A 243,772-nucleotide genomic window follows, 5' to 3' on the forward strand; every position below is an offset into this window, starting at 1 on the left:
CTCGCCACCCTTGTTTCTAAGGAGCATTCCAGTTGTACTTCTTCCAAGGCAGATTTGTTCATTCTTTTGGCAGCCCATGGTATATTCAATATTCTTCCCCAAAGCCACAATTCAAAGGTGTCAATTCTTCAGTCTTCTTATTCATTTTCCAGCTTTCACATGCGTATGAGGTGACTGACAACACCATGGCTTGGGTCACACGCATCTTAGTCTTCAAGGCGACATCTTTGCTTTTTAACACTTGAAGAGGTCCTTTGCAGCAGACTTGCCCAATGCAATGCGTCTGTTGATTTCTTCACTGCTGCTTCCATGGGTGTTGACTATAGATCCAAGTAAAATGAAATCCTTGACAACTTCAATCTTTTCTCCATTTATCATGATATCAAATTTGGAGAATACTGCCGTCTTAATATTTCCATCCATGAATATGGAATGTCTTTCTATTTATTTATTCTTAAGTTTCTTTGAACAATGTTCTGTAGTTTTCAGTGTACAAACCTTTCACTTATTTTGCTACATTTCTTCCTAAGTATTGTGTTCTTTTTGATGCTGTTGTAAGTGGAATTGTTTTCTTGATTCATTTTTTATTGTTCCTTGCTAGTGTTCATTGATTTTTTATATTGTTTTCATATCCTGCAACCTTGCTGAATTCATTTATTAGTCCTAATAGTTTTGCTGTGAATTCCTTATGATTTTCTGTATGCAAGGTCATGTCATCTGCAAATAGTTTTGTTTCTAATCTTAGGGGGAAAAAAATTATTTAGTCTTTCACCATTAAGTATGTGTGTTTTTCATGGGTGTCATTTATCAGGTTTAGAAAGTGTCCTTCTATCCCCAGTTTGTTGAGTGTTTTTTTCATAAAAAGCTGTTAGATTTTGTCGAATGCTTTTGTTTGCATGAATTGAGATGATTCTGTGTGTTTTAGTCCTTTTTTTTTAAATCAATGCGGTGTATTACCTTGGCTGATTTTGAGGTGTTAAAACAACCTTGCATTACTGGGGAAAAAATACCACTTTTTTTCTTTATATGTTGCTGGATTTAGTTTTCTAGTTTTTGTAGAGAATTTTTGTATCTATATTCATAAGGGATATTGGTCTGTTATTTTCCTTTCTTGCTATGGTGTGGTTTTGGTATCAGGTGATTTGAATTATATGGAAAGTGTCCCTTCCCCTTCTGTTTTTTTTGGAAGAGTCTGTGAAGGATTGTCATTAATTCTGTAAATATTTGGTGGAATTCACCCGTAAGCCTTCTGGACTTTTCTTTGTGGGAAGTTTTATTTATTATTGAGTCCTAATTCAATTTCTACTTTTTATAGATATATTCAGATTTTCTGTTTCTTCTTGAGCCGATTTCAGTAGTCTGTGATTCATATAATTTATATCTCTACTATGTCAATGTAGTGAATGGTGTTTATATAGTCTCTAATGTTACCATCATGAGCCCTGGTGGTACAGTGGTTAAAGTGCTCAGCTGTTAACTGAAAGATCGGTGGTTCAAACCCACCAGCTGTTCACTGGGAGAAAGACGTGGCAGTCTACTTCCGCAAAGATTTACAGCCTTGGAAACCATATGGGGCAGTTCTACTTTGTCCTATGTAGGGTTGCTATGAGTCAGAATCGACTCAACAGCAATGGGTTTTGGTTTGGGATTTAATGTTACCATCCTTACATTCCTCGAATAAACTTTATTGTGGTGCACTATCTTTTTTTATTCATTAATGTATTTTCTTTTCTAATAATTGGATAATTTTTTTTTTTTTTTGGACATTAGCTTCTATAAGTTAAATTTGCCTGTAATTTTCCTGTCTTGTTTGTTTCTGTCTAGCTTTGATATGGAGGTTGTATTGGCCTCAGAGCATAATTTGAGGAGTATTCCCTCTTTTTTTCTATTCTGTGTAAGAGTTTACTTAAGATATTACATTTGGTAAAACTCACCTGTAAAATTTCCTAAGCTCATTTTCTATATAGAAAGATTTTAACTACTACTGCTTCAATTTATTAAATTCAGTAAACAGTCAGACTTTCTATTTCTTCCTAGGTCAGTTTTATTAAATTGTATTCTAGGAATTTGCAATTTCATCTCAGTTTTCTAATTTATTGACACAAAGTTGTATATAGTACTTGTGTTATCTTTTTAATGTTTTAATTATTCTATGTGTGTAGCCAAGATCATTTTTGGATTCATATTATTTAGCTTCTCTCTTTTATTCTTAATCTATCTTACCAGTGGTTTTTCTACCTTGTTATTTTTTTCAAAAAATAAACTTTTGGCTTTAATATTTATCCATCAGAAGAAGAAACGCACTCAAAGAGATTATTGAAGATAATTTAATAAATAATTTATAAGGTGTGGGCAGGGATTGAGGAATTAGCAAGGGCTAATGAAGCACCCAACCACTCGGGAGCCATGAGAGGTAAAAGGGAGTGAGCAATCACAACGACAAAGTGAGAGATGCAGCCAATGGGGAGAGGCCACTTGATGAGAATGGTGACCTCAGGCAAAGGAGCAGAGCCACTGCCAAGCCAGAGACAGAGGGTCCAAGGCTCACTCCCCTCTCCCCTAGTCATCTGATGAGCCACCCTGCTCCTGTTGGAGAATCTGACTGAAAGCCAATGGCCCAGGAGTCCAGGTCATGCTGTCTATAGGTGCAGTCCCAGGACATGGAGCAGGAGGGAGGGGCCTAAAAGTGGATCCTGAGGAGCAGATGAAAGCTACTGTTTTAGTTATCTAGTGCTTCTATAACACAAATACCACACGTGCATGACTTTAACAAAAACTTATTTTCTCGCAGGAGACTAGAAGTCCAAGTTCAGGGTGCCAGCTCTAGGGGAAGGCTTTCTTTCTCTGCTCTGGGGGAAGATCCTTGTCTCTTCACCTTCTATTCCTTGGCTCCTTGAAGCTGTCATGTGGCACAGCATCTGTCTTCCCCCAACTCTGCTCTCTTGCCTGCTTGTGTAATCTCTTTTATATCTCAAAAGAGATTGACTCAAGACATAACCTACACTAATACTGTCTCATTAACATAATAAAGAAAACCCATTCCCAGCTGGGATGATAACCACTATAGGTGCTAGGGTTTACAACACATATTTTGGGGGAACACAACCCAATTCATAAAAACTACCCAGCACATTGGTCCTTGCAATTTAATCTTCATTTCCCATTCCATCGATTTTTTCCATGTCTTTGTGATCTCTGCCCTTCCATTCCTTAGTCTAACGCTATTGAGAACTCCAGTCAGTTCATTTGAACTGATGACCCAGGTTCTGCCCTGGACCATAATCTATTTTATCAATCCTCTTCAGTCTGGCATTTAGAATACCTACAAATTTTCAGTTTTACAAATAGCTTTCTATGAACATTTTTGTAGAAACTACTAGACATATCTTTAAATATTAGAGATATATTTACAGAAAGTATATTCTTTTATCAAACCATATATATAAACAGTATACCAAACTATATATATATATATACATACACACACACACACTGCCAAATTGTTCCTCATAATATTATAAAAAACCAGCTAATAATACCCTTTTTGGTGTATGAGAGTATCTTTGTCCCTGTAGCTTTGATAATATAAGCATTATCTTTTCATTTTTAATCTTTGCTAACTAGATAAACACAAAATAGCATCTCATTTCAATATCAAGTCACCTTTTCTATGCCAGTGAAAAAGAAAAACATGTTTATAAACCATTTATATTGCTTTGTTTTACAACTGCCTTCAAGGACTTTTCCATTTTTCTATTAGAATGTTTTGATTTTCTTAATTTTTTAGTGATCAAGAATAACAGCTCTTTTTCCTGCAGAATAAATGCTGCAATAGGACTTTTTTTTCTCAATTTCTCCATTGCCATTTAAATGTATACGTGTAGTGTTTTCGATACACAGAAGTTATAAATTTTTATGCAATCAAATATGTAAAGAATTTTTGCATGATTTAGCAAAATAGGGAACGGTTACTGTTGATTTTCTACCTTTCTGTCCTGTTTAAATCTTTTCTTAGCCATGCTCAGATATCACAGTTTTAACACTTCAAATCTCCCCTAGACCGCACCATCCAGGAGCATACCACATAACAGGAAGCAAGGCTATGAATATCTGCATATACACATACAGACAACCACACACATGCCCGAACATGGATGAGCCCAGCTGCAGCTCGGAGAATGCAAACTACTGAAGATTTTATTACCTGGGAATCAGCTCAAGAGCACAGATTTCCTTCCATATTTGTTTTCTTGGCTAAAACACAAAGTAGCCTCACACCCATCATGAGCTAAATTATGTACAGAAATGAAGGAAATCTAGTCCCAAAAGGCAAGTGGACAATGCAGGGTTTTTTTCCCCAAGAACAGCAAATGATAGAAACGTCAGCCCCTTATGGGTTTGCACCTCGACTCCCAGGCATCCCATCAGTCCCATATTTGAAGGATTGGGTGCTCATTTCATCTGATTAGAGATACTTATACATTTGAACATCTCACAGGCTAACCCTAGTGTGAAACCTTACAGATATGAACATGGTCCTTGTGGTTTAATGGAGAGGGCACAAGACGTGGAGTCACCCATCTGGGGCTGCTCCACCTATGTGTTCACCATCATTTATCTTGAGCAAGGACTCACTCAGCCTGAGTTCTGTCACCTATAAAATGAGGATAAAGTTACTAACAACACAGTTGTTAATAAGATCAAATGAGACAATGGACTACATATAAAAGTGCCGGATAAAATGTGAAGTCCAGTACAAATGTCAGTTCCGTTATCATCACTATTGTAATAATTGGTCACAAAGGATATCTGTGTAAAAATAGAGATGAAATAATGGAAAGTCCTCCTACCACTAAACACCACCAAGAAGAAGCATCTTTCTATTTAAAGAGAAGGCTGCGACCAGTACAATCCCCTAACACAAAAGGGGGTGCTTGACTTCACACAGCTCACAACGATGCCAGTGAAGCCAGTGCCCCAGGTGACAGCCATGGGCACAGGTGCCCTGTGCACCTCCATCCACCACTCTGGGTAAGGAAACATGGAGAGTGAGAAAAGTATATAAAAGTACATCCACATAGGGTCCCATAAGAAAGTACACCAACTGTTGTCCTCTGGACTCCAGATACCTTGGAGCTGGACCAACAGAGATGTTGGTGGGAAGGGGAAGGGACTCCAAGGAAGGAAGGGCAAGGCCAACTCTCTAGGATGGCAGCACAAGGTCCAGGAGATGGCACTAGACCAGAGAAAAGACACTCGGTCTGGTCCCAGCACGGCCACTGGCTCTCAAAGACCTCCCAGGCCATCCCCTCCCTCTCCGGTTCAGTTGCTTTGTCTTTCATAGGAAGGAGACTAGTTAGTGCAGCTAATCAGTCATTTAGAAAGTATTTATTGTTTATTACATGCCGGGCAGTGATGCCAGGGATATAAGAGGAGACAAAGACAGCCAGATCCTGCATCCGTGCGTTGACATTCCAGATGGTCTCCCTCTGGTTCAGGCTGTGGAGAGACCAGAGTAACAGGTCAGGTGTATAACTGGTCACAGAGGACAATGCTTGACCCCATCGGGGAGCAGTGTTCTGCTGCCTGCCTACTTCCCGAGAGCAAAAGCCAGTGCCCCTCATTCCCACCCCACCCCATTCCAGGTCCTGAGCATGGGAGCCCCACACAGACCGTGGCAACCAATTGGCATGTAGCCTGAAGGTAACTCTTGGAATTAGAGATGCATCCATAAACATAGAGAGGTGTTTTCTTTCTTTTGTCTTTCAGTTCAATAGTTAGGCCACAAGCACTACAGTAGAGGAATGAAAAAGTATTTAGTTCATGATTTTTTCTAAACATGTTTGCTTCACATAATAAAATATATTAAGAAGACATTCTGCATCCCACTTTGGTAAGTAGCATCTGGAGTCTTAAATGCTAGCAAGCGGACATCTAAGATGCATCAATTGGTCTCAACCCACATGGAACAAAGGAGAATGAAGAACACCAAAGACACAAGGTAATTATGAGCCCAAGAGACAGAAAGGGCCACATAAACCAGAGACTACATCAGCCTGAGACCAGAACTAGAGGGTGCCCTGCTACAACTGATTACTGCCCTGACAGGGAACACAACAGATAATCCCTGATGGAACAGGAAAGCAGTGGGATGCAGACCAAAAGTTCTCAGAAAAAGACCAGGCTTAGTGGTCTGACTGAGACAAGAAGGACCCCAGAGGTCACGGTCCCCAGACCTTCTGTTAGCCCAAGACTGGAACCATTCCCAAAGCCAACTTTTCAGACAGGGATTGGACTGGAAGACAGAAAATTATACAGGTGAGGAGTGAGCTTCTTGGCTCAAGTAGACACACGAGACTACGTGGGCAGCTCCTGTCTGGAGGGAAGATGAGAAGGCAGAGGGGGACAGAAGCTGGCTGAATGGACACTGGAATACAGAATGGAGAGAAGGAGTGTGCTGTCTCATTAAGGGGAAAGCAACTAGGAGTATATACCAAAGTGTATATAAATTTTTGTATGAGAGACTGACTTGATTTGTAAACTTTCACTTAAAGCACAATAAAAATAAATAAATAAAACATTTACCTCAGATGACCAACATTAATGGAGAGGTGAAGCTTCACAAGAATTACTGATCACTCACTGGACAGAGCCCTGGTGGTACAGTGGTTAAAAGCTCAGCTGCAAACCAAAGGGTCAGCCATTCCAATCCACCAGCCGCTCCTTGTAAACTCTACGGGACAATTCTACTCTGTCCTATTGGGTCACTTTGAGTCGGAATCGACTCGATGGCAATGAGTTTGGTTTTTATAATCATTGGAGCCTGCTGGCACAGTGGTTAAGAGTTCGGCTGCTAAAGAAAAGTCAGCAGTTTGAATCCACCAGCTGCTCCTTAGAAATGCTACGGCACAGTTCTACTCTGTCCTATAGGGATACGATGAGTTGAAATCAACTCAACAGCAACAGGTCTGTTTTTTGAATATAGTCATTGTTCCTAATCTGCAGAGAAAACCTGACTTAGCTATGTAGTATGAAAGCTGAGTGCATTATTTGCTACATATAAAGAGAATAAACACCTCTTTTACCAAACACCGAGTGCAGCCTTGACTCTCAGGATATGCCAAGAAATCTACTTTGCCCTTCAGTTTGCCTTCCTGGATGCTCATTCACGGGATTGGTGTCAGAGAAGGAAAGTTTTACACAACAAGAAATGCAGCTCCTTTCAGAACGCTATCAAGGGTGCCTCATGGGTGTCTTGTGCAGCCCTCTCCCTCCAAGGTCATGGGCCCCCACCTCTGCAGGTGCGCCCCAGCTTCGACAGGATTCTCTGCCAAGGCTGCTTGATCCTGGGGTTGCCCAGGACCAGGATGGCAGAGTGAAGAGAAGGGGAGGTGGCCATGAGGGTCTCGGAGATGACGGAGGTGAGATCTGGGGGGAAGGACTTGGAGGTGATGGAGAAGAGGCTGGCCAGCACATACACTATGTGGAGAACCAGGAAGCTAGCCAAGGACCACAGGGCCGTGATGTGAGCCTGGGCCTGGGCGTCCCTTCTGCCTGCAGTGTGGACTTGCATCTTCCGATGGTGTCTGTACAAAGAGACCATCAGCATCCCAGAGTATAGAAGAAACAGCAAGGAAGGTAGAAAACCTCCCGAATTGAACTCAAATAATGTAAACATAATGCCGGCTTAAGAAGGGGTGTAGAAAGCTGCTGTTCCGCCGGGAGGGAGTGTACAGCTCCGGAAATGCAGGCCTGAGGAACAGCGTGATGGTGAGGTAGCCAAGGAGGCACCAGAGGTTCAGGCGGGGTGCTCGAAGGTGGTGATCTTCAGACAGTAGAAGGCACTGAGGAAGGTGGCGAACCACAGGCTGGCCTGGCTCATGAATACCCAGGTGATATTGAGATAACGGAACCGCCGGCTGCTCTGTTAGAGCAGGAAGAGGCTGGGTTCGCCATGATCAGCCACTGTAGGAGAAAGTGGCAGGCCGTGAGGCCCAGGCCGATGCCGCTGCAGGGGGACTGCCTGGCTTTCCTGATCCATTTGCCAAGACTCCAGACCACAAGTGCTCCACTCCCAACCAAGCCAACAAAAAACTCGCCCACGGCCACCACCATCAGCAGGCCTTGGGCTATGATCAGCATGGCAGAGAGGAGTCCTGTGTGGGGCTGAGGGACTCCACAGCTCCAGCTGCGGTTCAGAGCCCTGGCCTTGTCCTCTGCAGCCTGTCCTCAGGCAGACTGAACAGCTGTGATCAGAGTAGAGTGCTCCGCAGGCACCGTCCCCTCTGTATTTGCATCCACACCAGTGAACCCCAAGCCTAGTCTCTAAGAACAGTCCCGTGGTCACACACGCTCCCCCTCAGGCCACACATACTCCCTCTCTGGGGTCACGGCTAAGGTTTACACGTAGCAATGACACAATAAGGAAGACTACATGGAGACACCCTCAGTTCTCTACAGCGTCACATAGGAGCCCACAGGCTATAAAAAGGAATTCTGTTTTCATAAAAAAAAGTTGGACACAGAAGCATGAAAGCTGAATAGCCTCAGAAATTAAAAAAAAAAAAAAAGGTTAATTTCATTTTGAAAATGAGAAGTAAGGCAAGTTTGGGGTGGGGGGGCTGGTGGAGAAAACAATCAGAGAACCAAAATGTATTCTATCGAGTTGCAGGTAAGAAAGGACATAGGGGTCAGTGGGGGAGCCATCGCTGCCAGCAGTGCTTTTGAGGCCATCTCTCTTTCTGCCTGAGGACCACCCACACTCACTGAGTACATAACTCACCAAAGTCTTGGGGAAGGAAAAGAGCACCACGAAGTGAAAAGGGCTAGCAGAGTTATCAGGAAAGGTGGGGAAAGCACTTCACTTCTTGTTCTTCAGATACCACCTCCCCTGGGACTGTTCATTTGTTAGACACCAACAAGTCGGTTCCGACTCATAGAAGGAAACACTGCCTGGACCTGCTCCATCCTCACGATCATTGTTATGCTTTAGCTCATTGTTGCAGCCACTGTGTCAACCCATCTCATTGAGGGTCTTCCTCCTTCTTGCTGACCCTCTACTTTACCAAGCATGACGTTCTTCTCCAGGGACTGGTCCCTCCTGATAACATGTCCAAAGTATGTGAGACAAAGTCTCACCATCCTTGCTTCTAAGCAGCATTCTGGCTGTACTTCCTCCAAGGCAGATTTGTTGATTCTTCTGGCAGTCTGTGGTATATTCAATATTTTTCACCAACACCAATTCAAAGGCCTCAATTATTCTTCGGTATTCCTTATTCATTGTCCAGCTTTCACATGCATATGAGGAGACTGAAAACATCATGGGTTGGGTCAGAAGCACATTAGTCCTTAAAGTGATATCTATGCTTTTTAGCACTTTAAAGAGGTCTTTTGCAGCAGATTTGCCAATGCAATGGACCTGGGACTGGTCTGGTACAAACGTGTTTGTGGTGGTCTGGATCCTAAGATGGCTGCAGGACTCCCACCCCAGCCGACACACACTGAGTCAGTCCTGGTAGCTGTGGGTCGGTCAGATGATGCTTCTGTGATGAAGGGAGATTAGATGGCAATGGTGCAGGGCTCTTTCAGGTGTATTCAAGGTCTCAAAAGGGTTGATTATGAGTTAATCAAAAGGGATGTTTTCCTGGATGGGCCAGCCCAAATTGGTAAACGTCTTGAAAGAGGTCCTGGGCCATACTGAAGGATGAGATTCTCCTGCTGGACTTGGAGAATTCACCTGCCATGTATTGAGGGGGCCAAGAGGGGGCCTCGTGGTCCAAACTAGGGGCAGCCTCTAGGAGCTGAGAGTACCCCCAGCTGACAGCCAGCAAGGAAAGGGGACCTTAGTCCTATGGCACACAAGGACCTGAAATCTGCGAACAACTGTGTGAGCTTCAAGAGGAGCCAGTCTTCAGAAAGGAGCTCAGCCCCACCTGCACCCTGACTACAGCCTGAGAGGTCCTGCACAGAGGAGCTGGCTACCCCACGCCAGACTCCCAGCCACAGCCACTGTGAGATGATAAAACACGTTCTTTTGAGCTGCTACCTTGTGTGGCTACACAGCAAACAGGAAACTACTACAGTGCTCAGACCTGGCTGGAGATGTCTATTAGGAAATAAGGAGACAGCTAGGGTGTGAGGGAGCCAGTGCAGTACCGGAGTCAGGGGACCAGGCTTGGGCCCAGCGCTGTGTGGTCGCTCTCAGCCGCAGCCACCCTATTAGTGATACAGTGGGACTGTAGGACCAATGACCATTCGCTCAGAGGGGAGTTCAGCATACCTGTGATGTGCTGGGCAGGACACACAGGGACACAGTAGGGAACAGTGCACAGTCCCTTCTTCCCTACATGTCCTTTCTGCACCGTCTCCATCCAGCCCTAAGGTGGTGTCCTGCAGCCCTGGCTGCAGGCTGCAGAGAGCCAGGCGAAGAGGTTTCTTGGTCCATCGGCAAGAGGGCCTGGGTAGGTGTAGCCCACCCACGAGCAGAGTCCCTCTGGCCCACTCTTCCTGCAGAACCTCACACGGACCGTGACAGCCAACTGACATGTATCCAGAAAGCCTCCCCAAAACATTTCCAGAAATATAAAGATGGGTTTAGAAGGCTACTTTCCTGCTGGAGTTAAGGAAAGCTAAACCACATGGAGAATTGAGGTAACTATTTGGTTAATTCCACTAAGGAAAAATGCTTGCCTAAAAAATACCTAACAGTCTATGTACAGGTTCATCTTTTTTTAAGACAGACACTATTTTAAAATGATAGCTGTTTTCTAACTTTCCCTTATCGGGGAGACAGAATGTACGGACAAAGAAAACTGGATTGTCTGCAGTAACGGGGGAAAATGTGATACTTTCCATGCAAAACGTGACAAGCCAGCTTTGCCTTCTGGAGTTATTAAAATCACGCACTTTGCATCGCTGAGCAGCCACAGCTCTAGTGTCTGTTCTGTTTTCCATGTTCCCCTCTCATTTTATTTTTAAATGAGAGAAGTGAGAATACAAGTTTAAATTAATTTTACTTAATTTCACAGTAAATTAACTCCACTGCTGGCGGATATCCAGAGTCCCTTCCAGTCCTGTACTCCGTGTCCACAGCACTGAACCACTGACACAACCCCGGGGGACAGGTTGTGGCCTCCGCCTCACACCAACAGAGCAGTCTGTATGGAGAGAACAAGACTCTAGAAAGGAAGAACAAGCACTGGTTTCAGAGACCTGACCCTTCCGGCCAATAAACGCCCCCAGAAGCCAGACGGAGCCCAGCTGCACCTCTGCTCCCACCCGTGTTCCTGTACAAGGCAGCCTTTATCACACTCCTGCAATGCACCTACCCTGCCACTAGGTGGCGCCCAGCAACGCTTCCGTCAGAGCTGGTACCCTGTGCAAACTCTTCCCCTAACGAGCTGTGTTGGTCCAGACAGGCAGACACGGCACCGTCCAAGCAGACAATCCAGTATTCTTAGTCAGTACACCGTGTCTCCCCTGAAAAGGGAAGAGGAAAACAGCTATCATTTTGAAATAATGTGTAACGGAAGCAAACACTATAAATGTGCCCATCTCCATCTTTCCAGCTCCCGCCCCACCACCTTACCAACACGGGGCTCTTGCCTACAGGGTCAGCTACAAGGACCGCCGGTTCCTTTGGCACAGGGTTCAGGTCTGTCGGGGAGGCCTCAACCAGGGTCAAGCCGCAGCCAGGACCTCACCTCTAGCTTAGAAGGGAAGCAGGGCTCTCTCGGCGGAGGGCAGCAAAAGGTAAAAGCTGGCAGTGAGGGCCTGGAGCAGGTGAGGACAGCTGACAGCATTCCCGAGACCCTCCAGCAGGTGGAGCTCACCACCTCCCCCTCACCACCACCACCAAGTTTGGGCTGCACTTGGTGATTCGCTTCCAAAAAATAGGAATGGAAAGGGGAGAAGCCTGGCAGATACCACGTGAGCCAGGTGATCAAGGTTAGCATCCAGTGACAGGCCATATTGAGAGCATGTTCCCTTTGATGTGATATGATGGGGGCACCTCACTCAGTGGCACTTTCCCCCGAACCCACGATCCAGTGTAATCATGAAAAAACAGCATGCAAACCCACGCTGGTTCCACAAAACACCTGAACGGTAACCTTCAAAACCTCAGGGTCATAAAAAACCAGAAAAGAGATGAGAAGCTGTAAAAGACCACTGAAGACTAAATGCAATGTGGGACCCTCGACAGGATCCTGGGTCAGAAAAGGGACATGCAGTGGCAAACTGGGTGATCCTAACAAAGCCTGGAGTTGAGCTAAGTATGGTGAGACCAGGGAGGGCTGGAACTAGAGGGGACTGCCTTGTTTTTCCTGGTCTCGCAAGTTTTCTGCCATTGATGGGGTGCAGTCTTACCGCTTTTCTACCAAGCATTTTAGTGGAAAATATTTGAGTTTTCCTTCTCTGACAGGTTTCCGCCTTACACAGGTTTTACTGTATTGCCCGATATTAATTCCTTAGTTTTGACAAACGTCCCATGGTTATGTAAGATGTTAACATTAGGAAAAATTGGGGGTGGGGGGTAGAATATGGAAACTTTCAGGCGCCTTTGAATTGTGGTGTTGGCAAAGAATATTGAATATACCGTGGACTGCCAAAAGAATGAACAAATCTGTCTTAGAAGAAGTACAACCTGAATACTCCTTAGAGGCAAGGATGGCGAGACTGCATCTCACATACTTCACACGTTGTCAGGAGGGATCAGTCCCTGGAGAAGGACATCATGCTTGGCAAAGTAGAGAGTCAGAGAAAGAGAGGAAGACCCTCAACAAGATGGATTGACACAGTGGCTGCAACAATGGGCTCAAGCATAGCAATTGTGATGATGACATAAGACCAGGCAGTGTTTCCTTCTGTTGTACATAGGGTTGCCATGAGTCGGAACCCACTCGGCGGCACCTAGCCACAACAACCAGACTCTCTTTACACCTTTTCTGTAAAATAAGATTAAAATTAAAACTTTATTTTTAATAAAGTTAAGTAAATGTTAGGAGCCCTAATACATGGCATAAACAGAATACAAAACATTACTAAAAATGCCGAAGAGAAACCAGATAACTGGGAGCTCCTAAAAATCAAACACCTATGCTCATCTAAGGACTTCACCAAAAGAGTAAAAAGACCACCTACAGATTGGGAAAAAATTTTCACCTATGACATCTCCAACCAGTGCCTGATCTCTAAAATCTACATGATTTTGCTAAAACTAAACCACAAAAAGACAAACAGCCCAATTAAAAAATGGGCAAAGGATATGAACAGGCACTTCACTAAAGAAGACGTTCAGGCAGCTATCAGATACATGAGGAAATGCTCTCAACCATTAGCCATTAGAGAAATGCAAATTAAAACTACAATGAGATTCCATCTCACTCCAACAAGGCTGGCATTAATCAAAAAAACACAAAATAATAAATGTTGGAGAGGCTGTGGAGAGATTGGAACACTTCTACACTGCTGGTGGGAATGTAAAATGGTACAACCACTTTGGAAATCTATCTGACATTTTCTTAAAAAGTTAGAAATAGAACTACCATACAACCCAGAAATCCCACTCCTTGGAATATACCCTAGAGGAATAAGAGCCTTTACACGAACAGATATATGCACTCCCATGTTTATTGCAGCTCTGTTTACAATAGCAAAAAGATGGAAGCAACCAAGGTGCCCATCAACGGATGAATGGATAAATAAATTACGGTGTATTCACACAATGGAATAAAGAACAATGATGAATCTGTGAAACATTTCATAACATGAAGGAACCTGGAAGGCATCATGCTGAGTGAAATTAGTCTGAGGCAAAAGGACAAACATTGTATAAGACCACTATTATAAGATCCTGAGAAATAGTTTAAACTGAGAAGAACACATTCTTTTGTGGTTACGAGAGCGGGGAGGGAGAGTGGGAGAGGGGTGTTTACTAAGTAGATAGTAGATAAGAACTACTTCAGGTGAAGGGAAGGACAACACTAAATACAGGGGAGGTCAGCACAACTGGACTAAACCAAAAGCAAGGAAGTTTCCTGAATAAACTGAATGCTTCAAAGGTCAGCAAAGCAGGGGCATGGGTTTCAGGACCATGGTTTCAGGGGACATCTAAATCAATCAGCATAATAAAATCTATTAAGAAAACATTCTGCATCCCACTTTGAAGTGTGACATCTGGGGTCTGAAATGCTAGCAAGCAGCCATCTGAGACACATCAATGAGTCTCAACCCACCTGAATGAAAGAAGAATGAAGAACACCAAGGACACAAGGTAATAACAAGCCCAAGAGACAGAAAGGGGTACATGAACCAGAGACTACATCATCCTGAGACCAGAAGAACTAGATGGTGCCCAGCCACAACCTATTACTGCCCTGACAGGGAACACAACAGAGAACCCCTGAGGGAGCAGAAGAGCAGTGGGATGCAGACCCCAAATTCTAATAAAAAGGCCAGACTTAATGGTCTGACTGAGACTGGAATGACCCCAGCGGTCATGGTCCCCAAACCTTTGTTGGCCCAGAACAGGAACCATTCCTGAAGCCAACTCGTCAGACATGGATTGGACTGGACAATGGGTTGGAGAGAGATGCTGATGAGGAGTTTGCTACTTGCATCAGGTGGACACTTGAGACTATGTTGGCATCTCCTGTCTGGAGGGAAGATGGGAGGGTAGAGGGGGTTCCAAAAAAAACCCTTTGCCATCGAGTCAATTCCGACTCATAGGACCCTACAGGACAGAGTAGAATTGCCCCCATAGAGTTTCCAAGGAGCGCCTGGTGGATTTGAACTGCCGACCACTTGGTTAGCAGCCGTAGCACTTAACCACTACACCACCAGGGTTTCCAGAGGGGGTTAGAAGCTGGCAAAATGGTCACAAAAAGAGAGACTGGAAGGAGGGAGCGGGCTGTCTCATTGCAGGGAGAGTAACTGGGGGTATGTAGTAAGGTGTATATAAGTTTATATGTGAGAGACTGACTTGATCTGTAAACTTTCACTCAAAGCACAATAAAAATTATTTAAAAAAAAAATTAAGTAAAACTCAATATTCGCATGAGAATTATTTTTTAACGATCCGGGAATTGTGTTTTCCTGCTCAGCCAGGCAGTAGATGGGCCTTGAGACAAACCAATCACCCCTCCAAGCCTCACTTTCCTCTTTATCAAAATGATGGCCATGGTGTGGACCTCACAGGGCTATTGTGATGATAAAGGAACATAAGAAGCCCCTTCGCCTGGTGCCCGGCGAACAGTATCAGCTAACGCAGTTTTCCTTTCCTCGCTTGGTGATTTCTCTCCGTAATGCTCCCTCCAGTAACTAGGAGCACACCTGAGGCTGGTTAGTGTTCACATATGCAAATCCAGGACAGGTGGCGGTTGGGGCTGCTGTGGAAAGGCCGTCAACTCTGCACAATTCCAGAGTCTCCAGAGGCGAGAATGGAGCTGGAGACGGACTGCCCGGCCTTTACACACACAAGGCAGAGACCTAGGGTCTTCTCTGCGTGACAGCGACAGACTGGACTGTCTCTCTTCTGAGGTACCAGGATCTCAGATCACTGCTCTAACCCTAGTCGCTGTCCCAGCTGCGAGAGCAACAACCTTTGAGATGAGTAGTTTTCCTGTATTTGAAATAGGTCAGAGATGTTACCAAACACCTCCCCTGCAAATAAGCCATACCCACACCCAGCCACCTCCCGGCCTCTTGCTGCTTCCTTGAGACCCTTCGCAGAGTTACAACCACGACTTTCCCTGGCCCTAAACCAAAACCAAACTCATTGCCGTCAAGTGGATTCCAACTCATAAGAACCCTATAAGACAGAGTAGAACTGCCCCATTGGGTTTCCAAGGTGGATTTGAAGTGCCAACATTTTGGTTAGCAGCGGAGCTCTTAACCACTATGTCAGCAGGGCTCCTCCCAGACCCTACATACCCACATAATCCAGAGCATTGACCTCATACCCCATCGCCAGCCTTGGGGAGAGTGTGTCCTGGGCCCCTCCTCTTCTCCTCCTCACCACCTGCCATGGTCTTCCCCTTCCTCCCTCCCTCTCTGCCCCCATTAACTCCTGTCCCTTCCTGGTTGTTAACTCCATGCAGCCAGGCAAATTTTCTCACATACAGGTAGTCTCCTTTCACCCTTTTTTTTTCCTCAGTTTTATTCAGTTGGCTACGGGCTGTCCTCTTAGGGAAGAAAATTCTGTCTGCCTCTCCTCAGACCACAGTATCCTGATCTCTGGGAGTGTGATCAAACTACCACTCCCCTCTCTGTCCCCACCCCCCTCCCCAACACTCCCAGGAGGCCTAGTAGGCCTGCCACAGTTAGAAAAGCATCCTGGGGACTCTGACAGCCTCCTCACCCCAGCCCTGTGAGAACCAGGGAGCCTCGGTCCAGCTTCCATCTGTGAAAAAGAACACTTTTGAGAGGCTTCCTTCAAATGCCTTCAGTGAGCATCCCTTTCACCTGGAGAAGCTAGCATTTGAGGCGCTCTTCAACGGTACCTTCAACTCATGTTTTAGACAACTAATGTTCTCCCCTGTCACAACTTCTCTTTTATTTTTTTAACTGAGACAACTGGAAATGGCTCATCAACAGATGACAATAATTAGGGAAACCTAAAGTCACGTAACTTTATGTTTTCATTAGGTAATATAAAGAAACTTTTGTAATTATTATGAATTTCATTGAGTTCTCACAGGAATTGTGCTTACTTCCCATCATGTTTTTATCGGCCTACTCCTTCCCGAGAAGTTGCATTCAAGGAAATTTTTAAATGGTTTCTTCTTTAAGGTTACCATTTTGGTTCAGAAATATGTCTCATGTAAGGTTCAGGGGCAAAAAGCCCAGTCCCTACGTGATACTTCTGTCAGCTGAGGAACTAACTGCCACAAGACGTCCACTATCTGTCTCCTTTTCCTGTCTCCTCTCCATCTCTCTCTCTCTTTCTCTCTGCCTGTTTCTCTACCTCTTTCAGCCCTGGGTGAATTTTCAGGCTAGACATATCCTGCTTCTGCTTCTTGCCCTGGAAAATAAAACATGATTCTACTCTGTCCCTCTCTCCACCCATCTTGTGATGTAGTGGGAAAAGAATTGGATGTTAGAGTCAGAAGATCAGAATTGGAGGCCTGGAACTACCCTTCCTAGTTTTACTGTTATGAGCCATTCACTTAACTTCCTTGTGCCTCAGTTTTCTCGTCTGTATAATGGGCATAATAATACCCAGATTACCAAAGAGGCTGTGAGGATTCAATAAAATAGGATGTGAAAATGTAGCTCACACAATATTGGGCTTACGGCAGCTAAAAGGTAAGTGGTAATGCCCCGAGTTACAGCTACCACAGCAGGTGTGTCATGATGACGACGCACACACATGGCCCTGGCACCCACCGCCCTTCTCTTCACAGAGAGACTCTTCATCACCACCAAAGGCGTTCATCACCATCCCCACTCCCACAAAAGGCAGAGAACAGCAGGAGATACAGGACATGGTACTTGAGAACCTGTAAGCTATTGTGTCTTCAGAAAACAAATGCAACAAACGTTTTTAATTCCTGGCCAGTAAGTGCTTTGTGGCAGGAAGCCAGTAGAGCACACTGGAATCAGTGACATGCCAAGGCCATAGCACTGCTAAAAACTGCACCCATGGGGGACTCTGTCTTCAAAGAGCAAAAGAGTCGTAATACAAGTCCTACAACAAACAGCACGTCCAGCCCTGGTGGGGGAAATGAAAACAATGTTGGACAACCAAGAAATGAGCTAGCAGAGCTCAGCCGACACAAGAAAAAGAATCCAGACAAACTAGATTATTCCCTTAGCCTTAGTGAGGAGACACTGGATATTGACATCAAAACCCCCCTGTATACCCTTTATGTACATGGATGGATGGGTGGGTGGGTGGGTGGGTGGGTGGACGGACAGACGGACGGACGGATGGACGGACGGATGGATGTGGAGGGGGGTAGTGGGGTAGGTAGGTAGAAAGATAGATAGTATATACTATATGTATTTAAAAGTATTTTTTTCTGATTACAAAAGAAATATATATTCATCATAGAAAACACGAAAAATGTTTTAAAAAATTACTCAAAACTTCCTACCTAAAAATAATTGCTGCTTGCACTTTTGAATAAACTTCCTCCTAGACTTTTTTGGGTGTGTGTACATATTTTAACCAAAGTTGGCATCACAGTGCATATGCCTGCTTCCATTCGGATTTCACTTAGCAGTGTATTATAAGCATTTTACCAGGTCATTTAAAAATGTTTTTTGACTACAAGATTGTTAACGACTACACACAATTCCATCACAAAGATACAGATTGTTGTGAATATTTATTGTAGAACATAAATTATTTGACAAATACAACAGAGAGCTTCAGTTGATTTCTGAGGAGCAGTCCCGGAGGGCAGGCGGAAGTGGTGCACACCTAGAGTGGCAGCACCATGAGTCAGGGACCGTCGAGACAGCCCCAGGACAGATAGCCGCTGCACTCCCCTGGGGCACTCGCCTCATCTGTGTGGACTGAGAGGACCATCCCAGCCCTTGGGAGGGACGAGAGGAAGGGTGCAGGATAGCACCTGGGACCGACACCCATCACCTCTGCTCATGCGCCACTGGCAGGACTTGACCACAGGGCAACACCTACTAACAAAGAAAGCTGTGAAACAAGAACTAGAATCCGGGGCAGCTAGAAATTCCCTTACTGCGGAAGAGGAAGGAAAGAGAATGGATACTGGAGGCCGTGCAGGTCCTGCCACTGACGGAGAGTTCTTATTTCATGGGGTACATTAATCACTCCCAGTGACCCTTTACCTCTTAAGATTCTCGTGTGGTGAATACCTCTGGGTTTTGTAGCATAAAATACTGGTTTTGGTTAAGCTGCCTGAATATTGTCAATATTCTGGTGGCCAGAGTAGGAAAAGTCAAGAAATTGGTGTAATTTGGAGAATTCTGATTCCCCTCCCCTTTTTAATAAAGGGAATGTTGTTTTAACAAGGTATTTATTTTGAGATGTGTAAATATTTCATAGGCGTTTTATAAACACCAAAAAGCTTTACAAATGTACGTTATTATTCCAAATCCCCCTTCCGAAACCTGTCCACATCCCATCTTCAAATTCCTGGTCCTCTGTGGCCCCTGGCCAGCTGCCCCAACCCCAGAAACAGCCTGTCCCTGGAACTCTGTGCAAGGCCATACAACTCCATGCACAGACTCCGTAGACAACACAAACCCAGCCCGAGTCAGCTCCCACAGTCAGGCTAGCAGCGCCTCTTGGCGTCCCACTGTATTCCAGGTCACACGGTGAGTGGCGCCATTGTGTAAATTTGTACTCAGGCTCTGTTAATTCACTACTTGGCCCTGGCTTTGGGCCTTGGGTGAACTCCCTGGATTTTAAGGTCCTTGGAGCTGTCCTGGATTGGGCTTCTTTAATACACAAGTGCTTCCCTGCACCTTTCAACTCTGGCCTTTCCCTCCTTTCCAGAACAAGCCTGGAGATCCAGGCCTACTGTGTCTTGGTAGTAATAGGTACTAGCTCAGTGAGAGTCACCTGGCAAGTGTGAGGGCCCTATTTCCTTCTCATCCCACAAGGTATACCCATTTCTTTGCACCTTTCTCTTTCCTCCCTTTTTGCTCCAAAATCTTTTTTACTTTTCTCTTGGCACCCTCTTGCCTATGCTTTAAGCCAGACTAGGGCATTGGTGGTTCACCATCTGTGGAAGACTCAAACTCAACTCCCAGCTATGCACCTAGTGCATAGCCACCACCCATCTTATATGTTGCTAAGATCTGAACCAGCCTCAGCAAAGCTTCCAGACTGAGAAAGACTAGAATGAAAGGACTGGAAATCTACTTCCAAAAATCAGCCAATGAAAAGCCTATGGATCACAATGGTCTGACTGCAAACATCCGTGGAGATGGCACAGGACTGAGCAGAGTTTCATTCTGTTGGCATGGGACCATAAGTTGGGGGCTGGCTCGGCAGCAGCTACCCAGTGCCTCCTGATGGCCCATTGCTGATACCCACACAGGACTCCTCAGCTAAACCACCGAATGTAACAACAACGTGCACTACAGGCATTACCAGATTTGGGGGAACCTCCCAGTACACATCAGTAGCCAATGGAACATGTGGCAATTCCAATATTCAGAGATGTAATACCTATACAACATACGTGTTAAGTAATGCCTTGCACAAGTTCCTTAGTAAAAGTGCCTAATTTTAAAATATGGGAGGAAAAAAAGCAGAACAAACTGAAATGTGAGCCCTGAAAGGCCTGGGATGTGGGGTCAGCAATTACAAACATGCATGCCTTGGGCCACTGGGAAAGCTAACAGAGAAACCTGGCTCCCATAAACCAAGGAGTCACTGTGGGGACCCCAGCTGCTGTTTCCTACTGAAATTCCACTATTTGTTGAAACAAAGAATCTTCTTTGCTTTTGTTTTCAGTTTGGGATGTGTGAGAATAAGGAGGACAGAATGCCCCGTGGTGTAGAGGGTAGAAATAATCACACAAGCGGCTCTGGTTGCCAAACCCATCCCTATAGAAGAAGGGAGGTAATGGACCAGGGCGGCAACTGAATACGGGATGTAGAGGATGAGGAAGTAGATCATGAGCTTCATGGCCCCCACGTGAGCTTCTGTCTGGGGGTTCCAAAAGCCAGTGGCATTCCTCTGCATCTTCCGGATATGTCTCTGCAAGGAATTTATTAACAAGGAAGCAGAAGTCACATTAACAATGAACTGGGGAAGTGAGCCCAGGAGCAACCAGGTCGTCAAAGACAAGATGTCCTCACTGATGTCAAATACTGTGCCATTCCTCCTGGTCCCAAGCTCAGGAAAGGGTGATGTCTGGCTGACCACAAAGAACAGGATTGTGGTGAAGGCAGGGGCCAGCACACAGGCCAGGAGCAGCCTGGGGATTTGGGGGGACAGATGGCGCTTCAGCAGGAGAAACACTGAGTGTTGGAAGTTAGCGATCTTTACACAGTACAAGGTATTGAGCAAGGTCACAAACCAGAGACTACTAGAGTCCAAAAACATCCAAGACAACAGGAAAAAAGTGGACAAATAGACTGACCTCTCAACATTCAGGCCAAAGAAAATGAAGGTCACGTTCAGTAGAAACAATCCCAGCATAAGAAGTCGGGAGATGGCCAAGCTGAAGAGGATCCTATCAGAAGAGGAGAGGCTGTGCCTTGTGACCCAAGTCTTGTAACTGACCACCGCGATGAACAGACTCACGATGAATCCCACAAAATTCAAAATTAGCGAGACAATAATAGCAGAGAAAAAGAAGGTTGGAAGCATCTTCTCACACTGAACTCTCCGCAGTTGTGGTGCTGATGGTGGGAGCAGAAGATACACCAAAATGTAAAAGTAGGCAACAATGTCCGGCCAGAAGGGAGTCTCCTTTTTAAATTTTCCTCAGCCTGACAAATGAGCCATTAGTGGGCCTGGAACCAGCTGCTTTTGCTGGGATGCAAATATCCCAAAGATCACATTACCACTTCTTCATTCATATCCTGTTTTTCCTTAGAAATGCCCAACTAAAGCAAGCCTTGGTGAACCTCCAGGAGTAGGAGGGCTCCAGGAGGGAGTGACAGCAGGCTCCAAGGACTTCAACTCTACATTACATAGCTCCAGTCCAGCACTGCCTCTGTGTTTGTCTCCATGGAAACCCCACACTATGGTGGAAATTCCATGCCTCACTCCTACCACCCACCTACCCACATGCCCACGGCCTGCCAGAGCTCAGCTGCTCTCTCTCCCCTGACCTGTCACCACTGCAGGCACATTTTCCAAATGTCATTCTGGCCGCGCCAATATGACTCCCTCATCCCTTAGCGCTACAATGGCTTATAATCATCTAACAGAATTCAAGGGTCTCACACTCCCCCCAGAAAGCCTTTCTCAATTAACCCCATCACTTACGATGATCCCATCACTCTGCCTTCCTCCAAGACTCCCCCTGCCTAATCCTTCTTCCAGGGTTGACTCAAGGGACATATACGTGAGGAGTCATCACACTCAGGTTGTCAAAATCACTTGTTATGTTCTGTTTAAAATGCTTAGAAAAGAAATGTCAGCCATGCCATGTGTTTCTGGAATGTTTTTGTTGTTGCTAGGTGCCATCCAGTTGGTTCCGACTCATAGGAACCCTATGTACAAAGGAACAAAACACTGCCCGGTCCTGCTCCATCCTCACAATCATTGTTACACTTGAGCCCATTGTTGCAGCCACTGTGTCAATCCATCTCATTGAGGGTCTTCCTCTTATTCACTGAGCTTCTACTCTGCCAAGCATGATGTCCTTCTCCAGAGACTGGTCTCTCCTGATAACATGTTCAAAGTATGTGAGAAGTAGTCTCGCCATCCTTACTTCTTAAGGAGCATTCTGGCTGTACTTCTTCCAAGGCAGACTTGTTTGTTTTTCTGGAAGTCTGTGGTATATTCAATATTCTCCACCAACATCATAATTCAAAGACATCAACTCTTCTTTGGTATTTCTTATTCATTATTCAGCTTGCGCATGCATATGAGGTGACTGAAAACACCATGACTTGAGTGAGGCGCACTTTAGTTTTCAAGGTGACATCTTTGCTTCTTAACACTTTAAAGAGGTCTTTTGCAGGAGACTTGCCCAATGCAATGCATCTGATTTCTTGACTGCTGCTTTCATGGGCATTGATGGTGGATTCAAGTAAAATGAAATTCCTGACAACTTCAATCTTTTCTCCATTTATCATGATGTTGCTTATTGGTCCAGTTGTGAGGATTTTTTTGTTTTCTTTATGTTGAGGTACAATCTATACTGAAAGCTGTAGTCTTTGATCTTCATCACTAAGTGCTTCAAGTCCTCTTCACTTTCAGCAAGCAAGGTTCTGTCCTCTGCATAACACAGGTTGTTAATGAGTCTTCCTCCAATCCTGATGCCCCGTTCTTCTTCATATAGTCCAGCTGCTCAGATTATTTGATAAGCCTACAGATGGAATAAGTATGGTGAAAGGATACAACCCTGATGCACACCTTCCCTGACTTTAAACCACATAGTACCCCCTTGTTCTGTTCAAATGGCTGTCTCTTGGTCTAAGTACAGCTTCCTCCTGAGAACAATTAAGTGTTCTGGAATTCCCATGCTTCAAAACTTAATGCATAATTTGTTATGATCCACACAGTTTAATGCCTTTGCATAGTCAATAAAACACAGGTAAACATCTTTCTGGTATTCTCTACTTTCAGCCAGGATCCATCTGACATCGTCAATGATGTCCCTCTTCTGAATCTGACTTGAATTTCTGGCAGTTCCCTGTTGATGCACTGTTACAACCACTTTTGAATGATCTTCAGCAAAATTTTACTTGGGTGTGATATTAATGATATTGTTCTATAATTTCCACATTCTGTTGGATCACCCTTCTTTGGAATGCGTATAAATACGGATCTCTTTCACTCGGTCGCCCAGGTAGCTGTCTTCCAAATTTCTTGGCATAGGCGAGTGAGCACTTCCACTGCTGCACCTGTTTGTTGAAATATCTCAGTGGTATTCTGTCAATTCCTGGACCCTTGCTTTTCACCAATGCCTTCAGTGCAGCTTGGACTACTTCTTTCAGTACCATTGGTTCCTGACCATGTGCTACCTCCTGAAATGGTTGAATGTCAACCAATTCTTTCTGGTGCAGTGATGCTCTGTATTCCTTTCATCTTCTTTTGGTGCTTCCTGAATCTCTTAATATTTTCCCTGTAGAGTCCTTCAATATTGCAACTCAAGGCTTAAATTTTTTCTTTGGTTCTTCCTGTAGAATCCTTCAATATTGCAAGTGGGTGCTTAAATTTTTTCTTCAGTTCCCTCAGCTTGAGAAATGCACAGCGTGTTCTTCCCTTTTGGTTTTCTAATTCCAGGAGTTTGCATATGTCATTATAATACTTTATCTTCTTGAGCTGACCTTTGAAATCTTGTATTCAGCTCTTTTACTTCATCATGTCTTCCTTTCACTTTAGCTACTCTACATTCAAGAGCAACTTTCAGTGTCTCTCCTGACATCCACTTTGGTCTATTCTTTCCTGTCTTTTAACGACCTCTTGCATTCTTCATGTATGATGTCCTTAATGTCATTTTGCAACTCATCTGGCCTTCAGTCATTAGTGTTCAACGTGTCAAACCTATTCTTGAGATGGTCTCTAAATTCAGGTGGGATATACTCAAGGTCATACTTCGGCTCTCACAGACTTGTTCTAATAGGGTGCATAAAACCACTCAATAAGGATTAAATAACCTTGCGGCGACTGGTCAGTTTGTGGCATGGCTGGGAGGGCCATGTTTTGAAACTGAACATAAGGGCCAATCCCACAGAGGTTGAGGGGAACCTCCGTACCATTAAGAAGAGGCTGGAATAATAAAATCTATTAAGAAAACATTCTGTATCCCACTTTGGAGAGTGGCATCTGGGGTCTTAAACACTAGGAAGCGGCCATCTAAGATCCATCAATTGGTCTCAACCCACACGGATCAAAGGAGAATGAAGAACACAAAGGGCACAAGCTAATTATGAGCCCAAGAGACAGAAAGGGCTACATCAGCCTGAGACCAGAAGAACTAGATGGTGCCCAGCTACAACCCCATGACTGCCCTGACAGGGAACACAACAGAGAACCCCTGAGGGAGCAGGAGAACAGTGGGATGCAGACCCCAAATTCTAATAAAAAGACCAGACTTAATGGTCTGACTGAGACTAGAAGGACCCCGGTGGTCATGGCTCCCAGACCTTCTGTTGCCCCAGGACAGGAACCATTCCCGAAGCCAACTCTTCAGACATGGATTGGACTGGACAATGGGTTGGAAAGGGATGCTGGTAAGGAGTGAGCTTCTTGGATCAGGTGGACACTTGAGGCTATGTTGGCAACTCCTGCCTGGAGGGGAGATGAGAGGGTAGAGGGGGTTAGAAGCTGCCAAAATGGATACAAAAAGAGAGAGTGCAGGGAGGGAGTGGGCTGTCTCGTTAGGGGGAGAGTAATTGGGAGTATGCAGCAAGGTGTATATAATTTTTTGTGTGAGAGACTGACTTGATTTGTAAACTTTCACTTAAAGCACAATAAAAATTATTTAAAAAAAAAAAAAAAAGAAGAAGAAGAAGAGCCTGGAGTGAACCGCATCCTTTGGATGTAGGTTCCCTGTGCTGAGAACCTCCTAGACCCAGGAGAGAGAGCTGTAACACTGAAGGCAGCATGCAATGGCAAGAAACAACAGCAGGCATGGCACAGCCCAGTGGCAGAGAAATGGTGGTAGCAGTACGAGCAGCAGGAACCAGAAGACCAGTACAGGACAGCACAGTGGACATGCCAGACCATGGAGAGAGAGAGCTGAGCACCTTTGGGTAGGAGGCTTGCTGGTGGAGCTGAAGAACTGTTAATACTTGCTCAAGCAGCACAGAGGTCAAGAGGAGGGTCTAGCTTGTAGGCAGGGCCAAGAGAAGGACCACTGGCTGGCACAGCCAAGAAGGAGCTAAAAGCTGTGATGGTTGGAAGCTGTCCTGACTGACAGACTTGATCCTGTCTCTTAAGTTGTATCCTATTACTTCCATGTTGATCCTGATCCTGAGTTTTAGCCTATTACTCCCTAGTAAACCACATAATTGTAAGTATTGTCTGTGAGTTGTGTGGCCATTGCAATGAATTATTGGACCCAGCAAAGAAGTAGAGAGTGCTGTGGGAGGTATGGCTGGTATCAGAAATGGTGAAGTTGGAGAGTGGAGGTATGTCTGACCTCCACCTCATAGGAACCAGCTTTGTGCTGATCTTGAATCTCATCTCTCCTTCTGAGTGTAGACAGGCCCTGGCTAGATTATAGGGGACACTCAGCACTGGGAAGTAACAGACTCATCAGAGTGAGACATACCAAGTTGTTCGGCTCTCAGCAGGAAAAGGTAGCGCAATTAAGATGTGATCAGGTCTTCTAGCCTAATCAGTAAGCTGATGTGCGAAAAATTATTTCTGATAGGGTCAGCATGGGAAAGGGTTAAGAAAACCCCTTCTCCCTCTGCATGAGAATTTGACCTTCATTCAAAATTTCTAGCTCTGTTCCCCTTGACAACCTGACATGGGTAAGAAAACATGACTCCTGACTGATCAACTGCATCTGGACTGGAAGGAGCTCTGAGTGGCCCATAACTATTATGGGGACTCCATGCTCTGGGCTTCCCCAAGCGTGGTGACTCTTCTCACAGGCATGTCCCTTGAGTCAACCCTGAAAGGAAGAAAGACTGGGCAGGGAGAGTCTCTAACTGCAACACAGTTCCAAGAAAGGCTCAACCAAGCTGATGGGAGTGTCCTTGGGCCAAACTGCCTGCTAGCACAGTCACTTGTATCAGCAGGATGGACCACCTCAGTACCCCACAGTGTTCTGCCATTGTCCAGGTGCAGCCATGGAAGTGTGGGCTTAAAGTGGGCATCACAGCCCCAGGAGCCTCAGTCATGATTCTCCCACCGCAGGAGACATAAGCAGCGCATATATGTGACCACCATAAACGTGGGCTGGAGATAAAGCCCTCCTGGGCCAGCACCGTATTGTGATAGGATGACCCTTTCGTCATATTCGAAGCATGTGCTTCAGTGATGCAGAACTGACACGCTTGTTTCTGTGTCTGTATTGCCCACTAGATGAAGGCGTGTTTTTGAGAACAGGAACTGTGTCTAGTACTGTCTTTGGCGCTCAGTGAGTGTTAGATAAGTGTTGTGGTACAAATGGATACATTGGAATCAAGATAAGTCAGAATCAAAATGAAGTGGAAAGTTCATTTATTGCTGGAATATTACAGCAGCATCCAGCAGCTCACCAGACCAACCCCTTTCTCAATGACCCACTAGCTGGGCAGTAAGGGTACAAACCTGAGCAGCCCGGAAAGTTCAGGAATCCTCCCTCGGGGTCTGTGAATATTTGGCAGAGATGGATTCCAAGGTTGGACAGAATGTTGCAGAGGAACTCCACTTAGGAACTCTGAAAATTTATTCTCCCAGGTTGGCAGTCATCCCACGCCTGCCAAGCCCTGGAGTCAGCAATGACATAAATGCCATAGGATGAAAAAACTTACCCACCCTACAAACTCAGGTATGTCCAGAAAAAATTGGGTCCTTTGTTTTGTCTGTAATTAATATGGATTTTCTCTTGAGCCCCCAGCTGCTGGCTGGGGGAGGTGTTTACTCCATTATGACAATGCAGAGAGCACCTTCAGAAAACTCTCAATCTCTTAAAAAAAAAAAATCTATGACCTCCTCCCCACACCATATTCCTCTCCTTTAACTAGGGTCTAGGTGCTAGGAGGAAGGGGGAGATTAACTCTACCTCATGGAGGCAGAGAAGTGCCTGTGTCCTCAGCCTCTGCCCTTGTGTCAACAGGCTTCCAGGGAGAGGTCCCTTGTCCCCCGGTCGGTGCTTGTACTGCTGGCATTCAAGGCTGAGTCTTGTGCCTAGTGAAGTTCTTCATTAATCTCTCTCTTGGCTGGCCAGGTTAGTTCCCACTGGCTGCAAACAGGGAGTCTTCAGCCAGTCCTCAAGGGGAAAATCACGACTCCCACTTTTCTCTCCCTCTGTTCCTTCCCACCAGCCCCTGCTGCTGGAAAGAGCAGACGTCCCCTGCATCATGTCCTTAGGTACCATCAGAAGGCTCATGGATTCATAAGGGGAGGACACCCTGAGGTACACACTTCATGATGAATCCTTGTAGGTTAAAATGACAGATAGAGGCATATTCACGGTATGGCAGATATGACACTTGCCCTGGGTGCCACATGAAGGGGACAGGGGCACTAAGCAGTTTCTATTAACCATCACAGTTTCCATCGCCAGCTGTGAGAGATCATTCAGTAGGTTAAAACTAATGCTTTTGTATTTGAGAGCCTCCATGGGTCAAGGCAGACTCTGTGATCTTGCTCTGCTGAGTGCAGAAAGAGAAGAAACTAAAAAAAAAAAAAAGACTTTGAGCACATGTTGTTGTTGGGTGCCATCAACTCAATTCCAACTCATAGCAATCCCATGTGACAGAGTAGAACTTTCCCATATGGTTTTCTTGGTTATAGTTTTTATGGAAGCAGATCACCAGGTCTTCCTCCCATGGAGCTACTTGGTGGGTTCGAACCGCTGAACTTTTCGGTTAGCAGACAGACACTTAACCGTTGTACCACCAGGGCTTCTTTTGAGCACGTCATAGACCAATTTTCATCAGTGAAAGCAAAGAAGGTGCAGTTGTAATTTTCATGTAATGCCATAATATGTTAATTAAAAGATTAACAAGCTTGACTTGTATTTTCGAGCTGACATTGTGGTAAAGTTATCTAAAAGATGAATGTCAGATATTTGAACAGGAGTGCAGATGCGTCGGGGGGCCAGAGGGGGGCACTGCCCTCCCCCGGGGTGCGAGTCCAAGGGGGCACCAGATGAGGAGTGGAACGACACTCTGAGGGACAACAATTGTGACAGGTGCCTGAGGCAGCTGGACGAGAGGAATGAAGGCATCTCTGCCGATGTGTTGCTGCCATCAACATCTACTCATCTTGAAATGGGGGGGGAGGCCAACTTAGAGACTGCCCCTGGGTGCTCAAATTGAGGGGGGAGGCCAACTTAGAGACTGCCTTGGGTGCTTGTTACCCTTGCTATGCCTCTGTGACAGTAACAAATATCTGCTGTACATTGACTGTGTATTGATTATTGTGCTAAACATTTATATACACTGTCTTATTTCATTTTCACACCTACCCCATGAAGTGAGTACTCTCATTATGCCCAATGTATAATGAAATAAAATGAAGTCTAAGGAGGTTTAGTAACTTACCAAAGACCACGTGGCTAATAACTGGTGTGTCAAGTTTGAACACATGTGTATTTGACTCCAGAACTAACACTCTAAGCCAGTATGCTGTACATTTTTCAAGTCCAGCAAAATGTAGAAACACCAGAAAATAATATGCATCTGTCCTCAGCAGTTGTTGGGAGTTTATAAGTCACTTTTGCTTTCTTAAAGCAGAACTTCTTACAGAATATAAACAAATAGCTTTGCTTTCTTTTTTACTATCCCAAGACAAGAAAATCACAAGCACACCTTTAAAGACTGAAGAGTATCAGGGACACTATACAAGGTAAGGAAACCCTGGCAGTGTAGTGGTTAAGTGCTGTGGCTGCTAACCAAAAGCTTGACAGTTCAGACGCACCAGGTGCTCCTTGGAAACTCTGTGGAGCAGTTCTACTGTTTTTTATAGGGTTAGTGGGAACCCTGGTGGCGTACTGGTTAACTACTATCGCTGCTAACCAAAAGGTCGGCAGTTCAAATCCACCTGGTGCTCCTTGGAAACTCTATGGGGCAGTTCTACTCTGTTCTGTAGGGTCACTATGAGTTGGAATCAACTCAATGCCAACAGTTTTTTTTTTTTTTTTAAATACAAGGTAAAGGGTGCTGAAGTTGTTGGACAAATGTTGAAATGTGTTCTTTGTTTTTGTTCATTTTTAATCATCCTGGGCCCAAGCTAAGGTTCATGAAGTGTCAGGATCTATGACTGGCCCAGGAGGCCAGAGAGTATTAAAACTGAGAAGTAGTCCCATGAGACACAGAACATAGGTGGAAAACCAGAAGGGCTCGTGAGCTACTGTCCTAAGTTGCTGTTCGTTCGGCGTGTTAAACCTCCAGCAATACACCAAAGAATAGATGTAAGCGAAGGAGACATGGGTCTTGGGAGCTCATTCTACCCAAATACAAGGACAATTCTCCTTCCCATACTTTGACCCAGCCTGCCTGGTCATAGTTGGGGAGACCATTCCTGGTCTCTTGCCAATAAAACAATCAGATTTAGGAGTCTTAAGGGCTTAGCAGGAGCCCTGCTGGCACAGTAGTTAAGAGCTACGGCTGCTAACTAAAACATCAGCAGTTCAAATCCACCAGCTTCTCCTTGGAAATCCTACGGGGCAGTTCTACTCTGTCCACGGTCACTATGAGTTGGAATCGACTTGACGGCAGTGGGTATTTTTTTTAAGGGCTTAACAACAAAAGCTAATCAATTGAAAACAAAACAAAATGACTCCTTAGAGGGCTTCGCAAAACTGGGCTTGGAGCACTAGATACTTCCATCCCACACCTGACACTCCGGGAGGAGCTGCTGGCAGATGAAGCAGCCCTGATGGATTTAGGAGACTGCGTCCTCTCCAAGATGGCTGACTTCCCATCGCTGTGCCTCTGCCAGAGGTGAGACTAATCTCCACAGCAACTCACCCAGACCCAGACTCATGCCCTTCCCACCATCTCTTTGATTAATGGCGTCCACATACGACTGAAGTCGCAGAACAAAGCATGAGATTTTCCCGAAGTCACCTCCACACTTCCCTAAAAGAGGGAGTAGGGGAGGAGATGAGGATGCCACACCTGGGGGTGTGATGCCCCACTTGCTCTCAGGGAAGGGACCTCTATACTCAGTGGACAGACACCTGCTCAGGGAGTGTGACACTTCCCACCCACACTGCAGGGTCTGATGATATGAACAGCAGCAGTAACTTCAGCTGTGTTCACTCACCACCCCTGAGTCTTTTAGGTCATAGTAGGGTTTAATGGGGCCACGGTGGCAATGGAAGGGAGGAATCCCTACAGAAGTCAGCCAAAGGCACAAAGTGCCAAAAAAAAAAAAAAAAAAAAAGCCAGGTAAAGTGTTATGTTCAATTAAGCATTCCATTAAAAGAGAGGAAAACCCAACACCGAAGCAGAATCAGGAATTGAGAGAAGGGTTGAGGAACCTTAAGATCAGAATTAGGCAGAGAAGTTGTCAAAATAACAAAGTAGCAACAAGAGTTCACGAATGGATTAGGCTGCTGACCATTATCCTCTTTTAAATCTGTCTGTATGGGACCAAATTGACAACAGCAACTCAAAAGATAGGAAGCTTAGGGGACAGTGTGTTTATGTTAATGGGGGAGGAAAAAGTCAGAAAAAGGGGGTGAGAATGGTTGTACAACTCGAAGAATGTAATCAATGTCACTGAATTGTACATGTAGAAACTTGAACTGGTGTATGCTCTTGTTCTGTATAGTCTCAACAACAAAATAAACTATTTTTTAAAAAAGTGAGTAAGGCTTGGTTCAAGAGTGTGGAGTCAGGGTTGACGAAGCAGATACCAGTGAAGACTCCGGGATTTTCTAGGTAGACACCCTCCCCCACTGCATGCTGAAAGGAGGCAGGGAGTTTTATTAATTGCAGAACTAGTAGGTGGGAAAGCAGTACCAGTTTTGAAAGAACTCTTGGATTTTAACAAATTACAAATGAATTTTAGATCATTCCTTAAGTTTCAGCAGACAGCTTTTCAAGAGAATTTTAGGTCATGTTAGAATCAGGACTTTCCCCGGCAGCCTCAAGAGACAAGAACCAGTTTAGAAGCAAACTATGCAGACCAAAAGAAATTATTTTTGTAACTTTAGAAATGAATATATAAATCCCAGGACCATCTAAAATTATTATCTGGTAACATGGCCAAAAGCCAAGCAATGTGATGATCCCTCACACTAGGTCAGGTAGGGTCCCTTTCACAGAATAACAACAGCAATGTTTGTTATTTACTCCATGTGGGACTCTACGCACTTTTCAGGTATTAGCTCACTTACTACTTCCAACAGTGAGGGCAGTGGTGGTTCAGTGGTAGAATTCCCATCTTCCACGAAGGAGGCCCCGGGTTTGATTCTGGCCAGTGAACCTCATGTATATACTGAGAACCTCCAAAATTTGAGGATTCTCCACAATATAAACCACTAATATCCTTACTGGTTTCTCAACATTATGCAACAACGTCCAACATTGTTCAGTAAATCAGTGCCTGGGTATGTTTATTTAAAAATTGATTAAGCTTATAAAAACTGTACATTATTATTTTTTTTAATGCTGTATTTTTAACAACATGCCTGCCTTTTGGTTAAAAGAAAGAATGAACTGCTTGGTCTTTTGTCCAATCTAAAAATAAAAAAATTACTTGGTGATTTACTACAGCAATGTGATGAAGAACGCAAGGACTACTGACGTTAAATAACTTCACCATTGGCTGGGTTGGAACCTAGAATCCAAGGTCCTGATTCACATGCCACGGCTGTTCATTACACAATGGACGTGTGGAAGCTGGGACCTGTGAGAACTCCAGTTCCTGCATAATTCATCATTAGTTACAATCACAGCCTTCACTCATTGAGTACTTTGTACAACATACTGCTGAGCGTTCACACACAACATCTCCTGGCTCTCTAGTACCCTCTGGAGTAGACACTGTAATCCCCACTGCACAGATGAGGAAAAGAGCACCTGGCAGGTAATTAGAGTAACACACCAAGGCCAAAACTCCAGGCTGTTCACACCCACAGCTGTGGGGCCACCAAGCTTTGCCCTTTCCCTCAAGTCCACTTCACTACTTTATTTGCACCAGCTTACCACCATCAGTGTGAACTTTAGTTTGGAACTAGTGGTCGGCCTCACGATGTTGAGTTGAAGGTTATTCAAATACAACTCCGTGTCTATAGAGTGTGTTCTTACTGTTTTCCCCTCTCCAGAGAACGGCAGAGACAGAGGCCATTACAAGTGGCTTTCACCTTGGATCAGGTCCCCAGGCAGGACCAAAGACGAGCAGCCCATGTCCTTCCCCTACTGATGTTACAGAAGCGGTGCCATGGAGGGTCAGGAGGAGGCCTGTGGCTGCAGCCTGCGAAGGACTCCTAGGCTCCCCCCTGGCCCTCTGCCGCTCTGTGGGGAGAAGGGCCCCCGGACCCAGGCTTCAGATGCCCAGGCTCACACCGGAGCAGCTCCACAAATGCCTGCTTCAGCTTGGTGTTCCCCAGGATGAGAATAAATGAGTGGCCTGTGAGGTACAGCATTGCAATGGTTTCTCCAGTCATCATGACCGTCTTGGTTTTCGGAAGGAAATAACTGGATGATATGATTAGAAAGGCAAGGAAGTAGAGCAGGAAGAGAAAGAGGAAGGAGAGGATGATTTTCATGGCCCTCTTGTGGGCCTCGGTGCTGGGGTCTCTGGAGCTGGCCCCCATGTGCTGTATCTGCCGCGTGTGCCTTCCCAGGGAGAGGATAAGCAGAAAGTAGGAGGCCATCGACACCACCGAGGGAGGGAGGTTCCACAGAGTCCCGAGAACATGGAGCAGCTTGTATCTTCTCTTCTTTCTGATGTGTTCTGTCGCGTTCCCTGTGCCGTTGATTCTGCTGAAGTCAGCGTAGGCCTTAAATTCACCGATCAGAGACATGGCACTGCTGCAGGACAACAGCAGTGCCCCCAGCAGCATCCACATGACCACTCTGGAGACCCTCCACTTGAGCCAGAGGAAAGCAGGGTGGGAGAAACTGGCAATCTTCAGGCAGTAGAGGACACCCAGGCAGGTGACAAGCCAGATGTTCAGATGGTTCATAAACATCCAGAAGACATCAATCGCCTGCATGACCACCCCTGAATCATGGTCTTTGGGAGAGAAGATGATCAAAGCACCATCCACCAGGAGGAGCCACAGCAGCACAATCCTGGAGAGGGCCAGACTGGTGATGATGAAGTCAGACAAAGAGATTCTCTTGCTCTTAAACCAGCCGCTGCCATTGACCAACCCAATGAAACCATTCGCCAGCAGCCCCAGACCGAACTGAGCAAGGGACAGAACCAGAAACACATACTCGGCGAGTCCCAGCATGTCCAGTCTGGCAGCCCTGGTCCTTGTCCTTTCTGTTGGTGTCCAGCCTCCTTGCTGATGTGAAACTGCTCTTTGAATCTGTCTCTTCACTGAGCCTCTCTTGTCTCTGCCCAATTCAGTCCATCATAGAGCACAGCTGAGTGAGTTCTCTCCGGCCCGTTGCGAGTCTGTCCTCTTCACAGACAGCGTGGATCATCACATTCCATCTATGATTACAAGCTCAGCAGCTCTTTGCTAAAATGCAAATAGAGCAGTGTCTGGTATCACACAGAGGAGGCAGAGCTGAATCACAAAAATGGAGGACTTGGGCTCGATTTCAAAGGGAGAGGACTCTGAGCTACCCAGACGGAGAGAAGTGTGACCACAAGGAGGCATGGTCACTCAGAAGAGTGAGAAGTCTTGTCCCCCAGTGGGGAGGACTCAGACACAGAGAAACGGGGAACTATCAGAAGTCCACCGTGAGGCACTGTCAGAGTTACCCCAGAGGAGGTTTAGGTGTAAAAAGTAGACAACATTGAGCACCACTGGCTTTGGATCCAAATTAAAAGGGATGCTTCTTGGAGCTTGCCTTATACAAGGGTGCTCCAATGTTGTTACCATGAACCACATCATCAGAAATTCTTAACTACTTAAATATTTTCAGAGATAACAATAATGAAGTATAGCATATAAGCTATTTCAAATTTTTTGAGAGTACATGACCCGTGTTGATAAATATCAACAGGCTGACAGATCACACACAGGTACCACCTGTGTCAACCAAGCAAGGTGCACTTGTCTAAAACAGTACCTGACTTTGACCAGGACCAGCAGTAACATTTTTAATATGCTTTTCTGTATATTATTGCTGTATTATAAATATAATTCACAATCTAAATATATGTGTGTGTGCATATGTATACACATACACACACATATTACTGAGAACACAACAGTTTTTCAAAACCATATCTCTCCTTACTACATACATGTAAGGTATTCTGATATTTTCTATTCTACTCCTTTAAGTGCTTCTTTCATATCATGAAATTGATTTTACAACCCACTAGTGAATTGTGCCATGACCTGTTTGTCATACTGTGGGGGCTTGTGTATTGCTATGATGCTGGAAGCTATGTCATCTGTATTTCAAACACCAGCAGGGGCACCCATGGTGGACACATTTCAGCAGAGCTTCCAGACTAAGGCAGACAGGAAGAAAGGTCTACTTTTGAAAGTTAGCCAATGAAAATCCTATAGATCACAACAGAATATTACTCTATACATGCTGGAAGATGAGTCCCCTAGGATCTCAAAATACACAGTGCAACAATGCACTCAAACATGCCAATCATGAAGATGGCGCAGGAACAGGCAGCATTTAGTAGGGCATTTTGTTAAGTTGTACACAGGGTTGCCACGAGTCAGTACCAGCAACTAACAATAAGTGAGTATTAATAAATGTAAACATTGATCTGAAGGGTGGAGAAGGAAAACAGTGTCATCAAGATAACAAAGCAGACTTGATAATTCCCCATAACTGTTCAAAGAAGTCTTTGTCTTTGATCTTCAGTAACTTTGATAGGGATTTTTGTCTTCATGTTGTCCTGTTTGAGATAAATTTTCCTAAAATACGGTATGTCCTCTGTCTTATCCTTGGTTCCCTAGAAAACAGGGCCTGAGGCAAAACCTATGTGCAATGCTTTATTTAAGGGTGGGATCCCAGGGAAACGGGAGTGAGGGGCAAAAGGAAGTAAGGCAGGAAGTCATTGTTGTTCGGTGCTGTCACATTTATTTTGATTAATATTGACCCTATAGGACAGACAACTGTTCCATAGGGTTTCCTAGGCTGCAATCTGTATGGGAGCAGATCGCCAGGTCTTTTCTCCTAGGCCAACCTTTCTGTTAACTGCTGAGTGTTTAACCAAGGCAGGAAGGGAGGGAATAAACAATACTGGTTATGTAACTGACGTGGCTTCACAAGAAAACACAACTGTTTGTGCAGTCACGTGAAATGTTTCCAGAAAGGCTATACAGAACTGTTGAACTTTAGAAAATGCAATCCAGGGAAGGAAGGATGAGGGATTTTTTAACTGGGTCCTCTCCTCAGTCGAGGTTTGTCTCATGGGGTATAACTCCCCACACTTCTGGGCTTGGCGACCTGGCTCTCCGGGCAGCCAGTGGGAAAGCTGGAGCCTCTGTGGGGTCAGACCTGTCAGACCTGAGTGCTGAAGTAACCACAGTGCCCACTGCCGTGGACATGATGGATTCTTGCTGGAGTCTGGCCCTTGTTCCAACAAAAGTGCAACTGTCTGCAAACAAGGGAGTGGACAAGGCCACGTGGATCTGTGATGTACATCAACTATGTCTAGCATGTCCTTTAAATGTGTACATCCAACCTATTTCTGGAAAGTTTTCTTGAATTGTATCTTTAAGTATCTTATTCTACAATTTGAGCTGCTTTCTTTGGGAATTTCCAGCTATCCATATACTGGATCTCCTCTATCTTCCATGTTTTTCATGATCACTCTAATCCTTTTTTAGTCTCTTCTTTCCCATTACATTTTACCACTTTTCTCATTTGTTTCATCCTGCCGTCACTGAATTTTCAGCAGTGTTCATTCACTTACACTATGATCATTCTAGTTTTATCCTACTTTTCTGAAGTGTTCCAGCTCATTTTTTAAAAATCCCTTTCCGTCATTTTGCCCCTTCTTCCCTGATCTAACGAGTTTTCTTAAAATTCATGAGAAACTGTTTTCTCCCAATTTTCATCTGTTACCTAACAACACGGGAATGAATGTTACCTGACATTTATTTTTCCTGTTCGTTTCTCCCTTTTTAATTGAATTATCTTTGTGTGCATGCTATGCCTGTTCATTTTTGATTACTCATGTTTGAAGGCAGAAAGGTTTTTCCTTTTTGCAGAATTATTAGGGGGAGACACAAGGCCTCGCTCTAAGATGGCAGGACTTCTTAAAACCAGGTTTTTGTGTGAGGCCACTGCTCCTTTAGTTCTTCCTAGACAGCAGGCAGTTATTGGACTGTTCGCAGTGCAAAATCTTTTTCTCCACTGCCGTAAGCAGGTTATCTTCCTACAAATACGGCTTGATTCCATGAGTCCCCATTTAGGCCTATTTTTTCTCCTCCTCAGACCAAATCTGGTTCTGCGAGCCCCTTTCTGCTGTTTCACAAAAAGTATGATGCTGCAAATTGGTTCAGTCATAATCAGTACCCCCTGCTGGCATGTCTTCTTGTACTACAGCCCAAAAAAAAAAAAAAAAACTCACCATCGTAGAGTTGATTCTGACTCATAGTGACCCCGTAAGGCAGAGTAGAGCTCCCCCCATAGGGCTTCCAAGGCAGTAATCTTTACAGAAGCAGATTATCAAACCTTTCTGCCACTGAGCGGCTGGTGGGGATTGAAGCATCAGCTTTCAGTTAGCAGCCAAGTGCTTAACCACTGCACCACCAGGGGCCACTTGTACTATAGTGATACTAAACAACAACTAAAAAACCCAAACCCACTGCCATCGAGTCAATTCTGACTATGGAGACTGGAAAGATAAAAACTGCATTCCCAGGTCAGGATTCCACATACAATATAGATTTCACCAGACAGCCACCTCTGTGAGACTCAGAAAGCAGTGGGTTTCCTGAGATGGCAGCCGACACATGGGAAATTCCAATCTTCTTGTTAGCTAAGTGTCGTGTGTGTGTTCTGGGTAAGCAAGGTGCGGGCTCTCGTGTCTAATCCCTGGTACCAGATGCTGCAGCAGGTAGTGGTAGCTAGTGGGGTCACCACAACCATCTACAATGTAAGTTGTCGTTGCATGCCGTGGAGTCGATTTCAACTTATAAAGACCCCATGTGACACAGTAGAACTGCCCCACAGGGTTTTCTTGGCTGTAATCTTTACAGGAGGAGATCTCCAGATCTTTTCTCTGGAGGAACTGCTGGTGGGTTTGAACCGCCAACCTTTCGGTTAGCAGCTAAGTGCTTAACCATAGTGTAGCTTAGGGGTTAGTAAACTATCGCCCATGGGCCAAAACCCAGTCACAACCATTCTTTTATGCATTGTTTATAGTTGTGTTTATAGTTGTGTTTATAGTGCAATGGAGCTGAGAAGCTTCAAAAGAGAAGAAGCTACGGCCCGCGAAGCTGAAACCACAATCCGTCCCTTTACAGAAAAAGCTTATTTACCCTGGTGTAGCTTTGTATTTCCTGGCTATGTTGCTCCTAACTAGTCAACCAAGCTCGGATCCCTGACCCTCCTGGGTCGTTTCTAGACGTGACAGGATGAATCCCATTGGCTGCACGGCAGGCACCTGGACAGCACCACCTCGTCAGTGGTTCTGGCCTGGCCGGGGCAGCACCTCAGCAGCACCAGATGGAACAGCAACAGGCACAGGCTCGCAGCACCAGGGCAGGGTGTCGGCAGCTTCTGATCTCTGGGCAAAACCCCTTTTTCCTTTTCGGGCCTCCAGTAGCCCTTCCTTCTTTCCCTTCTTCCAGCCCCTTTGCAAATGATCCCTTGCATTCAATTCACTCTGGCTGAAATACCTGTATTGGTTTCTAAGTTAAATTTATCACTTTTCTATGTTTACTTTTGTTAAAAAAAAAATCTCCCATGCTCCCAAATCGTAAAGACATTGTCCTAAATTTTTTTTTTCTAAAATGTTTCTATTTCAAAATTAAAAATGTTGTCAGCTGCGACCAAGTTGACTCCGACTCATGGCCCGGTGTTGCGACATCTTTATGATCATTGGTATAAAAGAATAGATTATGTATTTTATCAAGTGCTATTTGATTTAAAAAATTTTTTTTTTTATTTGATAAAGCACACGTCTTCACCGTTATATTTGTTTGTTTTTAATTGGGTCATACAGGTCAGGTCTCCCTTCGATCTGTCCATGTGGTAGATCACATCTGTAGATTTTTCAAACATCACACTCCCTGTGCATACCCAGGGTGGATTCGAACTGCAAACCTTTCGTTAGCATTTAAGCTCTTAACCACTGTGAAGCCAGAGCTCCAAACCAGACTTAACATAGTGCACTGCCTCTTCCACATACGGTCAGTGGCTAACATTGTCATTTAGAATTTTGCTTCTAGGCTTTTGCTTTGCCCACATTCTTTCCTGGCTTTGCTGCCATGGTTAGACTAACTCTCAAACCTCAAGGCTCTCTCCAGACCACAGTGCACCCATCACCGGGGAGCCCCATTTTCTGTGTGGTGCCCACTGCGGTTCTGATTCCAGCCCTTTTTTTTTTCTTTAATATTAAAACTTGTCACTTGTCACTTCCTTTCTTACTGCAAGCCCACTGACGTTAAGAAAAACTACACTGTGCACAGATCTGGCTATTTTGTGCTAGGAGGCCCCCCACCTCAGGCATCTCATCTGCCGCACAGCCTGGGGAAGCAAGAGAGCAAGCCTTCACCCAATCGCTCCTTCCTTGAACAGAAGCTGTTAATTAAAGGCCCTCCCTGAGGACTACGAGCAAAATTAAACTGCATTTATTAGAAGAGAATGGTGCTTATGATTACTTTTTGAGGCTAAATGCTAAGGTTTTGTGTACTTTTCATGTCCCAGCCTCCCTCTCACCCCAGATTTATAAAGAGACAGTTTAGAAACCTGCAGGACTCTGGGGGCAGCAAGAGGTCCTGAAAGAAAGGATAGCAAGAGTTGACCGTGCAGGTGAGCCAAGGGTAAGAATGTGTGAATAGTAAGGATTAGGCTTGACTGCAAAACAAAAAAACAGGCAGAGATGGGACTGTGGCTCCCACAGAAGCCATCCAGGTCGGCTTTCCACCAGAGGCGGGCTGACCAAGACTGGGCTGTCCAGGACTGCGGTCACTGCAGATCCCGGCTTCTTCTGTCTTTCATCCTGAAGATTGCCTCAAGGTCCAAGACTGCTCCTGGAGATGCAGCCATCCCGCCTACATTCCGGAAAAGAAAGGCAAGGCCAAGGGATGAGAATCTGGGACCACCAAGGGTGAGCCTCCCAAGAGTTCACTCCTAACAGAGTGGAGCTTTCCTGGAAGCTCCAACAAATGGCTTCTGCTTACGGTCCACTAGAAAATGGACGGGGAGGAAGGAAACAAGAAAGGTGTTACCACCTAGGCTGTGTGGTACCAACAGCCAAAAGATACACAGACGATGGGACTGACAGCACACACCAGCCCACAGATGGCGGGACTGACAGTACACACCAGCCCACAGACGGCGGGACTGACAGTACACACCAGCCACACAGACGGTGGGACAATACACATCACCCACACAGACAGCGGGACAGACGGTACACACCACCCCACACGGTGACTGACAACACGCGCCACCTCACACAGACAGCGTGACTGACAGCACACACCACCCCACACAGTGACTGACAACACGCGCCACCTCACACAGTGTGACTGACAGCACACACCACCCCACATGGTGACTGACAACACGCGCCACCTCACACAGACAGCGCGACTGACAGCACACACCACCCCACACAGTGACTGACAACACGCGCCACCTCACACAGTGTGACTGACAGCACACACCACCCCACACAGTGACTGACAACACGCGCCACCTCACACAGACAGTGTGACTGACAGCACACACCACCTCACACAGTGTGACTGACAGCACACACCACCCCACACAGTGACTGACAACACGCGCCACCTCACACAGCGTGACTGACAGCACACACCACCCCACACAGTGACTGACAACACGCACCACCTCACACAGACAGCGTGACTGACAGCACACACCACCCCACACGGTGACTGACAACACGCGCCACCTCACACAGACAGCGTGACTGACAGCACACACCACCCCACACAGTGACTGACAACACGCGCCACCTCACACAGACAGTGTGACTGACAGCACACACCACCCCACACAGACGGTGGGACTAAGAGGTGAGCCCTACAGTGAGGGGGCCTCAAAGTGCCAATACGCACCAGCTATTTCATTCTCTAAATGTGACCCAGATGGAACTAACAGCATATAGCGCTCACGCACTATGAACAATGTATTCAATTTCCCTGGATATTTGTGTAGAAATTGTTGAGTGAGAACCTAAACTGCTGTGTAAGCCTCCACTGAGAACACAATGAAATATTATTTTTAAAAAAGTGACAAGTCCGTGAATTTTGCTGACAATTTCAACTCCAGGAGATGGAGGAAGGAGCCCTGGTGGCACAGTGGTTAAGAGCTACAGGTGCTAACCAAAAGGCCAGTGGTTTGAATCCACCAGCCACCCCTTAGAAACCCTGTGGGGTAGTTCTACTCTGTCCTATAGGGTCACTGTGAGTCAAAATTCACCGATGGCAACAGGTTTGGCTGGATCGGTAAGTGGAAGAAACAATGACAGGGACTGTCACTCTGGACGTGTTGCCAATGGAGACAGCACTTGGTAGGAGGGACTCAAGAGCACTATGCTAGGAGATAACCAGGTAGGGAAATTAACTGTCATGTACTTTCCTGCAAGATCATCAGACAGAACAAGAGTAAGGTAGAGGTATTTCTTCCTCACACATAACGGCCCCACAACCAACATGTAACATTTATTGAACTCCCAGAGTGGTTCAGACACCTGCAGTGGGCACTGTTCGAAGGCTATAAGCAGGGGAGGGCCAGCATGTGTGAGGGCAGCTGGAGGAAGGCAGTGGGCAGAAAGCAAAACACAAACTTCACACCTGAGTTCAAACTCCAGGCCTGCCCCTTATAACTTGCATGACTGTGACGAGTTAACCTGTCTCAGCTTCTTCATCTATAAAATGGGATAACAGTATCTGCTTCTTAGGGTAATGGTCAAGTGAGACAAGGCATAAAAAGCACTCAGTGCCTGGCCCAGTAAGCACACAAGGAATGTCAGTCGTAAAAAATGACTGCAACCTGTTTGCTAATTAACTCTGCGACTCTCCCCAACTCCCCACGGTGCTCTGCTTGCTGCCTGCACCCCAGGTCTTGACGGCACACCATGCAAACCCAACGGAGAAATGCATAGCGTACCCCATGCCAATGTTCCGCCTGACCCCCTGAAGAGCAGACCGGTACACAGCCCTGCAACATCTCTGTGCAGGGCTGAGCCGGACAGGGCCAGCAGGCAGTGTGAGGGAGACCAGCCCTGCCTGCCAGGACCTCAGGGGCTCCTGAGGGAACACAGGGAAATAAACCACACTGCAAAGGCTGGGCTGTCACCCAGCTGGAACGACCAGCAACTCCCAAAGGAAGATGTGCTTCTGTCCCCACAACAGACCCGGAAATGCCTGTGAGCATCCCAGAGAAACGGCAACTCTTGAAGGCCTGTACTGGTGGCAGCAGACAGGATCTTGTGAGGCCGGTTACTCACGTCTGCGTCTTCAGTCGGTGAAGGAAGCACACGAACACGAATCGCTGCAATGCAGACAGTGGGAAGACACGCGAAAGCTCGTGTGGCTCACCCCTAGTGCAAGGGGAACTGGCCGGAGGTGAGTGAGGAAAGTAAGCCTGGCTTGGAAATAACGGAAATAAAATGAAAACAGCTTTATTTATTTATTTTTTTATTAGCAAAGTAATACACGCTTGATGCTAACAAAAATAAATAATAGGATATACAAAAGTGTAAGGAAATCACCCATGATTCCCCACCCAGAGATAATCACGTCCTTCCAGACTCTTCTAAGCACATACTTTCGTTAATTACATTTTTCAAAAACGGGGAACACCACACGTGCTGTTCAACACTTCCTCCTCCCTTTTACGTATCACATTCCTTCCTCTTTCCATTAACCATGGAGTCCCCAAGTTAAAGTCAAGGGCCGCTTTCTGCAGGTTTGTTCGCTGATACCTCAGCAGCATGAGGAAGGGGAACGCAGAGCCCAAACGTGGCCCAGAAGACCCCACCGGCTCTTCTTGCTGCCAGAGTCCAGGTCCACCTGGGCCGACACCAGCTTGGGAGGAGGAGTTAGTCTCAACAGATGTGCTGCACATGTTGGGGGCAGATCCAGGCACCAGCGTGAGTTACCCAAAAGACACACTTCACCTACTTATAGTTTTGCTCAAAATAAGAAACGTGACATAAAGGAATACAGACCCCATCTTTTAAAGGTGTCTGGCTGGAGAGCAGATTAACATGCTGACTAGTGGTCCCAACTACAGAAAAAAAAGGGGGGGCTGATAAAAGAGAAAGCAAACCAAAAACTAAACCAGTTGCACTCAAGTCTTAATCCCGATTCATGGTGCTCCCGCATGTCAGAACAGAATTGCGCACCAAAGGGTTTTCAATGACTGCTACCTTTCGGAAACAGATTGCCAGACCTTTCTTCCAAGGTGTCTCTGGGTGGACTCGAACCACCAACCTTTCAGTTAGTAGTCAAGTGCCTGTCTGTGCCACCCATGGACTCCTACTCATAAGGGGAGCCAGCAATTAATTTTCTACTATTCCTGGACAAAGAGGGGATAAAGCTAAGAGTTCCACATTGCCGTAGCCAAACTGCACTACAAAGAGAATTCGCCGCTCACATACTCAGGAAATACCTAAGAATAAATAAATAAAGGGCTCAGAGCGCAGCACGTGGACTCTGAACCTGTTGCCGTTCACTTAGCACCACGCACTCTCAGGCAGACGGAAAGGAGACAGCCAGGGAAGCAGAAGACATGGGCTGGGTCAGAGGCCGAGCTGGGGACTAACTGGCCCAGAGAAGTTGAGGGAGGGGTACCCCCAGCTTGAACGGGGCCACCTGCTCAGCAGGGCCCACCACTGGGAAACTGCAGCAAACTGGCAAAAGGCAGGCCTGGGGGAACTGAGGCAAACTTTAAAAAGTAAAAGATGTGCTGAAAATCTGAGTTTATTTTATGCCACCTTTATTGGTGACTCATTTGTACTCTGTATTTCCGAATCCCATAGTGACAGCAAGTGTGCGTCCGCTGTGTGTGTAGCAGCAACACTAAAGGCTATTAGTGTGCAAAGGGGCCTCCTGCCAGAGTTCTGGATGAGGACTTTGAAAGGACAGCAAATAGGGGCTCAGACAGGATTAGAATATGGACCCAGAGCCCTGGCTCATTACCTGGAGATGAACCAGCTCACCCCTAGCTACATTCAGGTCTTCACCGTTGGTAAACCACGTTTCACAAATAGTAATAGTGAAACTGTCCAAAAACAAACAATGTGGAGAAGGTAGCTTAGCCTTGAAGCCATTCAGGTTAGACACGGACCCTGTTCAGCAACCCTCCTCAATCTGGACTGAAATATATATCCCATCAGCATCAAGCCGTCAACACTGAGCATCTACTCTGACCAGGCACACAGAGAAGACGCAGCTCCTGCCTCACGTCTGCAGAGCACACAGGTGAGAACGTCACTCTTTACAGCTAGGGACAAGCCTGGTGACACTGAGGGGCTGAGTGAACACTGCAGGAGGAGCATGCCTTCCCGAAGACATCCACGCCTCTGCCAAAACACAGACAGACAAGCCAGGAGTCCGCTATTTCGTACGCTGGCACACGTAAGTCATCCTGAAGGAGTGAACAACCAGAGAATGCCAAACAGACACGAGCCACAGAGGGAGAGGTAATGAGGAAAAATATTATCATTCGTTTTCTATAAAAGAATATTTTAATTTTTGTCCTATAGAGACTATACATGATTTGGAAATGAGACTGTACCAAACAACGGCCAAAGACGACGCGTCCACTCTATGCCTTCTCTTTTGTCTGGTCACTCAGAAATATAATGTTATCTGTGAAGAAGCCAAAGAGTAAGCGTTATTTTCAGACCTCTTCCTCCATCCCACGTAATCATTCCCCTCTAAACGCATACATTAGTGCTGGTACCAAAGTGATTTTAGGGAATCTGAGATTTTGTTTTTCTGAAATCCTTGCTACATTCATCAGAGGTATACACAAGAGGCATAAATGCAGCTCAGAGTTGGGCTACAGATGTTTGGCCAGAAACTCAGACTTTATTAGACAAGGCGGGCTATTGCCTGCCTTCCCTTAAGAAAATCAAAATAAGGTCTTCTAAGCAACACCTTCCTGCAAAAGAACCAGTCACAGAGCTGGATGACTTCAGTGCTTAAACCTGGCAGCAGAGCCTCACACTCAAGGGCCCCAAGAGGTACCACTCCGCGCTCCGGAGGTGACGAGGAAAGGGTGGGTCAACGTATGTGCCCATTGTTGATGACGGATTTATTTCGTTTATATTTTTAAGTAAGTGTAAAACCTCATATTGAGGAAATTGTTATTTTTCAATTTTAAAACAGACTGACTTTTATATACTCATTCTTGGGAAACGTCTACTAATCTGTATTATAGAGCGAGCATTTTCATCCAAAAACATCAGACATTGCTCTTAAAATGCCCCAGCAGTGGTTCATTTAGGATGAGCAAAGGAAACATGCGAAGTAGCATTTCCTGTATGAATCCAAAAGATCTAGATGCTCATAACTGAAAATTATTCCAAAAGTGACTACAATATAGCACATACCTGAGCATCTGTTCATGTCTCTAGTTTTCTGGAAGAAGAGTACGCTGGTATAGAAAGCGATTAGTATTACAGTAGACGACTAGGTATCTGTTCATGTTTATGATCTATGGAAAGTATTAGATTGGCATCACTGGGTAACGAGGCAGGAGAGCCACCCACTGGTGGCTACTTCTAAGTTACAGACATGATTCCTTAAGGAAACTGAAGGTCTAGGACATGGCAACCGAGTTAAATTCTACTGTCTTCAGCGCAAACGTCACTGAAGATCCACTGACTTTTACTACTAGCCATAAACCTATAGTATTTGCCCAATCTCTCATGCTAGTGAAAGCTGGTAATGACAACAACAACAACAACACAAAATAGCAGATAACCTGAATTACTTCTACTTGGGTTTATTCATAACAACTCCAAAGTCTGTCCACACACTTGGTTTAGAGTGGAAAATGCAAGTGTAAAGGGCTTTATGAATACATGATGCATCCACAGAGACTTAGAAATGCCAACTATTTTGTAAGCAAGCTTAATTTTCCACAGCTGACATCACAGGTGTGGTTCCACAACACCTAGAGGTCTGGATATTCATCTATTTCAAGTAGCCACCTCTGGCAACACGGCCCAAATGAAGGGCAGGGCGGTCGGAAATTATTTACTCTCAGGACACTCAAGAGTTATGAGAGCAAAATTGAAAGAACTGGCACAAGGTCTGATGGCGAGGGGCAAGAAGATACCTATGTTGGTTTTCACGGTCAATATATGTTCAAAGAAATTTACTAGGAAGAAAACACACGTGATGGTTATAATGATGACTTATCAATTTGGCAGAGTGGATAAGACATGAACTACGGTACAAGGGGAAAGAAAAAGAGAGAGGGAGATCTACAGATGAAAAGAGACCTTAGGAATACACGTAAAACAATGTTAATGTATAGAGCAATGAGCAAAATTTGAACATTATAATATTTCCTAAATATAATTAACAAAATTTCTTAATATTAGGTAATACCAGATACTAGCATTGTGGTTGTATTTTCATAAACCTTACCTTTTAGAGACACTGACTGAAATATTTATGGGTGAAATGATATGATGTCTGGGATTTGCTTCAAAATAGTCCAGGCAGAAGCGAAGCAGCCGAGCACACAGATGAGCTATCGGACACCAGCTGGTAACTGCCGATACTAAATGGTGAGCTGACGCTTTTACTACTCTACTTCTGTATGTACCTGACACTCTCCATAATAAAAAACTCATTTTTAAATATGGCATCATGTAATTTTAGCCTATCTCAGAAGTTTAAAACATTGAGACTGGTAAAAACAAATTTTCCATCCATTCCCATCTACTTATTTCCAAAAACAAGGTTTCTCGGTTTATGTCCGTAAAGACGAACAAAAGAATAGAATGTAAAAGCTTAATGCTTTTATTTTAGTAATTTATCCAAGAGGTGAAAAAAGCACCAGCCACCTCATCAAAAGATGCATTTCCAATAAAACTTTAGCTTTTATATTTACACATTAAAATCTTTAATATACTGGTCAGTTGAGTACTAAAAACAATTGAAATGACAGCACAGTTGAAGAGAAGCAACATTTTTTAAAAATTCTGTGACAGCTAAAGCTCTAAATATTTTACAACTCCTACTTACGTATTTCTGTCACAAATGATGGGATGAATAAGAAAAGGCTCAACTGTGCAATACATTAAGAGACTTCTGAGGGGAAATGGAACAGAAAAACAAGTTCAAAGACAAAGGAATAATGTATAAATTTCCAAATGTTAAAGAAAAGTGAGTTCATGTATTTTTTTACAAGGTTAACAGTGGATTTCAAACACATTTAAGAGTGATATAATACTTTTATACTGAACAAATTTTTTTAATGTCAACTTAAAGATGTCCAAAGGGGTGTATCATTCTCAAAAACTTTTATATTTTCAAGAAGGTTTGAAAACTCTGTTCTAGGGAACTTCTTCTCAACCGTCTTTAAACTTTATGTGCCCATGTCTTCTACACTGTTTGGCTTTTTGCTTAATGAGATCAACAGAAACTATCCAAATAATCAGTATGTTAAGTACCAAAGAGGTTCCAGATACATCTTTGCAACTCTCACTCAGCTACATGACTCTACAGACTAGGTTATCTGCCAGCCCACAAGCCTGCTCAGAGTTCTTCCCAGTCACTGCCTTCTAATCTCTCAGTCGCTGGTTCTCACAGTCCCAGGCAGAGTCATTTACATCACCAAGCTTTTAGGGGAGAAGAGGAAAACAAAAGCTACGAGTTTCTTACCAGCTATGATTGTTGTTGCCTGGCGTCTCACGTTATTTTTATCCGTGTATTCACCGTAGTCTACTTTCCCTTCCACATAAATTCGAGACCTGATGTAACAAAACATACAGTTCTTAGCATGGAGGTTCTAATGTGCTTTCCAGGAGAGTCAGGTTGGGCCAGGGGAGGCAGCACATATACACAAAGGATGAAATATACAGTCATCCATAACCACGTTTTCACAACCTCTTCTGAAGGTTCAGAAGCAGACGGCAGAAACAGCCTAGACAGGTCTGGCTGGAAAGGACGGTGGCCTCATTCCGACCTGACTGGAGGCCTTTGAGTTTTTTTTAAAAAAAGAAAATGGTTCAAAGTCTTCAGACAAAATTAAATGGAAAAACAAAGCACAACACGTATGTTAAGATCGTGAGAGGGTCAGGCCAAATTGGCAGCACCCTGTGAGTACCAAGGAATGATTTCCAGCACATCATTTTCCTTCCCCTTTGATTCTGGGCTCCCTGATACGTCTACTGATTTTCTGGGCTCCCTAATACATCTACTGATTTTCACTGACGATTTACCAATCTCTTTCTATAGTGAGGTTCATGGCCTCGTTTTCAATGGACTTAGATTATTAAAATTCAAAATGAAGGCTTTTAGCTTAGTATATCATTTAGAGTTAAGTACTGAGACTATTTCCTCACCGTGTGGACAGCCGAACGAGAAGACAGCCGTAACTATAGCTTTACGGGTCAGAAAATGACTGCAATGGCACCCGTTTTCAGGGTCCACCAGCACCACTAAAGTAAAACCCAGGAAGTGAACAAACCTAGTGAAATGATAAGGTGCCAAAGGAAATGGAAACACACACAGAAATTGATCCACCACCAGATGAAACTGCACAGACTTTTTCCCTGAAGCAGCCTGCATACACATACATGTACGTGAAGGGCAATGGAGGCACGTACGAACAAAAGACACTCAGTTATTGGTGAGAAATAGAACCTTTAGTCACTACTGAAATTATTTTTCATGAAATAGGTTTTGTTTGTACAAGACAAGTGCATTGCTAAATGTACTGACTACAACTACGAGTGCTGTTGAACATACTCTTGTTCTGTGGGTTTGGAAAACGAAGGCTTTTTACACACAATCAATCCAAGCCAAAAGGGGCTGGCACTGGCCATTATGAACTGGACAGTCATACGGTCTACCATGCCGGGAATGACAACTTGAAGAGGAATGGCGTTGCACTCACTGTCAAAAAGAACCTCTCAACATCTATCCTGAAGTACAGCTGTCAGTGACAGGATAGGATCCACAAGCCTACAAGGAAGACTAGTTAATATCACTATTAGTCAAATTTACCACCAGCTACTAAGGCCAACAATGAAAAAACTGAAGATTTTTACCAACTTCTGCAGTCTGAAATTGATCAAACATGCAATGAGGATGCACTGATAGTTACTGGTGATTGGAATGCAAAAGCTGGAAACAAAGTAGCGTAAGTACTTGGAAAATATGGCCTTGGAGATAGAAACAAAGCCGGAGATCGCATGATCGAATGTGGTAAGACCAACGACTTCTTCATTGCAAATACCTTTTTTTCAGCAACATAAACCCTAGCATACACATGGACCTCACCACATGGAATACACAGGAATCAAATCAACTACATCTGTGGAAAGAGATGACGGAAAAGCTCACTATCATCAGTCAGAACAAGGCCAGAGGCCAGCTGTGGATCAGACCGTCAATTACTCATATGCAAGTTCAAGCAGAAACTGAAGAAAATTAGAATATGTCCACAAGAGCCAAAGAATGACCCTGAGTATATTCCACCTGAATTTAGAGACGGTCTCAAGAATAGATTTGATACACTGAACACTAATGACTGAAGACCAGACGAGTTGTGGAATGACATCAAGGACAATATACATGAAGAAAGCAAGATGTCATTAAAAAGACAGAGAGAAACAAAAGACCTAAATAGATGTCAAAAGAGACTCTGAAACTTGCTCTTGAACACTGAATAGCTGAAGCAAAAGTAAGAAATGATGAAAAGAGATGAATGGAAGATTTCAAAGGGCACCTCAAGAAAAGAAAGTATTATGATGACTGTGCAAAGACCTGGAGATAGAAAACCAAAAAGGAAAAACACACTCAGCATTTCTCAAGCTGAAAGAGCTGAAGAAAAAATTCAAGGCTCAAGTTGCAATAGTGAAGGATTCTATGGGGAAAATATTAAAAGACACAGAAAGCAGCAAAAGATGGAAGGAATACATAGTCACTATATATATATATATTTTTTTTTTAATACCGAAAAGAACTGGTCGACACTCAGCCATTTCAGGAGGTAGCATATGATCAGGAACCGATGGTAGTGAAGGGAGAAGTCCAAGCTGCACTGGAGGCTCTGCCAAAAAACAGGGCTCTGGGAATTGATGGAATGCCAACTGAGATGTTTCAACAAACAGATGCAGCACTGGAGGTGCCCACTCGTCTATGCCAAGAAATTTGGAAGACAGCTTCCTGGCCAACTGGAAAAGATTCATATCTATACCTATTCCCAAGAAAGGTGATCCAACCAAATGCAGAAATTATCAAACAATATCATTAACACCACATGCAAGCAAAATTCTGCTGAAGATCATTCAAAAGCAGCTGCAGCGGTGTATCGACAGGGAACTGCCAGAAATTCAGGCCGGATTCAGAAGAGGACGTGGAACCAGGGAGATCACCGCTGATGTCAGCTGGATCCTGGCTGAAAGCACAGAACACCAGAAGGGTGTTCACCTGTGTTTTATTGACTATGCAAAGGCATTCAACTGTGTGGATCATAACAAACTATGGATAACACTGCGAAGAATGGGAATTCCAGAACATTTAATTGTGCTCATGAGGAATCAAGGAGCAGTTGTTTCAACAGAACAAGGGGATACTGCATGGTTTAAAGTCAGAAAAGGTGTGCATCAGGGCTGTATCCTTTCACCATACCTATTTAATCTGTGTGCTGAGCAAATAATTTTAGAAGCTGGACTATATGAAGAAAAGTGTGGCATCAGGATTGGAGGAAGACTTATTAATAACCTGCATGCAGATGACACAACCCTGCTTGCTGAAAGTGAAGAGGACCTGAAGCACATACTGATGAAGACCAAAGACCACAGCCTTCAGTATGGACTGCACCTCAACAGAAAGAAACAAAAATCCTCACAACTGGACCAATAAGCAACAGAGAGAAGAATGAGGTTGTCAAGGATTTCATTTTACTTGGATCCACAATCAACACCCACGGAAACAGCAGTCAAGAAATCAAAAAGATGCACCGCATTGGGCAAATTTGCTGCAAGAGACCTCTCTGAAGTGTCGGAAAGCACAGACGTCCCCTTGAGGACTGGGGTGTGCCTAACCTAAGCCGTGGCGCTTGGAATCGCCTCATATGCACGTGACAGCTGGACGATGAACACGGAAGACTGAAGAACAGATGCTTTTGAGTTGTGGTGCCAGTGGAGAACACTGGATATCCCACGGACTGCCGAAAGAACAGACAGATCCATCTTGGCAGAAAACAGCCAGAACGCTTCTTGGAAGCAAGGATGGCGAGACCGCGTCTTTACATACTTTGGCCATGTTGTCAGGAGGGATCAGTACCTGAAGAAGGACATCACGCTTGGTGAAGAAGAGGATCAGCAAAAAAGAGGAAGACGCTCAAAGAGATGGACTGACACAGTGGCTGCAACAACGGGCTCAAGCCTAGCAACAATCGTGACGATGGCGCAGGACCGGGCAATGTTTCCTTCTGTTGTACGTAGGGTTGCCGTGAGTCCAAACCGACTGGGCGGCACTGGCTGGACAGCACCTGACAACAGGCACAAGAATCCAAGCATTCCAAATAGCAGCCACCAAGTCTACAGAAAATTATCAAACATAAAGTAACTGCCGTGAATATTACTGTAGTAACTCAATGTGTCAAGCATCACACCTCTCAGATCCTCTAACAAGGATGTACGTAGATGCCAAAGGCAAGGCACCCTCACACCCCTGGCTCAGGAGACACGGCAGCTCCCAAAAGCACTTGCAGTTGCTCAATTGGCACTTAGTGCATTTTGCCTTCTCTTCTGCCTCGGCTGCTTCTTTTTAAAGAGCCCTAGTGGCACAGCGGTTAAGCAACTGGCTGCTAACCCAAAGGTCGGGGCTCGAACCCACCAGCCGCTCCATGGAAGAAAGATATAGCAGTCTGCTTCCGTAAAGATTTACAGCCTTGGAAACCCTTTGGGGCAGTTCTACTCTGTCCCATAGGGTCGCTGTCAGTCAGAACTGACTCAATGGCAACAGGTTTGGGTTTTGGCTTCTATTTATGTACATACCTTGTTTGCCCTAAGTTACAAGCTCTTAGAAGCTTTTATACATGACATATGGCAATGCGCTTAATAAAATATCTCTATAGAATAATTACAATACTCAGGGATAAGAGAGTTATGCATCCCTGGACATGAGAACACCTGTTATCAGTTCTTTAAACTATTCAACCTTTAAACGAAGACCGTTCCTTCCCCAACCTACCCTTTTTTCACATACTGATACGCTACATCTCGGAGGCCAGGTCGGAATACTGATATTCTGTGCCACGTTGTCTTCTGACTGACGTCACCTAAATCACAAGAATAAGAAGCATGGTTACAAATGCCAGCAGAGAAAACAAATGCCAACAGACAACGTGCCAGCAAAACCAATGTCACAACTGCTAAGAGAACAGAGTTAGAGAAGGAAGACCCTTTCTGAGTGTAACTTACCTCCTATCAGACAATTGGCAATAAATAATGTCTGCATTGTCAGTGATAAAAGTAAACCCCAGTCTCTGATACTCACCCATTTGGTACACTTCACTCTCTCCCGACCGCCACATCTCATTAGTTGCCAGAGAAAATATGGTGACTGGGTTTTTTCCTTCCACCTGCCTCATGACGGGGTCCTGACCCACTCGGCCCAGTAACTGCACGCGATTCAGAGCTAAAACACAATGTGGAGACAGAATGAGGCTGAGAAGCCAACACCGGAGGCTGCAAGAAAGTCCAGGAGGGGAATGGCTACAAACACCATGTCAACATCCATCTGCATTAAGCAAAACCCATGTTCTAGAAAATCCATAAAGATCTGTTCAGGGGGAACATAAGGAGGCTGGGAGGCAAGAGAAGGTGGGCAAGAAAGGAGAAATCATTCACGAGAAAACAGCCCCACAAAACAAACTTTAACCTTTTCACTTTATCTTAAATCCCTGTTTAAAATACTTTTCGGGGGCAGTTCTAATTTGTCCTATATGGTCACTATAAGTAGGAACTGACTCGACGGCGACGGGTTTTTTGGTTTTGGTGTGGTTAAGGGGGCCCTGGTGGCACAGTGGTTAAGAGCTCAGCAGCTAACTGAAAGGTCAGCAGTTTGAATCCAGCAGCCATTCCTTGCAAGCAGCTATGGGGCAGTTCTACCCTGTCCTATAGGGTCACTATGAGTTGGTATCAACCCAATGGCAACGTGTTTGGTTTGGCATGTGATTAAAAAAACAAATCTGAAATGCAAAAATCTTTTTATAAACATTACCTCTCTGTGAAAAAAACAGCCTCCCCAGACTTTCACTCTGTCAACTTAACAACACACGACCTTAGAAAACTGAAATAAGCAAATATGCCTCAAGGAGTGTGAAAGTAACTGAGTGGTAAGGGGAAGAAGGCCCAATTTATTCCAGGTTCCTGGGGCCTGGTGGGGCAAGGCCAGGATGAGGGGCAAAGATGAGCCAGTGAGCAGTATGACAAATAAAAGACCATGGCCCGACAGCGCACAGCTTAGCTGTCACATCTGAGAACATTAGCACATTACTATGAACAACATTTTTTAAACTTGGAAATTAGCTACTTACATCTTTCCAGAACAAAATTGCTAGCTATTTCAGATTCGTGTCTCACACATTGATGAAGCACCTGCAGGGGAACAAATGAGTAACACAGCTTTAATCTCCCAGGGAAGACAAATGCAAGAGAAGACCACTCCACCTGTGTCACTGGGAGTCGGAGCTCCTTCAGCACAACAGACGCTCTGCCCACCTCCTCCTGCCACAGCACCAGAAGGACCTGGCGAACGCTTTTAAGAGCAGCCTGCTTCAAAAGCCCAAGGAACAAGAGGAATACCAGAGAGCTCACCCAAGGCTACCTGCCAGGTCCCTCCTCATTCTTTCATGGTAGCCCTCCTGATACGGTTCTTGTGTTTACACACAACAGGCACAATCAAAACAACACTTTCCTATAGAGAGTATGACGACTGTAAACCCAATTGTTATTACAGCTGCTGCGAAGCAAGAAAAAAATCCTTTCATGATTCTAGAAATGTACTAATTTGAGTGCTCAGATGCTCCTGAGCTTGTAAGTCTTACAGAATAACAACGTGTCACTTTGGGCACAGAAAAATCAAGACTTAGTGGAGAAGCAGGGATAGAGGAAAAAAAAACCCTGTTGCTGTCAATTCTGACTCATAGTGACACTACTGGACAGAGTAGAGCTGCCCCACAGAGTTTCCAAGGAGCAGCTGGTGGATTCAAACTGCCGACCTTCAGGTTAGCAGCCAAGCTCTTAACCACTGCACCACCAGGGTTTCCAGGACACTTTAAACTTGGATAATTTTCTTTTTTCTTTATTAGATTTTTAACTTTTCTATTTGGTTTTAAAGCCAACTTTCTACTGTACAGACAGTAGTAACTTTTCCACGCTCACATTTCAACACATGAAAAATCTGCTAAATGTATGTACGGGATAAAAGGAGGACTCGAGAATATAGGTCGATTCTACAGTAGGGTGCGGAGATGGGGATGGTTTCACAGAGGAGTTGATTCTTCACTGGTCTTAAGGAGAGGATGGGCAGGAGGAGGGAGGTGTTAAAAGGTTAGAACTTACAAGACTTAGCATTTGAAATGTCTCAAATGAAGAAAAGTGGTAGTCTAAGATGGCTCAGGACGATGTTATGCAGACAACACAACCTTGCTTGCTGAAAGTGAAGAGGACTTGAAGCACTTACTGATGAAGATCAAAGACCACACCCTTCAGTACGGATTATACCTCAACATAAAGAAAACAAAAATCCTCGCAACTGGACCAATAAGCCACATCATGATAAGCAGAGAAAAGACTGAAGTTGTCAAGAATTTCATTTTACTTGGATCCACAATCAACACCCATGGAAGCAAGAGTCAAGAAATCAAAAGACACATTGCTTTGGGCAAATCTGCTTTAAAGTGTTGAAAAGCAAAGATGTCACCTTGAAAACTAAGGTGCACCTGACCCAAGCCATGGTATTTTCAATAGCCTCACATGCATGTGAAAGCTGGACAATGAATAAGGAGGACCGAAGAATTGATGCCTTTGAATTGTGGTGTTGAGGGAGAATATTGAATATGCCATGGACTGCCAAAAGGACCAATGAAACTGTCTTGGAAGAAATACAGCCAGAATGCTCCCGAGAAGCAAGGATGGCGAGACTGCATCTTACATACTTTGGACATGTTGTCAGGAAGGATCAGTCCCTGGGGAAGGACATCATGCTTGGTAAAGTAGATGGTCAGTGAAAGAGAGGAAGACCCTCAATGAAATAGACTGACGCAGTGGCTGCAGCAATGGGCTCAAGCATAACAACAATTTTAAGGACGGCGCAGGGCCGTGCTGTGTTTCGTTCTGTGGTATACAGGGTCGCTATCAGTTGGAACTGACTTGATGGCACCTAACGACAAGACGGCTCAAGGCTGTGTAGGGTGACTGATAGACAATAGCCAGATCCGGTAGAAGGAGAAGGAATTCCACTTTGGACATACTGAGTATCCAGAGGTGCGGACTTCAGTTGCTCCCACAGTGTACGGAGATGGTGGTGGTGGTGTGAGGTAGAAGGTCAGAAAAGGAACCAAGTGCCCCGGAAAAAACTGCTAACAAAAATTCTCAGTCTTCTTATCACTAAAGACCTTAAGGGCTCCCTAAGTGATCTACATGCAAGTTTTAACAAACACACACTTTTTTTTTTTAAATAACATAACTGATTCGTACCACACGTATGAAATTTAAAATGTTTCGTTTTCATGGACATTATTTATACAGACAAAACCAGGGTCCCCAACCTCCATGTCAAATGAAGACACACGGGGTTGGCGGGTGGGCTCAAAGGTCTTTTGCCCCTGAAGTCAAAAGTTTGAAGAAATGCACCCTTTGGCTGATAACAGATCCCAGCACTGATAGGAAAAAGAAGCGACTACCTGTAATACAGGTCTTCGAAACATGGCTTCTATTTTCTTTTCTTACAATCTAATTTTAGTCCTTTCCTGAAGAAAAAAAAAAAGATGAATTAAGCACATCTGACAGCAAGACCGCAAGTCCACGTCCACTCCTCCTGAATTCCGAACTGCAAGCCCCCTATGGGGTGGCTAGGAGTCGGAATCGACAACATAACCGTTATGCACTCAGGCTTGCAACCCTAACACACCATCCCTGCACGTTTGAGGAGAAGGACCCCGACTTCCCCCCAAAACAGGTCCAGCTCACTGTCGTCTCAAGTTTGACGGAGATGCGAGCTCCCTGAGGACAGAGATTCCCGCCGGATTTATTCAACGTCACATTCTAGGATCTTCACACACTTCCTGGCACAGTGAGCGCTCAATAAATACTACACCATCCACGGACTTGAATGGAAAGTCTGCTGCTGCACAAATCCCTGCCTCCGCCCCCAGAGCGAAGACCACGGAGGAGCGGGGAGCGGAGAGCGGGGAGCAGGGAACGGGAACCGGGGAGCGGGGACCGGGGAACGGGGACCCGGGAGCGGGGACCGGGGTGGGCGAGGAGCGGGGAGCAGGGAACGGGGACCCGGGAGCGGGGACCGGGGTGGGCGGGGAGCGGGGAGCAGGACCGGGGAACAGGGACCCGGGAGCGGGGATGGGGTGGGCGGGGAGCGGGGAGCAGGGACCGGGGAACGGGGACCCGGGAGCGGGGACCGGGGTGGGCGGGGAGCGGGGAGCAGGACCGGGGAACGGGGACCCGGGAGCGGGGACCGGGGTGGGCGGGGAGCGGGGAGCGGGGAACGGGGACCCGGGAGCGGGGACCGGGGCGGGCGAGGAGCGGGGAGCGGGGAACGGGGACCAGGGAGCGGGGACCGGGGTGGGCGGGGAGCGGGGAGCAGGGAACGGGGACCCGGGAGCGGGGACCGGGGTGGGCGGGGAGCGGGGAGCAGGACCGGGGAACGGGGACCCGGGAGCGGGGATGGGGTGGGCGGGGAGCGGGGAGCAGGGACCGGGGAACGGGGAGCGGGGACAGATGTGGGCAGGGGTCCTTCACGACAGCAAAGAGGAGGCCCAGGCTCCGTGCCGCCGGGTCTCCGGCCCACGAGGACCGCCCGGGACTCGCGCCCCGCTCTCCTGTCTCACCTGAGGCCGCGGTCCCGACAGCGTGAGCAGAGGACCAGTTCCGGGCGCACCGGGATGCAACACAGCGAGCTAGAGGAGGAAGCGGAAGCGGAGGGGCCGCGGCGTGCGTGGTAGAAATGCAGCCGGCCAGCCTCGACGGAAACACGGCCCCTGACTCCAGAGTTCCAGCAGCTTCCGGTCGCCCGCGACGGCTGAGTTTGGCGCGTTTGTTTGATGACGTTCCCAGCCCCGCCCAGGAAGGGGCGAAACCCGAGAGTAGCTCCGCCCCCCAGCGGAAGCCCTGTGGTCCTGACCTCCTAACCACGCCCCGAACCGGTAGCTTAAGCCCTGTGCCTTCCAGTTGATTCCAAGGCATAGCGACGCGTAGGGTCGCTGCGAGTCGGAACCGACTGGAGGGCACTGGGTTTTAGGACGGTAGAGAGCTGCCACAACGAGTTTCCAAGGCTGTAATCTTTAGGGAAGCAGATCTCTTTTTCCTGCAGAAGCTGGTGGGTTTGAATCCGGGCTCCTTACCAGTTGCCTAGCTACATGAAAACCAAATAAAGAGGCGGGGAGCAGGAGGCGAAAAGTGTAAGAGGCACCAAGATATAGACAATCAAGATAAAAAAGATTTTAATGCAATATTTTTTAAATTAAGGGAAAAAATGAACAAAAGATTTTTTTTAATTTTTAAGTGTAGAATTGGTGCCTGCCTTCCTGAATTGAAGCCTGAGGCCCAAGACAATATGTGTGTCTCATGTACCTGCTTTCAAAAAATTTTTTTTCCAGAACATTAAAGTAGTTGAGAGAGATATCATTGCTAATATCAGATGAATCATGACTGAAAGGAGAGAATACCAGAAGGATGTTTACCTGTGTTTTATTGACTATTTAAGCAGGCATTTGACTGTAGATCATAACAAATTATGGATAACACTTTGAAGGATGAAAATTCCAGAACACTTCATTGTGCTCTCATGCGGCACCAAAACATAGACCAAGAGGCAGTCTTTGGAACAGAACAAGGGGAGTCAGGAAAGGTGCGTGTCAGGGTTGTAGCCTTTCTTCATACTTAATCTGTATGCTAAGCAAATCATCCCAGAAGCTGGACTATATGAATAAGAACATGGCATCGGGATTGGAGGAAGACTCATTAACAACCTGTGATATACAGATGACACAACCTTGCTTGTGAAAAATGAAGAAGACTTGAAGCACTTATTGATGAAGATCAAAGACAGCCTTCAGTACGGATTGCACCTTAACATAAAGAAAACAAAAATCTTCACAACTGATCCAATAAGCAACATCGTGTTAAACAGAAAAGATTGAAGTTGTCAAGGATTTCATTTTACTTGGATCCACAATCAACACCCATAGAAGCAGCAGTCAAGAAATCAAATGACACATTACATTGGGCAAATCTCCTGCAAAAGACCTCTTTAAAGTGTTGCAAAGAGGTCACCTTGAGGACTAAGGTGTGCCTGACCCAAACCGTGATATTTTCGGTTGCCTCATATGCATGTGAAAGCTAGACAATGGATAAGGAAGACTGAAGAAGAAATGACCCATTTGAATTATGGTGTGGGCAAAGAATATTGAATATACCATGGAATGCCAAAAGAACAAACGAATCTGTCTTGGAAGTAGTACGCCAGAATTCTCCTTAGAAGCAAGGATGGTGAGACTTCATCTTATGTACCTGGGACATGTTATCAGGAGGGACAAGTCCCTGGAGAAGGACATCATGCTTGTTAAAGTAGAGGGTCATCGAAAGAGAAGACAACCCTCAATGAGATGGATTGACACGGTGGCTGCAACAATGAGCTTAAACATAACAATTGGGAGGATGGCGCAGGACTGGGCAGTGTTTTGTTCAGTTGTACATAGGCTCATTTTGAGTTGGATCTGACAGGATGGCACTTAACAAAGTAGTTGACAGTAGTGCTGGTGGTACAGTGGTTAGGTACTTGGCTGCTAACTGAAAGGTTGGTGGTTGGAACCCAGTCATCACCCCTGTGGGAGAAAGACCTGGAGATCTGCTTTAGTCAAGATTAAAAAAAAAAAAAAAAAAAACCAACCTAGAAAATCCTGTGGGGCGCTTCTACTCTGTCACATGGGGTAACTGTGACTTGAATTTGACTCAATAGCACACAACAACAATGAAGTAGTTGAGGAAATACTGAAAATTTGAAAAGTAGGTGTATTAAGACTCACAACATTAAGTTTATTTTATTTCTACCAAAAACAGAATTTATTATAATTTTACTTTCTTGGCTTTAACATAAGTAAACTCATCAATAATATTTTCAAAATCTACTTCTTCACTTAGCTTGTTTCTAATTGACAGAGTTGTCATGCCTGACAATTTTTTGTGACCAAGCAGCATTCTTTTTTAAATGTATTTATTTTTTTATTGTGCTTTAGATGAAGTTTACAGAGCAAATAAATTTCTCATTAAACAATTAATACACATATTGTTTTGTGACATTGGTTGCCAACTCCGCAACGTGTCAACACTCTCCCCTTCTCAACCTTGGGTTCCCCATTTCCATTTGTCCAGCTTTCCTGTCCTCTCCTGCCTTCTCGTCCTTTCCCCTGGGCTAGTGTGCTTTGAGATACGATATTATCATTTGTTTTATGGGCCTATCTAATCTTTGGCTGAAAGGTGAACCTCAGGAGTGACTTCAGTGCTGAGTTAAAAGGGTGTCGGGATCCATATTCTCAGGGCTTCTTCAGTCTCTGTCAGATCAATAAGTCTGATCCTTTTTTGTGAGTTAGAATTTTGTTCTACATTTTTCTCCAGCCCCGTCTGGGACCCTCTGTTGTGATCCCTATCAGAGAAGTCAGTGGTGGTAGCCGGGCACCATCTAGTTATGCTGGACTCAGTCTGGTGAAGGTTGTGGTAGTTGTGGTCCATTAGTCCTTTGGACTGGTCTTTCCCTTGTGTCTTTGGTTCTCTTCATTCTCCCTTGTTCCAGATGGGGTGGGACCAGTGGAGTATCTTAGATGGCCGCTCACAAGCTTTTAAGACTCTGGATGCTACTGGCCAAACCAGGATGTAGAACATTTTCATTATAAACTATGTTATGCCAATTGAGTCAAGCAGCATTCTTAAATAATTTTTAATTAACTTGAGCTTACTGATCCTGTTTTTATTTAAAATCTTGATATTTTATTTATCATGGTTTTTCATTAATTTTTTATCTAATTTTTAATTGTTTTTAAATATTGCATTAAAATATCATTAATCCTGGCCCTGTTGGGTGCAGGAGCCCTGCAGATGGTGGAATCCTGGTCCAAGGGGGCTCCCTAGCCTTTTCCATCTCCCTTCCCTGTCCTATCAGGGTTCCTGAAGAGGAAGTCTTCCCTCCGGTTCACCCACGGACACCTACTTAAAACCCTTCAGTGGTCCATTCTTGCCCTTAAAGTGTAAACTACTTCACAAGGTTTGCAAGGTCCAGCTTACCTGCTCCTGAAAGTCTGGCTCACTAGCTGGAATATTTCTGGAAGCTTATCTCCCATTTTTATGGAGTCCCTGGGTGGTGCAAACCATTAAGCACTTGACTACTAACCAAAAGGTTGGAGGTTGGAACCCACCCAGAGGCACCTGGGAAGACAGGCTTGGTGATCTGCTTCCAAAAATCACAGCCTCGAAAACCCTGTGGAGCAATTCTACTCCACATACAGGGCGTCAGCTCGATGGCAACTAATAACATCTCCATTTTACTTCCACCTTCACGAAGTCTAGTTCCTGAGAGACAGCGTGTCATGCTGCCTTCAGGCTTCCAGGCAGGATTGATCAACCACCGTCCCTTCCTCTATGTTCCTACTGCCAACGCCCTCCAGTGATCTCCTGTGGAAAAAAACACTATTCACGTACAATAGAATATTATTCAGCCATAAAGAGAAATGTAGTTCTGATACATTCTACCCTGTGGATGAACCTTGAAACATTACGCTAAAGGAAAGAAGCCAGGCACAAAAGGACAAATATTATATGATCCCACCCATATGAAATATCCAGAATAGGCAAATGCACAGAGACAGATGTTTATCAGTGATGGGGGGAATAGGGGGTTCTTGCTTAGGGATGCTGAGTTTCTTTTCGGGGTGACGTAAAACATTTAGAAATACATACTTGTGATGGTTACACAACATGATGGTAATTAACATCACTGAACTGTACACTTAAAATGGTTAAAATGGCAAATTTTTTATTATATATCTTTTACCACGATAAAATTAAAAAAAAAAAAATCCTACTTCCACATGGGATGTCAAGTCAAACTGAAAAACTGAATTCAGCCTCTCTTCCAAAACCAATGTCCCTCTTCTAACATCCTTGTCTTTTTAATGGTACCAGCACCTTCCCAGACTTGAACTTTGGAATCATCTTTAAATCTCGTCCAGGATCAGGCATACCCATTCACCTGTGTCTAACCACTTGGCCCTAAAACTTCCTTCTTCACTGTGCCACTAGTCCCTGTCTCTTCATTTCCATTCACAAATACTTGGAGCTGTGGGCACAGTTGTTTCAGAGGAAAGCAGAAAGCACCATGCATGTTGAAAATGGACAGCCTTGCGGAAGCTCCTATAACCTTACAGATAACATCTCAACAGAGCGTCTGGGCTAATCTGAACTCTCTTTCAGGTGGGAATCAGCAACACACACTTAGATTGTTGGCTGGAGACACTTGCAAGTGCTGCTACTTTAGTTCCTGCTCCCGCCCCCCCTTAGCAAAGAAAAACATGTTTAAAACATTTTTTTTAGTGTCCTGGAGGAACTGAGTCAAAGCATTTTCTTCTATTATCAAATTTTGTTTGGCACCCATCTTCCCAGTGCAACAAACGCTTCAGCTTGGCTTTGCCCTCACTGTCCTGGGGGTCTAGAAGGCCCTCCCCATCCTTTCAAGACTCTATACCAAGAGTCCCTCCTTTCTTTGTTCTCTCATTTCATTGTCTTTGCATCCAGCCTATCTCGTATTATAATTTAAATGATCATGAAGGTGGCCCATTGACCATGACCCCCTAAAGACAGGGCCCTTGTTGTGAACGTCCAATTAGCAATGTGCTTTAAAACAATGACAGGATTTAGAAGGCCCAGGTCACAGGCCAAAGCAGAGAAAGAGGAAGAACGCATAAGGATACTCAAATATGCCTGAAATTAGAAGAACAAACAAAGAATCAAGAGGCCTTGAAGACTGGCTTAATGTTTGTTTTTTGTTTTTTGTTTTTTTGTTTTTGGTATTAGAGATGCCCCTTCAAGAATTTAAAATTTGAATTTTGACGAGGAAGCCCTGAAACCTCTCCTTGTCTCTCTCGCTTTCGCGCGCGTGCACACACACACACACCCTTTTATATAATTATAGACTTTCTGTAGTTCATTCATGGACCCAGAAAAAGGCCTTTGAGTCGAAATCAACTTGACGGCACTGGGTTAATGTTGAGAAGTGGTGACAGGTAGAATGGGGCTGTCACCAGCTACCATCACACCTGGCCGTAGTGGACTAATTCAGGGATCTCATCCCTTGCAAAACTGAGAAAGAGAAGTGTGCATTGCATATGTCCAGGGCCACAAGTTACCTTTGGCCATGGCTTAGTTTCTCACTAAATTAAAAGAGTTTCTAGTCATCAGTCAGGAGAGATAAGGTTGGCAATGTTTTGTCTTAGATAGGAAGATTTGGGCAGTTTTGTTACTGTAAAAAAAAAAAAAATTATTTTCATCAATTTCGCTTTGCTTTTAAATTAGTTTTACTAAAGCCTCATCAAAACTGTTAGAAAATTATAGCACTTATTACCTAAAATGATTATGAACATAGATTTTAAAGTGTTCCAAAAGCAATTTTAGCAATACTTTGTAGTTAATATGGTACTTTTTTAGTTAAAAACCTCAAACTGACAACTTTTATATAATTTAAGATTGAAGGTATAATTCATCTAGATGAAAAAGCTTAATTGTTCAGGCTGAAATACTGACATTTGTCTTTCCATGTTACTCCTTCTACAACCTTAGATAAATGGCTTCTATAGGTTGGTACCCACCACCAGTCTATCAGCTTGTCGTACTGTGGTGGCTTGCATGTTGCTGTGATGCTGGAAGCTAGGCCACCAGTATTTCAAAGACCAGCAGGGTCCCCCATAGTGGACAGGTTTCAGCAGTACTTACAGACTAGAAAGAAACGCCTGGCAATCTACTTCTGAAAATTAGTCAGTGAAAACCCTGTGGAACACAACCGACTACTGTACTATATAGTGCTGGAAGATTAGCCTCCCAAGTTGGAAATCACTCAAAATACACAGTGACTGCCACAAAGGACTGAAGCGTACCAATGATCATGAAGATAGCACAGAACCAGGCAACATCTCATTCTGTTGTACGTGGAGTCACCATGAGTTGGAGCCAACCCAACAGCAACCAACAACGATAAGATGGTAGGTGCGTTAGAGCTGAGACCAGCAAAGCCCAGGACTTACTGATTTAACTGTAAGTGTCAAGATTATCTGTGGACACACTGTCAGCATTAGTGATATGTTTAAGATACGTCCATAGAAAACCAACTACTTCTCTCCTAAAGCATTTAAATTTAACTTCCTTAATGTTGCCAGCTCGATGGTGTGAATGAAATAATTCTGGTCATTAGCTCTGGGTCTCAGTGCAGAAACAGAACTTCCTGACTGAGCATGGAGCTTCTTACTGAGGCAAGGGGCAAAGTTCTAACTGAAGTGGACAGGATTAAATCCTGACACCAGTGAGACGCAATCCCTCTCATGCTGAAGAGTGAGTGTCTAGGCAGCTATGTGCTCTTTTGGTGACTTCCTGCTACTACCAAGTCCAACGAAGACAGAGAAAAACCAATAATCTGGTACCAGATTCTTTCGGGAGATAGGAAAGGCTTTGATGAACATCGTAGAGAAGGCGCTGTGGACCCTAATAGTGGTAGTTATCAATGCCTATGAAATATAACCAAAGAAATATGGTCTATACATTGTGTCAGTTGATATACCTGTTTCTAAATCACAAATTGTGGCGGACCTTGCATTATACTCCAAAGGGCATGGCCTGGTATGGAAGAGAGTGGGGGGAGGAGCAAGAGATAAATTTTAAAACTTTGAATAAAAATGTAGTTAAAAAAAAAAAAAAGGAAATGGACCGTCCAGGGCACTATGTCCCACTTAATTGCATGGAAAGAATTGCTACTCCAGGACAAAGCAAAGGATAGTGTGAGGATTTATTCAATAAAAACTCCTTAATTTGCTTTTAAAGGTGAAGTGGAAAGAAAATAAGGCAGCAGAAAAAGCCTACATACCATGGACTGGCTACCATCATTAACATGACATGGATGGGTGGATGGGTGGGTGGGCAGATAATCTGCCACCGAATCATCTTCAACTCATGGTGACCTTACGTACAACAGAATGAAATGTTGCCCAGTCCTGCGTCATCTTCACAATCGCTGGCATGTTGGGTTGAGTCCATTGTTGTGGCTGTCGGGCCAATCCATCTCACCGCGGTTCTACCTCACGATACATGATGTCCTCCTCCAGCGATTACTGGTCCCTCCTGATGACGTGTCCAAAGCAAGCAAGTCAGTGTTCTGTTGTGATCCGTAGGTTTTTCACTGGCTAATTTTTGGAAGTAGATCACCAGCCTTTCTTCCTCATCTGTCCTAGTCTAGAAGCTCTGCTGAAACCCGTCCACCACAAGTGACCCTGCTGGTATATGAGATACTGGTGGCATTACTTCCAGCATCATAGCTATATGGAGGCCACCACAGTATGACAAGCTGACAGACAGGTGGTGGGTGACTAAAATAGAAGCTAGCAAACACGTTTATGACCAATATTATTTTATACCAGAGCCTGACCATTACTGGCTTTTTCGCTTACAAAGCTGGGCCTTGCAGCCAAGACCTATTACTACTAACCTACTGAATTTTCTCACCCATCTACTCAAGAGGCATTTTCCAACACAAGTTTCTCATTCTTTGTTAGCTCTATATTGTGAAGAAGAGTACTTTACCAATATCTGGCTTTGGAAAACATAAAAAACTTTATTTAAAAATGTTCTATTCCTTTAAAAATATATACAGAGAAACAGATTTGAATAAAATGTGGGAAAAAATCACAGGAAACAAAGGCAAATTCTGATCATAAGACCAAGAGAAATTGGTGACACCCAGAAAAATCAAAATGTCGTAACAGCCACAAGAGGATCGGTGCAAACAGACTGGGGAAGAACAGCTGAGTCAAATTTCCCTGGAGCCCTTTACTCCGAGTGTTTTTGTTCCACAAGTCAGCAGCCAGCAGACAAATGTTCTAGTTCTATATGGTCTTACTTCTACCTGCCTAATGTAATGGTGAAGTCATTTATTTAATAAATACAGTATCAGAGAGAGGGACTGCCTCCATCCAGAAAATACCTAGGAGAGCCTCGTATACAAAGCACCTGAGAATTCTCTTTTTGGAGCAGCATCATATAACACAAGCAGCACTGCCGAAATCCAAGCTCATTTTCTTACAAGCTGTTACCTCAACCGAAAGCCAAGTTTTACTCCTTTCCATGTACCGCGAGGGTCCCTGGGATCCTTGGTGGCTATCCGGTAACAGCAACCTCTTGGTCCACAGGCCATGCCAAGGGCTGCTTCCTTTTCTCCCATCGGCTCTGAGGCCCTTGCTTTCCCTTTGTTCATCAACAAATGTGAGAGTGAATAAATCGTTCAGAGGTACCACTGGGAATATAGCAACAGAGAAGAGAAATGGCTACCAATGATTGTATTGGGAATGACCGCTAATAAGAAGCCAGGATCGCCTGGGGATCTTGGCTGGGAATGATTAATCAGGAGTGGCTTTTGAAATCTTTGGGCATTCAAGTTGGTTAACGTTCCCATTTTATCGGAGGCAGATTGGGATAGTCAACACTGATTTCTAGAAGCTGTAGAGTAGAAGTATGGCTGGTATGAAATGAGTTCTTATGAGAATGGGAAAAGGGAAAATAAAACTGTATCCCCTCAGGATTTCCCAAAGGTAAAGCTTGAAGACCTTGTGCTCTTTCCTCCCACCAGGCGTTTGGTGCTTCTTGATCCTGAGTGGGTGGCTGAGTCCTCAGGATCACCAAGGTGAGTGTCTTCCTTGGGGGACTGGGTCTGCTGGGCTTCTCTCAGTTCCCTGGCAACAAACAACATTGGGGGAAGCACAGGTTACTTAACTCCCAACGAGAGATAATATTTATGATCAAAACAAGCACGGAAATAGGGTTTTCATTTTATTTCAGGATTTACAGAAACAAGCCTGAGCTTGATTGGAAAATTCCATCCCTGTGATTGTCATAAAAAATGGCTGGCATTCACATGCCACAGGGCACAGCAGGTTCAGTTTTCCAAAGCCTATTGATGGTGACTTCAATGTTCTTTAAAATTGAAGACATTAAGTGAATGACGCCACAGACTATATACGAAGCTACGGGAGCTGGCAAACCACAGCCAAATCCAGCCCACCACTTGTTTTTGTAAATAAGACTTTCCTGGGACACCAAACCAAGAAAATCAATCCAGTTACCATCAAGTTGATTCCAACTCATGGCGCCACCACAAGTGCAGAGTTGAGCTGCACTCCATAGGGTTTTCAAGACTGTGATCTCCTGGAAGCAGATTGCCAGGTCTCTTTTCTGCGGCTAGTAGTTGAGCCCTTAACCATGTGCATCAAGCAAGACTCCTTACTGGAACACGGCCGTGCCCCGCTGTCTATGTACCGTCTAGGACTGTTTTCAAGAAGGCCTGGTGATGCAAGTGGGTAAAGTACTCGAAAGATCAGTGGTTTGACCTCACCCAGCAGCTCCTTGGGGGAAGAGACCTGGTGCTCGATCTCCTTCTGTAAAGATTACAGCCTTTGAAACCCTATGGAGCAATTCTACCCTGTACTATAGGGTCGCTATAAGTTGGAATCAACTCTACAGCAACATCTGTTTTGTTTTTTAGGGCTGTTTTCACACTACAACAGCAGAACTGAGTAGTTGTAACACAAACCATGTGGCCCACAAAGCCTAAAATATTTACTATCCGGCCCTTTACAGAAAAAGCTGGCCAATGACTGGTATGAGTAATTTCAAGAAGGCATCTGCTCTCTGTGTGTGACGGAACCCATCCTGGGGATGGCTAATGGCAGTGAGTCGAGCCTCCACAGCCGGCTTCACGGAAGGCACACACGCACTCTAAGTGATACACATATAGGTACCTATCTGTATCTTTGTACTTCATTTATCTAGTGAAGTACAATCAATAATGTACTTCATTTATTGAAAATGGGATTTGAAAGGTAGAGCAAAAACATATTAATTACCGATTAGGAAGAATTACCTGATTAAAGGCTTAGTGTCTCCACAACTTCTTACCAAGAAATCATTCGGGGGACTTTTCAAGTCAATCTTTCTAAGATGGATTGTGAATCCAAGAGTAGCTGAACTTTTAAGCTTATTTTAGGAAAAAGCCACTTTTCATCTGCTTTTTTGTATTTTCAGCAATGCACAATATACATAATAATCACTTAAAAATGTCTTCAGAATTCTGCTCAACATCATTGCCTGTCCTCTTCCTCAAACCCACCCCATCTAGTTAACTTCCATTGTTTGATGAAGGAATAGATTAATAAGTAAGTGCACACATGAAGACAAACCTACACGATTAAGAGACTGGACTGATTTCTCTGCTCAGAAAATACCTCTTCCTCTAAACACGCACCGGGACTGTGTGTCTGTCTGTCTGCTTATCCTGAAACTTAATGGGGTTTCTAAAGTCGGTTTCTGCCCATCTCACCTACGGTTATATTAGGCAGTCACCCAACAGTTACCTGCTGTCACTCAAAATCCTACACGTTTTCTTCACCACTTGTATGTCCTTGCACTCCATTCCTCACTTGTGCTTTTGTTGCAGGTACCAGAATTTTCTCTCTCAAGCAGCCTCCCAGCCCCATGCTACACCAAGGACCTCACAATGCCATCTTCCTTGTGGGCAGAGGTTTATGTATCAGAACGTTCAGTTCTGCTTGAGTTCGCGTGGAAGACACAGCAGACCAGGCACATCAGTGTGAGTGGTAGACATAGATAGGTTCTTTGACTCCAACATCCAAAATCTACCTTTCCAGTGTGGCCGTCTTGACCTTTTCCAAGTTCAGCTGCTGCTGGAGCTCTTCAGTTCTCCCCAGGGAGGGACACAGGACCTGATTTCTGGCCAGAGTCACTGCAGAAGGTCTCTTCTCAGCATCAGGGTGGATCATAGTCTGATGATATCACCAAAAGGAAGAAAATAGAAATTTCACTATTGGGAACCCACCCAGCCACCCAAGCCAATGCCATCCCAGCTTCTGCCCAGCTTTTTGTGGAACCCTTCTTCTCCTTTGTGCAGAGAAGGAAATAAATGAAAGCTTAGCTCCACCTTGGACAGGAGGCTCATCCCTGCCCAGGAGCATCAGCTGTCCTCATCATGGACTAGTCTTTAAGTACCATAGAGATGGCTGGATGACTAACTGGTCTAATTCTATAATTTTGGAGAGCAAGAAACTGAGGCCCTAAGATAAAAAGTGACTTGCCCAACTTATTGGCAGGGCCAAGACCAAACCAAGGCTACTCAACTCCTAGTCCAGCCTTCTTTCCACTGTACCATGCTCTTTTTTCTACTGAAAATGAATCAAGAACTCTCCACCATGACGTATAAGGCAGAGGATGTTAGTAACCTAAAATGACACGAATATAGTAGAACATAACTAATTATATACAGCAACTAGCAGTGTAGTATAATGGGGAAAGCACAGACCCTTCCCTTTGGGGATCAAGGCTCCCAGCCAGCTGCACCACTTACTATGTAACTTTGAGCAAGTCACCTAGCTTTGGTGAAACACAGTTTCCTTTTCCTGAAAATGGGGATAACCATATTCACCTTGCAGAAGTGTCATGAGAATTAAATGAATTAACCTTGTGTATATTATCACCTTGCGCAGGGCCAGCATGAAGGTGCTCAGTAAGTATTAGCTAAATCAAGGAGCAGTTTACATGCAGAAGTAACAACCAGCCTATGAACAAAAGACCACTGTGCGGAAGGTTTACCATCTTCCTTCATGAAAGCAAAAAAAGTCAGGAAGAAGGACAAGTTTGTAGCTACATTTGAAGCCTGCAGGTAAATGATGAAACTCAGATCTCATCTGCAGGACAATAGATATCTCTAAGGCTATTTTAGGGATCCTAACCCCATCCTAAGAGCCCTGGTGGCACAATGGCTAAGCACTAAGCTGCTAACCAAAAGGTTGGCAGTTCAAACCCGCTGGCTGCTCTAGGGGACAAAGATGTGGCAGTCTGCTTGCATAAAGATTTACAGCCTTGGAGGCCCTGTGGGACAGTTCTACTCTGTCCTATAAGGTGGACTCAATGGCAGTGGGTTTGGTTTTGTAATCCCATCCTAAAAGGCGCTGTGGTAGTGCAGTTGTTAAGCACTTGGCTGCTAATCTAAAGGCTGGTGGTTCAAACTCGCCAGCTGCTCTGCAAGAGAAAGATGTGGCCGTCTGCTTCCGTAAAGAGTACAGCCTCGGGGCAGTCCTACTGTGTCCCGTGGAGTCACGACGAGCGTGCATCACCTCAACAGCAACCTCGTCCTGTTCCACATGCCATGAGTAAATTTTACATAAACATTTTACTTTGTTGGTGTAATTCTGAGCTTCTCAATAAAATAAATAAATAAATAAATAATTTTTTTTTTTTAATCTCTCTTTTCTCCAGAAGGAGACCTGGTGGCACAGTGGTTAAGTGCTCAGTTGCTAACTAAAAGATCAGCTGTTCAAACCCACCAGCTGCTCCTTGAGAGAAAAGATATGGCAGTCCGCTTCCGTAAAAAGTACAGCCTTCAAAACCCTATGGGGCAGTACTACTCAGTCCTATAGGGTCACTATGCGTTGGAATGGACCCAGTGGCAATGGGTTTGGTCTTTTGTTCCAACATAATACACTTTTCCTTGTCCCCACACATACCTCAGATATCACTGAGCACAATTATCACATAGATCCTTGAATTAATATTATGCCTTTCTTCCAGTAGGTCAAATGACTGGTGCTATTATCAGCCATCATTCAATAAAGTAGCTTATACTTTCTTCTACACACTCAAAATCCAAATCTTTTAGTTGTGTCATCACTGTTAACATTGGTAATAGTTAGAACCCTGAAACAGAAGCCAAAAGGGCACGTTCGGTTTTGGGTTAATCAGTTACAAGCCAAAGAGCTGCTCTGAGCCTCGGTTTCCTTGATTACAGAATAGAATAGCCCCCGGTCCGTTCACACGGTTGTTAGGAAACCAAAACACCCAAACCAAACCTGTTGCCATCAAGTCGATTCTGACTTATAGCGACCCTACAGGACAGAGTAGAACCGGCCCATAGGGTTTCCAAGGAGCAGCTGGTGGACTGGAACTGCCAAAGTTTTAGTTAGCAGCTGTAGCTCTTAACCACTATGCCACCAGGGTTAGAAAGGGTAAATGAAAAAATGTTGGTAATAGGGCTTTGCAAACTACAACACAAAAGGTTTTCTGATGTTCTCTAAAGTTTCCTTGAGGAGCTTTCAGTCTGCCCTATGTCTTCTCTGGGCTTCCTCTTCATGGTTCCTTTTTCTTCCCTTCTGTTAACGGCACTACCAACATCCTTCCACTGCCCTTTCCCCGCATAATTGCCATCATATTAAAAAAGACATATCCATTTTCTCTTCATTAGAGAAATCACCTTGAGCAGACTGTAAAAGTTTTCGGAGAGAGTCTGTGGAATGTCCGGAAGGTTCCCCTGGCGGATACGATGCCAGGCAACGCCATTGACGGGTAACGACTCAGCCCCTGCGGCCACTGCAATTGTTAATCCCAAAGCAAATACGTCCGCTTTGGGAAGGTGCCGATAATCCTTCAAAATAGAAGCCAAGAAGGCCAGTTAATTTGCCAAGCAAACTGAGTCTCAGCCAAAACCCAACTCTTAGAATTTCATTTGCGTGTGTACACGCTCTAAACAGACATGTGAGCAAGGTCACAATTGCTGTGGTGAGTTGTCTATTTCTAGGGGAGACAGAGGGAGCAAAATCTATCCAATTAATAACACTGTGCCCTGAGGAACTCAAGGCAGCTTCTAGTACCATCTTGCTCCATCAGGTTCAAGGAGGCTTGAAGCATTAATGGCGGATCAGAGGCAGGAAAGACTTGTTTTTTTCATGATTATTATGCTAGAGGACTTTAGTCCCAGGCCTGAATGGACAGAGATCTGGGAGATGGACGACGACTAAAGGTCATTCCATTACCAGAGCTGGTAGTGCTATCAGAAGGATGGCAGCCTAATAAGCATGGGTTGGTCCAATAAGAGTTTGAGGGAAAGCTTTCTTTCCTGGTAGGCAACCCAGGTGTCGGGAATTCCAGGGAATACGAGAAACAGTCTAGGACCTGTCCGAAGAACAGTGTGAGTATTGACTCATCCTGATGGAGCCACTTTCTTCACACTTTTTTAGAAAAGCTTCTCTCCTACCTTTAGGCTCTATATTGAAGGGGAAAAGAGATGGTGTAAGTTGAAATTATAAATATACACTTTTCATTTCTCTCACTGTGAGCCTTCATTTGAGAGTTAACAGTTCAGCAGATGACAAAATACCCCACGTTTCCCTAATCTATAAAATCTATACCTCTTGCAAAATCTCTTTAGCCAGGTAGCGGCTGTCACCCTCTTCCACTCTGGGTTTACTTATTGATGTCACATGGCCCAGGTCACCTAAAAGAAGGTGGGGGGTGGGGAATATAGAGAGGTCTTTAAGAGCATGTCTCCTCAGAGCTGCAATGAATGCAGTCTTCACCATAAGTTTTCTGGGATGGCAGTGTAGGGGTGTAAGGCAGGCTCACCAATTTTATACATCACATTGGCAGAGAGAAACCAATCGTTCTCATTCTCAATCTCATCTGGGGCTACAGGAGAGTCATTTTGCATCTTATGACAAATGAAGATGTTACCTGAAAAAATACATTATTGATCTAAATAATGATTCCTAAGATTTTTCACCCCAGTGACCCTTTTCTGTATTTGACATTTCAGACTCCCCCCTCCTCATCCTCTGTGTTCACGCAATAAGACTGCCAAGGTTTCTATTCCATGCGACATCTCCCACTGCTTAGTGCAGCTCAGTTATCGGTAATACCTTTTTGAGGTAAACCGTCCTCAGACAGTCCCCATTTACTGAAGAGACTGGCGGAAGCGTACTATCACCTCACAACACACACACACACACACAAACAAATAGTAGCAACTCGTGCCTGGGTCTCACATTGGTAAATGAGAAAACCACCAATCGTGGCTCACTTTGATTAGTGCTGAGTCGGAAGGGGGGGCAGCACTAGCTGTAATGATTGGGACATAGCCAACATGCTGTCGTGTAAATTAAACAACTGTTTTCATAGTCTGTCCTCACTATATTGGAAAGAAACTTCCCTCAGTCTCCTGGGCCCAGGAGGAAAATGAATAAGGCAGTCTAACTGAGTATTTTGGGGGGAAGACTGATAGAAGAAAGGAGTCCTGCCAGCAAACACTTTCTTTGACAAACACACAGGCACAGCTTCTGAGGGTGGTGGAGACAGAGCGAGCCGTGCAGCAGGCGTGATGGGTGCACACTGACTAGGTTTGATGTCCAGGTGCACCACGCCAGAGCTGTGGATGTACTTCAGCCCCAGGGAAATCTGCAGAAGGATATCCTTGAGTTTGGGCTCTTGGAAATGATTGCCAGACTTCTTGTTTTCGGATATGGTGGCCTGCAAGCTCCCACCTGGAAAAGAACAGAGAGCAGTTCCACCAAATGAGGGAAAACACATGAGTCTTATAGGTGAAAGCCTAGTAAATATTCAGCAAATTCCTCATCAATGATCTCAGTCCAACAAGTCCAGGTTACTTCAGGGTCAGTATAAAACATAACAATATCTGCCTTCTGTCTGTGCTACATTAGAAAGAAGACTTACGGGGATTTTAAAGAAGAAAAGAAAATTCTAGTATCCCAGGTTTCCAATTAGAGGCTCTACTGCCTCAAGTATGCCCCAAGTAGCATTGTAAACCATCACCATCTGTCAGTTTGTCGTACTATGGTGGCTTGTGTGTTGCTATGATGCTGGAAACTATGCCACTGGTATTTCAAATGCCAGCAGGGTCCCCATGGTGGACAGGTTTCAGCAGAGCTTCCAGACTAAGACTCAGAAGAAAGGATTGGCAATCTAATTTTGAAAATTAGCCAGTGAAACCTCTGTGGATCGCGGCAGGATATTGTCCAATGTAGTGCTGGGAGAAGAGCTTCCCAGGCTGGAAGGCACTCAAACACACAGTGGCCATAACAATGGACTGCAGCATACCAACGATTATGAAGGTGGTACAGGACCATCTTCACTTCGTTTAGTTGTACACGGTGTTGCCATGAGCCGGAGCTGACTCAAAGGCAACTAACGACAATAAACATTGTCAAAGTTTTACCCAATTACTAAGCACACGTAAACCAGAAGGCCAGTCAGGTCCAACCACAGAGCTACTATTGATGTATATGAGTCCATTCCACCATCATGACACAAGTTAGGGACCACTGGTAATTTTAATGTAATTAATTCTAAGTTTAATTCTATTAAAAACATATCACGAGATGAGAGCATTTAATGATTGCTCACCCAAGAAAACTGCAAAACCTCTATATACACCTAAATCTTATTTGTGTCACAATATTTGTACATCAGCTGTAGACTGTCTTGATTAATCAATGTTATCAATAAAAAACAGGGCCTGGATTCATATGACCACCTGACCTTGTATGCCCCTGCTCTGGGGTATTAGCTCACTCTACACACTTTATAAGAAGCTCTGGTGGCACAAAGGTTAAGCACTGGCTGTTAACCAAAAAGTTGGTCGTTCAAAGCCCCCTGTGGCTTCATGGGAGAAAGACCTGGCAATCTGCTCCCACAAAGTTCACAGCCAAGGAAGCCCTGTGGGGCAGTTCTACTCTGTCCTATCACATAGCTATGAGTCAAAATGGACTCAACGGCACCTAACAACCACAACATAGGCTTTATATCATCATTTAGCAAGCACTGGCAGATGCTTTAGTCAAGTTAGAGAGTCCTGGGTCTCACTGGCACTCACAAAGCCCTTAGCTCCACCCTCCAATATACATCAGAACAATAGGATGTGTGATGAAAATAGGACTTTTTGAGGAAGTTGTATTTAAGGGTTCCTGTGTAGAAATGAAGTAAGATCAATCTGTCATACTAAGAAGATTATGATCAAAAGGGAAAAGAATTCAGCCCTTGATGAAATACACAAAAAGCTATGGGAAAGTAGTTTTGTTTTTCTCTGGGACTCTTCTAAGGACTGATTTACTGTAGATGGCTTATGGATTAGAAAGGAACAAGGATGGAGGTTGTTAAAAATGACATCACCCAGTGACTGACTCTGGAGATGAGGTTATGAGGTGTGACAGGAGGAGCAAGGCTGCCCCAGGACCCCATGTCTACTGGGGCTCTTGTTTCCCTTCTAGCCTGGGTAAGGGGTGGGGGTGGGGTGGGGACACAGGGCAGGAGGAGGAAGACGTGAGAAGGAGGGGAAGGAGGATATGGAGGGGGAAGGGGGTAGAAGGACCAGGACCTGGGCCATTATTCTCCCTTATGAATACTTTGGACTTAATACCCTTTGTTTAGAGGTATAGGTAAACACCTCTGCATGGATTATCCATAACTATGAATAAGACCTGTTGCCATCAAGTCAATTCTGACTCAGCGATCCTATAGGACGAGTAGAACTGCTCCATAGGGTTTCCAAGGAGCAAGACAAGGTATAAGGGCATACTTTGTTTTGCATAATCTACACACATTTGAAGAGCTCTAGTGTCTATGGATTACATTTTGACAAATCAAAGTTACATGTCAACTGGCAAGTAAAGTAACTGGACCACCACGATGACTAGACCATGACTACCATAACCTACCACGTCTCGACCAAAATCACCGCCTGACTTCCAGGGCCCTCGTAGTCTTCCCACTCTTCACCTGGCTCACCTTATTTCCTATGACTGAACAGTACAAAGGACTTACCTAGATCAACTTAGTCTCCGACAGTCAGACCCATGCCCAATGTCATGCCCTTTGCCCAAGTGCTGTCCCCTAAGGGACGTCTTCCCTCTCTTTCTTGTTCTCCAGTCATCCTTCCACGGGGTCACATTCAAGTTTTACAGCCCTTGTGGAATTTTCTTATTCTAATGACTATTATCGAGTTCTTACTATGTATCAGGTGTTGACCCTGTGCTAGTATTTGACACGGATTATCGCTAATTCTCAAACTACGCCCTTACTAAGTATTACTATCTGGTTACTCAGTGAGGCTAGTGACATCCCAGAGACCACACAACTAGTCAGTGGAGCTGAGCTTTGAGCCCAGGTCTGCCTGCCTTTAAAGCCAGACTCCTTCTACCCCCGGGCACCATGCCTCGCTCACATTCATCTTCTCTGAATGCTTCTATCCACAGATGTACCATTTAGCTTCACACCTGATTTTTTCTTGTGTATTTTGTTCATCTTAACAGGGCAGGTGGAATAAAATGCCTTGAAGATAAGGGCCCACCTTATCTCATCCTAGAGTGTTTTTCACCCTAAAACTGATGACAGTCTTGAGACTACTGGAGGTTTTCAGATGTTGAAACGAATTAGAAAATGATTTGTAACAGGAATAATCACTCCATCTTATTCTTTTTTATTTGAAATCTTTATATTGTCCCAACTCAGGTTAAACTCAGTTTTGTTTAATTAATTTTTGTAGGAATAATAAATATTTATTTGATGTTATCTTTGTGTGTTGATAGTAAAGAGTCATGGAAATAAAACCAATATTTCTCATAGCGTAAGGGAGGAAGAAAAAAGAATAGGGGATCTCAGGTTGTGATAAGAGCAAATTAGGAAGAGGAGGTAATTAAGACAAGTCCCAGCCTCTTAAGCACCAAGTATAGGTGTTATGCATTGAATCATGTCCCCACAAAATGTGTACTGAAGTCCTGGCCCCTGTACCTGTGGATGTGATCCTGTTTTGAAGTAGGATTTTCTTTTGTTATGTTAATGAGGTCATACTAGAGTCATACCACTGCTGAGTTGCGAAAAGAACAGATAAAACACAGAGGCACACGTATACAGGGGAAGGCCAATGCCATGTGAGAAGCTGTCTACAAGCAAAGGAATATCCAGGGTTGCTGGTAGATAACAGAAACTAGGAGAGAGGCCCACAGAAGGAATTTACACTGCCAAGACCCTGATTTGGACTTCTAGCCTCCAGAATTGTGAGAAAATAAATTTCTGTTCTTTAAAGCCACCCACTTGTATTTTTTGTTATAGCAGCACTATAAACTAATAGGGAAGGATTCCTTTTTTTTTTTTTTCTAGAGTGACTATTAGAGAAAGGAATGGGGATGAATTTATTATAGAAAAAACCCATAAAGTTCATGAGTAAGGCTGCAAGGAAATTGGGCTATATGGAAGAGCAATTACATCTAATTAACTGGTGGGAGGATAGTTTGCCTCTATGATTCCCATCTGGGCCACCGAAGCTGAGACCTCCGGCCCAGAGCATTCTCTGATAAGGAGGCTGAGAATTGGGTCTCTCTCCCAGTCCCTTCTCCTTGTCAGAAAAGCCTTCCTCCCTGCTCTGAGCACACAGTAACTTTCCCTGTCCTTGCTCTTGCTTGGGCACCATTTGGCACCTACCCAACCCATGACCGCTTAATCGTACTAAGTATGCACCCCTGGGGAGGCAGTTTCTTCTGGTGACTTTTTGCCCACTGTATCATTAATCAGAAAACGCAGACTTACACAGTGAATCTTGTAGTTAGAGGGGAAGGAATGTTCTTTCTGGTTATGCACCTTGCTCACAGCATGGCTATGCTATGCACATCTGAACAAAAGGCACTCTCTGGTAACAGATGACCAGGACAGCTGTGGCAGAACAAAGGCCCCTTCCTCTTTTCCCACGCATGCCAAGCATATAGCACGCCTCTCTGGTTTATACTATAAAAACCCCGGGCCTGAGTTTCCTTGGTTCTCACCCACGACGCGTCAAGGGACATGCCTAGACGTAACTAAATAACCCAGCCTTGGAAAGGAGCCTTTTGGAGAAACCTGGATCCTGATAAACCCTGCTCCATTTATCGTGGTCCTGATTAATATGTAACTAATGAAGCCTGTGACCGTGTCAGTGAGTAGCAGATTATTCATTCTGATCCAAAGAGCCCTGCACCGTTTGATTTTTTTCACACAGTACATCGCAAGAAAGGAAAAGCCACATCCTTATTTTTCTATGAAATATTTTCATAGAAAAATATTTGCAAGACTAACAGCACAAAACTGCTGTTATGCCAACCCCTTAATCATAGAATAGAGCTATATTAAACCAAAGGAATCCGTCTTTGTTAAGCCACCCAGAAAACAGAGTTGTACTAGGCCCTGTGAATGCATGGTCCTGAAGGACCTAGGAGAATATATCCGAAGCCACTGAGTTTCACAACCAGCACTATGCCATCCCACCCAACGCTCAAAGGTAGGAAAGAAGCAGCAAAAAGCATGAACTGTCCCCAGCTCAGGGATCCACTTGAAAATTAATCAGAAGTTGGCTGCATATCCAACCAATGCAAGATGAAAAAAGTCCTGTCCCCTCCTCCAAAAAAAATCATAGTGAGTATGGTTTGTATCTTATAGAATACTGAGCAGAGAAGCATCAGTGGCACAGCAGTTAAGCACTCAGTTGTTAACCAAAAGGTTGGTGGCTCAAACCCACCAGCTGCTCTGCAGAGAAACAATGTGGCCGTCTGCTTCCGTAAAGATTTACAGCCTTGGAAACCCTATGGGGTGGTTCTACTCTGTCCTACAGGGTCACTAGGAGTTGGAATCGACTTGACAGAAGTAAGTGGAAGAATACTTAGCAAATGATAAAATGAGGACATACCACTCATCGCTAGGGTAAAGTTCCATCTCTAAGCACGAAGTAAAGTTTGAAGGGAGTGATAATTTCTATGTATCAGCAACATATCAGCTTTGCAAGAAATAATCCAATAACCTGAACCCTTTTTGAGGTTCATATAACAAGAAAATTCATTTTCAGCTCATCACATTTTCTCAGGCACTCTGCTTCCAAACAAGACTTTGTAGGTATGACCACTATGCCTGGCATAAACTGAGAGGCTAAGATTCCTGAAGAAATCTTTCTTTAAAACGACTTTAAAAGATTCACCAAAAACAAGGCAAAAAACACAATCTGAAATAATCAGATCATAGTTTAGGAAATAACTCATTTCTTATCTAGAAAAACTCAGGAAGGTCCTGAATGTGAGACAGCATACAACTGAGGGAGGGTAATTAAAAAAAAAAAGAAAGAATAGCAAATGGGATGTTTTTTAATGATACCAGTGCTGTTATTTAAAACAGTGCAGCGTTCCTCTCCCTCCCTGCAGGTATCCGCTCAGTACTTACCGTTGCAGTACTCGTTCTGAATGATCATGTGGTCATCCTCTGCCCACGCAGAGTAGTAACGTACCACATGGGGGTGATGCCCAAGCACAGCGTGAGCATAAACTTCACGCAAAGCTGAATCCCTAAGAAACAGAAGAGCATTGAGGAAAAGTCATCAAGAGAACATACGCAAAATGTCTTTAAAAGATGAGCTGTGAGGCATCACCGACACGCTGGCGGGATGCTCTTTGAGGACCTGCTACTTCACTTACATTTTATCTCATTAAATCTTTGTAACTGCTCAGTATGGTTGGTATTATCATTCCCATTTCACAGACAGGATTAGAGCTCTAGGAAGTTAAATGGGTGACCCAAATTCAAACAGGGAAGAGTAGGCCCAAGGCCAGAACCTTGGTCTGCCCATTCCCAATGGCGGACATGCTTTGGGTCTTAATTACACTGTATTGCAATCTCCAGATAAAGAGGTGAGATAGCATGGCCACAGGTTTGCAAAAAACCGTAGATATTGTGACAGGCTTTATGTCTTCTCTATGCAGACTCAATGACACAATGTTAAACCCAGCCAATATGATGTCGCTGAAGGGACAGCCTTGGGGAGAGCTATTCACTATGGAAGGGAAAGCCCAACCCAAGAAAAGCAAAATATAATTCTCAGTGAATTCCAGTATAAAAATGAAGAGCTCCAAGGCCTGTACCTTCAGATTCAGCATGTTAAGTATTATATTCTAAGTATTTAAAAAGCACTGGCTGATTCTGAAAATATTTGTTTTCCCTGTGACCAAAAAGAACTTTTGAACAAGTAGTTCTGGGAATGAAATATAAATGCTTGTTAATAACTTGACTATTGGATTCATTATTAATACAAGGTAGAAGTAAACCAGTGAGTTAACAGTAACTTCCAACTCAGCGATATTTCTGAAGAACTAAACAGGCACCAGAAGACAGTCCATAAATCTATTAATTAAAAAACCAGTAAGACCAATAGTAGAAGGCAAAGCCAAGAGGTCCATCAAAATCAAAACAAAACAACACAGTCCGAAATAACCACGATATAGTTTAGAAAATAACTCATTTTTCTGATTTGGAAAATTCAGAAAGGTTATGAATGTGAGACAGCATACTATTGAGGGAGGATAATAAAAAAAAAAGAGTAAATGGTATGTTTTTAAATGATATCAGTGCTATTATTTAAAATATTTTGAGAAGAAACAGCTCTTCAATCCAAGTGTGTACTTGCAGTACATTTCAAAGGTACTCACTCGTCTGAGAATCCTGCAAACGGTCTTGTTGAGCGTTTTATTGCATAAAGACATCCATCCAACCTCTTAATGCACTTGTAGACAGTACCAAACTCACCAACCCCAATCTTTTCTACCTCCAAGAATTCCTTTTCATAGCGGGAAGTCATGTTGATTTCTCGTAGGACACATCTCTGAAAAAATTAAAAACGGAAGTTAAAGTAAAATTCTTCCTAACATATCTTGAGCAATAAAATTGAGGCATGTGGAAGAACGTAATCAACATCATTGAATTATACATACAGGAATTGTTGAATTGGCGAGTGTCTTGTTGCGTGTATCTTCATTAAAATAAATTAAAAAAAAAATTGAGACGTGTTGCATCCCTAAATTGCTCTTAGTTTTCAAAAAGACTTTTGAGGCAAACCCAACAGGTTCTATCTGTGTCTGTATTCATGGTAGCAAGACGGCCTTCTGGGCTCTTTGAAGCCTTCCATCCAAGTCTACACCCTCGTTTCCCTCGGATCTTTTCCAACACTCGTTCTTCTGTCTGGCCACACTACCCTTTCTGGTATGCTCCTACAGGGGACACATCTACTTACACCCTCTACTGGCGGCAGGGTGAAACATTTTTTTAAAAGACATCTCCCTTTGATTTTCGTCTACCTGTCTCACGGTCTAGCTGCTAATGTTTCCACCTCAAATTGAATAACTATATTTGTCTTCAATTCTCTCCCCCCAAAGTCTTTTTATCATAGTCTGGAGAACCAAATGGTTTCATTGGATATTTCGGAGCGTGTGCGCCCCTACTGGCCAACCAGCAACATTGCCCAGCTAGTAAACCACCCACCTCAGTTTTCTGAAGTGTAAGATAAGGATCATGGCGACTACTCACCAGGGTTCTTTTAAACATTACCTGAGAACATGTAAAATAAGTTAGTATAATCCCAAGCCCATGATAAATTTTTCAGTGAGCAGTAAGTAGCTATTACCACCAAGGTCTACTTATATTCATGTGAATCTCAATCCAAGCAGCTTTATCTTTCTGAAGTTATGTTTTCCCAATGCCATTAGCAAGGATTTCTTTCTCATATAACTTTAAGAATTCTAAAAATTTTGACTCGTCCTAGCTCTTCATTTTCAACATCCAGTTCCAATCAATCTTCATCAGCAAGAGCTACAATTTTCATTGCCCCTAGCCATTCCAAGCTCTGTTTCCACCCTGTCTGCATTTCCTACAACTATCCAGCCCTCCCTCTGTCTCTTCTTTACTAACAATTATTTTTGAAAAATAATACTGTAGATCAGAGACACCTAAATGTTGCTCATAAGCCTCTGTTCAAACGCCTGAAGGCCTTCTACCAATTGTACATGAACTACCTTCCCATGCTCATCTCAGACACCAAATAAGCCAGTTTGCCATTAACATGCCTCCCTGACTCCCTAACCACCTGCCCAACTTTCTCCCACAGGTACACACTTTTCCCTTGCCTTCACGGCATTAAAGGTCATTTGTTTCCTTTGCCTAGAATTATCACAATAATAATATGCCATCTCTTCTACTCAAGTCTTGCTTCCTACAAAAAAATACATCTGTTGTTGTTGTCAGGTGCTCTCGAGCCGGTTCCAATTCATAGCGACACTATGTACAACACAATGACACAACACCGGGTTCTGCACTATCTTCACAATCATTGTTATGCTTGAGCCTGTTCTTGTAGCTACTGTATCAATCCATCTTGTTGAGGGTCCTCCTCTTTTTTGCTGACCCTCTATTTTACCAAGCATGATGTCCTTCTCTGGGGGACCAGTCCCTCTTGATAACATGTCCAAAGTATGTAAGATGAAGTCTCACCGTCCTCGCTTCTAAGGAGCATTCTGGCTGTACTTCTTCCAAGACAGCTTTGTTCTTCTGGCAGTCCATGGTATAGTCAATATTCTTCGCCAACACCACAATTCAAAGGCAACAATTCTTCTTCGGTCTTCCTTATTCATTGTACAGCTTTCACATGCATATGAGGTGATTGAAAATACCATGGCTTGGGTAAGGTGCAAAATTAGTCCTTAAAGTGAGACATCTTTGCCTTTTAACATTTTAAAGAGGTCTTTTGCAGCAGATTTGCCCAGTGCAATGTGTCATTTGATTTCCACTGCTGCTTCCTTAACAACTTTTCTCCATTTATCGTGATGTTGCTTATTGGTCCAGTTGTTAGGATTTTTGTTTTCTTTATGTTGAGGTACAATCCAAACTGAAGGCTGTGGTCTCTGATCTTCATCAGTAAGTGCTTCAAGTCCTCTTCACTTTCAGCAAGGCCATATCATCTGCATAACGCAGGTTGTTAATGAGTCTTCCTCCAATCCTGATGTCACATTCTTCTTCATACAGTCCAGCTTCTCAGATTATTTGCTCAGCATACAGACTGAATAAGTATGGTGAAAGATACAACCCTGATGTACACTTTTCCTGACTTTAAACCACACATTATCCCCTTGTTCTGTTCGAACAACTTCTTCTTGGTCCATGTACTGGTTCTTCATGAGCACAATTAAGTGTTCTGAAATTCCTATTCTTTGCAATATTATCCATAATTTGTTATGATCCACACAGTCGAATGCCTTTGCATAGTCGATAAAACACAGATAAACACCTTCCGGGCATTCTCTGCTTTCAGCCAAGATCCATCTGACATTAAAATATCTGACATAAAAAAATATTTCTACTACCCCCCATATAGATGAATTTATAAATATATATACATATGGATATGCATACACACTTTGTACATATGTGTACACCTGACTATACACACATAAGTACACACACGGTCTAGCTCCCCATTCATTTATGGGTTGTTTTGAGATGTATTTCAAAGATGTTAGAGAGCCAGTGCCTCTTGGGCAGTGACTTTTCTATCGTTTCCAGTCTCCAGCCCCTACAAAGGCTGTAAGTGTAATGCTTTGCACATATTGAACGTTCAATAAATGTTGTTGGCACTTCTGTCTGGAACCAGGAGACAACTTATAAGGTAAGTTAGGGTAAAACAGTGAAAGCATGAGTCAGGATCACCTACGTATGAAGGCCGGCTCCATGTGGCATTCCGTGCTACCTAATTCTGTTACCTTAGATATCTGAGGACATATAGTATTAAAACCATGTTTATAATAGCCACGCACTAACATTTTTTTTTAATTAGCACATTCTATCTAAGTAAAATAAAACTTGCTTCAAAAAAATTTATAAATTAAGAGGAAGGAAAACTCAATGAATCTTAAGTTCCCACCATTCAAAGACACTGAAGTAACAGTGGCTGCAGCCTGTTCCAATTCTCTCTGATTTATGTGTAATATACATTTTTGATAATTTATCTTATAAAATGTTGAGTCTTTTTTGTACACTGAACATTCGACATAAGTGTATTTTCATAATATATATATAAATGGTAATTTAGGAGCCCTGGTGGCACAGCGGTTAAGCACTCAGCTGCTAACCAGAAGGTGGGCAGTTCCAACCCACCCCCACTCCTTGGGAGAAAGACCTGGCAGTCTGCTTCCATAAAGATTTACAGCCTTGGAAAACCCATGTGGCAGTTCTACTCCGTCCTATAGGGTGGCACGGGTTAGAACCGACTTGATGGCAGTGGGTTTGGTTTTGTTTGGAATGGCAATTTAATATTTCAGTGACTTAAAACTCTAATTTACTTAGTCATAGGTATTTTCCTATTGCTGGACTCTTGGTTTTCACCTTTCTCCCCCTTTGGTTTGTGCTAGTACAGATAAGGCTGCAGTAAACATCTGGGAAAATATTTAAATTATTAAATATTAAAAAGTATTCCTAGGGTAGATGATCAAGTAAGGAATTGTAGGTCAAAGATTGTGAGCATTATAAAAGTCAGTAAATACTGACATATTTAGGAGGTAAAATTTTACATATAAGCTGCAGCTCTGGCTTTGCAGCCATTTTTCTCTGCTCTGTTTTTCCATTCGGGAACTTTAAATATCTTGATTTTCCCTTCACTTTTCTACCCCATAAGTACAGAATTCTTCCCTGGATCAAAGACAGAAGCAGCAACTTTTAATTTAAAAATACTCCAAGGTAATGATTCAGCAATATGATATCAGATACTTCCTGGCAAAGTAACAAACAGCAAAGAATACAAGACCCTGATTATAGTCCAGGTAAATTCAGACACAAAGCACTTCTGTGAAGCTGCAAAGTGTGTGTGGTGGGGGGAGAGATGGGTGAGGGGCGGAAAGGATAGGAGAATGCAATGACAGGGGTCTAATAGCTGAGTCAAGGAAACACGCTCACCTTGGCAGGCAGCTCTTGTTCTACCATGCCTTCCTGTGGACTCGCTTCCTCGCTGGGAGGAAAAAAAAGTTATTTCAGCGTATGACTGGCATTTATCGAGCCTGGTGCTACGCTAGGTTCTGGGACTGTAAGAGTGAATAAGACAATTCCTTCCCCTCTCCAATTTTGTTTATATTTGGGGGCAAGGATAAGCAAGAAATGACAACATAAGAATAAGACAGGGTAAGAACAGGATGGAGCCCTGATGGCAAGTGGTTAAGAGCTATGGCTGCTAATCAAAAGGTCAGCAGTTCGAATCCACCAGCTCTTTAGAAACCCTATGGGGCAGTTCTACTCTGTCCTGTAGGGTCGCTATGAGTCAGAAGGAACTCCAGGGCACCTAACAACAAAAACAAGACTGGGACACCAAGGGTACCATGGACAGCATCCAGGTCCATCTTGTGAGAAGTAAAGGGCTTTCCCAGAATGCAGGATAAGATACAATGCCGAGAATGTGTAGGAACTAGCTAAGGGGAAGGGGCCTGGAAAGGAGCAGAGTTTTGGGCAAGTAGGTAGAACAACATGCGGCAAAACTTGGAGACAAGAAAGCGTACAAAATATATTGAAACTATAAGTGGGCATTATCATCCCAAATGAAGAAACCGCGGCTTAGAGACATGAAATAACTCTGGACTATACAACTAGTAAGTGGCAGGACCGAGATCTAAAACCAAGTCTGGCTCCAAAGCATTTGCCTTTCATCACCACACTGCACTCCCCCAGAGCCTGGCTTTGAATTAGGGTCACAGGCAGACGGTGAGGACAGCGCGGTGACTCTAACCCTGGCTGAAGCTCTTTGGCATAAGGAGTTGCCTTCTGGGTCCTTAAGCAATGTGTCAATTTCTAGATCATTAACTATTGACTTTTCTTTTGGAGACACATGGGGTAGGAATGGCAAAGGGGAGACTTGACACTCACGGACATAAATTGATCCTGACATCTGTGCCTTAGATTTAATACTACATCCTAATACTTTATAAAACAACACCATAATAACTAAGAGAGAAAATACCATCTCAGAAGCACTAAGGAATGTTACTAAAGTGTTACTACTTTCATTGCCAGGATTTCAAATTTGTGGTCTTTCCGCTGGTTTCAGTGAGAGGTGAAACCACTAGAATTCACTGGAAACCACTAAAGAGCTAAAACCATTAGAGTTCTTGGTAGCCAAAGTGGGTTTTTGTTGTGTGCTAGTGCTGAAGTCCTGTTTACATAAGATCCAGGAGACAGTGTGGAGAAAACCTATCCTGGCCACAGGTCTGGTTAGTATATAGTCATGGACTCCGAAGAAACAAACTCAACCTAGCACGTTAAACGCTCTGCAGACCCGATTGCCTGCGGCGCATGCACTCTGCTGAGTACGCGTGAACACGAATGACTGCCCTATTTCAGAGGTGCTTCCACTGAAGGCATGTGGTAAAGAAGCACCCCCTGAGTAACAGGCAAAATCCCGATTGAGATGACTTCTCCCTGTCCACAGGCTCCGTGGAACAGGGCAGTTGGCTTTCTACTTTCTAGCACCGCTGAAAGCGACGCTACTTTTTTCTCTCCTGCTGATCTTCCATCATCCGCTGAGAGCTTAAAATCCTTGCTCTATGTTCCCATCACCGCCATGCATACAAGCCAGACCCGAAACAGCAATAGGCTCCCTCTGTGAAGTGTGAACAACCCCTTTTCCAACTGCTGGCCCCACAGTAGCCTGAGGAGACCCTTGGATGCCACTCCACAGCCCCTTCAATGTCCTAAGGGAAGTCTGAGGTCTCTCGCTCTGTCCTGCCTTTTACAGGGAAGGCGTCCACAGCACACATCAGAGTGGAGAATGCTCAGCTGTCTGTGACGACACAGGTTCGAACCAACACTGACATTTAGGAAGGCTAAAACCAACACTGACATTTAGGAAGGCAGGAATACGCACAACATCGTAGAACTTCACGTGACTAAGTGCTTGCTGCTGACCTTTTACCCCCTTGAGCTACAGTACCGTTAGTTCTCAAAAGTCGTGGGCAGTGGTTCACTCACGGCTCTCCTCTGATTTTCCTCTTGCCATTGGATTGAAGGAACAACTTTCTGTAGGACTCTGGGGTGAAGGGATTGACATTGACCAGAGCCAATGAGGTCGTCTCATCCATGAAGGACACAGGCGTCAGCCTCAGGTGCTTGGAGCTCCGGCAGGAGACCTTCCCTGCTGGAGAGACCGCCGTCGGGCTCAGCTGGCTCTGGATGGGATGACAAAAGGGAGTCAGGACGGGCTTAGTGAATCCTGCTAATATTTAAACCATTAAATGTCCTTGCTGTTTGGGATCTTAGAGTTTATCTGATTCAGTGTCAACTAGTTACGCGATAACTGGCCTCCTTATAAAAAATGCCAATTCTAGCCTTTACCTCTAGATATTCTGATTTATGAACTCAACACAGGAATCTTACTTCTGTTAAGCTCCACTACCACCCTGGAAAATTCTGATAACTAGCTATGAAGACCACCAATTCTAGTCCTACATGCAACTTTTAAAGATGAGGATTTTTAAGTTTACAAAAAAAAAAAATAGTTGCCATCAAGTCGACTCTGACTCACGATGACCCATGTGTGCAGAGCAGAGCTGTGCTCCACAGGGTTTTCACTGGCTGGTTTTTTGGAAGCAGATCACCAGGCCTTTCTTTCGAGGCACATCTGGGTGGACTCAAACCTCCAACCTTCCAGTTCGCTGCCAAGCACATTAACCATTTGCACCCCCCAGGGACTCCAATTAAGTTTAGACAAACAAAAATGACTATAGAAGACCTGGTCTTTGTCCTTTCAGCGTTTATATTTAACTTCCCTGGATTATTGATGCGAACATTTGTTTGGTGCCAGCAGAGTGGCAGGTGGTGAGCTACATGCTGAGGGTACGGAGGTGAGACCTGCTCTTCAGGAACGCACAGTCCATTCTCAGTGGCTCATCAGTGTTTCGAAAATAATCACTTTGTAAAGGAAAGATTTCAAGACTATCTACACATGAAAGGAGAGGTTTCTAACTGCACTTATAATTTAGCCTTAAATGAGATGAGCTCTGTAAAATGGGATGGAGATTAAAATAACACTCAGAAGTGAGCTCTTCATTCAGGGCTTAGCCACGGCTACAACTAGCACAGCATCAAACAGAAAAATGAGCAGGTCTTCCCACTGAAAAAAAGACAAACTAAACCGACACTGTTGAGTCAGTTCTGACTCATAGCAATCCTACAGGACAGGAACTGCCCCATATGGTTTCTAAGGAGTGGCTGGTGGATTCGAACTGCCAACATTTTGATTAGGAGCCAGGCTCTAAACACTGCGCCATCAGGACTCCTTACTACTCCAAGCGGGGTACAATAAGAGAACATAAACCTGAAAACTAACTGGCCCTAAAAGGGCAGAAGAAAGAGATCAAAGGCAGAGAAGTTAGATGATACAGCAGAATGCCACCATGACCTAAGTTCAGGGGCCAGAGGAATACCTGAGCTATAGATCTTCAAGGGTCCAGGTGTGTACCCGGCCACGATGGAACCCTGCAGTATAATCGTGGCACCGTGAGGCCCTTTCGAAGGAATTCTACTGCTTTGATAAGCTCTCCGTGTGACTTTTCAACGTGGAAGCAGAAAGTAGACCACAACCTGACTCACTGCATGAAAGTTTAATTAAAGTTTGTGAGTCTACAAAGAATGAACACGAACTTGTTATAAATAATAAATGACGGATATAAGCAGAAACTTAGGATGCTGCAGACTATGCACAGTAACCCAGCATTTAGAAAAGGATGAAGAGAAGCAAGTCACCACTGGAGTCGAGGGTTTTCACGGGGCTTTACATGCCTCCTACAGTTCACAGGGCGGGTAACCCTGGGACTACAGTCGGGCGAAGCCCTCGACAACGAGCTCACAGTGCTCCTGGGAGCTCACAGTGCTCCTGGGAGCTCACAGTGCTCCTGGGAGCTCACTGTAAGGGCTGAATATGGGTTCAAAATAAGTAAAACTATACTATTGTTGGGGGCAGTGGTGGTTCAGTGGTAGAATTCTTGCCTCCCACGCAGGAGACCCGGGTTCAGTTCCCTGCCAAGGCATCTCACGCACACCACCAGCTGTCTGTCAGTGCAGGCCTGTGTGCTGCTGTGATGCTGAACGGGCTTCAGCAGAGCTTCCAGACTAAGACAGACTAGGAAGAAAGGCCTGGTGATCGACTGCAGAAAATCAGCCAGTGAAAACCCTGTGGACCACAACAGTCCAAACCGCAACCAATCACAGGGATGACACGGGACCAGGCAGTGTTCCGTCCCACTGCGCGCGTGGTGGCCAGGAGTCAGGCTGGCTCGACGGTCACACCAATCACAGGGATGACACGGGACCAGGCAGTGTTTCGTCCCACTGTGCGCGTGGTGGCCAGGAGTCAGGCTGGCTCGACGGTCACACCAATCACAGGGATGACACGGGACCAGGCAGTGTTTCGTCCCACTGTGCGCGTGGTGGCCAGGAGTCAGGCTGGCTCGACGGTCACACCAATCACAGGGATGACACGGGACCAGGCAGTGTTTCGTCCCACTGTGCGCGTGGTGGCCAGGAGTCAGGCTGGCTCGACGGTCACACCAATCACAGGGATGACACGGGACCAGGCAGTGTTTCGTCCCACTGTGCGCGTGGTGGCCAGGAGTCAGGCTGGCTCGACGGTCACACCAATCACAGGGATGACACGGGACCAGGCAGCGTTTCGTCCCACTGTGCGCGTGGTGGCCAGGAGTCAGGCTGGCTCGACGGTCACACCAATCACAGGGATGACACGGGACCAGTCAGCGTTTCGTCCCACTGTGCGCGTGGTTGCCAGGAGTCAGGCTGGCTCGACGGTCACACCAATCACAGGGATGACACGGGACCAGGCAGTGTTTCGTCCCACTGTGCGCATGGTTGCCAGGAGTCAGGGTGGCTCAAGGGGCCACTAACACCACCACCACCACCACCACCACCATTGTCCCAGTTCAGGCCCTTCTCCTCTTTCTCCAGACCCGCAGTGAATAGTTCCCTGCCTCCAGGCCTATCCTGCTGTGGCCTACCCTACACGTGGAGGCCATGAGTTTTCAAATGCCCCTGCTTAAAACCATGCAATGGCTCTATCAACACCTTCAGGATAAATCTTGATCTAGCTCCATCCTACCTACCCCGGCCTCATCTCCTCCGCGCTCTGCTGCACTGAGTAGCATGCTGTTTATATCCTTCCCCTCCATAACTTGGTAGGTGCTGGTCCCTTTGTCTGTAGTTTTCATGCCCCTCTTGTTTGTGAATGCCAACTCACCCTTTGAGACGTCTCTCGCACCTGACTTTCTTTGGAAAGGCTTCCCTGATATCTGGAGACTTCACTCAGAGCTCTTCCTCGAGGCGTCCTCATCACCCACTACCCCTCCTCTGGGACAGAGGAGCTGAACTTCAATGATTGCTTCACTCATCTATCCGAATCCATTTTGTGGGCACGTCGTGAAGGCAGTAAATGGGTTTTGCCAGCAGAAGATCTGCTAGCACACCAGGGTTTTCTGTTTAAGTGTTGAATGAATGAATGAATGAAATATACAGACCATTTAGCAGACCCATGTCGTGTTATCTTGCTGGCGTACTCCTGCTCAGGGCCACACTCTGCCTGGAACTATCAGCCCACTCTCCCCATAGTTTCCACATATCAAAATTGAGCTTAGCTTGCGTTGCCTGTCCTAGGCCTCATCCACCTTTCCCAGTCACTGCACTGAGAAGCAATCCATGCAGAGGACTCCATTTAGCCCCTCTTGAAGCACTTACCATGTGGAGTCTACAGGCACATGTCCCCTCTCTCTGCAGGATCGGGAGCTCTTTGAGGGCAAAGACTATCTCCGATGCTCCTTGCCACAGCTAGGTCTCAAATAATGAATGAGTAAATGAAACGATGAACACATGGATGATCCATTAGTTGGTGATGGGACCACTGAGAATCCTGCAGGCGGACATATTAAGGTAGCTTGCCTACACCTCACATAGGAGGCTTAGCATTCCAGCGCAGACGCGGTGCCCGTACTCAGCGGGTGCTGAGGAGGCACACTGGCTGTGACTGTGCCGTAGTGGGATCACAGATGTTACTGTGATCATCTCTAGTACCTCCCACTCAGCCAGCAGGAAGCAGAGCTGGCTCCAATCCAGGGATCACGCACCACAGCACTGAGTCTAACAGAGGTATCCCTGCCCCAAACCCAGCGTGAATAACGTGGAAGAGGTAATAGGAGACCAGGGACAGCAAGAATAAAGGAATGTGCTGACTGCTAGGAACTCTGCTCATTTGGCATCTGTTATGGATTGAATTGTTCCCCCAAAAAAGATATGCTGAGGTCCTACCCCCACTACCTGTGAATGTGACCTTGTTTGGAAACAGGATCTTTGCAGATGTAATTAGTTCACATGAAGTCATACTGGAGTAGGGTGGGTCCTAATCCTATATGAGTGGTATCCTCATAAAAGAGGAGAAAACACACAGAGAGACAGAGACAGAGGGAAGACAGCTACGTGAAGATGAAGGCAGAGATTTGCGTGATGGAGCTACCAGCCAAGAAGTACAAGGATTGCTGGCCATCACAAGAAGCTAGGAGAGAGACATGGAACAGATTCACCCTCAGAGCCTCCAGAAAGAACCAATCCTTCCAACACTTTGATTTTTTGACTCCTGGCCTCCAAAACTGTGAAACAATAACGTTCTGTTTTCATACGCCATCCAGTTTGTGGTACTTTGTATGGAAGTTCTAGGAAATCCATACAGCATTCCTCAGTTTGTAAAGAAGTATCAACAAGTTGCCTCTTTGCTCACATACCTCAGAAGAGCCTTACTTCACTAGATGAAGAAGAGAAGAGTTCTTTCAAGAAAGAGCAGCAGCAAAGAGATGAATACATTCAAACAGTGGGTGTGAGCATTCTGATATTAGAAACTTTAATAGATAATCACATAAAATAGAGCTAGTTGGATGGAAAAAAAAAAAAACCAGAATAAGCATAGCATAGAAATAATAGAATATACATCAAAATAAAATAGAATAGGCAGGATTTCAATGTCCTGACTTAGCACTGACTGGCAATAGGCCAGTTCATTCCCGGGGACCATGATTTTCTCGTCTTTTTTTTTTTTAAGGTGCATAGATTGGGCTCGATCTCAATCTTCTCCTCAGTCCCAATATCCTTTAACTAGGAGCTTTTCCCCATCCAGGATTGATTTAGGACCCCCACCAAATAACGGCTCATTCCAAAGAGTTGGAGAAGGCAGCTGGCAAGACATTTAATTCTGTTTTCTGGTAACTAAACCCTTCTTCACTGTCACCAATAAACACATCATTGAGGACACACAGCATGTTAGACAAATATATCACATACCATAAGCTGCCAAGCCCTCTTTCTCTTCCAGCTGGATTTAAGGAGCACAGGTTTTGGAGCCCTGGCCCTCTCCCCTACCACTCACTCACCTTGGGTGTGAAGGGGCTGCCACAGTGCAGTGAAGTTCTCCTGTCTGCTGGAGCTGGTGTTCCGGGAAGTCCGAGAGGGTGCCTATCTGCTGGGGCTGGAGTTTCAGGACATCTGGGAGGGCTCAACACCGGAGTCCTCAGCATCGAATCTGGAGTCCCCAACGTTGGATCTGGACTCACTCCATCCTTCCCCTGACCTGTGTTGAGTCCATGGATGTTCTGAAGGGGAGTGCTGGGAGGAGTAAGCTTCACCTCTGCCGCCTGCAAGTCAGACTTCTCTGGGATCTGGCTCTGGGCTTCTGGGGGCTCTCGTGCTTTCTCCTGCTCCTCCTTGGTCTCTGCTTCGCAACAGGAGAAGTTTAATTTCTGCTTCAGCTCCTTGTTAATTCCGTTGTCATCCATCTGGGTCAACTATCTTCCCAGCGAAGGTAGAGGGGACTGTCAGAGGGGAGCACTGCGCCCTCTGCAGAAGGGAGGAGGAAAGGTTGAGCGGCAAGTTCCCAGCTGTGGCCTGCTGTTCCCTCACCCACCGGCTACACCAAGACACAGTTAGTAACCCCCTTAAGCACATCTTCCCTCTGCAAGACCCCAGCTACACCCTTATCTCCATTCTGATGGGAGGAAACTCCAGCAGCTCTTTGAGCAATGAAGTCCAGTTTATGTGTAAAACTCTTCTAGATAGCTCACAGTCTCCTGAACCTACATCCGAAAGACCCCGTGGATCTGGGAACCTGTAATGTGGCATGGCCTTCAAAAATACTCATCAGCCAATTTGGGAACAAGCTCATTGTTGGAAGGAAAATATTTTCACTCTTTTGAACTTATCATTTATAAATATCACCCTGTCTTCCCTTCTATCCACCACCCACCCAGTGGCTAACAAACCTGTCACTGTGGAAGTCTATTCCAACTCACAGCGACCCTGTAGGACTGGGTAGAACTGCCCCATAGGGTTTACAAGGCTGTAATATTTATGGAAGCAGACTGCCACATTTTTCTTCCATGGAATGGCTTGTGGATTCAAACTGCTGACCCTGGGGTTAGCAGCCAAATGCTTAACCACTGAGCCAGCAGGGCTCCTGAGTTAAATAGAGTTTGGCATCACCTGGGCATCATAATGATCCTCAAACAACCTCTAACATATCGTGGCTGCAGTTCATGTCCTGGGTAAAGATACACCTTAGATCTTTGCGAGACACATCTGCCCTAATTAAGACACCCCTAGCCCCAGGCACTGGCAGTTAAGGCTTTTAGGAACAGGAATGAATTTTAAAACTGACAAGAGAAAGGCAAGAAAGAGCAGCACAGAGAATGGCTTTAAAATGACCGTTACTTTTGCGAAACTGCCTTATTTTGTAAAATGCTTTCTGTGTTTATCTTAATTGATTATCACTTTAATTCATTATTTAATCTCTTTCTCATGGAAGCCTCATGGTGAGGGTAAAAAGCTCTCTGAAGGAAAACAGGACAAAACCCCTATATCACTTCATAGGCAGTCCACGAGAAAGGAAAATGACATGCATGAGTCCTATAAGATCCTTCAGGCAGGGTCTCTAGACGTGCCAGATGTGAGGGCTTATTTGCCCAATAAAGGGGGGCCCTGAGGAGACAGCCGCTACGGAACTGTGGCAGCGGGCGCGAGCTTGATTGTGACTGAAATCAATCTCATTTTCCTTCTCCTTATAACCCTTGGTTCCCTTTGCCTGTCGCTTCTCCTCTTCACCATTCCCTCCACCCTGTCCCCCTCACCCATTTCCCACTCCCAACCAGAACTTCTGGGGTGTCACCCCTCAATGAAAACCAACTCGGGGGATGTGAAAGTATTCCAGCCTTCTCTAGGCGCGCACCCCACCCTTTCCTAACCCCTGCCTCCAACGCAAACTTCCCTAAACAGTTCAGCATGAGGGAAACTTGAACTCACAGCCTGCAATCACCCCTGCTCACCTTGTCAGCGAGCCAGCAGCCCTCAGGGGCCAACAAAGATGGAGTCACCACAGGGAAAGGGTTACACGCAGGTTACCAGTGAGGAAATTAGTACCATCTGAGATCCCAGCCCAGAAGCAAGTTTCCTGTTTTCAAATCAGCAGGCCAGGTGGTGCCATTCCTTCCCCCAGCCAAGGCTTGATCCATCTCCCCTCGCATCCATGCTAACTGCCCCTGCCTCCCAGGCCAGCTGGAGGTGGCTCTGTGCCCAGAGCAGGACCCAGTAGGGAACACTTGGAGAGCAAGGCCTGCAGGCAGGGCAAAGGGGTGGCGTCATGGGTGCCACCCACATGGACCAGGTCACCACCTGCCTTTCCCCTCCACCTTGCCATAATTCTCAATTACCCTTATTTATGACCACACTGTTTGCCTAGGTAGGCAGCTCCGCCATTGTGATGGTCTGGACCTCTTGTTCTCCACAGTAATTCTGCTAGAAACTCACAGGCTTCCCATCCCCGTGCCCATGTGCTCTCACTCACAGACGATGCTGTGGCTAAGACTTCCCAACTGTTATTGTTAGGTGCTTTTGGGTCGACTCCTACTCATGCGACCTTATGTATAAAACCCATTGTGGTCCAGTTGATTCCAACTCATAGTGACACTACAGAACAGAGTAGAATTGCCCCATAGAGTTTCCAAGGCTTTACAGAAGTAGACTACCACACCTTTCTCCCACGGAGCAGCTGGTGGGTTTGAACCACCCACCTTTTGGTTAGCAGCCAAGTACTTAACCACTGCACCACCAGGGCCTTATGCATAACAGAACAAAATGTTCCCCGGCCCTGTGCCATCTTCATGATCATTGGTATGTTTGAGTCCGTTATTATGGCTATCGTGTCAATCCATCTCATGGAGGGCTTCCGTGGTTTTCATGACCCTCTTTAAACCATAATGTCCTTTCCTAGCAACTGGTCTTTCCTGATGACGTGCCCAAAGCAATGGTGAGTGAGTGTTGCCCTTCTCACTTCTAACGAGCATTCTGGTTGGATTTCTTCTAAGATTGATTTTGTACCCCTGGACTGATATCCACATCACAGACCCCTCTCTTGGATTTCAGTTTCCAGCTGCCTAATCAAATCTCTCTTTGGCTGTCCAAGAGGCACCCCAAACTTCACATGTCCAAAATCAGACTCCTCATCTTCCCTACCTAACGTACTCCTGTGACAACTTTCTCATCTCTCAGTAAATGGAAACTTAGGCCAAAAAATTGTAAGTAATTACTGACGGCTCTCTTTCTCTCAAATCCTGCATCCAATCTCTGAGGAATCCTTTCAGTTCTACCACCACCTCTTCCCTGGAGATATCAGCCTCCTCCTCCCCAGCACTCCCTTTTCCACCCATGTCTCATGGCCTGCTATTCTCCACCCAGCAGCCAAAGCGATGGTGCCATTCTATAGGGTAATGCTATTCAGCTATATGCATTCCCTCCTAATGGAGTCAGTTTTGCTCCTCCCCAGAGCATGCTGGGGATGAATTCAGATGCATTCAGGCTAAAGTACAAGGCCAGGATTGGCATGACTAGACCAGTGGCTAAGGCTGAGGAACACCTTAGCAATAAGAAGGAAAACATCTGGGCCTGGGCATGAAGTCCCTGGGAAGGCTGACTGTCCAAGGACGCAGGAGGAAAAACAATGAGCCTTGGTCCCAGCTGGAATGGTATATAAGCTTCTGTCCCTTGTTAGGCTGTTGTGCAATGCTAAGCTGGTCTAGCCACCACCCTGGCCTGATGGTCCCATAAGTAAGCTTCCTGGATAAACCATATGTCACGATTGCTGGTTCTACTATCTTCCTTCCGTCTTTTGGAGATGCGGCCTACCTTGGGTTCAGGCGCCACTCGTTGGTTACACAACACATTCCCATACTCAGATCCTCCAGTGGGTGCATCCACCTCAGAACACACAGTGAGCCTGGTACTCAGGCCTGCAGGTCATAGGACCACCATGGTCTCTCTGACTCCACCCACCCTCCTCCCATCATGCTCTCTGCTCTAGTCTCCTCTCTGATCCTGCAGATGCCAAAAGTGCTTTTGCCTCAGAGCCTTGCTACTTCCCCACGTGTCCACAAGCTCACTCCTTCTCTCTGAGTGTCTGCTCAAAGGCCACCCCATCGGAGAGGTCTGCCTTGACCACCCAAAACTGTACTCACCCTCCCTCTCTGGCCCCACCCTGTTTCAATTTTCTTCAAAGCACTTATCACCCCATCATTCATTACGTATTTAAAAGTTTGTCTTTCTGACTCCCTCCTCCCCTCAAAACCAAACCAACCAAACCCCATTGCCATCAAGTCGATTCTGACTCATAGTAACCCTATAGGACAGAGTAGAACTGCCCCATAGGGTTTCCAAGGCTATAATCCTTACAGGATTAGATTGCCACATCTTCTCCTGTGGAGCGGCTGGTAGGTTCAAACCTCTGAACTTTCAATTATCAGCCAAACACTTAGCCACTGTGCTGCAGGGGTTCCTCTCCTTCCTCCAGGAGGAGGTATATTCCACAAAGCAGGGGCTCAACTCTCGTGTGCTGCTCTGGTCCTACACCTGGAACAGTGCTTGGCACACAGTAGGCACTCAATAAACACTGGTGGAGTGAATCCAGGAGCATGCTGGGTGCCCTGTCTCCAGGATGGATACTACTGTAGAATGGGTTTGTCTCTTATGAAGTTTCAATTTCTCACCCTGGACGCAAATTTAAGAGGAATAAAGGGGCTGCGTTATTATGTCAGCTAATGTGAAGCTGGCCCCAACTCATAATGACCCCATGCCCAACGGGATTGGACCATTGTGATTCATAGGGTTTTCACTACTGATTTTCAGAAGTGGATTGCCAGGCCTTCCTTCCTAGTCTGTCTTAGTTGGACGCTCTACTGAAACCCGTTCAGCATCATAGCAACACGCAAGCCTCCACTGACGGACAGGTGGTGGCTGCGCATGAGGTGCACTGGCCAGGAATCGAACTAGGGTCTCCCACATGGAAGGCGAGAGTTCTACCCCTGAACCACCACTGTCCTCAACATCATCCTAGGGTCTCTGAATTGACTGTCCTCCACACCTCTATTTTTCTGTTTCCCTCTGTTGTACATAGGGTTGCTGTGTGTCAAAACCAACTTAACAGCAGCTAACAACAGCAACCTCCTTCTTCTCCTCCACACCTCTTTCCCCCACCAGCACTGTTCTATTACTCAAGCCCATCATTTCCCTTCCTACCCCTTCCTGTGAAATTCAGTAGAGACAAAGAAGGTAAAATGGGGTCACCATGAGATGGAATCAACACGATGGCAATGGGTTTGCTTTTTTTTTGGTTTACTATGTGCACAACTCAAAATGAGCAAAAATACTCACAAATATCCATTAATAATTAGAACGTGGGATATACGAGGTATGAATCTAGGAAAATCAGAAATCATCAAAAATGAAATGGAATGCATAAACACCGATATCCTAGTTATTAGTGAGCTAAAATCAACTGGTATTGGTCATTTTGAATCAGAAAATCACGTGGTCTACTATGCTGGTAATAAGAACTTGAAGAGGAATGGTGTTGCATTCATTGCCGAAAAGAACATTTCAGGATCTATCCTGAAGTGCAATGCTGTCAGTGACAGGATAAAATCTACACACCTACAAGCAAGACCAGTTAATATGACTATTATTCAAATTTACCCACCATCCAAGAAAGCCAAAGATGAAGAAATTGAAGATTTTTATGGACTTCTGCAGTCTGAAATTGATCAAATATGCAATCAGGATGCATTGATAGTTGCTGGTGATTGGAATGCAAAAGCTGGGAACAAAGAAGGACCAATAGTTCGAAAATTATGGCTTGGTGATAGAAATGATTCTGGAAATCAAATGATAGAATTTTACAAGACCAACGACTTCTTCATTGCAAATACCTTTTCTCACCTACATAAATGGTGACCATACACATCGACCTTGTCAGACAGAATACACAGAAATCGAATTGACTACACCTGTGGAAAGTGATGATGGAAGAGCTCAATATCATCAGTCAGCATAAGGCCAGGGGCCTCATCCAATTACTCATATGCAAGTTTAAGTTGAAATTGAAGAAAATTAGAACAAGCTCATGAGAACCAAATTATAACCTTGAGTATATCCCACTTGACTTCAGAGACCATCTCAAGGGTAGATTTGACAAGTTGAACCCAAATGGCTGAAGACCAGATGAGTTGTGTAATGACATCAAGGACATCATACATAAAGAAAGCAAGAGGTCATTAAAAAGACAGAAAAGAAAAAACAGACCAAAATGATGTCAGAAGGGACTCTGAAACTTGCACTGGAACGTCGAGTAGCTAAAAAGAAAGGAAAAAATGATGAAGTCAAAGAGCTGAAGATTTCAAAGGGCAGCTTGAGAAGACGAAGTAAAGTATTATGATGACATGTCTGAAGACCTGGAGATAGAAAACCAAAAGGGAAGAATACAATCAGCGTTTCTCAAGCTGAAAGAACTGAAGAAAAAAATGAAGTCTCCAGTTGCAACAGTGAAGGATTCTGTGGGGAAATATTAAATGACGCAGGAAGCATCAAAGGAAGATGAAAGGAATACACAGGGTCACTATACCAAAAAGAATTGGTTGACGTTCAACCATTTCAGGAGGTAGCGTATGATTAGGAACCAATAGCACTAAAGGAAAAGGTCCAAGCTGCACAGAAGGCATTGGTGAAAAACAAGGTTCCAGGAATTGACAAAATACCCATCGAGATGTTTCAACAAACAGATGCAGTGCTGGAAGTGCCCACTCGTCTATGCCAAGGAATTTGGAAGACAGCTACCTGGTCAACTGACCGGAAGAGATTCATATTTATACCCATTCCAAAGAAAGGAGATCCAACAGAATGCGAAAATTATCAATTTCATTAATATCACATGCAAGTAAAATTTTGCTGAAGGTCATTCAAAAAGTCACTGCAGCTGTGCCTCGGCAGGGACCTGCCAGGAATTCAAGCCAGATTCCCAAGAAGACATGCAACCAGGGTTACCATTGCTGGTGTCAGATGGACCCTGGCGGAAAGCAGAGAACACCAGGAAGATGTTTACTGTGTTTTATTGACTATACAAAGGCATTCTGCGTGGATCATAACAAATTATGGATAACATTGCAAAGAATGGGAATTCCAGAACAGTTAATTGTGCTCAAGAGGAACCTGTACATGGATTAAAAGGCAGTCATTTGAACAGAACAAGGGTATACTGCATGGTTTAAAGTCAGGAAAGGTGTGCGTCAGGGTTGTACTCTTTTACCATATTTATTCAATCTGTATGCTGAGCAAATAATCCAAGAAGCTGGGCTATATGAAGAAGAATGGGGCATCAGGATGGGAGGAAGACTCATTAACAACCTGCATTATGCAGATGGCACAACCTTGCTTGCTGAAAGTGAAGACAACTTGAAGCACTTACTGATGAAGATCAAAGACCACAGCCTTCAGTATGGATTACACCTTAACACAAAACAAAAATCCTCACAACTGGACCAATAAGCAACATCACAATAAACTGAGAAAAGATTGAAGTTGTCAAGGATTTCATTTTACTTGGATCCACAATCAACACCCATGGAACCAGCAGTCAAGAAATCAACAGACATTGCATTGGACAAGTCTCCTGCAAAAGATCTCTTCAAAGTATTAAAAAGCAAAGATGTTACCTTGAAGACTAAGGTGCGCCTGACCCAAGCCATGGTGTTTTCAATCACTACATGTGCGTGTGAAAGCTGGATGATGAATAAGGAAGACCGAAGAAGAACTGAAGTCTTTAAATTATGGTGTTGGCGAAGAATACTGAATATACCACGGACTGCCAAAAGAACAAACAAATCTTTGTACGGCTAGAATGCTCCTTAGAAGCAAGAATGGTGAGATTATGCCTCACGTAATTTGGACATGTTATTAGGAAGGACCAGTCCCTGGAGAAGGACATCACGCTTGGTAAAGCAGAGGGTCAGCAACAAAGAGGGAGGCCCTGATCGAGATGGACTGACACAGTAGCTGCAACAATTGGCTCAAGCATAACAAGAATTGTGAGAACAGCGCCGGACCGGGTCGTGGTTCGTCCTGTCGTACGTGGGGTCGCTATGAGTCAGAAGTGACTGAACAGCACCTAACAACAACAACATGTGCAAGATGCGAGGGGAAGCTTCAAGAGGGGCTGGTAGCACAGAGGTTTAAGTCTCGCCTTCATTCACTCAGTTGGCAAGTGTTAATTGAGCATCTGCTATGTAAGGCACAAGTAATATAAAGATAGATGTAGTGGCTGGTGAGCTAGAATGTAGGCATAAATGAAGGCAGAAAAGGTCTATAGGGTTAGGTTAAGAAAGTTTAGTCTTTCCTTCGTAGAGCAAACTGATTGGAATGGAGGGACAAGGCTGTCTTCTGATATATCCATATAAACCTCGAGGGCACTAAACTAGGGGGTGATGGGGGGAGAGATCACACAGAAGACCAGGAAGAAGTGCCTCCTGGGTGAAAGAGGGACATAGCCCTGAAGCTGACGGCTTTGGGAATTGAATAGGGATTTTCTATGAACCCTCCCTTTACCTGTAAGACTAAAAAGGTCAATGCCTTACCCTTTGGTATAAATTTGGTGACTGAGTAACAATTTCAGAAGGGTGGGAGTGAGACAGGAATAGCCATTAAAACAAGGTGAGCGGCTGAGCAGAGAGGGCTGTGCAGACTCAGGATCCACCTGAGGTCCAGGAGGCCCCAGTTTACCTCTAACTGGGAGGGCCCAGGGATTTATGTGCCAAGTGTCAGGCCAGGGGGTGTTTAAGATTGGAGCCCTGTGTCCAGAGATGCAATAACATAATTTAATCAGATTTGATCCTGATTGCCTAGGAGGTGGCACTCAACGACAGCCCAAGGCTGCTGGGCTTCCAGTCCCAAACCCAGGATTTCAGGATAATGAATGTGCTCAGGCAGCATCTTTCCCCTGGAGACTATGCGATGCTCTCAGCATTCCTATATTTAACTCAAGCCGGACTCTGAAAAGGCAGTGAGTGACCACTCAACATTGTGGGATACTGGACAGCCACTGAAATGGATCGGGACACCTGGCAGGTCCCGTCTGAGTTGGAAGGCCCCATGACTTGGAAGACCCCCCAGTTGGGAGTCAGGGTCGGGGCCCTATCCAGCTCACTCAAGGGCACCCAGACCAGGTCAAACACACAAGAACCCCAAGCCAGACACCAAACCCACAGCAGAGCGCCAGGTCGCACCCGCAGCGCAACCACCACCAGCCCCGGGCTCCCTATCCCTCCCAGCCGGCCTCGGTCTTATGTAATCACCGCCGTCAAGGGTCACTGGACCGGGCTTCAAAAGTCACGCTGGTGGATAGATTCACAGCGCCGGCTACGCCGCGACCCTCGGTCAGGGGGCACTTGAGCCCACACCCGAGAGACAGGTAGAACTGGAGGCTGCACGGCAGGTTTTCTGAGCAGGAGCGCACAGCTCGGCGTGCACCCCCAACAGCCTTTCTGAGAGTCCCACTGGGACAGCCTCGTCCGGCGGGAGAGGACGCAGGAGGGAAACCGGGAGAGGGAGGGAGTTTGAGGGGCGGGAAGCGAGCTGGTCGGGCCCGGGGAGGAGGTTCGCCCGGGCGGTCTCCTCTCGGTCCCCGCTCCGCTCCGGTCTCCGCCCCTCGTCCCCCGCCGGGTCCCCGCCCCGGTCCCCGCCCCTCGTCCCCGCCCGGTCCCCGGTCCCCGCCCGCCGCGCCATGGTGGAGCAGGGAGACGCGGCGCCGCTGCTGCGCTGGGCCCAGGGCCCCGCCGTGTCCCCACCGCGGGCCCCGGAGCTTCAGGCCCGAGGCCGGGGCCGGGGCTGGGCCGGGGACGCGCGGGCGCCCGAGGAGCCTGGGCCCCCCGAGGTGCTGCTGCAGCCCGGGCGCCTGGAGCTGGGCGACGTGGAGGAGGACCAGGTGGTGGCCGTGTTCGTGGTCACCTTCGATCCCCGCTCGGGTGAGCACCGTGCCGAGCCGGGCTGGGGCGGCCTCGGGGTTCCGGCCGTCCCTTAGGCCTTAGGGGCCGCGGGGAGGGCTCACCGCGGCACTCCGCCCCTGTATCCCCGCACACCTGCACGCCCGCACTTGCGCCCCTTCCCCTGCACCCCCGCTCTCCTGCGCCCCCGCCCCTGCACCTGCACCCCCGCATACCTGCACCCCGCCCCTACACCTGCACCCCCGCACACCTGCATCCCCGACCCCCACCCCTCGCACCTTCCTCAACGGGCGGCTCAGGGTTCCAAGCTGGGCCTCGCCCCCTGCCAAGCCGGCGGCCCTCGGCTGATCTGCGCGCCCCTTGGTTCTGCCCGCCCCTTGGTTCTGCCCGCGCGCTTTGTCCCTGCGGCCCCACCGCCCCCCACCTTTGTACCTTGGCTTCCTGTGGACCCCGTCCCCACGGTCGTGTGTGCACTTCGTTCCTGACGGTCCCCTCGTGTAACTCAGCAGGGCTTGCTTTTGTTCTCCCGCGTTTCTTGCTGGGCTGACAGGCTTCCAAGTAGAGACAGGAGGAAAGCCCAGGTAAACTCGAGCCAGAAGGGCCCGAGTTCCTTGCTCTCTGCCCCTCCCCCAGCCCTCCAGCACCACAACTTTCCTAGCAGCCAAGTTCACTGTCCGATGGAGTGCTCGACTTGGCGCTGGAGATCAGGGATAGGACAGCGGGGCTAAGCTGGGGCCAGAGCTAAGAAGCTGCCTCAGGTGGAAGGGCTTCCAGGGAGCAGAGAATTAAGGGCTGCCTATTTTCTCATCACCTTAAGGAGCCCTGGGGGCGCAGTGGTTAAAACAATCAACTGCTAACTGAAAGGTCGGTGGTTCAAAACCACCAGCTGCTCCATGGAAGAAAGATGTGACACTTGGAAACCCTATAGGGTTACTATGAGTCAGAATCCATTTGCTGGCAGTGGGTTTGATTTTGGTTTGCACCAAGGGAGGTGGGGGCCACTATTGGTGCTGAGAAGTTCTGAATGGGGGTTTTCTCAGAAGGCCTTGGGTATCTGTGAGGGGCTGTTGGAGCTGGAGGTGTTCACACCTGCAGACTTGGTTCTAGGTAAAAAAACAAAAGAAAATTAGCCATGTTTTCCTGAGAGTCTGTCCAGCACTTGCCTATCAGAAAGGAGATTTGCTTGTCCCTGGAGTTGGCTCCTGTCCTCCAGGATGAACTAGCCCTGCTTCTGAAGAACGTGTGAGCCAGCACCTGGCCTGATGGGGGGGAGGGGGGGATGGGAGGAACCTTCAGGTTAGGGTTTTGAGATAGATTCAGGTATGGCCGAAGATGGTGGTTCCAGGCTGGACCACCTGTGATCAAGGGTTCTGAGCCGGCGAGGCACCAGAAGAAGCTGGAGTTCACGGAGGCGGGGTCCCTTTTGTAGCAACAGAGTTTATGGCGAGGAGGACTCTGGCTCCCCACTCTGATCTGCTCCTTTGCCCCATTCCAGTGGCTTTCAGACTTTTTCGACTTGACCTACCACATGAAAGAGAGTTTACATCACAACCCAGTACACCTATGGGACAGAAACAAGAGTTTCAGGACATAGGATTGGCCCCTTCTTCATCCAGCACATACTGGTATTTTCTCTTCCTTTCCTCTTTTTTCCAATGCTCATCACACCTGCTGGTCATGACTCTCATATTGGTTGGGACTCTCAGTAACCATTTGGACTTTTTTTTTTTACTAAAGTTACCCTTACTGCCAGACAAGAACAGCTACTTTATAACTAATTATATGACTCATGTCCTACTACATCACCTACCAGGTGCCATGGAACGAGCTCCAGCTTATGGCAACCCCGTGGGTGTCAGCGTAGAACGCTGCTCCGTAGGGTTTTCTATGGCTGGCGTTTTTGGAAGTAGATAGGCAGGCCTTTCTTCCCAGGCACCTCTGGGTGGACTTCAACTTCCAGCTGTTCAGTTAGTAGCCGAGTGTGTACACCATTTATACCACCCAGGGACTCCATATCACCTACAGGTAAATAGACACCAGCATAAGATTCATTCGGGGAAGTGGTTACAAGCAACTAGGAGACATGGAGACTCTACCGGGGGCTGACGCAGTGGTGGACCTCTTGTAGAGGCTCTGGTGGTAAACCTAGGGAAGGGGAAAGAAGACCCTCCACTAACCACGGAGAGAGGTGACAGCATTGAGACACACACACACACACACACTTGTGGAAGGGCTTTCGGACTAAGGTTGGTGTGGAGAAGGGGTTGTCACTAACACTCGAACACTTACTTTGTGCAAGCATTTTGCTCTAGCGCTGTTTCATTTAATTCTCATCACCACCCTGTAATGTGATGACCACTTATCGCCAATTAATACACAAGGAAACGGGCCACGCTGGTTAAATCATTTGTAAATATTACCTCATCCGTGAATAAGCTCTAAGTAAACTCGAAGTCCGGTTGTCCTTCTCATATACCACCCTGCCTGAACCTCTGCTCCCTAGCTTCACATTCGTACTCCACCCAGGGGTGGGAGGACAGGGAGGGGGGAGAGAAAGAACACCTTTTGACTTTATTGGGTTTCTGTTGTTGTTGGAAATTAGTTGCTTCCCACCCAGGAACTTGTTTCTCTTTCTTTTGTCATCTATCCTAAATGGCACTTGGTATCTGTAAAAATATTTTGATAGTCCTTTTATAAAACACAAGTTCTACAGGATGGCTCTTTAAAGTAGAAGACAGGGAGAATGAATGGTGCTGAGTTCCCCAGGGCCTCAGAGGTTAGCACTGGGCAGGGGCCCTCAGAGAGCACCCAGGGGCCCCCGTGCCCCCTTGTCATGGCTGGAGAGGTGAGTGTGGCCGCCATTGCCCCGTGAGCTGGAGACTCCCCTGGAAGGGAAGCACATCCTCCGACTTTAGCACGAGGTCTCCCCACTCTCCTCCTGGGGCACGGCTGCTGTGTGCACTTGTTTAATCTTGGCCCGTGCACCAACGGGCAACTAACAGAAACTAACGCCGAGGCTTTTGCCTGCCCTTAGCCTGTGTTACCAAAATCAGAGCTTCTCGCAAAAGTTATTACTTGGGAGTGATTTGTCTCTCTCTTGCCTGCCTGCCTCGACCTCCCCATGTCCCTTCCACCTTGATCATTCCTCTCCTTCCTTAGGAGCCCCAGGTATTCCCCTCAGCCCCACCTGGGCCTCGCATTCATCCCTCCACCCAGGATGGTCGGCATGTATCTGAATCAGAACGTGTGTGTGTGTGTGTGTGTGTGTGTATTTGGGCAGGAATGTGCTCAGTGATTCTCAGACTGGTGTGTGGGGATAGGAGATTGATTCTTGTTTTATTCTTTTAGATAGAAGTTTTAGAAAGCTGAGTGAGAACTTGTAGGAAGAATCAGAGAAGAGGGCTGAATGCCATTTTCATTGGATTCATGGGGTGAAGATTATGGTTGTTGGATCTACAAATGACTTGAAGACCAGGGGCTTCAGGCACAAGATGAGGGGCACACACACCATACACACATCACACATATGTATACATACACGCACCATACACGCGCCATACAACACATACGTACACATACACACACACCACACAACACACACACGTACATACACAGATATACACACAGCACACACCACATATACACTCACTCACACACATACACACTACAAAACACACATACACACTCCATACACACATACCACACAGCACACATACATACACACACTCACACAGACCATGTGCACACTCACACACACACTCACACACACACACAATAGACTCACACCCAGTCTCTATGGGCGCAGGCAGTCCCGAGGATGGTGGTGCTGGCGTCAGCCCTACAGAGCTGCTATTGAAGCTGATCTGGATGCTCACTGGCTAAGCGGGTGAGAGAGGCTGGCGGCCAGAGACTGCTGCCCTGGTCAGCTGGTGCATGGCCAATTACCAGTGGCTGCACTGATGGGCAGGAAAGTGACCAAGCTGGGTGGGAATAGGAAATTTAGAGCATGATTACGGGCTGCAAAGAGCTCTCGTAAGACCAGGCCGCTCACGGGCCAGTTCCGCTGTCCAACGAGAAAGTGCCTTAGGGTGACTCACTCGGCTGTGCTTTCTCCGATGCTCCTGTCAGAGGTCAGCAGAGCGCGGCTGGGGCTCACTGTGTCAGCCCCAGGCAGCCAGAGCCTCCCCAGGCTCTGGGTGACTCACCTGCTTGCGGTTCCAGGGAGAAGTCAGATTGTGGCCATCTGCTGGGATTTCTGTTCCTTCCCTTGAAAGTCTATGTCAAGGGAAAAAGAAGAAAAACCGGTTGGTTCCAACTCATGGCGAGCCCATATGTCTCTGGGTCCCTGAGTGGTATAAACAGCTTGCACTTGACTACAAACCAAAAGGTTGGCAGTTCAAACCCAGCCTGCAGTACTGCGGAAGAAAAGCCTGGTGATATCTGCTTTGTAAGATTACAGCCAAGAAAACCCTATAGAGCAGTTCTACTCTGTAACACATGGGGTCGCCATGGAGAGTAAAGCCAGGGTACCAACTGTACCCACCACTTCCCGAGTGCCTGCTATGTGCCACGAGCTGTCTCTCATCCTCCCGGCCAGCCTCCTGTAGTGACGAGAATGGTTCACAGAGCCGTTCAATCATTCCAAGTCACAGAGCCCAGGAGGGGCGCCCTGGCCCATGCCACCTGACCTCCCAAACCGAAAAACCAAACCTATTGACGTAGAGTGGATTCCAACTCCTAGCAACCCTTTAGGGCAGAGTAGACCTGCCCCGCGGGGTTTCCAAGGGGTTTCCAAGGCTGTAAATCTTTTATGGAAGCAGACTGCAACATCTCTGGAGCAGCTGATGGTTCGAACCGCCAGCCTTCTGGTTAGCAGCGGAATGCTTAACCACGGCGCCTTCAGGGTCTGTGAAACCAAGGCTTATCTACGCAAAATGAAAGCACTGGGAGTCAGCCCTGGGCTGGCCTATGGCTGATTTAAATCACCCGGATTAATTTCTTCCTGATTCGGGTTTCTTTGTACTGATTCTTTTTTCCTTTGCTTTGCATATACTCTCATCCCAGGTGGTTTTTAAGACTTTTAAAAATTATTTAAGACCCAAAGTCAATTGGTTGTTTTCTTTTCTGATGTTGGGTCTGAGCCAGGTAATCTTATGAGGTTTCTGTCATCTCTGGGATTTGGTCGCTCCCCACAGAGGTCGGTATATAGAGGGAATGTGTTCTTGGGACCAACAGAACTTGGGGTTCTTGCCTTTGTTCCTTGTTACTTCCTGCCTGGAATTAGGGCATACGGGTACACGGATGGGACGAGTGAAAATCTAGGTATATGTTGAAGAGCGGAGCCTGGTGCAAAGCCACACTCTTGCGATCCAGAGGGGCTGTAAGGGGCTCGAGCTGATAAAATGAAGACCTCAAAAGGCATTCCTGGTCAGGAACCACCTGTCTTGGCTTCCTAGTGCTGCTCCAACAGAACACCACACTGTGGCTGCCCGATAAGAACTGACGGTTCTTTTCTCATAGTTCTGAACACCACACTGTGGCTGCCTTATAAGAACAGACTGTTCTTTTCTCATAGTTCTGGAGGTTAGACGTCCAAATCAGGGCCTCGGCCATGTGGATTCCTTCTGAGGGCTGTCCCCTAGTTTCCAGTGGCTGCCACAACCCTTGGTGTTGCTTTGCTGCTTATGGGTCTGCCTCTGTTGTCACATGGTGTGACGTGTGTGGCATCCTGCGTGTGCGTATGTGTGTCTGTACTCCCCTTTAGAAGACACCACTCAGAAGGGATTAGGGTCAGGACTCACCCTACTTGGTATGGCTTCATTAGCGTTACAAAAGGAAAACCCTCTCTCCAAACAGAATCACATCTACAGGTACAACGGTTAGGACTTCAACATATATTTTGGGGGGACACAATTCAATCCCTAATACTACCCAACAGGGAGGGAGAAGGAGGAAGAGATTTCTCATTAGAAAGAGATTGCTTTGGTTCAAGACCATTGCTTTCTTTAAACATTTTGAGACAAGCTTCCTAACAGGAAGCTGTCACAGCCACTAACGTCTGTTCTCTCGAGGGAATTGGTGGTTGGGTGAGATCCAGATACGCCTGGAGGATTTCCCATTTACACAGAAATAGTCAGGAGACAGAAATGGCCCTGTGTGTTCACAAAAAGCCAGAGTAGGACTGTGCTCCACAGGGTTGTCAGTGCTGAGTTTTTGGAAGCAAATTGCCAGGGCTTTCTACTGAGGTGCCTCTGGGTGGACTTGAACCTTGAGTGAGTAGCTGAGCACCTTAACCGTGTACATAACCAGGGACTCCGTATGTGGACAGGACAGACTCCAGAGCTTGGAGAGCATTAACTGTGGAGATGACGCACAGAGCCGCCAGGCTGAGGGTTACAACACTGAAGGGTCAGACCATCTACACACCAGGCCAGGCGCCCTCCCCCGCCCCGGCCCTTCTGGCTGCCCCTGGCTCACCGAGCTGCCATCCCAACGTCTGAGTCTGAGCTCCTTGAAACAGGATGTATTTGTGTTTGCATGAGGCCAGCACCTGGCCCAGCACTGCCAAGTCATGTCCAGCAGTGTTTGTTTAATGACGGGCCAATGTACAATGCAAATTATCACTGTTATTGCTCCTACAGTCACTGGGACTCCTGTTTGTAGCCAGAGGCCAGGCAGGACGTGTGGGGACCAGTGACAGGCCCAAGGCCTGGACAAGAAGACGAGGAGAACAAGTTGGGGGGGAAGGCACTTGTCAAAGGAGACTCCTGTCTCTTTGGGTGGTTGTCACTGGAGGCCCCAGCTCTCTGCTGAGCCCTTCTAGTGCATTGTAAAATCAAAGCGTTTGGAGTTTGCTGATGGAGCTTGAGCCTGGGACAGGTAAGTGTTCAGTGTGAGGATTTCCGGGCATTCGACGGCTCACCCTAAGGATTATTATGCTTTTCAAATTTAGTTTCCTTGAAGCTTCTACAAAATCCACATTCAAACTGGTTTCCTATTTGAGAGTAATGCGGTCTTTCCGCTGAACAGTGCACTTTAACCATGAGGCTCTTTATTCTCCTGCCTTCTGTGGCACAGTGCCACAATGATTTTTTGTTATTGCAGAGTCCTTTATGGTCATTTGGTTAGCATTCTGGGGTCCCCTAACAGGCTATTGTAAGCTGGGTGGCTTATGAGAAGAGCAATGTGTTGTCTCACAGCTCTGGAGGCTGATGGCAGGGCCAGGCTCTCTCTGAAGGCTCTAGGGGAAGAACCCTTCTTGCCTCCTCTGGCTTCTTGGCTTGAAGCCATCATCACACAGCGTCCTTCTCTGTCTGTCTCTCTTCTCTTTCATGAGGACACACTCAGATGGGATTAGGACCCACCTGCTCCAGGATGACCTCATGTTAATGTAACTAGTTCCATCTCCAAGGTCCCTATTTCCGAACAAGGTCCCGTTACCTGGTACCAGGGGTTAGGACTTCAGTGTATCTTTTGGGGGGCACAGTTCAATCCGTAACAGCCATCTGATGTTTTTTCACATCTCTGTGATTCCAATTATTTTCTCCCAATTTGTATGTCAACATTTTTTAAACCCCAGAGAAGCTGAAAGAAGAGTACAGTGGAACCTGTGTAGCTTTCACTTAGAGCACCCATTAGTTAACATTTTGCTACCTTTGCTCTGTTCTTATACAGTCAATTCTGCTCTGATGTGACACACATGTTCTTAAATGTCACCGTGATAGGAAAAAACCATGCAATAAAAGCCACAAAGCTCTGGGGAAAAGAGGGTTAGAGAGACAACACTAAAAAACTTTGTCAGTGGCACATAACAGAAATATTGCCATCTAAGGAAAATGCTTTTATATACGTTAACTGGTTAAGACAATCATAAGTAATCAATAAATATGGCACCTTCCCTTGGAGAACACTGGAGTTTGCTTGTGGGGGGGGCATTGGCGGGGTGAGCTTGTGAGTTCTTGTGCAGGTGTGGAAGGAGGGTTACCTGAGATGGGGTAGAAAGAGGTGACCCCAGATGTGGGTGGGCGTTCCACCCGGGGAACGGAGGGAGCCAGTAGGGGCTTGAGGTGTATGCCTGGGTGCATTTTGTGTATTCCTACCTGGCTCGGTTCAGCTGGGTGCACTTTTCCACGTCACCTGTGTTTTCTTGATCAAAACCACACATAAGCAAACGTGAAATTCCCTAGGCTCAACTGTACCCTAATATATCTATTGTGTTGGAATAACTTTGGCGAGTGTTATGGCAGAATTGACTATCTATACAAACGTTGTTGGGTACCATCGAGTTGATTCCAACTTATAGAGACTGCCCCATAGGGTTTCCAAGGCAGTAAATCTTTACGGGAGCAGATCGTCGGGTCTTTCTCCTGTGGAGCCACTGGGTGGGTTCAAACCACCGACCTTTCAGTTAGCAGCTGAGTGCTTAACTATTTGTGCCACTATGGCTTTTTTTTTTTTTTTTTTTGCCGACCCTTTTGAAAGTAAGTTGCAGACATCATGGCCCTTTGCTCCTAAATGCTTCAGTCTAAACCTCCTGAGAAGGACAGTTTTCTACATAACCACGATAACATGACCACCCTAAGGTAATTATCATCAGCTCCTCAAGTCGCTCTGTGAAAACACGCCTGTGCTCAATGAAACTGTGCTGACGAATGCCTGTCCATCCTGCCCTGAGCGCTGCACTGCGTGGGGCACCTGAGGGTGAACAAGCCAAGTTCCTTTAAGAAGCTCGCAGTCTCCTGGGAAGACAGTCATCTAAGACACTGAATATACTAGGCTGGGGCTGTATCTACTTTCCTGTCATGCCAGGAGTGTGTCGGCAGGAATGTTCTTCCTGGGAGATCGAGAAAGCTATTCCCGGCATGGTGTTCTGGACCTGTACTCCATTGGGTCTCCCACCTGACCCTGATGTATCTTTCTTCCCAGCCCAGAGGGGCCTGTATCCATCTGGAAGTGAGAGATGCTGGGTGCTCCATTTGGTTCTTCCTGTTTCTGTAGAACAAGGCTGGCCACGTACAGAGGAGCACAGAAGAGGGCCTGAGAACCAGCTGAGGGATAGGAACTTCATCCTCTAGGTCTGTTGTATTAGCCAGGACAGGGGGTTGGCCGTGAGTATCAGAGACTCAAATTAATAGCGGCTCAATCAAGAAAGGACTTGATTTCTTTTTTCATGTAACATTCAGGAGCTAGCTGGCCCAGGGCTGGCATGCTGGCTCAGATCCACGAGGCCACGCAGGGATCCAGGCTTATGTTGGCTTGGTGCTCTAGCATCTACTCCACAGTCCTGGGGCTGATGCCCTCATCTATAAGATCAAATATGGCTTATCTCCACATTCGAGGCAGCAGGATAGAGGAAGGCACAGGACACTCCTTCCCTTTAAGGGGCATCCTGGACATGGCCACCTCACTTCTGCTCACATGTCATTGGCCAGAATTTACTCACAGAGACCTTGTTGTTGGTTGCTGACAAGTTGATTCTAACTCACAGCGACTCCATGTATGTCAGAGTAGAACTGCTCCATAGGGTTTTCGTGACTGTGACCTTTCGGAAACAGATTACCAGGCCTGTCTTCAAGGTGCCCCTGGGTGGGTTCAAACTGCCAAGGTTTCTGCAAGTAGTTGAGTGCTTAACTGTTTGTGCCACCCAGGAACCTTATATAGACATACTTAGATGCAAGGAGATACCGAGAAATGTAGTCTTCCTTTTGGGAGGCCATGTGCCAAGCTAAAGATATTCTGTACAAGAAGGAACAAATGGATATTTAGGGGCCGCTTGCAGCAACTGCTAAGCCAGCATTCCTAAAAAATGTTTTCTATAAAATTAGTCCCTTATGATGTTCCTTGAAAAAATAGGTTCACTGGCCAAATAATTTTGAGAAACGCTAAGTACTGTATGGATTTAGAGATTCACACTGCACAGTGGCGTATGAAAGGCTCTGAATGAGCCCCAGAACCTGGAAACAAAGAAGCGAAGGCTGAACTGTGGAGAAGGGCCTCAACTGGGGGGAGAGGAGAAAGGGTTAGGGAAGAACGAAGAGCTACATGGATCAGAGAAGCAGGAAAAGAACCCAAATAGTGAATTATCATGGGAATCAAGGGAAAAGAGCAGATGCTTTTGTGTGTGTGGTGAAAATATACACAACAAAGCCTTCATCAATTCAACAACTTCCACATGTACAATTCGGTGACCTTGACTACATTCTCCACGTTGTACAACCCTTATCGCTATCCTTTTCTAAATTATTCCACCACCGTTAACATAAACTTAGTGCCCCCCTAAGCAAGAACTCCCCTTTTCCTCTCTCTCACTGCTGATAACCACTAATAATCTTTGGTTTCTATACACAGTAAAAAGTGTGAAAGCCAGAACCCATGTAAGGTGGAAACCTGTCAGAGAAGGAACACTCAAATATTTTCCACTAATAGAGAGCGACACAAAAGTGGCAAGACTGGACCCTGTCAAAGGCAAAAGACTTGTGAGACCCCCAAAAACAAGGCAGCCTCATGAAGTTCTGGCTCTCACAGATTTCATTGTATTTGCTTTTTTTTATGTAAGTAAGATCATACAATGTTTGTCCTTTGCGACTGACGTATTTCACTCAGCATGATGTTTTCCGGGCCCATTCATGTGGTAGCATGCATCAGGACTTCATTTCTCTTTATGGCTGAGTAACGTTCCATTATGTGTAGGCACTACATTTTGTTTATCTGTAAGAGGGTACGTTTCTGAGGAACTTATCCAATGCCACAGAGAGGTCTATGAGAATGAGGATTTATTTTGGGATTTGTCAAAGCCTTAGTGGTTGGAGAAAGATGAGATAGAAGCAAGATCTCAAGGGGTTCAGAAGAGAGTAAAAGATGAGGAGATGAGGTAGAGGGCATAGAACCCACATCTGGAGAAACAAGCCTGTGAGAGGCAGAAAATTTGGAAACAACCAGGCCAAATGGCAGAATCAAAGATGGCATCTTCACCAGAAGGGAGAACTGTGTCCATCTGAAGGAAGAATCAGAGGTCCCTTGCTGGCCATCTGAGTAATTCAGGAGCTTGACCAGCAAGCACATGAGGGATGAGATGAGCCACTAAACTGCGTGGTGGTTCTGTCAGCTTCAGCCAGCAGGCCATTTATTGAGAAGCCACACCCTTTTCTGTGAATGATCCGCTTTCTCATGTCTTCCCTTTTCCACAGGCAACATGGTGGAATGGTGCTTACCTCAAGACATCGACCTTGAAGGGGTTGAGTTCAAATCTATGGCTAGTGGGTCTCATAAGATCCAGTCTGATTTCATGTGAGTACTTCCAGATGAAGTCTTCTCTGTACCTTCTCCTCTCCCCTGCCCCTTCCCCACAGCTTGTGGGCTCTGACAACGTGTGTGCAGTTTTGTGTTTACGTCAGCTTCCCCAGGAAGAAGAGCCCAGTGGTTTCATGACCCAAAAAAGGCTAGAACTCCCACCATAGATGTTCTCCCACCGTCTAAGAAAGGAGATGGCCCTCACTAAAGGTTCTGCTATAATGAAAAGATGGATGGCGTTTTAGCTCAGTTTGGGTTAACTTAACACATTTCTGTGCTTGAACTTTTAATTCCAGCCTCAAGGAAGGCCAGTTTATTGTTTTGCATACAGGGGGCATTCAGGTTTTTGTGAGACACAAACAGAAAGAACTTAAGGGTGATGAGGAAGCTTCAACCTCATCGCTGGGCTGAAACCATGACTAATACAAGTGCAGAAAGGGGAAGGAAATAAAACAACAACTGTAACCATATGTCCTACTGAAATTATCAGAGACTCAGGAAGTGGGGGCCAAATCCACATTGCTTATGCTAATAAAAGAGTCTAGTTGTAGATGGGCCTGAAGCCTAGTCTTTGTTCTGGTTCTCCATTTGAGTCATAAGCTCTGGTGCAGGAGAGTAGATGGGATGGTCCATGGTCCAGGGCGGTTGAGCGGCAAGACTGCCAGAGACCAAGTCCTGGCCCTGGAGGGGTGTTCTTGGCCAGCCTGTGGTCTCGGGCCTTTCTCATCAGTGAGATTGAGTGGCTTGGACCAAATGTTCCCCGAGGGCTCCTAAAAAGCTTGTTTTAAGGCTGAGCTTTGTCATTTGGCGCCCTAGACACAGTTGATTTGCTTGGTTTGGGACTGCATCTCAAAGAGAAAAACAGCATTTCTCTCTCTGATTTTGAGCCACACTATACGTTTGGTCCCTTTCAGCTATTTCCGAAAGGGTCCGTTCTTTGGCCTGGCCTGCTTCGCCAACATGCCAGTGGAGAGCGAGCTGGAGCGAGGCGCCCGCATGAAGTCGGTGGGCATCCTCTCTCCCTCCTACACCCTGCTCTACCGGTACATGCACTTCCTGGAGAACCAAGTTCGGTACGTGGCTGGAATCGACTTGACGGCAACTGGTCTTTTTGTTCACAATTTATTTAACTATTTCACTGTTATGGACTTTTAGGTTTTTGTTGTTTTCACCACTGAAAACATAAGCATCCTTGTGGGCAAATGATTGTTGCTGTCCATATAAAATTCTCTGGGCCACATTCCTAGAAATAGAGCCAGTTGACCACAGGGTATTTACAAGGTTCCACTGGATACAGATGGCAAGTTACCTTTCAGCAAGGGGGTGCCATTTTGTGCCGGCCCCAGCAGTAAGTGGGAGCTCCCGCCTTAGTGTACTCTCCCCAGAACGAGGCGTAATTTTGACAATATTGCCTGGTGCACAGCTGTTAACATTAGTGAGTGGCCATTTCGAGCCATGAGTTTTTCTTCCATCCTTTAGGACTCTTTCTTGTCCCCAGTTGGAGTCTCTCTCGCCTCCCATTTTCTCTTAGCTCCTATCATCCAGATGATACGGGATGGGAGTTCCATCTCCACGTGTAACTCCTCCTTCCCTTTGAGAGAAGAACGTGCCATAGATTCTTCTCCCCGATCTCCCGCAGAGCTGGAAGACTTCATCTCTATAATGACTTACTCACTGTTCCTAAGTCCTTTTCTACTTCCTTGTCTGGTCTGATCCTTCCCAGTGAGGAAGGAAGAGCAGCGGTGTCTTCCTACCTAGCAGACAAGGAAACGGAGACAAGAGCTGATCCTAGAGCAGTGTCCTTTCATCTGTACCCCACCACCTTCTGGCCAGGTGATCGAGGCCAACAGACATGCCAGGCAGGGGGAGTTGTTGGAGAAAATGGGTACGCCCAGGTCCAGCAGCTGGTCTTCTGTGTCATCATCACATTCTTGGGCTTTCACAACCCCAGCAACAGTGTCCCCGGAAACCGAAAGAAGCCCCGGTGGCATATAGCACGTAGCACAGGCAGTACAGAGGAAGAACAATGAGGGGCCTTGTCCCCAGGGCATAACTGGGAGCCTTGTCCCCAGGGTGTAACTGGGAGCCAGAGACAACATCTATAGGAGGGGTGAGAGCATTTGGCTTCCTGATACCTACAAAGCCCTTTCTCTGCTGTTCTGCATTTGCAAAGGCAGCAGACAGACTGGTTCAGACCAGTCATGGATGCCCCAGGTCTTTCATTCTTGCATCAGCTTAGTTATTGGCAGGACATGGTAAGGATGGCCAGAGGAGTCACAGTGGACATCAGCATGGTCATTGTCTTACCGTGACGGCTGCGGTAGCAAAATACCACAAAGTAGGTGGCTTATAAGAATAGAAGATTATTCCTTCACACTTCTGGAGCTAGAAATCCAAATTCAGGGTGTCAGCAGGACCTGCTCTCTCTGAAGGCTCTAGGGGAAGATCCATTCTTGTCTCTCTCAGCTTCTGGTGGCCCCAGGCATTTCTCGGCTTGTGGCTGCAAGTTCACATGCCTTCCTCTGTCTGTCTATGTGTCTCTTCTCCTCTTTTGTAAGGATGCCACTTGAGTTCTTGGCTGCTGCTTCCATAGGTGTTGACTGTTGATCCAGTCAGAATGAGATCCATAACCATTCTGTCAGTTTGTTGTACTACGGTGGCTTACGTGTTGCTATGACGCTGGAAGCTATTTCAAATGCCAGCAGGGTCACTCATGGTGGACAGGTCTCAGCAGCACTTCCAGGCTAAGACAGATCAGGCTAAGAGCATAGGAACCCTCAAATCAGAGTTGTCCCCCAGAGAAGAACATCGTTTAGGGGTAATTTTTTGAACAGAGTTGATTTTTTTTTTTCCTTTTTAAAATGTAAACTTCTTGAAGGTCTTATTAAGGGCTTGTCCTGTGTCTTCCTATCTACCAATGGTTCTGAGCCTTGCTGTGAGCCCTGCCAGATGCTGCGGGTTGGACCAGAAAGAAGGAGCCCAACATTTCTGAGTGACTGCAAGGGCGTGCTATCTATCTACATCATGTGCACCTCAACATAACATGGAGGTGGTTCTACTATCTACATTGTACTGAGAAACACAAATGGACAAGCAGGTTTTGGAAAGTTCAGCTCCTTGTCTGTGGCCTCACTGGAGGAAGGGCAGCCCCACCCTGGCCATTGAAGGTGGCATGGTGCTCTGGGACAGAGACTCTGGAGAGTGGCTGGCTACCAGCTGGACAGTTAGAGTCTGGTCCTGAGGAGTGGCCTCAGGCTCAGAGTAAACCACCAAAGTTGGGTTGGGAGGTGGCACAGGCACAACTAAAGTATGGCAGGCAGAGTGTGTTCCCTGGGCACCGCTCTAGGAGGGGCGCTAATGAGCCGTTTATATTGGCCATTGCAGTTCCCATCACCAGCTGTGAGATCATTCACCAATTTAAAACTAACCGCCATAGGCACTTGTTGTAGTTATCTAGTGCTGCTATAACAGAAATACCACAAGCGGGTACATTTAACAAACAGACACTTATTCTCTCACAGTTTAGGAGGCTAGAAGTTCAAATTCAGGACACTAGCTTTAGGGGAAGGCTTTCTTCCTGTCAGCTCTAGAGGAAGGTGCTTGTCTCCTTTCAACATCTGTGGGCCTGGCATTCCTTGGAGATCTCCATGTGTCTTGGCACCAATCTTCCCCTGGGTTTAGGAGGGTCTCAGCACAGGGACCCCAGGTCCAAAGGACATGCTCTGCTCCTGGCTCTTCTTTCTTGGTGGTATGAGGTCCCTCATTTCTTTGCTGGCTTCTCTCTCCTTTTATCTCACGTAAGATAAAATGTGATACAGGCTACACCCCAGGGAAACTCCCCTTACATTGGATCAGGGCTGTGACCTGAGTAAGGGTGTTGCATCCCACTGTAATCACCTTACAACTGATTGGCTGATCCACATTAAATCACATCATGGGGGATGATTACATCATTGCATAACTGCCAAGCCACTGAGAATCATGGCCCAGCCAAGTTGACACATATTTTTGAGGGACACACTTCAATCCTTGACAGTGCTATTTTCTGTAGATAGGCCCCTGGGAGGTGGATGATTTTTGGTCATGGGTGATATTTACTGTCCCAGGGCCAGCCATACTTGAAGATGTCACCCCTTACTCAGTGAAGCTGTATTTTGAGTTCTTTTCTTTGCAATGTGATGGAAATTGTAGGGCGCCAAGAAAATTAAAATGGGCTACAAGGGTTTGGGCACCTTTTATTTGCCCACTAAACACAGTACTCTATGATACCCACAGTGCTCCTGTGCTTGGCTTGAAGGCAGGTCCTCCACAGTCCAGGTGGCCCAGGGTCTCTGTGTAGCTTTCTTGGCTTTTTGAGGCAGGAGATAGGGCTATCACAGCCAAACTTCTATCAGCACGACAGAAGACATGGGGTAGTGAGAGAAGGAGCTCGGATGCTTTTTTCTTATTGTTTTATCATGGCAAAAGTATATATAACAAAACATTTCCAATTCAACATTTTTTTACATGTACAATTCAGTGACATTGATTATGTTCAACATGTTGGACAACCGTCGCCACCGTCTGTTCCCAAATTATTCCACCACCATTAAAAGAAGCTCAGTGTCCCCTAAGCAAAAACTCCCCCTTCCCTTCCCTCTTACCCTTGGCAGCCACTAATGAACTTTGGTCTCTATACCAAAACCAAGCCAAACTCATTGCCACTGAGTCTATTCCAGCTCGTAGCGACCCTACAGGACAGAGTAGAACTGCCACGTAGGATTTCCAAGGAGAGCCTGGTGGAGTTGAACTGCCGACCTTTTGTTTAGCAGCTGAACTCTTAACCACCATGCCACCGGGTTTCCTTGGTCTCTATACCTTTGCCTATTCCATCTAAGTGGGATCATACAACATTTGTCTTTTTGTGTCTCAGTGTCATATTTTCAAGGTTCACCCATGTCATAGCATGTGCCGGGACTTCATTTCTCTTTATGGCTGAGTAATATTCCATTTTGTGGATGGACCACACCGCGTTTATCCATCCGTCTGTCGATGGACATGCGGATTGTTTTCGCCTTTGGGCTATTGTGGATGATGCTGCAGTGCACATAGGTGTACAAGTGTGTTTGCATTCTGATGCTTTTTCTTACTTTAGTATTTGGTGCAGCGTATGAGCCCTGGATCATGACCATCCAATAAGAGCTATTTTTTCTTATTTCAGACATTCGGAGAGTGGGGGAGGGGGTTGCTTCTCCTTAATCTTTTCTGACAACAGAGAGCAAACAAGCATAGTTCGCAGACAGAGCGGCTTTCAGCAGGGCTCTGTAGCTTCCACGTTACTCCTTCCCCAGCGAGCAGCCAGAGCAGCCATTCCCCAGGCGGCACGTGCAAAACCTTGCTCAGAACAATAGACGCTAGTCACAGTCTGTTAATTTCGTCTGTTTCCCATGAGGAGGGAGCTGTGACATGGCGCTATCGGGGGTATCAGGCCCACATATGAGTTTTTCCTGAGGTTCTTTTGTAGCACCAAAGGGGTCCCAGGCAACCTCAAAATGGGGTCCTGTTAGTGCACCAGGGCCTTTGCCCCTTAATGCTATGGCTGGGGGCAGGGCGTACGTGGCTGACCATGGCCAGCGCTGTTCTCACTGTCCGTGTGTGTGTGCGCGCATGTGTGCATGCGTGTATGTGTGTGCATGCATGTGCTTGTGTGCATGTGTCTGTGTGCGTGTGCGCATGTGCTTGCATGTGTGTGTCCCCGTGTGCATGTGCATGTATCCGTATTTGTACATGTGTGTACGTGTGTGCGTGGGTGTGTTGTGCAGGCATCAGCTGGAGACGCCGGGACATTACTCTCATCTGGCTGCATTCTACGAGGACAAGAAAGGGGGGCTCCACGCTGGTCCGGGGAGAGGTGGCCGCCTGCCGCCCGTCTACTGGCTTCCTTCCATCCACCGGTACATGTACCCCGAGATGAAGGTGAGGTGGGCCTGCTCTCTCGCAGCACACAGTGTGGCTGATACAGCAGTACTGATGACTTGTTAATTCCTAAGGCACAAATCTTGGGCTCTGCCTTCAGGAGAACAGGATGGCATCGTGAGTGGTAACATAAGCATTGGGTTCTCTTACAACGTAAGGCAAGTCACCTTAAGCTATGTGCTTCCTAGATACCCAGACATCTAGCACAAAGCTGTGTATGAGGCTGGCCGGTGGTGGCAGGCTCCGGGGGGAAGAGGTGCATTTGAGTCTCTTAGTTGCTTCCGATCATTTAAAGCTGGACACTTGAACAAAAGATGAAGTGTTTGATGAACAGATACAGTATTCTCTTAGTTACGATATTTTTAAGTGCTTGGACTTTGGTATGAGAATATGTCTGTTCACACCTGGCCAAGTATGAGGTATTGGCAGGTACAGAGAAGAGTCAGGACAGGAAGCTCCTCCTGCTGCATCTCCCTCCCTGGGCCCCTTACAAGACACTTCAGTGGCACCCAGGGCTGCCCCACAGAGAACTCAGGCTAAGGGACAACCTGGGGAGGCATCTTGGGAGAGGAGCTGGTCCCTGTTTGGCCAGGTGGAAACTGCGGGGTGCTCACTCCAGCCCGAGGTCACGCCGCCGTTCCAGACCGGGGTGGGGCCTGCTGAGTCCTCGAGGCTCAGGGTTGGTGCCCCTACTGGGCAGCCGTAAGTCCCTGCACTCCGCCCTGAGTCTGCGCTCTCTCCAGAAGCTGTCTCACCTGCGTCCCAGGCAGGACTGACACAGTGACATGCAGAAAGCTTGGGTGGCACTGAAGCTGCAGCCTTTCTGGTCCATCAGTGACAGTGGTGTTGCTGCATATTGGACCAGTACAGCGTGCTAAGTATTTCGTGTGGTTTCCCTTGAGTTTCCTCATTTTACAGATAAGGAGAGTGAACGGAAACGTGACCAAACATTCCCAGGGCTGCTGTCTCAGTAACTGGCAGAGCCAGCCAGCATGGGGCTTCAGTCCTCACTCCGAGGATGCTGCGCTCAGGGGCTGAGGCTCCTTGCATTCAGCGAGCCAGGGCGAGTGGCGGGCAGGCGGCCGGTGGCCTGCAGAGAGGCCTGGGCGGTGTCCCACTTGGAACCTGCAGGCTCCTGCCTGGGCCCAGTGGCCGGGTCCCTGTAGACTTGGCAAGCTAAGCTGGGGCTGTTGCTCGTCTTCTATCCTCCCAGTGCCCGGTTGAGGCTTTGAGCTGAACTTTTCATCAAGATACACTGTCATAGAGACACTTGAATTTCTGACTCCTAAAGACTTAAGGTCTGCTGTTTCCTCTGCACGTCTCTCACCCTAGTAAAGAGGCTGTTGTCAGCTGCCTTTCAGTCAGCCCCCCACTCATGGTGACCCCCATGCACGATGGAAAAAAGTGCCATCCCCATGACTGATGGCAGGTGGACCGTTGTGATCCACAGAGTTTTCACTGGCTGATCACCAGGCCTTTCTTCCTAGTCTGTCTTAGCCTGGAAGCTCTGCTGAAACCTGTTCAGCATCACAGCAACATGCAAGACGGGTGGTGGCCCTGCATGAGGTGCACTGGCCAGAAACTGAACCCAGGTCTCCTGCGTGGAAGGCAAGAATTCTACCACTGAGCCACCACTGTCCTCAGTCATCAGTGACCCCTAAACACAAACTTCAGAGTGCCAGAGAAGCTGTTATCTTTATATATGTCCAGTTGAAGGATAAGCCTTTTAAAGGGAAAAATACCACTTTGTGTGGAAGTAACCACCCCTTACTGTATCTGTGTAGTTGTACTTGGGGTGTTTGGAGGAGAGGGTTTCGCGCATTTAACATTGCTCCCGGTCACATTCTAATGTGCGGCTCCCGCTCTGTCCTACAGATCACACACCCCGCCGGCTGCATGTCTCAGTTCATCAAGTTCTTTGGCGAGCAGATCCTCACCCTCTGGAAGTTCGCTTTGCTGCGAAAACGCATTTTGATATTCTCCCCCCCGCCCGTGGGCGTCGTGTGCTATAGAGGTAACGGGAAGCCGGGCAAGGGCTCTCACACGCTGCAGCGTCCTCTAGTTGTGGACCAAGTTCAGAAGAGTTGGGCCAATCGCGAGTTTTTTAAGCCTGGGGGTGGCATGTTGTAATTGGATTTGGATTTCAAAGTATGGGCTTGGAGGCAATGGCTCAGAAGACAGATGGGTGGTCTGGTGACAGACAAGGGGCTAGCTTAAGGCAGAGGGTGGCTTCCAGATGTGCTTGATGGACAGACTTGAGAAAACCTGGTGTCTGACGGACTCTGAGGTTCAGATGTGTGTGAGGCTGTACGGGAGGAAGAGCCTAGAATGACAAGTGTGGGGGGCTGCCAGAGGAGGGGTCCAAGAAGAGGCAGGTGGGGAGTTAATACTGGATATGAGGTGTCTGAGCCTCCGTGAGGCATTTCTGGGAAGGCAGCCAGCAGGTACCTGCATGGTTGGGCCAGGACCTTCGGGCTGGGGTCTAAGATTCGAAGGCATCACATAGATGGTACTGAAGGCCGTGAGGCTGGAGAACACGCTGGGGAGACTGAGCGAGCAGAGGTGTGGCAGTGCTGTGGTGCCAGCACGGCAGGTGGACAGCAGTGGTCAGCAGAGGAGCTGAGGTAGGATAGGGAGGGAGGGAGCCAGAAGATGCCAGGGGGACAGGAGCCAAGGGGATGGAATGTTTGGAGTAGTGGGAAGCCAACGGTGTCAGATTTGAAGCTAGACCTAGTGGGCAGACTCAATACTATCTCCTGGACTTGGCAAGCACGTCGTGGGTGGCCTTGGGGACAGCTGTGGGACCCCAAGAAGTCCCCATTGCCTCAGACTGCAGGACACCTGGTAACTCAAGTGCCAGGACAGCCCAGAGCAACACCCCTATAGCTCCCCGGTGGGTTGAGTATACAGAGAAGGTGCTGGCCCTGGGCTTCAAGGGCAGAAGGGTGGGGGCACGGCTGAGCCCCTCGCCCCTATCCCCACAGTGTACTGCTGCTGCTGTCTGGCCAACGTCTCGCTGCCTGGCATCGGGGGCACTATCCCTGAATCCAAGCCTTTCTTCTACGTGAACGTGGCCGACATCGACAGCCTGGAGGTGGAGGTGTCGTACGTGGCCTGTGAGTGCAGGGCCACCCCCACCCCAGCACTGCCACTGCTCTGCCCCCCAGACCTGCTTAGCATCCAGATGAAGCTCCCTGTCCCAGGGGTTGGGCCGATGCCCCTTGCTTGTCCCCCGGGGTCTGGCCAGGACCCCTCCACACGGCTCAGCCCAGTCCCCTGACCCTGGCTTTTCCAGGCACCACTGAGAAGATCTTTGAGGAGAAGCGTGAGCTGTACGACGTCTATGTGGACAACCAGAACGTGAAGACACACCACGACCACCTGCAGCCCCTGCTGAAGATCAACAACGCCGACAGGGAGAAGTACCGGCGGCTCACCGAGCAGAGGTGGGTGTCTGGCAGCATATGTGTGCTGTGAGGCACTCGGAGAGAGGACAGCGGGGTCTCTGCAGCCTGTCCTGTGCTGGGCTGGGACAAGGAGAGCCCCTGCCTCATGGCACGTTCCTGCCATCTTCGAGGCGTTGGATGGTGGGCACGGGGGGCGGCCTGTGTGGGTGAGGAGCAGGCGCCTGCACTTTGTCCTGGTGGGAGGCCGCATGGATGACTCCTTTCCTGTGGACTTGGTAATCTGTGAGGCCCCGGGAAGGGGCAGTGGCCCGCCCAGATGGCCATGCTTAGGTTGGCTGTGTGTGCAGTTAACACACCGTTTCTGAGCACCCAGGTCATGTGGACACAGCACTGGAGACTTCCTTACACATTTGCTCATGCCAGCCCCAGAAAGCAGGCTATCCTGTATTATCATCATCCCATTTCCTAGATAATTGGGGAAGACGGTCACATGCCTGAGGTAACTCAGGGCAGAGCTGGGCCTGGACCCCAGGTTTGGACCCCAAGCCCTATGTCCTCCTTCCCTGCCCCCCTCTCCCCCACGTTTGGACGGTGTGGGGGCTGCTGCTTTTTTATGGAAGGGGCGGCAGTGGCTGAGTGATGGCCTGGCAGGCTGTCAGAGTCTGACGTGGCCCCTCCACAGGCAGATGCTGCTGTACTCCCAGGAAGTGGAGGGGGACTACAGCCCATGTGAAGAGGACCTCTTTGTGCTGTGAGTCAGGGGCTGTGGGCCTGCGCCAGCCTTGACCCCCTGCCCCAGTACAGTCCAGGATGCCCTTGATCACTGCCAAGGGCATTAAGAGCTGGGCTGTGCAGTCACCCTGAGCCTGAGATGCCAATGGGGGACCTGGGGAGTTGGGGAGGACCCCAGTGCTAGGAATTGTTAGAGGGTGTCCTGGTACCAGGGGGTGTCGGTAGGGGGGTGTCCTGGTGCTGGGGGTAGCTAGAGGGCGTCTAGGTGCCTGGTGGGTAAGTTGGGGGGGCATCCCAGCACCAGGAAGAGTTGGTGGCGGGGGGAGTGTCCTGGTGCTGAGGGTAGTTAGAGGGCATCCTGGCACCCGGTTGGGGAGCTGGGAGGTATCCTGGCACTGGGGAGTGGGAGGGGCACCCTGGCACTGGTTACCTGGTGGGGTGTACACACAGCATGTCCATAGCTCAGAAGTGGCCTGTCTCTTGGGATCCAGGGACTCCCATCCATCACTTCCTCAAGCAGACGGTTGCTTGCGCTCAGTATTAGGACTAATCTGCAGGCTTAACTCTGGACTCCGATGAAGCCTGTCCCCAGATCTGGTGGTGGGGCGGGCGCCATGGCCTCCATCCCTCAGAACGGTGTGAAGTAGAACAGAACTGTAGCTGAAACAGAAGCAGTTCTCTAGCTTCCTGCTGGGTCTTCTCACCCGTCCTGGGGATGGGGAGTAATACTTGACTCAGAGCCCTTTCTGGCTTTAGATTGAAAACTCAGTGTGGACCTTCAGCGAGGGTGCGGTAGCCCCGCTGCACTGTGCTCTCAGACAGTCACACTATAGGGACGAGGCTGTGTCTGGGAGGGGAGCAGAGTGCGGGGCAGCCTCAGGAGGGTGCCACCACCACCGCCTCTGCTGTCTCCGAGAGTCCACAGGCTCAGCTGGCCGCAGAGCTCTGGAGAATGCAACCTGTAGACTGAGGCAGTCCATGCCGTTTCTGAACACGGTGTTACCCACGTGGCACCAAAGATCTGTGACATTTCAATCTTTGCATAATTTTTCCAAAAAAAAAAGTCATCCGGGGATGACAACACTGCCCAGGGGTTGCGCTGAGTACTGCTGTATCCGTGCCTGTGGCTGGCTGCCCTTCCTCCTTTAAGGGAAGCTCACGCCCAGGGTGGTTGGGTCAGAGACTGGCTTGCCCCACTCCTGGGCGTCCTTCCTGCTGCCCTCCTGTCTGCTGCCCTGTGCTGTCTGCAGGGTCTGGGCTGTACAGCCGTCTCCAGCTCCTGCCCCCCTGCTGCTGCTGACCATCCTGCTTCCTTGAAGTCTTGACTTCAGAACTGAATTACCAGGGTTTTTTTTTTTTTTTTTTTTTAATCTTTCTATTCTCCTTGAGACCAAGCAGGAAGACTGGTGGGGGACCTCTTTCTGAGTCTGTGTTACACCCTTAATAACTCCCTCTTAACAGTGCCAGACCATCACACGCTCAGAGATTTTCTAAATGGATAACACACTCGGCTGCCAACGTAAAGGTTGGTGGCTCAGGTCCACCCATAAGCACTTTGGAAGAAAGGCCTGGAGGTCTCCTTCTGAAAAATTAGCCATTGAAAACCCTACGGAGCACAGCTCTGCGCTGACACACACGGGGCTGTCACGAGTCAGAGTCCACTCGACAGCAGCTGGCTTGTTTACTTTGATTACTGCCGAAGGGTTTCTTTGCCAGCTTCAGTAAAAAACCCAGTGCCCTCGAGTCAGCAGTACCTTCTAAACCAAACCAAACCAAACCAAACCCATTGCTGTCAAGTCGATGCCAACTCATAGTGAGCCTACAGGACAGAGAACTGCCCTGCTGGGTTTCCAAACGGTGGCTGGTGGGTTTGAACTGCTGACTTTTTGGTTAGCAGCCGAGCTCTTAACCACTGTGCCACCAGGGCTCCCAGTACCTTAAACCAAACCAAAACCAAACCCAATGCCGTTGAGTCGATTCCATCTCATAGTGACCCTACAGGACAGAGTAGAGCTGCTCCATAGGGTTTCCAAGGAGCACCTGGTAGATTCAAACTGCCGACCTTTTGGTCAGCAACCGTAGCTCTTAACCACTGCGCCACCAGGGCTCCCAGTACCTTATAACCCTTTAACTTTTACCTGGTTTTCTTCTTTCTTAAAAGATATTTCCAATTTACTTTTGAGACTTTTTCAAGTACACTGAACAGGTACTGTGTGAATTCAGGGATGAGTGCCTTTGTCTTGCATTCCCTTTTCTTGTTTCCTGTCTTGCAAACGCAGGTTCTTCCTAGAGCAGAACAACCGGATATTCCAGACATTGCTGGAGGTGGCTGCGAGTCAAGACAAGACGCTGACAGCAGAGCACGCCCGGGGCATGGGCCTCGACCCCCAGGGGGACCGCAGCTTCCTCCTGGACCTGCTGGAGGCCTATGGCATTGACGTCATGCTGGTCATTGACAACCCATGCTGCCCGTAGGAGGAGGGAGCCAAGGACCAGGAGCTGCTCTCACCTGGGGAGAGCAGCCTGGAGTTCAGCCCAGCCCCAGTGGCCTCATTTTTTATTAACTTGATACAAAGGAATATTGTTGATACTTTCCAAAAAGTCTAATTTTTGCAATTTCCTTTCTTCCCTAGCGGTAAGATGAGATCACCTTGGCTTTGTGTCCGGTTTGGGGGGATGTTAGAATCTACCACTTTCACCCAAGAGCCAATGATTTCTGGGCCTGGTTTGGTCTTAGGTACAAGAGTAGACTCCCATCACTTGGTGAGTGACGTGGGAGCTGAGTGAAGGCCATGCATCACTAGGGGAGGGTCTGGGTCTGGAAACATTAGGATGGATGGTTCAGAAAGTCTGCGTAGTCTCTATCCCTCCATGTGCTCAATGGTAAGACAGCATGGCCTTAGAAGTGCCTCTGCCTAAAGGCCAAGGTAGACCAGATAACTACCTAAGGTTCTATGAATCTATACCCTTGGGGTTATGTTGCCTCCCTGCATACTGGGCCAAATCTGAGTCTTCTATGTCTACTAGCACCGGGACCTCCAAGAGGGACCAAATGGTGTTTGCGATGGGGTGACAGCTGAAAATAAAATAGAAGAAGCCCTGAAACCCTTCCTAAGTCAGTCAGTGGTGGCCATCCAACGTGACACTCCTTGTTTCTCTGACTTCCCACCTTTTGGGAGACTCCCGGAAGCCAGTGCTGGCCAGGGAGCTTGCAAGCAAATCCATCTCACCATCAGCCCCCTTTAAGGACTACACATCTGCATGGAGTCATCTGGGCAATTGTAAAGGGTTCATTTACACCGAAGGACAGAGTGGAGGTGGTTCAAGCAGGATGGAGGTGATGCTTATTCACCTGGATGAGAGCTCTCCAGTGGCCTTGCTAGTGCAGCTTCTGGACCAAACAGATTCCCTGGACTAAGTTCAGAAAGTACTGCAGCTGGTTAACTCAGGTTGGGGTATCGTGCTAACCAGGCTGTTAACCAGTTTGGATCCTCCACAAACTTCTCTTCGGCAGAGGCAACTTTGTTGAGCTAAGTAATTGGGGCCAGAGACCTAGCAGATTGGCTACAGAAAAAATATAACAGTGCCTTCTCCCAGCAGAGTGGACAGGGAGCCCCGGCGTGTAAGGAATGAACGCATCTGTTCCCCTAGGTGTTCTGCTCAGGGCCAGCCCGGTTGCTTCCTGCCTGGTCTCTGGCTGGGTGTGTGATGGACACCGTCTCCAGTGAGACAGCAACCATCCATTAGTAAGAAAGCCTCCCCTGGGATTGCAGACTTTAGGTCTTTTGGCTGTACTCTGGGATCTTGACCCGGGATTTTGGGTTGTTTGTTGTTGACAAAGGACTTCTCCACACTTCTTGCTGGCTCTGTGTGGGAATAGCCATCCACGTGTCCACGTGAGGGACCAGGCCCCCGCCAGCCTCATGGGCATAGCATAGCAATTGCTTTCACCTGGACAGCACACAGGTCTTGTCACAAGACTAGGCTTTTAGGGCTTATTGCTTTTTTCAAGTTATTTTCACTGTTGCTCCTTGATAGGAAGCTAACGACTTGAGAGAGTTGGGCGTGAGGATAGATAGATGTCGGTTTGCCAAGGTAGAATCTTGTCTGTAAATATATAAATAGGTATGGGCATTAAATGTAAGCTCTACAACTAACCCAGTTTTCTTCTCTGCAGCGTGGGCTTCGCCACCATTTCAGTGACGTCTATGTTTACAAAAGAAAAAAACCTGTGTTAGAAGCTGAGGCTTTTCCTTTTCTTCCTCTGAGAGTGGCCTTCTCTTCTTGTCTCTCAAGTGGGAGGGGGCCTTTCTAACTTGGGTCAAGTAACGGCTATTTTTAGGGGTACCCTAAGGCTCAAGGTTTTCTGAGTTGGGGAGGCAGGGTTACGAGTAGGGGCATGGCAGAGAGGAAAGGATTGGTTCTCTTGGGGCACATGGCAGACCCCCCCTTCTCTGGAACTTTCTGGAAGGATACTCTGTAAGCACGCCTGCCCCAGAGCCCTTGTGCACATCAACACTCCTGTCTCCAGGCGCCGATGCAAAGGTAGCAGGGTGATATCGAGGCTCCTGTGTTCCCACTGAATCGTCAGTCAGGGTCCGCGTTCCCTTTAACCACGTTCTGCTCTCGGCAGCTGTCTGCTCTTGGCCTCTCCTTAGGTCTCCCTCAAGCTAGCACAGAGGGCCGCAGGAGAACTGACCAGTGAGGCAGTGGCACATCCCAGTTCATGTGGGGCCGGGGCCAAGCTGGCCCTCCCTCCTGCATCCCCTTGAAGAGGAAACCCGCAGATCGGGCCTCCCCCCACCCTACTTCCAGCTTCCCTGAGGGGCACACCCTTCGCACAGCCCTCTGCCCCGACAGCAGCATGTTAGCTCCTTAGTCCCCTTGCCATGGTCTTTAGCCCTCTCTCTGCCTTCTGATGTCCGAGGTTTGCCAGCATCATGCCTGTTTCCTGTGTAGGAGATGGTGGAGGACAGCAGTGGCCAAGGGCAGCTGGAGATGTGAGCTCTGAGAGCGATCTGCTCGTGTTCAGAAGGTCGTGACTCCCATTCACTGTCTCCTTGTCCTGTCTACAAACCCTGCAGGGGCAGGACCAGGACCCCTGGCCTTCTGGAGCAGGCTGGAAACCCAGGGCTCAGAAGCCGAGGAGCCATCTGCACCCCTACACAACTGCAGCTCCCCTGCCTAGGCTTAGTCCTGTGGGATGCCAAGCCTGACCTGTTGCCTGCTGTGAACCTGGGAGTACCTCGTGCCAACCTGGAAATGCTGCTGACCTGTGACACTGCACTGCCATCCAAAGCCAAGCCAGTTGCCATCGAGTCAATTCCAACCCATAGCAACCCTACAGTACAGAGCAGAACTGCCCCATACGGTTTCCGAGGACCGCCTCGTAGATTCAAACTGCCGACCTTTTGGTTAGTAACCAAGCTCTTAGCCACTGTGCCACCAGTGCTCCCGGAAAACAAGAGTCCTTGTGGGGCTGGAATCCAAGTTTGGAGTGGGTTGAAATCCATGTAAAACATGGCAGAGGCCTGTCAAAGTGGATTTTTTGTTCCCTTCTGTGAGCTTGGCAGATGGTTAACACCTTTGGGCACACGTCCAGTTGTCCTCTGGCTTAGAACTCTTCTCCAGGAGTCACACAGGCCTAGCGATCTGTCTGGAATTACCTTTGGCTCTCGTTAGGCACGAAGCATTCCTTACCTGCCGTCAATCCATCCCAATGTGCTGTCCCACCTTGGCCTGCAGGTACATGACGGTGGGATGAACGGAAGGCCTTTCCCTATAGCACCTCTTTCAGCAGGCAAGGGGAGAGGCTGAAGTCACCATTTACCGGTGGACAGAATTTAACACGAGCACTCGCACCTGTAACTCACCTTGGTTTGTTCCACATGAAAACAGAGACGGAAAACTTAAGAGTAGCACGCAGGTGCAGAGAATTCCAAGTGCCACCTGGGAAGGTCTGCTTCTCAGCGTGACTACGATATTTTGGCTAGATGACCAAGGTAAATCATAGCCGAGTCACCATTTCATCCTGGTGGCCCTGAGTATCACCTCGCTGACTCAATACACTGAACGGTCGTCAAAAATAACAAAAGAATTTGAGTATCCACCTGGAAAGCCAGGCCTGCAGAGCCTTTTGTAAGGGGCAGTCGTCAGTGAACCTTCAGTGGTGGGACCTCAGGGCTTGCCGCTCGCCCTTGAAAGCCTCACTTTTGCCATTTCAGCAAATCATCCTTGGAGGCTACAAGGGGGAGAGGACGCTGCTGAGTAAAACGACAAGGCCACATTCAGTCTCAGTGTGAACCTGCGGCAACGTGATGACAGCTCTCAACAGGCAAGAAGTCAGCCTGTGGCAGTGGGGCTTTCATCTCACTCTTCTACTCTGGGAGTGGCCGCCCAGTCCATGAGGCGGCGGCCCCCCATCTTCTCCCTGCACCTCCAAGTGGTACCCGCTGCTCTGCAGTTCAAGCCCGTGGGCTGACCTCATTTCAGGAAAACCCTTTTCTGGTTCAGGTAGGGGACGAGGAGCAAAGGGCTCCTGTACTCCCGTGTCCCAGATTTTTCTATTCCCTTTTATGATAATATACCTCTGTTCCTAGGAGCGACTGGAGCCCTGAGGTTGTGGGAGGAGGCCAACTGTGAATTACGCTAATGCTTCTCTTACAAGAAATGGAAGTTTATTTTTATAGCGGTACTACTATGTGGTGAACCGAGTATGCAGATGTTGAAATGGAAGGCCATTTCAGAACTATAATCCTTGAAGAAATAGGCAGTTTTGTAAATTAGTGGAGGCTGGGACCCCCTAGGAGTTTTATTCTTGAAAGGTTTTGGAGAGTGAATCAAGCAGCTGTGCTGTGAAATCTTCGTGGCTGTCCTTAGGAAGCAGTCTCGCCAGTCCTATGAGGACGGCATAAGGCCACCAGCCTTCAGGAAAACTCCAAGCAAGGGAGGTAAACGTGATTCTGATCACGAGGCCACTTGGTTAATGAGAGGGGGTGCGGCGTGTGAGGTGGTTCTGTAAGTGGCACTTTAACTCATCTTTGGAGCTGGAATATGGGGGCAGCTGAATGGAACTGCAAGTTCAGAAAAGGAGTAAGACTTTTCTAGTGCTGTGTATAGAGAGAATGGTAGAGAAATGAAGTCTCTGCTTTCGTCTTTTCAGAGTTTATTCTAGAATCTCAGCAGAGCATGGGCTTTTAGAGCTAATCTGATCTAAATGAAGAAAAATTACTTAAATACCACAGTAGAAGGATAGGGGTGAATTACGTTTGCTTTCGAATGCCTCTTTAGTAATAAATTTACTTTGCTTCCTAAGTACAGTTGGAGAGCACAGGGGTTGGGTAGCGGATTACAAAACAGCCGATGACGACCACAAAATGAAAAACCCACACAGAGGCAACTGAGTTAGCTGGCTGCAAAGGTATTTAATTGACATTAGAGTGAAAGCTCCTTCCTTCGGGTACAATTAAGCAAAGAGAAAGCCTAATGATTTTTGGAGGTGCCATTAGGAGTAAGAAGTTTGGGTCTCTCACGCCCACAGACCAGGAGTGAAGAGGGTGTAGACTCTGTGTAGGAGAATTTAGAGGCATAGAGTACAGGAAAGCAAACTTCACTCCCTTTATTTGCCCAAAGCTCATTGACTAAATTTTTTTATAGGTTTGGGAAATAAATCCTTTCTGAAAAAGAAATAGTTGTAGCCTTGGAAAAATTACTTTCCTATTTTCTTCCAAGTTAGGATCAGCATAGCCTCCCCCTGTCGCCTTAAATATAAAATCCCATATTTTGATGAATACCCCAGCATAAGGGTTATAGCAATAAGAGAAACTGAGTCTATTTTTGTTTCAAGACTTTACTTCATATTATTAGATCAGTAAGAGAGTTGATAAATTTTACCCAGAGTACCATTGCATACAGGTATATTGTTCTCCCCCTCTGTTTTTAATGGTGATCATTTTAAAGTCCTAAAGAAAGCTGGCTGAATCCTGACACTAAGAGCAAATATATCTTGAGTTAGGTTTGTTCTGTGGTATGATGACTTCCATGTATATCCTATCTGTATATGTCTGGACCAAGCTGTGTGGAGAAAGGTTGATATAACTATATTTACAGAAAAAAAGTTTTTACTATTAAAGTTCACATTTTAACATGAATGTGCGTGTGGCAGTCCTTTATCTAGTCCAAGAAACACGGTCTGTGGTAGGGAGGAAAGGTCCCGGCCACAAGAGAAGCTCACATGGCGAATGCTGACGCCACTCACAGTGATGATGGAGGAAGCTGAGCGCTGGTACCTCTACCCCCAGTGGACATGGTCTGGATAAGCTCCGAGGTGACAGAAACCAAAGTGACGAATAACATCCCATTCGGTGAGCCAAGGCCACACAGCCTCAACCACTCAGGCTACTTCTGGAGAAGAACCACCAGAAACTGAAGCCCTTTTGTTCCAGAAAATCTCTAAATCTCTTACTATCAAAGTTTAGTTTAAGACTTTATGTATTGGAATACACATAAACTTTTATTTCACTTTTAACCATTTGGGGAGCTATTTATTTTAAGCCAGTATAAATCGCTAACATTGTTGGCTCTGGAATCAAACTGCCCGTGTTCAAAGCCAGGTTCCTGCTTCCCAAGCTGCATGACCAGACTGCTGCCTACCTTGCTGAGCTGTCATGAGACAAGGTACGGTCTTGGCAGGTGGTAATTACAGCCATGTGCACAAAGGCATGAAAATCAGATGTGGGGCAACAGAGACAGCTTGATTCTATTCAGTAGAAAACATCTGCTATGTGTTTAAATAGAAATAATCTTAGCTTCTGAGTGAAATCAATCTGCCAAAAGTTTTGTACTAAACAGGAGGAGGAGGGACTCAGGACACCTCAGAGTCCACATCCGGCCGACAAAGATCACTCTCTCCTTGATGCATTGCTAAATTTCTTATGTGGCACAGAACGGGAAGAACAAGGCAATAAAATATAAGAAAACCAAGTTCTCACAGGATATAGCTTAAATCAAGAGAAAAAAATTGAAACAAGTAGTTAATTTAAAACTGAGTAACACTTTAATCTGGGTAAGATCTCCTTCCCCAACCCTACATACCCGCTCTGATAGAAGGATTGGAGTCACTCAACAAACCCGTTTCCAGGCAGGTAGCCTGACATCCTGTGCTGGTCTTTACATTGCTGAAGAACCAGGACACGCCAGGTTCTCCTGCGTCAAGTAGAAGCTCTTACTTTCCAATAGCACAGCACCCTTCTTCCTCCATGGGCAGAATGACTGCAGGTGCGGACTCCTGCCATCAGGACACCCCCTGAAGAACACAACGCTAAACGAGAAGGCCCTATATTTTGTGAACTTCATCACTGGGCTTTTCATAGGGGCTATGGACTGTTTTTTAAAGGACTGCTCTTCAGTCTCTGAGGGCTTCAGAAGCATGGACACAGGCACTGCCTTCAGACCGGCCTGGTGGTTAAGGCTGCCAGCTCTACTTCCCGCCTCCTGTTCACCCTGCTCCTACTCCCTCTTTCCAAGAAGGCTGCGTCTTGCCCGCCTCACTGCGTGCCCTGCCCTTTAGAGTGCAAACACCTCGAGGCACTGAGCAAAGGCAAATGGCCGCGGTCGGATTAAAAGTAAATGATCCCATGAGACTGGATGACAAATCCTTAGCCAATCAGGTCATTCTCAGTTCTTTGCTTTCAACAAGAGAACCTAATCCGGTTTTTAGTTGACCGTTGTTGCTATCAGCTGCCCTTGAGTTGGCTCCAACACAGTGACGACACGTACGTAACAGAATGAAATATTGCCCAGTCCTGCACCATCTTCATGATCGTCGGTATGTTTGAGCCCACTTTTGTGGCCATCGTGTCAATCCACCTCATGGAGGGTTTCTGACAATGGATCACTGTGACTTCTGTAATGGAATTCCAAAGGCACTCAAAGAACTCAGTGGCAGTGTTAGGACATTATTTTTCCTGTTCCCATTTACTTACCCATCTGCTTACATCTGTAAGAATGAAAAACGGACTCTGATGGATGCTGAGCCCTGCCTCATCTCTGCTGTTACAAAAACGGCAAGGTGGGGGTGTCTGAGCTCCTCTAACTTCACAAGGAGGAAGAAAAATCAAGATCAACGGCCCGAGGCTGAGTCCTAGGAGGAGGTCAGGCATGCCTCCTCTTCCCACTGTCTTCAACCAATTCTGACACCAACCACCCCTCCCAGGGCACTCTCCGCTTCTCTGCTGGGTTCAGTAATTCATTGCAATGACACAGAATTCGCAGACAATACTCACGATCACAGGTTTATTAGGGAAGTAATAGGCTACAATTCCGGCTCAGGAACACTCAGGATACAGCTCTTCGACCAGGACAGCTTGGCTGGGCCTGCAGGCAGGCCTCCCTGTGACCTCTACCCCGCACAGGCAAGTGTCACAAAGCTCTTTTAGCTCTGCCGGTAAGTGCCCAGAGGCACTGCGCTCTGCCAGGAAGCCTCCAGCCGGAAGGCCCTCAGCTTTCTTGCTCTGTAGGCCGGGAAGGTCACTATAGCCGTCTCATGCCTGTCTCCTGGGTCTGCTGCCTCTGCTGGTGCTGTTTCTCACTGTCTCTAGAGTTACAGCTCTCTCTCTCTCCTGGATCTAGGAGCTTCTCAGAGCAGAGATCCTGGGTCCAAAGGACACACTCCATTCCTGGCTTTTCTTTCTTGGTCGTGGTGATAATCCCCTCCTCCCACCACTGGGATGGCTCATCTTTAAGCCTAATGGGACGGCAGAACTGACCAATTCCCCTTGGTAGGCCACAATTACCTTATTTGCATATTTTTTTGTGGGACCCAATCACTTAGGTGGGAGTTACAAGACCATGGCGAGAAAGGCCATATAAAAATGATCCACGGCACCGCAGCTATGACTAACATTAATGTATTCTTGGATAAATGAACTAATTGAGATAAAGAACATTTCCAGTAAAATGTTAATGCTTAGTCACCAAACATTTACATCAACGTTGTTTTTATCACGTGTGTACCAATAACTGGAAAAAATGTACTCTGTAATCAACGAACATTTAAAGCGGGAACTAAAAAAAATTCCATTTATATAGTGTGTTGGTGAGATGACGATAGGGCGATCAAAAACTAGTTTCAAGCACAAAGACAGATGACATTATGATAACACGCTCCTGAGCGCAGCGAAGAAACATATCCAGGGAGAAAGGCCGATATAAACTTTCCAACTATTTTAAGAACTTGTTCGTCTATTTTTTCAAATGGATATGAGATAGCTGCGGTGTTAAAACTGCATCAGATGTATTTAAACGAGTAGCGCAACAACTTTATTTTAAAATGTCAATATTTACACAACATCAGAAAGTACATAGTCGGCAACTATTTAACTTACCATGAAAAATGTCAGACGTCAACTTAAACCTGAGGGGCTACTTGATTCTTCAGAAGACTTTTGGGGGTAGGTGAGCAGATGTTTCTGGCCCACTGCTCTAAAACACTGTTTCTTCAGGTAAGGGTGAGGGCGTACTTGTAGAATCACAGGGGACGGAGTGCACTTTTTAAAAATGCAGAGTCCTGGGCCCCACCCCAGACTGAGTTATTAGGTTTGGGGCAGGCCCCAAGTAAGTCAACTTTTAACACGCACCCCAGGTGGTTTTCATGCAAACCGACATTTAAGAACCACTACTTAAAAAAAAATAACTAGTATTTTGCAGTATTTTAGCCATGGCGGAAGAGGGAACCCACCTCACGTACGGTTTTGACTGAAACAAGAGCTGACTATGGGGCACTGACCAACAGCAGCATTGGGGAGAGACAGAGGAGGAGTCGGGGAAGGAGGGCAGCCCAGGAGACTGGGCAGCCTGGGGCCCCTTCCCATTGAAGCTAGGCTCCCAGGTGCTGACAGAGGCCTGGCCCTTCCCATCCACAGAGCGGGAGATGTTCCAGAAGGAGCTGGGGAGGCCAGTGTTGAGGAGGGTCAGCTGTCACAGGAGATGAAGGCATGGAGTGTGGAGGGCTGATGACAGACACTGTGGGGACAGCCAGCCTGTTCCCGTGGGGCCTGTCCTATGGGGCTGGCCCGGGCCCCTCTGGCTCCGTCCTCTCCTCAACTGGCCCCCGCAGCATCTGCTCCCGCTTCCTTGGGTCGCAGAAGAAGTGCAGCTTCCGGGGGAGCAGCGTCACCTCCACGGGCATCGCCTCATACTCTTCACTGTCGATGCTGAAGGAGCCCCCTGCTCCCTGCAGAGATAGCACCAGCCCGCTCAACCTGTCAGGACCTGTGAGGTGGGGTCCAGGACGGACAGCCCAGGGCAGCGCCTTCCCCCGGGGCAGCGCCTCCACCCCTGGAAGCGCCTTCCCCCAGGGCAGCGCCTGGGAGACACCAGCCTCCCTGGGGATGAATCTTAATGCTCTGACAGGCGTGGTATTGGAGCTGGGGCACCCCAATCCCAGCATCCACGGAAAGGATGTGCTTTCTGTGGGGTCCGTCACTTCCTGGTGGGTTTTGGAATTTAAGGATTAAAGTATATTTTTCAAATATTTTTTAAAAGACAGGGGTCCTGTCATATCTTAAATGAATTCACAAACATGTGACACAGTCCTCTCGGCCCAAGTCTTTCTCAAATGAAAAGTAACAAAGACACCACGTCTCTCAGAAAGCCGTGAGTCCGCCCAACCATCTCCTCTAGGGCTGGCTTAGCTCACACCCTGACATCATCAGGGCTTCAGGAGGCCCTCCCACCACTGGGTACTGGATCCAGCATTTGTTTCAGTGAGCGTGGGCCAGCCACCGCGGGGATCCTGTCGACTTTACCATGATGTTTTCAGAATAGGCTGATACAGTGGCCACCAGGCTTCAGAGGCAGCTACAATGACTCTTATTTCCTGAGTCAGTACTAAACCAAAAACCCAAACTAAACCCACTGCTGTCGAGTCCATTTTGACTCATAGCGACCCTACAGGACAGAGTAGAACTGCCCGAAAGAGTTTCCAAGGAGCACCTGGCGGATCTGAACTGCCGACCTCTTGGTTAGCAGCCGTAGCACTTAACCACTACGCCACCAGAGTTTCCGAGTCAGTACTAATCGAACAACTAACCATACAACTTAGATCGCGTTTCCAACTCTCAACTGCACTTATGCACGTTGTTCTTCTAAACTCTGCATTTCAAAACACAGAAAAAACATGATGCCGTCCTGATCCTTCTAAAAACGCCAGGGCAGCGCCCCGTTACGACATGCCACCTGGAGAGCCTCCCAGGGCTAGAGTATTATACGCTTTGCTCAATTTACACGGGGAAGAATGAAGGCTCAGGGAATGTAAAGAGCCCCTGTGAGACCCCCCCATCCCTGGAGAACATGGCATGCAGCCTGGGGTCTCTGGGAGGCCCACTCTGAGTCCACAGCTCAGGGAGCGTCTCTCTTCCCCTTTGGGGCTTCCTCACAGAACCCAGAGCCTGTCCAAGAGCTTGGCACAGAACAGGTGCCTCAGTGTGGGTTAGTTAACAGAGGAAGGAAGAACAGAACGCAGAAGGGAAGACAGCAAGACTGAGCCCAGCGCCTAGGCCCGCCCGCCACCCACCACCCACTCACCTGGGGCAGCAGCAGTGTGCACTTGCTTGCCTGCAGACACTCAGTGCCGGCGAGACACAGGGTGGGGTCCCGCATCCGCTTGCTCCTGTTGACACAGGAGAGGGCAGGCTTAAAAACTGGTGATGGCAACGGCATTTGCATCCCAAAACACAGCACGCTCTTCCTCTCTTTTCGCGAGGTTAAAAAGTCACACAGGTGTTCTATTACGCTGTGGGGTTCTGTGAATAACCTTCCCCTCAGTGATTCTTGTTCAACACTGTGATGTATTTTAGAAAAGAAACTGTACTTGCTACAGATAAATGTGTGTGAAGCTAAGTCTGGGTGACTCTGACTTGTTCTTTATATCTAAATTGTTCCACGTGGACCTAATTCTGGGGCTATTAAAAAGCTCAAATTTAAAAATTACAATTAAATTCCTTAGGACAAGTACTAAACTCTTGTTACTTGGTACTTTTGGTTTTGTGATTATTACTTGAAGGAGAAACATTTTTACTCAAATTTCATGTAGATACTTCTTTTACATATATGAAGAGCTAGTCTTAGTTCAGGTGATTTCATATACTCATATTAACAGTCTACTTAACACGCTATTGGGAGAAAGATGTGGCGGTCTGCTTCTGTAAAGATTTACAGTCTTGGAAACCTTATGGGGCAGTCCTACTCCGTCCTATAGGGTCACCGCGAGTCAGATGATTCAGCGGCAACAGAGTTGAGTTTATGGGTAGCATACTATACCTTCAGCTTGACTAAATGCCTATGAAGTGGAACTACCAAGCTCTACACACACACGTAACATACATACCTCCCACTGTATGCATACACACCCATAGCTAGTGATGCTACATGGACAAAGAGTAAATGCCAATCCAAGTCAGTCAGTCAGTCCATCATTTATCATTAATTTACAACAGTAATTCTTTGCTACATGAAATTTTCAGCAGTTTTCTGAAACAATTTTGCAATGTCCTATTCAGCTACCCAGAAAAAACGGACTTTACTTGATTTCACTTCCTGTGGAGACCAAAAGGAAAAGTGTAGCTGGTGCTGGCGATGAAGGTAACAGGAATGCAGAGCCTAATGCCTTCACCCAACTTAAGCAGCATGGTCAGTTCTTCTGTCTGTCTGCAGACATCAGCATTATAGAAGATCTGTGCCTATGGCTGGCCCCCCGACCAGTCTCTCATGAAGACAGGGTGGGGTTCCTGGACACTCTGTAGCAGAAGGGAAAAGCTTTTCCCTTCTTCTCTCTATTACAGTCACAGGCTGCAGGGTCAGCTCTCAGCCCCAGGAAAACCTGGCCAAAGGAGCGCACACCAGAAGCGGACCAATGACCTTCTGGTGCCAGGCACCGGGATCTGGACAAGAAGTGGCCGTGGAGGCCGGCTGCGCAGCAGCAACGTCCAAGCCCGTGTGGGCACAAGGGGGCGCTGCGGGACAGAGCCCAGGACGCAGGCCGCCTGTTGCCATGGGGACAGCGGCTCCTCAGTGCTGAGTGGAGGAGGGCGTCCTCGCTCGCCACCAATCCAGCTCTCGGCGGAGCGGGCCCGGCCAATGGGGCGGGACTGCGGACGGAGGGCCTTCTGCGTGGGAGGCGGACAGGGGCTTGGGCAGCGTGTGGGTGGACCGACAGGAAGAGACACGCCACCATCTCCAGGGAGAGAGGGTCCCACTGCTCCGCTTCCCAGACTGGGAAAAGGAGTCGGAGGCGCGGATGGCTGGTGCACGCGCGGGGCCCTCAAGGGCAGGATCAAGGTTCGGTCCGCTCCTGTGACCTGGGCCTGAGTTCTCACACCTGCTGCACTGCACGACCTCCTCGCCACCAACTCAGGGAGAGCCTGGCGCACCCCGAGCTCCCCCGCGTGCACCCCGAGCTGCCCCGAGCTCCCCCGCGTGCGCCCCGAGCTCCCCCGCGTGCGCCCCGAGCTCCCCCGCGTGCACCCCGAGCTCCCCCACGTGCACGGGGAAGGCAGAGGAGGAGAGGCACCGTATGCACGCAGGCCCCACGGAGCACCTCAACAGAAGGCCGAGAGCCACCCCCGGCCCCTGCCCCCCAGGCCCAGCCGCTCACCCGATGGTGATGAAGTCTCCTTTGCTGACCGTGTCGGGCTCAATGCAGATGGTCATGAAGTCCTCGGGGCTCTGAAAGGGGAGGAGGGGAAACATCAATCAGTACGCCGAGGGCCTTGGCGAATGCGGCCTGGTGGTCTTCAGACCCTGCGGTTCATACTGGAGCTGGGCGTTAGAGAGGACCTGTGTCTGCATCCTGAGTGCATCCCATTCCTTGTTGTTTTTTTTTCACTAACGGCTCTATTGAGGTATCATTTACATACCATAAAATTCATCTGTAATGCTTGTTTTTTACTGAAAGAGCCACATATAAATTGTGCCATATTCAGGGTGGGAGGTTTCTGAAGCTCTGCCACTCACTAACACTCAAAGCTGCCAGCCTCCGGGACTCTGCCCCTTGTAGGACCGGCTCTCTGCCCACCGGGATCTCCACCCTTGGTGGGCCTGGCTCTCCACCCACTGGGTTATCCACCGCCGGCTGCTCTGCCCCTTGCAGACCTGGCACCCTGCCCACCTGGCACTCCACCTACTAGGCTCTCCACCCACCCTGCGCCCCGCCCATCCTGTGCCCCCACTCCCTGGGCTCTCTGCCCACCTGGCGCACCACCCATCCGACCCAGCCATACTGTCTCCCAGCATCAGCATCCCACCAGTCCTCCTGCTTAGTGGCAGGGAGGGCCCACGGATCCGTGCTCTCTTCAAAGGACCTGCCTGCAATTTGGGCATGCAGCCAGGGCCGCCGCGTTTTAAATGTTGTAAAACCTTTCATTCCCAGTCACTAGAGCTCTGGGAAAACTGAGTTCCAACAAGGCGTCTATGAAAACAGACGTGGTTCTTGTACCATTTCCCCAGTCTGCCAGGAGCCAGTGGCCAGCAACACACACCACCATTTCTGGGTTGGCTGCAGACAGAGACTTTGTTTCTCCTCGAACAGGTTCGCTGTCCGTGGCTCCAGGAGAAGGCACGAGCCTCTGAGGACCTGAGGTCAGAGTCCTGCCCTGGTACAACTTTACCTCTCAGCCAGGAAGAACAAAGCAGAGCGAGGACTTTGCTCAGAGCTCACCTTTTATTCAACAGCTACTTATCAAGTGCCAAAGCCTTCCAGGTGCTTAGGTTACAGCAAAGAACAAGGCTAACTTCTGCCTACAAGGTACCGTCCCTCAACTGGGGGAGGGGAGGGGCAAATAGAAACCACCACACTCAAACAATGATATATTCACAGGAAATGGTGAATGACAGAGTACCTGCAAGTACAGGCAGTCCCTGGATTATGAACGTCCGACTTACGGGGCACTCGTACTTAAAAACAGACTGCCACAAAGCCTAGTATACTAAGAACGGGAGTTAAATATGTACAATGGTTCGTAATAATAAACACTGGCATTACTTTCTGACACTCACGAAAACATCAGGTGGTTTCGAAGTATTGTCTTACATGCATTTATCATACCCAGTGTGTAAAATATATACTGTATACTAAGACAAATGTTTGACTAACGGACGCTAAATAAGAACCCTATGCACCTGTCCTGATTTACCTACAAATTCAACTTAAAGACACACTTGGGAATGGATCTTGTTTGGAACCAGGGCCTGCCTGTGTATTAGAGTACATAAGAAGATAAGGAGATCAGAGAAATAATGCAAGGAGTGCCAGGTGCCACTGCTGGCACAGAGTACAAGTTTAAATCAGTCTGGCCCATGGAGGGCATGTGTTTAAAGTGGTCTGGCCCGTGGACGGCGCATGTTTAAAGTGGTCTGGCCCGTGGACGGCGCGTGTTTAAGGTGAGCCCAGCTAGCCTCACTGAGGTGATTCCTGAGAGACCAACAGGAGCGAGGGGATCAGCAATGGGGATCTCCAGGCTGCAGTTCTCAAGAAGATTCACCTGGAGGGGTGTCGGTCTCTGGCATGGAGTGAGGCCCAGCACTAGCACTTCTAACCCATCCCAGGTGATGGAGAAGCTGCTGCTCCAAGGACGGCACTGGGATAAGCTCTGGACTCAGGCGGATCCAGGCCAAGGGAACGGCCAGGGTAGAGGCCTTGGGCGAGGACAGCCAGGAAGCCAGTGTGGCTGGGGCGGAGGGAGTGAGGGGCAGCAGGAGGAGAGGGCACCCGAGAGGAGGAGGGGAGGCCAGCAGGCCAGCTGAACACAAGGCAGGCTAGCTTCATGCTGAGTGAAATTCGGAGCCTCTGGAGGGCTGGAAGCATCACTCTGACTACCATAGAGAAGATGGAAGGAGGATCTCTAGTTGCTGTGTCTTGGCGGTCCCCTCACCTGAGGGAGACCTCGAGGGCTCCCTGCCTGTGCTGTGGCTGGAACCTCTCTCTTGGCTGGGCAACAGCAGGGTTCTTCTTGCTTGTTTCCCTCCCCTCAGGGTCACCACGCTACGCTGCTGCTGCTTGTCCCAGCATCCCACAAGACTTCCTCATAGGTCTCACCCAGCTTTTTAGTTGCTCAAATGCAAAAGTAAAGCTGGGGCTTGTGTTTCCATCTTGGTGGAAAGCAGACGTCCCAATCAACATTCAGAATCAGTGTACTTCACCACACCGAGATGAGATGAGGAAATCTTATCATTTCAACAATTCTGAAAGGCACTTGATGACATTAAATATCCACTCACGATAAGCTCTTAGCAAATGGGAAATGAAAGGAACTCGTTAACAAAAAAAATAGCAAACTCAAGAACGAAGCAATGAGCCCTTTCTCGCTAAGATCCTGCCACAGTTTTCTACTCAACACTGTACTCCGGTCCTGGCAGAGAGGGCAGAGATACAAGACTGGAAAGAAGAAACAAAACTTCCATTATTTGCAGCTGGTATGACTGTATCTGTAGAAAATCCAAAAGAATCCACAGATAAATATAATTAATAAGAATTTAGTTAGGTTGCCGGTTAATCAATATAAAAAATCAATTACATGCCCATAGGCCAAGATCAGATACTTAGAAAATGAAATTTTAAGAAATACTATCTATAAGAACATCAAATAAGATAACCAGGAATACATCCAGTAAAAGGCATGGAATGTTATAGAGAAAACTATACTATTTAATTGGAAAACACTAAAGACCTAAATAAACGAAGAAATACAGCATCTTCCTTCTACAGAAGAGCCAAAATTGCTCAAATGCCATTTCTCCTTCAACTGATTTATAGGCTCAGTGTAATCCTGATCAATACATTTTTGTGTAGAACTTAATAAACATTCTCAAAGATTTATAAAAGTCTAAAGAGCCAAGAATAACCAAAAGACTGTTGAAGGAGAAGAAAAAGGTAAAGGGGCTTAATATAAAGTTATAATAATGAAGCAGGGGACTAGAGTATTAATAGAAGTGTGTCACCTGCATATCACAGGTTGTTAGTGGAGTCTTCCTCCAGTCCTGATGCCTGTTCTTCATATAGTCCAGCTTCTCTGTGTATTTGCTCAGCATACAGATCCAATAGGTATGCTGAAAGGATAGAACCCTGACGCACACCTTCTCTGACTTTAAACCATGCAGTATCCCCTTGTTCTGTCTGAACAACTACCACTTGGTCTATGTACAGGTTCCTCATAGCCCAATTAAGTGTTCTGGAATTCCCATCCTTTACAATGTTATTCATAATTTGTCATGATCAACACACTCGAGTGCCTTTGCGCAGTCAATAAAACACAGGTAAACATCTTGCTGGTATTCTCTGCTTTTAGCCAGGATCCACCTGACATCAGCAATGTTCCATGCTCTCTTCTGAATCTGGCCTGAATTTCTGGCAGTTCCACGTCAATATGCTGCTGCAATGGCTTTTGAATGATCATCTGCAAAATTTTACTTCCCTGTGATATGACATCGTTCAATAATATCTGCATTCTGTTGGATCACCTTTCTTTGCAGTGGGCACAAACATGGATCTCTTCCAGTCAGTTAGCCACGAAGCTGTCTTCCAAATTTCTTGGCATAGATGAATAAGCACTTCCTGCATTGTATATGTTTGTTGAAACATCTCGATGGATGTTCTGTCAATTCTTGGAGCCTTGTTTTCCGCCAATGTCTTCAGTACAGCTTGGACTTCTTCCTTTAGTACCATCAGTCCTTGATCATATGCTACCTCCTGAAATGGCGGACTGTCAACCAATTCTTTTCGGTACAGTGACTCTGTGTATTCCTTCCATCTTCATTTGATGCTTCCTGTGTCGTTTAATATTTTACCGGTAGAATCCTTCGGTATTACGACTCAAGGCTTCAATTTTTTCTTCAGCTCTTTCAGCTTGAGAAATGTTCAGCATGTTCTTCCCTTTTGGTTTTCTAGCTCCAGGTCTTTGCACATTTCATTATAATACTTTATCTTTTCATGTCACCCTTTGAAATCTTCTATTCATCTCTTTTACTGAAGACTGCAGCCTTCAGTATGGACTGCACCTCAACATAAAGAAAACAAAAATCCTCACAACTGGACCAATAAGCAATATCATGATAAACAGAGAAATGAATGAAGTTGTCAAGGATTTCACTTTACTTAGATCCACAAATCAACGCCCATGGGAGCAGCCGTCAGGAAATCAAACCATGTATTGCCCTGGGCGAATCTGCTGCAAAGGAGCTCTTTAAAATGTTGAAAAGTCAAGGTGTCACTGTGAAGACTAAAGAGCACCTGACTCAAGCCATGGTGTTTTCAATCGCCTGATAAGCACGCAAAAGCTGGACAATGAATAGGCAAGACCAAAGAATTAATGCTTCTGAATTACGGTGTTGGTGAGGAATACTGAATATGCCACGGACTTCCAGAAGAGCGAACAAATCTGTCTTGGAAGAAGTGCAGACAGAATGCTCCTTAGAAGGATGGCAAAACTTTGTCTCACATACTTTGGACATGTTATCAGGAGGCATTAGTGTCTGGAGAAGGATATCATGCTTGGTAGAGTAGAGGGTCAGCAAAAAAGATCCTCAGTGATATGGAAAGACACAAAAAACAAAAACAACAACAACAAAAAAAACCTACCGCCGTCGAGTAGATTCCGACTCATAGCAACCCTAAAGGACAGAGCAGAACTGCCCCACAGAGTTTCCAAGGTGCGCCTGGCGGATTCGAACTGCCGACATTTAGGTTAGTAGCCATAGCACTTAACCACTACGCCACCAGGGTTTCACAGTGGCTGCAAAAATGGGCTCAAACATAGCAAGGATTGTGAGGATGGTGCAGGACCAGGCGGCATTTCATTCTGTTGTACATAGGGTCACTGTGAGTCAGAACCAACTTGACGCCACCTAACTGGAACAACAACAGAATACTAATACAAGTACGGAGTCCAAGATTGGTGCAAATGGTTAAGTGATTGGCTACTAACTTAGCAGTTCGAACCCACCCAGAGGAGCCTCAGAAGAAAGGCCTGGCAATTTACTTCCAAAAGATCAGCCACTGAAAACCCTATGAAGTACTGTTCTACTCTGAAACACATAGGGTGGCCCTGAGTTACAATCGACTTGAAGGCAACTGGTTTGTTTTTTTTATTATCTGAATAAACCAAAAGAAGAGAAGAGAGCGCCTAGAAATATGCCCATGTGTACAGACACTTGGTGTATGCCAGGTTTGTGGCAGATCCATGGGGAGAAATGGGCTTCTCAGTAAAGGGTGCTGATACAACTGGCTTTCCATCTGGAAAGAACAAACAATTGGAGCCTTACCTCCATCACCCACAAGACTCAATTATGCCGCCATTGTTAGGTACTATCGAGTCAGTTCTGACTCACTGCAACCCTGTGTACAACAGAATGAAACACTGCCCTGTCCTGTGCCATCCTCACAATTGCTGTTATGCCTGAGCCCATTGTTGCTGCCTCTGTGTTAATCCATCTCATTGAGGGTCTTCCTCTTTTTTGCTGACCCTCTACTTTATCAAGCATGATATCCTTCTCCAGGGACTGGTCCTTCCAGAGAACATGTCCAAAGTATGTGGGGGCAAAGTCTCACCACCCTCACTTCCACAGAGCACTCTGGCTATATTTCTTCCAAGGTAGTATGTTTGTTATTCTGGCAGTCTGTGATATATTCAATATTCTTCACCAACACCATAATTCAAAACCATCAACTCTTCTTTGGTCATCCTTATTCACTGTCTAGCTTTCGCATGCATGTGAGGTGATTGAAAATAACATGGCTTGAGTCAGGTACACCTTAGTCCTCAAAGTGGCATCTTTGATTTTTAACATTTTAAAAAGGTCTTTCCCAGCAGACTCAATTATAGGTGGGAGTATTTCTTCTTAAAAAGAAACGAAATCATTTGGTGCACACTATTTTCCACTGAACAATGGTATAATGAGCATCTTTCTCTATTAATAAATACATCAGGAGCCTGTTCAGTGAACATACCAACAGGTATTTAACCAGTCTCCTGGCTGGCTTGTTTCACGTATTTTGCCGTCATAAATACAGGGAGCAGAGGTGTACAGGAGATCCTAGTTTCCACGCACTGCACACTTGAAGCCTCATTCACAGTCCAAATGCCCTTTTCTTAATGACAAATGAACATCTTGAGCCATTATGTGGCGGCTCCATTCTCTTTGAATATTTTATTGCATCTTTTATGTCTGCAAAGAGGTGTGGAGGCGGGATGAGAAAATGAATGTGCTGCTCCCAGTGATAAGAAGCGCAGTATCACACACTTTGTAATTGGCACAAAGATAAAACACGCTCAGCATTCGGAACGCAGCTAATCTTGCGCCGCGATCACACACTCGCTGAACTCAATCCATTCATCGACATTCAACCATCAAAGAGGAGAACACCTTAAAGAACATGAAGGAAACACTGGGAATGTACATTATCAAAGATTGGGTACAGAGGAAACATATAATTAGAAATCTTATCGTTCTTTTTAACATTCTCCTGGAACAGAATCTACTTATCGGCCTGAATGTACTGACTTTCATCAATGTTTTCAGAATTCCATTATGTAAGAGAGGAGGAGACTGCCCCCATTATGTACTCATCTGATTTTTCCCATAGGACAGACTCCTAGGAACACACTTGCAGGGAAGGGTAAGCATACGTTTTAGATGCTTCCTGTACGCGGCCAGGCTGGCACTGGGAAGAGGGTTCTGTATACGTGAGGGTGCTACAATGCAGCGAGGTGGCCCGTTTCACCGCGATGCCGGGCACTATGGTGCTTTTCAGTGTATGGCAATTCAACAGTTACCGTTTTAAAGTACAATGAACACTTTTTCTGTTTCTTTACCTATAAAATGCAGATGAAAATCCTGTCTGCCTGATGGAGTAGTTACAAGGGCCACATGAGTTAACACTATGTAAACGTCTTATGACAGTGCCTGGCATGCAGCAAACACTCACTAAATATAAGCCATTTTTATATGCTTATTTCTTTTGTACATCTTCTATTCCTGTCCTTTGCCCAGTTTTTATATCAGTCTCCTACCCATTTCTTACGGATTCCTAAGACTTCCCTGGGTGGTGCGAGCAGTTTGGGCTCAGCTAGTAGCCCAAGAGTTGGCAGTCTGAGCCACTCAGACATGCCACGGAAGAAATGCCTGGTGACCTGCTTCCATAAGGATTACATCCAAGAACACCCTGTGGAGCAGCTCTACCCTGTGACACGTGGGGTCGTCATGAGTTGCAATCTACTCAATGGCAATGGGTTTGGTTTTTGTTTGGTATGAACAGCCTAGCTTACCACGCCCTACTCTATCACATTAGGAAATGATGTATTTCTCAATATGTCACTTAAAAATCTCTCTACAGTGACATTTTCAATAAGTAGACAAATGCATCAATATGATTTTTGCCTTAGGCATCATGCTTAGAAAGGCCCTGTCCTCCCCAAGTTTATACTGATAATCACTTAGATTTCCCTTTAGTACTTGAGTAGTTTTTTACATTTAATTCTTGAATTACACTGGATTTTGTTTTGAAGGTAAAGGGAGCTATGTTTTCCAAATGTTCTGCAATGAACATGTATTACTTTTATAATTAGACAAACACTCAATACTCTGAATATTAATATAGGAATTAAACTTCTCAGTACATTCAATCCACCTGTTATTTTCAGATTGGCTGTCCACACTGTGACTGTTCTAATTTGTATAAAGGCTGAACACAGTGTTTAGTGCAGAGTTAAGGCTGACTCTTCTATTAACACCCTCATTCATATAAATTACTAAGGTGTTCTCTACACCAGGGATCAGGAAACTTTCTCTGTAAAGGGCCAGGTAGTAAATGTTTTAGGGCACTGTGGGCCAGACAGTCTGTCTCTACTCAAGTCGGCTGCTGAAGTGGGAAAGTAGCCAGGTAATATGTTAATGAAGCCATAGAGAATATGAAATGATTATTTATCCATAAATAAAGCTTTATTTATAGATACTGAAATTTGAATTTCATATACTTTTCATGTGTCACAAAACATTATCCATTTGTTTCCCCCCAACTTATTAAAAACGTAAAAACAATTCATAGCGTGTGGGCTATACAGAAGCAGGCCAGCTTTCTGACGCCTACCTTGTTTTTAGTGTACCGTCTACAGCAGCGCCATCCCACAGAGCTTCCTGCAGCGATGGGGACGTTTTATGTCTGTACCTTCCACCGCAGCAGCTACAGGCCACGGTCTGGCCGCCTGTCGGGCGCTTCAGCTGGGGCTAGTGTGACTGAGCAGCTGCCTTTCATTTTCCTTATTCTGATTAATTTAGACTTAAACAGCCACAGGTCGCTAGTGGCTGCCGTAGTGCAGGCCTACCGCCTGGACCCAAATAAAATCTCCTACTGGGGATCTACATTCTCAGCTTAGTCCCCAAAATAACGGGTATTTACTCAAGTAAAAGTCCCACACGTTTTGACCCCAGTACAAGCGGGAGTAGCTGACTTTGAGCGCCAAGAGGCCTCCGCCCTCAGTTCTCTGAAGGCAGGAAGCCTCCACAGCCTCCGACACCGTCGCCAACGCCCTTCCAGTACAACCTGCCAGCACACTCACCGCCAGGTCCAGCTGCTGGTTCCGCGTCGTGATGGACAGCTCGATGGTGGACAGCTGCAGCTCCTTCCAGACCTCGGGGCGCACCTCTCGGGAGGGGGCTGTGAGGCCACAAGACACAGGTCACTGACCACTTCCCACAGAGCGCCCTCTAAATCCACCAGAGCACCCCCCCACCCACCACAGCATCCCTAAACCCACAACAGCGCCCCCCCCCACCAGGGCCCCCTCCACTCACCAGGGCCCCCTAAACCCACCAGGGCCCCCTCTACCCACCGCACCCCCCCACAGCCCCCCCCACAGCCCCCCACCCAGCACCACTAGGCTCTGCAGCCCAGTCCTCTGCAGCCGCTCCCCCGTCTTTTTTATTCACACTTCTCATGCCCAAGGCTAAAAAGCCAGGCCCGACGTGCAATCTCTTTGCCCAAAACATCCTCACCAACAGCAGTCACAATGACGCAGGGTCGGGACAGGGAGGGGGCTCTGGGGCTCTGCGTCACATAGGACACAGGGGACAGTGAGCCCTCATGTGAGTGATGGGCTTTAGGTAACAACCACGCGTCAACACTGGCCCATAACCTGTAACAAACGCACCGCAGGAACACACCACGTCAGTAATAGCAGAAATGGGTGCAGGGGGCTCCTGGGAACTCTCCCTTCTTCCTTCTCAGTTTCTCTGTAAACCTAAAACTGCCCTAAAAAATACAGCCTATGGGGGAGCAAAATGGCCCCAAGGCTGCTGTCTTGCCCATGTGATACCATCAGCGAGACACTGTCAGGTGGGCTGGGCCTGCAAGCCTTCTGTGCCATCCCCCCATCTCAGTGAGGGTGTTACGGGAGGCTGCCATGTGGGCCCTAGACAGCGCCCCCTGCTCCAGCTCAGTCTGAGGCTGATGGGTCACCCGGGTGTTCCCCAGGGCTCCCCATGGCCAGCGCCACACTGCTCACCATCCTGTGGCTGTGCCCAGTAGGACGCCAGCCTCCGCAGAATCCTCCGGTACAGAGACGGCCTTGGGGGGGCCTCTTCTGGCTCACTGGAGGGTCTCTGTGTGGGTCCCGTGTACGAGATGGAGGCCTGGTGAGTCTGCGGCCACTCCTTATTGAAGGGGAGAGAGAACACAGTCATGTGAGGCTGCTCCCACTTTGGGAGCAGCCCACCTGGGCCCGTGGGCAGCTCAGGATCTCCTCCCGCTGCAGACAGGCAGGCAGGCAGGTACACACCTCTGACCTGCACTTTTGGTTAGCAGCCGAGCTCTTAACCACTACGTCACCGGGGCCCCTCTTTCCTCACACTCGCCCTGAAGAGCCCTAGTTCTGGAGCAACAAACACGCCTGCTGAGTACTGAGAGGGGAAAGCAAAAGTCACCCAGGGGAGCACAGTGTCACCTACGTTCCTGTCTCGGAGCCTCACTGCTACCTGACAATCCTGCTCACCCCATCTTCACCTTTCTTCATCCACCACATGCTGCCAATCCCCCCAGCCCCATTCTCCACAGACCGCTCTGCTTCCCACACTTCAAGGGAGTGTCAGACACACCAGAGAGAATGCTCTTCAGGTTCCACACACTTTCCATCTAGACCTTCCCTTACATTCCTCCTGTCTCAATGAGAAAAGTGCCCTTTCCCCAACCAAGGCGAGGATCCTAGACCCTCCTACCTGCCCGTGGGGCTGGCCACTCAGTCATCCCTCCTGTCTCCTGTATCCTCACTCCTCCTCTTCCTTCCTTTGCTGCAGTGTATCTCTCCAGTTAAGAGAATAACAGCACTCCCCTGGCCCCGTGCTTCTCTCTAGCCTTTGCTTCCTCTCCTCTCTCCCTTCTCCTTAAAGGGCTTGAAGGAGGAGCTACCCTTGCTGTCACCACATCCTGACCTTCCGTTTATTCCTCACGTTCTTCAACGTGGCTCCTACCCCTCCACTTGGAGGTTACTGGGAGCTCGGCTGCTGAACCTGGTGCATTCTCACATCTCCGTTTGGTCTCTTTGCTTCCGGACATCCCCTCTTCTGCTGGCTTCGGTGCCAGAACTCTCTCCTGGGTTTTCTCTCAGTGCTTCTCAGCCACCATTTCTGGCTCTTTCCATGTCTTCATTCCTCAGGGCTACTCCTGTTCTCACAGGTACTCTACCTTTGTTCTCACAGGTACTCCACCTAACCCATGTGTCAATGCCATCCACACACTAGGACATCTAAAGCTGTTCCTTCAGCCCAGACATCTCTGCTGACTTACTTCCAAACCTCAGTCACAACTGTGTCTCCATGTGTCTGTACCTCAGGTATTTTAGACTCAGCACATGCCAAACTGAAAATTTCACCTCTCTTCACAAGTTTGGCCTTATTCTAATATTATCAGTGCTAATGGAAAACTCTAGTTAAAAAAACTCTAGTCTGTCAAACCAGACACCTGGGAGCCCATACTCGCTCCCCAGCTTTGGAGGCTTCCACCTGAACCTACCCTCACTGTCAACACTCACTGTTGCTGCCTTGGTCAGACCTCATCACTTCACGCCTGGGTCGGTTCAACAGCCTTCTACCTGATGCCCTCACCTTCAGCGTGTTGTTGTTGGCTACCACCGAGTCGAGTCCAACTCGTAGACCCTACAGAACAGAGTAGAACTGCCCCACAGGGTTCCCAAGGCTGTAATCTTTATGGAAGCAGACTGCCACATCCTTCTCCTGTGCAGCGGCTGGTGGATTCCAACCGCTGACCTTTCGGTTAGTAGTAGAGTGCTTAACCAGGGCTCCTTTGCCTCTGGCCTACCCACGTCCAATCCCTTGTCCACACTGAGGCCAAACAACTCTAAAATGCAGATTGAATTGTGTCATTCCCTGCTTAGACTCCCACTGCTTTAAGTTAAAAGTCAGATCCCACCTCCAAAGCCCACCATCTGCCCCGACCTAGCACTGGCTTTATTTCCTGCCAACCTACTGCATTCCCCACATTGGTGGCCACGTTACCCACAGCACCTGCACACATCCTGCCCCTCCACCCAGGGTGTCCTTTACCTAAGCCCTATGTGTACCCTTAGGAGCCCAGGTGGTGCAGTGATTAAGTGCTCAACTGCTAACCTAAAGGTCAGTGGTTTGAATCCACCAGCTGCTCCCAGAAGAAAGACCTGGTACCTACTCCCGTGAAGATTACAGCCAGGAAGAAAGACCCTACGGGGCAGTTCCACTCTGTCTTATAGGGTCACTACGAGTCAGAAGCCATCCGACAGCCACTGGTTCGGTTTCTGTGTACCCCAGACCTCGCGTGAGTGCCACCTTCCCTGGGAAGACTACTGACCAAGGTCAGATGCAGACACTGCCCCTCTCTGCCCCGTCTCAGTCTTCTCGTGTGTCTCTCTCTGCACTTCCAAACTGCAGACTGATGTCAGCCCTCCTCCAGCACGTGAAAACTCACGGAGGGCAGGAAGCATGTTTTGTTTGACTTGGTATCCCAAGCACAGAGCAGGGCTTGTTTGCTACATGAATGTTGGAAAGATTCACGTTCTCCCAGATTCCACAACTTAAGTATGTAGTTACTCTGCTTCTTCCCTGACGCCCCGACTACACCGCCGGTGAAACCACTCCCTTGTGCGGTGCTAAGGATGCATTTTACTCTGACAGTCTGCCGTAGGCGCCATGCTTGGAAAGGCCTTGTTCCCAAGTTCACCTTAATAAGCACACAGATTCACCTCCAGTACTTTAGCGGGTTTACTCTTTTTTATCTAATTCTTTAATCCAATTGGAGTTTATTTCAGGTGGCGGGAGCTACATTTGGCAAGGTTCTGCAATGAACACGTATTACTTTTATAATTAGAAAAACACTCAATACTCTCAGTACTAATATTGGAATCAAACTTTTCACTCCATTCAAATTCTACCTGGCAGTTTTCAGACTGGCCATCCACATTGTGAATAGACTACTTCAGTGTGCATCACAGCTGAACACGGTATTTAGCCCATAGTTGAGGACGACTTTTCTATCAGCATTGCTGTTAATATAAGCTAAGCTTTTCTCTATGCCAACCTTTTTTAACGTCTAGCCTATTTTTAGCCTATAGCAGCACTTTCTCTGACAGGAATGCTTCTGCATCTATGTCGTCCGATGCAATAGCCACTGGCCACATTTGGCTAATACCACTTGAGACCCACTGATGTTGTGTACATTGTATACGCATAGTTAGATATACAAATCTGTAATTCATTCCCAGGCATGGACACAGACACACAATTAACACATGAGATACAGGTCATGCTGTTCAAGGTGTGCCTGGCGAGCACGAGTGAATGAACAAGCCAAGGGGAGACCATGTTAAAGAGAAACTAACTGTGGGTTTGGTCACGGAGGGAAAGAGCTGGCAGATGAGGGATGGTTATCAGAACAGGAAAGCTTCCTGCATTTGCGTATAGGCAAATCTGCCCCTTTTCAGCAATGGAGCATGTCACCTAGATCCACAGCAGGGAAGTTAAAAGTATCCCAAACACACACATCCCCACAGCGACAAGTGCGCAAAACAAGGGGGCATGTTCTTACACTGTAAATTTCACTTACCTTAAGAGTGCTGAAAAAGTGGGCGGCTTTGGTTTTTAGAGGTCCAAGATACCAGTACCTGAGAGGGATCAAGATGAAAGTCTGATTAGGACGCTAAGAGAGCTGCAGAGGTGGTGAACACCCCATGACAGCGCATGAGTACTGCGCCTCTACTGCCCTGCTGCCTCTGGAGGCCCGGGGACTGTGGCCTGGCATAAAAGGTGTCCCCGCAAACGTTTCATCTGCATTTCAACGCACGTCTAACAGTACAGAATTAGCTTTACAGCAGACAGATCCCTGCGATTCGTAAGGCCTGTATACTCAGAGACTCCACGAATCTCTAAATCCACGAGCATCGCAGTAGCATAGACTTCCTACCACTGAGTGTGGCTGAGTATCCGTTCCAGACGGTGACGACTGGACCAGGACAAGGCTGCACGGAGATGCAGATGCTGGGAGCTGAGGGGTTACACACCAAATGCCTGGGTCTGAAAAACCAAGTTCTCTCTCTCACACACACACACAACAAATAAAATTTATAAATCACAGAAACCTCACACTGCTCATGTCATGCAGTTTTAAAATGGCAAACGTTAAACCTGAGAATGAAAACAGTCTCTTGCGTATTTCTAAAACCAACCTAATGGCACACAACAACAAAAAATAAAGCTTACTAAAGAGACAAAGATTCAAGTTAGAATTAGAAAGGAGGCATAAAGTGGATTCCGCTCTTAAAACACATATGTGCCACCTCCCACTCCATCTTAACTGCTCCCTATTTGACTCTGGTCGGCATGCACTTATTTAACACCTATTGTGTGTGCGGAGGCGACAGCAGAAATACACATAAAACTCCCACCTCTGGGGGCTTATGAGCTGAGAAAGGAAGACACAGAAGTAACGAAAACAATAAATGAGTGTACATGACATGGAATACGGTGATAACTATCTGCTGGTAAGGAGTCACGGAGATGTAAGACCCATGACGGCCTAGTCCTGGAGCAGCCGTGCTTGTACAATGAATGACACACAAATAAGGGAGGTGTGGGACTTAGAAACCTGGGTCAATCTAGACACCTGCAGTGGGGAAGGAGGTCGTTCTAGGTCAGGGGAACAGCAAGGACGCAGGACACGGTGAGATTGAGAACCACAGCAAGGGAGAGATGCACACAAGCCAAGCCAGGTCGCCGCCTGACTAGGGGTGATGACAGGGAGGTAGGCCTTGAATACCAGGAGGAGGAGTTCAGACATCACCCAGTGGGCCAGGAGGAATCTTCCACATGTCTACTGAAGTCAGTACTGTGATGCTCCTAACGGGGGCCTTGGTCATCTGTGCTACAGCATGGTGTCAGACATCACCTAGATTCCTCGGGGACAGTAAGAATTGGGATCAGCACAAAGTTGGTTCCCGGGAACCCTGGTGGTGTAGTGGTTAAGTGCTATGGCTGCTAACCAAAGGGTCGGCAGTTCGAATCCACCAGGCACTCCTTGGAAACTCTATGGGGGTAGTTCTACTCTGTCGTATAGGGCCGCTATGAGTTGGAATCGACTCAACGGCACTGGGTTGTGACAGGGAGGTCAGACAGACCTCCACCCTCCACCTGCTTTACCATTTCTGACACCAGCTGTTTCCCCCGCCATGGCACCCTCTACTTCTCTGCTGGGTTTGGTAGTCCGCTGCAATGGCTGCAGAGTTCACAGACATACTCACAGCTAAGTGGCTTCTCAGGGAAGTAAGAGTCTACAACCGGAGATCAGGATCAGGAAGCAAGGCCTGGAAGGCTTCCCTGAGGTGGAGAGCACATCTCTCCCTGCTTTGGTACAGGACAGCTTCCAACCAGAACAGCTTTAACAGGCCCATCTCTTGGCCATGCCCACCTCCTCTCAGCTGTGCACGCCCCCTCTTGGCCATGGATGCCCCCTCTCGGCCATGCACACCCCCTCTCAGCGGTGCACGCCCCCTCTCAGCCATGGATGCCCCCACTCAGCTGTGCACGCCGTCTCTCGGCCACAGAGGCCCCCTCTTGGCCATGCACACCCCCCTCCACCGTGCGCTCCCTTTCTTGGCCAGGCACACCCCCTCGCAGCCACGCATGCCCTCTCTAAGCCCTGCATACCCCCTCTCGGCCACGCATGCCCCCTCTCAGCTGTGCACGATCCTGCTTGGCCCTGCACACCCCCTCTCGGCCATGGAGGCCCCCTCTCAGCTGTGCATGACCCCGGTAGGCCATGGATGCCCCCTCGGCCACGCATGCCCCCCTCCTCAGCTGTGCACGTCCCCTCTCAGCTGTGCACACCCCCTCTCAGCCATGGACACCCACCCACCTCAGCCACGCATACCTCCTCTCGGCCACAGAGGCCTCTCTGCCTTCAACGTGCATGCCCTCTCAGCCATGCACGCCACCTCTTGGCCATGCACATCCTCTCTCAGCCGTGCACACCCCCTCTTGGCCATGGATGCCCCCTCTCAGCCCCAAAGGCCTCTCTGCCTTCAACATCTCTGTCGTCGGCCTCTCCACTGCTAACTGGTCCAGCTCACACCCAGTTAGCAGTTTGCTCAGCTCTCTCAGCTGCTTTCCTAGCAGCAGCTTTCTACCATCACCAGTGACTCTGCCGCTAGACCCCTTCTGGGCTCCTCACCATCTTCAGTGCCACAGCCCTTTACCCATGTTACAGCTCTTTCAGGAGGTTCCTTGTGTCTCTCTCTCTCTCTCTCCTTCTTTTCTCTTCTTACCTCTAAAAATCTCTGTGGGGTTCACTGCTTTATATAACCAAACTCCTTGTCAATTTCAAGGCGTGGCCCTCCCGGGAAGACCATGAACTGACCAATCTCCTTGGTGGAGCACAAATCACTCAATTTGCATAGTAAACCAACCAACCCCTGCAAGGTATGTAAAATAGACCAATCATATGGCAGGCTGGCCCCCAAGGCTACACAAAAAGTATCAAACTATCCAGCTGTTTACAGCTTCCCACCAGGAAAAGTCAATCAACCTGGACAAATGTAACAAACCCTCTGGGGGTAGAAAACTAGGGCAAAGGTAACTACTCAGGGCTTAGGGGAAAAACCTCACAAGCTGGCAAAAGGCCACATAAACTAACTCATTTTAGCACGTTATCTGATAGGTTTTATTTTTAAGCTAAGGTCTTTACTTTACAGTTTATTTCTTCTCCTGGTTAGCCAGTTAGAAAAACATCTTTCTACGGGGCATTTTATTTCTAGATTCCTAGCAGTTCCCTTCATCTCTACAACAGCAAGTGTGACACTATGCTTGTAGTGGCCCTCTGGCCAGCTAGAAGCACTCCTCACACCCTCACCCTGTCTCCCATAATGCACAGAGCTACTCAGTGGGACTAGGATTTTAAAATTCATTGTTCAGAAATTAATCGAAATACTGGAAAGTTTGTCAAAACCCAAAGGACTGTACAACACAGAGTGAACCCTAATGTCAACTATGGACTTTGGTTACTAATAATGTATCAGTATGGGTTCACCCATCGTAATAAATGCACCACAGGAAGGCAAGATGTTAACGAAAGGAGAAACCGAGGGGAGGGGCCGTATGGGAACTCTCCGTACTTCCTGTACAATATTTCTGTAAGCCTATAACTGCTCTAAAAAATAAAGCCTATTGAAAACATAAATACTGAAAATTAGGTGACACATTTCTAACAGGACTGACCTGTGGCGGTGTTTAATGGCTGGGGAACATATTTGGGAATGCAATTTATTCCCACCAGACTTTTCCGGGAAAGCTAAGCAACTCCTCCTGGTGAGCTGCTGGAATTGGAGATTATAGATCAAACACCAGGTCATTTCTAGAATCAAGATAATTATAGCATACTTGCAAGTAAGATGATGTGAAGTATTTAAGAATGCAGTGTGTGATACATACACACAGTAATATCTCTCTTCTGACATTGCGCTGCCAGAAGTTTTATCAGCGGGAATAATGAACAAGACACGTGAGAGCAGCGTTGTGAAGGGAGCCAGGCTGCCTGTGAGGGAAGAGGGCCTTCTGGGTAACAGTCAGGTGTGAGATCGAGTGCAACTCAGCCATAATCCATTCCTCCAGTCCCGAGGAAGCCCCTGCCCACCAAACAGGACAGGACACGCCACACTCCAAGTCCACCATTCCATCTTACACAACGAATTCGCCAGAAAGTAGCCCATTCCCATGGGAGGCCCTCTTCCACAGCTGTCTCTTCCTCCTCACAACAGAGCCAGGCACCATCTCCCTGCCTTGTCCAGGGGGGCAGCCCATGTCCCAGCTACTAAGCCTCCAAACACCCCTGGGAAAGTCTCACCAGGGCCGGAAAGGCTTTGGGCGACAGTGCCCATGCCTTCCCCTCAGTGCCCAGTGACAACGCAGGCCTCAGGGTGACGGCAAACAACTCTCCCTTTAGGCTAGCCCAAGCCTAACCTCTCTCAACACTGTGTGTATAAACAGAGACATACTCTCTCCTCTCCGGCTCCCAAAAAGCCAGTGCTAGGGAAACCGGAACCTTCCACAACCTTTCTGCAAACAGAAGATAAACCTCTAGCTGATGGACCTGACACCATCATTCACACACAATTCAGCCCCCAGGCCCACCAGATTTATTCCCACAAGATCACTGCATCTTAAAACCTCAGAGGCAGGGACAGAACAAGAAGGAGGATTTACTTGCTGACTTTGACACCGGCGTCCCAGAAGGACCCCCACCGAAGGCCGGTCATTGCGAACACAGGCTGCTCCTTTTCACCCTGGAAGGTAAATACACTGAATTTAGATGAACAGATACAACTACCTGGGGCTCTCTGCATGTAAGCAGCCAGCAGACATCCGGGCCTACTTTTCATCAAGTCAAGCCAACGTTCTAAAAAGTATGTGCAGACTTCAAAGACATTCACCCCATGCGTGCTCAGTAGAAGCCACGCTGTAAAATGAAACTGCGTTTGGCACGCTGGGCCTCATGAACCTGCTGACAGCAGTGTTCCATCACCCTCCAGGCCGTGTGGTGGTCGGTCGGCCAGAATGTCTTCTCTCCCGTCTACCTGCTCCAGGCAAAGCTGACTGGAGCCTGCACCCCCCTCCGAAGACCCAGAGCTCTCCAGTCAGACCAGAAGCTACTACTCTATACGACTCACCTGAATGTCTGCATATGTGGTCAAACTTCTGTCACAACAGGTCAGGGTAGGGAGGGATCGGGATTTACACCACGGCTTTAAGGCCGAGTTTTGCTTTTCATAATAGTGAGTTTTTAATAGATTAGTGAGTCAAGCAATATACTGAAAACACGTTTAACAGAAGCGCTGCCACCGAGAGATCCACTCCACGATGGATTTCCTCAGAGTACCAGTGAGACCTGTGCCAGCATCCCACGGGGACTTTCCCTGCAGCTCAGACTTGCAGCCACAGGTGCTGAAGACCGAAATGCACGGAGCAGCCCACACTCTAAGGAGAGCTCCAAGCAGCCGCCAGGCACAGCTCAACAGGACTCGCTGAATGGGGCAGAGCCAGCAGCCGCTGCTCCCAGGACAGCAGAGGATGAGGGACTGGAGGAGAGCCGGTCAGCTGAGTCGTCTCCTACCCTCCACGAGGGGAGAGCAGGGGTGGGGGTGCCGCCCCACCAGCCCACTTCCGCCCAAGTAAGGGGATTCTGGAAGCACACACGGTGGGCTTCACTGTTGTGCTCTCTGCACCTGGTTACAAAGGGCGAAGGGAACTAGAGCAATGGTGGAACACCCGGCTGGCACATCAAGAACGTATCAGATTGCCTGGACCTGAATATTATGTAAATGAGACTCCTGGTATCTCTTTTAGCCCAGGGACAGCATGAAAAGTTGCTGAGACACTAAGGGCGCCACGGAATGAGAAGACTCAGCCACCTCTACATTGCAGTGCTCTGAACAAGGTGTGCCCTGCCCTGAGGGACATTCAGAAAGGCTCGCTCCCTACTGGGAGTAACCGCCCTGAGGATAAGGTAGAAGAAGAAAGCCAGTTGCCCATGAATCTGGAAGAGGACCAGCTTAAACTGATACCCGCAGGATGACTTTGCTGAACTCAATTACATATCGACGTCAAATATTTCAACAAAAACCTGTTGTTAAAAAGCTAGTGGTAAGACTTCTACCCCCAGCCATGATGGAGTAACAGGGCTTGGAATTGCTCCTCTGTGCTGAACAACTGAAAAACCAGCCAAGTACATAAAACCATAGTTTTCAGACAGTGGACAACAGGTCACACAAGACCCTGAGCCCTGAGAAAGGGGACCAGATGCAGGAACACCATAATGACACCGCAATGACGTGGAGGGCATGTCCAGACCAGAGCTGGGGAGTGGGATGGGGAGAGAGATGGGCGCTCAGGAAACAGAGCAGAAAGGCAGAAAACAGAAAGGCAGGCACACAGCCCTGAGCCAGCCAGGTCTTAACGCTGAGGAGACGTGCCGCCCCAATTCACACACTTCCCTGAGGAGACTTAATCCCAGAGAAAATGGCCCAGTGCTTGGCTGAGGGAAATAACTGAGACAGCTAGCTGGAACAAAGACATGAGGTACAGTGAAAACAAAATAATTCCTGTTGACTAGTATCTCAGTTATTTAGTGCTGCTGTAACAGAAATACCACAAATGGACAGCTTTACCAAAGAGAAATTTATTCTCTCACAGTCTAAGAGGCTACAAGTTCGAATTCAGGGTGCCAGCTCCAGGGGAAGGATTTCTCTGTCAGCTCTGGGGTAAGGTCCTTGTCATCAATCTTCCCCAGTTAAGGAGCTTCTCAGTGCAGGGACCCCAGGTCCAAAGGCCACACTATCCTCCTGGCTCTTGTTCTTGGTAGTATGAGGTCCTCATGTCTCTCTGCTTGCTTCTCTCTTTTAAAGCTCAAAAGAGATTGACTTAAAACACAACCTGATCTTGCAGACTGAGTCCTGCCTCATTAACATACCCAATGCTAATCCCACCTCATTAACATCATAGAGATAGGATTTACAACACAGAGGAAAATCACATCAGATGACAAAACGGTAGACCATCACACAATACTGGGAATCATGGCCCAGCCAAGTTGACACACATTTTGAAGGGACAAAATAAAATCCGTAACAACTAGATAGGTATGGGAGAAGACTGGGAGGTGCCTAATCAAGGAGTTTTAGGGCGGTACAAACAGTTAACACACTCAGCTGCTAACTGAAGGTGGGCTGTTCGAATTCACCCAGAGGTGTCTTGGAAGAAACGCCTGGTAATCTACTACCAGAAGATCACAGCCACTGAAAACTCTATGGAACACAGTTCTACTCTGACACGCATGGGGTTGCCATGAATCCGAACTGGCTCGATGGCAACTCTTTGGGTTTTTTTGTTGTTGTGAAGTAAGACACAAAGGTAGGAGCACTGAAGCACTCCACGACTCAGAGAAGGATCAGAGCCAGGGCTCAGAAAGGAGTTCACAGAACTTGCCAGGAATGGTAAGGGAAGAAAGGGATCTACTCTAGGTCCCCCTATTCCACACACATCTAGCTTGCTTGGCTCTGGGGTGCCAGTGCCCAAATCAAACAGAAAAAAGAACTAAAAATGCTCCATCAATATTTTCTGTAGTTAATTCAAAGTCAAGTACTCAGTAGTATAAAAAAAAAAAAAAAAACTCTTTACCATGGTGTCGATTCTGACACATAGAGACCCTATAGGACAGAGTAGAACTGCCCCATAGGGTTTCCGAGGCTGTAATCTTTAAAGATTTATCTTTAGGGCAGCTCGACAATACAAAGTAAAGTATTATAATGAAATGTGCCAAGACCTGGAGCTAGAATACCAAAAGGGAAGAACACACCCGACATTTCTCAAGCTGAAAGAACTGACAAAAAATTCAAGACTCAAGTTTCAATTTTACTTGGATCCACAATCAATGCCCATGGAAGCAGCAGTCGAGAAATCAAAAGATGCGTTGCATTGGGCAAATGTGCTGCAAAAGACCTCTTTAAAGTGCTGAAAAGCAAAGGTGTCACCTTGGAGACTAAGGTGGGCCTGACCCCAGCCAGGGTGTTTTCAGTTGCCTCGTATGCATGTGAAAGCTGGACGATGGATAAGGAAGAGTGAAGAAGAATTGACCCCACTGAATTGTGGCGCTGGCGAAGAGTATTAAATATACCACAGACTGCAAAAAAAGGAACAAATCTGTCTTGGAAGAAGTATAGCCAGAATGCTCCTTAGAAGCACGGATAACGAGACTTTGTCTCACATTCTTTGGACATGTTATCAGAAAGGTCCGGTCCCTGGAGAAGGACATCATGCTTGGTAATGTAGAGGGCCAGTGAAAAAGAGGAAAACTCTTAATGTGATAGATTGACACAGTGGCTGCAACACTGGGCTCAAACACAGCAACGATCGTGAGGATGGTGCAGGACTGGGCAGTGTTTCGTTCGGCTGTACATACGGTCGCTGTGAGTCGGAATCAGCTTGAGGGCACCTAACAACAACAACATGCATATGATGGAGAGTATGTAAGTTATGTTTGCATGTGTATGTGCGAGTCTGGCTGCACAGTAGTTAAGTGCTCAGCTGCTAATCTAAAGGTCAACAGTTCAAACCCTCCAGCTACTCCATGAGAGATAGATGTGGCAGTCTGCTTCCATTAAGATTACAGCCTTGGAAACCCTATGGAGCAGTTGTACTATGTCCTATAGGGTCATCAGGAGTCAGGAGCCAACCGATGGCAAAGGGTTTGTTTTTTTTTTTTGGTTTGGGAATTGTCCCAATAATCTTTTTATGGCTCTTACTGGTTGTTTTTCATTTTTCCAATCTAAGCTCCTGAACTGAGTTTATTTGTGATATTTCTTTGTTGTTGTTAGGTGCCATTAAGTCAGCTCCAACCCCCAGCAACCTCATGTATAACAGAGCAGAAGGGTGCCCAATCCTGTGCCACTGTCTCAACAGTAGATATTTCTTTAGTTTCCCTTAATCTAGAACAGACTTCTACCTCCTTTTGGATTTCACCACACTGAATTTTTAAGAGCCCAGGCTAAGTGCTGTTTTTAGACTGTCCCATGGTATGAATTTGTTAGGTCGCCCTCTCACCATCAGATGCAGGCTGACATTTTCGGCGGGCAGGTTGACGGGAACGTTGTATCATCTCAGTATGTCACATCAGGAGGCACTAACGTCAGTTTATCCCATTTGGTCATGTCACGTCTGAGCACTTGGTTGAGGTGCTGCCTGCTAGATTTTCCCGTTATAAAGGTGTATACCCCTTTGTAATTAGTAAGTAATCTTTGACACTTTTTGAGATTGTGAGCAGGTCTGTTTCCCAATAACCTTTTATCCAATGGTTTTAGCACCCATTGACAATCTTTTCCAGAATCAATTATTACACTGGTGATGGCAAAATGGTAATTTTCTATCATTCCTTCTACATTTATAAGCTTACAGTTCTCCTGTAATATGACCGTGGGCTCATTATTCATTCTTATTTAATCCGTTATAACCTATTAGCATTACTTTTCTTTTTTATGTTCAAATTGTTCCAAGGTTGGCCAGGAGGACACCATCCAGCTCCTAGGCCTTTCTGTGAGATACCCAACTGTTTTTCTGCACTTTCTTGCCTTGTTCTCGCCCTGCCTGTGAAATCCATCTCTTCAGAGTCCTAGTTTCTTTTATTAGGGAACGGTACGTAGAGACCAAGATCTGGGTGCTGGGCGTGCTCATTGCTACTGAGCGTCACTGATTCTAGCCCCTTTCTGTGGGCACGACTAGAAAATATATTTCTCAAAAATTCATGAGTTCACCTATAAATCAGTAAGAAAAAGTCAGACAACTCAATAGAAAAATGGGGAGTTCTGCTCCCGCCTAGGATGTGAGAAGCTGCAAAGAACACTGACCCACCCTCAGATGAGAAAAAGCCAGGTAATCTGCAAAATCATAACCTTCCTTAAGCTCACTGGAGAGCTGAGACTGAAGGCGGCCAAGCAATCTGAATTCCAAAAAAGATGAGCCCCTCCGAGGAGAGACAGGACCCACAAAGGGCTCCCCTTGGGCAATGCACCTACCATGTCCTCGGTGCTTTCCATTATTCACTCCTTTAATAACGAACACAACCACGTAAGACACATGAATTACCTTACCTACCTTACCGTGGCTCAAAGGTAACCAACAGAGGAGCTAACAATAGAGATTAAAACAATGCTGGGAGGAGACACGGAGGAATTCTCATACATAACAAAAGGTCAGGAGATGAAGTCTAGAGCTGATATAACAAACGGAGCAGCACAGGCCTATTGGTTAGTGGTACCAACATGGGTAAAGAGTGAACATTCTTCTTCTCTAGAGACAAGACTCGGGGTAAGAAGGGGGACTGTTGTTTTCATTAGAATCTCATTTGAGCTGCTATACGTTATTTTCTTTAACATGGATATCTATTACTTTGATTTTTTTTTTTTTTTTAATTTTTAAAAAATAAAAAGAGAAGACTGTACCTTAATCTGCAAGACATCAAGTGGAACTGTCTCCCCTTTCACAATGGCGAGGGTAGCATCTGTGATGTGTCTAAGAGATAATGAGAAGTCCATTAGCATGTAAAGAAGCAACCCCCCCCCCACATGCACAAACACACACAAACACACCCCTGCCCAGATATTAGTAGTTGGGTCAGGAAACAGGCATAGTCCCTCAAAATACTCCAAGAAAGCAGAATAAAGGGGCACAGAATTACTGATACGGATACAGTGGGAGGCCCTGAAAGGGACCTTAAGAGAAGACTTTGGCAAGAAGTTCATACCACACACCCATTATTTATTTATTTAACCTTTATTGAGTATAGACACTGTGCCTGACGCACAGTTATCAAAAGATGATAGGACACTTTAATAACAAAACAATGTCTTTCGTTCACTATAAGAAATTCAAGGCACTCCAATCAGAAGAACTAAATGACAGAGTTTGTTGGAGTTACTTTAGCAAAATAGAATCCAGAACCCAAGACACAGTTCCCGCATTTTCCAGGGTTACTAGGATGCACTTCATTTCAATTGCCGACTGCTTTGTTCAAAGACAAAAGGCTGCTCTTATGTACGTTCTGATAGTCATTTGAAAAGTCTAAAAATAGTATTCATCAAAGGGCATGTACTATCAATTCCCATTCAGAGTGTGTGAAACTCTGCTAGGCTTAGCAGCAGTTCTAGAGCTCAGAATATAATTAGATCCAAGGTCAGACACAGATAAACATCAACATGCACTTAGTAGAAGAAATATTAAGTCAGCAGGCGCCTCGACAGTAAGATTTTGTTGGAGCAGAGAGAAGGAATAAACACACTACACGCACTTTCCTCGCTCAGCCTGCCCACACCCCTGTGACACCCTCTGCTGATATTTGGGCACCTGGCTAGTTTCCATCCTTCAGATGGTGTCTTAAATGTCACCATCTCAGAGAGGCCAGCTCTCGACAGCCCAGGCATGGGGCTTTCCCTGTAATCTATCACTGAATGGAGTCCATTTTCTTTTGACTAGATCACAATGTATAATGTACATTTCTTTATCAATTTCCTATCATCTGCCTCCTCTGATAGACCGAAAGGTCTCCCGGGTTAGTGATCAATTTACACCCATCTACCCATCTATTAGCCAATATGGAAAACCTGGTGGCGTAGTGGTTAAGAGTTATGGCTGCTAACCAAAAGATTGGCAGTTCGTATCTTCCAGCCACTCCTTGGAAACTCTATGGGGCAGTTTTACTCTGTCCTATTGGGTTGCTATGAGTCAAAATTGACTCAATGGCAGCTGGTTTTTAAATTAACCACTATAACTAGCATGCTGCACGGCACTTTGTAGGCATTCAATATTTGCTGAATGAATGATTTTATAAAATTTCAAACCTATAAAAAAGCATGTAGTACCATGAAATCCTGTATACTCCTCATGCGGCCTCAATATTTATCAACTCATGGCCAACCTTGTTTCTTTTTATACCCTCCCCTCACTTCCCCCTACCCTGGATCAAATGAAGCAAATTCCAGCTATCTTAACACTTCATCCATAAATATTTCTGTATGCATCTCTAAAAGACACTCTTATTTTTGAAAACATAAACAAAATAGCATTATCATACTGAAAGCATTTAAATAATTTCTTTGTATCAACATACATTCAATGTTAAATTGTTCCGTGATCAACTCGTATATATATACTTTGTTTCTTTGTTCAAATTAGGATCCAAATAAGATCTATACGGTGCCATTGGTTCATACGTCTCTTAAGACTCTTCAAACCCACAGATTCCCTTTTTTTCTTTTCCCTGCTTGTTGAAGAAATGGGTTGTCTGTGCCTGCTTCCTACATTTCTTGATAATCTGTATCTAGAACGGAAAATCTATAGCAGATTCAGTTTTGAGTTTTAGGCAAAAATACTCCACAGGTGGTGGTGTGTACTTCCATCAGGAAGCACCTAACATCTGGTCGTCTCTCTTTCTGTGATGGAGCAATAATTGACAATCACTGGCTAGATTTATTAACAAAGAGTTGCAAAACTGCAATCTTTTAACTCTATTATTCCTTCTAATTTATTATCTGTTCTATAAAGAGAAATTTTCCCTCAACATTTTGGTTACCCTGAAATATAGGTCATATGAGAAAGGCAGGATAAATGCTTGTTTTCTTTTAGTTTATTTACCAGTTTCCAAAATAATAAGTTGATTCCCTAGTATCCTCCAAGTGACCAATAAGCTCTTCATTTTTATTTATTTTCTTAGTGTGATTATGAACTCATTCTGGACTTAAACATATTTGAAATCTTTCAACCCATCACAGCTATCAGCTTTACCAACACCCTAATTATCCCAGATGAATGAATTTTAACAGTGGTATACCAGTTGACTCCTAAAATTACAACCACAAAAAATAAATCCACAAAAACCCAGGTTAACCAAAGAATTCCAAATCAGAGAAAAAAGTCCTTAACCCAAAACAAAACAAAAAAACGCCTGAATATTATACTGCTATTGATTCTAGAATGGTAGAGCCAGAAAAGTCTGAAGATAGTTTTAATTCATCCAATCAACAAGTATTTATTTACTGGCCTCTTCCAATGTGTCACAAAGATGACACCAGCCACCGACACTAAGAGGTGAACATTATTTGCTCAAGATTACATTATTAATTCATTTGCAAAGCCAGCACTCAAATTCAAGATCTCTGCTTTCTTGAAAGACCAGAGTTTTGTTTACACAATGCTTCCAGGAAAAACAGTAACACATGAGACTCACAGCAAATTAACTCAGACATCAGGAGCTACACAGCTTTCCTGGTCACTGTATCCCTACCATCTACCACTTTTGTTGTTCCCCAGATAAGGAGACTATATTTAGTTGTTTTAGCCATTGACATCATCAAGATAACGAAACCAAGGCTGCGGTTCGGCCACCACCGGGGACGTGCTATTTGTCATTGTGGACACTAACAAGTGATGAGTGCAAACCTGCCTTCCCTAGGGAACTGAACAGGTAAAAGCAAGAAGCAGTTTGGATGAGGGGTGCTATTTTCATAGCTGACAAAGGAGATCAAGTGCTCATCTCCATCCCTGACCTTGGGACTCATTATCAGGTCACCAGCTCCACAACTCAACAGGAAAACTTCCCAGAGGACCAAAAGGTTGCACTCTGACCTGGGCCCTCCCATTAATTATTTCACGTTTCAGGCTATGGAAACTCAAAACCAAGTGCCACCACACACACATGAACTTCTTCCCAGGCTCACTCACCCACACCCGCTAATACCCACAGTGACGACCTACTGGACTTTGTTTCCACTTTTGGCAAAGAGGGTCTGACTCAAACTACTGGTCTGTCCCAGTGGGATAAATCCAATGGGAATCTTACTGAAGGTAGCCTGGGGAAAAAAAAAAAGAAAAGTTTTATTATTGTGGTGAGAATATCAGGCTGAGCAGACAGGCAGGAAAGTGTCCACTACCCTGCCCAGGCCCCTAGGGGAGGAACTGGAAACCCCAAGAGAGCAGTTTCCAAGACAAGGACGTCCATGAAAATACAATGACCTAGAATTTCAGAGAAATATCTGAGAACTCAGTAATGGCAACTGGTTGACTGAAATTTGGTGAAGATAATGAGGGTCTTGCACATATTAGGTAAATGCATGAGGGTGACAATCTTTGAAAAAGTTGCAGATAAAATTCATAAGAATATCTGACATTTGTACAGAGGCTGACAATAAAACCATCTCAAGTATAAATGATGTAAAGAGAACAGGCAAGTTCAAGGATGTGAAGGGTAGGGCAGTTGATTTAATGGAACGCCACCAATACGACAGACACCGTAAGGTCTCAAAAGGCTCTTCTGAGTGCGAGGTGCTACATTCCAGGCTGGATCCAACCTACCTCTGGGTCACCGACAAATGAGACTTGGGGGTGAGGGCTAAAGCAGTTTAACAAAGGGACTGAGAAAGATATATTTTTTGGTTGTTGTTATTTATGAAACATTTCAAACTATTTTAGAAAAGTACATGCAATAATGTAAAAAACGTCTGTGGACCCACAACCCAGATTTAACAAATGCTAACATTTTGCTGTATTTGCTCCAGATTTGTTTTAAGAAATAAAGTGATATTGATACAGTTGAAGTCCCTCTTATTCTACCGTCCTCTCTTCCATCTCAGAGGTAAACCACTGGCCAGAAGTTGGAGTGATTCCTTTCCACCCTGTTATTACTATTCTTTTACTACATATTTAAAAAACCTGCTGCCATCAAGTCAGTTCGGACTCACAGCAACCCTATGGGACAGGACAGAACCACCCCATAGGGCCTCCAAGGCTGTATTCTTTACGGTAGTAGATTGCCACATCCTTCTCCTGAGGAGCGGCTGGTGCGTTCAAACCGCCGACCTTTGACCTTTGCGTTAGCAGCCGCGTGCGTAATTACTGCACCACCTGGGCTCCTTTATTCAGGCATCCATTAACGACGTGTAGTGTTGTTTTCTGAATTTTAAAACTCTATAGAAATGCACAGCATCCTTTGGTAACTTGCCTTTGTTATTCAGTGTTTCTGAGATTTAACCATGCAGATATTTATAGATTTAATTCACTCATTTAACTACTACATGGCTTTCAGTATATATAGATGTACCATAATTTATTTGCCAGTATATACAACCAGTATACATAAATATATCATAATTTATTCAGGAGGGAATTCACCGAAGAGAATATTCCATAGAAAGATTTTGTATGTTAAGCTACTGTTGGTAACATCTATTGGATGCTCTGGGTTATCAAAGCAGAAAAGCCCATAGTGGTTAAGGCCAGTACTCTAGGCCTTTCTAAATCCAACTTGTGCCCGCCTTAAAATATAAAATGGGGAGAAAACGTAAAGGAAAGAAGTAGAGAGAGTAAAAAGAATAGAAAAGAAAAAGCTGAAATGCAATTATTCTTTCTTTCAAGCTTACCTCATCCACTCTTCGAAGAATTCCAGTAACAACCTACAAGGGTGAAAAAAACTATTACAACCTACACGTATTTCCCTTATCATAAAAGAACTGGATTCAGTTTTTACCGGCCATAAATGCATTTCTGTTTCCTTCCTAGAAACTCTGTCAGAAAAGGTATCGGCTCTTACAACACAAGGCAATCTCTAATAAAATTGGTGCTGAAACACAGGTTTTACTCTTGACCTAGGAAGACGAAAAAAACTAAAATAATTATAAACACTCCAGGATGTATTAGCAGAATCATGTCTGGAGCTCTGTGAAAGGGGTATAAACATGATGCACACATCAGTTACACAAAAGACGCTGGTTCGCTACCATGAAATAGCACAGGAAAAAGGACAACCTCGCTGTACCCCGACAAGCAGACGCTCTGTGCGGCTTCTCACTGATCATAACGAGGTAGGGTGGCACTTCCTCCGTTAGGAAAGTATTTTGAATTTTAACGTTTATAGAATTTCTTTCTCTTTATAAGTATAATACACATCTTAGAGAAACTCTGGGAAATACCTGAAGAGAAAAACAACCCCTAACCACTCCATGCCGGGTCACCATCAACAACTTGTTTGTGTTTTGCTGTATTTCTGTATCGCTGTGATTGGACCAGGTGCTCTGGTGGTGCACCGGTTAAGTGCTCGGTTGCTAACCCAAGGGTTGGCGGTCCGAACCCGCCAGCTGCTCCTTGGGAGAAGGATGTGGCAGTCTGCTTCCATAAACATTACAGCCTTGGAAACCCTGTGGGGCAGCCCTACTCTATTCCATAGGGTCACCATGAGTCAGAATCAACTCAACGGCCGTGGGTTTGGTTGTTCTGGGTGATGCTGTAGGTTGAACTGTATCTCCCAAAAATGTGTGTCAATTTGGCTAGGCCGTGATTCCCAGTATTGTGTGACCGTCCACCATTTTGTCATCTGATGTGATTTTCCCATGTGTTGTAAATCCTACCTCTATGATGTCAATGAGGTGGGATTAGGGGCATTTATGTTAATGAGGCAGGACTCAATCTATAAGATTAGGTTGTGTCTTAAGTCAATCTCTCCTGAGATATAAAAGAGAGAAGCCAGCAGAGAGACGTGGGAACCCCATACCACCAAGAAACAAGAGCCAGGAGAACAGCGCGTCCTCTGTACCCGAGGTTCCGGCACTGAGAAGCTCCTCAAACAGGGAGGATCGATGACAAGTACTTTCCCCCAGAGAGAGAAAGCCTTCCTGGAGCTGACGCCCTGAATTCGGACTTCTAGCCTCCTATACTGAGAGAGTAAATTTCTCTTTGTTAGAGCCATCCACTTGTAGTATTTGTGTTATGGCAGCACTAGATGATGAAGACAGGTAATTATACCAAATGCCCAATTTGGTGCCTTGCTATAAAAACATTTTATAAAGTAAAAACCAAAAGCCAAACCTGTTGCCACTGAGTACATCCTGACTCCCAGCGACCCTGGAGGAGAGAGCAGAATTGCCCTATAGGGTTTCCAAGGCTATAAATCTTTGCAGTAGCAGACTACCATGTCTTTCGCCCAAGAAGCAGCTGGTGGGTTCGAACTACCAACCTTTCAGTTAACAGCCGAGTGCTCAACCACCATGCCACCGCGAAGGTCAGTGCAAATCTCTGCTCCCTTCTCTACCTCACTGGATTTCAGGGGTAAATGGGGTGAGCTCTTGTGAGGTCTACTTCATTCTTGCTTGGCACTCTATCAGTACTCTTTACACTTCATTAAAAAAAAAAAAAAAAAGCCGTAAAAGCAATTACAAGATCATTAGCACAGACTTTTTCAAAGAAGCTCACTAAGACTCCCATAATTGCCTCATCAAACACAGAATCAGGCCCTGGCTGCAGCTAGCTTCGGATCCCTGACAGCTGATGAAAGCCACCAAGTGGTGGCAAGAGGCGACAGAAATGAGGTACAGGTGTCGACTAAGGGGTGCAGGATCGATGCCTGTGCAGTGGCAGATCACCTGCACTGGGCTCCTCAGAGCTTATATGACCAATGTGCTAGGCAGCTGCAGGGAAAAGAACAGGATTTCCAGGGCAATCTACCTCCTGTCCTCATTGGGCCAAAGGTAAGCAGCAAGGACCTGTGACTGTAAAGCCAAGGCAGAGGCAGAGATCTAAACGTGAGGACCTCTTCCCGTACTGCACCATTCAGGTGACATCACCTGTGAGAATGGGCACACGCTTGTTTTCAAAGGAATCTTTTCAGTTTTTCTTACAAGTAGCACTCCTCATAATTGAAACTATGATTCCATCACAAAGAGGGCTACTTCATAAAGGTCTTCCAAATATGATAAGCTTATCCCACCTAGTACCATTTTATCTCCTGGGTTATCCCATTTTAATCAAATTTAAATGTAAAAAAAAAAAAACCCTCCTACGTCACGTGTACATGAAGCAATGATATAACAGTGCACGGGGAAAATTTTAAACTATTCTTCTTTAAGAGAGTAGCAAACCCTAAAAGAATGGATTATTGAAAGGAAGTTCCTTAAATCGTAATCACTTTATGCCACTGCTCTGAGACCTCACGTCCATTCTCCTCGCCTGCTCGGCAGTTTCTAACGGAAAGGGTCATACCTCCTGCAGTGTCCCGTCTCCGCCAGCGACAATGACCACGTCTGTCTGCTCCATCAGCTCCAAGAGTTTCTTGGCTTGTCCCTCATAATCCGTCTGAAATACAAGGGAAGCCTCAGGTAATTTTATCAACCTAAGACCACAAGGACAAAGGCTAAGTGATATGGGATATTTTCTTTAAACTTTTATATCATATTTCTTCTTAAATTTTACATAATTGATAGGCATGAGAAACTAAAATGCTAACAAAGCCATTATATAACTATGGACAATTAGAGCTGGCAGGGACTTCAGACAAGTCAGCTCTTTGATTCACAAATGTGAAAATCCAAGTCCAGTGGTTTCTCTTGATTATAGAGCTAGCTGGGCACAGGCCACACTTCCAGTCCAGGGATGATTCTGCCCTGTCCTTTGCCCAGGGCCTCCCATCCGAGAGCAGGAAGCCAAGTATGTGTGCAAACAGGGAGCAAAGATGGAAAGAAAAGACAAGAGAATCCGGAGCCCAAGGAACCGAGGGTAAATCTCAACTCTGCCACTTTTTAGCTGAGTGGCTTTATCCTCTCTGGATCTTAACATCCTTCTCAAGGAAAGCTTGTGTGTTGGGGGAGGGGTGACAATAGTTTCCTTCTAACGCTGTTGTGAAGCCCTGTGTCCAGCAACCGGCAGGTAACTAGACAGCAGGTATTGTAGTAAGTAACAGGAGGTTCTTAACTACTTTGCAATGACTGGACACAACAAACCACAAGTATGATTCAAAGTAGTCAACGCTACCTAAGACTAAGCATTTTTATTGAGGACAGTTCACCTCAGACATGTGCACAGACTTCAATGAGCCATTCAACCACCAATGAGGTGTACACCTCTGAAACCAAATAGGACGTTTTAACGGACACGATTCAACTACCACTAACACAGACAAAGCCCTCCCCAGCTGGCACCGCACTGACCCCGTGGAGCACAGTACAGCTCTGACACACACGGGTCCCTGTTGAGTCGGAATCAACCCCAGCACCGGGACAAGCGGACACTCTAACAGGCAGACTTGGACTTCAGGTGGGCTGTGGCACCTGAGGCCACAAGGCCCTGCACAGCACTGACTCACAGTTCACACGGGGGAGCAGAAGTCCCGACACTGCATTTCAGTTATGATGAATCATCCCACTTTTTACTCTAAAAATGGAACGACTGGCTCTGAGCTTGGCATGAGAATTCCGAAAGCAGCAAAACAAAATAAAAAGTGGCCTAACGGGACACAGGCGCCCTGGTAGCACAGTGTTTAAACACCTGGCTGCTAACTGAAAGGTCAGTGGTTTGAACCCACCAGCCACCCTGTGGGAGAAAGATGTGGCAGTCTGCTTCCATGAAGATTTACAGCCTCGAAAACCCTATGGGGCAGTTCTACTCTGTCCTATAGGGTCGCTATGAGTTGGAATCAACTTGACGGCAACCAGTTTGGAATGAGACACAGGGAAAAAGTCATAAGAGTTCTGGGGAACGCTGGGTCCAACAGGAGGCACCCACTGCGTTGACGGTGGTGTCGCTGCACCACCTGGGCTCCTTAATACGAGGCAAAAGGCTTGCTACATCAGCAACAACAAGCGGTTCCCTGAGAATTCATGACTTTAAGCTGGTCCTCACCCAGGCGATGCTACCTCTCAAATTCACCCTGCCTGGGTAGTCTGAAAAGCCTCAGGCTAATAATCTAATGTAAAGAGCTCCCAGGGCTTCCTTATTTGATACGCTGAGAAATAACAACACTCCTTCTGTGGTATTTCTGCTAAAAATACCTCACCTGAACCTACACATGACAAAACAGCAGATGGAGCCAAACTGAGGGACCTTCTACAAAATCAGTGACCTGCACTCTTCAAAACTGTGGAGGACACGAAAGACAAGGGCTGAGGAACTGTTCTAAAGTTGCTAAAGTAATACGACAAGTAAACGCAACATGGGAGCCTGGAGTGAATCCTCAACTAGAAAAACTATTTCTTCTTTTGTTACAAAGGACATTAGTGAATGACTGACTTAATTTGAAAAATTTCTACAGATTATTAGATAACAGTAGTATATCAATGTTTATTCCCTGATTTTGATAACTGCTCTGTGGTTACGTAAGAGATGTCTACACTTAAGAGTATAGGGACAATATTTCCCTTAAAAAAAAAAAAAAACTTACTCTCCAACAATTCAGGAAAACAATAGGGGTGTGTGGAGGGGGTGGGTGTGTGTGTGTGGGTGTGGGGGGGTGTGGGTGTGTAGGTGTGGGGGGTGTGGGGGGGTGTGTGGATAATAGGGCAAACATGGTAGGAGGTTAATATTTGGGGAATCTAAGTAACGTACATATGGAAATCCTCCAAATTACTCTTTTTGCCTTTTCTGTAAGTTTGATATTATTTCAAAATTAAAGTTAAAAGAAAATAAACCCTGCAGAGCAGCAGTTTCTCTTGAGGTATAAGAAGAAAACATGAAATCAGCAACCCTGGATGGAGACATGTTTTCTACAGCACTACTTTAGCCCTCTCTTATTAGATTAAAACCAGTTGCCCTCAAATTGATTCCAACTCATGGTGACCCAAGTGTCTCAGAGTGGAACAGTGCTCCATAGGGTTTTCAGCGGCTGACTTTTTGGAACTAGATCCCAGGCCTTTCTTCTGAGGCACCTCTGGGTGGACTCAAGCCTCCAACCTTTTGGTTAGCAGCTGAGCACGTTAACCGTTTGAACATTGTTATTTCTATTTCTATTAATTTTTTAATCTCATCCTTTTAAGCTTCTATTTTCTGTGTACTTGTTATAATGCATGTAATATATTAGTACTCATACATAAATTTATAAATACCTTAAATTAGAAAAAAATAATTAAAAAAAATATGTCCCAGGAAATTTGAACATGCACTAGATAGCATTAGGTGATATTATACAGTCACTATTTTTGTTGGGTATGATAAAGATATTGCAGTTATATACAAAAGCATTCTTTTTTTTTTTTTAACATATGCTAAAATATTTGGGGGTAAATGAGAAGATGTCTGTAATTTCTTCCAGCGAGCCCCGCTACCATGAAAGAGGCCTGGTAGAGACACAACCGCCTGCCAGGCACTGAGCTAGGCCATCTCAGAACTGCAGAGGCCGGCAGGAGAGCGGCCCCAACACAGATGGCTGACCACCAGGACCGTGAGCAGAGAAAGAGCTGTTGTTTTAAGTCACTACACTTTGAGGCAGTTTGCCATGTAGTAATGGGTGCCTGGTAGAGAAATACATCTAAGTACACCAATAATTACAATAAATGTTAATGGACTAAATTGTTCAACTAAAAGACATAGATTATTCGGTTGGGTTTTCTTAATATACTGTTTTCATGCCTTTATCAAAGATACATCTAAGATATAAAGATAAAAAAAGAGTAAAAGTGAAGGGATAGAGAAATTATACCAGGTAAGGACTAATCGAAGGAATCTACTATTTAAAAAAAAAAAACCCAATGCTGTCAAGTCGGTTAATACCAGATAAGACAGACTATGGCAAAGAAATGGTATTAGCCCTAACGAGAGTCATTCTATGAAAGGATCAAACCATTAAGAAAATAAAATAATTCTAAACTTGAGTGTACCTAATACCATAGCCTCAAATTATAAAGAGAAAAAAACTGGCAAAACCATGAAGAGAGATAAATCTGCAAGCACAGTAGATTTCTAACACTCTTCTCTCTATAATTTACAGGCAGAGCAAATGAAAAAATCAGTAAAGATATAGGAGATTTGACCCACAAAATTAACCAGCTTGATTTAACAGACATATAGAGAACACAGGGCCCTGGTGGTGCAGTGATTAAGAATCCAGCTTCTAACCAAAAAGTGGGCAGTTTGAATCCACCAGCACTCCTTGGAAACCCTATGGGGCAGCTCTACTCTGTTCCATAGGGTCATTGTGAGTCTGAATCAACTCAAATGGAATGGGTCTGGGTTTGTTTTTTTTTTCCTGGTTATATAGAACACAGTACCTAACAGTTGATACACATTCCTTTAAGGCACACACAAAACATTTACGAAAACAGACTACATGCTAGACCATAAAACAAGTCTCAGTAAATGTTAAATGTTAACACACTGGTACTACAGAGCCCATAACAACTTTCATCTTCCAAGAGATAGTAACTCCACATCCTGTCCCTCAGAGGAAAGGCATCAACTTCTCCATGCCCCCACCTAATCCTGCCCTGAAAACGAAAAGCTGATCATCCATTAACCCGTCGAGGACGCAGCACTGACTTCTTTTTTTGTTGTTGCTGTATTCTTAAGTGACGGGGGCTTCTGCTGAAAGCTCTGCAGGGGGCAGCAGTAGTAAGGATGCTGCCTTAGGTAAACACGCCTTCACGCGCTGCTCACCTTGACGATGGTCACGTCCATGCCAGACAAGTGTAATATTGGGGCAGCATTTTTTTCAAACAGTGTCCTGGCTTTCCTGCAGATAAAAGAAAAAATAAAGATACTTTAACATGAGCTCCTCAAGAGGGAGAAAAAAGCCCAACCATTTTCCCTAGACTGGAATAAAAAATAGACTACTGAACACAGGTTTCCTTTATTTGTTCAAGTATAGGACGTTTAACAATATGCAAATGGTTAATGTGCTCAGCTGCTAACCAAAAGGCTGGAGGCTTGAGTCCACCCAAGGGCGCCTCAGAAGAAAGGCCTGGGGATCTAGTTCCAAAAAATCAGCCACTGAAAACCCTGTGGGTCTCTACTCTGAGACACACTGGGACACCATGTGTTGGAATCAATTCGAGGGCAACTGGTTTCAATCTGACAAGAGAGGGCTCAGGCAGTGCTGCCGAAAACACGCCCCATCCAGGGCTGCTGATTTCACTACTGGACTGACAGGGAGGAAAGGAAGTGGATCAGATCCATATCCAAGACGCAAAGCCCTGGAGAAGTCTGCATCTGCCATCATCAATCACAACACATCTGTAATCCCCCCAAAGTTGGTTTAAAAAACAAGATTTGGACATTCGGGCCTATACTTGAGCCTTTACGTGATGCTATGGGTTCAGAAAATCTCTAAAATGAAAGTGAGGAGTCTTTCTCCTTCTAATGCTCCATATAAAAGATTGAAAAGCAAATGTTACCAGTAAGAAATGCATTATTTATTATATAATTAAAGGTGAGATAGCACCGGGGTGAAGTAACAACTTTACGTACTTAGAACAACTTCCACGTTCACACACACACAAAAAACAATTATTCTTTAATGTATTATTTACTAATGCTAAACACACAGTTATCTTATTTCTTAAAGCTCTCATGTAGTTTTAAACCAGTACTACATAATGAAACAGCTACATGATGAATTATAAATCATGTGTCAGGACGCAGCCAGGATGACAAAAATGGTGCAATTAAAGCGTGAACGCGGTTGCGTCTCCAGAGCCGCTGCCTCAGGGCAGCATGGAGGGGCTCACCTTGTTCGACGGAGGGCGCCTCCAGAAGGCAGGTTTTCCTTTGGTGGCAGAGCTGGCCTTGCCTTTGGATGAAGGTACTGGACTATACTTTTGGGGTCCCCAGGTGGCGCAATCTGTTAAGCACTCCACTATTAGCTGAAAGGTTGGTGGTGCAAACCTACCCAGAGGTACCTTGGAAGATAGGCTTGAAGATCTGCTTCCAAAAGGTTACCGCCTTGAAAGTCCTATGGAGCAGTTCAGCTCTGCACAAACATGGGATCACCATGAGTTGGAATGGACTTGGTGGCAACTGGTGGTACTATTCTTTTTCTCATGATTTATTTTTGCTGTTGCTGAGAACAACATCAGAGCATATGCCTATTCTTCGAGTTGTGCAAGCACTCTTACCCTCCTCTTCCAAACTGTTCCTCCACAGTTAACATAAACTCACTGCCCCCTAAGGTTCCTAGCTAACCTTTCAGGTCGCTCTTGTCAGTTTTATACCATGTAGTTAGATCGCAGAAGAGCACAATGCTCCAGGCAGATATTCTTTACTAAGCTAAATTCGGTTTGGTTTTAAGAAGATTTCAGGAGATTGTTTTGATTTAATGTTTAAATTTAAAGATTATCTCGGGGCAATAGTTTCAGGGGTGGTGTTGCTGCACTTTTCAGCAAGGATCCACTCACTTTTAAAAAGGCAAAGGTACTGGCATGTAAAAATGTAAACTCTTAGAAGGAGGATCTCAAAATGACTATTATAGCTTAAACACACTGTCATTAATTTCTTGATCAGAAACTAGCAAGTTACTGACTGACTAGGCCTCTGAAGGAACAGGACATGGAAAGGTAAGTTACTAACGGAGGCAGAAGGAGAGGCACGGCCCTTCCGGGGGCAGGGAGAACAAAGTGGAAGAAGTTTGGAAGTTAGCCTAGGGGTCGATGATAACGGTATTAGCAGGTGATGTTTCTCTTACCGAGTGATTTTCATGTACTGGAAATAATGCTAAACACGTACAGGCATTAAAAGCACATATCTATATGGTAATTTTATAAGTGCCATTACTGTTCCCATTTTACAGGTGGGTAAACTGAGGGTTTAAGAAGTAACCCCCACTGTATCACAAAAACACCGCACAGACCAGGTTCCTCGAGCTCCAAAGCCCACGTGAGTTCAGCGCCACCTTCCGCCACAGGCCTCCACTGACCACTTGATGATCTTGGTATTCCAGCTGTGCTGGCACCTGTTCACTGGTTGGTGGCGTTTACTATCGGGATTAGAGGAGAGTGATCAACAGGCAGGTGCTGGCGTTTACGGGGAGGAAAGTGGCTGTGACAAAGCTGGCAAATATGACTCACTTAGGCCAGGTAACGGAGCCCATTCAGAAAATCTTTAGGTAAAACCCTTAAACTACTAGATTTAAAAGAAATAAGCATTGTTAAATGGGAACTTGATTTGCTGTGTAAACCTTCACCAAAAACATGGTATTAAAAAAAAGAAGAAAGGCATGACTCGTCATATCTACGAAGGCAGGCTCACTGGTGCCCGCAGTGGCCAGAGGCACACCTGAGCACACAGCCCACCGAGTTCCACCCAGACAGCGTCAACCTTGCCACTTGCAACCTGACGGACTGCTCCTCACACCTTCATCCACACAATCCTCACCCAGCCCTGACCTCTGGGTGGCCAGGCCAGTTTACAGAGGGCCCTGCAACATCAATGGCCAGTGGCTGTTGACTCAGCCAGGAAGGGCAAACACTCTCCTCTGCCTGCTTCAGGTTTCCTCCAAGACCCAGCTCCAGGTCCACTTCTTCCGGAAGAAAACGCTTTTGAGCTCCCAAGCCCACAGTGCTCTTAGCTGTCTCTGAACTACGTACAAGAAACACCGGCTGCTGCTGAGTCGACTCCCACTCACGGCGACCCTGCGTGTGTCAGAGCAGAACTGTGTACCCCAGGGTTTCCAACGGCTGAGTGCCTCTGGGTGGACTTGAACCTCCAGCCTTTCCGTGAGTAGCCAAGCACTGACACCCTACTGAGGTGGTCTATGACGGATGCCACAGCAACAGGGCAGTGGGTCCCACCGGCACTACTTCCAAGCAGATAAGGCTTCTTTGGGTGTGTTAATTCAGAAACGATGTCTAAACCTCAATTAGACAAGTTTATTAAATATCCGTTAGTTTTATAGTTACATCTAAATGTTAACAGTTATTTCTACTTTATAGCCAAATCTTGCTGATAGAAGATACTGAATCTAACTCTTACAGCCCCACACAGTCTCACTACTGTCTCATATTCAGGGTTTGGTTTTTTTTCCCCTGTTAGAAAAACCAAATACATAACAAATCACAGACGGAACTACCCTTTGCAAGCTGCAGGATTGAGAAAGACGGTCGCTTTCTTCACTTGTGCATTAGGCGGAATGAGCTGATTGCCAAACATCTGAAAAGGAAAAAAGAAAAGTTAACTAAAAGTCCTTTGATTCAGTTAGTGATCACACATACTTTTTCATTCCAGAAGAATCTCCTTCCAGAAGATACTGTATCTACTCGAGAAAAAATGTTCTTCTCTGGTCTTGTATTAACCCAGACACCATCCACAGAAGACAGTTTTGCTTTACTAGAGGTAACTTCTCTCTAGGAGATGTTTAGGTTTATTACTGACACAGAGCCAGCAAGGCTAGCCTGTCAGAGGGAAGTTAATTCCTTTGTCTTCCATTTCCAGAGTACGATCTTTTTCTCCTTTCCCTTATTACTATAGTCTATTCGTGAGTTATCTTGGTGTTTACCAGCTAATCTTTACATCTTTATACCCATAAAAGAAAAACCTGACATTCAATTTCCCTCCTCTTCTTTGCAGCCCTATATGGTGACAGGAAAGGACCCTGATGGCTCAGTGGAAAAGCGCTCAATCCTAACCAAAGGGCTGGTGGTTCGAACCTGCCAGTTGCTCCAAGAGACAAAAGCCCTGGTAATCTGCTTCCATAAAGATCACAGCCTACGAAACCCCGCGGGGCAGCTCTACTCTGTCACATGGGGTTGCTATGAGTAGAATCCACTTGACAGCACCCAACAACATGGTAACAGGGAAAGAAATGGAACTCATATTTCCTGAGCACCTAGTGTCTGCCACTTTCACACGTTATTCTGAGTTCTCAGAAACTAAGGCAGTATTAAGTAATCCCACTTTCATAGAAAAGAAAACCAACGTTCAGAAAAATGGTCACTCGCTGTCAAGCAGTGAATAAGTGACAGGCCTGGAACTCACATCTAGCTCCAAACCCAGGTGAGCTGTATGCTCTCGGCTCTACAGAGCAGTCAGGGACCAGGCAGCATGAAGGGCTGGATGTGAGAGCTGAATGGAGCTGCTGCTGCCGCGTCTGCTCTGGAGAAGACGGTCAGCCAGAGTACAAGAGGGAACACCAGAAGAGGAAAACCTGAGGCTTGTGTGGTGGGGCCAAGAAGGCCGCACTCAAGGGTAGGAGGAGTACAAACAAAGACAGGAGAAAAAAGGAACATTACATAAAGATTTTATTAAACAATGCACTCTAAATAGCCCACCTCCCTGACAGTCCACGGGAGGCCCTTCCAGACCCACCTACTTCTTCTTGGAGACCTGGTGGCTTAGTGATTAAGAATTAACTAAGCGGTCAGTAGTTCGAATCCACCAGCTGCTCCTTAGAAACTCTATGGGGAGTTCTACTCTGTTCTCTAGGGTCACTATGAGTTTGAGTTGGAATTCACTTGATGTTAACGGGTTTGCTTTTTTGGTTTCTGGTCTTCTTCTTGGTTAAAAAATATATATACATAATAAAACTTCTTTTTCTGAGTACTTCAGGGAGACAAGTTGTTTCATGGTAAAAGCTTTCTTGTACAATTTTTACTGTTTCTTAGATGTTACCATTTGCTGCCAAATCTGCAAATATTATAATCTGTTCTGTCCATACTATTTCTGGAATGTGGCCAGAGAAGACTCCATTAAGCAGGCTCTCTGGCCTGGCAAATTCAGACCTACAGTTTCAGATTATTCCCGTTTTGGTTTCTCGGCCTCTAGAATTCCGACCTCAGGTTCACAATGGGTTAGGTGCTTGTGTGAAATCACAGTGATCTGAGAAGCTTGTGTGACATGAGGAGTGTAAAAAACCCTATTCTTTCAAGAACGTAGACCATAAAGGGAAGGACACAGAGAGGAAAACTAACTAGAGGTGCTTATAAGGATGAGCCCACTTCTTTAACAGACGGAAGACGCCAGGCGTGTGCAGAGAAGTGGAGACTGAGTGAGAGCAAACAACCAAAGGGACACAGTCCCTGAAAGAGTGTGAGACGGACCCCTGCAAACATGGAAGCATTCGCACTGAAGAGGGAAGGGAGGGCCTGACGGTCACGGGGGTCTGTTGTTAGTTGCGGTCCAGTCGGCTCAGACTCATGGCGACCCCATGTACAACAGAGCAAAACGCTGCCCAGTTCTGCACCATCTTCATGACCATTGGTTTGCTCCAGTCCATTGTTGCGGCCACTGTGTATTTTGAGTGCTTCCCAACCTAGGGGGCTCACCTTCCAGCATTATATCAGACAATACTCTCTTGCGACCCACAGGGGGTCTACTGGCTGATTTTCAGAAATAGATCTCCGGGCCTTACTTCCTAGTCTGTAAGCTCCACTGAAACCTGTCCACCATGGGTGGCCCTGCTGGTATGTGAAATACTGATGGTGTAGCTTTCAGCATCACAGCAACACGCAAGCCACCACAGTAGGACAGACTGACAGATTGTCTACTCTCCCCTGAAGAGAGAAAAACAGGTCTCCAGTGTTTCCGGCCAGCTTGGCACAGGGATCTCCTCAAATTTAAAGTTTATTTGAGTTGATTTCTGAAACAACTTAGAGCTATATGAGATGAAACATTTAAACAAAAAAGCAGCCAATTTTTGAAACAGATTTAGAAGAGCTGGCTCAAAATCCCAAATGAGAGGCATTGATTAATAGCATCTGTTGTCATGGTCATCCACGAACACGTTTCAGAAACCAGCGGGGTTCCCCACCCGCCTCTCCTACTAAACGCATCCTCCATTTGCCGTTTCTGATTTCCACGTCTCCTTTCTGGGATTTCTGACATCCTCAGATTAAACATGTAACAAAAAGGCCGCCCAGGTGTGGAAATTCCTCTGTAGCTATAACGTACCAATGCGGAGGGGAGGGCAGGGCAGGGCCAAAATGGGGTCTTAAACTGGAAAGGATTTTACCAGCAGCCACCGCCAGCACAGTCAGATCCATACAGGGTGTCATGGGCTGGGAGAGCAATGCGCGTGGTGTGCGTCACCTGAGCTGGTGAGGTGGGCTTTAACAATATGAGTCAAGAGCTTTAAGAAAACTGGATTTTTGAGGTAACACCGGTTCTGAATCGATATCCTGGGGATTAGTGGATCAGGGAGGACTCAGGGTTCAGCCCAGTCTTCAAGGAGGACAACACAGACATGAACAAATTCCCAGGGCTCAACCAGTCCAGGGTGTGCTCCTGGGGCTGGTCCACAAGCAAACAGGACTAAGGGAGGGGGCATGAGAACTGTCCCCCACCAGCTGGCTAACTTCTCTGGGCTCCACTCAGTCAGCTCTTGGCCCTATCCGCCGGGAGCCACACAGACAAAAGGCACTGCTCAGTGCCCGGGAGGAGCCTGCATTCTGCAAGAAGGGATGAGGGGTTACTTTTATCACATAAGGTGGCATTACCTGGGCTTCCTGACAGGCTGCCCTCCTGAGCAGGTTATCACTGTCAAATAAACAGAGGAGACCGGCGTTAGTTTTCACAGGAGATTACAATCCAGACAAATACATTTGGTTTTTGGTTTCTTAATACACGCTCCTCTTCTCTATAAAATAAAATACCAAGTGAAAATTTCTTAAAGACCTAAGAACAAATATGGCACACTAGAAAAATACTTTCATGGACTAGAATTCTGGGCTAACTATTCTCATATAGCTGTCGGCAGAATGGAACCCCCCCAAACATGCCCATGCCCCAATCCTCAGAACCTGTGAAGGTTACCTCACATGACAGAGGGGACTCCGCGGGTGTAAGTTTAAGACCCTGAGGTGGGAGATTAGCCTGGGTTATCCACATGGGCCTAATCTCGTCACATGGGTCCTTAAAAGATTAGTCTTTCCCTGCTGTGGTCAGAGGGAGCCAGGACTGCAGAAGCAGGGGTAGCGATACAACAGAGGAGGGGCTGTGGGCCAAGGAACGCGGGGGGCCTCTGGAATCTGGAAAAGCCACTGAAACGGACTGTCCCCTGGAGCCCTCAGAAAGAGCTAGGCCCTCTCAACTCCCTGATTCCAGCCCAATTTGGCCCATTTTAGACCTCTGGCCTCCAGAACTGTATGATAAATCTGTGTTGTTTTAAACCACTAAGTTTGTGAGAGTTTGTTACGGCAACAATAGATAACGAATACACACACCCTGTATTTTTCTCACCCAGTGGAAATTATTCAGGTCATAAGCCGAAAATAAATGTGATGTTTCATTGCTTCTGCTGCTGTTTTATCTAAATCCCTTATTTTTTATATCACAGTCAGGCACACGATTATACCATAAATGAAAATTGTTGGCATGAGGCAAAATTCTGACTTGCACAAATGGAAGTCTCCTGCCCGAATATGTGCATCTTTTATTTAACATAAGGTCTCCAGAATGTGTTTGTGCTCCTTAAGCTGTGAGAGCGCTTTAAACGGCTGCCTGCCTACAGGGCTCCAGACTCTCCTCTGTGTAAGAGGCAACGCTGATCTCGGTGCTGCCATCGCTAGGACGGTAACTTCAAGCTGCTTGACGAGAGTCAAGAAAACCAGTACCGGAAAAGACAGCCAATAGCCAATTCATGGAAACCCTGGTGGTGTAGTGGTTAAGCGCTACGGCTGCTAACCAAAGGGTTGGTAGTTCGAATCCAACAGGCGCTCCTTGGAAACTCTATGGGGCAGTTCTACCCTGTCCTATAGGGTCGCTATGAGTCAGAGTCGACTCGACGGCACTGGGTTTTTACCGAGTTAGCCAATTCATAGGAAAGGATTTAAGGAACGGATTATTTTACTTATTTTCTTTTTAACTTCGCATTTTTATACTAATTCAAATCTAATGTTGATATCTAAGGTTGAACTACCAGGAAGTAAAATAAACCACCTTTTTTCTTCTGCTCTCTGCCACAGTGGCAGTTAAGACTGCTCGGTGACATTCCTCTGTGGGAGGCTGGAGAGCCACCCCACACGTCACGGAGCGGGAAGCTGCAGCAAGAAAACGCCGCCAACCTGAAACTCGGACAATGGAACTCGGACAATGGTCCACCAAAATCACGGTGACACCAGGACGGCAAAGCCCACGCTGACAGACAGCGAAGACAGGACGGCCCTTCAAAGTCCAGCCCCAGGCGGCCTCCACAGCCAAGCTGTTCCCACTGGCTGAGCTGCACCCTTCACCACAGCCCAGGCTTCCCTCTACCCAGGCTCTCCACCCACTCGCTGCCCAGACTCCCCACCCACCGTCAGCCCAGGCTCCCTCCTGTTCAGACTCCCCACCAATATCCATGTTCCGTTCCACTTCCCTCCATCACTCACTCTCAGTGAGTCATTCCAACATCAACAAAACATATTCATACCAAAAATGAGGCAGATTTGGGGTATAAGCCATTAGATGTTTAAGAATAATCAGCATATAAACTCAACCCAAACCCACTGCTGTTGAGTCGATTACAACTCACTGTGACCCTATAGGACAGACCTGGAAAAATTCATACCAAAAATGAGGCAGATTTGGGGTATAAGCCATTAGATGTTTAAGAATAATCAGCATATAAACTCCACCCAAACCCACTGCTGTTGAGTCGATTACAACTCACTGTGACCCTATAGGACAGACCTGGAAAACCTGGTGGCGTAGTGGTTACATGCTACAGCTGCCACCCAAAGAGTCAGCAGTTCGAATCCCCCAGGCACTCCTTAAAAACTCTATGGGGCAGTTCTACTCTGTCCTATAGGGTCGCTATGAGTCAGAATCGACTCAATGGCACTGGGTTTTTTAGGACAGACCTTTTAGTTAGCAGGCGAGCTCTTAACAGCTGCACAACCAGGGCTCCAATTAGCATACAGACAGCCCTTTATAGTTTACTGGGCCCTTCATATTTGGGGCCTTATAGTCACTGAAGAGGTGAAATACCAACTATTTACCCAGTACAGAAAGCCGTGCTCCTTGTAGTCACCTGAGCATTATCCCTGGACCCCAAGCTGAGCAAGCCCCAGCCTACCTGGCTGCCACACTCCCTGGACAAGGCAAGGGTCTCCAGGGCTCTGCGCCTGCTTCCCGTGGCCCATTTCCCTGTGCCTGTGACTGCTCATCCTGTGGTCCTCTACGCCTCTGTGAACACTGCATCCCTCTCACCTCACCCGTTCATGTCCCTGACTGTCCTTCCCAGGGCTCCTCCCAGTAACCAGGTATACCCCCACCACCCCCCCTCCCCCGCCGCCATTAGTGGAGATTGTTACCTCACTCCACTTCCCCAACCTGGTTCCTGGGGGCCTGGCTGAAAAGGGGCCTGCCCCAAGTATGCAGGAATGCAGGGTAGAGCCTTGGACTATTTTTTCCCACATCCTTTTTTGTTGGAAGTAAGATTTGAATGGTTCACTTGCAATTAAATATATCATTCAAGACCTCAGCTCTCTTGAGCTTACTAATACAGCTTGATTTACCGCAGTGCTATTCAAAATCAAAAGATTTTATGATAGTTAATACCCTGAGTTTTCACATGCAAATGGAATGTGCTGACAAAGACTCTGTGGGAAAACCAGGATGTGTACCAATTCAGAAAACCTCATTATCATCATACTGAATTTTTCAATATCAAAAAATGGTATTAACCACCTTGATCCTGCTCTCTGAACCAGGTTGCTTCTAAAAACCAAATATATTATCTAAGAAAAAAAAAGATTTCTCCCATTGAGATTTTCTGATGATCTATGGCAAGCTCTGAAAACCATTTCAAAATAGAAATTCCAAAAATGTTTTCAGTAACGGCAGCATTGATGGAATAAAAGAGAAAACTTAAAATTCATAGAGCAACTGCCATGTGCCAGGCACTACTTAGTCTCTGCAACAACCCTGCCTGGCAGGTACAACTGTCACATTTCACAGGTGAGAAAGGTGAGGCCTAAAGGAGAGGGACCTGCCCAAGGTCACAGGGTTACTAAGCTGTGGGGCTGGAATTCACACCTAGGCCAGCCCAGCCCCAGAGCAAAGTCTGAACGCTCTTCTTACCATCACTGACACCACTGAATATGCGTCTACTCATTGGATGTACACTTTCTAACACATTTTATTAATCGGATCACTTCCTCGTCTCATCTAATACAACTTTCAAAATTTAAACCCACAGCATGACTTTAAAAATGTCAGGTGGCCCAAGGAAAATATGAGCGCCGGACACAGAAAGGGCCACATAAACCAGAGACTACATCAGCCTGAGGCCGGAAGAACTAGATGGTGCCCTGCTACCACCGATGACTGCCCTGACAGGGAATCCCTGATGGAGCAGAAGAACAGTGGGATGCAGGCCTCAAATTCCTGTAAAAAGACCAGGCTTACTGGTCTGACTGAGACTAGAGGGACCCCAGAGATCATGGTGCCCAGACTTGCTGTTATCCCAAGACTGGAACCATTCCCAAAGTCACCTCTTCAGACAGGGATTGGACTGGACCATGGGATAGAAAATGATATTGGTGAAGAGTGAGCTTCTTGGATCAAGTAGACACATGAGACTATGTGGGCAGCTCCTGTCTGGAAGCGAGATGAGAAGGCAGGAGGGGACACAAGCTGGCTGAATGGACACTGGGAATACAGGGTGGAACGGAGAAGTGTGCTGTCACATCAGAGGGAGAGCAGCTAGGAGTACATAGCAAGGTGTGTTTAAGTTTTTATACAAGAGACTGACTTGAATTGTAAACTTTCACTTAAAGCACAATCAAAGAAAAAAGCTCAGGTGGGGAAAAGCTTCCAAAAGCAGTTGGTGAAACGGAGCTCACTCAACACTTGCCAAGTGCCATGTCCAGCACAGTGAAGAGGGTTGTCCTGCCTGGGAAGCATAGGAGGAGGGGCAGAGCAGACCAGCTCTGGGTAAAGTTCCCTGGTAGAGTAAAAGCGTGTTTCTTGACAAGCAGCAGGCCCGGGCCCTGAGCTGGGAGCCTAGGATATACTGGTGAGTAGCCCAGTTGGCCCTAACCTGGACGCTGGCAGCTCAGAGTGGAAGAGAGGCAAGCAGGCAGTCACAATACAATCTGACTCTGACGTGCTTCATAAAAGGCATCTCAAGGGGTACCTAACCCTACAGGGCAGTTCTACTCTGTCCTATAGGGTCGCTATGAGTCAGAATCGACTCGACGGCACACAACAACAACCCTGTCTCGAGGGCACCAGAGAAGGCTTCTGAGAAGACATGACAGGGAAGCTGAAAGTGAAGAAGAGACAGAAAGCAGCAGGCACAGAGGGGAGCAGGATCCAGGCGGAGGCAGGGCAGGTTAAACACCTGCAAGGGGTGTCCTGTCTGCGGAGTGAGACACACCTGGGAACAGGCAGTGGCGAAGGTGGCACACTGTGATGAATGAGCTCACCATCCCTGAATCCTACACTTAAAAATGGTTAAAACGGCAAATTTTACATTACGTGTATTTCACCATAATAAAATTAAAAACAAACAAAAGCCTGCAACCACTAGAAGGTGAAAGATTTCAGAAAAGGAGAGTTGCTCAGCCTGCTGGAGCCAGCATGCTGGCAGGGAGCAGGAGGAGGCAGACGGGAGGAGCCAGGCAAAGGCCAGGTGGCCCAGGCCCGTTAAGCATTTGAGTGTGGAATTACCCTAGGGGCAGTGGGGAGCCACTGAAGGGTGTTAAGAAGAGAACTAAGGCGACCACATTTACATCTTAGAAGGATCCTTCTTGATGTGGTGGGAAGAAGGCGTTGGTCAGAGGTGAGATTGTACACAGGGAGCCCAGCACAGGTCCTCAGGAATGCAGGCTGGTCCTAGGAACACTGCAGAGGGAGGGGAGAGGCAGGCAGGTTCCCTGGACATTTAGGAGGTAAGCTGGAGGGGTGGGTCAGAGATGGCGCCCCATTTCTGCCCTGAGCAATCCGGTGGAGGCAGCACCAGTCAGGCAGGGAACACAGCACGAGGCACGGGGTCAGGAGGAAGAAAGCTGAGCTGATGCTTGGGCCTGTTGGTCTGACACAGCGGTGGCAGATCCAGGAAGAACTGTCCAGGGGCACCTGGAAAGACAGGTCTGGAGTCCCAGGCAATGATCTTGCTAAAGATACAAATGGTAAGAGTAGGGGAACAGCGGAGAACAGGAAAGAGAGCCTGGCGGCTAGGAGGAGCCCTGGTGGCACAGTGGTTAAGAGCTGAGCTGCTAACCAAAAGGTCGACAGCTCAAATACACCAGCCGATCCTTGGAAACCCTATGGGGCGGGGCGGGGGGGGGGGGGAGGAGCAGTTCTCCTCTGTCCTATAGGGTCACTATGAGTCGGAATTAACTCGATGGCAACAGGTTTGTTTTTTTTTGTTTGTTTGGGGGCTGGAGAGCTGACAGAGAACACTAAATGCATCTCAAGTGAGCTACATTAGTCTTGCCCCCAAACCGTGCACACGCACAGGCACGTGCACACACATGCACACCCTGGGTCTGTCAAGCTGATTCCGACTCACAGTGACCCCACGTGTGGCAGAGTAGAACTGTGCTCCAGAGGGTTTTCAGTGGCTGGTTTTTTTGAAGCAGATCACCAGGCCTTTCTTCCGAGGGGCGTCTGGGTAGACTCAAACCTCTAACCTTTCATTTAAGAGCCGAGCAGGTTAACTGTGTCACCCAGGGACTCCTGTAATATAACTACACCCAAAACTCAAACCCACTGCCATCAAGTCAACTCCAACACATAACAATCCTAAAGGACAGAGTGGAACTGCCCCACAGGCTTTCCAAGGCTGTAATCATTACAGGAGCAGATCGCCAGTGCTTTTCTCCTGTGGAGCAACTGGTGGGTTCAAACTGCCGACCTTTTGTTCAGCAGCTGAGCACTTAACCATGGTGCCACCAGGCACAAAACCCTCTAAGAAAGCTAAGTAAGGAGCTCCTCTTGGTAACCCAAGAAGCTACACAACTCTTGCAGTGCGTGATGAACGCTGAGTCGGGTCATCAGACAATTCCAGATTGCAAGTAGGTCAAGAATCTCAACAAGAACCCAAGAGCCTGGTATCAAAAATAAAAGTACTTTATATACATCCCAAGCCCATGTTCTTTCCACTACATCAGGCGGCTCCTGAGAGAACCAGAGTTAAACACAATTTAAAGGAGGTGCTGCAATATTTAGTCATATCTAAAAGGGTCTCTGAAGACCTGCTTGGTACTACAATGATGATACAGGTTCTTTGACAGAAAGAAATTAGAAGTCTCTGGATTAGAAAGTGGAAAAAAAATGTGCTGATGTCACTCCACCCAGGGCTTTAGAGGAAGCTGAGCACGCCGCTACCACAGGTAATGGGGTGCTCTCAATTTATCCTGACCCATAAATGTTTTATTATTACTCTAAGAACGCAAAATAAGATGTCGTTATTCTCAATGACAACTTTACAAGGAGAGAAAAATCACAGTGATCCACTCTATTTCCAAAGAAGCTATTTCCCACCACAATCTGGAGGCAAACTACAGAGCCCTTGCTGGCTCCAGCTTCTCCCTTGGTGCAGGCAAACACGGCGTTTGCTTTACAGAAAAACAGATTTCCAGTCTGGATTTCTAGAACAGCCACTTCCAGAACAATTAATCACCACATTGCCGGGGGTGGTGCCCACTGGCTGCCCCATGGATCAGCGGGATGGAGTGGTAAAGGACGCTAAGATGACAACGACCCTTTGAGACGGAACTGTCTGTGTGCGGGGGAATCGCTCTGCCCAACTACACTTCACGTCCCTGCCTTCCCTGCCCAAAAGGCAAAGGTGCTCAACAGCCTCTGTCCCTCACGCGCCAACAGTGAGCCTCAGCCGAAGAGGATATGTGACCAGGCAAGAGGAAGGCCGCCTGCTGCTGGAGAGAGGAAGCCCGAAGGATCTGTGACCAGGCCAGAGGAAGGCCGCCTGCTGCTGGAGCGAGGAAGCCCGAAGGATATGTGACCAGGCCAGAGGAAGGCCGCCTGCTGCTGGAGAGAGGAAGCCCGAAGGATCTGTGACCAGGCCAGAGGAAGGCCGCCTGCTGCTGGAGAGAGGAAGCCCGAAGGATATGTGACCAGGCCAGAGGAAGGCCGCCTGCTGCTGGAGAGAGGAAGCCCGAAGGATCTGTGACCAGGCCAGAGGAAGGCCACCTGCTGCTGGAGGGAGGAAGCCCGAAGGATATGTGACCAGGCCAGAGGAAGGCCGCCTGCTGCTGCAAAGAGGAAGCCCGAAGGATCTGTGACCAGGCCAGAGGAAGGCCGCCTGCTGCTGCAGAGGAAGCCTGAAGGATCTGTGACCAGGCCAGAGGAAGGCAGCCTGCTGCTGGAGAGGAGGCTTCCTCACTTGGGCCCGCAGAGGTGCTAACAGGTCGCTGACAGGCTAGAAACTCCACAGGAATGGCCAAGATGCTAATGGGTTTTTAAGGGATTTTAGGGCCTTCCCGTCTTATAGAAGAACCAAAAGATGGCATCTCTTTTTATCTCCAAGCCTCCCCATGGTGTGCAGCCTGCTGCAGGGGAAGCTTCTCTCCTGAACTCTCCCCGGCACAGGGAGACAGAGAAGCTCCCTAGTGCCCTAAAAGACAAAGGGCTGGGAAGAAGTCCTACAGACAGCCACAGAGTAGGCGGTGACTCCCTTACTTCCACTGCCCCTCCCGGTGTACCTGAGAGGATGGAGAAAACAAGGAGCCACACGGACATCACTGGCATGAAAACCAAAGCCCCTCGGGGAGGCCAGTGGTCAGCAGAAGTTCACAGTCCACTACCAAAGGTGCAGCCCTTGCACGGCATTGCCTCCACTGGGCAACCTCACTCAGAACTGCTGAGGTCAAAGGGCACCTCTAAAGGAACTTACTTCTTTGGTTGGTGGTATAGTTAGTAAGACAAGGACCAACAGTCTTAATAACAGCATAAAGCAAGCCATGAACATTTTCCCAAGGCTCTATTTGCCAAAACTGAAAGGAGAAAGGGAGGGAGGGAGCCCAGTCCCCAGTTGGCAGGCAGTTCACTCGTCAGTGCTTCAAGCACCTCCTAATTTGAGGAGTTTTCGCCACATGGGTTGCTCCCCTCCAATTCAGGAAGAGAAATTATTTAAAGAAAAATGGCATTCTCTGAAGCGTTCTCTCACACAATTAGCTAACCATTTCTGTCTGTTCTGCAGAACTTTCCGTCAGCCAAGAGAAGTCAAAGTGGAAGACATCTACACCTTCATATCTCACCCTTTGTCCTCTTAGAACAGACTGCTGTATTCTCACCGTCTTATAGCTGCAGAGACCTGACAGCACCCTGGTTAAACATTTCGCTGTGTTAACCAAAAGGCTGGCAGTTCGAATTCACCAGAGGCTCCTAGGAGGCCCTATGGGGCTGTTCTACTCCGTCCTATTGGGTCACTGTGAGTCAGAATCGACTTGACGGCAATGGGTTTGGTTCTCTTTTGGCTTATTAGAGCCTCAGGTTGCCACAAATACCAACATCTGTTCCTACTCCCCCCTCCATGTTCTAATGATTCGGGGAGCTGGAGCTTGGCAGCCCAGTTCTGTGGACACAGGGAAGCAGTGTTCCAGTCCGGTTGGCTTTCTAGGTTTATGCTGAGCTCACCCCGCATTGCCACCAGGTGATGTAACTGCCGTGACAAGGCACCTTGCTCTGAACTTCTACCACCAGCCACTTCCTCAATGCTTTCTACCCCTGCTAAGCCCACTGCTGTCCAGTCCATCCTGACTCACTGTGATCCCGCAGGACAGAGTAGAGCTGCCCCACAGGGCTTCCGAGGCTGTAATCTTTATGGAAGCAGACTGCCACATCTTTCTTCTGTGGAGTGGCTGGTGGGTTCCAATCACCAACCTTCCGTTTGGTAGCGAGGGCTTAGCCATTGCACCACCAGGCCTCCTTGTCTAACCTGCTACTTACCTACCACGCTCGTAGGTATTCTTCTGACATAGTTGTATGGTTCATCCCTTCTTCCCTTGCTGCTACTGTGCCATTCACTGCCACCAACACCCCATTTCAGCAGCATCCCACACCCGATACTCTCCTCCCATGGACCTGCTGGGCGACCAATCGCTGGTTCTTTCTGTCCCATCAGCCACTGTATACGTGCATATGCAACTACAAACAAGGACGTACTGAGTCTCAATGATACACGAGGGACCCGAATTGATTTATCTAAGAAAAAGGAAAAACAGAAAGTAGATATTACCCAGGGATTATGACAGCTATTCAAGAAGAAAGTATAGGAAGAGAAAGCCCCTCCTCCCCCGGCCCACCCCAGTAATGTGTTCTCAAATTCCTACATCTGGATTCCAGCACACGTGACAGAGCTGTACAACTTCGGACCCTACACTCGGAAGGTAGCGGCCGCTGTGTTGTCATGTTTCTGATCCATGAACTATCCGAGTGTCAGCTACCACCTGATGGGTGAGTTCCAGAATCAACTCTGATTATTCTCTCTGCAGTGCTCGGAGCAGCTAAAACCACTGATCTAAATATCCCTAAACATATGTCAAGTCAAAAAATATACATAATTTAAATATATCTCCTGCCCTTCCCTCTTAGCCCCCTAAACGTAGGGGGAAAAGCAAATTAAGTAACAGCGTTTTTTTAAAAAAGAGGAAATCTGTTTTCTAGATACTCTGAAAAGAAAAGGAGTGTAATTAAATTTCACTGCGCTTAAAAAAAAAAAAAGTTTCTCCTCTTCCCCACGAGATCTGGGCTGACGGGCTTGTTATTTAATTGCCCATAAATGTGCTTCTTTAAATAGCCCTGTTAATACGACAAATCCCAGCATTAGCCTGCACAGAGGAAGAGATGAGCCTTGAAACGGCTGGAGAGCACAACCAGCCGCTTGTGTTAAAATTTCAACAAATCTGAGATGAGGAAGAGCCAGGAGGAGGGAAAGCCCTCCCTACAGTCCTGGGCAGGTGGGCTGGCCCCACCCCAGGCCCCCAGGCCACAAATGCAAAGTCAGAGGCCAGTGCTAATGGATGTCAAGCTGAAGCCTCTGCTTTGTAGGAGACCCCAGAGACACTGGACCACAAAGCAGACAGCACTGAGAAACGGAGTCTAGTCAAGCATGTCTCCTGCACCACTTACCCATTGGCTTTAGCATACCCCGTCCCCCAATATCCTGTCAGCGTCTCTAACCCAAAACGTCTAAAACACAAGACAGCTTCCTCCTTCCACCAGCCTCCCAGCCACTTTCCTCGTCTGGACCTAGTCTGAAGCCAAAAAGTGGTTTCTCCTACCTTCCTGTCCTTCATCCAAACACCTAATCAATCACCTAGTGGAAACAACAGCTATCATTTGATGAGCACTAACGCCAAGCCCCCCGGAAACCCTAAGACCTCACCCAGCAGTGGTTCAGGGGTAGAATTCTCGCCCTCCGTGGTCCTGGTTCGTTCGATTCCCAGCCAATGCGCCTCATGTGCAACCACCACCCGTCAGTCAGCAGAGGCTTACACGTTGCCGTGACACTGAGCACGTTCAGCAGAGCCTCCAGACTATAACGGACTAGGAAGGACACTGAGCACGGTTCAGCAGAGCCTCCAGACTGTGACGCACTAGGAAGGACGCTGAGCACGGTTCAGCAGAGCCTCCAGACTGTGACGCACTAGGAAGGATGCTGAGCACGGTTCAGCAGAGCCTCCAGACTGTGACGGACTAGGAAGGACGCTGAGCACGGTTCAGCAGAGCCTCCAGACTGTGACGCACTAGGAAGGACGCTGAGCACGGTTCAGCAGAGCCTCCAGACTGTGACGCACTAGGAAGGATGCTGAGCACGGTTCAGCAGAGCCTCCAGACTGTGATGAACTAGGAAGGATGCTGAGCACGGTTCAGCAGAGCCTCCAGACTGTGACGGACTAGGAAGGATGCTGAGCACGTTCAGCAGAGCCTCCAGACTATAACGGACGAGGAAGGACGCTGAGCACGGTTCGGCAGAGCCTCCAGACTGTGATGAACTAGGAAGGATGCTGAGCACGTTCAGCAGAGCCTCCAGACTGTGACGGACTAGGAAGGATGCTGAGCACGTTCAGCAGAGCCTCCAGACTGTGACGCATTAGGAAGGATGCTGAGCACGTTCAGCAGAGCCTCCAGACTGTGACGGACTAGGAAGGATGCTGAGCACGTTCAGCAGAGCCTCCAGACTGTGACGCATTAGGAAGGATGCTGAGCACGTTCAGCAGAGCCTCCAGACTGTGACGGACGAGGAAGGACGCTGAGCACGGTTCGGCAGAGCCTCCAGACTGTGACGGACTAGGAAGGATGCTGAGCACGTTCAGCAGAGCCTCCAGACTGTGACGGACTAGGAAGGATGCTGAGCACGTTCAGCAGAGCCTCCAGACTGTGATGAACTAGGAAGGATGCTGAGCACGTTCAGCAGAGCCTCCAGACTGTGATGGACTAGGAAGGACGCTGAGCACGTTCAGCAGAGCCTCCAGACTGTGATGAACTAGGAAGGATGCTGAGCACGTTCAGCAGAGCCTCCAGACTATAACGGAAGAGGAAGGATGCTGAGCACGTTCAGCAGAGCCTCCAGACTGTGACGCATTAGGAAGGATGCTGAGCACGTTCAGCAGAGCCTCCAGACTGTGACGGACTAGGAAGGATGCTGAGCACGTTCAGCAGAGCCTCCAGACTGTGACGCATTAGGAAGGATGCTGAGCACGTTCAGCAGAGCCTCCAGACTGTGATGGACTAGGAAGGATGCTGAGCACGGTTCAGCAGAGCCTCCAGACTGTGACGCACTAGGAAGGATGCTGAGCACGGTTCAGCAGAGCCTCCAGACTGTGATGGACTAGGAAGGACGATGAGCACGGTTCAGCAGAGCCTCCAGACTGTGATGAACTAGGAAGGACGCTGAGCACGTTCAGCAGAGCCTCCAGACTGTGATGGACTAGGAAGGACGCTGAGCACGTTCAGCAGAGCCTCCAGACTGTGATGGACTAGGAAGGATGCTGAGCACGTTCAGCAGAGCCTCCAGACTGTGATGGACTAGGAAGGATGCTGAGCACGTTCAGCAGAGCCTCCAGACTGTGACGGACTAGGAAGGATGCTGAGCACGTTCAGCAGAGCCTCCAGACTGTGACGCATTAGGAAGGATGCTGAGCACGTTCAGCAGAGCCTCCAGACTGTGACGGACTAGGAAGGATGCTGAGCACGGTTCAGCAGAGCCTCCAGACTGTGACGGACTAGGAAGGATGCTGAGCACGTTCAGCAGAGCCTCCAGACTGTGACGGACTAGGAAGGATGCTGAGCACGTTCAGCAGAGCCTCCAGACTGTGACGCATTAGGAAGGATGCTGAGCACGTTCAGCAGAGCCTCCAGACTGTGATGGACTAGGAAGGATGCTGAGCACGGTTCAGCAGAGCCTCCAGACTGTGACGCATTAGGAAGGATGCTGAGCACGTTCAGCAGAGCCTCCAGACTGTGATGGACTAGGAAGGATGCTGAGCACGGTTCAGCAGAGCCTCCAGACTGTGATGGACTAGGAAGGACGCTGAGCACGGTTCAGCAGAGCCTCCAGACTGTGATGAACTAGGAAGGATGCTGAGCACGTTCAGCAGAGCCTCCAGACTGTGACGGACGAGGAAGGACGCTGAGCACGTTCAGCAGAGCCTCCAGACTATAACGGACGAGGAAGGACGCTGAGCACGGTTCGGCAGAGCCTCCGGACTATGACAGACTAGGAAGACAGGCCTGGGGATCTACGTGTGAAAAATCAGTCAGTGAAAACCCTGTGAGGCACAGGTCTACTCTGATTCTCATGGGGTCACCTTGAGTTGGGACTGACTCGAGGGCACTGGTACTGGTAACTCTAAGCCAGGCCCACACCAGATGCCGGACACACATCTGCTCATTTAATCCTTACAACCAACCTGCCAAACACACGTTTAATCCCCGTCATGCTGACAAGGTAACTGAAGCTAGGAGGCTGGGTTGGTTAAGTACCTGATGAAGGTCACAGAGCTGGTAAGTAATGAAACCCAAACCAAACACAAGTCTCCTTGCCTGCAGCACCCACTCTGTGTCCTAGACCATCCCAGCTCACAGACACCCACCTACCCTCCACGCCCACGGCCACCACCCTGTTCCGGCAGAGTCGCCCACTCAGCCCTCAGACCCTGCTCCCTCAAATGCACCCTGCGCAGGGGGCTGGTGCTTTCCTGACCACCATTTTGCTCAAGATGCCCCCTCCCCTTAAAAACCTGCCCCCGCCCAGGGCCACCCACTTCCTGGACCCAAAGTTCCCGTGATTTGACCTTTTCCCCCACTCTACTGGAAAAATGCAACTCTCTGGTCAAGTCAAATCCTCCGCCAGCCTCTAAAAACTCACTGCATTTCCACATCCTGCCTCTGCTCAGCCATCACCATCACCACTCACCCTGCAGGCCCAACTCCAGGACGCCGTGTTCCCAGGCTTCCTGACCAGGAGGAGCACCTGAGGTGGTTTTGGGGGGAATGTCTCCTTTGTGCCAGACACTGCTGTGAGCAAATCCACCTGACATGGCACTACTACTCTTTCCAGCTCACCAATAAAGAACTGACACACAGAGAGGGCAAGGAGCGTACCCAGGGTCACACAGCTGCAGGAAAGGTCTCAATTCAAATCCGCAGTCAGGCTCTCGAGCTCCCCCTGGCCATCATGCTCAGTGATGAATGAGTCTACTGACTGAGCAGGCTGACCACACCTGAGTCCAGGAGCCATCTCAGCATCATCTAAGGCAGGACAAGGCCTGGTGTATTGACAAACCAGGCTGGCCACACATGAGTCCACGAGCCATCTCAGCATCACCTAAGGCTGGACAGACACGTGGTGTACTGACAAACCAGGTTGGCCACACCTGAGTCCATGAGCCATCTCAGTAACACCAAAGGCAGGACAGACACATGCTGCCTCCTGATAACACAATAAGCAATTGACAGGACCAGCCACGGCACACTCCTGCCAAACTCCACCTGAGCCTTGTCCTGCCCCAGAGCAGGTTTCTCAGGGGTGAGTGTGCAGCCACCTGGAGCCTGGTCCTGCCCCAGAGCAGGTTTCTCAGGGGTGAGTGTGCAGCCACCTGGAGCCTGGTCCTGCCCCAGAGCAGACTTCTCAGGGTGAGTGTACAGCCACCTGGAGCCTGGCAAAACACAGGTCTGAGTCAGGAGGCCTGGGCGGGGCTCCACCAATGCCCGTGCCGCTGACCACGCCCCATATTCCGAAGAGCAAAGCTCTAGAATGTGGGGTGACCCCAGTTTACAAGGCCTACGTGGGAGGGAGGAATGCAGTAGACAGCACAGGGCCAGGAGGGGTGAGGTAAACAAGGCAAAACCTGTTGTGTGCTGTCAAGTCGATTCCGGGAGTCAAAAAATTCAGTGATCAAGATGAATCTCTTAACATGTTTTTAAAAATCAAAATTAATGCCAAACACCCATGATGCACACAATATCACAATTTTAAACAAAACCAGACTCACTATTGCTGATTCCTCCTTTTGCCTCTGGCTCCAGGACGGTTCCACCCAGCCCTGACTAAACTAAAAACCAAACCCATTGCCCTCGAGTAGATTCCAACTCCTAGCAACCCTACAGGACAGAGTACAACTGCCCCATAGAGTTTCCAAGGAGCACTTGGTAGATGAGAACCGCTGAACTGTTGGTTAGCAGCCAGGCTCCTAACCACTACACCACCAAGGTTTCCCAGCCCTGAGTACTATCTGCCAAAACCAGGGAGAGAAATTCTCCCCACAGATGCAGCCCTGGCTACCAAAACTAAACAGGTGGGTGTTACAGCTTAAAAGACTTAGGAGACACAGAAAGCGAACACAACGTGTGCAACTTGTTTTGATACTGATTCAGACATAATCAGCTATAACACGGAGCCCTGGTGGCACAGTGGTAAAAGCACTCTGCTACTAACCAAAAGGCTGGCAGTTTGAACCTACCAGCCGCTCCACAGGAGAAAGATGTGGCAGTGTGCTTCCGTTAAGACCTACAGCCTTGTTTAGAACCTATTATACCACCACCGTAGTCAAAACAGCCCGGTACTGGTGCAACAATAGATACACAGACAAAGGGAACAGAATTGAGAATCTAGACATAAATTCAACCACCTAGGAACAGCTGGTATTTGACAAAGGCCCAAAGTCCATTAAATGGGGGAAAAGACAGTCTCTTTAACAAATGGTGCTGGCATAACTGGATATCCATCTGCAAAAAAATGAAACAAGACCCATACGTCACACAATGTACAAAAACTCAAAATGGATTAAAGATCTAAATCTAAAATCTAAAATGATAAAGATCATGGAAGAAAAAAATGGGGACAATGCTATGCTAGGAGCCCTAACACATGGCATAAACAGAATACAAAACATTACCAACAATGCACAAACACCAGAAGAGAAACTAGTTAACTGGGAGCTCCTAAAAATCAAACACTTATGCTCACTCAAAGACTTCACCAAAAGAGCAAAAAGACAACCTACAGACTGGGAAAAAACTTCTGGCTAAAACATATCCAATCAGCATGTGATCTCTAAAATCTACAAGATACTGTAACACCTCAACAACAAAAAGACAAACAGCCCAATTAAAAAATGGGCAAAGGATATGAACAGGCACTTCACCAAAGAAGACATTCAGGTAGCTAACAGATACATGAGGAATTGCTCAGAATCATCAGTCATGAGAGAAATGCAAATCAAAACTACAATGAGATTCCATCTCACTCCAACAAGGCTGGCATGAATCCAAAAAACACAAAATAATAAATGGAGATGTTGTGGAGAGACTGGAACACTTACACTGCTGGCGGGAATGTAAAATGGTACAACCACTTTGGAAATTGATTTGGCATTTCCTTACAAAGGTAGAGACACACACGATCCAGCAATCCCACTCCTTGGAATTATCCTAGAGAATTAAGAGCCTGCACACAAATTGATATATATGCACACCCATGTCCACTGCAGCACTGTTCACAACAGCAGACAGATGGAAACCAAGGTACCCATCAGCGGATGAATGGATAAACAAATTATGGTATATTCACACAATAGATTACTGCACAATGATAGGGAACAGCGATGAATCCCAGAAACATATTACATGAATGAATCTGGAAGGCATTATGCTGAGTGAAATTAGTCAGTCACAAAAGGACAAATATTGTATGAGACCACTATTAAAGAACTCTCGGAAAGGTTTAAACACAGAAGAAAACATTCTTTGATGGTTACAAGGGTGGGGAGGAAGAGAGAGAGGTATTCACTAATTAGACAAACCAAAAAAACCAAACCCAGTGCCGTCGAGCCGATTCTGACTCATAGCAACCCTACAGGACAGAGTAGAACTGCCCCATAGAGTTTCCAGGGAGCCCCTGGCAGATTCAAACTGCCAACCCTTTGGTTAGCAGCCGTAGCACTTAACCACTACGCCACCAGGGTTTCCCACTAATTAGATAAGAAATAGTAGACAAGAATTATTTTAGGTGAAGGAAAGGACAACACACAATACAGGGAAAGTCAGCACAACCCAACTAAACCAAAAGCTAAGATGTTTCCTGAATACAAGCAAACATTTCGAGGGACAGAAGAGCAGGGGCAGGGGTCTGGGGCCCATGGTTTCAGGACACATCTAGGTCAACTGACATGACAAAGTTTATTAAGAAAATGTTCTGTGTATCACTTTGGTGAGTGGCATCTGGGGATTTAAAAGCTAGCAAGGGCCATCTAAAGATGCATCAATTGGCCCCAATACACCTGGAGCAAAGGAGAGTGAAGAACACCAAAGACACAAGGAAAACATGAGTCCAAGAGACAGAAGCAGCCACGTAAACCAGAGACTCCATCAGCCTGAGACCAGAAAAACTAGATGGTGCCCAACTACCACCAATGGCCGCCCTGACAGGGAACACAACAGAGTCCCTGACTGAGCAGGAGAAAAGTAGAGTAAGGAACTCAGATTCCAGTGAAAAGACCAGACTTAACGGTCTGACTGAGACTAGAGGGACCCCAGAAGACATGGCCCCTGGACTCTCTGTTAGCCCAAACTAAAACCATTCCTAAAGTCAACTCTTCAGACAAATATTAGACTGGACTGTAAGACATACAATGATACTTGTCAAGAGTGTGCTTCTTAGCTCAAGTAGATACATGAGACTAAATGGACAGCTTCTGTCCAGAGGCGAGATGAGAAGCCAGAAAGGGACAGGAGCTGGTTGAATGGACATGGGAAATACAGGGTAGAGAGAAGTGTGCTGTCACATTACAGGGAGAACAACTAGGATCACATAACAATGTGTGTATAAATTTTTGTATGAGAAGCTAACTTGAACTATAAACTTTCACTTAAAGCACAATAAAAAATATTTAAAATGAAAATTTTATGTTATATATATTTTATCACAATAAATATATTTAAAAAAGAAAAAGACTGACAGTCTTGGAAACCCTACGGGGCAGTTCTACTCTGTCCTACAGCGTCACGATGAGTCAGAATTGACTCGACAACAGTGGGTTTTGGTTTACTTGGAATTGTAAAACATACAATAAAACATACAATTTTGGGACACAGGAGAAATATAAACATGAACTGGGTATTAAACCCACTTCCGCTGAGTCAACTGCCACTCACAGGTATGAGATGATATAAAAAAATTATTTCTAATTTTGTTAGGTTCATGGTTAATGGCATTGTAATCTTTTTTAAACCAGCTGGTTGCCACTGAGTTGAGTCCAATTCATGGTGACTCCACGTGTGTCAGGAAGAATGTTCCACAGGATTTTCAGTGGCCAATATTTCAGAAGCAGATTGCCAGGCCTTTTTTCAGAGGCACCTCTGGGTGGACTGAATCCTCCAAACTTTCAGTTGACAGCCAAGCACTTAACCCTTTACGCCACCCAGGGCAAGTGATTGTTTTAAAAAAGGCCTTACTTACTGGAGATAAGTACTGAAGTATTTATAGATGAAATGATGTAAGATACACTACTTGCGATTTGTTGTAAATATTTCAGAAAAAAGAAGTCAGGAGAGATGAAACAAGATTGGTAAAATGTTAGCATCTGCGGAAACGGGGGGGTGCACTGTAAATTATTATATGATTCTAATTTTTTATAAGTCTGAAAGTCCCTGTAATTCAGTTTTAAAAAATGAATCCTTTGAACCACTCAGACAGCCCACTGACACGCTGCTGTATACATCTCTAGGAAAAACCAGCTGATACTTTTAATACAAGGCCCCTGGTGGTGCAGTGGTTAAGAGCTCAGCTGCTAACCCAGAGGTTGGCAGTCTGAATCCACCAGCTACCTATGGGGCAGTTCTACTCTGTCCCATAAGGTCACCATATGTCGGAACTGACTCAAGAGCAACGGGTATTTTTAATATGTGCCAGGAACTGAGCTTAGCTCCTTGAAGACTCACAGCCATGTTAGAAACTGTGCAGATTCATAGAAGTGCCCTTTAGCAAGTTTACACGACTCACCCAAAGCCACGTGTGTGGAAAGGATGTAGCTGGCTCGGGAGCCCCTCCTCTGAGACCCCACATCAGACCATCTGTGTGAAACCACAAGGGCCTCACAGGTAAGGCAGCCAGCCATACAGCTCTTCACGCCCCTAGTGGTACCCGAGACACAGGAGCCACCAGGACAGTCATCTAATCGAGGGACGACAGCTGGAATCCCTGGCTCTGAATGGAGGCTCTGAGGCTTACTGCTGAGTGACCTTGGGCAAGGGACTTCATCCTGCTGTCTCCCCGTTTCTTCGTCTCTAGGGAGCAACAAGGCTCGTGTTACCATGAGACTACCAGTGTGGTTGGGGCAATAGTGAGTTAATAAGTGTAACCTGCTCCAAAGCCTGTCTGATGCACGGTGAGCACTGATGGAGAGCTGGCTGCTGTTACATTCTCGTTACCGGGTTCTCAGTGAAGCTGAGTGACCAGGACATAACCTCAGGCAAAATCAGAGCCATGTACTCCGCCTGTCTGATGCACGGTGAGCACTGATGGAGAGCTAGCTGTTGTCACACTATCATTGCCAGAGTTCCCAGTAAAGCAGAGTGACCCAGAATACACCCTTGGGCAAACTCAGAGCCTGTACTTTTGCCTGGCTTTTGACAGGGCTGCAAACTGGTTTGTTCTGGTTCAACACCCCCCCTCCCCCCGCCTCAGAATCTGCATTTCGAACAAGTTCCCAGGAAGTTATACAGAAAAATCACCCAGGGATCTTATTAAAATGTAGATTCTGATTCAGTATATCTGGGGTGGAACTGCAAATTCTCAGCAGGGGTTCTAACCAGAAGGAACCTGTTTGAAGCTCTGGTTTTTGACCACACAACTTGAGAGGTGGGCTCCCATCAATCACATGAAAGCCAGTGTATAGTGACCAAGATCAATGTTGCCATGTTGGGAGGAAACAAAAACTCTAAGAATGATAACCCACGTACCCCAGCCCAGGCCCAAAGCCACAGCATCACACTAGCTTTGCCAGCTTCCTGTCAAGGGGCTTACAGTGTTTATAGGATTTAAAAATACCCCAGATGAACCTGGAATTTTGGCCAAGCTAGGAGGTGAGATACTCCCCGGGCCACAAGCCAGGTGGGTGCAGAATCGGGCAGCAGACCAGGGGCCAGCCGCACTGGGCCCAAGGAGCGGGCAGGACCAGACGCCGGCACAAGGCAGGAGCAGAGCCCCGTCAAACGCAGCCAAAACACAGGGAGACAGAGCACGGCAGGCAGTCAAGGACAAGGCCCGGATGATGCAGGAACTACCTGAGCTCAGTCAGGTGGAGGACGGCTCAGTCGGCCTGCTGCTTTACCAGCTACGTCCTGCCTCCTTGGCAGTTATGCTCATCCAGGAAGTGGTAATGACCAACCCACTCAGGTCTTACCAGACCCTCTGGTGGACCCTCACCTTGCTGTTCCTCTGGCACCTGTGCCCCAGCCACTCTCACCCCAGCCTCCAGGGGCACCCTGCTCTAACTCCCAGAGCACTGAGAACTTATCACTTCAAACGCACTCACAGTGACAAGCAAACAATGACGAGGACTATCAGGCCCTTCCCATGTGCCAGACCCAGGCTAACAACGTCACAGAAATCTCAGTTTGCCTCCAGCAACCGCACATGGAGCCCTAGTGGCATAGCGCTTAAGAGCTCAGCTGCTAACCAAAAGGCTGGCAATTCAAATCCACCAGCCATTCCTTAGAAACACCATGGGGCAGTTCTACTCTGTCCTGTAGGGTTGCTATGAGTAGGAATCAACTCAACGGCAAAAGGTTTGGTTTTGGTTTAACCCCGTGTGGAAGGCGCTATGATGCCCATTTTGCAGATGGAGAACCTGAGGCTGAGGTAGCCCACAATCACCCTGCTGGGAAGTGTCAGTTCCCTCTGACTTCCGGGTCAGTTCACAGCACACTGCGTCCTTTCCTGCGCCACCCTGTGTAAGGCTGGAGACAGGAAACAGGTACTGTGGGTGAACTACCTTGGTGATGAACTGAACAACCTGGAGCAATGGCCCTACGGCCCGAGCAGGGCATCAGCAGGTTTCACACTGCTTATACTGAAGAACGTGCAGTCCTTATATTCTCCTTACTCTCAGCAAACAGGGTTATTTCCAACCCTCTAACCGCTCTCGCCCAGTCCTGAGAGCAGAGCCTGCAGCTCCATTAAGGCCTGCCACTTGCTGTGGGGACCATGCAGAGAGGAAAACCACACACCTTTCCCCGAAACGGGGGAAGGGAGAAGGCGGCGGGGAATTACCCATGCAGAACACAATGGTAAATGCAGTAACAGAATAACGCCTGCAAATAAATAACACCAGGCACTGAAAGGCAAATTACAGATGGCAAACGATAAAGAGACAGATATAAATAAATTAAAATACGCTATTTTTTCCAAATGTGTTAAAAAAAAAAAGAAAACTTTTCCTTGAATGCAACTACACTGTCAAACCAAGGACATCACTGAAATCTTAAAATAAATTAAAATACAGCCAGTTTCTGTCATGTGAATCCTATACCAGGAAACTAGTTTGCTATCAAAGGAAAAAAAAATAATCAAATACATATTAAAAACTTATTCGATTTTTCATATAAGAAATGCAAAATATTATATTCACTAGTCTAAAAACTCTTGAACAAGGAACTTAAAATTCCATAAGCATAAAATAATAATAATCACATACTAAATGTTTCAATGTTGTTGTAGGTACTGTCCAGTTAGTTCCGACTCATACCGACCCCGTGTACAACAGAAGGGAACACTGCCTGGTCCTGTACCATCCTCAATCTTTGGTATGTTTGATCCCATTCTTGCAGCCACTGTGCCGATCCATCTCATTGAAGGTCTTCCTCTTTTTTGCTGACCCTCTACTTCACCAAGCATGATGTCCTTCTCCAGGGACTGATCCCTCCTGATAACATGTCCAAGTACGTGAGACGAAGTCTCCACATCCTCACTGCTAAGGAGCATCCCTCTTCCAAGGTGGATTTGTTCATACTTTGGGAAGTCCACGGTATATTCAATGTTCTTTACCAACACCACAATTCAAAGTCATCAATTCTTCTTGGGTCTTCCTTATACACTGCCCAGCTTTTGCAGGTATATGACACAATGGAAAATTCCATGACTTGGGTCAGATGCACCTTTGTCCTCAAAGTGACATCTTTGCTTTTTAACACTTTAAAGAGGTCTTTTGTAGCAGATTTGCCCAATGCAATACTTCGTTTGATTTCTTGACTGCTGCTTCCATGGGTGATGATTGTGGTCCAATTGTGAGGATTTTCTTTTTTTTATGTTGAGGTGTGATCCATACTGAAGGCTGTAGTCTTTGATCTTCATCAGTAAGTGCTTCAGGTCCTCTTCAGCTTCAGCAAGATTGTGTCATCTGCACAGTGCAGGTGGTTAATGAGTCTCCCTCCAGTTCCAATGCCACATTCTTCATATAGCCCAGCTTCCTTTCTGACACATACCTTTCCTGATTTTAAACCACTCTGCATCCCCTTGTTCTGTTTGAATGACTGCCTCTTGGTCTATGTAAAGGTTCCTCATGAGCACAATTAACTGTTCTGGAATTTCCATTCTTCACAATGTTATCCACAATTTGTTATGATCCACACAGTTGAATGACTTTGCATAGTCAAAAAAATACAGGTAAACATCTTTCTGGTATTCCCCGATTTTAGCTAAGATCCATCTGACATCAGCAATGATATCCCTCGTTCCACATCCTCTTCTGAATCTGCCTTAAATTTCCAGCAATTTCCTGTCAATGTACTGCTGCAACCATTTTTATCTTCAGCAAAATTTTACTTGTGTGTGGTATTAATGATATTGTTCAATGATTTCCACATTCTGCTGGATCACAAATCCAGATCTCTTCCAGTCAGATGGCCAGGCAGCTGTCTTCCAAAGTTCTTGGCAAAAATGAATGAGCACTTCCAGCATTGCATCCATTTGTTGAAACATCTTTTAATTGGTGTTCCACCAACTCCTGGAACCTTGTTTTTCCCCAATGTCTTCAGTGCAGCTTGGGCTTCTTCCTATAGCACGTTGGTTTGGGATCACGTGCTACCTCCTGAAATGGCTGAACAGTAAACAACTCTTTCTGGTCAGTGACCCTATGTATTTCTTCCATATTTTTTTCCTTTAAATTTTCATTGTGCTTTAAGTGAAAATTTATAAATCAAGTCAGTCTCTCATACAAAAATTAACATACACCTTGCTATATACTCCTAGTTGCTCTCCTCCTGACAGCACACTCCTTCCGTCTACTCTCTCTTTTCGTGTCCGTTCCTCCAGCTTCTGACCCCCTCTACCCTCTCATCTCCCCTTCAGACAGGAGATGCCAACATAGTCTCACGTGTCTACTTGATTCAAGAAGCTCATTCTTCACGATTATCCTCATCTATCCCATAGTCCAGTCCAATCCCTGTCTGAAGAGTTCACTTTGGGAATGGTTCCTGTCTTGGGCTAACAGTAGGTTTGGGGACCATGACCTCAGGGGTCCTTCTAGACTCAGTTAGACTTTAAGTCTTTTTTTTTTTTTTAATGAGAATTTGGGGCCCGCATCCCACTGCTCTCCTGCTCCCCCAGGGATTCTCTGTTGTGCTCCTTGCCAGGGCAGTCATCAGTTGAAGGCAGGTACCACCTAATTCTTCTAGTCTCAGGCTGATGCAGTCTCTGGTTTATGTGGTCCCTTCCGTCTCTTGGGCGCATAATCACCTTGTGTCCTTGGTGTTCTTCATTCTCCTTTTCCTCCAGGTGGGTTGAGACCAACTGATGCATCATAGATGGTTGCTGCTAGCATTTAAGACCCCAGACACCACTCCTCAAAGTGGCATGCAGAATGTTTTCTTAATAGATTTTATTATGCCAATTGATTTAGATGTCCCCTGAAACCATGGTACCCAAGCCCCCGCCCCTGTTACACTGGCCTTTGCAGCATTCAGTTTATTCAGGAAACTTCTTTGTTTTTGGTTTAGTCCAGCTGTGCTGACCTCTCTTGTATTCTGTGTTGTCTTTCCCTTCACCTAAAGTAGTTCTTATCTACTATCTAATTAGTGAACACCCCTTTTCCTCCCTCCCTCCCCCCTCTCGTAACCATCAAAGAGTAAGATGGAACACGCAGAAATCAAATTGACCACATCTGTGGAAAGAGACGATGGAAAAGCTCAATATCATCAGTCAGAACAAGGCCAGGGGCCGACTGTGGAACAGACCATCAATTGCTCATATGCAAGTTCAAGTTGAAACTGAGGAAAATCAGAGCAAGTCCACGAGAGCCAAAATATGACCTTGAGTATATCCCACCTGAATTTAGAGACCATCTCAAGAATAGATTTGATGCATTGAACACTAAAGACCGAAGACGAGACGAGTTGTGGAATGACATCAAGGACATCATCCACGAAGAAAGCAAGAGGTCACTGAAAAGACAGGAAAAAAAGAAAAAACCAAGATGGATGTCAGAGGAGACTCTGAAACTTGCTCTTGAGAGTCGAGCAGCTAAAGCAAAAGGAAGAATTGATGAAGTAAAAGAACTGAAGAGAAGATTTCAAAGGGCCTCTCGAGAAGACAAAGTATTATGATGACATGTGCAAAGAGCTGGAAATGGAAAACCAACAGGGAAGAACACGCTTGGCATTTCTCAAGCTGAAAGAACTGAAGAAAAAATTCAAGCCTCGAGTTGCAATAGTGAAGGATTCCATGGGGAAAGTATTAAACGATGCAGGAAGCATCAAAAGAAGATGGAAGGAATACACAGAGTCATTACACCAAAAAGAATTAGTCGATATTCAACCATTTCAAGAGGTGGCATATGATCAGGAACCGATGGTACTGAAGGAAGAAGTCCAAGTTGCTCTGAAAAAAAAAAGGCACTGGTGAAAAACAAGGCCCCAGGAATTGATGGAATATCAATTGAGATGTTTCAACAAACGGATGCAGTGCTGGAGGTGCTCACTCGTCTATGCCAAGAAATATGGAAGACAGCTTCCTGGCCAACTGTCTGGAAGAGATCCATACTTATGCCTATTCCCAAGAAAGGTGATCCAACCGAATCTGGAAATTATAGAAAAATATCATTAATATCACACACAAGCAAAATTTTGCTGAAGATCATTCAAAAACGGCCGCAGCAGTGTATCGACAGGGAACTGCCAGAAATTCAGGCCGGTTTCAGAAGAGGACGTGGAACCAGGGTTATCGTTGCTGATGTCAGATGGATCCGGGTTGAAAGCAGAGAATACCAGAAGGATGTTTACCTCTGTTTTATTGACTATGCAAAGGCATTCGACTGTGTGCGTCATAACAAACTATGGATAACATTGCAAAGAATAGGATTCCAGAATACTTAATTGTGCTCATGAGGAACCTTTACATAGATCAAGAGGCAGTTGTTCGGACAGAACAAGGGGATACTGATTGGTTTAAAGTCAGGAAAGGTGTGTGTCAGGGTTGTATTCTTTCACCATACCTATTTAATCTGTATGCTGAACAAATAATCCGAGAAGCTGGGCTATATGAAGAAAAACGGGGCATGATGATTGGAGGAAGACTCATTAACAACCTGCGTTACGCAGATGACACGACCTTCCCTGCTGAAAGTGAAGAGGACTTGAAGCACTTACTAATGAAGATCAAAGACCACAACCTTCAGTTTGGATTGTACTTCAACATAAAGAAAACAAAAATCCTCACAACTGGACCAATGAGCAATATCATGATAAACGGAGAAAAGGCTGAAGTTGTCAAGGATTTCATCTTACTTGGATCCACAATCAACAGCCATGGAAGCAGCAGTCAAGAAATCAAAAGACGCATTGCTTTGGGCAAATCTGCTGCAAAGGACCTCTTCAAAGTGTTGAAGAGCAAAGATGTCACCTTGAAGCCTAAGGTGTGCCTGACCCAAGCCATGGTATTTTCAATCACATCATATGCATGTGAAAGCTGGACAATGAATAAGAAGACTGAAGAAGAGCTGACGCCTTTGAATTGTGGTGTTGGCGAAGAATATTGAATATACCATGGACTGCCAGAAGAACAAATCTGTCTCTGAAGAAGTGCAGCCAGAATGCTCCTTAGAGGCAAGGATGGCGATGTTGTCAGGAGGGATCAGTCCCTAGAGGAGGGCATCATGCTTCGCAGAGTACAGGGTCAGGGGAAAAGAGGAAGACCCTCAACGAGGTGGATTGACACAGTGGCTGGAACAATGAGCTCAAGCATAACAATGACTGTAAGGATGGCGCAGGACCGGGCAGTGTTTCGTTCTGATGTGCATAGGGTCGCTATGAGTCGGAACCAACTTGACGGCACCTAACAACAACAACAGCAATTCCACTCAGCATAATGCCTTTCAGATTCCTCCATGTTATTAAGTTTCATGGATTCATCACTGTTCTTTATCGATGTGTAGTATTCCATTGTGTGACTATACCATAATTTATCCATTCATCTGTTGATGGGCACCTTGGTTGCTTCCATCTTTTTCCTATAGTAAACAGTGCTGCAGTGAACATGGGTGTGCATGTATATATATATATCTGTTCATGTAAAGGCTCTTATTTCTGTAAGATATATTCCAAGGAGTGGGGTTGCTGGATTGTATGGTAGTTCTAGTTTTTCAAGGAAGCGCCAAATCAATTTCCAAAGTGCTTGTACCATTTTACTTTTCCACCAACAGTGTATAATTGTTCCAGTCTCTCCCAGAACCTCTCCAACATTTATTATTTTGTGTTTTTTGGATTAATGCCAGCCTTGTTGGAGTGAGATGGAATCTCTTTGTAGTTTTAGTTTGCATTTCTCTAATGGCTAATGATCATGAGCACTTCCTCATGTACCTGTTACCTGAATGTCTTCTTTAGTGAAGTGTCTCTTCATATTCTTTGCCCTTTTTTAATAGGGTTATTTGTCTTTTTGCAGTTGAGTTTTTGTAGTATCATGTACATTTTAGAGATCAGGCGCTGATGGAAACGTCATAGCTAAAAACTCTTTCCCACTCTGTAGGTAATCTTTTTACTCTTTTGGTAAAGTCTTTGGATGAGCACACGTGTTTGATTTTTAGGAGCTCCCAGTTATCTAGTTTCTCTTTTGCATTGTTAGTAACGTTTCTTCCATATTCTTTTGATGCATTGTTCAGTATTTTGCCCATGGAATCCTTCAATATTGCAACTCGAGACTTGAATTTTTTCTTCAGTTCTTTCAGCTTGAGAAATTCTGACCATGTTCTTCCCTTTCGGTTTTCTAGCTCCAGGTTTCTACACATTTCATTATGATACTTTATCTTCTCATGCAGTCCTTTGAAATCTTCTGTTTAGCTCTTTCATCATTTCTTCCATTCACTTTAGCTACTCTGTTCAAGAGCAAGTTTCAGTCTCTTCTTACACCCATTTTGGCCTTCTTTTTCTTTCCTGTCTTTTTAATGACCTTTTGCTTTCTTCATGCATGATGTCCTTCATGTCATCCCACAAGTTGTCCGGTCTCCGGTCATTAGCGTTCAATGCATCAAATCTATTCTTGAGATGGATCTCCAAATTCAGGTGGGATATGCTCAAGGTCATACTTTGGCTCTCAGGGACTTGTCTTAACTTTTTTCAGCTTCAACTTGAACTTGCATATAAGTAATTGATGGTCTGCTCTAGTCATCCCCTGGCCTTCTTCTGACTGATGATATTGAGCTTCTCCATTGTCTTTTTCCACAGATGTAGTTAATTTGATTCCTATGTATTCCATCTGGCGAGGTCCACGTGTATAGCTGCCATTTATGTTGTTGAAAAAGGTATTTACAATGAAGAAGTCGCTGGTCTTGCAAATTTCTATCGTGCAATCTCCAGCATCATTTCTATCACCAAGGTCATATTTTCCAACTACCGTTCCTTCTTTGTTTCCAACTTTTGCATCCCAAACACCAGTACTTATTAATACAGTAATCCCCCTCATCCATGGTAGATACGTTCCAGGGCCCCCCTCAGTGCCAGAAATCGCAGCTAGTACCGAACTCTATATGTACTATGCTTTGTCCTATATGTACATACATGATAAAATTTAATTTATAAATTAGGCACAATAAGAGATTAATAACAATAATAATAAAATAGAACAATTATAACAACATACTGTAATAAAAGTGATGTGGATCACAGAGTGGCATGGCATGTGATTTCAGCATGCATAAATGTATTTCCCAGCTCTGTCCACTGAGATGGCCTAGATGCAGTGAACCCCAGTAGCAAAAAGCACACTCTGCTGCCAAATTTTGGTTTCTAATTACCATTCTCTAATAAAAAGAAACAGGGCTTCAGGGGCCTGGGGGAGGTTGTTACAAAAAATATTATACCAGGCAGTATTTCATACATAGGGTCACTGTATGAGTCAGAACCAACTCAACAGCACCTAACAGCAACAACATATATTGTGAACAGTGGAGCAGTGATTGCTTGGCTATTAACCAAATGGTCAGGGACTCACGGATGTGACAGTCTGCTACATAAAGATTTACAGTCTTAGAAACCCTGCGGGAGAGTTCTACTATGTCCTACAGGGTTGCTATGAATCAGAATCAACTCGATGCAGTGGCAATGGGTAGACATCACAAATGGCTAAAGGGGGCAAAAAAGAAAAAAAAAAAAAGAGAGAGAGAGAAACAACAGTAAAAACAGCAACGTGAAGGGGAAAGAAGAGTGAGTAAAAGGCAGAAAAAGAGCAAGAGTCAGACAAAAACAAGGGAAGACCTATGCAAAGAGCAACCACAAAGGGCAAGGGCAGCCAGCAATGCAAGAGCTGGGAGGTGGGGAGTTTGAAATGCAGGGGTAGGGCCTTAGGCAATGGGCTCAGCTTTCACCTGTAATCTACATTAAACGTTAATAAACGTGCTGTCCACTTAAAGAGCTGTGTTCTACCTGAGCAATTAAAAATGCAACTGGATCATAACAGAGCAGTTTCAGTGAAGTAACATGAAAAGCACTTAAAAAGTAATGCCATGAACAAATACAGCAGAATTTGCCCATTGAAATGAGCAAAGCCTTTCACCAGCAAAAAAGGAAATGGGATTTGGAGCGTGTCTTAGTCATCTAGTGCTGCTGTAACAGAAATAGCACAGTGGGTGGCTTTAACAAAATTTATTCTCTCACAGTCCAATAGGTTACAAGTCCAAATTCAGGGCGTCGGCTCCAAGGAAAGCCTTTCTCTGTCTGTCACCTCCTCAATCTTCCACTGGTCGAGGAGCTTCTCAATTGCAGGGACCGTGGTGTCTAAAGGATGTGCTCAGCTCCTGGTGCTTTCTTGGTGGTATGAGGTCCCCAACTCTCTGCTTGATTCCCTTTCATCTCTTGAGAAATAAAGGGTGGTGCAGGCCATACCCCAGGGATAAGGATCAGGGATGTGACCTGAGTACGGGTGGTGTTACAATCCCACCCTAATCCTCTCAACATAAAATTACAATCACAAAATGGAGCACAACCACACAATGCTGGGAATCATGGCCTAACCAAGTTGACACATATTTCTAGGGGGGACACAATTCAATCCATGACAGAGTGTGACCAATCTGGGTCCACATCCCAGCTCCCCCAATACACAGCCATACGATATCAGGGAAGTTGCTTCACTCTTCTGAGGCTGTTTCCTTATCTACTAGGTGGAAATGATACTACCTCTCTCAGTGTACAGTTCTAAGGGCTAAATGTAGACCCTGTCAATGGGAAGACTAGCCCAGCGCCAGGTACAAAGCAGTCACGCAGGATATGTTGGTTTTCTTTTCCTCTTATTGTAATAATGTTGCCATTACTTAACCTGGTTTTCTGACATACGTTCTGAAGTTGTTGGCCAGGTGAAGAAGGGGAGAAGCGTTCCAGGTAGAAGGAAGAACATAAGCACAGGTGGAGAGAGGCAATGGAGAACAGGTCTTCTTCCAAAGACTGCTAGAACGCAGGGGCTGACTTTCAGGGTATGGAAGGATGAGACAGGGTCAGAAGAAGACAAGGACAGAGTCATTCTTCACCAACACCACAATTCAAAGTCATCAATTCTTCTCCAGTCTTCCTTATTCACTGTCTAGCTTTCGCATGCGTACGTGGTGACTGAAAACATCATGCCTTGGGTCAGGCGCACCTTAGTCCTTAAAGTGACATCTTTGCTTTTCAACACTTTAAAGAGATCTTTTGCAGCAGATTTGCCCAATGTAATGAGTCGTTTGATTTCTTGACTGCTGTTTCCACGGGTGTTGGCTGTGGATCTGAGTAAAATGAAATCCTTGACAACTTCAATCTTTTCTCCGTTTATCATGTCACTTACTGGTTCAAATATGACGTGCCTCATGTTCCATTTATCAAAATGTTTCCTCTGTCCTTCTCTTTTTCTACACCACAAATTTTAGGCTTCTCAGGACTGTTCTCTTCTGTAGATGCTAATGGAATTTGAGTTCTTTGCTATGAGAATATTTAAAAAAAAAATTTAGAAAAAAAAGGGGGAAATGCTGTCTTCCCACATGGCTGCAGAAAAGCAGACACCATTCTACATCATAGAGTTATTCCTGATAGGGGTGAACTGAGAACATTCACCAAGTGTCAGCCTGAGTCTCCTTTCCAGGGTGGAGACCTACATTCAAGAGCATAACTGCGCTGTTTTCTGTTTAACAAAGCTGTTATTTAAGACACTTAAGTTTTAGAGTGTTGTTATACACTTAAGATTTCCTGCATCTCCCAAAGACTGCAATTTGACTGGCTGTCTTAATAATAATTAGCATAATTTTTATACAAAAACTTCTGTTGACTTAAATCTTAGGACCCCGGTCAACCTGAAGCGGAACACTAGCACTCTCTGCTTCCCCCTTCTGGCCTGAAGGCTAAAAAAACCCAAGACTTCATTCAATTCCTTATTCACACAAAGGGCTTGAAAGACCAATTTATTTAAGTTAACCCAGGCCAAAGGGGAGTGGAGGAAAGTAGCAGGGCAGAGGAAGCTGGCCCGTGAGTGCACCGCCGGGGGGGAGGATGGACTGAATGCTACCTGGGACCTGACAGTAGAAACCCTCAGGACACAGGAGGCCCGGCGCTGCTGACCACCACTCTGGAGGCGACTGCTCTCTTGAGGCTAGGCCTCAGTTCCCTCACTACGATCATCTATCTACACTGAGGAACGATGCTAACAGCTCTGCAAAGTTCCAATTATATAGACCTCGTTACCACAAGAAGTTCCCTTGGGTTGTTTTTGTTTTAATAACACTGTTGTCCTATGCACCACAACATCGTATAGACACCAACACAGCTGAATAAGATTTCAGCCTCAGGCTCTTTTGGGCTTTTTTGTTGTTGGGAGGAAGGTCAGGGGTTGTGAGGTATTTCCCCGTGTTGTTAGAGGGAAGGTGCAGGGCTGTCAGCTATTTTCAGCATTGCTGAGGGAAGGAGGGGGGCTGTCAAGTATTTCCAGTGTTGCTGGAGGGAAAGTGGGGGGGCTGTGAGGTATTTCCCAGCATTGTTGGGGGAAGGATGGGGGCTGTCAAGTGTTTTTCAGTGTTGTTGGGAGACAGGGGAGGAGGACATCAGATATTTACCAGTGTTTTCCATAGAGCCAGTGACCTCCCCACGTCAGCAGGCAGACCCCAGCCGTTGTTTTCTTCCAGTGATTTCGAAGCGTTTTAAAGAACACAGTCATCTTCTCTGCTGGCTTTGCAGAGCCTGGAACAGAAAAAAGAAAACCATTGATACCCAAGGCCAGCACACAGACCCCCTCTCACTCTCCCTGCCCTCCTTTCACCCTCCCCCTGCTTCTTGCCCTCCCTGACTGGCGGCTTCTACATCTTCTCCCTACTGGCCTCATCCGGGCCAGCTCCCACCCAGCCCTACCTTCTGTTCTTACTCTCTCCACTTCCTTCCACCTAAGTGCACCTTCCTTTCCTTCTCAGGGCACTTTTTCCTCACTGTATTAGGAGGAAAGGGGGACAGTAGTAAGAGAGAGGAAGCGAAGTCCAGCCTTCTTCCCTTCTTCTTTCTCTTACACTCTCACTAAGCCACTAAGAGTACATGTCCATCCATTACATGCAAAGGAGCCAACAGTTAGTAATGTAAAGGGCTTATTCAAAACTATAAGAAAACACCTGGCCCTTGACAGAGAAATGAGCAGAGCACACATAGAGGAAACTCACTGGAGAGGAAGTACATGCGGCTTCATAAAAATGTCCAACTTCCAGAGTTACAGGAGTTACAACAGACTAGCACAGTGGTTAAGAGCTCAGCTGCTAACCAAAAGGTAGGCATTTCAAATCTACCAGCTGCTCCTTGGAAACTTTATGGGGCAGTTCTACTCTGTCCTACAGGGTCACTATAAGTCACAATCAGCTCAACAGGAATCGTTTTTTTTAATCACTATTCAAAGTGGAACCCTGGTAGTGCAGTGGTTAAGCACTCAGCTGCTAACCAAAAGGTCAGTGGTTGAAACCCACCAGCAGTTCAACATTAGAAAGATGTGGCAGCTGGCTTCCATAAAGACTAGAGGCTTAGAAACCCTATGGGGCAGTTCTACTCTGTCCTATAGGGTCACTATGTGTTGGAGTCGACTCAATGGCAGTGGGCTTGGGTTTTCAGGTTTATCACTATTCACCTACAAAATCAATACATTTTTAAAAAATGATCATATTCACTTATAACAAGATAAAATGAGGTAGAGACTCTTACACACTCCTGAAGGGAAGGTAAATCGGGATAACTTCTCTGAAAAGCAAGGTTGTGACACAGCCTTATCCTGCTGTTGTCTTCCTGGCTCTAACGGTCTGATGAATCCTCTAGCCACGTGCTGACCTGCATATCAGCTCACCGCACTAAACTGGAACTCCAGAGAGGAAGAACTTGGACTATTCTGGCCACGGTGGTCTCCCCAGGGCCTACGGTAAGATCTGGCGGATGACAGTCATTCAGTAAAGATCTGTTGAATAAATAAGTTATGCAGTTATGAAATGTTTTTCACTGAGCATTTTTACTGATGTGTAAAAACCTCAAAATAAAATGTTAAGTGAAATCAACAAGATGAAAAGCCATATATCATTGGTATTATCCCGGTTATGTTCAAACATGAATGTAACTGGAAAAAGTACCAACAGAAATAAGCAAAAAATTTAAAAATAGTACCCCCTTGGTTGTTGGATGATGGGTGATATTTATTTTATTTTTAAAATTGCAATGTATTTTCTAAGTGGCGCAATGGTTAAGTACTTGGATGCTAACCAAAAGGTCGGAGGTTTGAAGCCACCAGCAGCGCCACAGGAGAAAAGACCTGGCGCTCTGCTCCCATCAAGATTTCAACCTGGGAAACCCTATGAGGCAGTTCTACCCTGTCCTATAGGGTTGCTTTGAGTGGAAAGCAACTCAACAACACACAACAATATGTTCAGTTGCTTCTGACTCATGGCCACCGGACGTGTATAGAATATAACTTCTCCACGGGGTTTTCCAGGCTGAGACCTTTCAGAAGCAGAACACCAGGCCTGTCTTCTGAGGTGCCTCTGGGTGGGCTCAAACCACCAACCTCTCAGCTAGTAGTCAAACACTTAACTCTCTGCCCCACCCAGGTATTTCTAAGTTTTCTATAAAAACCCAAAACACCTGTTGCCACTGAGTCAATTCCAACTCATAGCAACCCTATAGGACAGAGTAGAACTGCTCCATAGAGTTTTCAAGGAGTGGCTGGTGGATTTGAACTGCAGACCTTTTGGTTAGAAGCCAAATGCTTAACCACTGAGCCACCAGGGCCCCGTAATGAATATATACTACTTTTTAAACAGTGAAAAACTGAAGCAATTTAACATCTTTAAATTTGTGGGTCAGGGAGGTAAATAAACCAAGAAAAAAAAAGTTGCTCTCACTAAAGATTCCAGTCCTTCTAAACACCATTGGATAAAACTTCTCTCAAAGCAAGAAACATCCTTCTCACAAGCAACAATGAAGCCGGTGCCAGAAGCCCACCCTCCCGTAATCTGGCATAGTCCAGGCCAGCAGAGACAGGGTCCCGTAGGCACATCTGGCCCATAAACAACTCCTCTCCACCCCTTTAACAGGCACCTGTGTGCAGGCGTTGTGCCAGGAGCTAGGGTGGAGAAGGACCAGTCTCTATTCTCAGGAGCTCACAACTGTTAAACTCACAACCACAGTCAAGTGGGATGAACGAGGAGAGGTGCTATGGACTGAACTCTGTCATCAGAGAGTTATGCTGAGGTCCTAACCTGTGAATGTGGCCCAGTTTGGAAATAGGGGTTTTATTTTGTTATGCTAATGAGGGCATACAGGAGGACTGTCTTCAGTCTGATTATTTTGGAGAGGTGTCCCTGGTGGCACAGTGGTTAAGAGCTTGGCTGCTAACCAAAAGGTCAGCAGTTCAAACCCACCAGCTGCTCCCTGGAAACTCTATGGGGCAGTTCTGCTCTGTCCTATACGGTCGCTAAGAACTGTAATCGACTCAACGTCGAAGGGTACTTTTGGTCATAAAAAGCAGGAGACAGAGGCACAGGCATGCGCGTTAATGTGCGCACACGCACACACACACGGGAGAGGAGACAGATGCCATGTGAGGGGCTGTCTACAAGCAAAGGAACACCAAGGATCGCCAGCAGACACCAGAAACTAGGAATTGCCAAAGCTGTGACCCTGATTTGGACTTTTAGTCTCCAGAACTATGAGAAAATAAATGTGTTCATTAAAGCCACCCAGGAGTGATATTTTTTTGTCACAGCAGCACTACGTAACAAAGACGAGGGGTGAGCACAGGCTCTGTGAGAGTCCCAAGGACAGACCCAACCTAGAGGGGGTGGTTTGTGGTCAGGGAAGGCTCCCCAGTGAGAGGGTCATTTAAGCTGAATCTTGAAGGATGAGTAGGAGTTACCAAGGAGCTAAAGAAGTTGATGCGCACAAAGGCATAAAGGAGAGCAAGGTGTGCTCGGGGAAACACAGGTAGAGAGACAGGTATGGACAGAGAAAAGGGTAAACGTGGAGGAGTGTCTAGAACAGGGATTTTGAAACTTTAGTACAGAATTTATTTAAAATGCAGATTCTTGGACACTATCCTCCCCCCACGCCCTGAAATTGATTCACCCTGGAAGTGGGCTGTCATCGGAATCGACTCAACGGCACTGGGTTTGGCTTTTTTTTTTTTTTTTTTGGTTTTGGGCTGCCGTCCTCATTTTTAGCAAGTACTTCCATGATTCTAAGGGAGGGCTTCACCATAGCACATTTTGAGAATCAGTGGTTTGGAGACAAAGGATGATGGACGAGGGCATGCAGAAAAGGCCAGAAAAGACTTTGAATGCATGCTAGGGGCTTTGGATGTCACGTCAAAGATGACAAAACACCTGTGAAGGGATTTAAGTGACACGATCATATGGACTGTAGAAAGGCCACTTTGATTTAAAAAAAAAAAAAAAAAGGAGAATGGAAAAGAGTGGCAGAAGCTGAGATTAAAGCTAACAAGGGCCATCAGGAATTTACTACCATAATCTCTAGTACCTACATGAAGGAAGGAGCAATGGAGATAGAAAAGACAGATTCGGTAGATTTCTGGAAAACAGAATTTGGCAGGACTAGTTGAAGATGAGAGAGGAGAAACCAAGTCAGGTTCAGTGCCTGGGCAACTGGGTGGATCACGACTGCAATCATTTAGATTTGGAATGTAGCTCTGTGGAGAAAGGAAGTTTAGGAGACAATAAGTTTAAAATGCCTGTGGGGCATCCAAGTGGGAAATGTCCTGTGGATGCCTGGACTGAGCAGTTGAAGCAAGGAGAAACTGTAAGGACAAAAGATAAGGATTTCTGACTCACTGGTGTAAAGGAAACCCTGGTGGTGTAGTTAAGTGCTATGGCTGCTAACCAAAAGGCTGGTAGTTCAAACCCACCAGGTGCTCCTTGGAAACTGTATAGGGCAGTTCTACTCTGTCCTACAGGGTCACTATGAGTCGAAATCGACTCAACGGCAATTGGTTGTTTTTCATTTTTTTGGTATAAAGGAGAAGTTTGAGTGCAGATAAAATCACACAAGCAGAGGGAAGAGAGTGAGAAGAATGCCAATAAAAAGTTAGAAGACAAACAGAGTCGATAAAAGTCTTGACCCAAGGGAGCTCCCTTTTGTCACAGACGAATGACTCAAGTATTCTAAAAAACAATGTGGAAATATGCAGGCCACCTGGTGCAATGGAAAGACTACTGCTCCAGGCTCCTGGGGCCTGGATTCTAGCCCTCATTTACAGGGTCAAACGTAGCAACGATAGTGAGGATGGCTCAGGATGGGGCAGGGTTTTGTCCTGTTGTACATGGGACTGCCGTGTTGGAACCAACTCAGTGACACCTGATAACAACAATATGAGGGTACACCACCTGCTCTATGGCCTCATTTGCAGACAGGGTTGTGAACATGCCTTGTAAATTTTTCTATAAGGATGTAAACTGTCATCACAACATACAATATATTAGCTAATAATGTATATTCCTTCTAAGTGTGACCCCAATACTCCCCAGCATGGTTTTCTTTTTCAAAATGGGTGACAGAGAGCTTGACATAACCAATGCCATAATAAACCTGTAAGGTTCTCCTTCATCTGCCTGCCGCCTTCACGTACCTCTGTTAATGACTTTGTTTTGACCAAATGTTAATGACTTTGTTCTTTGTTTTAAACTGATGCAAACAACCTTTTGTTCTGTCCGACCACCAGCGGCTTACAACCCCCACAGGAAAACTGGAGTCCAGGTATTCGTTGTGTATCTCTTTACTCTGAGAGTCCTTCTTCACTGTCTTGTAACGCACAGCTCCTTTGGCGATGCCATCTGCGGGCCGCGAAAGCACTTTAACTCTCCTAAGATTCTGTAAGCTCTAACGTGAAATTGCCCTTTGGGGCTCCACACAGACAGGGTGTCGCCGCCAGGCCCCGTGACGTCTACGCCCCCTTCATCCACGTTCTCCCTCTTTCTGAGTTGGACTACGCTTCACTGGCTCCGCTGCTCCAGGACACGGAGCTTAATCAGGGAACCTAAGTAACTTCCGAGTAACCACACAACTCTTATCCCAAGTCTCCGCAAAAGTACAGATTCCATACGTCCAGATCAGCATCTCTCCTGTGAAACGCAGTTGTCTTCCAAGGCCTCCGAAACTTCAGGATCTCGGGGCCCCCCGCCCCCCTCCCCGGCCTCGGGCTCTCAGGCCTCCGCCCCGCCCGGGCCTCGGGCTCTCGGGACCCCGCCCCCCCCGGGCCTCGGGCTCTCGGGCCTCCGCCCCGCGCCCCCCGCCCCCCCGGGCCTCGCGCTCTCGGTCCTCCCCTCCCGTTAGGCGCGGGCTTTCTCAGCAGGCGGCGAGCCCCCCGCCAACCCACCAGCCGAACCGACGCCACTCGCCCCGTTTTACAGATGCGCACGGCGAGGCCAGCGAGGACGCTATTAGCGGAGGGTCCCACCCGGAGCGACGGCTCGGGGACCCGGACCCAGGCCCCCGGCGCCCGCAGGGAGGGCGGAGCTCCCCGGGACCAGACAGAGCACGCGGTGCTCGCAGACCGTCCCCCGGCCCCGCAGCCCCGGCTACCGGGCCCTCGGCCGCGTCCCGGGCCCCTGCCCTGCGGGTGCGAGCGCCGCGCCCCGAAGCCGCACCGGCGCTGCCGCACTCACCACGGCCGGTCCCGATCGCGCCACGACGTCCTGTGTCCGCGCTCAACGGTCCCTGCTTGTTCGCAGGAAACCGCGGCCACCGCCCTCGGGTTCCGGCCATCCCCGTGTTCCACCGCCCTCGGGTCCCAGCCGCCCCCGTGTTCTACCGCCCTCGGGCCCCGGCCACCCTCGGGTTCCCGCCGCCCTCGGATTCCAGCAAGACAGGGCAGGGTGGGTGGGCTGGACAGGGGCCCCGGGACCGTCTGTGAGTGACGGACTGAAGCAGAGTCAGCTCTCACCATCAGGGAGACCCCTGAGAACTTCCGGTGCCGGGTCACGTGAGCACCTCCGCTCTCCCAGCGGTGCCGACACGCGCCCCTCCGGTGCCTGCAGCGGCCCTCAGACATGGTTCCGGAGGACTGCCGGCCAGCGAGGGCTGGTCCGCTCGCGGACAGACCGGCCGAGTGGACGTGCGCATGCGCCCCGCGCTCCCTGGTCTGTGCGGCGTGGCTGGTGGCGGAGCGGGCTTCCCGAGGGCCCACGATGAGTTCCTGGCGGGCGCTCGGGACTGCTGGTCTCCAGCCCTTGCCGGGACCCTCGGGGAACGGCGCTGCTCTGCCAAGGGCAGCAGCTCGTGGCTCTCCCAGCTGGCACACTGCCACCCGGGTACCCATTGCCATCCAGGCAGTTCCGACTCATAGCGACCCTGTAGGGCGGAGTGGAACTGGGCCATAGGGCTTCCAAGGACCGGCTGCTGGATTCGAACTGCTGGCCTCTTGGTTAGCAGCCATAGCTCTCACCCACTGTGCCGCCAGGGCTCCCCACACGTGGTACCGGCTACTTATTGAAATTCTGACCTCAGTTGCCTATCAATAACGTCACTGGCCCTTGAGGGCGTTGGAGGCACGAGCTGCCTGACATCCAAGAGCCCCAGTGCTGAAGGGGTCTTCCTACGTCTAATGTCTGTAGAATTTCCCCAATATGGTGGCAGACCGACAGGAGACCCGGTAGCTTGCCATTAGTCCAAAATCTGTTCTAAGGTAATGTTGTCAAGTACTCCCAACCAGGTCCCTACTGGGAGGAGGACTGCGAGAGAACCTGAGCCTAAACCAGGGAGAAAGAATCCAGACGCGGTCTAAGGTGGCCCCAGGTCTTAATTTTTCACTCACTGAGGAGATGGGCTTTCGCTGCTGTGTGTACAGTGTTCTCATACATCTGCTCCTGTAACCTCCCTGCTCATCGCATACATCAACCACACGAAGCTACATAGAGAGCATGCTAAACTTCTGTCTGTCGAGTACCTGGAAGGAGGGCACAGTGCCTCTCGCCTCTTGGTCACTTCTCCCTCCCTTTGCCACTTCCCTGCTCAGCCTAGCTAGGCGGGGCAAAGAGTTCATCGCAGGGTGGGACGGGGCAAAGAGTTCATCGCAGGGTGGGACGTGGAGTGGCTGGTGATGGGAGCCTTGGTACAGGGGGAGTTGGTGCAGGACAAAAAGGTAGGAAGAAGGGAAGACCGAGAGAAAAAATAAACCACAGGTCAAACGTGGCCCCTTCCACCATCGAGTCTTAACTCCCTTGGTAATTACAATATTGGACTAAGTACTGTGTGTGCTTTACTTCCTTATCCACCAACCAGAAACCTGATTTTGTTCAGGGAATCCCCACTCACTTCCCAGGCCCGTCTGCCTGTGACTAACAACTATGGTAGGTGACTAGATAACTCTGACGCTGGTGCCCAGGGCTGGTTTACATCAGTTTACATTAATATACAGTAATTTCCCCTCCATTGCCAGGGATTGGATTAAGAATTGATGGTGTAGTTCAGTTTAGACCCAGGAATCTCAAGGTAAGGTCTACTGAAAGATATCTAAGAAAGGTTTCCGTCTGCTTGGAAAGGGGGACCCAAGAATAAGATGGTGACAAACCATGAAAACATCATGCTGAGTGAAAGAAGCAAGTCACAGAAGAATACAAGTTGTATGATTCCACTTATATGAAATAGCCAAAAAAAAAACGCACTTCCGTCAAGTTGATTCCAATTCATAGCAACCCTATAGGACAGAGTAGAACTGCCCCATAGAGTTTCCAAGGAGTGCCTGGTAGATTTGAACTGCCAACCTCTTAAATTAGCAGACGTAGTATTTAACCACTACACCACCAGGGTTTCCATGAAATACTCAGAATATGAAAATCCATGGCGGGGGGTGGGGGGGACGGAGATTAGAGGTCTCCTAGGGTTGGGATGGGGGAGAGGTTGGGGAGAAATGTGAGAGGATGCTAATGGATTTTTTTTATGTTTACAGATACTTCTTTAGACTTTGTTTCTCCTAACAAAATGTATGAAATAGTGTTCCTTGGTATTTGAGCTTCAAATCCTTTCCTTATTGTGACCTTTAGTGTCCACACGTCTACTCCTCCCAGATTGGAAACATGTAAATGAGGCCTTTTGAGAAAGCAAGGCGTTCCTGGGGGGAAGATTATCTTCCTTGCTGCAGCCAAGACTTTGTAAGAACCCTCTCTTATTAGTTTCCTGGTCCTAGTTTCCTAGCACTGCCATCAAAAAGCACCACAAACCAGGTGGCTTAGAAAAACAAAAATGTATTCCTTCACAGTTCTGGAGGTTGGAAATCTGAAATCAAGGTGTTAGCCATGTCAATTCCTTTTGAGGGCTTTGTCCCAGACTATTTGAAATTTTCCAGCCAGAGTCTTGTTTATTCCGATCAAAAATATTCTGAAAGATTAAGAATTGATAGTAGAGTGAATACTGATTTGATCTGATTGTTTTCCTAACATCAAACTGACAAGCACTGAGGGACTCGAACTAGGTGTGAGAGGTAACGTTGAAACCTCGGGGACGCTGGGAAGGTCAGGTTAGGAGAAGTGGGCAGTATCCAAGGAGAAGAGAGAGAGATCTAAGGAAGGAAGTGAGAGGATACCATTTCATTGGAAGCCCTGGAGATAATCACTGTGCCGTTGAAATCTGACTCTCTACGATAATTCTTTCTGGAACAAGGAAGGTGACAAGCAAGTATTTTAAAATAAATTTATGTTCTGAGCTTCGGTTGGCAGGTATGCCCAAGGACTATTTTGAAAGATTGAGTCTTCACTGAGTTCACAACTGTCTGTAGTCCAGACCTCACAAGTCAGACTCCCTAGCATATTAACCCAGACCAGCATTGCTTGTGGTGTGTTTTATAGAGCACCATTTCAGAGGAAAGTTAACAGATACCACAAAAAAATAACAACAACCAAATAATAAAACCATGAGCTTGAGAGCCACTAGGTTAAACCTGTATCTTTATATTAGAATTTGATAGATCCATGGACATGCAAAGGAGCGTAGTGAATATAAAGAGGGTGATACAGCATACAGTGTTTGTGTGATATTTGAGTTGGGAATAAAACTTAGACTTCTTGACTTTGTGTCTGGTGGATTCAAGTGGTATGGTAGAAATAGTACTAGATTTAGAAAACCCAAGTTCAACTTCCTTCAGTTCCTCTGTTTAGTTTTTATGTCTTTAGGGGTAGTTATTGGATCTCTGAGTCTTCGTTTCTTCATAAAATAAAGATCTCTAACTTACAGGAATAGTCATGGAGATGAAATGAATTAGTGAATGTAAAAGCACCTAGAGAGTATCTGATGTCCAATAAATGCTACTTCCCCTTTTAATTCCGAACCACTTGCCTTTAACAAAAACACCGATTTTAAAAATTCATTGTGAATCGTATTCATTAGATTTAAAATAACGCGTATTTAGAAGAACCTACAATTTTATAACAGATAACGGGGATATGAATTAACATTATATATAAGATATTTGGAAACTCTGGTGGCGTAGTGGTTAAGTGCTACAGCTGCTAACCAAAGGGTTGGCAGTTCAAATCCGCCAGGCGCTCCTTGGAAACTCTATGGGGCAGTTCTACTCTGTCCTATAGGGTCGCTATGAGTCAGAATTGACAGCACTGGATTTTTTGGGGGATAAGATATTTAATGTGTATAACAAATATAATAAACAAACTATAGTATGAAAATTCCAGGGGACCACCGTGAAGGACAGAGTGATCCAAGTTATTAGGAGTAGTGCTTGTGGGTGCAGAAGAGAGTAACACTGACTGACCTTTGGTAAGAGTGTAAGAACACAATTGTAGAAAAAGAAAGCCAGTAGCAAAAAAGGTAAAAAGCAGTTGCTGCCAAGTCAAGCCCGACTCACGGAGACCTGGTGCGGGTCAGAGTAGAACCGTTGGCACCACCCAGGGGCGACGAAAGAAAGGTACCTGTTGCTCTCGAGTGAATTTCAACTCATAGCAACCCTACAGGACAGAGTAGAACTGCCCCATAGGGTTTCCAAGGCTGTCATCTTTACAGAACCAAACTGCCACAGGAGCAGCTGGTGGGTTCCACCCACTGACGTTTTGGTTAGCAGGTGAGTGCTTAACCATTGCACCACCGGGGGTCCTTCTAAAGAAAGGTACTTCCTTATAAATGAAAAAAAAAAAAAAAAAAACTAAGTGCTTTGAAGCAGAGTGGTAAAAGGAAGAGGACACTCCACCAGTCAGGGTCCTTGGCTCATTTATGGGACTTTTGACCTTGGTCCCTGGGTGGCACAAATGGTCTTTGCGGGACTACTAACCTAAAGGTTGGCGGTTCCAACCCACCCAGCAGGGTCACAGAAGAGAGGCCTGTGATCTGCTTCCATAAAGAACACGGCCAAGAAAACCTTACAGAGCAGTTCTGCCCTGTAACCCATGGAGTTGCCGGGAGCCAGAACTGACTCCACAGCGGTGAGTTTGGTTCAGGTTTCTGTTGTTGGGCATATGGTGGAGCCTTGCCTGTTTCCACTGGGAAAGGGAGACGTTGCTTCAGCTGCTGGAGGCAGGGCTGGATCCGAGTCTTTTTCCACTTCTTGGTTCTGCATTTCCTTTGCACAGCTTTCTTTTAAAAATAACATTTTTTTTATTGTGGTCAGTATATGTATAACAAAACATTCGCCCTTTCAGCGTTTTTTACACATACCATTCAGTGCCACTAATCTGTTCGTCGTGTTAGACACCCATCATCCTTACCCATTTCCCAATTCCCCCACCGCCCTTCACAGAAGCGCAGTACCCCTGAGCAATGACTCCCTTGCCCTCCCTCCCGCCCCTGATCACCGTGCATTCCATCCAGGCTTCGCCTTTGATCTTGGCCCCTATTCGCTCAGTTTTCAAAATTGCCAAAAGACAGGCACAAAGTCCCGGTGCTGTGTGTGTAACTGCCGAGATTAAGTTCTGTGACTTAAACTTCTCCGACGTCAGTCCTAACGTCCTCGGTGTACTCATCACATCCCCTCTGTCTGGGGCACCTGGACTAAACCTGGACAGGGAGGCTCTAATCCCTGAAACTCGGAGCATGCAGGTGTGCCCTGGCGGGGCGCGCTTCCCAGGAGCCACCACGAGGGGGCGCTGGAGGCCGGCTCAGGCGGGGACCCGCGATGTCGCACAGGCGCGGTCCCCAGCTTGCCATTGGCCAGCGCGGCTGCATCTGTTGTCAGGGCCTGGGATGGCTTAGCCCGCGCCTGGTGCAGGCGGTCCCTCCGCAGTGCTCTGCAGTGTCTAAAGGGGTCTCGGTGGGCAGTGGTACCCCGAGGCCCCATCACGGGGTCCAGCCGCCTGCCCTTGGTCCCCAGGCGAGGCCCAGCCTGCGCTCCTCCAACCCTTCACCCAGGGGTCTGGGGCTGCTGCTGTGTCAGGCACAGCGCTGGCGCTGGGGGGCTTTGGGCGACCAGGCACAGGGGCATTTCTTCTTCACCTGACATCAGTGAGGTGCCCACAACCGGGTGAAAGCTCAGGCCTGCACTTAGGGGGCCAGGATGTTGGCGGTTCAGCTGTGTCTCAAGGAGGGAAAAAAAAAAAAAAAAAGGGAGCAGAGGGAAATTTGGGGTTCTTGTAGGGCACAAGGGTTAAGGGCTGGCTGCTTACAGAAAGGTCGGCGGTGGGAACTCACCCAGCAGCTCACAGGGAGAAAGACCTGGCCATCTGCTTCTGTGAAAATTAACCCCAAACTCATTGTGGCTGAGTTGATTCTGAATCACAGCGACCCTATAGAACAGAGGAGAACTGCCCCATAGGATTTCCGAGGCTATAATCTTTATGGAAACAGGCTACCACATCTTTTTCCCCAGGAGAGGCTGGTGGGTTCCACCTACCAACCTTTCAGTTAGCAGATGAGTGCTTAGCCACTGTGCCACCAGGGCTCCTCTGTGTACAGATTACAGCCTGGAAACCCTATGGGGTGGTTCTACTCTGTCACATGAGGAGTTTGAATGGACTCCACAGCACCCAACAACAACGTATTTACAAGCAGACCCTAAGGCTCCCCTCCTCCACCCCGCGCCATCTATGCAAAGGTGCCAAGAGTAGGTGTTATGGACTGAACTTTGTCCCCCAAAAAGAGAAGTGGAAATCCTAACCCCTTTACCTGTGGATGATCCTGTTTGGAAATTGGGGTGAGTTTCCTTTTGTTATGTTAACGGCTCATACCACAGTAGGGTGGGTCTTTCTGGGTGGTGTCTCATAAAAAGAACAGAATAGGCACAGAGGCACACCCACACGAGGGGGCAGACAGATCCTGTGAGGACCTGTCTACAAGCCAAGCTACGCCAAGGACTGCTGGCAATCTCCAGAGACTAGGAGAGAGGCTCACAGAAGGAACCAACACAGCCACGACCCTGACTGGACATTCAGCCTCGGGAACAGTAGAAAATAAGTATCTGTTCTTTAAAGCCACTCACATGTGGTATTTCTGTCACGGCAGCTCTAGGGAACACGGCTTCTCTGTCCCCTCGTCACTGTCGAGTGCTACTCTGCACCGTTTCTCTTCAGGGTTGCTCTTGATATTTAATTTTAACTCGTATTAGCCATTTTTTTTTTTTTAAGTAAAAATCTGTTGTGAAAGACCCCATATTTAGGTCGTGGAGCTTTGGTGGTGCCAGTTGGTTTGGCTGCTAACCAAAAGATGAGCAGTTCGATCCCACCAGCCACTCCTTGGGGCAGTTCTACCCTGTCCTCTAGGGTCTCGATGAGCCCGAATCAACTCGACAGCAATAGGCTTTGTTTGTTTTTTACAGTTTTGGGGTCAATCCACTTGATGCTCCCAATAGCACCATGGATGGAGGGGACTGGGACTGTCCCTAGTTTACGGGCAAAGAAACTAAGTGGTCTCAACGCAGGCAGTAACAGCCAGGCCAGGACTTGAACCCAGGCCTTCTGATCCCAGGCACAGAGCTTTTTCTCTGTATTCTAAACACTTGTGAGCAGGGAAATTGGTACCAGTCCTCCACACTCACTCTGTGTTTTTTTTTTTTTTAATGCAAGCATTTCATGTATAAAACAGCTTCTGCAATGTTCTTACTCAAACTACCTTCTTCTCCCACCCTGCCAACAATGCACTCCTCCAGGGACTGTGGAAGCTTTGCTTTCTCTCCACTTTCGGGGCAATCCATTCAGAAAAGCTTCATTGGAGTACTTGGGAAATCTCTCCGAGAACAATTTCTGGAGTTACTGAGGGTGGCCGTCTTCACATCCTGGGACTGCCATAACAAAACAGCTTAACAGGGGAGACTTTCAAGAACAGCTCTGGAGACTAGAAGTTCCAGGTCCAGGTGTCAGCAGAGGTGCGCTCTCTGTCGCCTTTAGGGGAAGAGCCTTTCTTGCCTCTTTCAGCTTCTGTAACCCCAGTGTTTCTTGACGTTCCTTGGCTTGTAGAGGGTTCTCCACATCCTCCTCCTGTGTGTGACTCTGTGTCTGCCCTTCTCTTTTATAAGCCACCACTCAGAAGAGACTAGGATAAGGACCCACCCTACTCTGGTATGACCTCCTTAGCTTAACTGACAGCATCTGCCAAGAAAAACCCTATTTCCCCAAACAGGGTCACATTCGCAGGTACAGAGATTAGGACTTAACATATCTTTTGGGAGGACACAATTCAGCCTGTAACAGTGGCCAAGAAAACAAGATACAATCAGAACCACTGCGTGTTTAATGTTTTAAGTGAAAAAGTCACTAAGGAATTTTACAAGGTTAGAGCCAGACTGGGCAGGGACTTTCAGATCACGGTGAGGAGTTTGGCTCAGGAGTGATATGGCCAGATCCATGGAACACCAAGATCACTCTGGTCGTTGCTGGAGACTTTGTAAGATGGGGTTGCGTGGGATGGGGTGGGGCAGGACGAATGCAGACAGACCAGGAGTCCACAGAACACAAAGTGAGAAACCGTGGCTTCAGCTACGGAGCCAGGAGCAGATAAACAGGCACTTTCAGGAGAGATTTAGAAAGATACACAAAAAAGTAAAAGACTGGGTCCTTGCCCTCAAAACGCTGACATTTTTCTGAGCGTGGAAGGGTGGATATGTGAAAGGTAGGAGTGGTAGTAGGTAACAGAAGGAAGAAATAGGAAGAGGAGGGAATAGAACCTAGCTTAATAAACCCCAGAAAGTTCTAGAAAGAATTCTGGGAGGAAATGTTCTAGAAGCTGTCAGGAGGTGGAAGCCAGGCCTGCCTGTCGAAGCCATGGTCTGATGATCTTACACCCTCTGTAACGTGGGAGCCCCCACACGTGTTGGTTCACCACGGGAAACAATCAGATTTTGCACTTATCGTTTTGGCTTCCAGCCCATCTTCATGCGATTTTGGGTCTGATTTTTTGCTCCTTGACAGATTGCACTCTTGGTTGCCTTTTAATTATTGAACGGCTGTTCTTTATCTGCAGTCTCTGACTAGTAACCTCATTACAACAATTGCCCAAGACTCAGAACTGAATGGTGTTCAATAAAAATGCACAATAATGAAAATGCTTAAATTAAATAAAAATCTCCGAACGAGTAACAGAGCATGCTGGAGTGGAGTGCATGAGTCACCGACTAGATTAATGATTTCGTTTGGGAGTTATATCAGTTAAAAAAAAAAAAAAAAATCACATTTCAATGTCAGCATTCAATACCCAGGCCAGACCCAATCCACCATCCGCTCCTGAATGAAGTAGTCTCACACAGAGATTGTTAATCTATAAATAATATCCTAAGAGCCTGTTGTAGTTTATGACTACAGTTTTTAAAAACATTTGCTAGTGGTTTTCATCTTTGTTGCATATCTCTTTCCACTATCTCATATATTTTGTAACTCTCTCTCTCTGTGTTTTATGCTGAAAGCTCACTGTGGTGGCTGAGGTTGTGTGTTGACTTGGCTGGGCCATGATTCTCAGTATTCTGATAGTCCTGTAATGGTGTGACCACTTTCATGATGAGATTTGATGTTATGTGACCACCCCCATGATGGGATCTGCTGTGAGCTAATCAGTCGAAATGGAATTTCCTTGGGCATGTGGTCTGCATTGAATAGAAGTGGATATTCTGGCAAACCTTGTGGGCTTTTGTTCGTTCTGGATGCTGCAGCTGGCTCCTGTTCATCTGATTTCCAGTTCCTGGGACTCGAGCTAACAGCTTACCTCTGGTCTTGCCTGCCTATCTTGGGATTCATTGATCTTCACAGCCTGTGAACAAGAGTCCTGCTCTTCGAACCGCTGATCTTGAGTTCGCTGGCTCAGTGGCTACATGCATTAGTAGAAGCCTCTATTCTGATTTACAGACTTGGGACTTTCCAGTCTCTACAACCACGTGAGCCATTTCCTTGATGTAAATCTCTCTCTATATATATACATATTTATACGCTTTACTGGTTTTGCTTCTCTAGAGAACCCAGCCTAAGACACTCACTAAAATAGCCATCCTGTGAGCCAGCCTAGAACGTGCTTCTCTTTGCTATACTGTTTTAAAAAAGAATAAGAAAAGGAAAAAGATCTCATTAAACACTAAAGAAAGTTACTGGTTTTGTGACCTGGAATGCGGAGTAATGTAATGACAAGAGAACTGGAGAGCTGTGTTCTAAATTCTATTCCACCTTTTCCAAAGTAGCAAAAAGGAAAATATACACAAGAGATTTGATCAGACACTTTACAAAAGAGGACATCTTAATGGCCAATTATCATATAAAAAGGTGCTCAACCTCCTTAGTAATCTGAGAATTGCAAATAGAAATAAAGGTGGGGTACCACAACAGAGTGTCTACAGCTAAAAGACAGATGTTACCAAGTGTTGTTGTGGAGCAATGGGAGCACTCAGACATTCCTGGTGCGAGTACAATTTGGAAAACACTTTCCAGCCACTTTGGAAAACCTCTAGCCAATAACTACTAAAGACGAAGTGTTATTGCTGCGTGCCATGAAATCGACTCCAACTCACAGCGACCTTATGTGACAAAGTACAACTTTCCCATGGGGTTTCCTAGGCTGTAATCCTTAAGGGATAGATTGCCAAAAGAATGAACAAATCTGTCTTGGAAGAAGTGCAGCCAGAATGCTCCTTAGAAGCAAGGGTGGTGAGACTATGTCTCACATACTTTGGACATGTTGTCAGGAGGGATCAGTCCCTGGAAAGGATATCATGCTTTGGTAAGGTGGAGGGTCAGCGAAAAAGAGGAAGACCCTCAATGAGATGGATCGACACAGTGGCTGCAACAGTGGGCTCAAGCGTAACGAGGATTGTGAGGATGGCGCAGGACCGGGCAGTGTTTCATTCTGTTGTGCATGGGGTCGCTATGGGTGCGAACTGACTCCATGGCACCTAACAGCAACAACAATCTTTAAGGAAGCACATCACCAGGTCTTTCTCCCATGGAGGCACTAGGTGGGTTCAAACCACTAACCTTCCATGTAGCAGCTGAGTGCTTAACCATTGCATCACCAGGGCTGCTTTTAATGATGGACATGTACATACCCAATGATCCTCAGCAGAAATGCATGGACACAGGCACAGAAGGCGTATGGAAGAATGCTCAGAGCAGTACATCTTCATTAGCCAAAAGGGGGAACTAGCCCAAATGGACGTCAATGGTAGAATACATTGTGATGTAATGTTCAAAAATGTCACGGTGTTAGAAGTCAAGGTAGGAAGACAGCTGCCCTAAGGCAAGACGAGAAGGCAGGAGGGGACAGGAAAACTGGACAAATGGACACAAGAAAGCCAGGGTGGAAAGGGGGAGAGTGCTGACACATTGCGGGCATTGCAATCAATGTCACAAAACTTGTGTATGAATTTTTGAACGGGAAACTAATTTGCACTGTAAACTTTCAACTAAAGCACAATAAAGTTAAAAAACAAAAAGAAGTCAGGGTAGTGGCTATATATGAGGGAAAAGGAGAAGGAGGAGAAGGAGAGGAAGGAGAAGGTGGAGGAGGGGAGGGAGGAGAAGGAGGAGAGTGAGGAGGAGGAGGAGGGGAGGAGGCAGAGATGGAAACAGGAGGAAGAAGAAAGGCGATGATTAGGAGGAGGATAGGTTTTCTGCATCACGTTCTGTTACTTACCTGGGTGGCTACATGGGTGTGTTCCTTTTAAGAAACTTCATTGAGCTGTACACTTAAAATATCTACACATTTCTATATCTGAGCTATGCTTCAATAAAAATTTTTTTTTTTTTAATGCCATGGTCCTGGCACTGTCCCTTACTAAAATTTTTTATCCCTCAGTCTCAGCCCAATACGGTAAGCTTCTTGAGGGCAAGAATCTTGCCCTACTTATCTTTGTATCCCCAGAGTGGGTGCTTAGTCAACGGCAAAAAGATTCAGTCCTCACAACCACTTCAATACAGTCAGGTCTGCCACATACAGCTGCTCAGGATGTGCACTGCACAAGCAGAGGTGCCATTCCCATTCTGTGGTCCTGCATAGGTAGTGCAGGTATTACCACCTCCTTACCCAGTGTCGTAGATGAGGAAACTGAGGCTGAAAGCCCAAGAGACATACCCAAGGTCACAGCTGATGATGGAGCCACACCTGGAACCCAAGTTTCTAAACAGTGACTTAACATAGTGGGCTCAGGAGTCAGAAAGCCTTGCACTCCTGTCTTGGCTCTGCTACTTATCAGCTGTTTGAACTTGGGCAAGGCTTTGTTCTTATTTGTAAAACAGAGACAATGATATCTATCCCTGAATCTTTTAATTCAAAGTCATAGGATTTGGGGGGCCTTAGGCTTTACCAGGTTGCATTATTTTTTAGTCTTTAACAATCTTAAAGAAAAACTGTTGTTGCCGAGTCCACTCTGACCCATGGCAACCCCACCTGTATCAGGGTAGAACTGCACTCCAGAAGGCTTTCAATGGCTAATTTTTCAGAAGTAGATCTCCAGGCCTTTCTTCTGAGGCACCTCCAGATAGACTTCAAGCCGCCAACCTTTTAGTTAGCAGCCAAGCTTTTAACTATTTGCACCACAACTTTACCAGCCATCAAAGCTGCTAACACTCCTCTCATGTGGTAAACTAATAAATTGGTTCTAGTTTATCATTGTTGTTATATGCCTTCAAGTCAGTTCTGACCCATAGTGACCCTATGGACAACAGAATGAAACACTGCATGGTCCTGTGCCATCCTCTCAATTGTTATGCTTGAGCCCCTTGTTGCAGCCACTGTGTCAATCCATCTTGTTGAGAGTCTTCCTCTTTCTCTGACCCTCAAGAAGCATCAAAAGAAATGGAAGGAATACACTGAGTCATTACATCAAAAAGAATTAGCTGATGTTCAACCATTTCAAGGGGTAGCATGTGATCAGGAACCAATGGTACTGAAGGAAGGAGTCCAAACTGCTCTGAAGGCATTGGCGAAAAACAAGGCTCCAGGAATTGATGGAATATCAATTGAGATGTTTCAACAAACACATGCAGCACTGGAGGTGCTCACTCACTATGCCAAGAAATATGGAAGACAGATTCCTGGCCAACTGTCTGGAAGAGATCCATATTTATGCCTACTCCCAAGAAAGGTGATCCAACTCAATGTGGAAATTATTGAACAATATCATTAATATCACATGGGAGCAAAAATTTGCTGAAGATAATTCAAAAGTGGCTACAACAGTGTATTGACAGGGAACTGCCAGAAATTCAGGCCAGATTCAGAAGAAGATGTGGAACCAGGGATGTCATTGCTGACGTCAGATGGATCCTGTCTGAAAGCAGAGAATACCAGAAGGATGTTTACCTGTGTTTTATCGACTATACAAAGGCATTTGACCGTGTGGATCACGAAAAATTATGGATAACACTGCGAAGAATGGGAATTCCAGAACACTTAATTGTGCTCATGAGGACCCTTTACATAGATCAAGAGGGAGTTGTTCAGACAGAACAAGGGGATACTGATTGGTTTAAAGTCAGGAAAGGTGTGCATCAGGGTTGTATCCTTTCACCATAGCTATTCAATCTGTATGCTGAGCAAATAATCCAAGAAGCTGGACTAAATGAAGAAGAACGGGGCATCAGGATTGGAGGAAGACTCATTAACAACCTGCATTATGCAGATGACACAACCTTGCTTGCTGAAAGTGAAGAGGACTTGAAGCACTTACTGATGAAGATCAAAGACCACAGCCTTCAGAATGGATTACACCTCAACATAAAGAAAACAAAAATCCTCACAACTGGACCCATGCGCAACATCATGATAAATGGAGAAAAGACTGAAGTTGTCAAGGATTTCATTTTACTTGGATCCACAATCAACAGCCATGGAAGCAGCAGTCAAGAAATCGAAAGATGTATTGCATTGAGCAAATCTGCAGCAAAGGACCACTTTAAAGTGTTGAAGAGCAAAGATGTTACCTTGAAGACTAAGGTGTGCCTGACCCAAGCCATGGTATTTTCAATCACATCATATGCATGTGAAAGCTGAACAATGAATAAGGAAGACAGAAGAATTGACGCCTTTGATGCGCTGTTGGCAAAGAATATTTAATATACCATGGACTGCCAAAAGAATGAACAAATCTGTTTTGGAGGAAGTACAACCAGAATGCTCCTTAGAAGCAAGTATGGTGAGACTGCGTCTTCCATACTTTGGACATGTTGTCAGGAGGGATCAGTCCCTGGAGGATATCAGGCTTGGTAAAGTACAGGGTCAGCGGAAAAGAGGAAGACCCTCAACGAGGTGGATTGACACAGTGGCCACAACAATGGGCTCTGGCATAACAATGATTGGGAAGATGGCACAGGACAGGGCAGTGTTTCCTTCTGTTGTGCATAGGGTCGCTATGAGTCGGATCGCTATGAGTCGGAGCTGACTGGACAGCACCTAACAACCACTTAATCAAGTTTACTGGAATACATACTTGCCCCTTCTGCGACTCCTTTTCCTCAGCTGACAGGAGCAAACAAATGACCAGCTGAAGTGCGCACTCACAGTGGTTCACCCCATCAGAATCCCTGCTCCAACTGATGACAAACGGCACTGACGTTTTCTCACTACACTTCCCAAAGCAAAGACTGCACACTCAGGATGAGATACACATCTGCTCCCGAAGCATCTGCTTTAAAAGGTTGGAGTTTAAACGTCTCAGCCAGCCCCGTCCGTTTAATTGGAATGTAACAAGATTCTTAAACAGATAAGGTAATTTCTCCACACACACAGAGATAATCAGATAGAATCATCAAAACCTGGAGAGAGGAAATCTATCCAGTTCGAGGATTTAATCAGAGGCCCCAGTCTGGATCTTCCACCTCCTTTTCTCCTGAGAACCTGTGGTTGGCTCGTATCTATTCAATTTCATCTTGGCTTTGCCCGTCAGTCCTGCCTGTTGGGAACATTCAGCGTCCTTGTCTTGGCTTCTATCATATTAACTCTTCCCCCAGTTTTGATTTATCTTCCGAGCCGATTCATATGTTCTTCTATTGTGGTGATGAAAACACAGGCCTGGTTGGAGCCATAACTTTGCTGCAACACAATTCGGCTGATTCCAGAAGAAATGCGTGCATCCCCCAACACACACGTGGAATCTCAACACGCACCTCTAATCACACAGAAAAAGAGGACTACAATAACACGGTTTATGAAGAAAACGTTCTACATCCCACTTTGGTGAGTGGCCACCTAAGATACATCTGTTGGTCCCATCCCACTCAGAGCAAAGGAGAATGAAGAAAACCAAAGACACAAGGAAAATACTAGCCCAAAGGACTAAAGGACCAAATGAGACTTCACTAGCCTGAGACCAGAAGAACTAGATGGTGCCCAGCTGCCACTAATGACCGCCCCAACAGGGAGCCCAACAGGGATTCCCAAACAGCAGGAGAAAAATGTATTCATGTCAAAAGACCAGACTTAATGGCCTGACAGAGACTGGAGGAACCCCTGACACGATGGACCCCAGACGCTCTGTTAACCCAGGACTGAAACCATTGCCGAAGCCCACTCTTCAGACAAAGATTAGACGGGACTGTAAAACAAAAATAATACATGTGAGGAATGTGCTTCTTAGTTCAATCAGATACACGAAACCAAATGGGCAGCTCCTGTCCAAAAACAGGCTGAGAAGGCAGGATGGGACAGGAACTGGTCGAATAGACACAGGCAACCGGCAGTAGAAAGGGGGAGTGTGCTGTTGCATTGTGGGAATTGCAACCAATGTCACAAAACAATATGTGTATAAATTTTTGAAAGAGAAATTGACTTGAGCTTTCACCTAAAGCACAACACAAAAAAGGTGTCAGAGGCTCAGAGTGGGTGTGAGTTGAGGCGGCATTGAGGGGTGGGCAGAAGGCAGGTAGCAGCATGAGGATGGAAAGGGTACAGGACCCTTAGAAGCACCATGAACAACGGCAACAGTGTTAAGCTGCCTTATTGAGCTGCCATGGTTTACCAGCATTGGGAGTGTCTGGGTGGTACAAATGGTTAAGTGCTCGACTCTTGGTGGTTTGAATCCACCCAAAGGTGCCTTGGAAGAAAGGCCTGGAGATCTTCTGAAAGGTCACTACCTTGAAAACCCCATGGAGCAGTTCTACTCTGACACACGTAGGGGCGCTAGGAGCTGGAATTGACTCCATGACAACTGGCGGTGGTGGCGGCATTTAGCACTGACCGAGCGGTGGTCCCCACAGGCCTTGCAGGAGAGAACTGTGGCTACAGGCAGAGGCCTGGGACCACGTGGCTTGGGTTTGCATCCTACTCTAGCACTTACCTCTCCGCCTGGAGATCCCCATCTGAAAATGCAGGTGGTCCTGGCACCACTCGGGGGTTTGTGGTATGAGGTAGGGAACTCCAGTTGCTATAACAGATAAACCTGCACATCTGAGTGGCTTAACGTGATAAAGGCTGACCAGGGACAGGGGCCACTTAAGGGCAGGACCGAGGAGCACCTCCTGGGTGTGGCAGCCAGGGTGTCATCGGCAGAGTGGGTTTGCTGGCACGGTGAGGAGTGAAAGGCTGAATGTGGCGGGCTGGAGAGTGAAGGGGAGGTGACAACACGGAAAACAGCCTTGAAGACCTTGGCTTAGAAGGGAAGGAGAGAGATGAGCTACAACTCGAGAGTGACAGAAATGTTATTTTCCTTTCTTCCTAAAACACTGGGAGACGTTGGAAAATGTTTTTCGGCCTTGGGGAAGAAGGCAGACACACGGCTGTAAGTGCTGGGGAGAGGTGATGGCTGATGGAGCAGGGCTCCAGCCAAGGGAGATGGGGAGGGATCAGGTCAAGCGCTCAGGGGAGGGGCTGACCTGGAGGATGAAAAACATCATCTTTTCTCCACTTTGAGGATGAGAGGTGAGGGCACTTGCAGGCCCACGTCCCTCCCTGGGTGGTGCAAATGGCTAAGTGCTCAACTGCTAGCCTAAATGTTGGCAGTTCAAACCCACCCAGAGGTACCTCAGAAGACAGGCCTGGCACTCTGCTTGTGAAAGTTCACTGCCTTGAAAACTCTGCACACATGGGGTCGCCACGAGTTGAAATTGACTCAACGGGCACTAACAACAGCAACAGGAGTGGAAAGTGGAGGGAGTTCATGTCTGAAGCCTCATTTTCCGCTGCCCAGTGAGGGTGAGGTTATTTCAGGGAGCAGGAGAAAAACTGCCTGCAGACTTTACATAATGCTATTGGCTCTCTAGGTGAAAGAACATGAATAATCTCATTTATATCAATAACGAAAATATGAATGATGTGGATAAGGAGAATAAGTCTCAGAATGTGGATCCTCTGGATTCTAGAAGGTTCTGATGGAAGCAGGCTCTCTGCTGACCGCAGGGTTTCCAGTGGAGCCAGAGCTGAGAAGGTAGCCTGGAAGAGTGACAGCTGACCATACACCATGGGAGCCACCCACCTCCAAGAGGAAGAGCTCCGCATAGATGGATGTCCATCTCAGTATAGGTGGGTGTGAATGCGGACTTTCTAAACGCAATTTCTGACCTTGCAGCCCCATAAACAAAACTGTGGGGCCCTTCCCCTGCCTCACAAACAGTAGGACACAGGTGTTCTAGCAATAGCAAACATCAATAGATAGGTGGATGGATGGATGGATGGATGGATGGATGGATGGATGGATGGATGGATGGATGGATGGATGGATGGATGGATGGATGGATGGATGGATGGATGGATGGATGGATGGATGGATGGATGGATGGATGGATGGATGGATGGATGGATGGATGGATGGATGGATGGGGAGAGAGACAGATAGACAGATACTGCTGAGTCAACGAATTGTTGCCCAGTCCCGTGTCATCCTCACAATCACCAGCATTTTCTGGTCCGTTCTTGCAGCTACTGTACCAATTCATCTCACCAAGGGTCTCCCTTGCCCTTGCTGGCCCTCTGCTTCACCAAGTATGATGTCCTCCTCCAGCCACTGAGCCCTTCCGATGATGTGTCTGAAGCAAGCAAGTCAAGCAATGTTCCATTGTGATTTAAAAGTTTTTCATTGGCTAATTCTCAGAAGTAGATCACCAGGTCTTTTTTTTTTTTCAGTCTGTCTTAGTCTGGAAGCTCTGCTGAAACCTGTCCACGATGTGTGGCCCTGCTGGTATTTGAAATACTGTTGGGGTAGCTCCCAGCATCACAACAACAGGTAAGCCACCACAGTACAACAAACTGACAGGCAGGAAGTGGAGCAAACAATAGCAACTATCTTTCAATCTTTCTCCTCCCTTTATTTTCAGCATGGATCAAAGGCATGTATATTTACCTCGTTGAGACCAGGATGGTTACTTATTTTCAAGTCTGCCTTTTCTCAATGTCATAGAATATCTGGTGGAGCTTATTCATTCCTTCTCTCCAAAGCCTGAGGTCTTTTCATAGCTACCATGTCCTTGGCCAGAACGCTTGGAGGGGAGCCTTGGGCATACCTAGTGGTAAGCCACCTGCTCTGGGTGGAGGGTGGATCTATTCTAGCCACAGGCTTTGTGATCTGGACAAAAGAATTGAGTTTGAGCCTGTCAAATTGTCAGTCAATACTAAATTTGGCGGGCCAGCTGAATTCTAGCAGAAAATCATGCAAAATAAGGTTTAGCAATTGGGGAAAAATTAGCCCACAGGAAAAAAAAAAATTGGATGAAATTCAGTAGGGCTGTGTGGCCATCGCAACCCCGGTGGCAAAGTGATTAAGAGCTCGGCTGCTAACCAAAAGGTCGGCAGTTTGAATCCACCAGCCGCTCCTTGGAAACCCTATGGGGCAGTTCTACTCTGTCCTGTACGGTTGCTTTGAGTCAGAATTGGCTCAAAAGCAACGGGTTCTTACTCCAGGGCTGCAACTAGCTATGCAACCTTGGAATCCAGGGGCCACTTCTCAGCCAGAAAAGAGAGAGTTACACCCACGGCTTCCAACAGATTCATTCCAGTTTGAACTCCTGCTGAGAATTTGCATTTCTAACAAGTTCCCAGGCAATGCTAAGGCTGCTGGTTAGGAACTAATTCTGAGAACCACCAGTAGAGCAGTGGTTCTCAAAATTTATTACATGTAAGAATATTGAATATTCCATGGACTGCCAAAAGAACAAACAAATCTGTCTTGGAAGAAGTACAACCAGAATGCTCATTAGAGGCAAGGATGGCGAGACTTCGTCTTACATACTTTGGACATGTTGTCAGGAGGGATCAGTCCCTGGAGAAGGACATCATGCTTGGCAAAGTACAGGGTCAGTGGAAAAGAGGAAGACCCTCAACAAGGTGGATTGACACAGTGGCTGCAACAATGAGCTCAAGCATAACAGTGATTGTAAGGATGGCGCAGGACCGGGCAGTGTTTCGTTCTGTTGTGCGTAGGGTCGCTATGAGTCGGAGCCTGACTTGAGGGCACCTAACAACAACTACAACAAAGAACCACTTGGGGATCCTGTTAAAATGTAGATTCTGATTCTGTATCTGGGATGGAGATGCAAATTCTTAGCAGGGGTTCAAACTGGAATGAACCAGTTCGAAGACCTGCTTGCACCACACCAAAGAGTTTTCAGCCAGAAGGGGTCTTTGAGAAGAAGAAGCCAATCCTTCATTTTATAAAAAGGTTTCTTCTAACTTTGGGAGCTCTGGTCCTCAAAGTCCACTTCCCCAGAGCTTCCTGACCCTCCAATAAGCTCCCCACCCTCCAATAAGAATCAGTTGCACCTGCCCATCCAGTCCTGCAGGACCAGGCCCACCACTAGACGCAGCTCTGGCTTCATTATGCCTTGCTTGTTCACCTGCTGGGTCCTCTTCCAGATTACCGGCGCCATACAACAGGACCGTGTGTTTTGTGTCTCTGCATTGCCAGGGAGCCCTGGTCGGGCAGTGGCTAAGAGCTTGGCTGCTAACCGAAAGGTCGGCAGTTGTAATCCACCAGCCACTCCTTGGATACCCTATGGGACAGGTCTACTATGTCCTAGTGGGTCACTATCAGTTGGAATCGACTTGATGCCAACAGTTTTGGTTTGTTTTTATTATCGTGTCTGGTACCTAACACGGGTTTAATAAATTCTGGTTGAACAACAATAAGAAGAAACCCTGCATTTTTTCGTGTATTATGGTTATCATATTTCCCTACCCCAGGCACTCTCTTTTGTACACAGTCTATCATGGATTGAATTCTGTACGCCAAAAGTATCTGTCAACTTGACTAGGCCAAGATTCCCAGTATTGTATAATTGGCTGCCATTTTGTCATCTGATGTGATTTCCCTATTTGTTGTAAATCCTATCACTATGATGTAATGAGATGGATTAGCAGCAGTTATATTGATGAGATCTACAAGATTAGATAGTGTCTTAAGCAAATCTCTTTTGAGATACAAAAGAGAGAAGCGAGCAGAGAGACATGGGGACCTCATATCACCAAGAAAGCAGAGCCAGGAGCAGAGCGTGTCCTTTGGACCTGAGGTTCCTGTGTGGAGAAGCTCCTAGGCCAAGGCAAGATTGATGAGAAGGACCTTCCTCCAGGGCTGACACAGAATGCCTTCCCCTGGAATTGACATCCTGAATTTGGATTTGCAGCCTACTGGATGTGAGAGAATAAATTTCTCTTTGTTAAAGCCATCCACGTGTGGTATTTCTGTTGTAGCAGCACTAGATGACTAAGACATAGTCTTAGGCTGGAGGAGTGGCAGCTGACCATGACCCATGCGAGCCAGCCACCTCCAAGAAGAGCTCCACATCAGCGAATGTCTTAGATTGTGTGTAAATTGAACATAGTAACCAGATCTTTGAGCAGCCCAAGCTATTGCTGTTGTTAGCTGTCTTTGAGTTGGCTGCCAACTCGTGGTGAGCCCGTGCACGATGGAACAAAATGCTGCACTGTCCTGTGCCATCTTCATAATCTATTGTGGATCAGTCCCTTGAGACCCACAGGGTTTCCACTAGCTGATTTTCAGTGGGTCACCAGGCCTTTCCTCCTAGTCCATCTTAGTCTGAAAGGTCCACTGAAACCTGTTCAGCATCACAGCAACGCACGAGCTTCCAGGGACAGACAGGTGGTGGCTGCGCACGAGGTACATTGGCCAGGAATTGAACCTGGGTCTCCTGGGTGGAAGGCGGGGATTCTACCACTGAACCACCACTGCCCCCAGCCCAACTATTAAAAAAAAACAAACAAACCCTGTACCCTAGAGTTGATTCCGACTCATAGCGATCCTATAGGACAGAGTAGAACTGCCCCATACGGTTTCCAAGGAGCGCCTGGAGGATTCGAACTGCTGACCTTTTTGTTAGCAGCCGTAGCTCTTACCACTACAGCAGCCCAGCTATAGGAAGAAAAAGTCCATCGTGCTTGGACACGTTAGGTCTGGTTAGAGAAACTGAAGATTGCGCTGGCTTGTTTTTAAAGCCACGTCACTTTATGCTTGTGGTCAACCCAGCGAGCTGTTTTCCTGTGGATTTCTGCCACCTGCCCCCCTCCCCGTTCTGCATATGTGCGATTGAACTTGAACCCTAAACATAGGACTTTACGTTCCCTTTGTTTTTTTTTTTTTTTTTAGCCCAAGGTTAAATCCAGTCAAAATCACTTTAGCTTTGATGTTGTCAGTGACTGCATTAGCAAGACTTCCTGCCTTCAGGTCTTTGCCTCGATGCTCTTTTCTGGTTCCCTCCCACACTTTGACAATGACATTGAAAGGATCGAGAGCAGGAGCACCGCTGCCATGTCGTCCCCCAGCCATTCATGAAACTTAGGGCTCATCAACCGTAAACTGAAAACGCGCTCCAAAACGTGACCATCCAGCCCTTATTTCACCACCTTATCCACAAAGGTCTTTCATAAGACTTTTTTTTTAAGATTGGCTAAGATGCATAGGTGGCACTGGGTTGGGTTAAGATGCATGCTGACTTAATATACACTCGTTGTTGTTGTGTGCCTTGGAGTCGTTTCTGCCCCATAGCGACCCTATGCGAGAGAGGTGACGGAACAAAACTGCCCCATAGAGTTTCTTAGGCTGCAATCTTTATGGTAGCAGATCTCCTGTGGAGCTGCTGAGTGGGTTTGAACCACCAAACTTTCTATTAGCAGCCTAAGATTTAACTGTTGTGCTTCCAGGGCTAGTCCTCCCATCTGCTAGCCAAGTAATCCATTAAACTACAAATAGAACAAGGCTTGCACGGCACAGCTCCTTAGCAGGCATGTGCTGGCCTGGGTGCCGATGGCCCTCTTTTCTACATTCTCACCATCTCCCTCCCCGTTTAAATAAATCCAGTCTGGACGATGGCCTGGCATTGATATTGAGCTGACTTTCCATGTACCCTATCTAATGGCTATATGCAATTTTATTTATCTCTTTCATGATTACTCAAAAACGACCAACTTTGCCTTCGAGATCATAGTACAAGTTCTTTAAGGATCCCAGGTTAGAGTTATTGAAAATAAACCTTGTTGAGTGTGCCCTTAGTAAGCCTGGGAGAGCTATTCTGGATGCCCACTTAAGTGACCCAAAACCCATTGCTGTCGAGTCAATTCTGACCCATAGTGACCCTATAGGACAGAGTACAACTGCCCTACGGGGTCTTTAAGGGTTTATGGAAGCAGACTGCCACATCTTTCTCTCGCGGAGCAGCTGATGGGTTTAACCACCAATTTTTCAGTTAGCAGCCGAGCACTTAACCACTGTGCCACCAGGACTCCTTACTTAAGTGACAGGGGCCTGTAACTGAAGAGCTTGACTGTCATTTCTTCTGGTTTCTGCCTGATGCCGCAGGGTCAGGCAATAGGACAGGACAATGCTGTGTCACCTGTTAAACACCCACCTGGTTAGGACCTGCTCATCCTCCTCTCAGGACACTTTCAACCTTTCCCTTGTTGACCTGAGAACCTATACGTGTCGGGGTTTTTCTGATCTTTCAGTGCTGAACACATGAAGGACATTAATGACACCCATGGTGCCAAGATACCAAGAACTCAGAAGAATCCTTACAGCTGAAACATGTAGGAATCAGAAGAGCAGGCACAGGGAGGTTGCTCTCTTGAATAGAAGGTTCTGGAACCACGACGTAACTGAAGAAATCTGGATGGGAGAATTTTGCCTCTTTTTCCCGTGAGCCTTGTTCAGAATGCAAGCCTTGGATGTGAGCTATATTTTTGCTGCCATGATGTGTCAGACATAATATGATCAATAAAACATTCTCAGATTTGGAGAACCGGGCCAAGCTTTGTCTTTCCCACTGACTTCTAGAATTCCCAAAAGCTATAAACATTCAAAAAGGGGCCCAGTAACAGGCTCTTTTTAGGGTAGAGGATCTAAGTTGGAGACTTTAAAAAGTACTTTAAAGATGAAGTAGTCAAATTGCCCCTTTTATAGATAAAGAAATCGAAGCCCAGGAGGCTCAATGCCTTGTCCACGGTCACCTGGTCAGTGTAGAGTGGAGCAGCCATGGACCAGGCCTTGGAGCCCAGTGCTCCTTCACTGTCACCTGCTGCTGCTTCTTTTTTCGCCCCATTCTCCCACCCCTGGTCATCATTTCCCTGACCCTCTACTTCTGTCCTTTCCAATTGGAAGGTGATTTCTCTTCCTGCACCATAGTGAAAGGTAACAGGGTTGGAAGTGTTCCGGCCTCTGCTAATATTCAGCCACATTTTCTACTGGTGGAATGTGTACCAATTGTGGAGTCAACACTGACTCACGGTAGCCCCACGTTAAGTCAGAGTAGAACTGTGCTCCACAGGGTTTTTAATGGCTGATTTTTTTGGAATTAGATCTCCAGGACTCCTCTGAGGCACCTCTGGGTGGATTTGAACCTCTGACCTTTCAATTAGCAACGGGAGGTGTTGATAATTTGCATCACCCAGGGACTCAGCAGAAATATGGAAGGTGGTACATTTAGAGACAGAGAAGCCAGTCGTGTGAAAACAGGGTGGGGAGGGCTCTGAGGAGAGGCCAGAGATGTCACAATTGACCACAGATGGAGGGACACAGCCATGGAGTGCGACTGCAGAAAAGCTAGAGAGACACCAGGGTCTATTTATAGAAGGGTGGCATGCAGAGTCCAGGAAGCGAGCATCAGACTACGATCGACATTTGCCAGATCTCCACTGAGTATAACACACAGTGTTTCACACTCTGAAAAGTGTGAGCCCGGGGAGGGGCAGCCCTGCCACGGGAAGTCAGCCATTCCTGAGGGAAAGCACCGTGACCGGAAGTCATTCCTGAGGGAGAGCACCATGACAGGAAGTCATTTCTGGGGGGAAGTACTGTGACAGGAAGTCATTCCTGAGAGTCAGTGTTAAGGAGTTTGGATTACTGAAGGCAGGAGAGATGCTGAAGGCAGCAATTTCCATGGATTCTCCTCCATTGTTTGGGTGCTTGAGCTATTGTTGTTAGGTGCTGTCAAGTAGGTTCTGACTCATAGCAACCCCAAGTATAACAAAACAAAATGCTGCCTGGTCCTCTGCCATCCTTAAAATCATTGCTGTGTTTGAACCCATTGTTGCAGCCACTGTGCAAATCCATCTGGCTGAGAGCCTTCCTCTTTTTCGCTGACCCTCTACTTTACCAAGCAAGATGTCCTTCTCCAGGGATTGAACAGGTAGGACGAAAGGAGAAGGGAGAAAAGGGGAGCTGTAGTAGTCAGAAATTTCCCTCCAGCCCGTTGGCCTCTCAGCAAAGAATTCCAGAAGCCAATTCTGTCCCCTCTCCCTTCAGTCAAGGCTAAGATCCCTGCCTAAGGTCTCTCTCTGGAAGATCTAACCGCCTTCCATAATCAATTCTTATTGATTGAGGATGGCTTCTCCAACTGTGCAGGCCTTCACCGGGTGAGTTCCCACCTCCACACCTGGTCATGGGGGCTTCAGGAGCAAAAAAAGCTGAGCAGTCTCAGGTTCACACTGGAACCCCACACTGACCACAGCAGCCTCACGGCCTCTGCCTGGTTTCTGAGCTTTGTTTCAGCTGAGATGTGGAAGATTTTCTCCCTTAGTCCATAGCAAGTTCCTGTGGGCGTCTAAACCACTGCTACCTTTCCGCCAGACTTGAGCTGCTTTAAACAACAGCACAATGAGTATGAGGGAAATATATGGGCCAACCAGAGGCTCATTGTTGGCCCAAACAGGATTCTACTGGTTTTCGACATGTATTAGATAGTAATTCCACATTTTGGAGAAAGAAAGTGATAACTTTGAAACAGTTATTCTCTGTCATGTCTTTGTTGCCCTTCTACAGAAATTTTTTAGCTTCTTTTAACTACTTTTTAGAAAAGAAAGAGGGGAAGAGAGGTAGAGAGAAGAGAGGAATGAAGGAAGGATGGAAGGAAAGGAGGAAGAAGGAAAGGAAAGACGTGTGAGGGAGGGATGGAGGAAGAAAGAAAGGGAGGAAGGGAAGGAGGAAGGAAAAGAGTAAGGAAAGGGAAAAGAAAGGCAACTAGAGGAGA

General features: G+C 46.6%; 8 protein-coding genes across 20 annotated transcripts; 2 read left to right on the plus strand and 6 right to left on the minus strand.

Moving 5' to 3' along the window:
* Positions 1–7,279: 7,279 nt before the first annotated feature.
* On the minus strand, positions 7,280–8,142 carry TAS2R5 (taste 2 receptor member 5). The gene is given in 4 exon segments (XM_049894601.1): positions 7,280–7,663; positions 7,665–7,804; positions 7,807–7,947; positions 7,950–8,142. Coding segments are annotated over 4 exon segments (858 nt in total).
* Positions 8,143–20,404: 12,262 nt separating this feature from the next.
* TAS2R4 (taste 2 receptor member 4) lies at positions 20,405–21,307 on the minus strand. The gene has a single exon (XM_049894132.1). The coding sequence runs from the start codon at positions 21,305–21,307 to the stop codon at positions 20,405–20,407; it is 903 nt and encodes a 300-aa protein (XP_049750089.1).
* An 11,410-nt stretch (positions 21,308–32,717) lies between these two features.
* Positions 32,718–33,692, minus strand: TAS2R3 (taste 2 receptor member 3). Its single transcript, XM_049894602.1, has one exon. The coding sequence runs from the start codon at positions 33,690–33,692 to the stop codon at positions 32,718–32,720; it is 975 nt and encodes a 324-aa protein (XP_049750559.1).
* An 8,525-nt stretch (positions 33,693–42,217) lies between these two features.
* On the minus strand, positions 42,218–56,967 carry SSBP1 (single stranded DNA binding protein 1). Its single transcript, XM_049894058.1, has 7 exons — positions 56,866–56,967; positions 55,705–55,770; positions 53,335–53,395; positions 52,293–52,433; positions 51,987–52,074; positions 47,442–47,530; positions 42,218–44,408 (listed from the first exon to the last, which is right to left on the minus strand). The coding sequence occupies exons 2-7, from the start codon at positions 55,726–55,728 to the stop codon at positions 44,365–44,367; spliced, it is 447 nt and encodes a 148-aa protein (XP_049750015.1). The 5' UTR covers positions 55,729–55,770; positions 56,866–56,967; the 3' UTR covers positions 42,218–44,364.
* Positions 56,013–56,979, plus strand: LOC126082209 (uncharacterized). Its single transcript, XM_049894603.1, has 2 exons — positions 56,013–56,018; positions 56,176–56,979. Exons 1-2 carry the CDS (start codon positions 56,013–56,015, stop codon positions 56,977–56,979), a joined length of 810 nt encoding a protein of 269 aa, XP_049750560.1.
* Positions 56,980–64,881: 7,902 nt separating this feature from the next.
* Positions 64,882–101,883, minus strand: WEE2 (WEE2 oocyte meiosis inhibiting kinase). Of its 2 annotated transcripts, XM_049894639.1 has the most exons (12): positions 101,794–101,883; positions 91,426–91,888; positions 85,976–86,172; positions 83,918–83,969; positions 79,630–79,802; positions 78,371–78,492; positions 72,514–72,660; positions 71,747–71,854; positions 71,533–71,618; positions 70,599–70,769; positions 67,976–68,118; positions 64,882–66,012 (listed from the first exon to the last, which is right to left on the minus strand). In XM_049894639.1, exons 2-12 carry the CDS (start codon positions 91,825–91,827, stop codon positions 65,856–65,858), a joined length of 1,758 nt encoding a protein of 585 aa, XP_049750596.1. In that variant the 5' UTR covers positions 91,828–91,888; positions 101,794–101,883; the 3' UTR covers positions 64,882–65,855. The 2 variants fall into 2 exon arrangements, with proteins under 2 accessions (XP_049750596.1, XP_049750597.1); XM_049894640.1 differs by lacking the exons at positions 91,426–91,888; positions 101,794–101,883 and adding an exon at positions 89,253–89,740.
* Positions 101,127–130,894, plus strand: DENND11 (DENN domain containing 11). 5 transcript variants are annotated; one of them, XR_007518507.1, is made up of 10 exons: positions 101,127–101,382; positions 112,548–112,647; positions 113,565–113,723; positions 118,452–118,605; positions 120,481–120,619; positions 121,590–121,721; positions 121,901–122,051; positions 122,695–122,763; positions 125,024–128,158; positions 128,969–130,894. XR_007518507.1 is itself a non-coding variant. In XM_049894641.1 (9 exons), exons 1-9 carry the CDS (start codon positions 101,142–101,144, stop codon positions 125,217–125,219), a joined length of 1,341 nt encoding a protein of 446 aa, XP_049750598.1. In that variant the 5' UTR covers positions 101,127–101,141; the 3' UTR covers positions 125,220–130,894. The 5 variants fall into 5 exon arrangements, 3 of the variants coding, with proteins under 3 accessions (XP_049750598.1, XP_049750600.1, XP_049750599.1); XR_007518508.1 differs by having other exon boundaries at positions 125,024–126,490; positions 127,829–130,894; XM_049894641.1 differs by having other exon boundaries at positions 125,024–130,894.
* On the minus strand, positions 103,159–218,984 carry AGK (acylglycerol kinase). Of its 8 annotated transcripts, none has more exons than XM_049894648.1 (18): positions 218,911–218,984; positions 213,675–213,921; positions 212,555–212,678; positions 181,037–181,076; positions 177,676–177,755; positions 174,270–174,345; positions 169,890–169,982; positions 167,279–167,311; positions 165,618–165,712; positions 162,311–162,380; positions 156,525–156,604; positions 151,879–151,936; positions 148,295–148,442; positions 147,350–147,447; positions 138,397–138,467; positions 136,329–136,413; positions 105,567–105,636; positions 103,159–103,380 (listed from the first exon to the last, which is right to left on the minus strand). In XM_049894648.1, exons 3-18 carry the CDS (start codon positions 212,653–212,655, stop codon positions 103,247–103,249), a joined length of 1,332 nt encoding a protein of 443 aa, XP_049750605.1. In that variant the 5' UTR covers positions 212,656–212,678; positions 213,675–213,921; positions 218,911–218,984; the 3' UTR covers positions 103,159–103,246. The 8 variants fall into 8 exon arrangements, with proteins under 8 accessions (XP_049750605.1, XP_049750602.1, XP_049750601.1 ...); XM_049894645.1 differs by lacking the exon at positions 218,911–218,984 and adding an exon at positions 218,633–218,864 and having other exon boundaries at positions 213,814–213,921; XM_049894644.1 differs by lacking the exon at positions 218,911–218,984 and adding an exon at positions 218,633–218,864.
* Positions 218,985–243,772: the final 24,788 nt, after the last annotated feature.

Source organism: Elephas maximus, chromosome 8, assembly GCF_024166365.1.
Source record: "Elephas maximus indicus isolate mEleMax1 chromosome 8, mEleMax1 primary haplotype, whole genome shotgun sequence".
Classification (NCBI taxonomy): domain Eukaryota; kingdom Metazoa; phylum Chordata; class Mammalia; order Proboscidea; family Elephantidae; genus Elephas; species Elephas maximus.

Bases quoted from the DNA above. Each gene is read 5' to 3' on its own strand.
- TAS2R4 (XM_049894132.1), bottom strand. From the start codon at position 21,307: ATGCTTCCAACCTTCTTTTTCTCTGCTATTATTGTCTCGCTAATTTTG.
- TAS2R3 (XM_049894602.1), bottom strand. From the start codon at position 33,692: ATGCTGGGACTCGCCGAGTATGTGTTTCTGGTTCTGTCCCTTGCTCAG.
- SSBP1 (XM_049894058.1), bottom strand. From the start codon at position 55,728: ATGTTTCGAAGACCTGTATTACAG. The intron at 53,396-55,704 runs GTAGTCGCTTCT...GTTCCCCTGCAG, and splicing joins TTCGAAGACCTGTATTACAG to GTGCTTCATCAATGTGTGAG. The intron at 47,531-51,986 runs GTAGGTTGGGGA...TTGTTACATCAG, and splicing joins TATCAGTATGTGAAAAAAGG to GTCTCGAATTTATGTGGAAG.
- WEE2 (XM_049894639.1), bottom strand. From the start codon at position 91,827: ATGGATGACAACGGAATTAACAAGGAGCTGAAGCAGAAATTAAACTTC. The intron at 86,173-91,425 runs GTGAGTGAGTGG...CATCCCATCCAG, and splicing joins GCAGCCCCTTCACACCCAAG to AGCCAGCTGAGCCCGACGGC. The intron at 66,013-67,975 runs GTAGATTTTGGA...GTTTGTTGCCAG, and splicing joins AAGACGGCCACACTGGAAAG to GGAACTGAGAGAAGCCCAGC.
- DENND11 (XM_049894641.1), top strand. From the start codon at position 101,142: ATGGTGGAGCAGGGAGACGCGGCGCCGCTGCTGCGCTGGGCCCAGGGC. The intron at 120,620-121,589 runs GTAACGGGAAGC...CTATCCCCACAG, and splicing joins GGGCGTCGTGTGCTATAGAG to TGTACTGCTGCTGCTGTCTG. The intron at 121,722-121,900 runs GTGAGTGCAGGG...TGGCTTTTCCAG, and splicing joins GGAGGTGTCGTACGTGGCCT to GCACCACTGAGAAGATCTTT.
- AGK (XM_049894648.1), bottom strand. From the start codon at position 212,655: ATGACTGTGTTCTTTAAAACGCTTCGAAATCACTGGAAGAAAACAACG. The intron at 169,983-174,269 runs GTGAGCAGCGCG...CTTGTATTTCAG, and splicing joins TGGACGTGACCATCGTCAAG to ACGGATTATGAGGGACAAGC. The intron at 103,381-105,566 runs GTGAGTCACCCA...ATTTACCTGTAG, and splicing joins CTCCCTGGAACCGCAAGCAG to GTGATATGGAGTCCCTGGGT.